Raw genomic sequence first — 283,569 nt, forward strand, 5'->3', positions numbered from 1 at the left:
AGCTATGAACATGTTTCTGCTTCATCTTAAAAGCTCTCTCTAGCTCTTCCTTGAGGATTTATGGCTCAGGGCTAGAAAAGATGTGTTCTTCTGTCCTACTGTGAGCTCAGCCTGCTGCAGGGTTTAGTTTCCCCTCAGTAGCTGTGATAGCAGCTGGTGCTCTGAGATGTGCGTTACATCCTGGGAGACGCACATGTAGGATTCAGGAGTTGTGGGGGATCAGCTGCAGCACGTGGTTGTGCTTGATGTGGATGCAAAGTGGCCTCTGGAGACCTTGAGCTCAGCTGCCTGTTCAGAGTTACGTGAAGAAGGAAGAAAAGGTGCTAAAGCACAAGCTGAGCCCTGGAGAGTTGAACAACCTGAAAAGATGGGATGCACTTGTGGTTTCCCACGAGTTTGGTTCTGCATGGAGCCGGAAATCCACAGCCAGCCCAGGTGTCTCCTAAGGAATGCTCTTCAGTTGGAGGAGGTGCTCCAGTGTTCCATGGCACTTGTCACAGGTCCCTGCTTCTCTGTAGGGGTTCCTGCCTGCTTTTGTGACCCCAGGCATCATTGTCCACGCCTTTCTGTAGAAAAAGACTTGGCTGTGCTCAACCTCACTTTCTGCCCCTCCCTTCCCTGTGGTGAGAAGCTGGATGTCTTTGCACCTGAAGGATGGGACTGTTTTGTGGTATGGGAGCCATAACCACCTCCCACAATTTGTCTTTTGTCCTGAAGGCATAGGTAGGACCTGGAGCCCTGAAACAGGGACTGCCCAGAGGACAGGGCTCAGTTGTTGGCTGCTCCCAAGGGTGCTGTGCCCCTGGTTTGGCTGCCCACCACCCAGCTGGCTGTGAAAAGACCTGGCCAGTGCTGAGGATGTGCAGAGAAGGATGGCTCCTCATGCCCTGCTCCTGGCTAGCAGACACCTGTGCATGGAGCTTAATCCCCCAGCTAATCCCTTTCAGCTAGACCTGACTCCTCTGTGCAATGAAAACAGGTCCTGCCCTGAGCCAGGAGCCCTGTGGTGCAGGGTGGTGAGAAATTCCAGCTGGGATAGGGGAAGAGCTGGCAGCAGCAGCCATGAATCACTGCTGATACAGGAGCTTGCTCTTTGTGATCCTTGGATATGGAGCTTTCCAGAGAACCTCCAGGGCAGGTCTTGAGTGGTTGCCCTATGAAAGCCTGCACAATCAGCTGCGTGATCTGATATCTCATGACCATGCCTCATCCTGAGCCACTGGTTTTTCACCTTTGTGGGCAGACACGTTGCCTTGCTCCAAACACAGCCTGAGTTCTCCACTGCTTTTCAGCTCAGCTGGCTTTCAGCTATGTAGGGCATGGATAACAGGAGGGTGGGTGGCAACTGAGCCCTGGGAAGGGAGGATAAATCTTGAGATCAGTGTGTCAGCTGAAATCCCATGGTTGAGTGACCCTTGCCCCTCCAGGAAGGGAAGGGAATGAAAAATAACAACAAGGACTGGCATGTCCCTGTAAACAGGTGGATGTAATACAGCCAGCTTGTTTGGAGAGATCCAGGCTTAGTGGATGGCAACTTTCATGTTGAAAGTCTTGGAGGGGAGCTGCCCAGAGTAGGGAGAGATGTAGCTCTGAAGAACTGGGTGAGAAATGGGGAGCAGAAACCCCTCTGAGAGTGTTGCAGCAGCATGGCATGGCTAGCTGTCAGGGAAGAGCCAAGAGGGACCTGGATCTGGGTGGGTTTTGCTGAGAATGGGCAAACAGTAGAGCCCTGAGAAGGTTTTGGCTATGAGGAAGAGCTTGCACCTCCAGCCAGCCCTACTCCAGGGGCTGGTGGCCTGAAGGCTGACCCAGGCAGCTCAGGGCTATGTCCAGGTGAGGTCTGAAGTCTCCAGGGATGAATACCCCGCAGTCCCTCCCAGGCCCTGTCCCAGGGCTGCTCTCACACACTGCCCCACTCTGCAGCTTCCCAGGGAGAGTGAGGCTGAAGGGTGCAGTGTTGGAGGCTGGGGTCAGAGGTGTGCCACATGGCCAAGGAAATGGGAAAGCCCAAAGAGAGCCAAGACTACCCTCAGGGTCAGCGAGGATTGTCAGTGTTGCTTTGAAAAACAAGGAGTTGTGCCCAGAGGAGAACTCTCAAAGGGAACTGCAGATGGATTCAGGGAGAAGAATCAATGTGAGTGGTAAATTCTTTGTTAAGCTCATCAGCTGATGCTCCTGTGTAAGAGCAGAGCTTGGAGAGGCTATGATGCTGTAATTAACAAAATGCTCAGTGAGAGGGGCCTGGAAAGGCCCTGCCAGACACCCTCTGCAGATGCAAGGATTTGTATCAAACCAGAGTGCTAGCAGGGGCAAAACAGGGCAGGCAGATGACATTCACCTTGAGGCAGAGCAGCTGAGCTGCTCGCTGGGCATTCATATCTCCCTTAAAGCTGCCTCAAGCACAGCAAACAGGAGTGTGGCTGGGTAGCCAGCCTGGGCTCAGGCTGTGCAAGGCAGCACAGATGCTGAACGTGTATGTAGGACCCTCTTTGGTGAAGGAGAAACTACTAAGGACAAAGATGACCTCAGGGTGCACCACGGAGGCACAGCTCCAGACTTGCCGTGTTTCTGTCTGTCTCAGCAGAAGCTTAGGTCAGCTCAGCTGGGCTCAGTGGAGCTATGTCCCTTGGAAGCTCCATGAGTCACCGTGGCTGGCACCCCTCTGGGCAGCACATGGCAGGTGAGGGAATATTTCATGTCTTTGTCATCTGAGCAGAAGGTGGCTCATTTTTGGTGAGCCAGGAAAAGCCAAACTGGCTGAGATGGTTTGGATAAGTGACTTCTAAGCAGCAGTGTGTGAAGGCTGTAGGGATGCAGCTCTGTCCTGGCTAGCCTGTGGAGTCCTGGGACGTGTGTGCACGGCCTCCAGGTACCAGGGGTTTATTAATGGCCTTGAAATGCAGTAGCACTACTCAGAGCCAAGCAGATCCTCACACTGCCTACCCACACTCTGCCTGTCAGCAGCTGCCACAGCTCGGGGTTCTGGAGGGCTGGATCGCATCCCTGCCTTGCATTCCTTGGATACCTTTCAGCAGGTCATGGCTTCCTTGGCTTTGGGCAGCTCTTGGGCTCACTCAGGCTCTTCCTGCTGTGCCCAGCTCATGATAGGCATTCTTGTCTGGAGAGGGATGTGTTGTCACTTGGGTCTGGGCTGCATGGATGGGAGCAGGCAGAATGTTGTGGTCCATGTGGTCCATGTGATGGCAGAGGTGCTGGAGGACAGAAGGGTTGGATGGCTCCTCCTCTGGGCTCGCTGCTAGGCAGCGGCAGAGGTCAGGGTCAGTGAAGTTAGGGAGAGAAGCCCACAGCAGTCACATTGCCTTGTGTTTAGGCTGGGAACACCAGATCAAGGTCAGAGGAGTTGGAACGGCAGGAGCAATTGGCAGCTTGGGCATGGCTCTGTACACGGGCAGTGGGGCACGTCTGCAGCTGCTTTGTTACAGACTCACTGCAGTGTTGGTGGCATGGGCTCTGGTGGCCCCTGCTCAAGGATGTCCCTCCTGGAGCAGGACTAGCCAAAGCATTAATAATCCACCTCTTGGTTCCCTGCAGGGCCACATGATGCTGGCCATGTCCTTGCGTTCTCCTGCTCTCCTTCCCTGCCCGAGCCATGAGGCTTTTGGATCCAGGGGTGTTATGAGCTGGTGTTGTGCACCTGAGGTAAGAGGTCCATCCTCTTAGCCAAGCATGGGCTGTAGGGTGAGCTGTCTCCAAGAGGGACAGTGTGTGGGGTTAGTGTAGCACCGGGGCGCTCAGCCATGGGGACATCCATGATGGAGCTCCCGCTCTGCATGGGGTGGGTGCACTGGCACATGCCCTGCCCTGCAGAGGGGCTTTGGGGGACCCCTCTGCCATGTGCAGGGGGACAAGAAGTCCTGCTGGGACTGAACCTTTGCCTTTCTGAAATCCAGGCATGGGGCCAATGAATCACGCAGCAGCAGGGCAGCCCAGCAGGAAGCTCTGCCGGGTGCAGCTACCTCAGCCTTGTGGGCACCAGTGGTTTCCTCCCACCCACGTGGTGGTGGCCCTTGGCATTTCCATCATCAGCAAAGCCCTTCCGGTGCTCCTGGTGTCCCAGGCACAGTGTTTAATGAGGAGGGACAACGAGGGTAGGACATTCCTGCAGGAAATGTTGGTCCTCCATGAGCACGGTCATTCTCTGACCATGGAGTTTGAGAGCTCTGTCCAGCCTCTGCTCTCCTGTCTTTTCCCAAACTCAAGGACAACAATGGTGGGGTGTCGAGCAGTGGAGTTGGCAAGGATATAGGGGAGAAGGGTGACCATGAAGTCAAGGTGGTTGGGGAAGAGGCTGGTGGTGTGGAGGTGTCCTCCCAAACACCTCTTGGGCCCCCAGAAGCCCCCAGGATCTTCAGTGAGGTGTGGCACTGACCATGGTAGAGTGATCTGCCCACGGTATCCCTGAGCAAACAGAGAGCATGTTGGAACAGGTTTCATAGAGTCATGGAATATCCTGAGTTGGAAGGGACACACAAGGATCATCAAAGTACAACTCCTGGCCCTGCACAGGACACCCCAAGAATCACATCAGGTGCCTGAGAGCATTGTCCAAATGCTTCTGAAACTCTGGCAGGCATGACCACTTCCCTGGGGAGCCTGTTCCAATGCTTGACAGCTCCCTGGATGAAGAACCTTCTCCTAACATCTAGCCTAAGCCTCGCTGGACACAGCTACTTGCTGTTCCCTCGGGTTCTATTGCTGGTCACCAGAGACAAGAGATTGGTGCCTGCCCTTCTGCTTCCCCTTGTGAGGAAGCTGTAGACTGCTATGAGGTCTCCCCTCAGTCTCCTCTTTTCTAGGCTAATCAAGCCAAGTGACCTGCCTGCTCCTCGTATGGCTTCACTTCCAGGCCCTTCACCATGCTGGGAGCTCTCCTCTGGGCATTAACAGGACCCCCAGGTGACGCTGGGCAGGTTTGGTGGCGCTGGCACCGGTGCCATCTCCAGATGTGCTGCCCAGGGCACCTCACTAGCAGGTGCTGCTGGTATATGGTGCCTGCTGGAGAAACCTGTCCCAGCATATCACACTTGTTCAATCAGCTTCCCTGAATGCTGCTGCTCAGGCTGACACTCGCAGCTCGATGCCTGAGGAGCATCAAGTTCACTCATTCCCAAGGGACCTGTCAATACTGTCAATTGTGACACAGGCCTCTGTCAGGGAGAGGTCATGTTTTTATCAGGTCTTGCTAATCTCTATTTTCTCCCCACCTTTTTTCCCTGCCCATGCAACCCTCAGTGAGGTGTTCAGCAGTGATTTGATTGCTGTGGGGCAAAGGTTGGCTTTCCCGATGTTTATCAGAGCACAGGTATGTGAGCTGTGGGTCCAACCACGGTGGCCTGGACACCTCAAAACTTCTGCTTGGAGCAGGACAGGCTGTCCTGGACCTGGCCCATGCTCACTTTGCCAGCAGTGCTGAATGTTGACCCCCAGCAGCCTCTGCAGGGGCTGGCTGGGGTGCGCAGGCTCTGCCCGGGTCTCCCTGCAGAGTCCCCTGACCTCTCAGGTCCACGGTTCAGCTCAGGAGAGTGCAGAGAAGGGTAATAACAAGAGGGACATCCCAAGGTGGGTGCCAACACAGTTGGGAGTCATGTGGGTCAGCCAGGCTGGTTTCTCTGGAGCCAAAAGAACTGGAGCCAACCAGTCCTCAGAGCCTCACTTTTGTCCAAGTTGGAGGTTTCCCCAGAAAATTCTAATGGGGTTTTTGTCTGGGAGATTGAAACAGAAGGTTTTGCTTCCTTGCTTTGTCCTTGAGCAGTTCCATGGCTACCCCAAGCCCCTGCTTCCCCTTGAGGACCCTTCTTGTCCCCTGCCCTGTCTTGGCAGGGTTGCTCTGAGCACAGCTGGGCCAGCATGAAGACAGGGGAGCATGGAGGGGGTCCAGGAGAGGGGGGAAGGTATGTGGGCAAGGTGCTCCAGTCAGGGCTCCATGGAGCATTGCTGTCCTTCTGCACCAGCATGGTAAATCGTGGCTTTTGTCTAAAAAACACTCATTTTGTGCTGAAAATTCATCATGAGAGGTGCTGCTTTTTGTGATGAGGTGCCAGTGCCAGCTTGTCCAATGTGCAGATGGGTGCTGGTGCAGCCGCCATGCCAAGGGCAGCGTGGGCACACACGTGCAGTGCCTGGGCATGACACTTCCCACTGGTGAATCCTTCCTGTCACAGCCTCTCACTGAAGGGTGGGATGTGCAGATGTGAGAGGGGCAGGGGGCACAGGCTGATCCTTCCCAAACGGGCCAGAAGCGGAGGGGCAGCTCCTATCCCTGCGTGTCTGAGTGCTGTTGCAGCAGCCTGGCAATGTGTGGGTGTGCTGGAAGTGTGCTGCTGAGGCAGGGCACTGATGTTGGCCAAGTGGCCTCAAAACACAGGGACTGTCTTGCAGAGCCCCACACAGCAGAGAGGGCACGTGCCTGATGGGACGGGATGTTGTGCTCAAGATTTGTGTTTTGAAACACAGCAAGGCAGAACCTTGCCTTGATCACAGGGGCCAGGATTAATTACAGTGTGAAGTGGGGATGGGTACACTCAGCTGGCATCTCAGGGAGGCTGGATGGAATGGCTGCATCCCTGAAGGTGCTGGGAATGAGTTAGGGCTCAGAGGGATGGACACACCCTTACATTACCCACTGGATTTCTTTGTTGTTTTCTATGCTGTTCAAACCAGGACTAATAGCCAGACCTGTTTTCCTGACTGTGCCATGAGTGGGGTAGCCATGGGGCAGCGGTTTCCATGGATGAAGAACAGCCTACTCTGTAGGTACCAGTGCTGGCACAGGCACAGGACAGACTCTCTTGATGTGTAGGAAAGCCTAGGTGAGTCCCAAAAGTCTCTGACACTGGTGGGAAAATGTCAGGCCTCAGCACCTGCCAGTGTTTGGCGAATGGGAACAGGAAGCCAGGAATTTCAGCATAATGTCATTATAAGGCAGAACCTGTATGAAGCCCTGCTTTCCTCACACTGCAGTGATCTTTGTCACTGAGCTTTGTCATCAGTGCCTGTGCAGCTCAGCTAAGTGCAAGTTCTCCTAAACCCAGCTTTAAGCTGCTCTCATAAGCTCTTACAGGTGGAACAGACCTGCCCAGGGAGCCTGGGGCTCATCCCAGCCAGCTAATGCATCTGACACAGTGCAACTCGCCTGGCCTGCTCCTGATTACAAAAACCATTCTTGGAAAGTTCCATTACTACTGGTTTTTGAACACATTTTTAAATACATTTTTTATTCTGGCTTGGACAGGCCTGCTCTACCTGCCCAGGTATTCTGACGGAGGAATGCTGAAGGGTCAGGCTTGAGGCAGTCATGCCTCCCGCTCCTGTGGACAGCCCTGGAATGGTTTCCGGAGCATGTGCTGCTCTCCCAGGTATCATTTGACACACAGACGTAAACACAAGTCTCACTGCTGAGGTCAGGAGGGAAACCTCTCAAATTGCTGCGCACCTCAGGGTCACATCACGAGTTTTCCTGCCTGGTTAATTCACTCCATGGGATGGATTTCCTCCTTCAGCGGATGGGCGTAGGAAGGAGCTTCCCTCACCCTGGGCACCTGCAGCAAACCTGTGTGGTGGAGCTGTTGCACGAGGCTCTGTCACTTGCTGTGGCTGCTGCCAGGCTGTGTGGCCTTCTGCCATCCCAGCCACACGTTGTGCCAGGTGTGTGCCAGCTGCTGAGTCCGCCTCTCACTTCACACGCTCGCCTACCTCCGCCAGCCCTTGGCAGCTGCAGGAGTGTTGCCTTCAGGAGCTCTGGCTGCTGCTGGCAGCAGGCATGGAGCTGTAGAGCCCAGGAACACGGTGACATATTCCAGCAGCCTCTCTCTATATGTGACCTCAGGAAGGCACGGAGACCAGCTCACAGTGCCTTGCAGAATCCAGCGTGGGAATACAGGCCACACCTGCTTTGGTCTCTCTCAGCAGGATGTGGTGCTGACACCCAAGGCCACAGGACCAAAACCCATATGAGCTGAGGCCACAGGGAGATTCTGGGAAGAACTCCAGCAAGTACCAGGAGCGTGCAAGGATCAACCACAGCCTCTAGCTCATCTTGCTCACCTCTGGGCCAGATAACAAGGAAAATTATTTGTCCCATCCATGTCATGCTAGGGATCTCTCAGCTTTTGACCCTAAGTTAGCTGATGTGTATCCTTTTGGCCTGGCAGGAGTGCCTGACAAACTGGAGACTTGGTCTGCCATGTGGAGACAGGCTGGGGAAAATGGGGTGACAGGGACCTCATGCAGTTCAACACAGGGAAGAGCAGAGTCCTGCACCAGGGCAGGAACAGCCCCCCACACCAGTATGTGCTGGGCCACCCAGCTGGAAAGCAACCTGTCAGAGAAGGCCCTGAGGGTGCTGGTAGGGAGCAAACTGAACGGGAGCCAGGAACACACCTTGGCAGGGAAGAAGGCAAATGGTGTCCTGGGCGCAATAAGGTGAGGGCTGATAGCAGTCACAGGGGGGATCCTTCCCCTCTGCTCAACGCTGCTCGGCCCACACCTGGAGCGCTGCATCCAGCATGGGGCTGCCCAGCAACAGGAGAGACACTGGAGAGCTTCCAGTGGGGGGCCACTGCGATGGAGAAGACCCTGGAGCATCTCTCCTGCGAGAAAAGGCCGGGCGCGCTGGGGCTCGTCCCTCCTAGAGGAGGCTCGGGGGGTCGCGGGCAGGCCAGCACGGCTCTCTGGCCCGGGTAGGAAGCGTTTTAACTGCGAGGAGCTGTGAGGAGCCGCAGCCCCGAGCGCCCGGGTGTCCGCGCCGGGCGGTGCCGCGCGGGGGAGCTGCGCCCCCGCCAGCGGGACGGGGCCGCACCGGCCGGGAGAGCTGCCGGGCATCCCGGCGGGAGAGCTGCCGGGCATCCCGGCGGGAGAGCTGCCGGGCATCCCGGCGGGTCCGCCCGGGCACCCGCCCCCAGCCCCTGCGTCCCTCGGGAGCGGTCTCCGGGCGAGGGCGGTCACCAGAGACCCCAGCTGTCCCCAAAGGGCAGGATGTGCCGCCGCCTGTGCTGTGTCCCTGTCCCGCCGATCTCAGCACGCCCTGACATGGCAGTGAATGGCTCCCCGCATCCAGTGCCGGGGGTATCCCGGGCCTTAAGCCTCCCACCGCCACACCCGTGGCCTGGTTTGACCCGCAGTGTCTCCCTGCTGCAGGGCCCCCGCACAAGGCTCTGCCCTCGCAGGGGCCCAGACAAGCACAGGGAGGTGAGGCACTAAGGACATGCTTTCAGGGGGCAGGTTTTTGCACTCACGGCTCCAGGCACAGACATGCTCGTTTCCTATCTAGAGACTGTTAAACTCCCTTTTCCCCATGGTGATGGTGATGGTTTTTCTTGTAGCACTTTGAAGAGCATTGTCTACCTGCATCCTCGGGCAGCCCTGGCTTTGCTCAAGCCCAGTAACACAGAATGGGGTCAGGCATGGGGATACTGGGGCCTCCTGCTTGGAACAAAGTTTGGGCCAGCCTCCATCAGCAAGACAGAAAAGCCAGAACCACACCTTCTTGCTCTGCTGTCCTCCTCAATCTGTGGATTCGTCTTGTTTTTTTCTTGAAGGAGGAATGTTCAGACTCTAGAGATTACTGCTCTGAACGCAGAGTGTCTGTCACTTTCTCTCCGTGCCCCCAAAGGACAACATTAACCACATCTTTAACCCAAACTAAATATCACCAGAAATGCTTTCTTCCCCTTAGAAAGAAAAGAAATCAACAGGGGATGTCAGTAACATATGAAATATTTCCTTTTAATTTTGAAATACTGTGGTTGATTTGTTTTCCATTTTTCCAGACTTTGAAAGTGATCATTAGGAAAAGGCCTCCACAGACACTGTTTGCTGTGGCAGCTCTCAGGGCTGGTCTCACTGCCAGCCCTGGCAGTACCATGACTGCACGGGGGTCTGGTCCTCTGGGCCAGGCTGGGGGCTCCAGAAGCCCTGGTCTGGCAGCCTCAGGACAGCCTGTGCTGACAGATGGAGTAGCTGCCCTCAGGGAAGTTGAGCCATGGAAACAGAAGTGAAGGAGCTGATGCTCAAGGGACCTATTGTCCTTGAGAGAGGCTGCTGGGGGAGGCTTTTAGAAATGCCTTTTTCCTCCCACTGCTCTCCAGTTGACCAAAGGTTGGCTGTCCTTCTCCTCCCAGCCTCCCTGGTTGCTTCCCCTCCTGCTCTGCTCTGCTCAGCCTTGCTGCAGAGCCCACACGGCCCTGCCCCCTTCTCCACAGGCTTCCCTTCCCAGGGAGGCCAGAGGAGAGGGAGGCACAGCGCCATCCCGCACGAATCCTGAGGTCAGCATCTTCTGCCATCTGCTGTGCCACAGCCGCTTCCTCTCTCACACAAGATGTTTTCTTCGTGTCTGGCAGCTCCATCCCCACAGAGTGACCGTGGGAGACAGTGGTGGGATGGAGGAGCTGGAGTCCCCCTAAGGAGGGTGCCTGGTCCCAGGGCTGCAGGCACCAGGTTTGGGGTGGTTTTGGGATGCGGGTGCATTAGGGACTGGGGGTGCTTGGCTTGTGCACAGCCTTGCTTCAGCAAGAGCTTACGTGGTCTCTCGTGCCGCTTGCTGTGTGTGTGACCTCTGCCTGTGACCCATGGGCATGTTCTGAGGAAAACGTGAGCCCATGCCATAGCTGGGACGTGGTGCTGGCCTGCGTTGGTGTGTTTATAGGAGCATCTCAGTCTTCCTTCCGCGTCAGAGAGGCCCAGCCATAGGCACGGCAGTGCAGACACCTCCGCAGCGGAAGATGCTGTGCCTGTGCTTTCCCTGGGAACAGCGTGTCCAGAACATTTCCGTTTGGCAGGAGGTGCAGAAGGATACAGGACTGCCAGAGCGTGGCTGCTTCCCGACGGCGTCAGCCTGAATTTCGGTGAGCACACAGAGGTCTGCACTCATGGCTGGGAGCCTGCCTCGGAATACGCTGCTTGCGTGACCCCAGTGTGTGCAGTGTGACTGGAGAGCCACGGTGTGCCGTGCCATGCTATCGGGAACATTTCCCTGTCACCCAGAGGATGGAGGGTGATAGACAGGCTTTTCTGGAGATGGAAAAGGAGCCAGGCAGCCCCTAAGGATGGCTTTCCGTCCGCCCCCAGCTCGCTGGCACACAGCAGGAGGTGGGATGCACAGGTTGGCCGGCTGCTGACCGGCAGCGCAGGCCCTTTGGGGAAGTGGCTGGCGGCTCCCCAGAGCAGCCCCACGTGCGGGGGCTCCCCGCAGCCTGCTCCGGCGGGCGATGCCCGAGTGCCCCGCAGGGCCAGCAGCGGGCTGGGGCCGCGAGGAGCCCCCGCCGCAGGTGGGAAGCGCCGCCCGGGACGGCCCCGGTCCCGCCCCGCCGCCCGCTCGGCCCCGCCCGGGGCTCGTCCCGCCGCCGAAGGGGAAAGGACCGGGAGAGGAGCGGAGGGAGGATCGGAGGGTGGGAGGGAGGACCGGGAGGGACGGCAGGAGGAGGAGCGGGGCGGGAGCCCGGGCCGGCCCCGCCCGCCCCGCCGCTCCGCACCTGAGCGAGCAGCGGCGGCTCCGCGCCGGCCCCGGCCCCGGCCCCTCCGCCGCCCGCCCATGGCTCGGCCGCTGCCGCTGCTGCTCTGCTTGGCCGCGCTGGGCGCCGGCTGCCGGGCAGGGACCCCCCCCGCCGGCACGGCCGGGCCCTCCGCCGAGCCGCTGCAGGACGAGGCGGACAACCAGGAGAACATCCTCTCCCAGGTACCGAGGGGGCTGCGGGGCTGCGGGCACCTCGCGGGTGCTGCACCCGCGGCGTGGGGCTGGGCACTGCCGGGAGGTGCTGTGCGCACCCTGAGGGGTGCTGGGTGATGCTGGGTGTTGTACGTGCTCGACAGAGCTGGGCGATGCTGAGTGTACAGTGTTGGCGGTGCTGGGCGATGCTGTGCTCGTCCTGGGTGGTGCTGGGTGTACACTCTCGGTGGGGCTGGGTGATGCTGTGCACTCACCCAGCACTACTGCCGAGCACTGGAGGAAGTTTATCAGCCGGCGCGCAGTGAAATCACTGAAGCCCATCTGGGAGCACTTCACAGACTCCATCCTATCATTTTTCCGGGGGAACTCAGAAAAAGGGGAACTCCTTGGGAGGAGAACTGGTGGAGCCTCTTTGTGTGCCGAGGGGAGGGATCCAGGCTCTTTCCCTGCCAGTGGGATGCGGTGGAGGTTTCTGTTAGATTTGGCTGATCAGGCTGTGTGTTATTATCTGCCCTCGGAAATGGCTAACGCAGAGACTATTGGAAACGTACCGCCAAAGTTATTTTTGTGCTTGGGCTTTCAGAAGCGCTGTCTGCAAATCTCCGTAAAGGAAATTCCTGGCATTGTATAGGGCTAATCAGAAGTACTGCTTCACCACCAGGTTACACTGCTTATATAGGGTGGCTTTCAGTCCCTCTTCCAATGTACCCTTACTCTGCTGGTAAAACAGTCTTGCTCTGGGTAGCAGGTGACTTATTTGGTCTTTTGGACACTGAGCATTAAAAGAAAGCAGGATGGGGTTTGTATTTAAAATTATTGTATTTAAAATTTAAATTTTTCATTCTGCACACAGTGGAATAAAAAATACCCTGTTGGAAGAAGCCAGTTTTTATTCCCCTGGTAGGCAGTGATTAGTTCTACGCTCTCTAGAAAGCTCCTTGGCTGGCAGATTCTGGAGAAGCTGGCCAGTTTCCTCGAGGCTCAGGGTATCCAGAGTGTCCTTGTTTCGACCTTGAGCTCTAGGCCGTGCTTGTCCCTGGCTGTGCAGGCAGAGGACGGCAGGTTTGCTAACTGCTGGTGACCTGTGCTCAGCTGTTAGGTGACTACGACAAGGTGAAGGCGGTGTCCGAAGGCTCCGACTGCCGGTGCAAATGCTTGGTCAGACCCCTGGGCCGTGGCGCCTGCCAAAGGATTAACGAAGGCGCTTTCAGAGCCGAGGATTTTTACACGGTGGAAACCATCACGTCAGGACCCAGCTGCAAGTGTGCGTGCGTGGCCCCCCCCTCGGCCCTCAACCCTTGTGAGGGCGACTTCAGGCTGAAGAAGCTGCGAGAGGCAGACAGCCGCGACCTGAAGGTAGGAGAGCAGCTTGAGCTCCTGACACTTTGGGGACAAGGAGATCTTCTGAAGCCTTTTCTTTCTGAGCTTTTTCTAAAAAAACCTTTATTTCCTAACATTTTTTTCCCTAAACCATCTCCTAGTTATATTTATATCTGCATGTTTGATATAAAAATCAAGCTCATCTTAAGGGATTGAGTTGAGCAGCTGCAGTGGATGATTCACTCAATTCATCCCGTGCTGCCTGGGGTTCACCATGGCTTTCTGTGCTGAGAGCCCAGTAGGGACTGGGCTGCTCCCTGCCCTTTGTCCAGCTCCAAATGTCCCTAGAGGACAGCTCTGATCCGCTCAGCAGCTGCCAGGTCTTTTTTCTGTTGCAGAGAGGGACTCCCAAGGACCCACGCAAAAAAGCTGTTTTGGCTTCCATGGGCCAAAAGCTGCTGATGCGTCAGCATGAGGGTGTGATGCACAGCTGGCTGATGGCAGGATGGATTTGTTGTTTTAAATGCTGACACTTCTCTACTATTTAGTATTTTGTCTCTCTAGTAATGTATACCTCTTTTCCAAACGTGACAGTGTTTGTTTTAAGTACTCCTGACTTTTACTGGATGCTGGTGTGGCAGCTGGCAGCAGACCCTGCTGAGTTTTCCAGTTTGCTACCAATGTAAGGCAGCAGAAAGTGCCACTGGCTTGGTCCAATCCTGGGGAGCCCCTGGAGCGGAAGGTTGAGTGCTGGTGGCACTGGTGGCCCCGGATCCCTCTCAGGTGGGAAGGCGGGCGGCACGCGAGGCGCTGTGGGGCAGCTGCCACCGAGGCCACCACGATGGGCTTGTTCTAATTAATTTGGAGCTTGACGATGTGTTTCATCTTGTCGGACTGCAGACAGTTAGCAGCTTCTTGTCCAAGCGCCCCTGCAGCTAGGGAAGATAAACAGACACAGGCAGACAATCCATCATTCCAGGGGAAGAGGAGTCCCAGTCTGGAGTTGTTTGGTGGTCCCTCGTCTGGGGGAAAGCCAGGAGGTCCCACGTGGCCTTAGATGAGAGTCGTGAGCTCTCTGCGGTTAGGGGAGGGACACCCCCCGAGGTGACAGAGGCACCGCTGTGGTCCCTTCCCGGAGGCAGGCAGAGCTCCTGCTCCAGCAGCTCCCTGAGCTCTGCAGAGCCGGTCAGCCTGCAGAAGGAGCAGAGCGGCGTGCCTGGCTTCGCCCTTGGCTCCGGCTGCTCTTCCCACTGGGGAGCTGCTCACAGCCAGCTGTGGTGTGAAAGCCTGTCCTCTAGGAACTGGCCCCGGCTCCCCCGCTCATTTCGCAAGGACTCGCGGCCAGGCGATTTCACAAGGTTTATCCAAACACACACACACGGGGGTTTTGTTTTCTGTGCCACCAAGGTCCATCCCAGGAGCTGGGCAGCAGGATTGCTTTCCCTCCAAGCACAGAGCCCCTCCTGGGGTTGGAATCACTGGGAACAGCTGCTTCTTGTAGGAGAAGCTGGGAAGTAGTAGAGGACACAGCTCCAGTTCTTACGCCACTCATGAGGAGCAGCTCCCACAACTCCTCAGTGAGGGGCTGGGTGAGGCTATTCCATAGCTCTGAGCAGTCCCAAAGGGTTTTACTTTCTTTGCTGGTCCAACCAGCACTGCTCTTGCCCAGTCCAGCAGCAGGAATGGCACAGGGTCATTTGTATGTTGTGTTTTACCAGACTTTCTTATGATCTGACACAAAAGCCCTGGGTACTCCACGTGTGGGAGAGCTGTGGGAAGTTCCCTCCCTTGGGTGGGCTGGAGGATGAGTCCCTGAGGGAATGGTGAGAAAGAGAGAAAAATCCAGGCAGCAGGAACATAGCCCTGGGCAACCAAACTCAGTTGAATGGCTGCACTGGTCTTCCCAGCTGAAGGTTTCAGTCCCTTTCAGACCTTTCGCAAGGTCCAGTGGGAATTCATGGACCATCAGACCACTGGGAGCCAAAGTCCACAGTGGGTGAAGGGAAGGCAGCAGTGAGTTGATAGGAACATCAGTGTGGTCTTTAGAGGAAGGTCAGCATGGTGCTAGCCGGGAGGAGCATAATCTCAGACCTATTTTTGTGAAATTGCAGCATGCTGCCTGTAGGCACAGTGGGTCTTGGTGCAGAGTCAGTGCGAGGAGGCTGTGCTCAGGATCGTTTGGAAGGAGGTTAATGCAGTCTGCAACCTTTGTGCACTGATGGAAATTCTCCAGCCTGGAGGGAAAGCGCTGGTCTCCAGTGGCTGTCTGGCAGGCTCTGTGCATTGTATCGGTCGTCTCCATCCAGCTCTCAGTGGAAAGTGGATGCATAGCCATAAAACAGCTCTTGTCTCTTAATGCTGCCATTTTATCTGGCCCCAAAAAATCTTTCCTTTGCTGTCAGCTCCACAGGGAGACTGCAGAGGCCGGGGTGGAAACTCCAAGTGCTGCCAGCAGTGCTGCCTGTGATTCTCCCATATTTATGAAGCTCTGTTGACCAGTTTGTAGCTGCTGGGAGAAAATGTCACCGCCCTGTAGTAATTCCTATGCATTGAAAATCCTGCTCAGCCTTCGGGGCTGTGAAGTCTGCAGCACCACGCTGGACATGTGGGACACATGGGACTAGGGGGAGGTGGCCCAGGAGCACTTCCCACCAGTCCTGCTACGCTCAGTGTTGTCCTCTGTGGAGCAGCACCAGAAACTGGACAAAATGCAGAACAAGGGCATTGCTGTCCAGATCCCCAGGAATGGTGACCAAGGGCTGGTGCTGGCAGGACACGGGCACAGGGCTGACTTAAATACAGAGTGTCTGTGAAATGGGTGGCTGCAGAAGAGGGCAGCATCCCTTTGATAAAATTGTTCTCCAGGAAGGGAACTGCTGCCAGGCTGGCACCGAATTTCTATTTCTTCACTCTTGCAATTTGGGAGTATTTTAAAATATTTTAACAAGTTTCTTCTTGTTCCAGGAAAAAGAGCACAGGATGGCACAAACTCAGAGTCTGATCTCAAACTGAGCTGCCTTTTTCTTGTTGCCTCTTTTGCTGGCAGTCACATCACTGGTGGAGTAGTTAAGCCTTTGGGCTTGTGGGAGAGCCTGCCTAGAGCTGGCAAAGAGAGCAGCATTTTACCTTGCTCTGCTACTAATCCCCAGCACCCAAAGCGTGCTCCTGAAGCCCTGAGGCTCTGTGGAGGTGCCGTGTGTTGCTCTGCATGCCGTGCTCTGACCAGGGCAGCAATGCAACAGGGAAAACTTGCTTTCTAATCAAAAACCACTCAGATGGGTGCATCGCCCTTGACCTTCCAGCTGAGGAAACTCTGTGGGGTGTGTTACAGCAAGTGCTGCCACCTGACTGTGTTCTCTCCTTGCCTTGCAGCTCTCCTCCATTGTCGAGATGCTGGAAAGTGCCTTTTATGGCTTGGACCTTCTGAAGCTGCACTCAGTCACAACCAAGCTGGTGGGGCGGGTGGAGAAGCTCGAGGAGGTGAGTCCTGCTCTCAGTGTCCTTGCCCTTGGTGGGATGGGCCTCCTATCAAGTTCCTGCTGCCTTTGGTGCATTTAGAGTCGCGTTGCTTGGGAAGAAATGTTAATTAAACATTTGGCTGAAACTAAACCAGACCAGACTTGGATGTCTGAACTAGACCGGACCACCGGCAGTGCCCAGTGCATCCCCCACACCATCAGCCTTGCCTGACCCTCTCCAGCTCTCCCAGTCCCTCAGGGCCCGGACTGGGAGCAGGATCCCAGCTGTGGCCTCACCAGGAGCAGCATCTCCTTTGGGTCAGAAGGCCCTGCTGTTAAGTCTTTCCTCCTCTCGGTTTTACTTGTGTGCTGGTGCGATGGTTGCTCTCAACCAGGAGCTTTTGTGCTGTTTGATGTGGGGGCGACAGGTTCAGGACTGGTGCAGGGGTACACTCAGCAGGACTGTGGGGAGCCAAGGAGCTCAGATTCCTGAAGGACCAAGTTACATCTTGGCCTGTGTTAAAAAAGAGCAGAGCCCTCAACCTTCCATTTTATTTTAGAGCAGACTTCCAGTGAAATAATTTTCACTTCCATACAGTTTAATATTTCTTTGGCTAGCACAGCGTAGGGTTTGCAGTTTAAGCTGTGCTCAGCTATGTAGACACAGGGTTGCCAGATTAAATACTGGAGTTTTCTCCCGTGGTCCGTATCTGGGATGGTAATTCCACATTCTTGTCGGAGTGGAGCAGTCCTGTTCATCTCCAGCCAGGAGGCGAGAGGCAATGATTTATAAAGCCAAAATTCCGCTTGCAAAGTGTTTTGGGAAGGCACGGTGTGCTCCATCCTGGGGTCAGGAAGGAGACAGCTGAGGGGAGCACGCTTGCCTGGGGGGCTCTGGATTTCCAAGCATGGAAATTGACCCAAAAGGGGTTTTGAGGTCTGAAAATAACAAAGCACCAATGTTCCCCTTTGCAGTCCCACCCTCTTCCTGTGGTTCAGTGTGTTCTCCAGTCGTTACTTGGGTTTGCCAAGGGATTATTTCAGGTGGGGTTATCACTGCGCTCTGCTGCAGTACCACAGTGGCCCTGCCTACCAGCCAATTTCTTCAGGGGGGTTCAGAGCCAGCAGCGCTGGTGGCACACTGGGCACGTGGGGTGACCTTTGTGGCCTGGTCACTCTGCTCACAGCCTGTCGCAGGGAGGCAGATGGGCAGAAAGCTCTGTGGGGCTGAAGTACTTTGGCCAGAGATGGAGCTGTAGAGGTGTAGGAGCTGGGAATTCACAGGCTGGGATCTTTAATTTCCCAGAAGTGCGGCTGCAGGATCATATAAAAGCAGCTGAAGGTGCCTGCAGGCACTTGGACAAGATGGAGGAAGACAGGAAAGGCCTGGGTTAGAAGGAGATTGCCCAGTGCTCCGGGGCAGAGCCGAGGTGATGCAGGCAGCAGGTGTGAAATGCCTCCTGCTGCTGGCTTAGCATGGAAATTCCTGTTGGGAGGATGTGGAGGAGGATCACACCCTGCATCAGCCTTGGGGTCTGACACAGTGGACAGCTGAGATGCTGAACTGGAGCCTGGCATGGCTTCAAAGCGTCGCCCTCCCAGGCGGGTGTGCTTTTGGCAGCTGCTCCCCGGCGCAGCAGCTGAGCAGCCTCCAGCAGCATCACAGGCCAGGCTTTGGTGCTGGTTCTCCACTCAAGGGGAGGCAAATTCTATCCCTAAGCAGGTCATTAGCCAAACATTACACAGGAGAAGCGATAAGGGCACAAGGCTGTTGGAATCAGTCATCCTCTCCAAAGGAGGATGGTGTTGAAAGCTGCTCCTGCAGTGCTCCTGGGGGGGCATTGTGAGATCCCCTGTCGCTCTGCTTACTGCGGCAAAACGCTTGCTGAAGCATCCCTGCGTCATTGGACTCGGCCTCCAAATGTCCTGGTAAATCTGTGTGTCTCATGACTCCTGGGTAAAGACTGGGAATTCAGATGCCTGTGGAGGGAGCTGGGGGTTAACCCCTCTGTTTTTGCAGAGATTAGAGGGTTTCATGAGTTCTATCCAGTATAACAAGGTGTTTTAGACAGATGGTGTCAGTAGAGGGAAGGAACCCTCAATCCTTGGTCCATGGAGTGCCTTGTCTAGCAAGGCAGCTCCTCTGCTTTGTCTTTAGCTCACAGCTGTCGCATCAGCTGGCAATTCTGAGGTCACAGATGGAGGTCACGGTGGGTTTTAGGAGAAATTAATGGCAGGACAGATTGTAAATGAAGGGTCAGGGTAACCACCCCCAGTGCCTGTGCTAAAGTGCTTTGACTGATATGCCACCTATCCAAAGCAGTTGCTGTTTGATGTGTAGAAGCCCAAGGAGTGATGAGCAGAGACTGCAACAATCCTTTGGGTCCAGGGTGTGCCTGTACACCCTGCCTTGGGTCCAGGCTGGGGGACTGAGAAGGGCAAGGGGTTTTGCCTGCTGGATGAGCTGCAGCCAGCCCCAGCTCCCTCCTGGTCACTTGACAGCTCTCTTAGGGTCACTGGCTCTTGTCCTGTCCCCAGATTCTCAGATTCTGTGGGAGCAGAGGGTGTTGGGGAAGAGCAGTCCCTGAGTGCAGGCACTGTGTGGCCAGGCCAGGAAATTGAGATTAATAAATGCAAGATGAACTTGCTGCCACAGGCCAAGGACACCAGGATGACTGAAGGTGTTTCAGCTTATCTTTTCCTTCTGTGAGCCGGCGAGTGTGGCTGAAGATGGGGGTTGAAGAACCTCAAGGCCACTCTCCTGCTCCATGGGAACCTGTGGCAAAGTGAGGATCTGGGATGTGCACACCAGGGATGGAGTTCCTGGATCCCACTGGGGTCAGGGGCATCTTCTTAGCAGCTGAAGTGCCCAGCCCCGTGGAGAATCCCCAGCAGTGAGCCCAGGATGGCAGCACAGAGCTCCAGGGCTGTGGTTTGGGGGCCGCAGAACATCCCTTGTGGTTAAGTGGGGTAAAGTCTCCTCTCTCTCTTTTCTAGGGCATGTCCAGGAACTTCACGCAGGAAGGCCAGCAGGCAGGAGCCAGCGGGGAGGAGGATCTGCAGGATCCCCCTGGCAGGGAAAACTGTTCCAGCCTCCTCACCAACAGCCTGGCCGACATCGAGAGCTCTCTGCAGCGGGATGCTGAGGCTGCCTACACTCACTCAGAGGTACAGCCACGCAGGCACAGCTCGGTGTCACTTCTGCTGCTCAAGCCAGCCCTGGGCTGTCTCCTGGATGTGGTCACTAGCCTGGGGTGGTTTTCTCCGCGGCTAGAGCGACCCTGTTTGTGTGCCCCCGACTCCAGTCTGCGCGTCTCGGCACAGCCCAGCTGCTGCTGGGACGGGATGTAGGTGGAAACAGAGGGAGGCTGCTCCCTCGGCCTCCCCCCTTCCCACGGGGCTGTTGGTTTTCGAGGTCAGCGGTGGCTGAGCTGCTTGGAAAGCGTGATGTCATTGCGGGGCCGGCTGGGAAGCGGTGGGAAACTCAGAGCCTTTGATTAGAAGGGCTTGGGGCTCGGTGGAGGGACAGCCTGTCGCCTGCCTTCCCTCCCTCCCTCCCTGCCAGGCAATTACCCCTCCACCGCCAGCCCCTGCGCCTGGCCGGCTCCGGGCAGAGGCTCGGGCATCCTCCTGGCCCTGGCATCCTCCTGGCTCGGGCACCCAGCACCACACCGTGGGGTCTGCCCAGCAAGGGGACATCCTCTGCCTGTGGCAGCACTTTCTGTGCAGCCTCAGACAGGGGTGAGCAGGGTGTTTTGGGAAAAGTTCTGTCCAGGGTGTCCTGAAGTTCTTGCTGCTTCAGTGGTGCTATCTAGGATGGCCCGTGCTCCTCTGATCCCTGCTGGGCGACTCCTGGAGCATCCTGCCCTCACCCCAGTGTCCTGCTACAGGGCAGTGGGAGGTGTCTGGCGGGGGGGGACAGTTAGTGTGTCATTTCCAGCTCAAACAGGGGTGCTCAGCTCCAGAGGATGGCAACAGCCTGCACTTGACCCCACCCCTGCGCTGCGGATGCTGTGGGGATGGGCTTCCCGAGCCCTGGTGGGGTCAGGGCTGGGCTCCCACACGCACACTGTGTGTCAGCAGGCAGGGAAGTGGCACCAGCCGTGCTGTGCCGTGCCATGCCGTGCCAGCGCTCTCTGACCCAGGGAGAGCTGTGCCCAGGCGGGGTGTCCGGCCGTGCTCCCAGCCCCACTCCCCTGCTCCCCACGCCGTGAGCTGAGCAGCTGCTGCCTGCTGGAGAGGAGCCAGCCCCGGCCAGGCAGGGGAGCGGAGCGTGGGGCTTTTATTACCCCGAGTGACCTCATTTCCCAATATTCCACTTTTCTCGCTGCTAATTGCAGCAGGGCCCATCTTCTCAGCCAAATGGGCACGGCTTCAACCCTCGGGCTGGCTTTCCGATTTCCTTTAATGAGATGAAATCCTTCAGACCTGAGCTGCAGCAGCTGGTCCCTGCCCTGGGGGCTTCCTGGTCCTTGCCTCGGGAGGTTCCCGCTCCTGCTGGGAAGGTGCCTTCAGCCTCTCTGCCCTGTGAGAGCTCAGTGCACATTGCACACTCTGCAGATCAGCTGCTGGAACCGGCCCCTGGCATGCTAGGGAGTGAGCCCTGCTCTGCCTGCCTGCCCTGCATCCCTGAATCCCACAGCCTGGGCCTTATGGACCCCTGAGTCCTGGAACGGCAGGGGGGCACCAAGAATATGGAGGAGCAGCTCTGCTGTCTCCTGGAGGGTTTCTCATGGCAGAATGGACTGAGGGAGACCCTGAGGAAGGAGGGAGCTCAGATCCTCCTACCCAGCATGGGGCTGTGCAGCCTGACCTGCCCTGTCGCCAAAACATGGTGTTTCTGGTAACAACCTCCTGTGTCTCTTCCAGGGAAAATATGAAGAAAGATTCCTGAAGGATGAAACTATCTCCCAGCAGATCAACTCTGTGGAATCCCTCCCGGAGCTGCACCTCTCTCTGGAGGACAAGAAGCCTGAGCAGCTCTTGCAGAGGAAGCTGCGGGTGAGGAGCCGGCCTCCTTCCAAGCCCACCATTGTCCGAGGGGTCACCTACTACAAAGCCCAGTCCACCGAGTCAGAGAATGACATCGAGGAGCAACGTGAGTTGGGTATGCAGCCATGGTTGGTGGGATGGCTGGCTGCATCCTGCTGCAAACCAGTGCCTCATCCCCTGGGAATGTGTGGGCAAAGCGAGTGGGAGCAGCAGGGGAAGGTGGGACAGCTGGTACCTCACTGCTGTGCAGCCTTTGAGCTGTGTCTGTGGAGCAGTGCAGCATTGTTATTCCATGGAAAATCACTGCTAGCTAAGGAAATAGGTCACTGCTTTGGTTCAAAACACCCAGCATCAACACCTTTCCAGAAGTAAATGGAGGTTTATTAAATGTGTTCGTGTTTCAAATCCGCCTGCCCAATGGCATCCCGTGAGGTTTGTGCTGTGGAAGGCAGCTCGGAGCTCACAGCCCTGGCTGTGGTGGGAGCAGGAGCTGAGCCCTCAGGGACCAGCAGAGTGGGCAGCATGGGAAGAAGGACAAACACCCTCGCTGTGCAAATTGACTTAGCAGAAAGGTTGTCCAGCCCTGTCCTGCAGGGGGGGCTTTGTGAGCCCCTGGACATGAGAGGAGCAAAGGGTGCCCATCCTGGCTGGGGAGCCCCAGTGGTCCCCGTGGCCTGGCTGAGGTACCTGCTTTGGCATCCCGGGTTAGGTAGGTGGGATCTGGTTGGGAATGAAGCTGGGTCTCCATCCTGCCCAATCAGTCTCTGGGATGTGTCAGGGCAGAATTGCTCTCCATCACCTCCTGCTCTCCCAGCCTGAGGTGGTGGATGTGGCTGTGATGGTCTCGCTCACCTCCTGACACAGGCGCTATCAGGCTGTGCAGTTCAGCCCTTCTCTGAGGGGACATGGAGAGGGATTTAGTACCAGACAGCCTGCAGGGGTGGGCAAGGAGCCAGCTGGAGGGGCTGTGGGGGACTGGCTCCCCTTGCTGCGGGGCTGACCCCTGTGCCTGTGTTTGGCAGCGGACGAGCTGTTCAGCGGGGACAACACGGTGGACCTGCTGATCGAGGACCAGCTCCTGAGGCCCAGCAGCAGGGCGGGCGAGGCCGTGAGGAAGCCCTCCCCGGTGGGGTGGCCGCCCACCCCTGGCAGCACTCCCACCACCCTGCCAGCCGCTGGCACTGCTGTGACGGCCACAGTGCCCCCGTCCCCTGCCACACCGGACCCCACCGCTGTGAGCTGGCTGACCCCCACCCCAGAGACCGTGACTGCCCCGGCAGGGCTGGCGGAGGAGGGGACCCCACAGCTAGCGGCAGCCTTGGCCAGCACAGTGGTGGCCACAGCCACGGAGAACCTGCCCGTGGCCACCCCCACTGGAGGCTGGAGTGACATGGAGAGCAGCCCAGGAGCTTGGGTACAGGCGAACACCCCCGCGACACCGGTCAGCCCGGCCATCCCTGCCACCCCAAAGGAGGGCCTGGAGGAGGAGGACATCAGGAACATCATTGGTGAGTGCCTGCAGGTCCTGCACCCATCCAGCTGTGTGTGTGGGGGCTGGCTGGTGCCCACAATGTGTCCTGCTAAGCAAAGCATACCTGGATTTGGTTGCAGGTGGGAGGTGTCACGGAGATGGTGGCTGGGCAGCACTTCACTGGGGTGCCAAGTTTACTTATGAACTCTGGAACCTACTGGAGTTTCCTCCCACCTTTAGGGGCTGGGCTGGGCAGGGCAAAGAGACAGGACCTGAGGCAGGCAGCAGCCTCAGCTGGAGCAGGAACATGGCTGAGGCTGTGGGGAGATGTTTGCGGTTGAAGCTACACCAGGACGGCAGGGGGTACCTGCTGGGTGAGGAAGGGGCTGGAGGGGGTTGATGCCTCCAAGGTCAATGTGGCCACCCTGCCTCTGGCCTCACAAGCTGCCCACGCAGGGCGCTGCAAGGACACGCTGTCCACCATCTCGGGGCCCACCACCCAGAACACCTATGGGCGCAATGAGGGAGCCTGGATGAAGGACCCCCTGGCCCGGGAGGAGCGGATCTATGTCACCAACTACTACTACGGGAACACGCTGGTGGAGTTCAGGAACCTCGACAATTTCAAGCAAGGTGGGTCTGCACTGTCTCTGATAGCATGCTAGCCACCACTCAGCTGATCCAAGTAGCATGCTCATTCCTGGGGATACTACATCGTGGGGGGATGATCTGCCTGGGGACCGTCCCCTCTAGGGTGCTGGCACCTGACATGAGGGGTTCAGAGCATGGGACAGGTCAGACTGTGGCTGGTGGCCAGGGAGGGAGTGCAGGCAGAGCTGGAGGCAGAGGGTGCTGAGGCATGGCCCCCCGCCCCACAGCAAAGGGAGGGTCTCACCAGCCAGTGTCTGCCCTGCAGGTCGCTGGAGCAACTCCTACAAGCTCCCGTACAGCTGGATTGGGACAGGGCACGTTGTCTACAACGGCTCCTTCTACTACAACCGGGCCTTCACGCGCAACATCATCAAGTACGACCTGAAGCAGCGCTACGTGGCTGCCTGGGCCATGCTGCACGATGTGGCCTACGAGGAGTCCACCCCGTGGCGGTGGCGAGGCCACTCGGATGTGGACTTTGCTGTGGACGAGAATGGCCTGTGGGTTATCTACCCGGCCATCAGCTATGAGGGCTTCAACCAGGAGGTGATCGTGCTGAGCAAGCTGAACGCGGCTGACCTCAGCACCCAGAAGGAGACCACGTGGCGGACGGGGCTGCGGAAGAACTTCTACGGGAACTGCTTTGTCATCTGTGGGGTCCTTTATGCAGTCGACAGCTACAACAAGAGGAACGCCAACATCTCCTACGCCTTTGACACGCACACCAACACGCAGATCATCCCCAGGCTGCTCTTTGAGAACGAATACGCCTACACCACGCAAATAGACTATAACCCCAAGGACCGCCTGCTCTACGCCTGGGACAATGGCCACCAAGTCACCTACCATGTCATCTTTGCCTACTGAGACCCCCCACCACAGTGGGGCACTGCGAGCCAGGGGCCACCAGCACCTTTTATTATTATTTTTATTGTTATTATTGTTATTTTGTACAAATTGAAGAGTAAATGATGGGTTTTGTTTCAAGCTGGTTTTTCATGGCGGATTGTAGATCAATCCCCAGGCCAGAACCACCTCCTTCGTCTTTGCTGTATCCTTGCTTCTGCTTTTCCTTCCCAGGGGAAGGAGGTTCTCCTTTGGAAGGGCAGCCCCGGCTCTCCTGCCCAGGGAAGAGGAGGTGGCCCAGCCACAGTCCTCCTGATGATGTTTTTAGCTAAAGATGATCAGCAAGACACCCTGAACCAGTGCAAAGCTGCACGCACCAGGTCCCAGCGGGATGCTGATGCCTGCCTGTCCTGGTGGAGGACCTGCATGTCCCATGGGAATGTCCCGTCTCTCAGGACCATCTTTCCAGCTGGCGGCCAGCAGGCCCTTTGGAGATCCTGCTGTACAACGGGGCTGTGAGCACAGCTCCAGCAGCCCCTGGTGCTGGTACTTACGCCGAGGACTGTCCCCTCCAGCCGGGGCTCTGCTCTTTGCAGGCCGCTCTGGGGGCTGGGCGCACCCTGAACCCTGACTCATGCCTGGAGGGAGCTGGCGGCGGGAGGGGGATGCTGTAAATAAGTGTAGATGGCTTTTGTTTGTTCATTTTGTAACCCAAAGTAGTCCCCCTTGGCAGTTGCTGGGTGAAGGCTCTACTCAGCTGGGTGCTGGGCTGCCTGGGCACGGGCTGCGGAGCCCTGGGGGCTGGTGGAGCCCTCGCTGTGCCACTCCATCTCCTACATTCCCTCTCAGGTCCCTGCCCACCCTGGTCCTGGACCATCAGGATCCCCTCACAGGGGCACAGCCCTTGCCCTCCTGCCCAGCAGCATCTTGTATTTACCTGCTGTCAGTAATAAAGGATCCAGTACCTTCGCAGCTGTTCGGGGCATTCTTTGGCTCTGGTTCACCCTCTGCGTGCATGAAAATGCACAGGGCTTTTTGGGTGGGTTTTGTTTGGTTTGGGGAGAGCCAGTTTACACACCAGATGGGGACAAATCCCAGAGGGCTTTAGGCTGCTTGGGACCGGCACTGGGGCAGGGTGACATGGCCATGTCCTGCCCTGAGCAGAGCTTGTCTCTGACACCTCAAGTTGTCCTCAGGTCACTCAGGCTGCAGTAAGACCCTCATGGGCTCCTCTGCCAGGCTCTGGGTGAGCAGCTTGTGTAGCATGCCCCCTCTGCAGCAGCAGGAGGGGGACTGGGTACGTGTGCCATGTGCAGTGCCAACACTGTGCCAAGCAGAGCCACACTGCAGCCTAAGAGATAGATGGCAGGCACAGGACAGGTGTCCCCGTAATTTGCCTAAGGAAAACAGCATTAACAAGCACAATAATAAATATTAATAATAAATAAAAGAAGGATTTTATTGCCTTCAGTACTAGGGACACAGAGAACAGAATTACACAGGATGAGAGATGCTCTCCACCACCAGAGCCCAAGGGTGCTGGCTGAGGATGTGGTGCCGCAGCAGTCCTGAGCCCCCACCCCCCCACCAGCAGCCCTTCCCCAAATGCCAGGCTGTGCCGCTCCCAGCCACCACCTCCAGCCCCTCCCCAGCTCCCTGGCAGCAAATGCCCTCCAGAACAGCCAGCCGCCCCCACCCACGGCCGTGGGGGAGCCGCGTGCCTCTGGCTGGGGCACTGCTGGGGTTTTGGACTATTGTGTGAGCTGGCCCACAGTCAGGTGGGCTGGGGCCAGGAAAATGAACTGGTGCAAGGAGAGCAGCCAAACCCCTGGCTGAGCCCGGCTGCTTCCCAGCAGCGCAAGCGCCGAGAGGACGGGAGGCAAAGGGCCTGCGCCGAGGACGTGGCAAAGGGCACAGCTTTTCCATGGTGTTGCAAGGCACATACTTCACAGGGGTGTATTGCTCCTCATCCTCCTCCTCACTGCCCCTGGAGCTGTTTGTCTTGCTGCAGGATCAACCTTTATTTCCTAACAGCCACACACACACATACACTAATAATAATAATAATAATTAAAAACCCCACATGAGCCAGTTAGTGCTCACACCATGAAGGAAAGGCAGCTGGCTGGCAAACTGAAGCCCATCATATTCTGTGCGAACTGCAGAGGGGAAAAAAAATAACGTAACAACATGCTGAAGTCATTATGCAAGGCTGATGCTCTGCTGGCGGCTCATCCCAGCTGAGCACCAGTGTGCTGGAGCTCCTGGGCCCAGCTCTGGCCTGGGGCTCGGCCAACTAACGTGGGATCAATGAACAGAGCTCCACAGACACTCTGGAATGGCAGCAGTTGGCTGCCACAACACTCAGTGTTTGGGGCAAATGGAATGTTCCCCCAGTGCCCAGCGGGTGGCTGTCAGTGCTGGCGAGGCAGAGAGGGGTGGGTGTGTGGGGCTTGAGTGTGTGACCTGTGTGGGGCTTCAGGAGAAGGTGCTGTGGCTGTGTCCCATGGAACTGAAGCAGCCCCTCTGCCCCAGCAGGGCCAGTGCTGCTCCACAGGCTGTTGTTAGCAGTGAAAAGTATTAAATAGCACAGACAAAAAACTCACTCAAACAAAAACCAGGAAGAAAAGAAAAAAACCCTAAACTCAAAAAACCTAAACTTCACAAATGCATCTGCTGCGTGAAATCACTTCCCTTGGGCCAAGCCTTCAGCCATGCAGCCATGAGGGCTGGGGCAGGCAGCAGCAGGATCCTGGAGAGCCAGGTGAGAGGTGGGCAGTGTCTCAGAGGCAGCCCAGGCCCCGGGGCAGTGCAGGTTGTTCTGTCTGTAGTGCTTTAGTGGTAAGTGCGGGCTCCCACTGCCCTCCTGGGTGGCTGGGGCTGGGCTGCCCCTCCACACCGCTGCATCCCAGGGCTTTCAGCTGAGGGAAGCTGCACAGGCAGGGATTTGGGCAGGGACTGATGAGGAGTGGGGCTGTCTGGTCAGGCCCAGCACCTGCAGGGGGGAGCTGGACACTGCTTCCTCCTGCTGCCCGGGCACACCGCAGTGAGAGAGGCCTGGGTGTCTGCTGTGATGTCTCTGGCTCACCTCCGGCAGCCTAACAGGGACAAAAATTAAAAACAACCCACAATTTTGGACAGTGCATAAGTAGCAAGGATGGCCTGTGTCCCCCCATGCTGCATGGGGCCCCCAGGACTGTCCCTGGCAAGGAGCCAGATGAGCTGCATAATCCCAAGGCAGGATGTGGCCACTGGGTAGGGTCAGGCACAGGAATGGGCTAAAGGGGACTGTCCCTGCCGTGCCCACGTGCCAGGAGCCCCAGGACCTGCCAGGGAAGGGGCTCAGGCTGGCGGCAGGACCTGCTGCATGCCGGGTGCTCCCCTGTGCACTGTCACAGGAGCTACTGCAGGGATTTGACAATGGCCCTCAGGGCATGGGGCGTCTCTGGGACGGAGGGGGACGAGCTGTAGAAGGTGCCGGTGTGATTTCTGCGCTGCTCTCGGAGGTACGGAGGGACAGAGGAACTTTTGATGTGGAGGATCCTGGTGTCCATCACCTCGCAGTCAATCTGCATCATCACCTCATAGTCCTGCCCATTGATCACATTCTCTGCAAAAGTAAGGATTAAGAAAAAAGGTCAGAGGTAGCCCTGCAAGCCAGGGATCCAACAACACTAAAAGCAGAGCTTTCTGGGCCTTTTTTCGTCTGGAGCAGGAGCTGCAGTGGGGGAACTCCCTTTCTGCAGCTGCACACATGGAGCTCCATCTCACACAGCAGAGCCCCAGACTGCTCGTGACACCTCAAAGAGCCCAGACCACATTTAGCATGTGCAGTCACACCTAGAAATTAATGTCTTTTATTTCCCCTTCTTCATCTGCACATAATTACTGACGGAGTTTGCACTGTGTAACATTTATTACAGAACTGTTGTTCTTGAGCCACTAAAGTATGTGAGTGATTGAAGATACAGTTTATTTAAGAAAGCTGAATGTTTCACTTTCTGTAACCCTCTTGACACTGAGGATCTTGAGGAATTTCTTCACCAGTTTATTAATAAAAAAAAGCTAAAATGTGATCTCTCAAAAGAATTAACTATGCCTCACTCCTGTCCTGACCTGGCTGTTGTACTTGAGTGATGTGGTGACATTGGGCAAGGCCCTGACAGACCCCTGGACACAGGAAGACCCAGACCAGCACGTGGGACCCCAGTGCGGCCCCAGGCCCGGCACATCTGCTGCCACAGGAGCTCCTGGGCTTACAGGCTGTGCACATGGCTAGCATCTGCTGCCTGGATTTAAAGGTGGGAGACTATTCCCTGCAAAGACAGTGTGCCCAGGAATGCAAGAGCTGAGATCGGATTTCCAGGCACGACCAATCCTTTCAGAGTCAGAAGACTGCCATTGGCAGGGTTTCCTTTCTGTGCAGAGGAGGATGGAAGATCACCTAATGGAAAGCGTATGGACTGGAGGAATGCAATATACATTACTAATTTTTACTGTTTTCCTGGATTAACTCTGACTCTGGATGACAGCTGACAACTGTGGCCGGACCCTCTTGTACCCCACGCCACCTGCAGAAGCCATTAGATCAACTATGTCTGGTATAGTAATGAAAAGCAGGAGCAAACCCTTGCTAAGGGGACTGAGAGCCTGCAAGGGAAATCAAAGCTCCCACCTGCAAGAAATGAAATGGAAAAAGCTCTGTATGTGCCACAGAGAGATCGAAGCCAGGAGCAGCTGTGCAAGTCTCTGTGCCACTGACCCAAAACCCTTGACAAGCACCTCGTCCCTCCTGGATGCTGTGCCCTGCTGATAAAGCCCTGCTGTGACTTCAGGTGCCGTGTGCCCAGCCGGGACCCTTTTAGAGGCCATCCCTCCAGGTCACCCTTCCACTCTGCCTTTGGATGTGCTCTTGGCTCCCACCCAACAGGCTCAGGACCAGTCAGCAGAGGGGGCTGGGCTGCTGGTGCCCCTCAGGAGAGGGGGCTGGAAAGGGGAGCACAGGGGCACGAGGGGAAGCTGAGGCGCACAGAGCCTGGAGCCAGCAAATGGGCACACATGGGCTCCCTGTGACACAGCAAGCTGGAAACACAGTTCCTCAGCCCTCATGCTGCAGTGATAGGACTCCAGCTATGTGAGAAACAGTGCTCCAAAGCCACAAGTGGGTGAGGTGGGATGGGATGGTGGCCAGGGCCAGGAAAACCTCTTGGTAATGCAGTGAGTTTCCCTGACTGCCCGCAGCAGCCAGCACAGAGGGCTATCATCAGGTTCCCGATCATTGCACAAGACAGAGGGAACAGCAATCCCAAGGGCTGCCCAGGCAAGGGAGGGAGCTGTGCTGTGTGGGTGGCACTGGGGAGCATGGGAACCAGCCCAGCCCATTCCGGCCAGCTGGGATCCCACTTCCCCCAGTGCTGACACAGCTCCCTTGCAACAAAGCGTGCCAGGATTAAGCAAGCCACAGCTCTGCTACCCCATGGCAAGAGGGGCTGTGTCTTCTGAGTCCACCACAGCAGAGGGAGCTGGGAGGAATCATGCTCACGATGAGCTTCTCTGGCCAGCAGGCACACAAGGGACGCACACCTCCCAAGCAGACACTCACAAAAAGTACCCAAATCCTGCCCTGGGCCTCTGAGTTAGCCCAGGAATTAGAGGCAGGTTTAAAGCTGGCATCTGATTCTTTCCCTTTTTGGGGTGAAGGTATTGAACTGCTGCAGAAAGCCTCTGCAAAGGGATTGATCTCACAGGGGTGAGGGCAGTAGTGGGAATGGCTCAATGCCCACTACAGGCATTTCCAGCAGCCTTTCTCATTACCATTAGCTCCCAATGGACACAGGACAGGAGGTGGGATGTTCCCCAAAGACAGCAGTTACTGCTTGGTGCTCCTGCCAGGCACCTGGACCAGCTTCGTTGTAAGGAGGGGTCTGAAAGTGGTGACAGCCCCAGGACACCCGGTCCACCCCAGCCCAGGGAGGGGCTGATGCTCTGTGAACACCCAAAACAGCAGGCAAACGTGACCTGAGTGCAGCTGGCACAATCCCCTGTTAGGGAAGACCAGCTCACTGTCATTGCAAAAAACAATTCCACACGGCTCCATCCTGAGCTCCATGCCATTACACTGCTTCATGATCTGGATGAGGAATAGACAGCATACTTAGAGATTTCTGGAAGATGCTAAACTGGAGAGATTTCAACCACCTTGGAGTGGCTAGATTGGATGAGACTACAGTTTTGATAAAAGAGAGAAGCTGTCCAAAATCTTCAGAATGCATTTCAACCATGGCCAGAGCTGGAAAACATGAGTAAAAATGGGGCTGGGCAGAAGTACTACAGAAAAACCTTGAGGACTGCAGAGGATCGCTGTGGATAAGCCAGCAGAATGACAGGACTAGAAACAACAGCTCGACTTCAAGAGAAACATATTTAACTTTGACCGAGTTTCTAATGATAATGAAATACAAGCCCTGCATGAAAGTGCCTTGGGGAGATGAGAGGATCTCCATGACGGAGAGTTTTTAAGGAAAGGCTGGATGACCAGCTGCCCATCAGCCCCTCGGGTACCTTGCTCCACACAGGCATACTTGCATTCGCTCCTGGTCTCTCTGATCCTGCCCTTCTGTGAGTTGCAAGTGCCGACTCATGACTACAGCTGCTGTCAGCACCTTCCCAAAACTCAGCACCTGCAGTTGTGGGTTCTCCACTGGACTCCACGGTCTGATCTGATCCCCAGTACAAGCAAATGATTTTGCTTGGTGATTCCTGTGTCAGATCATTTAAAAACAGCCTTGTCAGGCTTTCTCTCCTCCCCCTCCCATGCAGTACCAATATCGGGGAGGCACCAGCAGGGCAGAGGGTGGGATTCCAGAGGGGCCGTTCCCAGTTCCCAGCAGTGAGCTCACCAGCCGCGTGTGGCTGATCCCTGGAGGGGTCAGTGTGTGTAACTGGTGCTCAGGCCAGCCTGCACTGCCCTGCCTGAGCACACACCCACCACCCTCCCAGGGAGGCACAGGTAGCAGCGTGTCTGTGAAGCAGGCCTGACAGCCCCAGGCTGCTGCCTGCTGCTCCTGTGCCAGCATGCATTACACAGGGCTGCCTAACGGCCCAGAGCAACGCTGACACTGAGTGATTTCTAAAGTTTATTGTCTTGAATTACCTACGACTGATGTTTCGTGGGATTACGTAAGTGAAAACACAGGAACGGATCTCCTGTAGAGGTGTCTGGATTTATAAATAGATTTATTGCTCCTCTTTGAAGTTCAGAACATACAGTTTCTCACACAGTGCAGACTCAGGCTTAAGGAGCCATCCTTGCTGGACCAAGAGCCTGCGCTGCAGTTAATTATTTGTTAACAGGTTTAAAAGCCATGCTTCAGGTGATTGACTATTTCAAATTAATAGCAAAGGTAATTGTGCCAAGCGTTGCTGCTCTGACTGCACTTTCCCAAAGAGCCTTGCTAGCTCCTGTGGGCTGTACCAAACTCCCAACACAAGCCTGGTCTAGGAAACAGAAACCTAATTCCCAGTGCTGCTCTCCCCCTAAAAACAATCATGTTGCAATATCCAACAGATGAAAGCTGAAGTCTGCCGTCCAAACCAAAACCAAATAAGGCTGAGGGTATTAACTACTGCTACAAATTACTGAGGATGATGGAAGATTGTCTTCATTTGAAGCACTGGATTTTCAAAACTGTCTTACTGAAAGGGCCATAAAACCAAAATCCTCCTTCTTCCCTCAGCAGCACAGACATCCATCAATCAGCTGACTGTTCAAATGTCTGTCTGTGAGACTGAGCACCTACTTCTATGGGAGATGCTCTCTCAGAGAAAGGCAGAAGACAGGCAGAGGACAGGCAATGAAACTTTTGTTCTGCAGTTAGTCAAAACAAATGGTGATGTCAACTGTCTCTCTAGACTTCAACTTTACACATATTGTTGGGCTGTTCGGCCCTATGGACACATCTGTCTTACAGATGTAATTCTGATCATTTATCCTTTCCTGCTTACATACATCTTCCCCAAAAAGCTCTGCTGCAGCAAATGTTCATTGTGAAACGGGTGTCTGCAGAGAAACTGAAACAGAGCTCCCCTGAAAGGCCACCTGAGCTTGCTGGAGTGTTTCAAGGCTGTAACCAAACACCATGGAAAAGCTCTACAGCTTTCTGAAGGTGTACTCACGCCATAGGTACATTTATGGAGCCTTATTCTACCAGAACTATGAATTTTACCTTACTCTGGGCAATATCACAGTGGATTACCAAAAAAATATTCTGTAGGAGCAATACTTCATCATTCAGTGAGATGCTCAGTCCTCAGACCCTCTCCTAAGGCCCCAGCTGCCTTTGAAGCAGACAACCCGTGTACCTACTGGCTGGTTTCTGAGTAGGTGACTTTAAAATGGTCAGAACCTGCCTGGCTCTGTATCTGCTGTGCTCACTGAACACACATTTAAGGTACTATCAGCCACACAGATCTGGACTACATGTCCTTGCTCCTCGTAAGGTACAGGAAGGGAAATGACTTGCCCCATCCTTACTTTAACTACCTGTCTTTATCAGTAAGGCTGCAGAATCATCCCCTCCTTGTGGACAACAGCAGAGGGTGAATTTGCCCTTGGAACCAGCTTAATTGATGTCAAAACAGCACACAAAACATCTGTGTGTAGGGTGATCCAAAACCCACCAACTCTCTCAAAGCCATCTTTGCTGAGCAGCTACTCACACTCTGTGCTTTCCACAATTCCTTCTAAAGAGAAAGTTTTCAGTCTGTATCAGTGTTAATTTACCCTCGGAGCCCCTTCTGCAGGCCCATCTCTCACAGCAGCTGGAACCAGGGCAGCTTTCAAAGAGCCACTGATGTGTTCCAGCACCTGGGTGCTTTGTGCAAGCTGCACCAAGCTGACAATGATAAAGTTTAACTTTAAGAATGATTTAGCACCTAATTACCCAAATAGTTTTTACTGTAACCTGCCCTGGCCCAAACCAGAGCTTATGTTTAGGGTAGCAGGGTTCAGAAAGCGCGAGCTTCAGGAGTTGAAGGCACCAGCTGCACTCTGGCACTGGCCTGTTGGAAGGGCTGCAGCTGTCCCCACACATAACTCAGGGGGCTTTCTCCGCATTGTCACTTCTACAATCTTCCATCTCATCTCCGTTGAGAAGCCCTGACTGTCCTATCCAGCACATCTGGACAATGTTTCCATCTGAAGGGCTGGTATACACTACCAAATAAGTATATAAATGAAGCAGTGTTACAGACTAAAAATACACTCACTGCAACAACGCAGCAGGATTCCTAAAACATTTACAGATTGGCTTATTAGACAGGATTGTTTGAGGCAAGGGAGAAAGTTATAGTGTGACCCAAATAACTCCCCTTTTTAAATGCAAATTCCCACTCGAAACTGCTTCCAAACAGAGCGGTTGCAATGATGTCACCTCTGTGAACTCAGCTGTCCTCAGTTCCTGGCACAGGCTAAGTGAGATCCTGGCATTTCAGTCTCCAGGTCTCCTACCACCTCTCAGACTGTGAGACAGGCATCTCCAGGAGTACAGAAACAGGGCCATGGTCTGAAACACTGGATCCACACCATCAAAGTCACTTTGACAAGCCACGAGCTGACAGCAAAGAGACAGGGTCTCTCTCCATCTATTAGATGAGTCTCTCTCATCTATTGGAGCAGTGGTGTCAGGGGTTATCCAAAGGAGATATACACAGGCATGAGAGGTAAGCAAGCAAACTGGAGAAAACAAGCTCTCTGTGGCCTCTGAAGTAAATAATGGAGCCACTGGAGAGACTGGCACTGGCTGTGGGCGAGGAGCATCACGGGGCCTTAGCTTACACCACCGTGTGATTTTGGTCAGCAGCACCTGTGAGCAATGAGGTCTATGCCAGTTGGTGCATTGCAGTACCTGGTCTAGACTGGGAGGTCTCAGGGAGAGGTAAGGAAAGTTGGCTCTTCCCAGGCACCATTTCCCACCTGACTGCCCACCTCTTCTTTCAATCTTCTTTCCTGCTGCAGTCACTTCTCTCTAAGGAAAGAACATGAGCTACAGAGGATATGGCCCAGTGTGGACTTGGTGTGACTGCTCTCATTTTGGAGAGGGAGCCAACGGTCATCTCAGGAAGAGAAGATCAGACTCACCAGTGTTGACCCTTGCAGGCACTTCATTTAAAACTCCCTCGGATGGAGCATTTCTCGGAAAAACTGAGACATTTCTGACAGCTCTGGCTGTGCATATGTGCGTTGTTGGCAGGGTAGCATTGCTGCAGGATGACCATATTTAAAATCTAACCAGCTGTGACAATGCTAATGACAAGAGGAAAAAACCCAAAGAGAAAATAAAGACAAGGGTCAAAGGAGTTCTGCTGCACAAAAAACTCTTGGGAGTGAAGGAAAGAGGCTAGAGGAAGAGCAATGCACTTAGAACCATCCCATGCCCACTTGGGAGGCACTAAAAGGATAAACAAACTTCCCCCACTGCCTGCAAATCCAGACATACCCACTTTTACAAGACATAAAACTGCACACAGGAGAGTAGCCTGGAAAGGCATTCCAGTAAAGGCTTCTTTCAAGAACTAGGGCTGGAGGGCTTGGCCCAGGACGAGGGCACTGCTCCCTGTGAGTGCATCGGGGAAGGACTGGGAGCCATGGCATCTCCCCAGCACAGACCTGCATGTGAACAGACTGGTAACGACCCCTTCATTGCAAAATGAGGCCATCTGCTTCCACCTTCTAGAGAGACGCTAATCTGTGAGTGAGCCTTCCCTCTTGCCTCACAAAAGCTTGCTTCCTTTTAGCAGTCTCAAAGAACTATCTTTTTCCAAGTTTTCTGAACACTCAGGTGTGCTACTGTGCTGAAGAGATCACCCTTATCCTCACTCACTCTCCCTCTGGGGCCTCCAATGGAGCACTAAGGTAGGACTTTCCTCTGCAGGAGCTGTGCTCTCTTCCCAATCTGTTGCATGTGCCAGGACACACTCGACTCTCACAGATTCTGCCAACTTGTGCAAAACTGAGACTTCAGTTGAAGCAATTTTTTAAAAGTTTGCCTTGTCACCTGCTATTTTAATGATATTTATACAGCCTCAGTGGTTAACACCAGCACAAGAACACTTTACTCCTTCCTTTAGCAGTGCTGACTTCTACTTTAAGTGCTCCTTTACACCTTGGTCCTTCCCAGGCACTAGAGATTCCCTGGCAGGCTTACTCTGAAAAATATTTTTATTATTTTTTTTATGCCTCAGGCATGCTGTTCCTCAGTATCTTTTCCTGGCTTAACTTCTCATGGTTTGAAATTTAGTCTGCCAGAAATTATCCTCTTTTTTTCCCCTATTCCCTCATTTGGCTACAATGTCTATTGTTTAAAAGATATCTTCTTACTTCTATGAATTGACGTGAACGTGTTTCTTAAGCCCACTGGATTTTTTAGTGTTCTTTTAAAGATTTTTGCAGCGAGCTTTTAATCTTTAAACAATCTTCATTTGTCAGCATTTTAACCCCACTCGTTTTTCCTTTAATGTTTTCCTATTTTATTTAGCCCTTAGCTTCGAACTGTGGCACTTCAAGTTGTAGGCACTTATTGATAGAATTAATTTAACTACTGGACCTAATTTTTATTTTCAAGAGGCAGCATCACATTCTGATTGACATGGGCCTTGCCTATCACTCAGTATCACTTGGATCCTGGTGTTAAAGTGCGTCACTGATTTAAGACACAGGGCTGGTGGGAGACTCTATTCCCTTACAGTTGAAATGTCTTTATAGTTTGGACAGTATCCAAAGAGTGAGCTGAATTTTCCACCTGTCTCACTTGGATACATAAAGTTACCTCATTTATTTAGATACTGCAATCAGCTCTTGCTTGTAGAAGAGATTTTTAACACCATCTTCTGTCTGTGTGGGGCAAGCACTCTCCTCCCCATGAGCTTCTGTGATTCAGTGCACTTGTCAGTTAATTATGAAACTACTGCAGAGCCTGTCTGAATGCAGCACACTAATGAAGAGAGACAGCCCTTGCAAACATTTGTGTCTCCCAGCTACAGCAACAGGAGATTTACAGCTTTAATGTATGAGTCCTGCTCTGAAACAGGGGTGCCTCCTTTCCCATGGAGGGGCAGCTGGGGCTGGCAGTCATTTCTTCATCCACATTCACCCAAAGGCATTTGTGCTGTATGGGGATAAGGCACAGCCTCTTCCTCTGGGGCTGCTACAGAGTCAGGCAGGATGGAGGGAGATGATTTATTTAATGAAGTGGTGAATGACCCAAAATGTTCTTCAGGAGCCCAGGATGTGTTTTTCAAATACTTTCCAAGCCCAGAAGATGCCCAGGAAGCACACCAACCAGGAAGCACTGGGGTAAGGTGGGCTGTATGAAGAGGTGAGAGAAGTGCAGCATGGAGGACAGACCCAAGATCTGAGGAGCAGGGAAAAGCCTCCCAGCCCTGCTGGCAGGAGTCTCCTTAGAGACTGTGACCCAAACACCGAAACAGGCCCTCTCAGACTGCTGTGTTTTCACCAGTCTCTAGGTTTACTCCAGTGATGTCCTCAAGACACAACTCATAAATGTGAACCTCCTCTACCAGCTCTGTTGCAGCTTTTCATGTTTTTACAGGGTGAGCTCATTATGGATAATTATGCTTCAGATCACTGCAGAAATAAAGAGCTACCAGAGTTGGCCCACATATCACAAACATTAAACAGTGTTTGCCACCTATAATTTCACACCAAGAGGAATTATATAATCTTGAATTTATGACATTTGAAGATATATTAAGGCAGATTGCCTAGGCTGGAGGCTAGAATTACAACATGCTGCACACAGCACAAGGCAGCCAGGACGGCAACAGTAACCTCAGAGATTGGGGTGAAAGTTCCCTCTTTGCTTTGCAGCACAGTGCTCTCTGTGAAGCTTGGGAGAGCACATGTCCATGGCAGCACCAGCATGCAGGGCTAAGGAACATCCAGGAGACACATACACGCTCAGTTCAAACCAATTCTGCGGCTCCGCACTGGCGTCCGTGCGGCCAGCCTATGTCACGGGCTTCTTTTTAATTATACTTCGTGAATTTTATAGAAGTGTGTCATTTGTATGGAAAAACCAATCTGCTGTAATAACTCCACACTGGCATTGGAAACACTAAGTATGAAGCCCAATTAATTGATGACTAATTCTCTACCCCCTTGGTGAACGGCGCGTTCCCAACAAAATGCCATCTGCAGCAGTTATCCTGTCTGCACAGGGAACACCAGGCCCACTGCCGCTTGGCCTGCTCCAGCAAAACCCATGAGATACTCTTTTCTGTATTAATTAACAGGCAAAAAGGCACTGAAGATCCTCTGAAATAACCTTCCTGTTATTTTGAATGCATAAAAATAGATTACTCATTTAGCAATTTAGGTAAACAGCTCGTTATGAAAACTCATTAGGGAATAAGCCTTCATGATTTCATTTCTTGATTGTTTCCTGTCCAAATAAATAAACATGAACTCAAGTGACACAGATTCCCTTACTTTTGTGCACGGATTCTTGAATGATTTCTTTCATACTTTTTTGAATAATTTAATCTCCTCCTTTCTGTCAAAGGCAACATATTAACAAACATGGCTGGGGCGAGCAAAGTCTTTCAAAGATAACAAAATCTGTTGAAAACTTCTATTTAAGATTTAATCTAGGCAATGATCAATTCTGATTCAAAGAAATGTAGTGAAGTTTGAGGGAATATTTTGTTTTGACAAACTGCACTTCTACATGACTTTGAGAACAGAAATGCAAATATCAGCATCTTACAAGATTATTAAAATCTGTTGTTAAAATTCCTTGTTAAACTATGTTCTGCCATCATTTCAATCCTGACCTCTGAAGCACAGCTTTACATGAGCAGGGGAGCAGAAGTACATCTCTGACATTAGCAAATCCTCCTAATTACAGGAGAACCACAGTACCCTGACATGCTGCTTGTCCATGGCTGCACACAGGAGACTGCAGGCTCTCCCTCTTTCTCAGCCCAGGCTCAGTGATCAGCTGTTGCCGTGAGGTCTGACCAAGAGCTAACCATGGCTCTGATTCTTGCCTAGTCACACTTCACTGAACTACTCTTACTCCTCAACTGGCAGCTCAAGAAGCAAAAGAATGGCAGTTTCAAAATGACTGAAACAAGAGCATTGGACACATTCTCAGATGTACTTCCCTACATCCTGGTGTAGAGAACTTGATGGACTCTCAGTGACTTTCCTGAAAAACCTTAGCAGTCACCCTTCTTTCATCTCACATCTAGGTTGTAATCCCACATACATAACTTCCAGAGCTTTCTACTCACACTACAGCTTGTAAGGTTGTGCTGAGTTCTCAGCACTTTCTGCTAAATGCAGACAGCAAGCAGAAACACTGAGGGAAGTATCTCTATAGATCATGCTTGTGCAGCCAAGCGATGTGTTCTCTATACCTGGCAGAGTGGCATGAGCTTCCCAGCCTGGTGCCAAGGACAGCAACTGTGAGAGGGAGCCATGGGCACTGAGACTTGGCTCTTAGGCACAAGGAGAACAACAAAGGACAACAGCTATGGATAACGGGGGCCATCACCCTCCTGGAAACTGTTCTGAAGCTATCCAAAGTGAGAGAGAGGCTTCCCAAGATGTCAAGCAGTAACCTCAAGGGAAGGCAGTTGCTGTTCAGTCAGACATGTATTGTTTTAGACCTTCCTCAGTGACTGACTGGGAATTCTACTTCTTGCTCTGAAAAAGGGAAACAGCATCTTTTGTTTGCTTGACCCTGGAAGGCAGAGGAAGTTGAAGACTTTATTTATTCAACCCTAAGACATGGGAACTTACAGACCATTGTCACTTCCCAAAGAGCTTTTGTTTTTATTTTGCTCCTCAGTCTGTGTGGGTTCTGTTTGCCTTACAGATTCTTCACAGACAGTTTGCTACCAGCCTTGGACATCTGTGACTTGCTTGCACATGGCTGTCAGTTGAAAGGAGGTTCTTTGTAGCTGCATGCAAATAATCATGCTGCTTGATGGCAGAAATCGCTCCAGTTTTGATCAAAAAGCCTTACCACTAGATTTGTTTTCCACCTTTATAATTAGAATGTGTATTTCTGAGCACTTTTGAAGTCTGTTACGTCAGTATGATGATGGATGGCAAGAAGGGAAGCTGAGGGAACTGGTCACGATCAGAAGCTGGCCAACACAACAGAGCACGTGGACTTTGCTGAAGTCGTCATTCCATTCCATTTCTGCCTTTGGGAGATTATTTTGCTGCTGGATTTCATGGCAAAAAGCAACCCTTAAGAGAACAGGGCTCCTTAAGAACCCAGAAACATAGAGGTTATCAAGAGTCAGGCACACAAACAGCTACCTCAAAGGCAGACTGAAGACAATCCCCACTGGGCTACATCAGACTAAGGATCCATGCAAAATATTTGTAAAAAATTCAAAACTCTCTCTCTCATGGTTGCCAATTCCAAGAAAATGAGCCTTAGATTTCACCAGGGGCTTTCTCATCAGGTCTCTCACTTTTGTTTTGGCTTAGAGCGCAGACACCAACTCTCGGTTTAAAGAGAGTGAATGATGGAAGGAATTTCACATATAGGGGAACTGTTTTGCACAGGAATCCTAAGAAGAAAAAAAAGGCCTTTTTGGTCTTTGTGCTGCTGCTAGGCCAGCAGTATTCCTGGTGTACACACTGCACAGACACTTAGAGCTGCTCCTACCAAGAGCAAGTGCAAGCTGCAAGAGTACCTCACCTAATCCTAGGGAGAGCTGCATTCCTGAAAGTGGCTTCTTGGGCCAAACATTGACCTGGATCTCTGACACTGCCTCACTGCTGTGTGCTGCAGAGAGCAGTCCTGCTGGGCTGTGCTGGGCTGCAGAGCTGCAGGCATTCTGCAAACAAAAGGCTTGTGGGAAGAGTGGCTCAGCTATGCTGTTCTCTATAGGTTACTTGGATCCAAAGATCGATGTTGTAACCCACTGCATTTTTTACAGCAGTTAAATAAATAGAGGGCTAACGGCAGATGGTTTCACTTAAACTTCAAGAAAGGCACCGCCTATATGTCAATTTGGAATTAGTGTAATGAGCCAACAACATTCTGAATTACAATGAAAGCAAATTTAGGAATGAAACCTACTGGAGACTTAACTGGTCTCAAGTGCATAGTTAGATTTCTAAAATAATAGCTGCAATCCAGCATAACAAACATGACTTGCTTGAAAACAAAAGTCTGAGTTTAACTGTAGACTGCAGTTCGTTTTCATTCCCATGAGAAACTGCAAGACATTTCTTCTTGGAGTAACTTCTCAGGAAGGGATACCAATGGTGCCTTCAAAACCATGCAGAGTAGGACTAGCACTCCCCAGTTCTGCTTTTTTCCTTCCAGGCTTACCAATGCTGAGGTCCTTAGGTACCACCAGGCAGATTTTCTGTGAGTACTGCACGTGTCCACAAATGTTGGGGCTTTGACACTGGGCAGGGGCAGGTCAAAATTGGGCATGGCTGGCTGCAGGGGCCAAAGGGAGAGCTGTACCACAGGACAGCAGCCAGCAGGGGCATGGGACAAGGGCAAAGGGCTCTGAGCATCAGGGGAGGCAAAAAAGGAAAAGCTGCCAGCAAGCATTGACTGTGAACTGGGGGATGGCCCAGCGAGCTTGGAAAGGGGCTATGACCAGGGGTGAAGAAGGAAAAGGGACTAAGAGGTGGAGGATTAACATGTACCAATATGTAACAAGTTCCTACACTTAAAAAAATTTACACTTAAACATATTTAACATATGTTAACATATTAAACATATTTAAATAGGCAAATACGCTCCTGTGCACCTGCACAGTGAGGATCTGGTTCTATCCTAAATGCTCACTGAGGGGCATTGGATGATTGAGGCTGACCCTGAGAAGGAGCACATGGCACCATGTTACAAGGTAATGGCTGATTTTACTCTTTTCCAACACAGAGCAACTGAACACTTGAAAGCAAGTCTTTATCTTGAAAATTAATAACATACTGCTATTGCCTTGAACAAGATCTTCTTTTAAACTTCCATCTTATTGACTACACACACGTGCATGTACACATCAATCACAGGATTGTCTGCTTACATTTGCCACTACCTCACAGCACGAGGACTGCCTCTTTCCTCCCAGAAAAACTCTTCAGGCTGTAACCTTGACTCTGTTTTGTACCCTGGTGAAAACTGCCAGATCAGTCTTGCAGAACCACATCAGGAACCATCATGCAGAGCCATGTAGGACAGCAGCGGACAATGCATTCTACTTCATACTCATCATCCATACCCCTGTTCTCTGTCCCTGCAGCCAGCAGCAGGAATGGCTCAAGCCAGCTAAACGCAGTCTCTAGTGGACCTCAGAAGGCACGAGAGCAATCAAAGTGTGATCGGAAAAGGGTGACTGTCCTGCTGGGAAAAGACTGTCCAAATAGTTCAAATGGCTGGTTCTCAACTGCACTGTCAAGTATTTAATCTTTGGAAACAGCGTCATGGGTAAACTTTAGTACACAGAAAAGACCCTGCAGAAGCAAGTGATGAAGTTCTGAAAATATTTCAAAACAAAGACCCCTTCACTTGCATTCCTGTCATCTCCTCTGCCAGGGCTGTGGCAGTAAAAAGGAAGGGCAAGGAAGCAGCAGTAGAAAAGGTTTCCCTTCTTGCACAGAGATCTGGCTGAGGCACAAGGAAAGAGGGGACAAGTTCCTTCACTGAAAGCTTTGCCAATTTCTCCAAAGGAGACTCGTTCTTTTCCAGCAGCCAACTCTCTGCAGGTGCACAAAGAATTAAGGTGGGCTTAAAAAAAACAGCAGACAGCTGGGAGGAAAGCTTTGTTTTCAGCTAACTTCCAGATGCTTGTGCAGGACGTCTCCAGTCCCCACAGAGGCAGAACAGGGTGGAGAAGCAATGCTCTCAAAGGAGAGAAACGGGTTCCTCTCCAGGCAGAACATTTTAGGGAGTCATTTCCTCCAGGTTATCAATGGTCAAATTAAAAACCAAGCCAAGTTACCTACTGGCTCTTGTGTGTCTTGTAACTTTTTTCCTAACACCTGGCTGGGTGTCACAGAGGAATCCGTGTTTCATGCCATTGTTTACTTAATGCTATTCTTGTGTCTCATCTGTTTCGACATCTCTGCCCAATTCCCTGGACATTTTTTTTATTTCTTGGATTATGCTGATGTTCCAAAAAAAAATCCCGAAGAACTGGAGAAAATATTTCACGATGTTTCATTATTAATGAAGGATAAGATTTGTCACTGGATTCTGATGCATATTTTCCAAATTATATTTACTCCAACAAATGAAAAGTTATTTCAAGTTAAACAGGACTCAGTAAAACACTAAGAAAAAATACTTTGTAATTTAGAAACAGTGTTTGTACTTCAAGTGATAAAGTGCCCACTTGCATGTGATAATTCAGGTCAGCCAGAAAAGGATTTTTGTAATAGACATAAAAAGGGAGTTTCAGGCAGATAAATGCCAAAAATAATTCTGATACATCTAATAAAAATTCCCCTAGGACAGCTGTACAGATTATCACACTCGGCTGTACTGCATGGGAAAGTGCAATTATCAAAATGCCGAAAGCCTCAACTGATTCTTTTTTCTTAGTTTATGGAAATTCGCAACATCAGATAATGTTTTCGGCATGCTGGGATTTAACAATAACATTTGAGTTTATGATTCACATGTACTGTAAAACACAGATGTTTTAAAAAAGCATTATGTGCACAGTTATTCAGAAAGTAAAGTTTACACTGTTCTGGGGTTCTCAAAGCATTTGAGAGTGTGGCAGTGTGGCCACTCATGTGGCAGTGACCCTGTGCCCCAAACATGTCCTAATTTGGCAGTTCCTCACCATCTGAATTAATGATATATTTGTGCAAGTCATGTCCTGTCTCTCATGTGGGACTGAAATGCTGATCCAGAACATTGCTGTGCACTAATAAGCCTGTGCCCCAGTGCAAAGCTGTTTTTCTCTGCTTTTTTTTCTCTGCAGCACGGTAACACGATGATTATTAATCCTGACCATGCAGTGCTGAGAGGTCCCACTCACACTGAGTGTTGTATAACAGTGTGGTAAACAGCTGAGGAAGGCCACGGAAGGCAGTCAGCATCCTAACAAACCATCAAGGCCAAGGAATTTGCCCTGCTAAGCAGGCGTAGGAGGAACCCAAATGAGGAGATGAGGACAGTCTCCACGGGCTCTGTAAGCCACCAAGTTAGAGAAGTTAAATCCCATTCATGTAACTCTTAATTGGCTGGGTACAAATCACCAGGACTGGACGACACCCTCCATGTCCTTGAAGGAGCCAGAATGCACAACTGCTGGCCAAGTGCCCCACCTCTCCTCACAGTCCGGGTGACTAAGCATAGGGGATTTGCCAGTACCCCATCTCCAGTGGGGACCCTGGCAACTAAACCCCAGTAATGACTAGTTTTACTTCTTTTGCAAAGCTGTAATGACAGACATTTGGCCTAAGTCTGCTTTTCATGTACGAGTCAGGCACATCTCTTTGAAATTGTTCTCTTATCGTTCTCTTTGTTCTTTTGCACTTACCATTGATGTTTACAGCTGGCAGCACTATAGACATCTTTGGTCTCCTGGTCTTGTTATGTGTGGTGGCTGGCAGTAACAGGTGGTCCTGGAAAACAGAAAAAAAGATGTGTTAAATCTACTCTCAAAGTGGAGAGCTGGGAAAATGCCTTTAGTAAGTAAGAAGTTAATAAGAAAATTCTCTCTTACTGGCAGTCCACACGGAACTGTTTACAACAGCTCAGAAAATTCATATTGTTGAGGGAGTCTTCCAAAAGTCACAGCAATTGCTCATGCTGTGTAACCAAGAAGAAATCCCTACTGCATGCAGCAGAATATGAAAAAGCCTTGATCATGTGGAAAGAGATAGAAACTACTATTAAGCCCTCGTTCAGCAGAGTGCTTATGTGTATGATTAAAGTAATTTAACTTGACTTCAATGATATTTAAACGTGGTTAAGGACCTTGCTGAATCGAAGTTTAACTTGCAGAGCTGTTTACTTTATATGTAAGCCATCTTGCTGTCTCTGTCAAGCCCTACACCACACGCCTCATGCAGCAGGACTGCACTGCTCAGAGTTGGGATGGGGTGTGAAACACAAGCTCTGCTGACAAAACCTTCCAGGGAAGCTGGATGGTAAAGCTGTGCTTTAGTATCTTATCTTTAGTGGGTGCTGCTGTAAGGCAGCAGTGCTCAAACTGACTACCCTGGCTCTGACAGTGGAAGCTGCATCTGGAGGAAATGCTCTGGATACGGACCTGGCCTGCAAGGAAAAATGCAGCCTTTCTTCAGGGTTCTTTTGCTGTGCTGAACTCAAGTTGCTCAACTTGCAGCCTGGAAAAATATGGTTCTTCCCTTATCAATGGAACTTAAAAGCTCTGGTCCAGGCATCTCCCATATTATTAAGCCAGTTTGATGTTCTCCTTTCATGCTTTCCCATGCTTTTTCCACACAAACATCTCATACTTTTGGGCAAGGTTATCTTTTTGGCAGACTGAATGAGACTTCCTTCAGGACACACTAATTTATTAATGTCAGGGTAACTGTAATTTTGCCATTTTAAAATATAAACACTACACTGTTATATTTAAGATTCGGGGAACTGAGTTACACATAAAGTTAGGTGTTAAACATATCAAGATATTCTGTAAATACATTGCAGAAATATCACTCTCTTTTTTTCACATCAAAAATTTCCCCCCTCAAAACACCGAATGACTGATCATGAGAAGAAAACATTACTTAAATAAATGTCTGCAAAAAACATCTTGGTACCAAAATTATAAAACCACTCTGGTATAATTCTCAGATCACATATGTAATTCCCATTTCACTTCTGAACCACTTAAGATTAAGACAACATTCACTAAGACAATGAACCTTACATAAAAATTGTTCTTGAAATCCAACGTTCCCAAAGGAACAGGCCAAAGATAAGATGTTCATTAAATTACATTTTGTAACAATGCCCTTGTCATGATTTGATGACTATTTTTAGCAGAGCTTAAAAAATGTTTATACTGTTTGGTTTTTTTTCTTTTTTAATGCTTCTGATAGTCCACATCATCATTACCTCCCAAACCACAAGTACTGCACAGATGATCACCTGAGAGTCATTACAAGCAGCAACTGCTTTTTGCTAACCTATCTGAAGATTGGTGCATTAATTTACGCTGCCTTATAATGGCACCTTTATTTACTCTATGTATGAACTGTATTAAGAACTACCACAAGGACTTTACAGCTGTATCCAAATGTGCTTTGGAGCTGCTGCACAACCTCTCAGTGATTCAACAACAACTGTGGAGAAGACAGACAAACAAAAAGCTCTAAACCCAGACTACTCCCAGGAGCTAATGTGCAGGATGCACAGACTGTCTGGAAGCTGCCCAGCTACAGTGAGACGTTTTATAAATCTGGAATTGGTGAAATTTATCTATCCCTCCAATCATCTTTATCTTTAATACACACTGTGACAATCAGTGCAAACTTGCAAAGTTACCTAACTACCCTCACTCTACTTTGAAGTCAAAAGGGTATGCTGCAGAATATCAGGTATTTTGACCACAGTTAGCCACTCACAACATTCTCAAGCCTGAAAGTCTTCAAATAGTCCAAACCTTTATTTGAAAGCAATACATAATTAATTCTATGCCACAGGAAGGAGTGTACAGATGAGTGATTTGAAAGAAATTAAGACATTTAGAAACATCGTTTAGAATGTATTTCTAAAATGTCTTGTACTGTTCTGAAGGATGCTGAATTGCATCCCAGAGGGGGGTGTGACACTATTACTCATCACTAATTTTAAACAGTAGGCAAACCCCCCCCCCTAAATTAAAATGCTGTTTTTGATATTAACACATAGTATAAAACTGAAAATGAATAAAAGCAAATTTTACAAGTCAGCATCTGGCTCAGGAGCATGAGTGTCAACCAGAGGCAGAATAAGTCAGAACTATTAGCCAACAACAGATGGCTTTGGCTGGGACCAGGAGTTACACTCAGACGACAGTTTAAACAGACAAAGCAGACCTGAGACTGCTGGCAGAATGACTGGAAAAATATCAGCCTGGAAAAATATTCCAAATGAGCCCTTGCTTCAGCATTGTCATTTTGCTTTTGATCATCTCTACAGCTCTGTGATACTGAAGCCAGATGAGATGGTCTGACAGATAAATATAGACACAGATACTAAAAATCCAGCCATGAACACATTACCTTCATTTAGTAAGTCTCAACAACACATGGAACTGCAATAAGGATTCTGAGGTTTCTTGCATATCACATCAGTGTTATCAGGACTCTAGCAGGGATTAAGCTTTAGAGCCTCATGTATCTCTAACCCCTACAGCCAAATGGCAGTAGAAATCCTACTCCACTGTGCTAGAATATTCCAAAAGTCCTGCTGCTCTTGCAGTTTCAGCCTCAGTCTCATGACATGTGGTTTGGTACTCAAAGTCCCTCCTACCTAGATGCATGAAAAGATGCAGACATTTTAGCTTTTATTAAAAAAACCTGGTTTTAACTCCCATAGTTTAAGGACGTAAACAAAACATCATCACTGCATACCATGAGGTTTCATTAGAGGAAAAAAATGCTAGTCATGGGTCTTTTTGATTTCATTTTGTTTCTTAAACTATCATCACTCCTAAGCTGGGCTCTTGGCTTTTAAATTAGTAGAACTAACAATATTGCTTGCTTTGGCTTTTGCAATGCATATCCCATCAGCCACAGCACCTCCCAGGGAACAGTCCTGCACCTCCTCCATTCCTGTTTCATTGTGTGACAGAAACACATAGGAATTAATCCTCGCAGTTATGCCCACAATGGAGGAAAATATTGCAGGGACTGTTTGGAGGAGAGGTGCACGCATCTGAGGGAATCCCGCGTGACACGGGACACAAAGGAGCGGATTTCCAGCCCCGCAAGGCTCTGCACTCTCAGCATGAGCTGTCTTTCCTCCTATCCCAGAGGTTACTATCTGTCAAATCAATTCCCCCAGATTTCTCTTACCTTCTTAGCTGTTGGGCTTAGGTATGGGTAAGTATTTTTCAAAAGGCTTTTCTGAGGTCTTAATTAACGACACGATGTAGATGTGCTTTGTTAGAGCATATTTAGCACATCTGCCTGTGTGAACACTGCTGGTCGTGCTGCTGCAGGGCAGGCCAAGCCTCTGACCCTTCCCAGTGGCTTGGAGAATGTACCCTACAAAGTACAGATGTGATCCATGCAGGAGCCAAGGCTCCAGGAACACAGCCCCCAGCCCACTTCCCACGAAGGCTTTGTCAAGATGTCCCAACGAGCCCCGCTCTTCGTTAAGAGATCCATCTCTGACAAACCAAGGATAATCTTTTGCAAAAACCAGTGACATTTGTTGCTTTACAGCAATAAAAGCTCTGAGGAGACTGGATTAAAATACCAAAGGAAAACTTTAATGTGCTGTTCTGGCAATTTGCCTTGATGAGGAGATTTGATCTTTACCATTGCCTTGGAGACCACCTCCGTGCTAGAATATTGCAACCAACAAAGGCAGCTGCCAGAGCAGAGGGGGCAAATGGAGCCAGGCGCCTCGGCATGCCAAAGGGCACTCTGTCCAGCAGCTTCCCAAGGCTTCTTACAGCAAACAAACACTGGAGCTGGGCATTTTTTCATCTCTGTTTATGACTAAGAAGTCTCCCAGGGAATTGTGTGCCTCAACCTCTTCCAGCCTGACTTTTCCCGCTGTGATTCTAGGACCACATTACAGCCACCGCCGACCCAGGCTGAGGAGCTCCCCACATCCCACTGAGGGGCCATTTTTCTTTAATGGCACTGCTTCTGCAGTGTTCAACATCTCCTGACAGCTTAAAAGATTATCTGTTAATCTGACCACACCTAGTGATCTCAAGATAAAGCAGATAGAAAAAAAGTGCTTTTTCAATCATACAAAAATTGTGCATCAAATCCATGCATTGTCTTTCGAACCTGTTTTTTCTGAACATCTCCAGGGATTTCGAGTCAATGACATGGCACTGGACCTTCTTTACAGGTATGCTTTTGGCAATACAAAGAATGTGCAACAAAAATGTGCTCTCCCAGGCCCAAAAAACTGCATGCTGCTTCAGAGACTCATCCAGAGTACATATACTCCAAGGAGCTAGAGTTCTTAAACCCCTGAGCTGACAGAGCCCACGAGCCAGCTTTTTTTCCCACAAACAGCAGATATAACACTTCTAAAAAAATTTCAGGATCATTGTTTCAGGCTTTCTGCTGTTGCCAGAGATGTGATGTGTCTGTCCTGTTCTCCTACACAGACCACTGACCTGGCCCTGAACAGCATCACAGCCTTTGGCACACAACTCCTGGCCAAGAAAGGGTACCTGAGAACTTCATTCACAAGGAATCCAGGGCTGGATCTCAGCAGCTCTCTGAATACAAAAGGAGGTTGTTCCCCAGGGAAGAGAATTCACCAAGGTGCACTCAGAGCCAAGGGGCTGATTCTCATCTACCCCAGCAGTTCCCAATACCACAAAGCACAGAGCACAGATCAGATGTAAATGGGAGTCAGGTCTTGGCATTTCTGGTTTCCACTGCCAGTTCAAAAAGGATATGTATGAAAGTTTACAAATTTGTAGAGGAAATGGCTGTATAATTTCATTATGGATTCATTTGGGTGACGGCAACCATATGGTCCCCTGAGGTTACACCACACTGGAGGCAGCACTGGTCCATCTGAAAATGCTAGAAGTTCCTGAAACACTGCCTTCACTATCAGTGGATGTTAAACAGGATGTTAAATGCAGAGGGGAGAGTGCCTCTGGAAGCACTTCTGACCCTTGTATCTGAAAAGCATGGGGATAGTTTTGAGAACAGAAAAAAAAAAGGAGAGGAAACCAATTAAAACCTCTACACAAACTGTCACTCATAGCCACCACTCTTTGCTCATCATACCATGAACTTAGTAAAGCTGACTTGTTTTTAAAGTTGATGCACTGAGTTTGTTTGCTTGGTTTCTGCGGTTCTTTTTTAAAGATAGACCTTAGAAATCCAAGGAGGTCTACTCACCTCATCATGGATCCTTACAGGGAATCCATGACATGAAAAGTATGGGAGCAGGTGAAAGATGGGATAATGACTGCAAGGAACCCACAGAAAACCCACAATAGAATTTCACACGGCATCAGCCTCTCTGCACCACTCTTGACAGCCCACCCTGAGAGGTCCCAGTAGCTTTACCCCTTTGAGTTTAACAATAATCATTTAACTTGGTTTGAAATTGTACCAGTTCTACCTGTATAAACCTTGACATTAGCCAGCACACATCAACAGTTTGATTTTGCAGCACAATTAAAGAAGACCGTTTGCAATTGAGAATTCAACCCCTAATCATAGCATCTAATTACTTTTCTAGGTTTTAAGCCCATTTTGAGGGATGGGGAGAAGACTGTCCCAGAACAAGAAAGCTCCAAAAAGTGGTGGGAATAGAGATTCTTTTTCCGCTTTTATTTTTGTCAGAATTGCTCCTTTTCACGCCAGTGCTGTTCCAGTCCCTGTGTTTCTGTGCACAGGTGGTTTTTACAGCCTATACTTTGCGCACAGAGATGGAATGAAGTGAAGAGATATGATTTTTATTTAAGTGTTCTACCAGAAATAGCTCGATCCCACAGTCAATAAAATGTCCTGTAGTGTAAGATTACACCTTTCTGCCATTCCGAGACAAATTTTCATAAATAAAACCTAACTGCACTCTGGAAGAGTTTCTAGTCACTGTCCCTGCAGAAGGAGGAGTTGCTATCCAGTTTAGTTTCCACATGAGGGACCTTTTAATGAAGAAGTCTTTAGCCTTTTATTGTAAATTGTGCTACTGCCAGATGTGATATGGCCTGGGCTCCAAAAGCAAACTAACTGGAAAGCACCTCGCTGTGAGTCAGAGAGCCTTGTGAAAATCCCAGAGACCTCAGAGGAATGGAAAATTCACTCTGTCACAAGCTTCCTCTGGAAGAGTTTCCCCCACTCCCTTCAAAGGCAGCACTGCTGCTTGTCCACGAGCAGGGCTCAGCTTTGGAGCGTTTTCTCAGTGTAAAGGAGAACCAGCAGCAAAGGATCTCCTGGATTAAGAACTAGAAAGGTTATGGAGACTACTAAGAATAACAGAGACCTGCTGGGAACTGTGTCCTTTGCAGTTCACAACCATGCAGAGCATTGTGGAGGTGCACAAAAGGCAGCTGTAAAGCACGTGTCACACAAAGGTGGAAAATATTGATACACTATTCAGTTTTTCTATTTTCATGGCTTATAATCCTTTTATTCAACATACAAGGCTGAAGAGGAGGAACCAATTAAAACCTGTACACAAACTGTGACTCATAGCCACCACTCTTTGCTCATCATACCATGAACTTAGTAAAGCTGACTTGTTTTTAAAGTTGATGCATTGAGTTTTTTCGTTTGCTTGGTGTCTGAGTTTTTTTTTAAAGGTAGACATTAGAAATCCAAGGAGATCTACTCACCTCATCATGGATCCTTACAGGGAATCCATGACATGAAGAGTATGGGAGCAGGTGAAAGATGGGATAATGACTGCAAGGAACCCACAGAAAACCCATAATAGAATTTCACACGGTATCAGCTTCTCTGCTATCAGTCTTGAGACAACACTGAAATATGCTGGTTATCAGGTATCTATAGACTCTATCCAGTGGGCCTCTGAGAAGGCACCGTGTCTCCCTCCAGGAAGTGGAACATGAGCACACCTCCAAAGACACGCTCATTAACCTTCTGTCCTACTGAAACATCTATCTTCATCCTGTTAACCAAGTGACACCAGACCTGCAAAATTACCAGCTTCTCTCAAGATCCCCATTCCTTTGCAAATCCCTCACTCTGGAATTACCCAAGATGAACCTGCCTCATTTCTACCCAAGCTATTTGAATATCTTTTTTGACTTTGACATCCTAAATAAGAGGCACTAAATACCATCATCCTTGCCCTGTGGATAGGGAATGCCCCAGGAAATCACAGTTTGCAGAAGCTTGAATGAGGCACAGCAACACCAGTCCAATTGCAAGGGAGAATGAGGTGAAGGCACCCCATTTGGACTTTATTTCTATCATAAATGTACTTTTCCTTGTAGTTTTGTCTTTTTTTTATCTGAATAGGAAGGAAAAAGGCCATGTGAACAAGGAGGGCACAGGACAGAGACTGGACAGAAATCCTGCCAATTAAACTTGTCTGCAGAACTGCTCTGCAGGCCCAAAAGTAAAGAACAATGCATGCATTTGCTATGATGTAATTTTGGTTTGGCAGCAGATTAAAAAAAAATTCCTAAATGCGAAGTAAGAGGATGTGAGGGACAGAATTCTATGCTTAAGTAAACAGTTTTGGTTAAAATCGTATAGGAAAGTTCTAAAGGACTTGAAAATGCTTTGATAATTTGTGTGTGTGTTATTTGTGGAAATTAGCTGAGTTTCAAAACAAATTGGAAAAGGTATGTCTAGCTGACTTAGTTCTGTGCCTCTGTGAAAGGTAAAAAAATCCCAGCTTGTACTGGTGGAAAAGTTCCTCAGTTATGTTTGATAAGGATCAAATTTTCTTCTAAAGGCTCTCTCAATCAAACCAGCATCATAAAATTAAAAATGTTTGCTTCAAATTACTTGAAAATAATGTTTCTCTGCCATCTTCTGTCCTTCCCAGGGGCTATAGGAGCACAGAAATGCAGTTCATCTGTAACTCCCAGCTGAGTCTGTCAACTATCTTTGCAGATTTTACAAAGTTGTAAGACCCAAAAGGAATTAATTGTTTTATTACTACTACCCATAAAAAGAAATTCCCCTCCTTCTATAATTCACTGCAGCAAAGCTCTGCCTGTGCATAGCATCTGTAGGCTATTAGTTTTGCAACTGCAAGCTGTAATTGCAAAAACATGTCATTTAGGTAGGGCATGTGAATCCAGCCCAGTAAAACCAAAAAGGATATAATCCAGATTCTTTGCTTCTCTCACAAAACATTAACCCAAAGTTGCTGTATTTGTCAGCAAGACCTCAGGTCTTCTACAGAAGACAAATCCTGGATTCCCAGAATTACTGCTCAGCTGGAGACTGCCCCAAAAAGCACAGCGAACCCGAACTGTAGTGGAGAATGTTACTATCAGCAAACACCATTTTTCTGCTGGTCTGCCTCTTGCAGCCCAGCCCCACAAGCACAGAGCCAGCCAGGGCATAAAAACGATGCAGTTTCATGGGCACACTCCTTAGAGTGGAGTGTGATCTCTTCAGATCACATTCCCAAGAAACAGAAGTTGGATGGCTAAAAAGAAATTTATGCCAGGCTTTCCCCAAATGCTGGATCAATGTAACACTGGGGTTCCAAACCCATTTGCTAATACAGCTGTCCTCTGCTTTCTCTTCCAGCTGACTTCAAAGCACAGTGAAGTACTAGAACACTTTGATCTCGCTTTGTGGTGACATCTCCATCCTGAGAGCTCTTCAGAGCCCACTTGACAATGCCACAGCCAACCTCACTCACTGTCAGCAGTAGCCTTCCTCCACACAGGAGGGTGGACCAGAAGGCTCTTCAAGCAGCATTTCTAAGATCCTTAAGGACCTGGGCTCAAATTTGGAAGTCTGTCAAGATCATACTTCTACCTCACCTTTTCCTTGTCTTGCGAACCGGCAGACCTCTCATGAAAAGACTGTATGAGAAAGATGCTGACAGCAATCAGGGTTAAAAAGATACCAAAGATAGCAATCAGGGTTAAATACACATGAGAAGCATTCAGGAATAGCTACACAAGTCCAGGAAAGGTCACACAGGCTGTGACTGAACGCTCTTCTGGCAGAACAACTTAATTTCAAAGCAGCAGAAAGGATGCCTTCTTACAGAGCAAAAATGCCCACACATGCAGACAGCTGGGAATGCAAGAGAACTTTAAAATCCTAACCAGAAACAACTGTGAAGTAGAGCCAAGACTTCAATCTTTTTTAAATCAAGGCAATTAATCTGATCACAGTGTGTTCATTCCTACAACACATATGGCACAAGATCCAGCCCTGATGTGAAGTTACTGTCTTCTTGCCTTCTGCAGCAACAGAAAGAATTTGAATCTCCCATTCAAGCTCCACACTATGTAAGACAGCTGCAAGCCAAGAAGTAGAGTACCTGCAGTTGTCAATGCAACAGACTCAGCATCTTGGACAGCTCAGCTAAAGAAGCTGAGACACTCAGAATTTGGACACAATGCAGGATTCAGTCTGAAGGGCAACTTTTATTAAGTGGATCCAAACATGTTCCCATGCAAAGAAAAATTATATATATTACTAGTGTACAGGTGAAGATACATTTAAAGCTGTGAATAAAAATACTACTAGACTGCAAAACTCCATTTCACAGAAGCTGCTAATGATTCTAAAAAGTGTGCACCTGGTCCATCATATGGCACAATAGGACCCAACTGCTCATCAGCCCAAAAACTGAGCGTGCACAGATGCATTTCTGAGTTGAACACCTGCTATTTACCTTAAAACATGTTTTAGTGTCTGCAAAGAGAGCATACATGCCCTTTGCAGGCAGGAGATCAGGTGCTGGATTCAGATCTGGTTTGAGGGAATAAAAAGACAACTGCAGCGTACATCTCGTGGTGTGACATCCTCCCTTTCCGGATCCATCCGCTGATCTGTGACTGCTGCCAACTTGCTGGAAATATATTCACTGGGGAGGCTAAGCAAACAAACTGAAAGCAAGGCTAATGACAGGAGGGAATAAAGTAAGTCTGAACTAAATTCAGACCAAACCCAGTGGGAGCCAAACTCAGGGTGCTCCTCTCTCTTCTCCCTGCTGGGACAGCCACAGCTTGCTGCTGCTTGTCCTTCAGTGCCTGTCCTGGTTTCAACTGGGAGAGAGTTAATTTTCTTCTTAGCAGCTGGCATGGTGCCTGTTTTGAATTTATGTAAGAATAAAGTTGATAACACTGATGCTTTGGCTGGTGCTGAGAAGAGCTTACCGTAAATCAAGGACTTTTGGCTCTCCCATGATCTGCCAGTGAGCAGGTGCACTGCTGGGAGCCTGGATAGCTGACCCAAACTGGACAAAGGGATATCCCATACCACAGAATGTTGTGTCCAGTACACAAACTGGGGAGAACTGGCTGGGATTGCTGCTTGGGACAGGCTGGGCGTCAGTCAGCAACTGTGCTGTGCACCACTTGCTCCTCTCCTCTCTCTCTTTTTCATTATAATTGTTACTACTTTAATTATTATCATATTGCTTTTATTTTAATTATTAAACTGGTTTTATCTTACAAGGTGTACTTTTTTTCCCCCAGTTGTCCTCCCCCACTGGTGGGGAGACAGGGAGTGAGCAAGTGGCTGCATGGTACTGATTTACTAGATGAGGTTAAACCATGGTACTGCCCAAGAGCAGACAGTGGCAGCTTGATTCTCATCTGCAGCCAGAGAGATGCTGCTTCTGAGACCACAGCAGATGTACAGGAAATCAGCAACAAATTTTTCCTAATTGTGGAAGTTGCATCAGTTACACAGAAATACATCAGAGGACTGGAAAGTCTGGGTTAGAAGAGTTTGTTATCCCTCAAATTCTTGGAAAAAGCAACTGGCCATGAGTTACGTTTCTGGGGATCTCCTCCTGCCCTCCATCCTTTAGCCTCATGTGCTCAGGGTACCTGAATCTCTCTCTAAACCTCTATGAAGCTAACTCCTCTTCATGGAGATGGAGGTAATCACCTCCCAAGCTGCGGGAAGAAATGATGTTTTAGGTCACAGGCAAAAAGCTGTTTTATAAACACAGGTATGTGTTTATTACTTTTACTAAACTGCCTTTGACCTGGTTTTAAAAAGATAGGTCTCATTTGCATTGTCAGTACCTGCTGGGTAAAGTGGCTTTGAAAGCACCTTTCTATGGAACCTAAAGAATTGGGTGCTCTTTCTTCTCTACCAATTTCTCTCCTCTGATTATAGTACTGAAAGTGGTTTCCCCCTCCTTCCACATTATGTCAAAGTTGAATAAAATAATACCTTTACATAATCACCCACAATGCAAGTGCCACTGCCAAACCCCCAAGAATAAAGCAACACGGGACATAAGGAAAGAAACACACCCAGGTATCACAGAAATAAACGCTCTTCTCAGCGAGCAGTCGGTTGCATTTTTGCCTGAACCCCCCAGATATACCCAGAGCTCTGCAATGACTTCAGCTCAGACCCGGGTGGGTCTCTGCACATCTTGGCAGCAGGGACAGGCAAAGTCCCTGGGCTGCTGATGGCTGGATGGTGGTCTGGCACACTCAGGCCATGGCTGGGGCTCCAAATCCAAGCTGCCTTCTGTTTCCCCCAAAATGTTGGTGCACAGACAACAAAGTTTTCCTATTAGGATGCAGTGGGCTGAATCCAAATTTGATGGCAGCGTTTTAAGCCGTGCAATGTGTATTGCATTCCAGCTGCTTGTTGGAAAGATGTTTCTCATTCTGCAGATTCTGGGACATCTGTATGGCTAGGGATTCACCAACTATTCATATCTTCTTCTAATTAAAGAGATATTCAGTATAATGATGTTAAAGAAGTTATTGCCTCTGTTACTAATAATCTCAGTTAAGAGAGTATGAAGATGAACTTTCCTTTCTTTTTTTTTGCCCATGGGTTTGTATTTAGCCTAGCCTGATGAGCTTTCTCCTTTTCACATTTGTATCTAAGTTTCACTTCTAAATCTCAATTCTGAGTCCAGATTTTTTGCCAAACGTCTGCTCTGTTTGAATTTCTAGTCTTGCTGAGGAAGACTTAAATCAGTTTTAGAACCAGAGATCATTTTATAAGGGAAAAAGGACTATAAACACTTAACATTTCCCCCTTAAAAGAACCCCCTCAAACCAAACCAAGAAAACAATCTGATGGAAAATGGTCTTAAAAGCATATAGAAGGTATGTGATTAACTCATACTTGGAAGCAAAAAGGATCTTGGATGCCTGACATTGAGGATTCTTCCTTAATCACCCCCAAGCTACCTTAAGTGCACTTCAGAATGGCATAGCCTAAGCAATCTGATCCCCATGACCACTGAAAACAGGAGGGTTCCTTCTCCTTCCCTGCCATCCTCTGGCAATTGTCAGACTCTCCTGACAGTCCCCCAAATTCCTCAAGCTGTTTTCCCACCAAGACAATAAAACGGCCCAAGGAGGGATCTGACCAGAGTATGAACAGCCAAGGAACTGGCATGGACAACAGGAACCCTCCTTTCTGGTGGTGGTAAACCATGTAAATGACTCACTGGTCTTTACCCTCAAAAAGTCCTGGGATCTGCTCATGTAGCTAGGGAAGAAATCATCCAGTTTTGAACAGTGTGAGAGTACTACAGTGCTGTACAAGCCATCATACAAGCCACCTGTACTTGTCCATTGTACAGCTTGTAGAAAACAGCAATTTCCACAGAAAAAGGTTTCTTGTGTGACAACAGTTCGCTTGGATCCTGGTCTGAAACCTGATAATGGACAAACAGAGCTGTAAACTGGTGCACGAGCATTACACTCCTAGTCCATCTCGTGACTGTGCATGTGAGTAACTGCCTGTCTGCCACAGCAATTGAATTAGCAAGATCACAGGCACCAGATTAGATAAAAGAGAGGGAAAGGTCAGCTTTGGGAAGATAAAAACGTGGAGATTCTTGCTTGCATGCTACTCAGAAGACATCAGGCTATGGCTTTCAGGCTGGGCCTGGCTCTCTTCCTGCAGAGGAATATGTTTTCTTCTATCAGTACTTGCCAGCTCTCCACCACATTTAGAACATAACGACTCAAGCAAATAGAAGGCTTTCATCTCCCCACTCAGCGTGAGATCAATTTTTTCCAGCTTTAGCTGTCTCACAGAGCTGTCTGGGCTCCCTTTAAAACCTACAGAAGGAAAGGCACCTCCGGAAGGAAATCCAGTCCATGCAAGGGTAGGTGTTTGGGATAGGTGGGGAAAACTGAGAAGAGCTTTTCTGCCTCCATTAAGCAGAGAAGGAGCCTTGAGTGGTGCTTGAGAATTTGTGGTGCCTGTAGTCCATAAAGTAGCAACAACAATCTGTGAAATGATTTAAGAAAGAAGCCAGATGAAATGAAATCAAGGAAGAAAAACAGAAGTATGAGAGGAACACTGCAAATTAAGCAAACCTAAGCCTTTATCACTGCACTTCTCACTTGACATGTGCCAATAACTTAAGACATCTAGAAGTACAGAAAAATGCTTTTGCCTTCAAGTGTTCTAATTATGTACATTTTTCTCGTGGAACAAGAAGTCTCAAGCTAATTTCAACATTTTCTACAAATATTCTGCAAAGTATGATGCAATTGTATCAGCTTCTGTGTAACCACAGAAGCTCTGTTTTCATAAATGTGGGTTTTAAAAATGAAATGCCCCATTGACAACATTTCACCAAACCACTGGAGTTTCCAGCTTTTTTATTTCAAAATACAGGGGACTTTCAGGTCAAAGAAAGCTCTACCAGAATTCTTATCATAGAATAAAGATGTGAGAAATGATGCATGAAAGGTTTTAGGTGAGGACATGCATCAGTGTTTTCTTAGACACTGAGGGTACAAATAATAAGGCAAAATAATTGATTTCACTACATGGATAGCATCAATTGCACGGGCACTTTTTAAATCACCCGAATTACATATGAACCCTCCCCTCTTTTCTTGTTCCTGTACTGGTTTTAATTCTACACAAAAAGACTGAACATCTTAGACACACCACAATTTCTGCAAAATATCAGAGGTACTGAGCAGCCTGAAGGCACCAATCCAAATCCTCTCTTCTAGCTGGAGAGTCACTCAGCTTGCCATTAACCAGTTTAATATGTGTAGTCACAACTCTCTTTATTACCCCAACTCATCAACAAAAATACCTTATCAGGCTCTTAACGTGCAGGTCTACAGAAGAGCAAGAGCCTGAGGCTACATCCTCCTGGTGGATGTGTTCCCTTTCATTTCCATTCCCTCTCGCCCTCTGAACCTCTTCTGGCTCTGCAGAGCTACCCCTGACCCACACAAAGGCAAGTGAACTCCAGACAGTCCCCAGGCTGCAGATCATTTCCCCCTCTCCCTCTGATCCCACACAGATCTGTTTGTAAGCACACCAAGAGCACACACAGCCCTATTAACAACTGCACGTGCCATTACTGGGAGGGAAACCCAGACCAGGAGCACAGCAACACATCATCTGATGGGCCAGATTGAACACTGTAACTTCCTGCAAGCCAAGGCAGCTGCATCAGGGCTTTGTCAGGACATTTTCAAACAGAAAAAGTGCTACAAGCAGGTAGAGGTGATTTGTAACAGAATCGGACAGAAGGTGCCACAGCTGAGGTACAGGGTTCTGGTTTCCTTCTTTTAATCCACACCAGTCTTGTTCTTAGATGCCTATTTCCTATGAGAATTAAGGTACTGGAAGTGACTTTTACAAGCAAACAGGTAACTTCTCAAATCAACCATCAAGATTTGGAAAGACTAAGTCATAAGGGTGTCAGTTTTGATCCACGTGAAGAGGTTCTACTCTGCTGGACAGTGATGGTTAGAACTGCCAGGAGAGCAGAAGAGGGATGGAGTGCTGCAGGGAATTAAAAGGTAATTATCTGAGAACTTACAGGATGTCAGGTTCTTCTTTCTGGCCTATCCTGCACTCCTTATATGCCTGTGTGCATGACAATGAGACTGAGGGACATACACTCTTTTAAAATGCATTTCTTACCTCCTTTTGACAAGTGCCATGGTGTGGGCAGTATCCTCCTCCTGGACTGCCATACCAAGCCAACACTAACCAACTCTACCCTGAAATGGAAATACCCTGTCACGACATTGCTGTTTACCCAGCTGGCTTCACAACCTTTTTTCAGCATTTGTAGAACCACACCAGTGTTTAGCCTGAACCCCAAGTTCCTTTCTGCTTGTATAAATGATGTTCTTTACACTTATTCACCTAGAGCTGCAATTACCTGCTTTTGCCAAAATTTTACACCAAGCAAACTGCTGCATCTGTTGCTTTTCTCCAAATGACGGCACGTTTACATCCAGTTTCATGTGGATGAAACATCCAGCGTACATGTTTTTCTATGTTGGCACTTCGGAAACTGAGCTTGAGAAGTCAGGAAACTTCATGCCTGGATTGTATGCAGCACCTCTGCTGCCTGCTGGAGAGTTAAAGCTTACAGCTGGTTAGCAAATGCCAAACAGATGGTCCAGCAAGAGCAAAGAGAAACCCACAGTGTTACTTCCCTGATGTCAAGGAGATGCCCTTCTGGAGATGCTGGTCCCAGAGACAGCAAAATGGTTTCTTTTCAGTCACCTTTTCCAGGAGTCACCTGCCCACTGATTACTCACTGAGTCCTTGATGAAAAGCTCCAGGTCCGAGGGCTCAGCACTGTTCTTAAAAAGAAGAGCTCCATGCTGATTTCCTGGAAAGGAGATTAAACAAGAGCCTCCCAGATGCTAACAAGTGACTCAACCTAAGAATCTCCACACTGAGGAACAGCTTGGGAATGTGCACTTCTAGAGTCTCTAGAGCATTGTTTAACACACAGGAGCCTGGTGGGATTCAGATCCAAAGGCCTGTGCTCCTTCCTCACACGGCGCGACTCTCTGAGCACAGCTCAGAATGCCTTCCTCATATTGGATATAACCCTCTTGGAGACAGCTGACACTTGAAACCTTATTTTGGATAGTCATGAAACCAAGGAGTAACAACAATCACTTATGCAATGCTTAGTGGCACTTTGCCAACCAGTTCCAAGGGCAGTGGCCCATGGCATTTAACAGGAAGTCCACTTCTCCGTGGCATCCTCATTGTGTAACGTGCTGTTCAAGCTGTGCATGTGCCCCTCCTGCACAGCTTTGCCTTCTCTCATGAAAAGCACTTTCCAGCACCAGAATTATTCACAGGCACATTTTAACATTTGCAATCAAAACACAAAGAGGATTTCCTGAACAGTGGTTTCCAGCGTGAAGGATCTCTCAGCTTAGCCCACGGCATTCCAAATTCTTAATCACTAACACAAAGCCTGACAGCCTCTACCAAATGTGCTGGCAAAACTGGAGTTTATCCAACTGCATGGTGAGGAGCAAGCCATGCCAGGCACGAGGCAAAATGAGCTCTTCTCACATCCATTACCAACCCAGTAGATAGACCACAAGCAACTAGGAGACACAGAAGTTGAAAACAAGTTTTATGTTCCACTTTGAAGCAGTTTCAAAGCCAGTTTAAAGATAAAAATGTACAGTTAATTCTATCACACTTCTTGTCCTAGGAGTGTCAGCTATTTAAAAATAAAACCTGGAAGCTGCAAGAGTTCTGTTCGGTCCAGTGGGAGGTGATGATAATCTGCACACACTCGTAACAGCACCTGGGCTCTTACTTCATAAAATAAGCTTTGTGTGCTGTCCAGCTAAAAATCTGGCAGAAGGATTAATTCAAACTGGAAGCAAATAACTTCATCTGACCAGAATTAACTCTAAAAGTGTGCCTAAGATTTCAAATAATGGTCTCAAATGTAATACTGTAATGATTAACATCCACTAAAATGTAGGACACTATCTAATGAAACCAAAACCACCTCAATTCTGCATGCTTTACTTTTATACAGACCCTGTCTAGAGTGTCAGATAAATAAACTGAAAATGAACAGGAAAAATCACTAGTCTTAAGCTGTGGAAGTGTGAAGTACAACTAAAAAAGCAAGCACAAGTATTTTAAAGCGCTCTCTTCATGTACTATCATTCAAGGCAAACAAAAGTATCACGAAGGTAATTTTTTCAAGCAGTTCATTCCCACCAAATTCAAGTCAATGTCTTACTGGCTACTGCAGTTCCAGGGCTGAAGGTATCATTTATGACTCTGTACAGTTAGGGCTTGGCCAACATCGATCCCACAATTAAATACTGCTACAGATCGTAAGCAAGAGCCCATCGTTCCCTTCTGGGAACTGTTCAGAATAATCTGAGCAAAATTTTCTTCAATGAATACCATGGTATCACTAAAGAAAGATGCATTATCATCTGGCATAATTAAAGTATTACTAATGCATTATTGAACTTGGGTTACTTCCTGAAGGAAGAGAACTGCTTCAGAGCTTCATATTTTCACCACCTGCTCTAACTGAACACACATTAATTGTTTGTGGATAAACTTGTGCTCCTGCTCACTTTGTTGACAGCAGTGTCTGTTCCATACTCTTATTAAATGCTGTTCTGTACTCATTAAGTGAGATACTGCTGACACTTCCTTCACTGAGACCATTCCCACTTTATAAGCACATCTTCCTCCCATGCTTCTCAATTATACTTCTCTAGCCTATGCCCACACCAATTTCATAAGCAGTGGGTCTTTTACAGAGGTTTTCCAAAACCAACAATCTTTCTTTCCTTCTTGCCCACAACTCTTTGTCTCTCAAGCGTGCAGCACATTTTAAATACATGTATGCTATTACTGGTCACATCTGCCTGCAACCACTTTGGGTTCTGGAGACATTTTTTGCAGCATGTTTTTTTTTCACTGTAATTATCTGCAGTATATGTTGTCCTTCCAAATACTAGTTTAAAAATAACGAAGTATTAGTTAGATCTGGAACGTGTAAAGCTGAAAGAAGTTCAGTGACGGCATTAATATGATTCATGAAGTTCCAGCAACCATAGAGAGGACCAACTAATCAAGACTATACACACAAAATCCAAGAGGAGCTTTGCTTCATGCCAGACATATTCGAGTTGACTTTTCTGCCTCTGCTTACACATCTGTCCTCAACACCACATCCATTCTCGATTTTATTGGGAGGACACTGGAGTTCAAAGGGACCCAAGGAGATAAAAATCAGAGCAACTAAGACTTTGCTTCCAAAATGCCTTGGAATAGATTCCCAAGTAGGAGCAAAGAACAGAGCAAAGGAAACAAAACCCCACTTGATACGACAGGCATTACCTCCCTTCTCAGAAACACCATTCCGCATTGCTGTTCTGGCCCCTCCTACCCACTGTTTGCATCTGGCTTAGCCAGGAGGCTGCAGGAGATGCTGCACTGCAGCTGGCACTTGTGGCTGCTCCTCTCTGCCTTCCACCCCTACACACCTGGGGTGTCTCACTGCCTGGCTGCTTCTCTTCCCCCTCCTCTCAGCCCTCCTGCTCTCCACAGCACACACACAGCTCTTTGCTGCTTCACTCCCCAAAGGATGTCCTTACGGTGACAAATGGTGACACAGGTTTGCTGGAAAATACTAGAAGGTGTTGATAGAAACACTTTTTAAGGAACTGCTGGCCTTAAGCTGCAAATCTAAATTAACTTCTTTTGAGCTTCCTTTTACCCAACTTGCAGTTGTATTGTTCTCATACACAAGTATTTTGAGAATCCCAGGACTGAGTGAGGCCATTTGTGTTAGTAGACCAACATACATTTTTAGACTTAATTTTAGATTATTAGATTTCTCTCTGGAGGTTTTTAGACTAAGCTCTAAGATGCTACCAAAGACACCATCTTCCCCAGCTGAGTAACAGGAAGAGCACAGAGAAACCTTCTCCCCACCACCCCTCAGGCCCTTTGAAAGTCACCTCTCCCTGATCCCCACCTACCTGAAATATTCCATATCAGAAAGGAAGACAGTTCAAGAAAGACCAGAAAGCAAGCTGGCTTCATTGTTTTCATATGGACCAGGGATTTGGAAGGAAAAAATTCCCTGACACTGAAAGAATCCAAAGTTTAGCCAGAAAAAAGGGAATGTGTAACAAAGAATGCAGCAGGCCAGACTTAATTTTCACTATCAACACTTAGACGGAAACAGGAGGTTTTCATAATGGATTCTCAAATTTGAAAGTCAAATACAGCTGTAGTTTGACAGAAGCTGACTCACTGAGCTTCAGGGCATGGTGAAGCACAATCACACACACTGTTTGCCTCCTCAAATTCTCCCAGAGAGGCAAGAACTGGCCTCACAGAGAAGACAGGCTAAAGGGTGACCTCTGCTCTGAAAAGGAAAGGCAATTTTATAATGGATACTTTGCCCTGAGCCTCAGTTCTTTTACCATATTATGGTAAATACCACATTATTCTCAGCTTGTGTATAAAATATAGGACAAGATCTTAAAATCCTACAATCCTGGGATAAAGTAGCTTTTTTCCTCTGAATAGCTGAGCTCAGGCTCCCCTGGAAAAAGGGCAGTTTGTAAAATCTTTTGAAAATCTGCATGTTAACTTGCAACAGTTGCAAATATAGGACTCAAACATAGAGAATAGCTGCTCTATCTCTAGGGGCAGCAGGACTATGTGGGTCTAATCAATTCATCTGAATGAAACACCAAATTACACGTCCCAGCCTGCAGAAATCCACAAAAAAGTCAACAGCAGAAAACTCCATGCTCAGTAAAAACCACCCATTGTCAAGTACAACAAAATAGGAGGAAAGTATATGTTAGGACTGAATTTCTGGCTGTGAAACACCATCTGAAGCCAGCTTCTTATAAAGTTTTGCCTGCAGGATGTAGACAGCATCAGGAGTGCAGTGAGTTGGAACCTGCCTCGTGCTCTCTGAATACACTCAGATTGTTGTTGCTAGAAGTGTGTGCAGCACAGCAAACTGCTGCTGCACAAGCATGTCAAAGCCAGACTTTATAATCTTGCTTCCTGAAAGTAATATAACATCCCAAATACAATTATATTATCCCAAATACAATTAGCACAGCACAGGCTTATTACCAACAGAAGCACATAATAACCTAGACATTTTTATTCTATAAACAAAGAAAGAACAGAAGTTCTGATTAAAATTTGACTTAATAATTTCAGCAAAAAATTGTTTGCAGAACTTGAGAAACCCTTAAATGCTTACTGCAGATCTTGTCTTGTAGGACCAGAAATTCATAATAAGAGGTTTCCCTGAAGCTCTATGGTTTATGGCACTGAAACAGAAATTTATAAAGCAAAATCCTGGTCTTACAGAAGTTGGTAAAGGCTTTGCCATTGATTCCTATAGGGTCAGCATCACTCTTGCCCTAACAAACAATCACCTTTTATTATCTACTTTTTACTGCATTCTACTGAAGATACTGTATATGCACTGCAATAAATGCAAGTGGCAAACTTTGATATTAGGAGACATTTGTGCTTTGAAATAGAGAAAGTAGTGAGAGGAAATGCCCAAAGTCCTCTGAATTTCCCAAGTGAATCAAACTTTAAACTATGTTTTCCTTAAGAACAGTAATTACATTCTTAACCTAAAAAATGTCACTGTCCTTAAATAAACCTGCAGAGATGTCATCAAAGGGTCACTGAGTGAACCTTCCAGGATGGGGAAATCTACTGCTTAATCATTCCAAGTTGTGGGGACTCTGATCCTAACCACACAAGAGTGGAATGATCTGAAGCAGCACTGACAGGCCAAAGTAAATTGGAAGGGATTTGTTTTCTCCAGTGATTTACTTAATTACTTTTCAAATTAAGCTAGCTATTCAGGTAATTCTAGAAACAATCTCAAGGCCTGTACTCTGTGGCAAAACAGATGTGAGCTCTGAGAGACAGCTGTGTGGGTGCCAGGCTTACAGAGAGGCAGCCAGGTGTCTGTTCCCTGCAAACAGCACCTCAGATCCACCAACCCGAGTTTTGTATCCATGCTCTTCTGGGGTTTTAGAAGACATTAAGCAGACTTGGTATCACAGATGTTACAGAGCAGAAATCAAAGGTGTTGGCAGAGCAGCAGACTCTTCCTGTTTAAAAATGACATTACAGACTCCCCTGATAATAGCAGTAAATTAATTTCTTTAGACACTCAGAGCAAAAGCCCTGCTTCTTGTATGGACTCAGCTGATCCAAATGCTACTTTCCTCCTTCCTCCTTAAAAAGGAAAAAAATCCCATGTAATCTTCAACTGTAAATATGTAGATCTGCAAGTCTTCCAAGGCAAGGAAAGAAAATAACATCGATGAGATCATGGGAATCTCAGTTTTACAGGTATCAAGCATCATCAGAACAACATGCAGTGTGCAAGAGCTTTACTTCCCAACCCTGCACTTCCAGAAGCCTTGGCTGAGTCCTACCGTGTAAGAGTTTGGGTAGCCCTAGCAAATCCAAGGAACTCAGGGCAGAGCTCCTGTACTGCAAGTGAGAACACACAAAAAATGTTACATTTTATCACATGCATCCAGGAGAAATGCTAGGGTTTGTGAGGCTGCACATGGAGCAGAAAACGGCAACAGATGATCCAGGAACATCAGCTGGAAGGGATCTCCTGAGATCCACAGTCCCACCTTCCACTCAGAGCACGATACCACCAGAACCACCCACTCCCTGGAACCTTCCACTGGATGATTCTTGTTCTATTATGTTATAGGGCTGTTAGCAGCTTATTAAGTATGTGGGAGTGTCTGCATGGCAAACTGTGAATGAGGAGAACAAAACCTTTCATCTCCAGGCCTTGGCTCCTCACTTGGACAAGCGCAAGCAACACCAGTGAACTGTGGAACAAACTGAGGAGGAACCAGTCCCCCCTCAGCTCCTAATCATCAGTGAAAAGGGAGCTGTGGTCCAGAGAAAATGAAGTCAGCAATCCCCAGGAGGAGGTGAAAGGGCACCTCCCAGGCTGGGGCCCTGCTGATGGCACCCCTCGGGCTGTGCAGGAGTCCTTTCTTCTGCACTCACAAAAGAATCCAAGCAAGTCATTTAAAAGTGCCTCAGGGCAGAGCTTGCTGCTAGATCAGGTTTGCCCTGTTAAAACAATAAATGAGGTAATGTACAAAACTGCCTTCTATTTGAGGACATTTCATTCATAAAACAGAAATACCAAAAGCTTTGCTACCAAATAAACTTCGCAGATGGGTTTAAAAGGCCTCCGCACCTCTTCCTGCAGGAGAGCAGGGCCAAGCTGTAGGGATTCTGTGGCACAAGGCACACAGCTTCCAAGGACAGCTCTGCAACTTGAAATGGGAGCTGACAACCTCCAGGTCATTAACCCGACAGTGTAAACAGGACCTATGGACACGTACATGCACTCAGGTGGGCTGGAGCAATGGTCCCAAATGCAGACCTCTACAAACACTGTTCTGCTTTGTGTTCTGAGTTTCCAGGAAAACTTTTATTCTCTGCTCCCTTCTCCTCATCCTCAGGATATGTGGAGCCTGGTGCTGGCTGTATTTGTGTTGCTAGCTGAAAGAACAGCAGAACATGCCAAGCATTTAATAACAAAATTCCAGCCTTGTGACACAACCCAGTAATCCCAAGACTGGAAACTAACCTCATATTTCTACTCAGCACAAAACCTTAATCCTAAGAAGAGCACCGCTATTTTCATTTTGCCTGAACCTTTCCTACAGATATGCATCTCACAAATTAAGAAACTTGCTGTGTACCAGGTGGAACAGAGTCGTATTACCTGTGTACCTATGGCATGTAGAGATTGGTAGAGTTATGACAACACAGAAACTGCTAAAACTAGTTATGATGATCTGTGTGCTCTTACACAGAACTGGCTATAGCTGGATGAGCTGTTGTTGTGGCCACTACTGGTCCCTCACTACACTGGGACCCCTCTCAGGACACTCCTACAAAGAGGAAACAAATGGAGCTTTGTGGGCTCCTGGGAGGATCATGGCTGGGTGTGAACATGCACAGAACAATTCTCATCTAACACCCCAAATGCAAAATGGCAGGGCAGGAGGCTCAGCAAGCCAAGAGCCCAGATTCAGCCCAGGGACAGATGTGCATTATAGACGTATCTAATGACTCACCAAGACCTCTGCAAAAGGGAGGGAATAAGCTCCTCCAACCCCAGGTTGGTGTTTCAAGCACTGTTTGCCTTGATCATTTCCACCACCAGACCCTAATCAGCTTCTCACTACTGCAGCTGTCCTGGCTTCAACACCAGTCAGGGTTTCAGTGCAGAAAGTGCCATCAGACACCTGAAATTTCATTTTATAACAGCTTTTACTGTCACTAACTGCGCTGCAGATGTGAGGTTGTGCCTGACAAAGCTGCAGCACAAGCCTCTGCTGTATCTCAGCACAGAAAGCAGACCTGCTCATCTGTCTCAACTTACAAGTCACAAAACAGCAGAAAAACGGTGGCCCTACACACAGTCCTGTACAGCTGCGATAAGTGACACATAAAACTGCAAATGCAGGAGTTTTAGGGGAAGATAGAAACTGTATTATGTTAACAGTAATGATTTGTGCAGAGGGTACATTTATTTCTATACCCAGAAGCACAAAAGGTTTGTACTGCTATTTCATAGCTGTAATGTGTAAGTTTAACCACAGGGTTCATGAAATTTTGGGCTGTCTTGCTCTGGAACTACAATGTTTTCTGCAAAGCTCTTTCCATTCCCAATGTGATGGGCGTATTTTGCAAAGACCATGATTTGGCCATGTTACCGTAAAGGATATACAGAAGCATCATTTCAAAAGAAACAAATTTACCTGCAACTTTGATTAAGTCATCTTTTGGATCTCTGTCAGAAGCAGTCTTAAGTACACACATAAAAGGCCAGTAGCACCCACTGCTACACTTACTCTGCGGAATGACACCACATAGAATGTATCCTCCCTTCGGTGAATTGCTTCAAAAAAGTCTTGATAGCTCCTCGGAGAGGCATAATACACTTGCAGCTCATTCCCTGAGTTCCTGCTGAAATAAAGAACGGCAAAGGTAATTATTTCAGACAAGACAGTTAATTTCAGTGAGACAGTGACTTTGAAGACCAGCTTTTTAAAGTAACCACAGCAGCTCTTCATCCACTAAGAGGAGCATGAGGAACACAGGTGAAGACAATGAAACTACTCAGTACTTTTTGAAAGTTCAAGGTGCTTCAAAGGTCTAACTACGGCAAAGATTTCCAGATTTTTGTTCGTGCTTCTGAGGCCAGCAAAAACCTGTTTGCTAGCTCAACAGGAAAAAAAAGCTTCAACCTAAAGTGTCTGAAAAATTGTGATGACTTCTGAAAATAAATTTTAGGATGAAATGTCATTCTGAAATAAAATATAAAACCATTTAATAATTTAATAGATTTATTTTTCTGCTAAGAATCCAAACCACTGAAATTGAAAGAAGTGCAAAGGTAAGCATAAACAGAGCTTTTAATTTACTGTCAGATGACAAATCCACCTTCTTTCTCACCCACCCTTTTTTTTCCACGCTATGTCCTCTGGTCAACTCAAAGACTTGCTCTTGATTTTCAATTTAGACAGAGGAGCAAAAATAAGATACTCACATAATTCTGGCTTATCTTTTCCACAGTTCTCATCTTACACATATCAGACACAAGGAAAAGATGCTCTAAACCATTCTAAGCCAAAACACTGGCAAGTCCTACAATCATGGTACTTATCCACTGTTTATCTTGGAAAGGTGAGAAGTTCCTAGCATATACTGCTATCATTTATACTTTCCCAATCCCACTCCAAAATAACTTATTTATTTAACACTGGAAAGCTGTACTCAGGGAAACCATTAGCTGGACTTTCAACCTGTCATTTTAATTTCCCCCACTTTAATAGCACACTGTGTTTGTGGCAAGGACATGATCAGGCTATCCCTCCCCTCCCAAGCTGTCTTCTGCTGACCCGGGTTTTGAACTAGGGGAGTTAATTTAGACTATTTTAGTACATTTCTAAAATATAACAAGACACAAATGTATCATCAAGTGACTTTCTCAAGCAGCAATAATAGTAGGCTGTCATTATCTTCTCCTCCACTGCTAACAGAGCCCTGTTGCAAGCAAAGGACTGCAGCTGCCAGGCCAGCTGCCCTTTCACAGGATTGGGGGTGTAAGTCCTGGGGGATCAGGAGCAGGCAGCTCTACACTACACATCCCCTTCTGCACAACTGTGCAAGAGAGGAATCAGCTCCCATCCTTCACACACAGGACACAAAGGCTGGAGCTAATGTGAGCTTGAGTACTCATTCATGAAAACATGTAGGCCCACCAAGCCACCCCTGAGATGGAGCACTGAAGCTGGGCTGTGATGAAAGGCACGGCGCCCACGCATTGCTCGGTACAACACATCCTGAAAGCTGACCCGGGGCCCACAGATCTGTGTGCTCGCCCACACTCCACAAGATACAGAGAGACCTAAAAACCAGCTATGGGAGAAAACTGTCCCAAAGCTCTTGGAAACCACTGGGCCTTTATAAAGCTGTCCTGGTCACGTAACAAATCAAACACAAAGTGATACCGGGGATTACAGGCAGTACATTGCATCTACCTTTGAACATCATCTGATAACCACCTCTCCATCAAAGGAAGTGAGGAACTTCCGAGCCAAAGCCAGGTGTGAAACTACCCGTTGTTTTAGTAACATCTTTGCATATTACAAAAAAGCATCATATTAAACTGTGTATGCCAAACAACGGTGCTGAACCTGGCCATTTATTGGGAGATCAATAAGTCTTTTGTTTTAAAACTTTGAAGGACACTCTGTTATGCACCACAGAGCACTGGGATGTTACACATAGGCTTGTTTTGGGAAGAAATGAGGCAGGACACAGTGATTTATGCATCAAAAACCGCAATATTAATAGTGCAAAACCTAGGAAAACAACTGCAGAGTCTTTTTGATACCTGAAGCCTTAAGAAACACACTTACAGAAGCCCTCAACAAAATCACCCCTGAAGAAAGCTACATAGACTATAAAGACATTAGGCGGGAAAATTTTCTTTGAAAACATCTTAAAATTTATCTTCTCCACTGCTCTGACTTCCCTGAAATTCTTTTCAATCCTCAGCTTCCTGATGGAGATTACAATGGAGATGGAGACCACCTCTTCTACCAGAGACATTCAGTAAACCTGAAGTTAAGCCTACTTTGAGCAGGAAGTTGCACTAGGGATCTCCTGAGGTCCTTTACAATCTAAACTACTCTGTGGTTCTATGATTTCATGGAGCACCTAATAGTTGATGGCTCTGGGAGGAACTGGAAGTCTGTTCTATGTTCTTAGCAGTTCCAGCACAGTCATAGCATGCAGCTGCCATGACTCACCAGTTCTGTTCATATAAACATCATTAATCTGAAAAAAAACCCAAAAAATCTCACTTTCTTCAGAGCACAACAGATTGTTCCATGCAGAGCTACATGATGTTGCACACTGTTTCCAATAATCCAGATACTTTTTTTCCAGAGTAATGCAAGCATGTATATTAAACTGCTTTACGCCATGAGCCTTGTTCATCAGTGTTCAGTCAAAACAGCTATCCTTCATCTGCCTGTAGAATTCAAAAAGCTTTTTCTTATTTTTTTTTCTTTTAAGTCAAGACATATCAAGATTTGACAGCCTGGTTTTTGTAACATTTGCCTGCAGCTTGCTCTTTTCCTCCAGGCTGATCCTGCTTTCAAAGCAGCAATGCAAATAGAAAGGCCACAGCTGTCTTTCTTTCCACAGCAACATTTCAGGTGGTGTTCTCACCAAAAAGTTTCATTTATACTCCATTCTGCTCTTACACTCCTCTTTGGCACCTTAGAGGAGACAGCCTCCTCAACAGTCTCACACAGAATTCAGGAGAGAGAAATTTTGTTTCCCTAATCTTTTCTCTCCAGTACTTCCTGCCACCAGGAAGAGGGACAAGATGGTTATGGGGAGGGGTGGGCAGGGGACATCAGGAAACGCTGCATTAATGTGCTCCAATAATCAGCAGATGGAGACAAAGAATGTAAATGAGACATAATGGTACTTTAAGTTCATCATCATAACTTGGTGATAGCTATAATGGCTCTACTCCTGAAGACAAAGAGAGAAACCTTTCCCTTACCAGATTCATGGCCCTTTGAAACTTTCTTAAAACTAACGATGTTCTCACAGATAGCCCCAAGTTAGTTCCTCCCGAAATATTCAGATCTGTTTAGAAAGGGATTCTGGAGAGCAAAGTAAGGATTTTCTTAAAACTCATGGCTAGAAAGACCCTGGAAGAGCGGAGCTGTGATACAGGGGTCCATTTAAGCGTAATATAAATTGTTAGAAGCAGTTATTTGCTAAAGGACAGAAATTAGTCCAAGAAAAGTAGCTGCATTTGGCTTAAGAATCCTGAAAAGATGAAAATGGGCATTCTTTACCAACTGTTGGTGAAAAACTGGGTTAAGTAGAAAGCAGTAACAAAGGAACTGTTCCGCTTTACCTGAGACTGGTGTCTGTGTAAGGCATGGCCATTAGCTGGGAATCTGCTTTGTCACTGAGGGAGCTCTGAAAAAGGGGAAGAAGGAAAAAATGACACAAGGTGAAACCAATAAATATTTCCTTGGTTTGCCACTACATAGAATATAACACACAGAATGGGGTGCAGAGGTTAATCAGTGCTCTGCACCAGAAATGTGGATTTTCCCACTGGTGAAACATGAGAAACTGAAATGGTCAGCAATCAAGCTGGAACAACAAAACCAGCAGGATTTTAATACAGCCAAATTTGAAGTCAACATTCAGAGACAAGAAAGGGAGTTTGGCACCATATACAACAGTTCTAAATGTTCGACCATTCTGCTTTGGACACCAGTGAGAAGCATCTGAAGTTTAACACGCAACACTTCTTCCCTAGAAAACTGCAGTATTTCCCACATTGTAACGCTCAATTCCTTTTAAAGCTGGTACTACCCCTAATCAAATTAAATACTTTGAAAATTCATTGTCTTAATTTCAGCTTTGGTATCAGTATACCATGTAGGTAAAAGATTTTTAAAAATGGGAAATATGAGCACAAGTCTCATATAGATATATAAAAATATAAGCACAGGTCTCATATATATATATATATAGCCATATAGATATATACATATATCTATATGGCTACAATTCTGTAGCCTTACCAAAAAACCATGAATCCCTCTAGCTAAAATTTAAACAATAGAAATATTTCAACAAAACCAATCAGCTCTGGCCCTTAACAGTGAGTCAAATAAATGTGCTGTAGGTTGTATTTCTCTCCGTTGAGCAATTGCTTATCCTTACAGAAAAGCCACAAAAAGGGTAACTATTGATTTCATTTTAGAAAATGTAGAAGCTACTTTGATGGCTGCTAAAAAAATTCAAAACCCTGAATCCAAGAGCAGGAATGGAAGAACAACTTTGACAACGTAACAATCAACCAAACCCAGCAATTTCAAATGGGAAGTGTTGGCTGCCCTAATTACAGGCACGATGGCTACTTTTGTCTATAATGACAAGTGCAAACAAGTCAGGGAACACGGTTCATGAAATTATCTTGTCAGGCCACTGAGGCAGGAGCAGGAAGGGGCGCACCTGCGTGACTCGCGCTTTCTGCTGCTGGTTGTTGGACAGCCTTCGGGATCTGGTTCGCTCCACCTCGTGCCTGTGCACCCATCCTCGGAGTTCATGGGTCAGCCTAGGAAAACACACAGCATCAACACAGATTTCAAACAAGGCTGCCAGAATATTTCAGTTGCATACAACAGTTTAGCCACTATACAGACACTGAAGATTACTATTATTTTACCTTATGATAACTTATTTTTAATACCACAGTAAGAAAATACAATTTTAAGATTAAATGTGTAAGGGATTATCTATAAAGTATTAGATTCGTGGATGTTTCCACACAAAGTAGATACAGTCCATTCTTTTGTCCAACGAACAGTAATTTTGAAATTACTGGAAGGACTACTGAAATTTAAAATCAAAAGTTGATCAATTCAAGACAAATTATTGGTTAAGGCTAAATTATGGCACATAAATCTGAGAGGAAGAATGGACAGACAATGGAGATAAGGTTAGTGACTCATATCTATGGAAAAAGTGGAGCTAGGTGTTTTCAAACAGTGAGCAAAGAACATCTGCAATGTCAGGTTCAGTCTGCTTCTATCAGAAGGTGAAGAATAGAAGACCATCTCTTATATAATTCAGATGGAAATGGCTTTTAGCTGGACTTGATTTCCAAATAATTAACATTTCTACATATGAAGCGATTTCTCTTTTAAGCCACGAAAGCCCCCCAGACAATCAGAAAACTGTTATTTGGTTACTGCAAATGACCAGTGAATAGAGTGGTGAAAATCATTACTAAAACCATGGAAAGATAACAAAGATCCAAGTGGATCTGTCCTTACAGCAGCAGACACTGGACAGTGCAGACCCTTATGAGACACTGGTCACGTACTGGATGAACACCATGAATGGACAACAACATCATTCACAGCAGCCCAGTAGCACTCAGCCAACACAGAATATATATCTCAACTCCTAATAAACTTTAAATGCTCACAAAAGGCAGTTTGCTCACCTCAGCGACTCTGTCCTGTTGATCAGAGGCCGGCAGGGGGGCGGCGGTGGTGAAATATATAACAGAGGTTCTTCTGAGACTATCATTAGTGCTTTGTTATCAGACACAGAACGGTCATACCTGGGAAAAATCAAGAAAAGCACATCAAGAAGTCCCTTAAAAAACTTCTTCATGACCCTTTGACCAAATCCAGAGAACGAGCACTAACACCAGCAGACCCACGAATATTACAGCTGCTCCTGTGAGACCTCTGATGCAGGTGAGTAACAATCCCCATCAAACATCCAATGCTCTCAGTCAATCCCTCAAAGGGGGCTGACAGCTCTCAACACAGGGAAGACAGATGAGCATTAGCAGATGTTGGATCTCTTCCCAAGAAGGCCAGATATTGATAGAATATGTAGTCTGTAAAATATTCCTCACAGAATGCAAACTATGTGATCTCTGTAGACACAACTTTCTTTTTCATTCCAGAGCTGTGCAAGATTTGCTACAGAAATATTACATTTATTATCCACTAAAACCATGCGGATAGACAGACCATAAGCTATATGACAGCCGAGCAGCCACAAACTATATTACAACTGAGTGGACAGGATTTACATCTCTGTCTCCAGAATCTAGCTTGGTTTTGATAAAAAGGGAAAAGGAGCATGTATTTCTCAGTACAAAAATCTGTAATACTCTCACGGCCTCCTGAGGGGTTAACTACTTATCACCAAATACCTAATGTAGTTCTCTCTCTTGATAGGTTATCAATGTAACAGCCTCAGTCCTCTTGGTTTTGACAGACTTGTAGCTCCTGAACCTCAACTTCTTTCTGAAAAATCAGGTATAAGAGCTTATGAAAGCCTTATTCATATCCCCTCTCTTTCCCAGCTTTCTCTCCAACTTCATGTCTGCTTCTTGTGTCTGCTGCATCTAGGACTGATAAAGGAGAATATGCAGCAAAGAGCAAACAGTTTGCCAAACCCAGGGTGAAACAGTGAAAGAGAAGGAGGTACAGGCACAAGCACACCCTCCTAAGAGAACCACTCTACTCTTCTGTCCCATAGGTCATGGTCTAAAATGTACCACACAGGATACAAAGCCCTCACCATGGCTACAGCCTTAAAATGCTCCTGATTTATTGCCTTCTTTCTGCACGGCAAAATACATTAGGGCTTTCTGCACATCTGTGCCTAGCTTTGTTCAACCAGCCATAACACTCTACTGGAAAGGGACAGCCTAATAGGATAAATCTTGTAAGGGGAAAACATGAGCTGTATTAGCCAGACTTCAATCTGGAGACAATTATATGTTCACTTATGCACTGCATGCTAGAGACCTAGGAAGTCTGAAAGCCAGTATTTAATTAAAAAGTGGATAAGCACAAGGATGGACTTGGACTTTTTAAAATGAAAAAGTACAGTGCTAAGTTCAGAGTGTATTCTTAGTCGTGAACTTCCCCAGTCTTCTCTTGAGCAGCTAAGAAAATAAATATTCCAGCTTAAAAAGTAAGAAGAGATAGATAATACGACATATCACAACTATGCAAGCTAAAATATAGATCAGAGGGAAAAAGCAAACAGATGAACTGAAGAAGGTCCTGAAAATCTCGGTGACCAGCACTTGTGGATATGCTCTCTTCCCTAACACTGTGCAGCACAGCCACGTGTACACTTCTGAAGCTCTATGTGTTGGGTACTCTGGCAGATAAAACACCATATTCATTTGAAAAGCAAACTGTGCAGCTTTCAAAACACTGTGTTTAAAACTCAGGTACTCTGTAAAAGAAGCAAGAGCACTGGCCAAAAGGGTGAGCAAGGCAGTGAGGGCTAAAAGCACCACTGCCCTCTGCCACCTAAAATGTTAAAGGTTTCCATCTCACCTATTAGTCTTCTCGGGAATGATGCCCTCAGGTATTTTCTGATCTGTGCTGGACTCCTGGACAGCTGAGAACTCCAGAAGATTTCTGGTCCGGTGGTTAGAACTCACAGTGGAATCAACTCCATTGGGATCCTTTTCAAATACACTGGAAAACATAATAAACACAGCAAAATGTACCACAAACATAAGGGGTCTGCAAGGCACTTTACTGTAAGGCATTAAATACTCAGGTGCGGAAGTTTCTGGCTGCTGTTACAGTACACGGATAAGGTGCATGTCATATCTAATGTAAAAGCTGATGTGTCATTACAATATCATCGTTCAAAGCACTAGCAGTCAGAAAAGCAATTCTGTTCTCTTTTTCAGTTTTAGTTGTTTGAAAGACTGCGATGCTCCGGTTCTCACATTCCCCCACATAAGCTTCACCTGATGAAACTAAGAATACTCTGCTTGTAACCCAGGTCCACAGGCATAAGAAAATTACCTACATTCAAATCAAAGCACTACCAAACTTTAACTTTCATCAGCCTCAAAGTACAATTTACATAGTTTATATGAATACAACATGTAAGAAAAACTTAGCTATCAAATTCCATGCAGCTGCAAGCCTGGAATGTTATGCCAGACATCTACCAGAACTGTACACAAATATGTTCAATTCTACTTGGATTTAGAACAAGTGGCAGGGCCAACAGGCCCATCGGCAGCAGGCCATGGTGCCAGACACCCTGTGGTTCTGGTGTGTACTCACATGGATGGAAGGAGCCTGGCCTGGGGGATGCTCAGCCAGCCAGCCATGCAGCACAGGAGTGTCTGTGCTGCTCTCCATGCAAAGAGAGGGAGCAACACTGCACATGTGAGCTGGGAACACAACCACACCATTGCTGTACCAGATCTGCATCCTCGGTCACAAGGGTGAGTTACAAGGGAGAACTCTCAAAAGCACAGAAGCAATACTTCAATTTCTCCTCTCCAGAGGCTGGCTTTCCTCTTTCATAACACGGTTGCTTCCTGAAATATGCATGTTTACAAACCCAAGTCCTAACTTCTTGGCTGACAACAGCAGAGCATCACCAGCAGCAACACAGCGAAAACACAGAAGTGCAACAAGCCCCCAGCATGCTGATGAGATCTCTGCCATTCATGCTGATCACAGCCCACAGAGTATATTTTAATTCATGCCCCACCCCTCCTGTGCAGCAGAGCGTAAACCCTGCAGGGGAGTATTTCCTGGTTTTACATGGCATCACTTTGCAACAGGCAACAAATACAAATAGAGACAGGCAAAACCTAGCAAGGAGGGCAGATTAAATACTCCACAAATAAGCAGAAGGCAGACAGAATTGCCCAGAAATTCCCTCTTTTGCCAACACTTTTGCACTCCTGTTAGTAGCAACCCAGGTGTCCATGTGCGCAACTGTGCCATGTTCTGAACCACAGGAGTCAGGACAATCCTAGACCCAGGCTGACATTGCCTTGATTACCTGCTCTCCTCCGGGTTTCTAGGCAGCAGCATGGAATGCGGGCAGCAGAAATGCTCCAGGCTCTGCTTTCACTTGTGCCAATGGGCAGAAAAATACTTAGAGTTTCCTTACTGCCTGTGTACACCGGTATCCAAATGTCTTGCTGCTTCTACTGCATGGAAAGCTGGATGGTTTATTCATAACCTCCTATCAGGCAACACCATATCTATCCAATTTTACAGAAACAATCTCCACTACCCACTAGGTTTTATGAGATCACGTTTCTTCTCTGCCAATGAAAGCATCAGCACAACTGGCAGTGTCTCAAGCCCAAGAACCAGAGCTCAAAACTAAGGCTGATGCTTAAACAGACGCCTCATGTTCCTGCTGGAAGCCACCCACCTGTGAAATGCCCTTACTGCACTTAATCTGGAGTCATGACAGCCAGAAGTACATGGTAGTTTATTCACTAGACCAAGAATATCCCTCAGAAGATATGAAAGCTGTTAACTCTCCTGCAAATCCTTTCTCCCCAGCCTGAAGTGTATTAGCCATCCAGTTGCTGGACCTCCTGGATCTGGTCTTTCAGCCTATCCTACTTCTCTCCCTTCCCATTCAAAATGACACATGGAACCAGAGAAACTTCCCATGTAATTAGTTAAAGCCGAGAAAAATCTAAGCAGAAGAACTGTAACAAATTGCATTTTTCCATGATGCTTCTTCCTTCCTATTTGTCTCATTCTGCAAAAACGATTCTTGTTATTTCAGGTTCCAGCCTGGAGAGGTGAAATGTCACATGCAACACATTCCTACTGCAGTTCACCCTGAACTCTGCACAACAGAGACAAATCCAAACCAAGGATAAAGACACACACTGCTCTACAATCACAGCTAATCTTCCCTTTTTGTGATTGAGTTGTTTTAGCTACACACCCATTCTAAACCACACACACCTCACTTTACTGCATCAGCTCTAGAAGAGAGGAAATGTTTATTTTCCCTCTTCTCAAGTGTAAAACATCTTTTTCTTTTCATCAAAAATCAGCTGAGCACGGGATGTTTCCACCTGAAAGCAGATACCTTCGGCAGCAAAAGACAAAGGAGGAGGTAAACAGAGTATGTTTTGCCACCCTTACAGGCATAAACCATGGCTCCCACTTCTGACAATGTGAACACAAACTTGAGAACAAAATATGGTATTAGGGTAATCTTTTCAATGCCCCTTCCTTTATCAGGATTGTTATTTTTCTTTTGAAGCAGGGCTAGCAGCAACTTCTGCTATATGGGCCACTTCTGCCCCTGCCCTTTCCCATTCTTTTTCTAGGACCTTGAAGATGACTGAAAGTTTCCTTCTCAATGTCTCCAATATGTCTGGGGAAAAAAAAAAAAAGGAAAAATCCCTTTTGGTGCTGCTTTGGTTTGTGGCAATGACCCAAAACCAAAATAACTATAGTTTTGGATAAGGAAAAGCCCCACAAATTGAAATCCTGCCCCACTTCCACCTTCTAATTACTTGGGGAGTTTTGTTAGTTTTTTCCCATCTGAATAGAAGATGATGTTGTTCTGTTGTATCATTTCCTTCTCTTCCCTTCTCCCATGAGGGAACACCAGTGAAGTTTGTCTATAAATAGGGCTCCATCTTCAGGAAACAAATAGGGGAGGACATGCAGGTAATGGTCCATATCCTCCAGATTCTCCAGGGCCTTTCCTTGCCAAGTGGGTACCTGAGGGTCTGAGACAGGGTATCAGAAATATTTCTCCTTCGACATTTCAAACTAATATGAGGGAAAAAGCATAACTTAGGAGCAAGGAATCCCTTCAAGCAGCTGGCACAAGGATGGACCTCTCCTGCAGAGCTGCATCGGGAAACATCTGCTGACCTCAGGCATGCTGAGCTTTACAAGTGCCAAGCAAAACAGCAACAATACAAGCTGCAACAGGAAGGGTCTACAGAACACATCCCAACACCATGACACTGAAGAGGAAGCAAATATTGGGCATTTAAAAACACCAGGCAGAAGAGGCTAGAAAACACGAAAAAGAAAGGTAGAAGATCCCACTCTGAGGGAAAAAAGTTTCAGGAAAGCAGTATTTTCAACTAAGATATCAACAGTTAGGTTAAGAACTGGTTTAATATGACAGATGGCAAAAGCATGGACAGTTTTTTCATTCTGTTGAACTATAAGATGAGAAGTCAGAAAAGGAAGAGCACTTTGGCATACCTGCCCTAAGCAAGCCCCACTATTTGCAGGAACTGACTTACTGCCCCACATCAAAAGTCACAAAAGACTGAAGCTGAGAATTGGCTCTACTGGACAAGACAGCCTTTTAGAAATTGGAATCTTTCCTGTTTGGCTCACTCACACACCTGGGGTGCCTAGCAAGGCTTTAGAGCCTGCATTTGGACATCCCAGATACCGTAAGCATGAAAGGGTTTTCACAAGCCACAAAGACCCTGTCCAAGCTGGCTGAGCTCTCGGCTTGTTTCAGATGCAAAACCAGATCCAAGGGAAGAAAGAAAGAACCACTAAATATTTCATGCAGATGTTTGTTCAGAAGTGTAGATAAATTTGATTATAAGAGGGAAAGAAAAGCAGCACTCCTGCCATGGCTTCTCCAGGCATTCAACGGCACCTGATATTTTAGCTGTATTTTTACTTCTTTGGTTTGAATGTCAGTTTGATGAATGTGAAAGCGAGTCTTGCCAGGAACCCAAACTAAATTTCATTTGTGCTTCTGGCTGAACAAATCCTGTGCACTTCAAGTCTTGAATACTGACATTTAAGTTGTACAGTAATTTGTAGACGAAAGCCAATAGTGATATCATAACAAAGAGTTTTCTGGGGACAGAACCATCTCTGAGTATGAGCTGGGAGGTTTCCAACCAGCTAAAGTTGACATTGCAAGGAGACACCAACCAAAGCCCTTGTCCTCTTCCTAACTGATTCCAGACAAGGCTGCCATAGTGCCAGACACTCTGGAAAGTATTTCTTGTTTCTATTCCCGATGAGTGCACCATCTGCTGACAGCAAGGCTCTGCCTTCTCCTGAGGGCTGCTCCAGAGCTACCCTCTCTGAGTGCTGGGCTGGAGACAGCAGCTCAGCTTCTTCCCTGCAGGGGAAGAGAAGAAAAGCAACCCAGAGTGGAGTTTTTTGTGTGGTTTTGTTGTGCTTTGCATGTTTAAAAAACAATTTGTTTTTAATAAAGCCCCTGGAAAAGAAAGGAAGAAAGCAAATATTGACACCCAGAGCACTTTATTTTTTGCATGTATTCTGTACCATTATCTGGCCTTTAATGCCAAAGCTTGTGGCTGTGATCAGCAGAGGAAAGAGTTGTAGTTTGTAAGAAAACTCCCAGAGTTGTAGTTTGTAAGAAAATCAAAGGAATCCTGTTTTCCTTAAGCAACAACCCATCAAGAGAGGTATTGAAAGGTCCGGAACCTAGACCCGAGTCCAATTTACTCAGCCTGTCCTTTTCCTCTCGATTTCTCCCTCTCTGTTCAAGAAGAAACTACAACACAAGACCAAAGGTGTGCTGCAGAAGCAGTTTTTTGTCTCTGGGCCATCTCCAACACAAATGTACACTCAACTCAGCACTGAAACATGTTCTTTCAGTGCCACAAATGTTACATTAAGTTTCCTGTATTACCAGTGTTAAGAGCCACAAATGTCCTCCGATGCTTCTGCTGTTGTTGCTAAAATACCCAGAGGGCTTCATCTTTCCTTGGCAGACAGAAGACATGGAGCTGGCTAACATGGCACTGTTTCATGCCTCTTGCACTCATCTCAGAGTTTTTTCTTCACATTTCACCAGTTCCTCTCCGCTAGTGTGTAAGACATTTGACTGTCATCATTTGTATATAGGTTTATTATACTTAAGGCTTGCAAAAAGCAGAAAACCAATCCTTTTCTATCCTTCACTATGGGCAAAAAAAGCCCAGGAGTGGATGAACTGAGAAAAAGAAACTGACAGCCCATGATCTGTGGTTCTCTGTCCTCAGAATATCTCTTAGAAATGCTTCAAGCAGTCATTGCAAGTTTGGGAGTTCCATTCCTTCTGCAAGCCATCGGTGGTTCCAACTAACCTGCCCTACTTTGCTCTGGAAAGGAGGGAGGAAGGGAAGAATTGCTAAGGAAACAAAGTAATGTAAGGCAAAAGTAACCCTGTGTTTGAGTTGTTAATCACTGCCCTCCACTTTGGGCAGGTGCCAGACACATGGCTTCAGTCTACTTAGCACATGTTACTCAGTGGGACATTTGGGATGTTTCTGAACATACCAGGACACTGCTTGGGGTCACCTGCCAGGGCAGCACAGAGGTGACTCCAGGCCACGTCAAGACCCTGGCCTGGCTGTTGTGGGTGGGATCTGCACTGACAAACCCCAGCACACAACAGACAGCTCCAACACCTCTGCAGCAACACAACACTTGCTGCATGTGATGATACATGAACAAGATCAGCTCCTTTGCCCACACAGAAAATGCTTCCTATAAGGGAACAACAGCTCTGTTTCTCTAACTTTCCAACACCCCATCACTGAGGTATCCCTACACTCCTGCTTGCCATAAGATGGGTCTGTTTCCTTAATCAGAGAGTCTAGCACAAAGTCTCAAACAGAAAACTTTCACAAATGCACTGCTGAACGCACCAGGCCTCAGAATAATCCTGCTTTCCCACACACCAACTCAAGATTCCTCAGCTTGAGTAAGGGCACTAGACCATGGTGACACCAATACAGGTGTGCTCAATGGATGGTGCTGTCAGCAGCCCAAATCCTTCATGCTCCAAAAGCTTAGCACACCCCAGTAGTGCTGACTAGCATCCTGCAGGCTAAGTGGAATGCTAATCTGGTGAAAGACTTGTGTGTTTACTACTTTATCCTTACAAGTGGCACATTGTGATTGCAAGCTGAACAATCCTTGGGCAATTTCCTCATTTTTAGTTAAAGATGATTAATCTTAGCACTTCTGGGATTTTTTTTCCTGTTTGTGCTACCAATTTAAGAAATGAGACACACCCCTAAATCTTTCAGCAATCAAGAGCCACTGCTTCTTCATTTACTGTAGTCTATGACAACAGCAGACAAATCACACTTCTCAGCCAGCCAGGCCAGTGTCTTTATTTGCAGACTGCTCAGTGGATCTAAACTTTTACTAGATTATTCAGTTTCCAGGACAGTCCTGGAAAGTAGAGGAAAACCCATGAGGACACCCTAGAGAGGAGCTGCAATGAAGTCTCCACAAGAGGCCAGCCATTCTAGTGCAGCTGCTTGAGGTCAACAGGACACAAGAGGTTTTGAAGCAGCAGCAGATTTACTGAGCTACATCAATCACCACCTCAGTCATCCTCCACAAATACAGCTTTCTTTATATCACCAAGTCTGTTTTCCAGTTTGAAAGGGGTTCCAGCCATACAGAGGTAGCCAAATTGTAAGAAAACACAAAATTAATAATAATACTAAAAAAATAGTATCACATCACCCTCTCAAATCTCCTGTTCCAATCTCTTTGCAAGTCTGCTTTTCCTCTCTCCAACTTCATATTTTTCTTTGTTTTCTGTCCACTACATATCTAAAGTGGTAGTTAGGACACATTCTGGCTGGCTGACATCCTAATAAATGCTCTAAGACTGCTGCTAGGTGACATACACCATGTAAGCTTAAGCAGACTGATTATGGGGAAAAAAATAACTAGTTGAACACTTCTTATAGTCAAAAATATAATGCTACAGCCACCAGCAAATACTTGCCTTACATGCTTTGCTGCTACTGGCATAAGAAGAGATGCGGAAAATTTATCTTTTGCATCTTCTGTGAACATTCTCCTTTCCCTGCTTTTTACACATTAGTTGGGTTATTTTCCTGCAAATATTTTACAATCACATGTAGGATTTGCATTAAAAAAAACCAAACCAAACACACAAGACAATTTATATTCAAATGAGAACAGGGAAAAGAATCAGAATAAAAATATTCCCAAAATAAATACACTGATTGTTTAGACTAGAACATGTGTGCTTGGTTTCCATTTGTTTCAGCCTTGTTTGTGCTTGTTTAACACATTTTCAGATCTGGTTACTCTACAGGCACAGTCCGACACAAACGTGGAAATCAAAGAAGGAGAAAAAGGCATGTAGGAACTGCAATAATTTGCAAATGACCAGATTTCATGTTGTAAGTGCTAAAAACCCAGCACAGCTAATTAGATGTTTGTCAATGCCAGAAGTCAGCCATGTCTCAGGGATGCCATGCCAGCTGGGAATGCAACCAAGGCAGGCTCCACAGAAGGCACATGTGGAGGCAGGAGAGCCTGGCTCCCCGGGATACCTGGCTCCCTGGGATACCTGCCTCCAGATGCCCTGGTTCCAGCTCCCAGCCCTGCTGAGTGCCAAGGCCTGTGTGCTCACTGCCTTTTGTGCAAACACTGCTGGTTGCCAATTCGTGTCTTGCACCTCACGGAATGCAAGGCTGGGGCAAGGGGGTGACCTCTGCAACAAACTGAACCCAAATGTACCCTTTTCCCTTCACACACCTCACCAATCACTCTTTAATAATAATAATAAAAGGAAGTTTTTATACATGTTGAATTCAAATCCAAACAACTCACGGAGATTACAGAATAGTTCACTGACACACAGATGGGAAATTCCTGGGCGCCTTTCTTCCAGCATAAAACAAATGGATAAAACAGAAACACTAATAGAATTCCTACTAAATTACTTCTGCTTTTAATAACTGAAAGTTTCAGTTTTCAATACAAAGCAGCAACAAACCCAGAAGAGTTTAGTAACACAGTACTACCTAATGCAGAGTGACCACTAACTCCACACAAGCCACTTTCACATCCTCAATTCACACTGGCATTCAATTTATATTTAATTAGACTTGCATTCTTTTCTTAGAGATACCATGGTGCTGTGTCAAAGACTGAAGGATGTTCTGAAAGGCTTGTTGGTAATTAAGCAGATCGGACTGCACTCTCCCTCCAGTATTTTCAAGCAGATTTCATGTGTCACCAGGCCAGCTTCCCTCCCAGACTTTCACTCCCACCCCTAAATTCCCAAGTTCAACATTACAGATCACCCCCACACATATCTGTCAGCAAGAAAAAAAGTGTCAGCAGAATAACTTTATCTGCTAAACTTGTTTGCCAAGGGCTGCCACATCCTGGACTGCTTCCCTTAAAACCTTAAAACAGCTGAACAGCAGTCCTCGGAGTCCTCCATGAAACATCACAAACATCTCACCACTCACACAGTCAACAAGACTTAAGACCAATTTAAAAAATTGTGTGTTGGTCTTTATTAGAGCAACACACATCCATTAATGCAGAGGAAAACACAGAACTAACTACACAGCCACCCATCCAGATGGGATTCTTCTGTGGGACGGCCCAAACACTGCACCTTCACTGATCCACTGCAAGCCATGGAGGGTTTGCAGGACTCCCTGTTCTTCAGCTTCGCATCCCCATCCCTAAACCATCCAACTGCTTCCCTGCTTTCTCTGATTTGACAGAAATAGGTAACCTGTACATCTGCCCTTTCGTTTTACATCTAGTCTTCCAAGAATCCTATCACTTCCAACAAGAACCTAAGAAGCATCTTACAATAAGGCCAGCTAAGGGAATTTCAAAGTCTGCTACAGAATTTAGGGGGTGAATTTCCCATGATTTTGCTTTTTTTTTGGATGTCACTCTCTCTTTGCAATGGTTCATTTGTTTTAAGTAACGAAATATTCACTGCTAATGTGCTTGGATGAAAACGTCCTGAGCCTGAATGCTGGCACACCTCCATTCAGGTGTGCAAACGAAATGATTTCTTACACAGAAAAAATGGCAACGCAAGGTTTCAGAACATATTTACCTCCAGCTGACCACTGCACGGAAATCAGGGATTCCACAGTTAGCTAATTTCGGAGAAAAGAGTGTTTTTGCTGAAGTGTAAGCTAGCACGGGTATTATCTCAAAAAAGTCCTTATTTCTGTAAGAAGTTGCAGGGACTGAAAGAAAGCACATATATCAGAAGCTTCTGTTCTTAAGGACATAGCAGAACAGCAATCCTGTATTTGTGGAGCTACCATTCAGTGACACCTTAATAAAACAGAAGAAAATGTGTATGGGAGGAGTGAAATCTAAAGAAATGGTTTGTATATCCCACATTCTGGGTATTCTGAAGAGTATTGCACAACCAAACATTCACATTACCTTGATACAGCCTAGAATTTTAATTGCAGTGCAAGCATTTATTCTGCTAGGGGGGAAAAAAAAAACCAAACCAGAAAGAGTAATTCCTTGCAAACTTGCAGTTACATTTCTCTTCATTGCCTAAATCCAGTACTGATGCAAACCACCTGGTTCAGGCACAGCAGTTATACTGGCATGCTCAGCTACTATACTGGCCAGGAACAGTCAGACATCCAAGGATTTCTTTTTGCTTTATCTACTTTATTAAACATCAAACATGTCAAGAAGTTAACCCTGTCACATTCCTGTAGTTACTGACTGCTGCAAAGATATGAACACAATCGACCTTTCAGCCTACTTTGACAGCAGTGCCTTGCCATCAAGCTCAACACCTTACTCATTCTTGGGGGTTGGGAAGATGCCACAGGAACTTCAGGGCACTGTGGTAAAAGTCTTCCCACCCATCTCGCTGTGATTCCAAGCCTTTCATCACTAACAAGAGTTCCATGCATTCCATCATCTCACTGCAATGCAGACACAAGTAAATTTTCCCCCAGCTTTGGAAAGATGACCTAGCAATTCTCACCAAGTGTCTCTCCCAAGTGAGTGGTAATGTTTGAAATGCAGATAGGATTTGCAAATCAATCCCTTAGTATCTGGAAGCTGATTTCTCTGCCTAATAGTCAAAAATCACAGTATAAACCCTAAATACACTAAGAAATGGTCTACCTTAACCTTGTCCACATCGAAGCAAAATTATCAGCTGTACTTCATGTCCTGAGATAAACAATATTTGCAATAAGTGCAAATACTTCAGAAGTCATTTCAGCTTTAGCAAATTTTCTAATAATAAAAATATAAACCTCACTTCCCAAAAATTTATCACAGTCAGAAACAAAGTCTTCCTCCATATTTATGCCATTCCTTTAATTTGACTGGGATTTTGAGGAGAAATGGAGACACTACTGATTGGCATCCTACTGAAATATTATCCCCTTTTAAAAGAGCAAACAGCTCCATCTGAAAGGTCTTTATGTTCCAAAGCCAAGTTAAATGGACAGGTATGTGCAAGAAGTATTAGAGTAAAAAGATTCTCCTTTCTTCCATAGATTTCTTTATAAAGTGTCTGGGAAGTGATGTAGCTTTTCCCTGCTGCTCTCTGGCTCCTCTGGCCTACTGATAACGGTTCAAATAAGAGAGGTTTCTGATTGCCACTCCAACTAAACAAGGAGGGGGAACAACCTCTTCTCCAGACCCACAAGACAAGTAATACAGGGCTTACACTGTAATGAGGGAGATTGCAGCTGGACACATCTAAGGGTCAGGACTGCAAGGCATGGAATGTACAGCTGGATTTCCTGAGTATTTTGAGTACTAAAGCAGCTTCAAGTCATAGCTACTGAAATTAGCACAGGTATGAACAAGCAGATAAGCTCTCCAAGTCTGACTTTTTTTCCTAAAAGGACTCTAAACACAGTTCTTAATCTCTGCAGGTATAAATGGAGCAGACAAACTGCTGTATGCTGCACTGAATAAAAAAATGCCAAACCAGGAGAAATTACAAGTACAAAATCTGGCTCTTATTGCCAGAAGGATTCCAAAAGAGGAACCATTATACAGATGCATCTTCCCCTAAGCAGAAGAATAAAGGACAGATTTCAGATTTCAAGCTCAAGGCTTTAAAACACAACACTGGCTGTTGTTAATGATTCAAACAAAAACCTCAGGACAGCAAACTTGCTAGGTGAAGAGGAATTTCTAAGCAGCTTACCTCAATGGACCATAATTCAACATTATAAAGGCCAGTATCACCATCACACACAGTGTCCTTCTCTTTGGAGATGATACTTTGAGCTTCTGGTTCTAGACAGAAAAAACAGAAGACATTGAGCAAAAGAGGGGCACAGATATGCAGAGGTATGTCAGAAGCTAAGTACACCAAATTATACTAGCTTTTTAGATTTATATTTGCCTAATTATGTGTGAATATATTCCTGAACTACTTAAAAATAAAACTTTGGTTTATACACTATATTCAGCTTCTATCCAGTGAAATATTCAGAAGCACCATGAAGAACTAAAAGTCTACCAGATAATGTGTCAGCTGTCCTGACCTACAGTTGGTGAAAGCCATGCTTGGAATGGGATGCTGGGCTAGAAACCCTCAAAGGTCTTCCGGTCACCACTCCCCCAATTCTGTTCTAGTGTCTTCCACCTGAACCACTGCTTTCATATAAAAACAGACTTTCATCACAATCTCTTACCTCTAATACCACTTCATCCAGCTGCCTCTTCAGCGTGCTGTTTTCTTTCTTGAGTTTCTCATTCTCCAGCAAGGCTGCCTCCAGCCTGGCCTCGAGTCCCAACATGTATTCCTTCTTTTTCTTGCGTGACTGAAAGGCTGACTCACGGTTTTTGATCATGCGTTGCTGCCGCCTCAAGACATTGACCTGAACACACAATAGACAGGGCTGTTAACAATCCACAAGTTAAAAGTGCCTCCACTTCATGCAGAATTTCTACTTCTTTACTTTGTCAAAGGTCTGCACAGATAGTTTCCCACACTCTACTTCAAATGAGCTGGAATGGTCAGGACACAAGCACTTCGGGATCATGGTACACCCAAGGAAAAAACAGGTCCTGCACAGTCTCAGTTTTCTTCTGCATTCTCAACATTCTACGTGCAGGGATCACCAAACGTATACTTGAGTTTGATTTGGTCAATCAAATCACAAAGACAGAAAATACCTATCTTCAGGTCTGCAAGGCAGCAAGAATGTCTTTCACCTTCACTTTTCCCTGCACCATTTTACAGGCTACAATCAGTCATCTGCTTTCCTAACAGGAAATTTCTAGGGTTTCCAGTCTGTTCTGTACGGAAGTCATTTCCACACTGATTACATCTGCTTCTGTACCTTTTCCACCTATGCTACACAGTTTTTGAGATTTTGAACAGTGTTCCTGATCTCAGACTGCACATTCTATGTGTCTCAAGGACTTACACGGCAGTTTAAATGCAGTCTCTGCATTCAGATCAGGAGTGTGGCTTGGATTCACATTTCCAGATTGTCCCACTAAATGTGTTTCGCTTCACATCACAGAACAGTCGCTGAGAGCACACACACTGGATTCCCTCAGGATGAAGCTCAACCAGCAAATATACTCCAGGAGAGCACATAATTCACTCTAACCACTAGCAGGCATTTAGCCTGCAAGACCAGACTGGGACTGCTCAAAGTAACCTCTCCCCATCCTCCAACAGTCCCGATGACTGATTTTTTTCCCAAGCAGGAACACTCCATCATCTTTTACCACTTACTCATTTTGTGGTTTGCACCGAGTGGGACGACCCAGACCGAAAGCATCTTGCTGCTGACAAGGATAACAATGATGGATACTGCAGAACTACACAAAACTACTTAAAATCCTAAGTTTAAACACTAGTCTGTTGATTTCCTTTCCCTCACAGATTAACAAGTGTTTTCATTAAGAACAGAAGACTTCCATCACATTATTAAGCTACAACTGGATGTGCCTTAATGACAATTACACTGACAGATAACTGAATGATCCATCTTACACAGACCTGAACATCCTTCAGTACCTACCACCACGTGCGCTGGTGTAACCTGTATCTCTCAGAGCAGGAACATTAAAGAAAAAAGATGAGAACTATTCCAGAAGTATTATTCTAGGGTAATAGTATAATCACACAACAGTAACATTAACTAACTCAGAGTCTGAATCCGGCTATGTAAAAAACCTTAACCACAGCTTTTCAACTCTCTCCTTGTATCTACCTGCACACAGACAATATGTTGTTCTAGGGCACTGGTGTCTGCAAAAAAAAGTGGCCACAAGCTGTCTGAAGACAACATTCTTCTTCATAATGCTGCAGTCTGGTGACAAAGACGAAGAAAACATATTACAGTGCATTAGCATTCTGGGCTTTTTATAAATTCTAATTGCTTTTTATGAAGATCATTTATTGTATGTCTAGTCTGCTGCCACCAACAAAAGTCTGTGAAAACAAAGCTGTTTGTACTTACTCCAGCTTCTCTCTTTAGCAGAGTGGAGAAGGAAAAGATTTAACACATTTTCATTAACACTAAGCTCTGTCTTGAATTTTTTAAGTACTACAACATTTAACATAAAAAAGCTTCTGCAGACATATAAAAACTGGACCAAAAAAAAGATTCAGGCTAGCCAAGAACTGCAGTGTACAGAACACACCAATTCAGGGCCAGGATCACTTAAACTGTTCAGAGGTGAAAAAACAAGGAATGAGTTCATGCAGCAGCTTTGGCTCAAGTTGTGTGCTATTCCAAACAAGGAGTTCCATTCCCCTTTTTAAAAAGAGGTTTTGCATCATGGAGCTGAACAGAGAAGACCAAATTGTTTACATCCATTCTTGTTTGCAGACCTGTTGAGGATTATTCATTATAGGATAGCTTTTAATTACGTGTCTGGAACTCCTGGCAAATCTACATGCTTCCCTGAAGAAAATAAGGTGTTAGAGGACCAGTGCAGTGCCTCTACACTAAGAGCGTACATCCTAAGGTACATCTGCCACTGTTTCAGATGCTGCCATTTAGATTTTATGTGTTATTTATCCAGACTACCCTCTTTTACTCACAGTTCTCCAAATGCTGTGAGGAACAGCAGCTCTTCCAGCCTGATTCCAGGTACTTTGTGCAGTATCTGCATTTCAGTCTGTGCCACACCATTTTGACTCATTTTCTAAGCTTGCTTAAATGAAATCCAGTATTTGTGTCCCTAGGTTATTTTGTTTTAATTTACAATCTGTAAACAGCTTAAGGTCTTTGGTCAACCCTCCAGGTCTTGCCTGGCTCTTCTTGGGGAATGCCACAACTGCACACCTGATCCCACCTAAATCTGATGCAGGAAATGGAAAGAGTTGTGTGAGTGAAGTGATGCAAGACTGCTGAACCTGGAAGCAGTATGGCCATCAGCATTACACAACTGGCCTGGCATCAAGATAAACATGCCCCCTGCTCAAGCAGTTTGATAATCAGGAGAGAGAGGAACTAATTTATAATGTCAGTCTGCTTGAGCAACATTGCTTTGTGCAAGTGCTGAACCAAGATTACAGGCAGCAAACACCTCTGCCAACTTCTTTTGCAGCCTCCAGCTTTTTAAGTTATATTGTATTGATGTTCTGCTCCAGATAGCAACTACTGGTTCTAAGGAAACACAGACCATAGAGGGAGAACATCGGCCTTAAAAACAATCAGTCATCAGTGATGCAACTTCTGCTTTCTAGCTTTGAAAATGACACCACCACTAGCACGGATACACACAAAAATGCGGTAAATATGGAGAACTGGAAGGGTCATTGCAAACCCTTGCTTCAAACAGCACTAACCAGATTCAGATTGTCCTCTATCTCAGAGGTTTTACAAAGAGTCATGCACTTTACAAATAAACACTGCTACCTCAATTTACTTCCAAAGAAAACTCAATTCTGAGCAAAATTTAACCTCCCTTCCAACACAAGCTGTACTTCTAGAAGTAAGAATGTGTCTCATACTCCAGAGAGATTTTTGTACACGTGCTGGGAAAGTTAACAAAGAGCTAAAAGTACAAACCATTCAACTTAGCATTTGCTGGCTTCTTATCTCAGCTTATGAAAGCTGCCATCTTTGAAGATGCATCTTTAATTGCAGGAATACAAAGCATATGCAAGGTTTTTCTGTTCTTATGGAAGTTCTGGGTTTTGTTGTCTCTAACTCAACAGAACACAACTTGCCTAATGAGTTTATGTTATACAAATATTAGACAATGTACAGCACAGAAAAGAGGATTCTTCAACAGAAATCCACACTTATGCTGAAGGTATTTTGCATAATTAATCTTTTCTAGATTTTCAGTATTCTGGCAGTTCCCCACGGCTGGCAGGCTGCACATGTGTGCCACCAGGATCTCACACCTACAGCTTGCCATCAGCCTATCTCAGTGTAATCCCCTGGATGTCTGAGTGTTAAGCTAACAGTTTATCCCTCCTAAGCCCAAAAGAAAGTCCTGCAGTGTTTCTTTTTATCCTGCAACATCTGCTTAGATTAGCAAACAAAAACACGTGTTCCAGAGCTCAAATGTCAGCTCCATCTGTGCAGCTCTGAGCACCACATAGTGTCCAAGGCAGTCGGGAGATGTTTTAACCCTGCTGGCACCAGCTGAATCCCAAAGCATTTGTTCTTTCTCAAAGCACTTTTTCACAGTATGTGTCAAAGAGCAGTTGCAACTGTTTTTTCATGTTGTAACTAACACAGGTAAGATGTGCAGCATTCCATAAGTCTTAAAATTGCCTCCCTAAAACAGCTTTGGGTGGAAATACCCACACCACCATTCTTGAAATCAAACACCTCTTTGTTATACCAGCTACACATGTGAGTACTGATGTCACGGACACGGAGTACGATGACAATAAGGGGGTTTTGTCAAATAAACCTTATATTCAGACAATGCCATGCTAGCCCTGCTTATAGGGAGTCCCAAATCCAATGACTGCTGGCAGGTCTCTTGAGTTAACTTTGCATGACAGGGAATTATAATTTTAAAATGCAGCACACTTAACTGCTCTACCCACTGACAGACCTTTGTTTGCTTCTGGTACACTGAATATCAAGTTTCCACTGTACTCTGGCTGCTGAGCTATTTGTAGCACAATATTTTCATTATAAAATGCAGCCCACACACAAACATGATTAGTGAGGAAAAGTTAACCATCAAGCTTGAGTGGCAATCCCAGACACTAGGAAACCATACAGCAACATCCCTCCAAAGAAGCTGAACAGGCTTCTCACTGCTTTTGGGAAACAGTGACCTGCACTGCTAATAAGCAGGTGCCTATACAGCAAAATTCCATGTGTTTTCACCACTGTTTTCTCCCTTACACTGAGATATGATAGGACCCTCAGCTCACAACTGTGCTTGGAATACCACACTAGAGAATGACACTCAGAATTTTAAAGTTACCAACAAGAAGCTTTGGTCCTTTCCACAAGCATGTCTTCTTTGGACAACACAATGCAATCAAAGCAGCTCCAGATTACTAGGAGCTAGATCAAGTTAACACCCAGCTTGCTAGATGGTTAAGATGTCAAAGCTGAAGAGGGGAACAAAAACCTCCACGCATCTCAAAAGCTACTGTTTACATCTACTGCTTACTGTGAGCTACTATGGAAAAACTTATTTATTTGCACTGTAATTGTTGAGAGCTTAACCCCCTTCTACTCATTCAATACATGATCAAAAGGGAGCCTGAAGAGATTAGGATCACAACTGGAACTCAGTAACTGAAGTTTCTAAAAATCATGAGTAAAATCTGGGGAGATAAAGATGTATGGAAAAAGAATTCGGCATTGAAATTTCCAGTTCATCTACTTCCAAAGAAATGTTTTTATTATATAGATTAGAAAAATTATTTAGCGCTGATCAAAAATCAGATATATCAAATCTTCCTGTATGTAAGAGAGCTCCACCACTGAGAGCTTGCACTTGAAAAGACAAGTGATGGAAATTATCTATTAGCACTGTCTTCTGCCACTATGCTTGCACACCTGGTCTGCAACTCCAGGCAGGCCAGCAGATATTTAGCTGTTCCTCCCTGTTCTGTTCCAAGCTGCTAAATTCCCTGTTTACAGTTGGAAATCCTATTAGCAGTTTTCCTGAGACTCAGAAGGGACCTGGCTATCCCATTAAGGCCAATATGCAGGTAACTGTGTCCAAGCCTTGGTTAGCAGCTATCACACAGAGTCAGAACTTACATCCAGCCCCATGGATGGGGTGCTGCTCTGAAGCAAGGGCTTTGTCACCGGGATTTTACTGCTGGCTGAGCCGTTCCCAGCAGCTGCAGGCAGCGCATTCACCGTGTGGTTCTGAAGTGGTGTGGCCCCTCCAGTAACAGCAATGACTGGCTGGGAGGCAGGAAGCACCCCAGAAGCCTGGAGCTGTACCACAGCAGGCTGGGGCAGCACCATGGATTGACCTGGAACACAAGAACAGCAGTGCTCAGCACGGATGAAACGGATTTGTACACCACTTTTCTGCAGGGGCATACTGATATCCTCTCCTGCCCCTCACAGTTTATCTCAAATCCATTACATTCCACAGAACAGGAATGGAAAAAAGAAGTTCTAAAGTTTACAGGACTCTTAATCCATCTTGCAAACCAAAACTACAGATATTAAAGGAATCCACTAAACCAAGCTCTGTCCCAAAAGCTATTCAAAGTTAATAAAATTCAACACTTTGTTATATACATTACTCAGTATTGCTAATACTTGAAACACTGAACAACTTTTTCAAGGAATTTAGCCAACTTACCTCAATCCTCCTTCTGCCTTTTGTCTATACCTACTTTATTGCTGTATTCAATGGAAAACTTACTACACAGAAATGACTCATACCACACAGATCAATTCAAACTAGCAGAGAGATGGAAGATGAACAAAAAAGAACAAGGCAAGTTACACTTTCAAAACTTACGTTGAAGCTTCAATTCACACTAAGACCAGTTTTTTAGAAAAATGTCTTATGCAAGAAAGTTTATACACAAGCTGAATAGCACTTAAAGAAAAGCAGGCAGAAAAAATGAGGTAATTTTGACAGAGATTGAAATGGAATTAAAAACAGTCACTTCCAAGAAACTTCAGTCCAACAACTACATTTAACTAAAGCAGGTGCTTGAGTAATATTTTGTTAATGTCTCTCTAATCCTCTGTAACAGGATGACCTCGGCAGCTTTCAGAAAGAGCACATTCCAGCTGAGCATTCCAAACAAAATGCACGACAATGGATTACAGCATTTACCCAGCCTTCTGGAAGGTGAAAAGTGAAGTAATTTACCCAGCGCCAAGATCTTTTATGTATGGAATAAAACTACACCCTTTCTTGCTGCAGACACAATCTTGAAGACATCGTAAGTTAGTATGACCCTATTTGAGAATCTTAAATGATGAATTTGAGACCATTTCAACATTTTTTTAATGTATAAAGGATATGATGCTCCAAGACCATGCTTTCTCCTTTAAGCTTTTATAAAAGGGACCGTGAAAATATAATTTCTCATGCTTCTTTGAAGATAATGGCATATTTCAAACTGGTAGTTCCAAGTTCAACTTGTCATATACAGGGGATTTTGACTGATGAAAAAAGATCCTTATGGTTTTTGTTATGGAAGCTGCACAAGAGAATTTCTAAACATGCCATCAGTTAAAGTAAATGGAAAGCATGGAAATACTGTCTCAAAAGTATTTCCTCTATACTGTCTCACAGAAACTACTGTCCTGACTTTTCTTCAAGGAAAAGGAGAGGCTGATCTTCAGAGAATTAGACTTATATCCAAAGAAATCCATATCCCCAGCATTCCTTATTCCAGATGGTATTTTATCAGCTGGAACATCAGAAGGAATAAGAATTAGGTCATGCTGACTGTGCTGACCTGTGTTTTAAGCAGTCCAACAATCTTAGGCACGTTATAACAAATGTCAGCATCTCCAGATTTGGCTGAACCCCTGATGGAAGAAAAATCAGTAATGGAGACAAATTTTTCATCATTGCAATAATTTCTAGATACGTGCCCTTAAGAATTTGTCTCCTTTTCCTTCCATGCCTCAGTGCTTGTGCAATCAACCGCAAGGGACTGTGGCCATCAGCTGGTGAAACGAGCAACTGCAGCTGACAATTCCTGCAAGGCAAGCAGTGTCCCTGCTGCCAATTCCTGCAAGGCAAGCAGTGTCCCTGCTGCCTCGGCTGGAGAGTGAAACAATGCTTTGGATTTTGAACTCCAAAAATCGGTTACAGGGTACCTGTAGCACTGAAGAATTATCACGGGGCAGGAAGTCACTTTCCTCTTGGTAACATCAGCAGCTTTTCTAACCTCTGACATGGCTCTCAATTTTTAGCAGATTTCACAACATTCTCTTTAATGCTGTTTAGTGAGCTAACAAGCCATGAACTCATGCTCCCACCATCCTGTGGAAGAGTTTCATGTGGGCAAAAAAAAGCTTGTATCACTTCTCCCAAGCTTTCCAGCTTCCTTCAAGCCATCCTAACTGATTCTGCTGGATCTTGCTTCAGTTATGACAGAACAGCACTGTAATCACCTTATGCACCACCTGACATTGCAAGCAGAGCAGGGCAAAGCATCCCTATAGATCCTTCCAAATCAGCAGTTTTATCTCCACAGCTGCCAGTGCTCAGCACAGCCTCCATCTTCCATTCCAAATAATGGAATTACATAATCCAGTCTTCCATTTTACACAATGCCCGTGTGAGTGCTGTTTCTCACAGGACTGGATGAGAGGAGTAAAGCAATCTTCTCAACCTAAAGCTTTTCCAGCAAAGCACGTAGGACCCTTTTTTCTCCTATTCCTCCTCTTCCATGCACCAAACCTAACTTCATCCTATCAGCCATCCCAAACAGACAATGCCGCCACCAAGACCTGGCCCAGTCAAGACAATTCACCTACCTTTGGGAGGTGCTGGCTGGATGTTAACAACTGGCTGATTCTTTGGCAGTGGCACAAGCGTGGGAAGAGTCTGAATAATGATGGTTTTAGCTGGGATGCCAATGTTAGCCTGAGCTTCAGGCACAGCAGGCAAAAGGGGTTTGGGTTGTATCAAAGGCCTGGACACTGTCTGACCACACCTCTTCAGGCCCCTTGCAGAATTATTTGCTAGAAAAGGAAAAAGAGAGTTGGGCCAAAAGGTATAAAATACATAATTCAAGCAATAATGAACTGGCTTTTAATGTGGGGGTTTTTACCCATTTATAATATTTGTTAAAAATAAACATATCTGATCAAATATCCAAGTCATAAATGATAGGACATCTAGTGTTAGTTAATAATTTGGATGCAAGACAACACACATATTACCTATAGGATGAAAGTAACTCAAGCTGCCAAACCACAACAGTGTCTCATACCAGATCGAGAAGAGATGCTCACAGCAGGCTTCTTCCCTCCACCTCCTTCAGGGGATGCAGGGCTTCTGCAGCTCTTGCTGTAGAGAGAGATGGGAGACATCTGGGAGCTACAGCTGAAGTCCACCTCATCCTGCAGACAGAAAGCACGTGAGATTAATGCTTCAGAAACTCAGAGAAGTGTCTACTAGCAGTTCAGAGTACATCTGCTTTTCATCATGTCTATGTTGCTGCTGCAGCCAACAGGAAAATGGTTTTGTTCTGCAGTTTAATTCTGGTCAACACCAGGTGACACTAAAAAAACCCAACAAGTACTTCTCCCCATCAGCAGAGCAACAGGAGGCAGAGGCCAGCAGCTGCCAGACTCAGAAGCCTTTAGCAGGCATTTTGTTTGCCAACACGGCTAATGAACATAGCTGAGGAAGAGAGCTGAACATGCTCTTATTCAAATGGGTCACAGAGAAAAGGTAAGAAAACACCACTGATGGGTTTTTGCAAGGGTTGGGAAAATAAACTATTTCCTCTTGTGCCATGAATTGTGTCAGAGAAGTAAATCACAGGGCTTTTTGTTTGTCAGAGCTGTTGCTGTCTGTGTTACAGGGAGGTTTTTGCATACAGGCACATTTTGCACTGGAGAGTCCACAGATGATGGCGAAGGGACCGAGCAGCTGGAAGTGGCTGGTGATAAGGGTTCTGTCTTCACATTTGCATCTGCAAGAGGCAGGTAAAGACATTTTACTGCACAAGTTTTTGGCAATGGGATATCAGTAAAGGACACACTGTCCTACACCAGCTATTTAATTCCTGAAGCAAGGCACAGCAGAAAACACAGCAAGATTAAAGGTACTGAGCAGCTTGGGTTGTAGGGCAGCCCTTGCCAGCTGTACCCATCCGACAGAAGCACGGCATGATTCTCATCACAGAGCAAAAGGCTGTAGGGCATCAAATAGTTCCACACGAGTTTTAAGAGCTCACCCTTGTGGGACGGGGGGGGGGGAAGAGCAACACCTGCAAAATATAGGTTAATTACCTGCATAAGCATGGCCCGTAATATTCCAAAGGTCCGAATCCCAAGACATCAAATCCAAGTCAAAATGAAAGTTATAGAGATCATTTTCCTGAAATGACAGTTCAGAAACAGAGACAAGACAAAAAGAAAGATACACTGACACCATCAGCCATTACGTTCACATTCTCACAGCTCCAGAAAACCAACCAAACAACATAACTATCAATCACTTCAGGTGCCTTAAAGTATGCAGAGACGAAAGTCCTTAAAGGAGAGTTCTCAACTGGAACACACAAAACAAGACTCCTTTTAAACTTAGGCCTGTAGGAAGGGACAGGTCAGTTTAAGACCATCACTAATTATTGTACCCTTACTGATAATTCATAAAGCAAAATTTTAAGTTCAGTCATTGAACCATCTCACATAAAACACAAGTTTCAGCAACTTGGTGCCATCCTGTCCTTCACCTGCCTTGAAAAATCTATTTAATGCTCTTGCACCATTACCTCTCGAAGCGCTTTACAAACAAAAACAGCACAGGGACAGTTTACCAGCAGGAAAAGAGACACAAGATTGATTTGTTCAAGACCTGATGAACAGTATGTATTAGGTCTCCCTATACTTGAATACACTGATGCCAACATCTAAAGCCAAGGACACCAGTTTCCTTTTCCAACAAAAATTAAAACAAACAAACAGGCTAAAATCACTTCATACATATTATTTATCATATGACCTCTAAAACAACAATTGGGGTTTCTTCTCCATTTTTTGTTTGTGCATCTGTAAGTCTCAGTTCCCGATGCAAATGTGGTGCTTTATGAGCACTTGCACAAAAAGTATAAACATCACGTACCCAGCTTATACAACTATACAACAAAGATTTTCCAAAAAACCATCCTGCAATTGGATGGACTCTTATATTCTCAACTTACCTTGTGAAGGGAGGTTCAAAAAGCCTGCAGACTGCATAGATATTGGTACTTACAAGTTAGAATGAAGAGAAAGATCATCAGAGCACATTTAAAGGACAAATGACTAAAAAAACCACAATGTGAGCTGTGCATTAAGGGCCTTCACCCAGACAACTAATGCTGACCAGCTGATGGGAAATATCTCTCCCTTGTACAATCGGTCTGTTCCCACATTTTCTCCAGTGACTGGTCCTACACGTGTAGGAATGCTCTTAGAACCTGAGGTTTACACTGGATGATAACCCAGGGGTTGGACTGGAGGCGTTAGGACACAGTGGGCAGAGAGAAGGCAGGGGGAAGATCAGGGAGAGGAGAATCCACGAGGCAAATGCCCTGGGAGAGGAAAAGCAGTTTGAACAAATGGACAGTGAAAAATATGGGGATTAAGGCATAAAGTTGCGAGCAAAGGTTTTTTGAGAAAATCTTAAAGAAGTAAACAAGAAGCCATCTAATAAGCAAGGAGCTATAGCACAGCCCCAGCCTTCTCCTCTCAGGTGGCCCTGAGCAAGCGCTCCCTCAGCGCTGCCCTGCGGGGCTCACCTTCACCGGGGCACTGACAACACCGCTCCTCCTCCACGGCGCCTCACACGCTCACCCTGAACCCTCCCCTTCGCACTCTCCGCTTCGCTCTCCGGCCGTGACGCCCGCAGTGTGTTTAAGCGGTCGATATCTCTGACGCAGGGTGAAGGCCGGGCAGCCACGCTCTCCTGCCAGGCTGCCCCGGGGGTTCCCCGAGCCGGGCCGGGGCTCACCCCGCGGGCAGAGCGCGGAGCCCGGCGCCCGCCATCCCCACCATCCCCGGTACTCACGTCGGGCTCGTCCCTCGGGGCCGCGGCGCCCAGCAGCTCGCTCAGCTCCTCGCCCAGCACAGCCTCTGCGAGAGAGAGAGCGGGCTCAGCGCCGGCCCGGCCCCGCCGGAGAGCTCCGCGCCGGCCCGGCCCAGCCCCAGCCCCACTCCCGGCCCCCCGAAGCCGCGCTCACCCCAGTCCAGGCCGCCCCCCGGGGCGGGCAGCAGCCCCGCCGGCTCCCACTCGGCCTCGGCCGCCGCCATCGCTTCCCCTTCCTCCCGAAACACACGTCTGCTTCCGGCCAGGGCCCGCCCCCGACGGCGGCTGCCGGCGGACACTCGGCGGGGCGGGGCGGGGCGGCGGAGGCCGCGCGGGGTGCCGGTGGCGCTGCCTGCGCTCCGAGTTCCCGGAGAGAGTCACAGAGTCAATTCGGTTGTAAAAGACCTCTGAGGTGAGCGAGTCCAAGCTCTGACCCAACATGATCCTGTCAACCAGACCGTGACACTGACTTCCACGTCTCGTCTTTCCTTAAACACTTCCAGGGGCGTGACTCCACCACCTCCCAGGGCAGCCCATTCCAATGCCCAGTCGCCCTTTCTCTGAAGAAATTTCTCCGGATGTCCAACCTGAACCTCTCCTGGCACAGCTTAAGACTGTGTCCCCTTGTCCTATCACAAGGACAAGCCTGGGAGAAGAGGCCGATCCCCACCTGCTTACAACCTCTGATCCGGGAGTTGTAGAGAGTGGTAAGGTCACCCCTGAGCCTCCTTCAGGATAAACACCACCAGCTCCCTCACCTGCTCCTCAGGGGACTTGTGCTCCAGCTCCTTCACCACCCTTTGTGCCTTCTCTGGACACGCTCCAGCACCTCAATGTCCTTCCTGAACTGAGGGTCCCCAAACTGGACACAGCACTTGAGGTGTGGCCTCACCAGTGCCAAGTACAGGGGAAGAATCACTTCCCTAGTCCTGTTGGCCACATTATTTAATGAAGACTTCTTCCCCCCACCCCAGGCACACAAGAGGCATTGGTTAGACAAAAGCGTTTATTCAGATCCCGCTGACACAAGCTTGTTGGTGGAAGCATGAGTGGAGCAGATACCGAGGAATGTCCAAATTCCCAGTGGGAGAATGTCCAAGGGTTGTGTGGCAGGCTGCCCCCAGCACATGGCCCTCAGCCCCTGGTGGGTCTCCAGCTGTCTTCCCTGGAGACACCTCCCCTTCTCAGGAGAATGCTGTACATGCAGCATGGCGGCAGTGTCTATGGGCAGCGCTGGTCTGGGCTACAGCCACAGGCATGGAGCCCCTCTGCTCCAGCAGCAGCTCCTGCTGGGCCTGCAGCCCTGGGGGACATGGTGGGTTTCAGTCTCGGGCAGGCTGGAAGCAGAGGAGAGATGGAGCTGGTGTTACGCACTTCAGTCCCAAGAGGTGTCCCCACCCAGGAGTACCCCAGCTGGGAGGATGGCCACCCAGGTGAATTTTGAACAGGGTGCTGGGAGGGTCTTGCCAGCACTCACCTCATAGGTTAGCATCATATGCTGCATTGGTGAAGGTGCCCGGGGCTCCTAGGTCACTGGAAGGCAAACACAAGGGTGTCACCTTGGAGAGTGCAGGAGTGTGTGAAGGGCAGGGGTTAGCACGGCCCTGTCAGCCCCAGAGATGCCTCCACATAAAAACAGCCTCACACAGGCAGATCTGGGTGTCAGCAGGGAGAACACAGGGCTGTGACAGTGACAGCCACCCTCCTGCAGAGCACAACTCTCACCTGGTGGGTTTCAGGAGCTTCCTCTTCTCCTCTGATAACGGTGTTGAAATGTCCATGGGGATAAAACACATAGAACAGAAAAAAACAGATCTGTTTAGTGAAAGTCATGAGAAGCTGCATCAGCAGCATCTGAAATTGAGCAGAGTTTGACAAGCATGGGATGGGGCCAGGAGAGGGCTGAAGTATTTGCTGCTTTCTTCAGAGTGATGGTGTTTATCTGGCTCTGCCCTCCAAACCTGGCTGCTGACGCTTTCAGCTGGACAAACTGCCAAGGACCCAAGCAATTCAGCCAATAAAACATGTGATTGGAGGCAGTCACACTGTTAAACTCTTCTGATCACCCCAGCCTCCCCTGGGACTCTGTCACCACCTTGCCTGAGAGCCCCTGGCCAAAGCTAGGGTGGGCTGCAGGAAGCATTTCTGTACCTCTGTCACTGAGCCTCTTGGCAAGGAGGGCAATGAGCCCCCCAGAGAGCATAACACCAGCTACTGCCAGGGCTGAGCCACTGCTGTAAGCCAGGACTTGCTTTAAGAAGGCACCATCCTCTGAAACAAAGCCACAGAGCCACACATCAGAAAGTTGTCAGCCCCCCACCACATTCAAGATGTGCTTGGAGGAAAGTTGGAACCTTCACAGTGCTAGAGGAGCTGGGGGGTCCCACCGTACCTGCACACACAGGGGGCTCCCTGGTCCAGTTTCCCGTGGCCTCACACTGGAGCATCTCTGCTCCCATCTGAACAAACCCCTCCTCGCAGGAAAAGGTGCATGTGGAGTTGTAGGTGAAGTTCCCGTGCACGTGAGAGCAGCTCAGCTGGCCTCTCCTTGGGGGGGCCAGCACTGGGCAGCTGATGGCTGGAGATAAAGCACAGCAGGAGCATCAAGAGGACAGGACTGATGGCAGTGGGATGGAGACGTGTGTTGGCAAGCCAGGGGATGAACTGACATAGCCTGGGGTGCTGAGGAGAGCACTCTGCTATGACAGGGCCCTCCCAGACACATGTGAGATCACAAGATGCACCTTTACAATGTGTGGGGCCGCCAGTCCAGGTCCCCGTGGCTGTGCACTCACGGCTCTCTGGCCCCATCAGCACAAACCCCTTGTGGCAGGAGAAGGCACATGTGGAGCCAAAGGCAAAGTCCCCGTGGAGATGGGAGCAGGCAGCCTGGCCCATCTTGGGGATGGTCAGTGCTGAGCATTTGATGGCTGCAAGGGTGAAGAGGCACATGTCAAAAAGGAGCCTGGGAGATCACACTGTTGGGACCAAGGGGCTGGGGAACATTGTAGTGTCACCCCAAGGCAAATGGCACCCTGAGCTGTGGCAGCAGCTCTACCTTCACAGCGTGGGACATCCCCTGTCCATTTCCCTGTGGCTGTGCACTCGCGACTGTCTGACCCCATCAGTGCAAACCCCATCCGGCAGGAGAAGGCACACATGGAGCCAAAGGTGAAGTCTCCATGGAGGTGGGAGCAGTTTCTCTCTCCTTGTTCTGGAGCACTGAGCACTGGACAGGTGATGGCTGCAGAGACAGAGATACATTTTGAAGCTGGAATCTGTGGACTATGAGGCTAAACTGCTGGAACAAGAGGACCAAGAAAGTCCTCTGGGAAACATCCTATGGTCAACACAAGACCTGTGACACCTTGAGCAGCAGCAATACCTTTGCACTGTGGTGTGTCCCCAGTCCACGTCCCTGCGGCTGTGCACTCGCGGCTCTGTGGCCCCATCAGAGCAAACCCCTTCTGACAGGAGAAGGTACATGTGGAGCCAAAGGTGAAATTCCCATGGAGGTGGGAACAGTTCAGCTCTCCTTGATCTGGAGCACGGAGCTCTGGGCAGCTGATGGCTGCAAGGCAAAGAAGCACACTTCAGGCAGGAGTCTAGGGACTACAAGGCTAAGCTCTTGTAATGAGAAGACCAAAAAGAGAACATCCTGGTGTCTGGCCAAGGCCTGTGACACCTTGAGCAGGCAGCTCTACCTTCACATCTTGTTGCATCCCCTGTCCATGTCCCTGTGGCTGTGCACTCACGGCTCTTTGGCCCCATCAGCACAAACCCCATCTGGCAGGAGAAGGCACACGTGGAGCCAAAGGTGAAGTTCCCATGGAGGTGGGAGCAGTTCAGCTCTCCTTGGTCTGGAGCATGGAGCACTGGACAGGCAACAGCTGCAGGGATGGAAAAACAGTTTGAGCAGGAGTCTGAGGACTATAAGGCTAAACTGTTCAGTCTGAGAGGCTTCAGGGGAACCCTAGTGTTACCCCATGGCCAGTGACACCCTGAGTTGTAGCAGCAGCTCTACCTTCACAGCGTGAGGTATCTTCAGTCCAGGTCCCCGTGGCTGTGCACTCACGGCTCTCTGGCCCCATCAGCACAAACCCCTTGTGGCAGGAGAAGGCACACGTGGAGCCAAAGGTGAAGTCCCCATGGAGATGGGAGCAGTTCAGCTCTCCTTGTTCTGGAGCACTGAGCACTGGACAAGTGATGGCTGCAGGGACAGAGAAACACTTCAAGGAGGAGCCTGGATACTACAAGGCTGAACTGTTTGGTCTGAGACACTGGGAAAACCTTAGCATCATCCCATGGCCAGTGACACCCTGAGTTGTAGCAGCAGCTCTACCTTCACAGTGTGGGGTATCTTCAGTCCAGGTCCCCATGACTGTGCACTCACGGCTCTCTGGCCCCATCAGCACAAACCCCTTGTGGCAGGAGAAGGCACATGTGGAGCCAAAGGTGAAGTCCCCGTGGAGATGGGAGCAGTTCAGGTCTCCCTGGTCTGGTGCTCTGAGCACTGGGCAGGCGATGGCTGTGAGGACAGAGAAGCACTTTGAGCAGGAGTCTGGGGACTACAAGGCTAAACTGTTGGAATGAAAGAACCAAGACGATGGAGAACATTTCAGGGTCAACCAGAGGCCTGTGACACCTCGAGCAGCAGCTCTACCTTCACAGTGTGGTGTGTCCCCAGTCCAGGTCCCTGTGGCTGTGCACTCACGGCTCTCTGGCCCCATCAGTGCAAACCCCTTCTGGCAGGAGAAGGCACACGTGGAGCCAAAGGTGAAGTTGCCATGGAGGTGGGAGCAGTGCATCTCTCCCTGGTCTGGTGCTCTGAGCACTGGGCAGAAAACGGCTGCAAAGTGAAGGGGTACACATCAAGAAGCAGGTTGGGAACTGGGAGACTAAAATTCTGGGAGCAAGGGGCTGGGGAACACCACAGTGTCACCCCAAGGCTCAGTGACAGCCTGCACTCCAGCAGCAGCTCTACCTTCACAGCGTGGGGCATCCCCTGTCCATTTCCCTGTGGCTGTGCACTCACGGCTCTCCGGCCCCACCAGTGCAAACCCCGTCTGGCAGGAGAAGGCACATGTGGAGCCAAAGGCAAAGTCTCCATGGAGGTGGGAGCAGTTAAGTTCTCCTTGTTCTGGAGCACTGAGCACCGGACAGATGATGGCTGCAATGGGAGAGCAGATCTCAGATATGGTATAGATAGATAGGTTAAATCTAACGATTCAGGCTGAATCCAAATCAAATCTTACCCAGACTCACCTCTTCAAAACTGTAGTTAGTACAATGATTTTTCTGCCATACAAGTGATTTTCTGGCAGGGACACAGCTGCTGCTCTGCCAGAGCCCTGTTTATCCCTTGTACTACTCCGGGCCAAAGCCCCTGGGAGGAAGGACCACAGCTGCTGCAGTCCTACTCACCTCCCTCCCCTTACTGGAGCAGAGACCAGCCTCCATCCTTGTCACAGGGGCAGGAGGATGGCTTTGGGACTGTAAATAACTGCAGTGGCCACAGGGTTTTGTGCCAGCCTCCCCAGCCTGTGCCCAGGGTATGCTTTGCTGCATGCCAGGGCAGCACCCAAGGTTTGTTGGGGTGAGTGGCTCTGCTGCCTGCAGGACCACCACAGGTCAGTGCCAGCAGGGCATTAACACCATCCAGCCCAGCTGAGACAGACTCCATTCGCTGCACCTTCTGCTTTCAGACTGACACCAAGCACTTTCCTAGGTAGGCTTTTCCTTTCACAGCTATTTTACAGGCATTCTGGTTTCCCAGAGAATCCCCAGAGGTGTCTATTGGTGAACATGCTGTGTGGGTGGGAGCAGTTGACCCAGCCCCTTTTGGGACCAGCCAGCAATGGGCACTTAATGGCTGCAGGCATTTGAGGCAGGGCAGGCAGAGTTTGAGGCAGGGCAGGCAGAGTTTGAGGCAGGGCAGGCAGCCTTGTCCCACACAGTCCTTGCAGCACCATCAGCCTTGCTTGCAGCCTTGCTCTGCTCGTTTTTGGAGTAAGCCCAGGTGGCAGCACTTGCTAACACCACTTCGTTATCAGCACAGGTGACCAACTGACTCATCTGATTGTTTGCAATAAAACAAAGATCAGTCATATTGCAGCCAGCAGGAAGAAAACAAGCTGGGAAAGCAAGGCCTTGGGAACCTGAAAAGCCTGGAGCACACAGGCTCAGCCCAGCTTGCCTGTGGGGATTTTCACAAAACTGGGAGCCTGCCCCTGCTGGGGATGCTGGTTACGAAACAGTCACATCACATCTCCATGCCTGTTCCCCTTAACTGCAGAAAGTTTTGCTAGTCTCAGCTGCCTAAGGCAAGTCCTGGGTTGGACCACAGGCCCACCCCACACAGGCAGCAGCAGCAGTAACTTCAAGGCAGGCTTTTTAAAAAAAGAATATAGATACAAAGATGCTGCCCACTCCCCACCCTTCCCAATACAGAGGGTCCCCAGTTGTGTCCCATGTCTGCTCCAGTCCTTGACTCATCCCATTCTTGTGCAAGGCTGCAGGTGTACCACACAGCAGCACAGGAAAGGTGGAGCAAGGCTCTTGCACCCCCGGCACTTCTCTGGGATGCCTGGTGCCTGGCTGCAAACCCTCAAGCCACTGACAGGAAGACTTTCTCTGCCCCTGCAGCATAACATACCACAGCTTTCTCTCCTTTGTTGTTTCCTGCCACACTCTGTCCTTCCCACTTTGTATGTAACCTCATTTCATGAGTCCTTGTCCCCTTTCAAGGTGGCCCATCCCTGCCAGGATAGAACCTTCCCCTGGCTGTGGGACAGCAGCCCCTCTTTCCTCTTTCCCAAGATACCAAACACCTTCCCAAGGCTGATCAGGGTGGGCTTTGGGAGGTAAGAGACAGTGCCAGGGGGTTGACAGAGGAGCCAAGACACCGTCCTGACCCTGCACTTGGTGCACACAGGGCGCTGACATCTGAGTGGGATTCAAGACAGGGCACTGGGACAGCCAGGCAGAACGGGGGGCTTATCCAGAGCTCACAGCTGCTCTGCCCATTGTAGTCTCCTCAGGGAATCCCACCCCACGTGCAGCACCAGGAGATGCTTCCACAATAGGTAAGGGCACAGCAAGACTTGCCTGAGCAGCATTGGGCACACAGGGCTGGTCCCTGCAAAGCATCAATGCCAGCCCAGCCCCTGCCAGGCCCTACCTGTGCAGGTGGGGATGTTTGCTGACCACTCCTGGGAAGGCAGGCACCGCAGCATGCCCGCCCCTCGCCGCTCAAACCCCTCCTGGCACCCAAACTCGCAGGTGGAGTTGTAGCTGAAGTCTCCATAGGGGTGGCTGCAGTTCATGCGCACTCCCTTGGGCTCCAGCTTGGCACACTGCACAACTGGGAGAGACATGGTACCACAGCCCATTAGGAGCACAGGAACCCTGCTTTGTCACCAGGGTTTGGACTCTCCAGCAGGGAGGGAGGGAGGGATGGGGATGGATGTCTCACCCTCCGCGCACTCAGGGCCGTGGAAGCCGGGGTAGCACTCGCAGCGGTAGCTCCCTATGGTCTCCACGCACTCGCCGCGCTGGCTGCACGGGAAGGGCTGGCAGGAGGCTGCACACACAGGGGACGGTCATCAGGAGCTGCTGGCCACCCTGCTGAGGTCCCCAGCCTACCCAATCCAGCTCTGGTCTGCAGTCCCCCTGCTCACCGCGGTAGCACAGCGCCTTTTTCTTCCGGTTGCAGGGCTCGTCGTTCCACTTGCCAGACTGCTGCGGCCGCTGGATGTAGATCTCCACGCAGTCCTGGTTGGAGCGGCGGTTGTTGGGCTCCCCGAGTGCCCAGTTCTCCGCCTCCTTGGTCAGCGCCTTCCTGGTGCCCACCCAGGTCCAGATGCCGCCCAGCTTGCGGATGCCGATCCAGTAGTAGCGCGCATGGTAGGGCAGGCTCTTGTTGAGGTACTCGATCTCCTGCTTGTTCTGGATCGCCACCAGGTCAGTAAAGAAGGTCTGGCAGTAATTCCTGGCCTGCTCCCACGTATAGTCCCCTTGGTTGCTGTAGTGGTACGTCCAGGCACCCACCTCCACCCACAGCACCATGCCTGTGGGAGAGGATGAGGTCTGGGATTGATGCAAAAAGGTTGGGAGCCGGGTCAGGGATGGGATCCCTTGAGATGTGAGGGTGGGCTAAGCCTGCATCATGGCCAAGAGATGCCAGTGACCAGCTGGGTGAAGGGATCAGATGAAGGGACAAGTGTGGATGAGAATGAGGCTCTAGGTACACAAAGACCTGAGTGGATCAGGCATGGCAGAAGGAGCTGAGGACAGAGGGGGATGGCACAGGGATGAGGAAGGTGGAGGTGATAGGGTGAAGGCTGAGATGGGGCAGCATGGGATGGGGCAGGCAGAGCACAGGAAGCAGAAGAGCTCCAAGCAGTGATGCCAACCCTGTCTCCAGTGTAAGGATTGAAAGCTCAGCCCCATGGCCCTGTTCCCCTGCTCACAAAGGCTTCCCTAAGGGGAAAGCCCCACTTCAAGATGTTTCCATAAACACAGTTCCTTCCTTGAGTGCCAATGTGTACCACTTCGGTTTTCTTGCTTTACCCTGCTACAGGAGAGTCAGATTGCAGCAAGGCAGAGCAGCCAGTATACCCTCATCCCCAAAAGCCCTTGGACCCCAACCTGCTCATCTGAGCCAGAGATGGTCTAAAGAGTCTTGTAAAACTCAGTGTTGCAAAACAAGGTCTTACAAAAGTCAAGCTCACATCATGGTCATGCCCACCAGGCAGGGCAAAGCCAGAAAGTAACTGGAACCCACACCCAGAAGTGAAGGGCACTTTGCTGAAACCCTGCTCTTATTTACAGCATTTCACACCACAACTTTATGCAATCAAAGGGTTTTAGCCACAGAAAGAAGCTTCCTCCATTCTCCCCAGAAGCAGCTATCTCCACAACTGCAGAAAGCGATGTGTGGATATCGTGTCTCCATCTGTGCAGAAAGTGAAATGGGGATCAAAGTCTGCTCCAAACAACCAGCCTGGCTTACCCTGTATCTCAGGAGAGCACTATCACACTGCGGTTATGCAGACAAAGATCTGGGCATTGCAGATTAGATGCAAATACAGGTCTTCTAAAGTCTAATTAGGACCGTTGTTTGGTCCATTATTATACATTTTCCTAAGTAATTTCCCATAATTTGTCTGGTTTTCCCTGTGAAAGAGCAAACTCTTCTCTTTGTTCAACAGAACTGAAGCTGAGGAAAATGTGGTTCCCTCCTTACCTTTCAGGAATTGGGGGCTGCAGGACAGGAACTCAGGGCACCTTTGGGAGCCTGCCCCACTCTCAGCTCCCACCACCCTCCTCCTGGCCCTTGCTGCTCCCCAGCACAGCTCAGGGCAGCCACCTGCTACCCTCACACAAAGAAGCCCATCTTCTCCATGTCCATCCTCCACGTGTTCTCCTGCCTCTTTCCTCCAGCTCCACCAGTAACACCCTCTCCATGGCACAGCTCATCTGCCCTGTCTTATGCTACCTCTTGCTGCCCCACCTGGTGCTGAGCCCCAAGTGGGCACTGTTTTCCTGTGTTTTGACCCCTTGGCTCCCTTGGCAGCCTTGATACCTCTTCCCAGGGTAGTGCTCAGCACCCACTGCAGTTGAGGTGCCTTTGTCTTTTTGTTTTCCTCTCAGAGCCAAATCTCAGCCTCCTCCTGACACTTCTGCACTTGCCTCATTTCTATTCCTTAGCTTGTTCACTAAGGTTCTTAGGAAAATAATTCAGCTCACAGAGGATTGCCAGAGACAGAGCAGGCACCAGTAGGTTTTGCTCTGTGCGATGCCAGTACGTGAAGGAAATATCCTACAGGCAGTAGAGCCAAATTAGCTTCTATACTCCTGATGTTAGTTAGCAGCTTTAACTTTCCCTGATGCTGCCCCAGCTGTGCTCTGAACTCTTACACCTGTGGGTCCTGTGCCTATGTCCATGCCCCAGTCCCCAGCACGGGCGTGGGTGTAGGCAGGGGGTAGAGCTGCCTTTCCCTGGTTCACAGTACAGTGCCCCAGCTGCCACGCTGCATTTGGGGAACCAAACACCCTGCAGGGACCCCAGGCATGGCCTGGCCCTCCCTGGGGGAGCACGGTCTGCCTGGAGGGAGCTGGCACAAGCAGGGGCAACCCCCTCTCAGGCCAGGAGGATCCAGCCCTGGGGGGTGTGACTGATGAGCCCCCAAAATAACAATGCTGCCTTTCTCCAGTTCCCCAGACCTGCAGACTGCTTGGCAGCAGGGTCACACTGGGCTTACTGAGCGGGTGGTGGGTGGCTTACCCCATGCGATGGCAGCGATGCCCAGGTAGATGCCAGGAGAGCCCAGAGTCCGTGTCCTTTGAGCAGACCGCAGTCCCACAGCAGAGCCCTGACAGGGAGGGAGACGTGAGCATGCACATCCCAAGGGGCTCACACATGCACCCGCTGCTGCCAGGCAGTCCTGGCACACACAAGGGCACATTACTTGTGGCAGCTCACACGCAGGCACACATGGTGCTCCCAGCCAGGTATGGCTCTGCCGCAGGAAGGGCCCCTTCCAGTGAGGCACTCGGGGGAGCTGTGCCTACAGCCCAGCTGGACAGTGGGGGAGACACTGCCAGCAATGCACTTCACTCCTGGGGAGCCCCTAAGTCCAGGCCGTGTCCTGTGCCCCCCGAGCCCCTTCCTGCCCAGCCAGGGCTGGCATCTGCCTCTGCAGTAGCAGTGCCCTGTGTCCCTGGCAGTCTCCTGTGAGCCTGGAGTCGCTCGGGCAGAGTGTCTCTGGGACAGGCTATGTGTCCCACAGCCCCCAGCAGCGGCACCGGTTCCTGTCAGTGCCTGCCCACAGCCCTGCGCTCCCCTAATCCCCTTTTCTAGGCAGACCCTGAGTCATCCCCAAGGGAAAGAGCGGGACGTACCATGCCGGCGCCGCAGACGCACCGTGCCCAGCCAGCGGCAGCTGTCCCGCGGTGGGCAGTGCTGCTCACGCTTCCTCCGAGCGTGCAGCGCATCGCTCCCTGCCCCTGGCCTCTTCCCCTCCCATCCCAGCCCCGCTGCCAGCCCACATCCTGCCGCACACCCCTGCCTCCCCCACCACAGAGCTCTCCAGCCCCGAAAAACCCTCCTCTCAGCCCGGGGCCGGAGGGGAACAGTGGGGTCAGCACTGGCCACGGTCCTGATGGGACCTAGCTCGGCAGCAGCCCCATGGCATGGGAGCTGGTGCATCCCCACGCTGCCCTGGGGACATGACAGCCACAGGAGATGACCCACAATGAGCCAGGCTTGCCCGAGCACCCCAGGAGGTGGCAAAAGGCCCTCCAGGAAGTGTCCAGCCCTAGTCTGCAGTGCCCAGAGCACCGAGAACTCTCTGACTCACCATGTCCATGTGGCAGTGCCTACACTGGTGGTCGGTGGACAGGGGAGGGCTGAGGGGTGATGAGGTCCCTCGTGGGTGAGTGGGAGTGTGGCTCACAGCCTCGCAGCTCCTGTGCCAGATGCTCTCCTCGCATGCAGGCCTTTTGCTCTGGCTGTGAATCTTCATACACCGTTTATAAGCAGTTACTTACACAATGTATTTTTCTGTGTTTACCTTTAAGTCTTTATGAGAAAGGTCCAAGAACATGCCAGAGGAACTTCCCCCTTACTTATTAACATCCGTTAGGAATTTCCACCAGTGTTTCAAGAACATGTCTAATTGTGTCCACCGCCCCTTGAATCATTATAATCATAATAAATCTTTTCTTACCCTGTCCTGCTCGTAAGTAGAATTGCCTTGGCCAGGTTTTCTGCAGAAATTACTCTGCCCACTTCCAGCTAAAGCCAAACAAGAGCCATGCAGGTTACTTGTATTTTCCAGTTCCAGAGAAATTGATACTGCTCCACCAGGACTCATTCTAGACAAAAGGAGGAACCCATCCCACAAAGAGCCATAACCCACTACAATTACTTTATCATTGGCCAGTATAAATGAACCTTGTTTCCTGTCTCTGGATATCTTCCTTGAAAAATGTTTTACTGCAGTTGTCTATTTTTATGGAATTGCTGAGTCTGTACATCCAGTAATTCAGGAGCCCTTGCTTTTTAGCAGCTCATGTGCAGACAGCAGTCAGTTACGGGAAGGGAAGAAGCAGCCAGGCAGGCAGAGAGGCTGAGGGGCAGCTGCTGGGGCAGGAGAGCAGCTCCAGATGTTGAGGGTAACCTGGTCAGGGTGAGAGCTGCCTCTCTACTGGTGAGACTGATGGGACTCAGAGGGATGTTCATGGGTACACCGCCCCAGGGCAGAGCACGCTGTGCCCCTGCCAGTTTCACTTCTGCTGAAACCCAACATGGTAGGGCAGAAACCCAACACGGTAGGGCAGAGCAGTAAAAAGAAAAATACCCCCACCTTTATTTTTGTAACTACAGATAGTTTTTGTTATTGCTTTAAATGAATCAAGGTGGCTGAGATGCAGAGGCTGTTGCTGCTGCAAAGCCAGTACATGACCAAGTTCAAGCTCTTTGTGGGGGCAGGTGCCCCATGCCTGGGCTCAGAGAGGGGATCCTACATGGCAGGACGGATACTGAGGCTTGCTTTGCATGTAGTGGGAAAAGGTACACGTGCTAGGAGGGAGAGACGACCCGATTCAGCTCTGCTAGGAGCTGGTTAATCTCCAGGAACCCTTTCACATCTCAGGTGGGTTCCAAGGCTGGCTTCTCTGGGATTCAGGATGCTGCAGGGCACATGCTTCTGCTGGATTCCTGCTGCCCTGCTCACCAAGGAAGTGCCTGTCCCTGCCTGAGTAGTGCAGGGATTTCCCAGGTGCCAGGATGGTGCATCCTATCCCCCAGCCACCCCTCCGAGGGCACAGCACAAGCTGCCAGCCAGGGCTTTGCTCAGCATGGGCTCAAGGGAGCAGGCACAAAGACACTTTCCTGTGTCACCTCCTCGCTGTCCCTCTGGACCCAGGCATCTGGAATGGAGAAGTGCCTCCTTTGCTGTGCCCCGCTGCTGAGCAACAGTCGGGGCGATGCTCTCTGTGCCGTAGAGCCCTGCCCAGGCTCTGCCTCTGGGGAAGGGGCACGGCTGTGCGTTGTTTATGGCAGAGCTCCCGCCCCACGGTGGCACAGCCTGTTCCCCTCCTTGTGCAATGTCCCCGCAAACCGCAGAGGAACCGAGTCACCCCGACACGGGCTGCTGCCGGCGATACAGCGGGCACCTTCCTGGGAGCCCCGCTCGCCCCGGGGAGGGCTCAGCAGCCCACAGGAGTAAGGAGGCACCCGACCCTACCCTCTCAGGACTGTGCGGTGGTACCGGCGAGGACACACACGCCTGGGTACAGCCCCGATGCTGCCATTCCTCCATTCCTCCCTGGGGACACGGGCGGCTCTCCCTGAGGCTTTAGAGGCATCTCCTGAGCGCGGGCAGGAGATCCCCTCCCACCACAGGTCCCCAGGAAGTGCTTGACCCAAAGGGTGTCCCTGAGTTGCGGGTGCCCTTGGGCAAGTCTCCCAGCGCATAGCTCCAGCAGCCGGAGCCTCCTCCTCCACCCTGTTATCAGCTGCTACCCCGCCCCAGGCAGCACCTGATAAAATCTTTCTCACAATTTCAAAGTGTTTGGACACTGGGAGATGCGTTTGAGTGCCACCCTGGTTTGGACAGACTGAGACAGTTGCAAGAATTAGCCAGGACCAGAAGTCCAGGGACAGGTACCCTGCACCCCCCACCCACAGGGACCTTGTGGCACTGGGACAGACCTGGCTATGAATTATCGGGGTAGCTTTGGGAAATCACTCCTGCCCACCCCATCCAGACCCTCTCAGAGATGTTTCTATGACCTCAGCTATAGGACAGCTCTCTGCCTCCTGCCTTTCACTGCCAAGCTGGTGATGGAGAGCCATTTCACTGAGTACCCCTGCCTGTGCTGCCTGCCGGCTCCCTGGCACCCAGCAGCAGCCACATGGGCATGGCACAGATAAGGGTTTGCCAAACAGGATGCTTGGGGCGTAGATAACACTGACATTATCTCACTGCTTGAGTGGTAGGGCATAAACAAGTGACTCTGCCCACCCGGGGAATCCCAGGCAGCACCTCTGCCCTGCCAGTGAGCTGAGGCACAGGGTGGGTACGGGGTGCTGGGCTGCAGCTGCAGGGATGTGCCACGTCCAGGGGCTGCTCTTCAGCCAGGCAGGCAGTCCTTGCCCTAAGTGACAGCAAAACCACCCAGCCTACAGCTCCTGGGAACTGCAATTGCTCTGCTTGTGTCCTGCGGGTCTCTCCATGGCACTGTGCATCCCTGGAATGCTGGGACAGGCCACGGACCCACCTGGCCCTGCCCCAGTGGAACTCATCTTCTCAGCAGGAGAGTGGTACCAGTCACACTGGCTTGGTGTGGGGGCAACCCAGGCACAGGAGGCACTGGCAGCTGATGGAGCAGGCCACCCTCATCCTGGACATCAACCAGTGTTTTTGTCACGTCTGGTTTAATGCAGAAATTTCAGCCTTCTCCCGTCTCACATAGCAAGCCCAGAGACAGATTCCTCTGTCTGTCACCCGCTGTGTACTTGCTCCACTCCCTGGGCAGCAGATGAACATGCTCAGCACTAGGACCTGTGTCTCCAGCCAAGGCCAGCCCCTGCACAGCAAAAGACATCCTCTCCTCTGGCCAGGAAATCCTGGGGCATCCCCTCCAGGAGGCACTGTGTTTCACCCGACACAAAGGCAACCTAGAGGACATTCTTCACCTCCTGGCAGGCCAGGGCTGAGGTTTCCTCTTCTAAAAGTTCCTCTCTCTTTCTCACCTCCCTGTTTCAGCACACAGCTGGTCCAGCTTGGCTGCTGCCAGTGATACAGCAGGCACCTTCCTGGGTGATGATTTCTCCCCTGGCATCTTGGCTATCCTTCTGCTCCAATGAGCTATTGTGTTGTCTATTTAGATTACTGATTTATTATCTGCAGGTAGGGCAGGCACTGGCACAACGTGTTTTAAAGTCTTTTTTATGCCTCAACCACTTTGCTTTTGTGGATCTACAAACTGCCCTGTCCACGCTACCTCTGCTGTTACAAACTACTGAGCTCTGCCCAGTGCAGCATCCCCTGGGTGTGTGACTCCAGGGCCATACAGCTCTCCATGCACAGGGTGGGTGGCACTTGCTGAACTCGGCTCTCCCTAAGAGTCTTGACTTCTGGGGCAAGCCCCTGCAAGAAACAAACAAAAGCTAAAATAAAGAGGGGAAGGACGTTCCTAACCCCTTGTTGTCACCTTTGAAAAGAATTCTTACTCCTCTGACATTTTGCAGCTCTGCTTTAAGAGCAAGATGGTCACAGACACCAATCTAACTGGGCTTTATCCATGGGCAGAGAGGTACAGGCTCCTTCACATCTAAGCAGCAAAACCAAAAGGTCTTTTCTGACAGGAAATGGCAAGGCAACATAGGCAGTGCTTTCCTAGCTTCTTTTTATTTTCATTTACCCTTGAAAGGAAAAGGACTGTTTTGCAGAGAGGCATTTCGGGAGGACTCACTGGCTTGACAGGAGGTGAGGTAGGACGTTCTATCCCCACCCACCCCTGCTGCGCTGTGGGGTCTCGGTGGCCCAGCCCTGCACCGGCACCGTACCTGGCTCCTCAGGGCAGGGCGCAGCTCCCCGGGCTGCCCGGCTCCGACCACAGCCGGCCCTCCTCTGCTGCCTCCGCGGCTGTCACACCGTTATCCCACGAAGGCTTTCCGGTGCTCTGCAAGACCTAGAAACCCGCTTTTGCCCTCCAGGCACTGACGTCCTTCGGCTGAGGCGCGGGGCCGGGAGCAGCGTCCTTCCCGAGGGACAGCGGCGCGGGCAGCGAGCAGAGCTGTGCCGGCTGCGGCGTCCGTCCCCTTTGCCGCGGGGGTGCCGGCACGGTACCGCGGGGGTGCCGGGGGCCGCTGTGCCGCGTCCTTTGGCCCGCGGGCCGTTGCTGTCCACGATGAGCCGGAGAAGGCCTGCGCCAGGGAAGTCCATGATGACCACCCCCCAGCGCACGGGCTGGCCGCCCCGGCGCCGCAGGTGCTGGCAGCAGCGGGGGTTCACAAAGCGGGCCACCTCCTCGGGGCAGGTGAAGAGCCCATTGCCGGAGCAGAAGGTGAGGTACATGGTAGCGGGGTCTCCGCCGGCCGCCTTCTCCAGGTGCCGCCGCACCCGGGCCCACTTGCGCTCCAGTGAGAGCACGTTCCAGGCGTCGCTGATGCTCAGCTGCTCGTAGGGGATGCCCAGCACCTCCCGCGCCAGCGCCTCCAGCACCACGATCTTCCCGCGCACCTGGCCCAGGGTTGGCACCTCCTCCCGGCACCACACACAGCCCTGTCCCTCCTCCAGCAGGCAGCGGTGCAGCTGGGCAGCGAAGCCGGGCCGGGAGAAGATGGGCAGCTCCTCCTTGATGCGCATAAGCACGGCCTCGCCGGGGTGGGCGCGGAGGAAGCGCAGGGTGCGGCGCAGGACGCCGCGCAGGCTGGCCCGCTGGAAGGTGCAGAGGTGGTAGATGCGGAGCTCACCCCGCGATAGCTTGCAGCGCACATCCAGGAAGCGGATGCCGGCCGCCAGCTGGGCCTCCAGGCCCCAGCTCTGGCACCGCAGGCGCCGGCCGCCGAACAGGCTGAGGGAGTCGTGGGTGCCAGGGATGGAAAGGCGGGAGAGGGGTAGGGCGTCGGGGAGCTCCGCCATCCAGTCGGGGCAGCAGGCTGCTGGCTGGGGTACGCAGTCGAAGGCAGCGCTGCGCCGGGACCATGTCTCCATGCCACCGGGAGAGCGGGCACTCCGGCACCTGCCTGGCCCCCCGGAGCCCTGCCGTGGAGGAGAAGCAGACCATGAGCGGTGGGAACATGGCTCCCATGCATCCCGATCCTACCCTCCCCAGTGGTTTCTCCCCCATGCCATGAAACCCTAGAGCATACCATACCCTATTAACATACCACATGGGCCATATACGTTGCTGCTGGTACTTCTGTCGAACTGTACTCTTCCCCTCCCACTCTCAAGCATTCGTCCCAGTACCCCCGAGCCCTGGTACGTCCCATCCTCCCCCTCGTTCACCCACCTGGGTTTGCCTGTGGCTGCGGAGCAGAGCCCGATGGACAGGCCGCGCGGCCGTGGGTGCCGGCGGCACACTGGCAGGTAGAGCGGGATGCCAGCCATTAACCCGGGGACAGTCATGACGCGCGTCCTGCCTCGCAAACGGCACGTGCACCTGGGATTCATCCTCAGCCCTCGGCCAAAGGAGAGCACTTGACAGACACACCAGGCTGGAAAACCTCCTGGCTGATCCCGACAGCAGCCATTCAGGCCTCTGCACCTCCCTCCCCAGGAATCAGGACAAACGGGATCGAGGTGCCGCAGGGCCCCTGGATGCTAACCACGGGAGTGGCTGTGCAGAGCCGCGGGGTGCCCACATGTCTACTCCAGAGCCATGTCCTGGTGGGACCTGGACCAGCCCGGTGATGATGGGCATCGTCCCTGTCAAGAGGGACAACGCACAGGCAGGCACCCGGAGCAGGGGTCTGTACTTGCCAGCACACCCCAGGACCTGCTCAGCGAGAGTTGCCTAGGAAGTGGGCTTCATGCCCTTGCTGCTCATGCACCAGTGACTGCTTCACGCTGGAGTCACTGCAAGGCTGCCCGGCGCAGGGGTGACCCACCTCCTGCCCACGGGACACAGCTGCCGGGCACCCCCGTCGGCAGCACACACTGAACCCAGTAGGGTTTGGAGAGGAGCCGCCGGACAGGTCACAGACTCCTCCGAGCATCCCTCCGGGGCACATCCCCTCCGCCCGAGCGAGGCGGGCACAGGGATCCCCGGAGGGCGTTCGGCTCTACCACTGCAGGGACACGGGCGGGGACAGGCCGAGAGACACGTTCCCTGCGCGCTGGGCGCAGCGGCCGGGCTGAGGGGGACTCCCTGCGGCTGCCCCCGGCTCGGGGGGCACAGACCCGCCCCGGGCCGCCCCGTCCTGCCCCGTCCTGCCCCGGGAACAGCCCCGTCTTGCGTTCGGCTGCGGCTCCCCCGGCACGGAACGCCACAGCGGCGGAGGCCCGCCCCGGCCCGGCCGGGCCCCGCCCGCTGCTCTCGGCATGGCGGCGCCGGGCAGCGGCAGCGGCGGGAGCTGCTTCGTGCTGGGCGCCTCGGGGGAGACGGGCCGGGTGCTGCTGCGGGAGCTGCTGGCCCGGCGGGTCTTCGCCCGGGTGACGCTGATCGGGCGGCGCCGGCTGAGCCTGGGCGAGGAGGCGGAGGCGGCCGTGGTGCGCGGGCTGGGACAGGGCTGGCCGTGGTGGCGGGGACCGGGGCGGCGGCGCTGACCCTCGGCCTCCCCGCAGGAGCAGGCGGTGGTGGACTTCGAGCGGCTGGGCGAGCACGCCGCCGCCTTCCAGGGACACGACGTGGGCTTCTGCTGCCTGGGCACCACCAGGGCCAAGGCTGGCGCAGTGAGTGGGGACTCCCCTGTCCCCGGGAGTGTAGGGGTCCCGCTTGTCCCCTCCCCTGCCCGCCCGCTCCCTGCCTCACTGACCCTCCTCTCCCCTCGCAGGACGGCTTTGTCCGTGTGGACCGGGATTACGTGGCGCAGGCAGCAGAGCTGGCGCGGGCAGGGGGCTGCAAACACTTTGTCCTGCAGTCCTCCCGGGGGGCAAACGCGCAGAGCCGCTTCCTCTACCTCCGCGTGAAGGTGAGGGGGCAGCTGGGGTGGGATCCTGGTGTTCTGCAGGAATCACAGGATGCTGGGATGCTCGGGAAGGAAGCAGGAGCTGAGGTCTTGAGATGCAAATGGCTCTGGGGGTCCTCCTGGTGCTGCGGGACAAGGGAAGGAGCTGGCTGGACAGCTATGCAACTGGCTTCTTCTGAAGCAGCACGATACCTGCATGCAGCAGCTGTCTCCCTCCTCAAACCCCAGAAAGACCTGCTGAGGTCTCTACCCCAACCCCAGCTCCCCAGCCTCAAGCTGCGATGGCTTCATAGCTATGTGGGGACGCTCAGGGCTGTGTTCAGGTGAGACACGAACTATCCTGTGATGGAAAGCCCACAGGCTCCCCAAGTAGGACCATATCTGTCGCAAAAGCTTTTTTCCCCGTACGTTGTGTGCTGCAGCTCCCACCACCTGCTGGACTCACAGCTGCCTTGCCAGCATCTTGTGCCGGGTGGATCCATCCCCAGGCTGGATGCTGACTCCAGATGCTCTCCGGAGCAGCCTGTTGCAGTTTAGCGTGATGGTTGCAAGAGTGCGCTGCTGACCTACGGTCTGTGTCCACCGTGGGCACTCACCCCAGCTGCCTGGCCTGGAGAGCTGATCCCTCCCTGGCCTGTTCCAGCTTCGCATTGGCGTTAGTGCCATCCTGCCCACGGCTCAGAAGCTCTCTCCTGCCCTTTCATGGGGTGGCAAGGATGGTGCTTGCAGTCATCCTTGTCTCCTTTCATCCTGCCTGGCTGCTCTGACAGGGAGAAGTGGAGAACCTGGTCCAGGCTGTTGGTTTTGATCGCTGTACCATTCTCCGGCCAGCGTGAGTAGTGGTGGAGGAGGGAGGGCACAGGGCTTGGGTGGAGGGTTGGCAGGGCAGCAGGCTGGGAGATGGAGGAAGAGAAAGGATCCATGAGAGCAGGGCTGGGGAGGGGAGTGGAGAATGCCACCAGCTGCAAATGCAGCTCATGGATGAGCAGACTGCTTCCCAGTGCTGCAGGGAACAAGCTCTGAGGTGTCCCATGGCCCATCCCAATGCTGGTGCCGTGTGCCATGCACGGACAGGAGGCTTGGGCTGAAAGCACAGGTTGGGGCACATAGGTCAGAGCTTAACTCCAGATGGACCTTGACCTTCTGCAGAGGGAACACTCACCTGTGACCTTTCAGCTGTACTGTGCTCTCGCTGCCTAGGAGAACTGGCATTCTGCTTTTGGCAGCACAGTGGGGAAAGGAGTTTAGTGTCTAAGGGCTCAGCTCTGTCACGTTTCATGACCCTGCCAAAGCCCCCAAGCCCATGTGGATTTTGGGAGCTGGTCTGGGCCTTGGTGCTGCTGGAGAATTCTGTGCGAGTCTCTAGCTTTTCCCCCAGGGATTGTTTCAAGCTGACCCACCTTACCTCCTTGCCCTGCAGGGTGCTGCTGTGCAAGCGCCAGGAGTCCCGGCCCACGGAGTGGATAGCCCAGCAGTTCTTGGGTGTTGTGGCTCGGGTCTTCCCGACCGCTTACTCGGTGCCTGTGGAAACGGTGGCCAGGGCTATGGTGGCCTGTGTGCTGCAGCCAGGCGAGGGGAAGGTGAAGGTACTGGAGAACGGGGCCATCCACGAGCTGGGAAAGGCAGTGCCACAGCAGGGCACATAGAGCAAAAGGGATGGCAGGCAGGAGCTTGAGTCACCATTCAGGTGCTCTTTGGGCTGAGGATGGATGCGTGCTTGGAGAGGCGTGGGGTGCTTGCATGGCTAGCGTGGAGCCAGAGGTATATGCACTTTTTTGCACTGTGGCTGATTCTGTCAAGGGATCAAAAATGCAGATGCTGGCTGCTGACATACAATGTGCACTGCTGCGTGGGTCTGTAACACTAATATGGATAAAGATGGTGTAATCCAGGCCTTGAATAAAACCCTATGACTGATCTGGTTGTGCCGGCTTTGTGTTGAAATAATGTCTGTCACCTGCGCATCAACAACCCAGCCTCGTCTGCTCAGATTGTGTCACTTCAGGGAATGCTTGCAGGCAGGTGACAGACACAGGAAAGCAGAGACAAGGCACAGCTGCCTGTGTGGAGGCTGTACCTCACAGAGCACACGGTGGCACCAGTGCTGCTTGGATAGCAGAGCTGCTGGATGCCTAGCCGCAGCTGCTGAGGCGCTGGGAGTGGTGCCTCTGCCTGCAGCAGGTCTCTGCAAACACTCCTGTCCTCATCTGCCCAGGGTGCTGAGGGACTGCTCTGGGGACGCTGCTGTTCACACGTGGGCTGCCACTTGGTACCTGTAGTCACATAAACACCATGAAAATACTTGCATTGACTTGCAAACGCCTGTCCCTCTGGGCTTTCCTTCCGGGCACAAATGAGCCTGAGCCCAGCCCCGTGTTCCCGGGAGTGCTCTGCATGTGAAAAAGATGAGGCCAGCCCTGTGCACACCTTGGAGGGGGCTTGCTCCTGCCCAGGTGCCAGAAGGGGAGCAGGTTCCTTCTGTGGGCATGGAGCAGGCATGAGGAGCAGTGCAGTGTCCCAGGCGCGGCCCCGGCTGTTCTCAGGCCTTGTGCTTGGGGTCGAGGAACTTGGTGGCTTCACAGATGGGATACAGAACATACGTGACTCCCAAATTCCCTACTGGCCAGAGTCCCAGTGCTCCGGGTAACACTGCTTTCCAGGATTTTCTCTGACCTCACCCATGGCTCCTGTGTCAGTGACTTGGATGTGGCAAATGGAGGGAGCCTGGATCTCATCTCCTTCTATACAAGCATTTCAGTCATCTGGTTGGACCTCAGAAGGTTGGTGGAGGCAGCAAGATGGTGTGAAGCCTGCACCTAGACAACTCCTCAGCCACGTGTGGGACTCAGTTCAGAGGGGCCACAGAGCCACAGCTGCTGGTAAGACTGTCCCAGCGAGAGCAAAACAATACCTTTAGAGTAGTATTTAATGCCCAAAGGGAACTGAGAGGTAGGCTAGTCAGCATCACATAAGTGTGAGGAGCACAAAGGCTGGTCACACCTGCAGCACTGGGTTACACAGGCATGGTGTGCTCAACGCTCAGAGATTTTTTTAAAAAGGGCGTGTGGTTATACAAGGGAGTGGAAATGAGTGCTGAAATGGTAAGACCTTAAAAGAAGTGAAAATTGAGATGAGAATAAAAAAAAGAATTCAAGCTCTGGAAAGTTACAGGTGAGAGACAAGCCACAGAAAACATGAGGAAAGCATCCTAAAGGCATAAACATGAATTATGGCTTTGTGAGAAGCAGAAAGTTGTCCAGGGAGGCTCAAGGACAGGATGTGACCAGGCTCTATAGGAAGGAAAGAGCCATTGCAGAAAGTCTCGGTGAGTTACTTGCATTGCCCTTTGCTGCTAGGGAGCTCACACTACCATCATTCCTTCAGGGACACATATTTGAATGACTGTCCCAAAGCATGCAGGGCAAAAAAAGATATTTTTAACCCCATTTTTAGAACACGTGGTTAAAAGTCTGCCAGAAGGAGCACTCAGATGAACTGCCAAATACTCTCCTGGGTGAGAATTGCAGCGATCCCTTTACCAAAAGGTCAGCGCTGTTAAATACGATGCTAGTTCTTAAAAAGTTCCAGTGGGAACCAGGAAACTGCAAAGCGGTTAGGCTGCCTTCTGTAAGAGGCACGTTGCTAGAAAGGGTAATAAAGTCTGGAAATAACAGGGCCCAGGATAAATCGGGTGTAATGGGAGATTCCACGCGGCTTTTGAGGGGGCAGTTGCAAAGCACAAGCCTGGAGCACTCTTGGAGGAAACCAGCCATTGTGTACACAAGACAATCTGCTCCTCAGAGTGCACTCAGATCTCCAAAAAGCTCTCCCAGAAGGGCTCTTAAAGAAATTAAGCTGTCGTGGGAAGAAAAGGAAGGTCTGTGTAGTTTCTTATTGGAAATATTTTCTTAGCACTCCAAAGCCTAAAGCCTTGAAACACACAAAACAAACATTTCTTGCTGGACAAAGGTCTGTGGAAAATGAAAACTACTTCTGTGTAACCCTTGTTTCTGCTCAGTGGTGACAGTTTCTTTTTCAGTGTTTCAGATGAATCTGTGTTAAAATGCACAGTTTCAATCCCAGCACACAGTACAACTTCCTTATCACCCTCCCGCACGGAGTTTCCTCACACATTTTGGAGCTCAGTTCCCCAATTTGCTCTTTGCACTCCTAAAACCCCCACCCCAGAGCTTTAGAAGAGATTTTAGAGCATCAGTCCCTGAACTACAGCAGAGGGGATTTGCCCACCTAGGGCTGAAGGAGGTAAAGGAGATAAAAGCCTGTAGGGAACAGACCCTGTCCCTCCAGAGGGTCTCACTGGGCAAAGCTCCAGGTCCCTCTGAGCAGCAGGAGGTCTGCAGAGATGGAGCCGTGTCCTTGGCATGCCTGGCGGGGCTCTCTGCCTTCCAAGGGCACGCAGCCCTGGCTGCAGCTGGGAGGAGAGCATGGAAGGGTGCTCAGAGTCTGCTGGACAGCATTCACACAAACCACCTGGTCCCACAGACCCAAGTCCCCCTGGGATTCCGACGCTGACTTTATTACCGAAGATTAATGATAAAAGGATAGCTGCATTCCCAATGGCTCAGCAGTGGGGGTTTCCCAGGAGGTCCCATAGCTCTGCTGTCCTTCCCAGCCCCGAGCCGTGAGAACGGCCAGGCCCTCTCACCCAGCCCATGCTGCCACTGGCTTCCCTCTGAGAAGGGGGTGCCTGAAAAGCTGGCAAAGCCTCCTGCAAACAGCACCACGCTTCAAAGGAGCTTTTCAAAGCATCCTCTGAGCTGGCTGGCACTGACCTGGCACTCAGTGACATCTTGGTGACATCCTGGTGACATCCCTGCTATCAAATTCATGGCCCTGATGAACGCTCTGGCCCCAAGGGCACTGGCACAGCCCAGCAAAGGTGCAGAGTTTGCAAGGCTGTGTTCCTTCAGAGGCCAGGGGCTGCACCCCAGCTGCTGGCAGATGGGGCCACTGAGCTCAGTGGTGGGATTGGGATTGAGGCACCTCCAAGCTTGTAAGAGAAGCTCGTTCTGAATCCTCTGGGAACAAGGCAGAGTGAGAGCAGCCTGGAAGAGCAAAGGACCTCCATCCTCCATGGCTGCTGCTGTTCCCTTCTCTACTCTGTGAGACACAAGGGAGGCTGGTGGGTACCTCAATGCCAGCAGTGGGAAGGGCAGCCCACCAGACCCCAGGCCTAGTACCTGTGCCTGGGTGCATCTTGGGGCCTCTAATCAGTCCAAGTCATTATCATCTGAATGTCTCATCCTCTGAAATTGCAGGCTGTACTTTTTTTCATTCAGTTTCCACTACAAAGCAGTACAAAGCCAGCCCAAGCTCTCCAGAGAGGCACAGTTTCCAGCAGACTTCCAGCTTTCACTGACTGCCCTGAGGTGCCTGAATGCAGACACTCTCTTGCTGCATAATTCCACAACAGGTCCAAAATCCAGCCAGGAGCCAGAGCCAGAGCCAGGCAGGCACAGCTCTGACACAGCCCAAGAAGGGAAAAGGGGCCAAGGGCTGAGTTTAAATGTAACCCTGTGTTGGGGGCAGGGGGAGTTGGTCAGGGAAATGATGGTTGTTAGTGCACCTGGGTGTGGACAGCCAGGTTGGGAGCAAAGTCCCTATTCCCAGCTCCCAGTGTTAAAAAAGGCACACACTTTTTCATAGTCACCCAGGAGCCAAGGTCTGAAACAGAAGTCACAGTTACCCACCAGCCGATAACCACTGTTGAGGCAGTGGATGTTTTGACATCAGCCACAGCCTTGGAATCAGTAGCAAGACTTCTCATAAGCACTTTTATTTTTCTAAAAGTACTATTTTTCACTGGAAAAATCTCGCTCGAATGAAGCATTTCTACCTGGCTCTTCTAAATACTGAGCTGGAGCCTGGTACACCATTAAAAGAAATGCTGTAGGCTTCTTGAAGCCCCCCCCAAACATCAGCTTTGCCCTTTCAATTTGATTACCTGACCTCACCCCAGAAAATCCACTTTTTTTTCCCCCTGTGTAAGCTTAGAGAGAAGAAAACAAAATCCAGAAGCCGCCGGGGCCGGGGCCAGCTGCAGCAGGCCGGCCGGCATTGGATACGGGGCTGGCGGGGGTCCAGCTCCCGGCGCTATATAGGAACGAGGGAGGGAGCTGGGCTGCAGACGGAGCCTCTGCTGCCTGCTTTAGCCATCACTCACACTCTTCTCACGGCCGAGGAAACTACAGCCTGCCAAGATGTGCAAAGGATTAGCAGCGCTGCCCCACACGTGCCTGGAGAGGTGAGAGTGGCCGGGATGTGCGGGCTGCCAGCGGCTGCCTCCCCGCAGGGCTCTGCCGGGGTGCCTGGGGGCACAGGGGCTCTTCCTGCAGCACATCCCGTGATGGGCATCTCTTATGGGGACTGGGATTATCCAGCTCTGAATGGGGAGGGAAGGGAGGCTTGCTAGAGGTGGCTTGGTGGGTGCTTCGAGTGGCTGGGGTGCTTGGTGGGATGAGTGCTGATTCAGCCCCAAACTCCCCACTCTGCCCTGGCAATCTGTCTGCTGGGTGAGTTTGGGCTGCTCCAAACCCACCCCTCCACTGTTCTGAGCAGGAGTGCTTTTTCCTCAGTTTTTAATTTCTGCAAAGCATGGGGGAGGAGAGGAAGAAAAAAGCAGGACAGAGGTTTCACCTTTCTGAGGTGAAAACAGCCCTGTCTCCAAAGTGCCTCAAAATCCTCTTTTAATTGCCTGCATGTTGCTCACATATGGAATAGCCAGACCTGGCCCCTCTCATGAGGCTCACCTCTGTGCAGAGCACCAGCTCTGCCCCCCTTGTGGGACCCATCCTCATCTTCAGCCCTATCCACCCTGGTGCTCATCCCAAAACCTGCACCTGATGGTGGCAGAGGCTCTTCTCAACCCCTGGGAGCCCAGGCAGGTTCCAGCCCCTGGCCATTTCCATGCTGATTGGAACTTGCCCTCTCCTCTGCTCCCACAGGCTTTGGAGGGGGTCCAGTGAGAAGCAGAGGTGCAGGGCATCTGGGGTCTCACTGCAGCAGTAGGGCACTGGATGCTTCACCTAAGGAGGAAACTTAGAAGACTCAAGGGAATCCCTCAATGAGGATTCCCTCATGCCTGCAAATGCCTTAGCACTGGTTTTTGGATGGGAGTGACAGTGGGAAATTCACTGCCCTGAGGGGAGTTCCAGAGAAGTTCCAGCCGAAATTGTGCCATTGGGGGCTGATGCTGCTTGCCCAAAAGGCAAATTCTCATCACAGGCACGAACAGGAGCACAGGCCCGTGACAGTTTCTTTGCTGGAAACTTGTCTTTCAGCCATCCTCATGAATCCATGCTCACCTTGCCACGGGCAGCCAAGAGTGCTCTTCCAGTTGTGGTTGGTCCACATATTTCTGTTCTGTCACCCTTGTTGTCACTCTTCTGACACTTTCTAATACTAAAAAACTTTCTTAAAAGAGATTTTCTCCCACTGCTGCTGTGCTGATGTTTTCATATGCTATGCCCTCAAATCCTCACTCTGGAAGGCTTCACTTACACTTTGAGACACAGAATTAGGACTGCATTTGTCCCATGTGGCTCACCTTGTATTGCTCTACGAGGCTTTCCAGCTGCTTCCCTGCCAGTGTCATGAGACCCTCCTGCAGCTCCTCACAACTTGTCCCCGAGTGCCATACCCAGGGGCTGCAACATCTGCTGCTCAGCTGCTGGCCCCCTTCTCCCACTGCTCGTGACGTTGAACAGTACGGTCCCAGCCTGCGTTCCCCCAGCACCATCCCCACGCTGTCACCCATGAACTGACCTTCCTCCTGCAGCTGCCTGGGGTCTGGAGAGCCCATCCAGGGTCCCCTGCACACCCAAGGGGCTAGTACCCCCTGACTCTCCCCACAGCACGTGTTTGCCAGCCTCTTCAGAGAGGGATGATAGGTTGAAAGGAATCTCTTCCTACGGCCAGAGCTGCCTTGACTCCTCTCCAATAGACCATATTTGTCCATGTGTCCACCACGGGTCTGACACAGCTGCCACTGACATGCCCACACAGCATCACACTTGCAGCTTTATGGCTCCTCAAATCCCCTCTGGAGCCTTTTTCCCTGTCAAGGGGCACTTCCTCTGGTACCTCCCTGCCCTTGGGCACAGCATCACCTTTAGCTTTCAGCTATGGCTTTAAACTCCTTTGAGCTTCTATTTTTGTTTTGGTTTTAAAGCTGGAGTCTCTCCTGGCCTTCCCCAGCAGCCCTTCTTGCTCTTGGTATGTTTGACAGAGCCCATATTTTCTATTAATGCTTCTTGGAAGCTATTTCTCAGACTTTTTCTTGGCTTGCTCCCACATGTTCTCACAGTTAACCTTCCACCGTTTACAGTCCTCTTGCTTTTTCTCACTCAACCATAGCTAGGATTTTTTTAAAAGATGCCTTTTTTGTCTACAGCTGCCTTTTTTTCCCCTGTTGTTTAGCCTTCCCTGAAGCCTTGCTTGAAAGCTTGTAATCCATCTCCTGGAGGACGCCAGGATGGTGTCTTTAAATAGCCCTTCCCTCCCTCAGCCTGCAGGCTTTCAGCCTGCTCCTGTCCTTCCTTGCTTCCTTTTAACAACCGTCCTTATCTCTGCTGTCTCCACAGATTTCATGAAGGTCCCACTGCCAGGGAATTGCTCTGGTGCAGGGGGAGAAGCTCTTGCTGCTTTCCCCACACCTGCAGGGCTCCAGCAGGGTGGGCACCCACTGATGGTCCATTGATAGCACCACAGGATGGGGCCACCCGAAGTGTCCCGTTGGGAGCAGCAGGCAGTGGAGCTGCAAGACAGGTCCAGCACAGCTTGAGGGAGGGGCTGGGGTTAAATGAAGCCCCGCTCAGCTGTGTGCAGGCTGTGGGGCTCAGCTGGGGCTGCTCAGGGCCTCAGTGCCCTTGGAGGCTGACAGCTGTTGGCCATAAGTCACTGTCTGAGGATGGGAGTCAGAGAGCAAGATTTTGAACCGGGTCTGAGCACTTGTTGTGTGAAGTCACCGTCAATTGCATCCAGACCTTGTGCATGTCTTGGCCTCATCCACACCAGGGCAAGGGCTCCTCAGGTGCTGCTCAGACAGCAGCAGAGCCCTGGTCCTGTATTCCCACCTCCTTGGGTCATCATGGGCTATGTTTGACTCTCGGTGCCCCTGCTCCCAGCACAGCTTGTGTTATCCCTCTGCCTGCTCGGGAACTCCTGGTATCCACTGTCCTTGCTTCAGAGGTGGACAGCCCCCTTGCTCTTCCCCCCTGCTCCTGCCAGATGAATCCCTATGATCTGACACATGGCCCAGTTGCTTGGAAGAGACTGTCCCTGCTGCACAGCACCTGGCACTGGCTGGGGCTTGACCATGGCAACATCCCCACTCGTCCCTCCTGAGCTCTGAGCCATGGCAGGGAGTGGGACAAGGTGGCACCCAGCATTTCTGCTCAGCCCCTCCTGAGAAATGCTCCCTGGGCCCATGTGTCCCCTTCCCCACAGGAACCTCTGGCCACAAGCCCAGATGAATGGGAAAGCAGAGCCAAGGGAGAGGCCGTCCTGTCCCCTCAGCTTTCCTGTGGCACCCACTGCATCCACCCACTGCTTTGGTGCTAACAGGGCTGCAGTTCCTGCCCACTTCACCTGCTCCCCATCTCTGCAGCTGTGCCATCCCCACGGGTCAGGGCCATGCCAGGGGGTCCCAGTATAGCAGTGCTGGCCAGCGGGGTGCCAAGGGGCAGCTGAGGCATGCCGGAGAGCCAGCCCCAGGACATCAGGAGCCAGCTCTGGCTCTGAGCGCTTATCTGCATTTCACGTATTTACTTACAGCGAGACGAAGGGCAGGATCCCTGTCCCAGACACCTCAGTGTGGGAGCATGGCAACCTTGTCACCCTTTTCCTGAGGTCCTGGGCTTTCCAAGGTTCAAGTTTTCTCAGAAGTACCAGCAATCGAAACTGTCCCAGTGGCTGCTGATGTTGTCTGTGAACAGTTGGGTTTCTGGGTGTGCGCTGCCCCATGCCCTACACCCATGGTGGGCGGTCTGTGCAGCCCCAGGCTGGGCTGCTCTCTCTGGCTGGTCCTGCTGCCCACGTCCATGCAAGGGTAGCTGGTCAGAGGTAGGTTTCTGCAGCAGAAGTGGGAGACAGCTGGCAGGGAGCAGAGCAGACACCCTGCACCAGGTCTCCAAATGTCAGCCATGGGGACTGGCGGGTGGAAACCAAAACACAGAGAGAGAGTTTTACAAGGAGGGAAAAAAATCAAAGGAATTGAAATGAAATAGCAGACATAGCAAGGGAGTGATATCCCCAGAGAGCTTGTGAAAATAAACAGCAGAGAGGAAAATTGCAGGGAGCCCTGAAGACAGGGAGCTGCAGCCCAGCTTTGCCAGCCATGCCGAAAGCTCAGCCCAGTCGGCCTGTGAGGAGCAGTCTGTCCCCTCTCCCTCATCTCCTGTGCCAGCAAGATGACCTGGAAGCCACCAAGTGTTGCTGTTCCAGGGAAAAGTCCTGTCCTGCAAAGATGGGGTTAGGGGGGTCTGTTTTCAGCCCTTTATTTCTTCAGCCTCATGCAGCACACCTGAATGTTCCCTGCAAAAGCTCAGCTTGCTCTTGCTACCACCCTTGAGCTGCAGCAGAGGGGAGCCTCCTCAGCAGTTTTGGATGCTCAGGACCTAATTAATAAATTGTATTGCATGAAAGGGAATGTTTTGGGAGACATCTGGGCCTGATGTCAAGCCTCAGGACCTGCCTTTTCTCTGCATCCTCCAAATGCAGGTCTGGAGTGTGGCCTCGGTGCAATGGGAACTGGCACTCAGCCTTTGACAGTCTTCAGCTCCTGAAACCTTTCTTCCCCCTCTGCCCAGAGAAGGCAGCACCCAGGAGGTGCCTGTTTATGGGACCCTGACCATTGCAGATATAAGGCTTATCTATTACTGATAAGCATGCTATGTATCTATACCTATAAGCCTCTGAGTGCTGTCAGCAGTGTGGGGCTGGTGGGCACAGTGTGGGTTGGGACTGTGAGGCAGGCAACACCCAGCACAGCACCCACACAGCCTCTTCTCCAAAGGCGGCTCCTTCTCCTCCTCACCAGCACTGCTTCAAGCTCATCTCTATAGAGACTGAGTGCTGCACACATGTCCCTAATTCAGCCCCAGAGCAGCCTGACAGCTCTGCTGATACAATTATACTGGCCACAGATGGGGACAGAGCGAGGAGATCAAGATCAAGAGCTGCCGCTAATGCGCAGCGCCTGTTTTGAAACGCTGCAGACAGGCACAGCCTTTACAGCATCAGGGTCCATTTGTTCATCTGGAGTTAATTACAGTGAGTGCAGGGCAGGGACTGTGAGTGTCCCACTGCCCCGTTCCTCTGCCTGACCTGTCTCTGCTCCTCCCCTGCTGCAGGGCCAAGGAGATCAAGACGAAGCTGGGCACACTGCTCCAGAAGCCTGACTCGACCATTGACTTCATCATCCCTTACCCTGAGAAGCCGGAGAAGCCACCCAAGGCCCAGAAGTGAGTACTGCACTGGGCTGGGCTGCAATAGTACCTGTGCCCAGCCAGTGGGGTGGATACAAGCCCTTTTGGGATGCAGAGGAGCTGAAGCCCTGCTGTGGCCTAGCACAGCAGGCTCTACATGGCAGGCAGCTCGTGGCATGCTCCTCATGACCTGCCTGCTAGGTGCAGGCTCAGGAAGTTATGTCAGGGCAGCATGGGACATGTCAGGCAATACAGCTCTATGGAAACTAGATTTCCCATGGAAACTCAATTTTCTTTTGATGAGATTTCGTGTTATTCGATAAAGGTTTTCCCAGAGGCATATGGCACTTGGACTTCTCTGAGTCACCTGCCTTAGCCCAGAGGTGCCAGCCTTTGCAGCCATCTGGCTTTGGGGTGGCAGCGTGTCCCTGAGCTGGGTGCACAACCTCATGGCACAATGCCTGGCTCTGGGCAGCTCTGTGATGATGGCATCTCCTCACCTTATGGCCTTTGGCTTGACCACTGCTCTCCAGCACTGGGCTGGTGTATAATATTGGCTTATCAACATTATTTAAAGCATATGAAACATTAATTATTTTGCCTGCTAATCCAGGGTGCGGGGGTGATATGCAGGGGGACATTTGCCAGCACAGTGCCTGCCAGCCACAGCGCTGCCGGGCGAGAGCTGCCCGTGCCAAGCAGGGCTGGCAGAGCCCGATGGATTGTGTGGTCCTCACTCCATTGCTGCCATGCCCCAGATGCCTCTGTGACAGAGACACATTTGTCTCCATCAGCCATCCCCGCAGAAAGCCGGAGAACATCTGCACTCCCTGCTGTCTGGAGGAGTTGTTTTCTCCTACGCTGCATTGCTGCGCAGCCCTGGCATCACTCACCTGTCAGCATCTCACTCGCAGTTAATATCATCCCTGGGACATTCAGATAATGGGAAAGTGAATTTGGTGGTTTCCAGGAAATCTGGATTGTGTTAGGTTGCTGCAGTGATGCTCCTCCTCACTGGGGTGAGAAGTCACCTGACAGGAACATGGAGGCAGGGAGAGCTTTGATCCTTGAAGTGCAAATGCAATTCGAGGTCCAGAAAGTGAAAGATAAGAACCCCCTATCGTGGTCCCTACTGTTGGGTGCTGGTGGTTTGGTAACAAGTGAGGGCTGGCCTCCACCCTGAGCAGGCCTGGCATCCCTGCCGCTCTCCGTGCTGGAGCCATCTGGGCAGTGCCTGCACTTCCCCCAGACCCACTGCTGAAGCTCCTGGGCCGCCAGGACCTGGACAGGCTGTCCTGCCTATGCTCCTTCCCCAGCCCCAGGGATGCTCTGCTCACCCAGGGGGTTACAGCCCCCGTGTGTGGCCCCTGCAGCAGCAGAACAAGAGAGGGCAGCACGGCCTGCCGGGAGTGGAGATGGTCCACAGCCAGCCCAGCGCTCAGTGCCGAGCAGGGGGCCTTCCCTTGCCCTCCAGCCAACACTGGCAGGGATGCAGGGAAGGACCTGTGAGCCCAGGGCAGCATGGTCAAACTCCTCGGGGCTTAAATAAAACAAAAAAAAAAACCACAAACAAACCCCCCCCCCCCCCCCCCCCAGACTCTTTAGTCTTACTGCAAACATTACACTGAAAAAATATATTAAAAAAAAAAAAAGTGGAAAACCGTGCAGATGGAAAACACTGGAGGATTCCAGTGGGAAGGGTGCCGAGGCCGGTGACCCCGCCCGCCGCAGGGCGTGGGAACGGGGCGGGCGGGCTGTGGGAGTGAGTGGAGGGCGCTGACCCCGGCCCCAGCAGCACGGGGCCGGAATGACCAAGCCCCTGTGGCCCCCGCCAGCGGGGAGCATCTTTCCCCACCCCAGCAGGAAAACACAGGGATACTTCCCAGCCGCCTGCAGAGCCCCTGTGCTGCCCTCCCGTGTATGGGCGCTGGGGTGAGGAGGGGACCTGTGGCTGCAGAGGGGACTCGCTGTGCAGGCCAGCCGCATCTCTGCTCTAGCACGGGAGATTCGCCCTCCCCACCCCATCCTCACCCTCCCTGGAGCTTGGCTGTCCCCAGGAGAAGGGCATCTGTGCTGTGATGCAGCAGCATCCCCATTCCATCCCCAGACCATTGCCTCCGCTCTGAAAGTCTCTGCAACTTGTTACTCCATTTCTCCCCGGTTTTAAAGGGATTATTTAGAAACCTGGAGCCCAGACTAGGGCTATGGGGTAATCATGGACTACCTGAGCTTTCTTTACTCTCCTCAGGCCATCTCCGGAGGAGGCTCTGCAGTGGCGCGATTCCTTGGAGAAACTCCTGCAGAACCCCTGTAAGTTCACGTTGCCCTGTGGTTGGTCACCTCCCCTCTTTCCATGTCCCCTGGGGTGCTCAGTGAGGGCTTGGCCCCCCTTGCACCACCAGCGCTCAGTGAGGGCTCACCCCTCCTTGCCCCCCAGATGGGCTTGCCAGCTTCCGCAGCTTCCTGCGCTCCGAGTTCAGTGAGGAGAACGCTGAGTTCTGGGCAGCCTGCGAGGACTACAAGAAAACCAAGTCCCCTGTGAAGATGGCAGAGAAGGCCAAAAAGATCTATGAGGAGTTCATCCAGACTGAGGCACCCAAGGAGGTCAGTGGCCATGGGGCAGGAGATGGTACTGGGAGGTATGAGGCTGCTGCCCTGCCAGCCTCCATCCCAAAGGAGAGTGGTGGCTGCAGGGCACTTCGTGCCATGGTTGAGGGACTCGGAGCCTTGTCAAGGGGCAGCCCCATCCCCACGTGCTGCACTCTCATCCTTCACAGCTGTGGAGCCCCTGTTTGCACGCTCAGCCTCTGCTGGGCTGTCTCTAGCCACTGAGACCCCCAACACCTCCCTGTCCCCCCCACCCCCACAGAGGCGTGACATTAATCATAAGGGATGACAGGTACAGTAATCCTCCTACCCAAGTTAGCTTTGCAGCAGGACAGAGCTCATCCTGACAGCTTTGCCACCAATAATTCTTCCAGAGAAATGAACCTGCTTCAGTCCCTCCCCTCACCCTTTGTGTGACTGTTGGTGGGACACAGCAGGCAAGGGCAGATGCCATCACTCAGCCCTCCAAAGGCAGGCTCCCACCCCTCTTACACTCCCATCACAGGTGAACATCGACCACTTCACCAAGGCTGTGACCATGAAGAACCTGGTGGAGCCGTCACCAACCAGCTTTGACATGGCCCAGAAGAGGATCTTTGCCCTGATGGAAAAAGACTCCCTGCCCAGATTTGTGCGATCGGAGTTTTATCATGAGTTAATCAAGTAGCAATGCAGCAGGGCTGTGCGAGGTGTCCCCACTGCCCCTTCTCCTGCAGCCGCTTTGCTTTCTCAGTACCACCCTAGAAGAGCACCCAGGGGTGTTGCTAAACACCTCCCCCCATGCTTTGGACTGTCAAACATCCTGGTGTTTCCTCTCTCACCATCACTTTCCTCTCCCACAAAAGACCAATTTGCAGAAACTCCCTGGAGCTGGGACCCAGAAGGGTGAGGGAGCAGCCCCAGCTCTGCAGTGACCAGGAGCTACTTGGCCAGCTGGTGCATCCCTGGTGCTGCAGAGCTTGGCACTAGCTGGAGGCTCTGAGGTGCCAGCTCTGCCTTCTTAGGACTCCTTAGAACATGACAATTTTTCCCCCAGTGTTGCCCATACTGCTTGTTTGGCCCAGGCTCGCTCCCTCCTCCCAACTTCCCAGGCGCTGCTGACACTGCCCAGGTACCCTGCAGGTGCTCCCCTCCCTGGCCAAGGGGCAGGTGAGGCACGTCCACTGCCTGATTGGCATCACCTTGTCTTCAGAAAGCAGCCAGTCAGCAGGCACAGGGACAGCTGTCCAGGGACGGGGGCACGGCAGGGACAGCAGTGACACCGTACAGCAAGGATGGCACTGTGACAAGGATGGCAGGGACTGCTGTACGGCAGAACCAGGTGCCGCAGGGTGCGCCTGGCTGGCACCAGGGGTGAGCAGAGCGAGCCTGTGGCACTGCTTCCCCAGCGGCTCCACCTGGAGCCAGCCTGTTTGCTTCACTCTAAACACAAAAAAAGAGGATAAAACGAGACCTGCTGGTCCAAAACACTGGGACTGTTTAGCAACCCAGAACTCCTGCTCGCTCCAACCTTTGTGTGATGCCCTGAGCTCCCGGTGCACATCCCACGCCCCATCCCAGTGCTGGTCGCAGCCCTCGCAGTGTGCTGGGATGGCAGCTCCAGGGGCTGCCGCAGGGCTCTCCTGTTCCTGTCGCTTCTCTCTTCAATAGGCACGCCAAAGCAATACTTCTACACAAACCCAACAGAGGGGCGTCGAGCACAGGAGGGATCAAAGTCATGCTGGGGGGAAAGAAAGCTGAAATTCCAGCTGTTCACATCCAATTTGAAAAAAACAAACCCAAAAAACCAAACGCAAACTCAAACCCATTATTGGAAACATGAAAAATAACTCCCTGGCTTCTAGAACAGAGTGCAGACTCTGCTGAGTTTGTGTAGCCTGCATCTCTCTCTCCTGTCTCCTACTATCTGCCCAGGACATGTGTTTCCACAGGCTGTCTCTAAAAGGACCAGCTGTTTTCTAATAGTTCAAAGACAGCCCTCTGCTAGCAGAATAAATCACACCTGAGGATGGGGCAAGGGCATACATGAAAAGCAGCCAGGGTCTCATTCCAGCCTTGAGGGAAATGTGACAAACCCCTGCTCCACGGGGCCTGGATGGTTCATCCCCCTGTTGGTTTCCTGGTGCATCATCCACAGGGTCATGGCTTGCAACCTGACAGGTGCCAGCAAAATATCCATGGCCATGCTGCCCACAGGCATCCCAGACCAGCCCCCTTCCCCAGGCTGCTCAGCCTCTCTGCAAGTCATGGGGCTCCATGCAAAATGCAGTAACATAAACAACGGATTTGCCAGCCTCTTCAAGACTTTCAAAATCTGATCAAAACCCCACCAGCCCCAAATATTTACATGTTGTCACTATGGCAATGAAGAAAAATACATCCCGAGCTTCAGGAAATGGGCTGTGTTTTCCATGCAGGAGCAGGGAGGCAGGGGAAGGATGGAGGCAGTCACAAACGTGACTCTTTTTTTAAGCTCTGGAGCAAAAGGCCTGGGAAAGTCGGTGCTGGAGCAGCAGGGGTGATGCTCACAGGCATTCCCCTGGGGTGTATGCAGAGGGTGGCTTGGGTGGCCCTAAAGAGCCCAAGGGAGCCCATGAGCAGCAGGAGGGTCCCATCAAAAGGGCACAGGACCCCCCAGCAGTGCCCACCATTCAGGTAGGCAACAAGGGGGAGGTAGAAGCAGGGCTGGGTGTGGGATGGGGGGCTTGGCCAGCCCCTCTGCTGCAGGGTGCTCTCCCCACCTCTGCCTGTACATGCTCCCTGCACCCTCCCAACATCTCCATAAACTGGTGTCAATACAAGTAGGTTCAGCATGTTCAAGCTCCCCATTTACAGCGTGACTCAGAAATGCAAAACTGAACAGGCTTCCCTGCAGAAAGACCTGGATCTTTCATTTCTGCTTAATCCTTTGGCAGCTATTTCCAGATTCCCTCACATGTTTCACAGTTAAATGCTGCCACCACCACCGCCATAAGGTCGGGATGTTGCTGGAGGCTGTCTTGCTACGCACCATCAAACCCTGAGACGTCACTGCTGCAGCAGCGACACGTGGGGCAGGGAGAAGGTGTCTAGGTATGTATGTGTGGAAAAGAAAGGTGCAGGCTGGGCTCAGGAGAGATGAAACAGCTCTGTTGGAAATCCCTCCCTGGCTCAATTTCTGGTAAAATGCTGGAAGTCTACTTTGGGGGCTGCCAGTGATCTACTGGGTGGCCATAAAATGTGGCCACTGAAGCATTTTGGAGCTCTTGGGAAGTTGTGTTTGTGTAGAAGGGTCATTTGGCAGGCTTGCCTGGAAAGGTGGTAACACCTGTACCAACCCCATGGCCCAGCTTTCCACAGGCCCAGAGGTATTTACTCCTGGGCTGATGCCAACCATCATATTCTGGTAGGAAATATTTCATGTATTTTATCACTCTAGCTCTCGTGAAATTTGGCATATATAGCACTATATATACACAACATGTACATCTGTATTCCTGGAGTCATATATACACATACACATGTATACATACTGGTAACGTGGGCATCTGGATCCTCTGAGAGGCAGAGAGCCAAAACCCAGAGTTTCTGGATGTGGTGCTTGGGGTCCATCAGAGAGAATAGGGTGCATGGGTTTAGCGTGGTCCCAGACCCTGTTGGGGGAAACCTTGGCCATCCACCTTAGCAAACACAGAAGCGCATCTTTCCAAAACATCCTCTGGAATCACCCTGTGCCTGTGGCTGCTGTGTGCCATCCTGGCACCTGGGCTGCTGCAGGAGGCAGTTCTCGTGCTCCCCGAGGGACCCCAATCTCTGCCGTGGGGCAAGGCAACCCCACGCTGCAGCCAGGGGCACGGGGCACTAGGCACTGCCTCCACGCCACCCTGGCGCCCACTCCCTGCCACAGGCACATGTGGAAAAGGGCTCCCTGCAGCTGAACACCTCAGATGAACACCGGGGGATGGTTTGCTGTGTGTTTTATGGTGCCTTCAGGGACCCGCAGCCTCGCACCTCATCAGTCACAGGGTGAACCACCCAGCTCTTGCCCTGGGGGCTTGAGGCTGGACTCTGCCAATGCTGCCCAGTTCCAGCCTTGGGGACTGCCAAAGCCCAGTGGCTGAGGGTGTCCCAGAGCTCGTCCAGGCTCCCCTCAGGCCTTGGTCACTCCATGGAGGGTGCTGCACGCTGTGGCCAAGGGCTGGAGCAAGGTCAGGAGGGCGCATCAGCCCCTCACACCCGTGAGCTGCAGGTTTTCAGTCTGAAGTTCTCCATGGGATTTCCACCAGAGATCTTCATGTGGGGAAGATGTGAGGTGCTGGTGTGCACCGAGGAGTTGTGTTAACCCATATTCATGTACCACTCAGTAATCTACACATAAACATGTATTTCTGCTACTGTTTCAATGGACTGGTCATTTTGTCTCTTCGCACTGAAGGTGCAGCGTTTTCATACCCACTACAGGACACTCCCAAAACTTGTGCCCAAAAGCCCTGGCAAGACCAAAAGCCTCTGAGAACTTCTGCTGCAATGATGCAGTGGTTTCTCAGCAAATTGGAAAGGGAATCACCCCAGGGAGCTGATCCAGAGGACACACCCCAAAAGTGTAGCACAGGCACCCCCAGTCCCACTGCTGCCTCAGGCTGTGGCTCCCAGGGCCAGCTCATGCTCCAGCAGCAGTAGCTGTGGTACCACAGGGGCTGAGCAAGGGCCGTCCCTGCTCTCTACACTCACAGGGCTCAGCCCAGGGACAGGCTCAGCTTTGAGATAAAATATGTTCTGCTCTGGAGCTCGGTGTTGGAAAGAATCTGCAGCAAGGAGGGGCTCCTTGATGTCCCCCACTCCAAAGCTGTCAAGGGGGTACTCACACTCACCCCAGATCCTTGGCAAGGATGGGTGATGCCCATGCTGAGCTGATGGTCTGGCAAGGCATAGACCCACAAAAGCCCCACAGCCCCCAGGCTCACAGTGTTGAAGGTGTCTGAAGGATGTAATTGGTGTTGTTTCAGCAGCTGTTTCACCTTTCTGTGACTTAAAAAACAATCTCTGAGTGAAGCCACTTGTAACATAACTTTTTAGAGCAACCTTGTCCAATGAGTTGGATCTCCATGCATTTCCTTTGGTTCGCATAATGGCATTTTAGAAGGGACTAACACAAACATTTTTATTTAGAATGCATTCATCATTATTTAAATATTGATACAGTTTTTCAATAGTAATCAAGAGTTCCCAGTACCAGGGGAAAATAAAACATAGCCACATGCTTGGCTATGTTCAGCACTTTAGCAAGCCTCTCCATCTCTTAGCTGAACATGCATGGTGATAGGTATTAGTACATTGAATAAATACAAAATAAAGCACATGTTAAAAAAGAAGTTTCTCTATGGGCCTGGAGAGCCACAGCCTCCTCCTGCCATGCCAAAACCCCGGTGTGAGAGCTGTTGTCTGGACTGGGATGCAGAGCGCAGAATACACAGTTGCCAGAGCAGCAATATCTAATGAGGGAGAGACCAAGGGCTGGGAGACAGTGAGATACCTGGTGCTGCAGCCCAGGGCAGCAAGTCCTGCAGCCACCTCCTGTGCTTCCAGCTGCAGGTCAGTGCTGAAGCCCATAGCAAGGGCCGTGTCTAACCACAGCAATTAAAAAGTAAGCTGCCTTCTGGCAAAGCCCTGGAGCAGTAATGAGACAGACACATTCCTCCTACCATCTTCAGGAAAAGTGAGCCATGCTACTGAAATACATAAATAACACCACAAAGACTCCAACATTTTCAAGTATTCCCAAGCAGGGCCTTTCCTCCCCAGATGTTGTGGTCCTATTCCCTCATAAACTGCGCCTTACAAGCCAGGACAGGCAAACCTGAATCCAAATGGCACTCCCAGAGTTAGGAATATACACCTGTCAGTCTGGGAGAGAAGGAACAGGTTTCTGTTCTGCTCCGCTGGCGTACTTAACCTGGGAGCATGAAGGTCACAATTAATAATATAGGAAATAATGAGCCTCCCCCAAGGTGACAGCTCTGCACAGCCCTAGGAAAGATCTTTGGCCAGCATAAACGTGGTGCTACAGAGGGAGCAGTGGCCAGAGGGAACAGCTTCCCTGTGATGACTGAGGGAGGCTGAGCTTCCCTGCAATTGTGGCTGTGATGATTGAGGGAGGCTGTTCGAAAAGTTTTGGTCTCCCTTCAAGAAAGAGTAGGAGCTCTTCCTGTGCCTGATACGGCAATGCAGCACAGCCTGAGCTCTGAGCAAACATTCCTGACAGCCTAGACATTTAGGAGCTGTGAACAGCTAAGGACCAGAGCCAGTCCTTCTCACCTAAGCTTTTGCAGATTAGAAAGGGGAGATCACAGTCCCCAGCGCTTCCCTCAGCTTCCTCTTTGCCCTGCACCTCGCTGGGTATCTCACGGTGACCTCGCCAGTCTGGTCCCTCTGTGGGCAGAGCCAGGGCTGAGCTCGAGCTCCCCAGCACCATCCTGGGCTCGCAGGGCTCGGCAGAGCCCCAGCACGCCTGCAGTGACTGCCCCCAGCTCTCCTGTCAGACACAGACCCCAGCGCTCCTACACCGACCGAGTCAGAGGAGGGTTTGCTACACAAACTGAGCCTGGATTGGGTTACGAATGCTGGCTGTTGCATGACATGGGATACAACTGGGACATTAGACAGCTATTGGAGACAGCTCTGTTGCTTTATGCCAATGAATGCTTTTGCTGCCGTATATTCTTGTGAGAGCCCACCCCGCCCCTGCCTTGCTGCAGGTTCAGGCACACTGAGAGATGATGTTGGAGTTGCAGTCTAAGGTGTGAATGTGGTTTCTTTTGCAGTTTTCGGGCCCACAGCCAGCACCAGGTGGGCTGACCAAGTCCAGGTAGTAAGGGGACTTGAGGAACCGGCGGTAAGAATCCTTTTCCATGAGGGTGAATATTTTTCTCTGAGCCTCATCAAAGCAGGACAGTGTAGGCTCCAGCATATTGTGGCTTGTCTTCTCTCGTGTGCACGAATCCAAGTTCACCTGTAGGCCAAAGGGACAGTGTAAGTAGAACCTGTCCCAGAAGTGGCGTAGGAAAGGGAAAATCCAAGTGTGCCTCTACCATATGTGCTTGGTGAGCAGTTGTCTGAAATGGCTGTTGGACACCCTGTAGCCTCATCAGAACCTGTGCAGCTGGATACCAGTGATCCCTGCTACCAGAACTGCCAGGGGAGACTGACACACATCCCTCTGGGATGCAGCCAGCCAGGAAACTCAAACTGCATGGGAGCAGCTGGAACATTGGGAATCATAGGCCTCTTGGGCTTCTCCCATTTGAGTGTGTACATGGCATAGCCATGTGCTTGTAGCTAAACACACTTTCTTTCTATCCAAGTTTAATACAAAATCAATTAAAAAACCACCCTGTCCTTTCTAACTAGCAGAGAAGCAGAAGCCTTCATCTCTTGGGAAACTACTGATCTCTGCTTGCCTGTGCTGCTGGTGCAGAATTCAGGGTGGTGCCTTTGCCCAAGGAATGTGCTGTGCACGTACCTCTTTTGTGGCCTGCACTGAGATGAACTCATCATAGATCTTCCTGGCCTTGGGGCTGAGCTTGGCTGGTGACTTGGTCTTCTTGTACTCCTCACAACTAACCCAGAACTCGATGTTTTCCTCACTGTACTCAGATTTGAGAAAAGCACGGAAAGCAGCCAGTCCTCCTATGGATTGTTTAGGGGAAAACCAGGTCAGGTATGAATGTTGGTCCCTGGACAGTCATCCCCAAATCCCGGCAAGCAGTGATTGTGGGTTCTCCTTCCCAGAGCTGAATAAAGAGCTTCCCTGGGGCTGGCAGTGGGGACAGCTCATGCATGCTGAGGGAGGCTGGAATTCAGACAGGCCTCACGGGGGTGTCACACGTGGGACCCCAGCTGCCTGTTCCCCCACTGTGACCTTCAGTGTCCCTGCCAGGGGAACACAAGCAACTCGTGTGTTCCCAGGAGGCCTCGAGGAGACAGCCAGCACGCTCCACAGAGTCTCAGACCATGGGAACAATGTGAAGGAAACCTCAAGGACATCAGTGTAGCCCACAACTGATGGGAAGACAAAGTCTCCCATGGGCTCAGCTGCAAACAATATCTCCACTTTTTGGTTCTTGTTTAACCCACACTAACTGTGTGTCCCGGTCTTGCACTCCCTTTGCACAAGGGCTAAACCAGTTGCCTTCACAAAAGAGACAGCTCAGCACTAGGGCAAAACCACACTCATGATGCATTGGGATTGATCCTTGCCTTGGATCTGAGCAAGAGGCCCCTTCCCCACCCCTCCCAGAGGGTGAAAAAGCTCCTGTGTGTCCCTGAGAGACACAAGATAATGTCCCATGTCCCCTCTCAGCACTTCTTGCAGCACACATGCTCTACAGGCAGCGTAAGAGCCCTCTTCACTTACTGTCATGATGGATCAAATTTTCCAAAGAGTCTGCCCATTTTCTGACTTCCTCCTGGCTAAGCCTAAAAGGAGACAATGGAAACATGGGGATCAGTTAAAGAGAAAACAGAAGGGACAAATTTGGTTTGTTTCCCAGCACCACTAGAAAAATCTTTTTCCCTGATTGTTGTAAGAGCATACACAAGAGGCTGAGAATGAAATATCAGCTTGTTTTACAGATACCCACAGGGATCCCAGATCTAATATACAGAAATTTTGGTTTGCAATCCTCATCACCAGCCACGGGTGAGAAAGGAATTTTCCTGGAAAAATTGCTGTGGAATTTATATTTATTTGTGCTTGGCTGCATCTCTTGCTGGAGCACAGACCTGGAATCACTCTTAGAGGTCATATCAGTGAACTCCAAAGGGCTGATTCCTTTAACCTGTCAGGGGAACAGTAGCTATGTGGAAGAGAAAAGAATGTGGGAACTAAAAACACATGGGGAGCACATCCTGCATTCATTTCCCCACCATACTAGAACGTCCTAGGATTCATCTTTTCCAGGAGCAAACCTTGGCTTTTGGGGTCCTCTTTGGAGAGAACACCATCTCCTTGCACCTCGGGGAGAGCAGTGACGCCCTGACAGGCTGCTGGCTGTTTTCTGTGCCAACACCTCTGTGCAGCTGTGTGGACCATTGCAAAAATCCAGCTCCAAGAGGCAGTGATGCTGATTCTGCAATGTGTCCAGTTGCACTGGGTCTGGGATGGAGTCATTCCCCTGCGCAGGAGACTTCCCTCCCCTGTGCACATTCCTATTTAATCACAGAAGTGGTGGCAGGAAGGGACTTCTAGTTCAGCATTCTTTGTGGAAATTGAAGCCCACAGGTGTTGACAGTCAGCTGACAGGACTATCAACACCTGAGGGCTATTGCCACACTAGATTTAAGCACAGGTGTCCAGGAGGAGCTGGGAAGCAGTAGTGGTGGTGTTAGTAGAGTCCGGTTTGGTGAAGGAGTAAACATGCTGCAGCCAGTCTGGTATTAACTACATGACTGCATCTGCTCTTACCTCTGGCTTGAAGATATCTTCTCCTTCTTGCCCTGGGAAGAGCTGTAGTCACAGGAATCTGACTTCTGCAGCAAGAAGCCCAGGCGGTGCTTCATGTCTTTGGCACTGGAAGAAAAACATCAAGAAGGAGATGAAGACAATGCATTGCACTGCCTCTGCAGCCTCCTCAGTGCACAGGCTCCTCCAGCATTACTCAGTGACACAAATGCAGGTCACTGAGAGTGACTCCAGTGCTGATTTTTCACTCATTGCATAATGCACATTTTTGTTTCTAAACAAATACAACAATGTCAAAGAAGTAATTTTTCATGTTCAACAGCTTCTTGTGAAGAAGGTCATCAGCCTGGAAGCAGGTAGCAAAGGGGGAGAAGCTGCTGCTTTCCTACTGTTTACGGTTAAAACATTGTGATAGAAAATCATCACTGTGCTGTGTGTCACCTCTCCTTGAGCTGAGTTGCCCAGCTGCCAATGTGTGGTTCTTATACCCTTACTAATCCTTTCCCGCAGCCCTTGCCATTTCCCCACCTTGTCACCCAGCTCCAGGAACAGCAGGGCCGTGCCAGGCCACCCCACCAAGCCCATGGCACAGAGGAAAGGGCAGAAGTCAATGGCTTGGAGCAAGACTGTGGGGTGAGATCAGTGGGTGAGCCAAGATCTTCACTGCAACCAGCCCACTCTGACTGCAAGCTACTCCCTTGCTTCACAGCAAGTTCCTCTGAAGATTCATCTTTAATTTTGTTCCACCTTCTAGTGTGCTCAGGACAATCACTTCCTCACAGCAGCTTCTAGATATGCAGCTGATATTGGCCTTGGTGCCTCTCTGGGATCCCTTCCAGTTTAAGAATGAGGGGTGGGTAAATCATTCCTGTTTGCTCAGGGGCGCCAGCCCTGGCCTGCCCCAAGGTGCAATGACAGAGTAAAGCAGGAAATTCTCCTCCTTCTCCTCAGATCTGAGCCTGGAAAAGAGCAAGAGGCTATGCCACGGGCTGAGCTCTGGTAGCTGCTCAGCCTTCCAGCACTGCTCTCTGCTCCAGCCATAGCACCCTGTCAGGAGTTCTGGCCATACCTTATCTCACTGCTTGCCTCAGAAATGCTTCCTTAACAGCTCCAGCACTCGGGGAGAGCAAAGGGAACTCACAGCTGCCTTAGAGCAGGGTGCCTGTGGCCAACACCAACATCCAGGCTCTGCCCAGGCACACATGGGGACTCTGGGCTGCCTGGCACTCTCATGCTCCTTGCCAGGAGAAGAGACTGCTCAATTCTGCAGGAGGGTGGCAGCAGGAGGAAACAAGACACTGCTGCTTGCAGTGAGTCCCACAGATTTCTGGGAGAGAGGGATTTTGTTAGGAATCCTGGACAGAGGCAGTTAAAAAACGTGAATTATTTTTCCTTGCATTTTTTCAGATGTTCTTTTTTCTTTTTAATCCCCATCAAATGTTCCTGCAAATGGGAAGTGTCAACACTTTTCTGTTGCATTTTCAGCACTTGTTTTCAAATCTAACCATGAGCAGGAAATTTTATCCTCCAGATGGGAGCCAGCTGAGTCTCTGTTCGTATTTTCCCAACCCCTTGCACAGCTGCTGGGAAGCAGCCTCAGGAGTGCTGCTGGAGGCATGAGTGGCCAGAAAGGCAGCGCTGCACCATCAGAGACCTGCACAAGTTTGGATGGGCTGGATGAGAAGGGAGCATTACGCCTCCCTCCTGGGGGTCTCCAGGACCCAGAGCACCTGAAAGGAGCAACACCCCTCAAGGAGGGCTTGTGCAGGCATAGAGACCCCTCATGCTGGGCTATGGGGCAGGCCATGCTGCTGAGGGCACATTTGGGGCTGTGCAGGTGCTGCTCTGCTGATCCCATACACCGGGGTGCAGTCAGATCCTGCACTCATGGCAGGGCTACAGCTCAGCCCATCCTGACTGGCACCACACAATAGGGGTGTGATGAGCCCCACACCAGCCTCACAGTGCTGTGCACTGGGGTACAGCCTGACCTGGCCCCTCACCATCACCCAGGAAACTCAGGCTGACCCCTGGTGCCGCATCCCTGCCTGCTGGCAGACGGGTCTCCGGTCCTTCCAGGCTGGGTTTCTGCACTTGAAATGCATTTCGGGGGATAATCCTTAATTTTTATGCTCTCTGCCTTGCTTCCCCCTCAAAATAATAAAAAAAAATTCAGCAGAGAGAGGAGTCAAAGGAGAAAAGGGGTGCAAAGTTTGCAGCAGAAGCAGCTGACAGGAATATCAAAATAACGCTATGCTAAAAGCTGCTGGTTTTGACAATGGGAAGGAAGACAGCTTAGAGTTCCCACACCTCAGGACGAAATCTTTCTGCAATTCTGCTTCTAGCTAAAAAAAACCCCAAAGCCTCTAAGCAATCATTTGTATCTAATCTTACAAAATAATCAGAGCCAAATCTGTCCTCCTGCCTCGGACACAAAGCGCAATGCATCAGCGTGTCTCCGGGCTAATAAGACCATTACCAGATGCTCAGAAATAAACAGTACCTTTTTAAGCAAGTGGCTGGCAGCGCAGCGAGTCCCTTGCACATCTTGCTCCCGAGGTCGGATCAGTATTCCAGGAAAAACAACAACGCAGGAGGCGGCAGAGGCTGCGTACGGGTCTGCGCCGACTGCAGAATTCAGTCTGGTCTGTGAGCCAGCTGCGCTGCCTTGGCTCTGTTTTATAGCCTAGCCCAGACAGCCCAGCAGCACTGGGTGACCCAGTCAGGAGTCAGCACAGCAGCAGCACCCGTCCCCTTTTTGCCCACCCAAGAGGAAGAGGGTGACGTATAAACCCAGACAAAAGGGTGAGAGAGATTGAAAACCTTACCCGAAATGAAGCTCTGTGTCTGGCTGCAGAGGTGGATTCTTTTAAAAGGGCTGAAAAAGCTTCGGGGACTTCCTCTGTTGCAGGAGGTTGGAATGGTGCAGATGAAAAGCAGGTTTTCGGGGGGGGGACACAGATAGTAAAAAAGGTCAGAGAATCAATTCTGAGAAGTGAGCTGAGCTTTGTTGGTTCCTCTGTTAATTTCCTTTCCTCTTCTATTTAAAGTAACCTGGATCAAGAAAGGGACAAGAATTTTAAACAGAAAAGGTTACCGTAATCCCAACAAATGCAGAAAATAGAGCTCTTAAGGAAAGAAGAACGTAAATTCAGCAGGGAACTACCCAGGCAGATGAGACTTTCCTGTTTTATTCTAGAGTCATGTGAATATATATCTTTGGTGAGGCTGTAACAAAAGCTCAGCGGGGTGAAATCACTTTTGGAATATAAAATATGCATGTCTTGGAACAGACATGATTTGAGGATAGCTCACGTACATGCGTGGAAAAAAGGAATTTAGGGGGTTGGCAACTCATCTGCCTTAGATATAGGTATCACTGCAACACCTTCTCCATTTGCATTTGCAAAATCAAAAGCCAGACCTTGGGACTCTGGTATCCCCAAGGAAAGATTCTTAATTAAAATAAAAGGCTTAACTGTGCCTTCCCAGAAAAGTCTTTGAAGCAGTTCTGAGGGTACTTTGTGCTAAAGAATGAACCCATGAGACACCTGTGGGGGTGCCTGCGCTGCCCTGGCTCTGCTGTAGTCCCAAGGAGAACAGAATGACTTCAGCTACGCCCCTTGTCCTCAGCCCTTGGATGGTGCAAAAGGCAATTGCCCCTCTGGAGAGAGAGAATTGGCTGATATTTATCAAGTTGCAGCTCAGCACAGCCTGTACAATCATTATCAAAGGGGGAAGGCTTTGGGCAGACGGACGTGCATATGGGCTGCCGCGTTTCAAGTCCTGCTCCCGCTGTGAAATAAAGGAGCTACTGATTAGCAGCAGGCTGCCCGCCCACACTACCCACTGCTGCAGCCCGTCTCCCAGAAACCTTTCAGTACTTTGTCCACAATCTGCACAAGTTGCAGGATGAGCTTTTCCCTCCTGTGTCTCTAGAGCCTACAGCCAGCAGCACAGAGAGTCCAAATCCCAGATGAGCTTACCTGCCTTGGCATACTACATCCTCCCAGATCATTAATTGTGCTGAAGAGCAATGCTCTAATTAACTGTAAAATACTTTTGTAGGAGTGTGACTGTCCTGCTGCCAAATCTGAGGCAATGTGCCTGCAAGTCCTGCCCTATTTGACTAAAAATCAGCTCCAGCTCAGGGCAGTGTAAAACTAACTGAGTGAATGCCCTCATCCTTTTAGTGTCAGTGAGTTGACAGCTTTTGGGTGAATCCGTAGGAAGCAACTGAGCACTGGCAGAGTTGGTACCAAAGATCTCTGGTGTCTTCTGTTTGGGGAGAAGTCAAAGGGCAGAACATAGCCAACAGGAAAAAACGTAACTAATTATTTACTAAATATCTAATTAATTTAATTTGAATATCAAATGTGTGCAATTTTACTGCTGGTTATGTGTCAAATGCAGCATTTTCATTCAAGCAATTCAAGAGCTCAGCTGGCTGACACAATCAAGCAGTCAAGCCCCTCTCTCTGGCAAGGTCAGAGCTCTGGCTCAGGCAGGTCCCAAAGGCTGCTTGCTAGGGCAAGGAACTTCTGTGCAGAACACAAAAATTCTGCAGTTTGTCTGGAAATTGTTGTATAGCCAGATTTAGGAATGTCACACTTCTCTGTGGATTGCAAGCACGTTTGCTGCGTGTCTCTAATGACACTCAGACTCTTGTGCTGTCAACATCAGGTCACCTTCTGCATTCCCCAATTTCCATGTGAGCAGGCTGTAATCAGGAATTTCTGACACTGCCATCACAACAGCCAGCCTAAAGAGCTTTTGCAATTAAGACCATCCTCCCTGGACTGGGCATGCAGACTCCTAGAAGTGCTGCAGTTGAAATTTCCCTTTTTGCAGTTCATTAGCACTGACTGGTTCAGCCTGGCCCTCATGAGAGGAGTTTGGGCTTGTGCACTGCTTCTCCTCTAAGCTGTGTTTCCCAGCTGTTGCAGTTTAATATCCTTTCAGCTACTCCAGCTGGTCTCCAGTTTAAAGTACCCCCTTCCATCTCTCACCATCTTAGGCAGGCCTCTTCTCCCAGGGTACAGACTGTGCTGTGCTCAGGACCAAAATCTCTTCCTCCTCCCTGCCAGTCAGTGAAGCAGCAGCTCATGCCACGTTTTACGCCTGGCACGTCATCCCTGGCTTGCTTCACCTGCTCATAGAGAAATCAGCGGTGAGGATGGGCTGGGATGCAGGGCTGGGGGTGGGGCTGGGCCATCCCTCAGCTATGCAGTGCTTTGGAGGTACCCAGGGGCTCACAGGAGCCAGCAGGATCATAAACGTCTGTGGTACCCACCGTGGCATCCCTCGCCCCCCCCCGCCTCATCCCTGCTGCCTCCCGAGCAGCTGGAGACAAGGCTCTGAATGGGAGCTTTCCCTCCCACCACTGCCACGGAACAACGTCACACACGTGTGCTCACCCCGTACACGAGTGCGTGTGGGATGTGTTCCCTGGCTCCGACGCAGCTGAGAGGCAGCCCGTGGGAGGAGGTAGGGCACACGAGGACCGCTGCTGCTTCCATGGTCATTGCCCAGAACTGAGCTACCACAGGCTGTTGCCCTCCCACCCCAGCCCCTTCCCTTCCCACCCCAGAGCAGCGTGCTGTGGGATGGGAGCGCGTGAGGAACATGTTGCTGCTTTGCGTCACTGGAAACCGGGAGGGCATGACACGGGAGCTGTAAGGATGGGCTGCTGGGCCAGGGCCTCTCCTGTCACGGCTGCCTTCCCCAGCCTGCCTTGCAGGGGCTGTGACCCACTCTTGTTCCTCTTCACTTGCATCTCACAGAGCCAGCCAGGCACCTTGGGACCGGGCAAGCAAGTGCCTGGGTGCATGGGGGGACACTGGGCAGGGCACTACACATCTTTCCCATGGGCATCAACATCCAATACGTGTCTGGCAGCATTTGTGAGGAACTGGAGCAGCTCCCACACAACCGAGAAGCACCAACTGGGGTGGCATTTGTCCCCAAGGCTCCAGGCTGCAGAAGCCCTGCACAAGCAGCTCTCTCTGGTGACATTTCTGCCCCGGTGAGTGGCCCCAGTGCTGAGCCCTGCTGTGGGGAGAGGACTGGGACTGCTGAACTCCTTGATTTGCTTCCCCCACAGCCCCAAGCATTCTTTGCACAAAACCCCTTAGTGCAACCACCCACCACTGATTTTTTCTCCAGTACACCTGATAGCAGGTAGGTTTCCTTCCAGCACTCAGGGCTGGATCTTACCCACACAGGTATGTGGTTTCAGTGAATTACAGCTAATGAGCTGGGAGCAGAGAACCCTGGAAGGACCATTTGGGCCTGAGCTTGGACGAATGGACTTGGCACCTGTCTGTGCCTGACACTTCATGCAGCCACATTTCCTGTCCCAGGGCACTGACTGTGGCCTGACCTCCCTAAGAGACACACGGTGAGGCCATGCTTGTCCCCATAGGGTCCCCCAGCCAGCGCTGGGCTTCCCAGAAACACTGTCCCACAGCAGAATCTGAGAGAATTGTCCTTTCCCATGGCTCTGCAATGCACTGTCTGCCTTCATGCATGACCACAGCCATGGCTCTCGAAAGCAGCCCCCAGAGGCGGCCTGAGGAGCGGCCGTCTCCTCCCAGATTAGCCCTGACGGGAGCGATGAGTCACCATTCTGCAATATGGGTAATTTGCTGCTCACACGGAAACTTTCTCAAGTGCATGGATGTACCTCCAGGCTGACCCAGTCCACTTTCTGCTTTGCATGCACAAGGCAGAATTGAACTCTTAAAGGCAAAGCAGCTTTAGTTTGCTGTCGTGGTTTCTTGATGAGCCTGCTCTTCTCTGAAATGATGCTCTGCTCACGTTAGCACGTTCATTTGGAACCTTCCTTAGCTCCAGCTTCAAGCAGTTCATACAACCAAACATGCAATCCATCCAATTTTCCCATGCTCTCAGTTGTTTCCTACTTACATGTGCACCTACAACATCAATGGCCTTTTGTCATTTCTAAGGGCTTGGAATTTCCTCATCATTCTGAGGGGCTGGTGGGAGTTGTATTTTTCAAGGTTTTGGGCTGCCTACTTGTCCTGTTACTACCCAGAAGAAAATATTTCAGCTTGTATCAAAGGAAGAATTTTGTTCAGCCCAAATGGATGGGTTTTTTCCTCTCCTGGTTTGGATTTGCTAATGAAATAAGTGTTGCTTTTTGGTGTGGTGGTTTGGGTTTTGTTTGTTTGTTTTGTGCATGGCTATTGTTCTTTCTTCATGGCCATCAGACCACAGGAAAATCTATTATTTGAGTAACTTTCCTTCCAATTTCCCGAATCTCTGTCTCCTCATCCATTTTGATTAACAGCCTCTTAAACATTTCCTGCTAATCACTAAGACAGTTTGAATAACACTGACCACAAACCAAGTCAACATATGGCTGTTCACTGATGCTTTCTTGATACAAAAACCACTTTGAAATGTCTAATTTAGCCACTTTTAGTCCATTTAATATGGATTTTATGACACTTTAAGCCAAATATTGGTAGCACGTCATATTCACTTATAAATCTATTTCACCACCATAACTCCCTCATGAAAAAACTATTAAGCTCATTAGAAAAGGTCTATTTTCCATTAAAACATGTCAGCAGGGAACAATGACATCACCACCTTTTCCGATTGGCCTGCTAGTGTCCTGCACTGATCAACAGGTTAACAGCTCTGTGACTGGACAGCTCACCCCCTCTTAGGGAACCACTGTAATCATGAAGACTAATCATGAGGAATCATTGAGGCTGGAAAAGACCTCCAAGATCACCAAGTCCAACCTTTCACCAAGCACCTCCATGCCAACTAAACCACAGCACTTAGTGCCATATCCAGTCATTTCTTGAACACCTCCAGTGATAGTGACTTCACCAGTTCCCTGAGAAGCCTGTTCTGATCCCTAACCACCCTTTCAGTGAGGAAATTCTCCCTGATGTTCAAACTGAACCTCCCCTGGTGGAACTTGAGGCCATTTCCTCTCATCCTGACACTGGTTGCCTGGGGAAAGAGACTAACCCCCACCTGGCTACAACCTCCTTTCAGGGAGTTGTAGAGAGTGATAAGGTCTCCCCTGAGCCTCCTTTTCTCCAGGCTAAACACCCACAGCTCCCTCAGCTGCTCCTTGTAGGTCTTGTGCTCTCCAGAGCCTTCACCACCTTCATTGTCCTTGTCTGGGCATGCTCCAGCACCTCAATGTCTGTCTTGTAGTGAAGGGCCCAGAACTGGACACAGCACTCAATGTTCAGCCTCACCAATGCCCAGTACAGGGGGAACAATCCCTGCCCTGGGCCTGCTGCCACACTATTCCTGATCCAGGCCAGGATGCCCTTGGCCTTCTTGCCCACCTGGGCACAGCTGGCTCTTGCTCGCCCACTCTTGACCAGCACCTCCAGGTCCTTTTCCACTGGGCAGCTTCCCAGCCTCTCTGCCCCAGCCTGGAGCACTGCATGGGGTGGTTGTGACCCAAAGGAAGGACCCAGCACTTGGCCTTGTTGAGCCTCATACACTTGGCCTTGGCTCATGGATCCAGCCTGTCCAGATCCCTCTGCAGAGCCGTCCTGCCCTCCAGCAGATCAACTCTCCCACCCAGCTTGGTGTCTGTGAACTTGCTGAGGGTGCCCTCGATCACCTCTTCCACATCATTGATAAAGATGTTAAACAGGACTGGCCCCAACAGTGAGCCCTGGAGAACTCCACCGGTGACCAGCCACCAGCTGGATGTAACTCCGTTCGCCACCACTCTCTGGGCCCAGCCATCCAGCCAGTTTTTAACCCAGCAAAAAGTGCACCAGTACAAGCCATGGGCTTCCAGCTTCTCCAGGAAAATGCTGTGGGGAAAATCAGAAATCATGGCTTATTTCCAGTCCTGTTTTATTTTAAAATGAATGAAAAAGAACCACTCTTCATCCTGAGAGCTCTTTGGCCCATTCCTCCAAGAATCTTAGTGCAAGCCAGTTGCACTTAGCTGGTATAAGACCGTGTGGATCATCCCCAGGGCTGCGCAGCCCCGGACAGGGAGACACTCGCTGTCTTTGCAATGAACACCGAGCTGCTGTTTATTTAAATACATAGTTCTGTGTTCCTGCCTGCTCTTCCTGAGCTGTTTGCACTTACTGCTCGAGGCTGACTGGGAAATCCCCTGTTGAGCCAGGAGCTGGGATGGGCTGTGGTGGGACTGCTCAGAGTGACCCTGTAGGCCCATCAATCACTGCATTTGCTTACAGCCAGTGGTTGGCACACGCCTCTCACTTGTGGGCCGATTGCTTCACCCTAAGGCATAGAGGAGGAGGAGGCATAAAGGGAGGCAGGAAGAGGGTTGATACGTCAGAAATTAAGATGTCTTTATGTACAGTGTGCAACAAAACCACTTCTCATGCCTTCTGCACCCTAGCAACCCAGCTGTGCAGTGGCTTCTGTTCTCCACCTTTAAAAAGCCCAACCTTTCAATGTGAGTGAGTTATCTTCTGCCCAGACAAGCGCCAGAGGATGAGAAGTTACAAGCTACAAGGCTAAATCTTTCATCACTGCAGATCTAGTGGGATCTACTGTCTTAACCTCAGATGGACCTTTCTTCTTCCCTTCCTTCTTATCTTCGCAGTGGCAGCTTAGCAGGATTAGAGGTGCCATACCACAAGGCCCATGCCAGGGAACAAAAGCTAGAGGTTTATTGACTACTGCAAAGCCCAGGGGACGTTTTGTCAGTGAGGTCATGGCTCTGTGTCCTAAGCACGTTGCTGGCTGCTCCAGTCACAGTGTAGTTGTTGAGTTCTCTAAGCCCAGTCACAAAAGGCAGCTTGGAAGCAGCGAGCATCTGTCAATGCCTGTCTCAAGGGTATGCCTGTTATTTTAAAGGTGACGTCTGACAAGCCTGTGAGTGGGGTGGCAAGAGTCACGATTGCAGGCTAAAGAAACACAAAAGCAAGGACAAGCGGCTGCAGCAGAGAGACAGCATCTTTTCAAAGGCACCGCGGGATGCCAGCGTGCTGCATACAACGGCTGGGCTGACTTGACAAGAAGTAAAGGTCTTCATGTGGCCCCAGCCTGAGGGGCAATTCTAAAAAGTGCCAGGTATCACACGGATCAGTCAGCCCTGATGTGCAGCTAGTTTAAAACTCACAAACAGGGAGCAGAGGAAACACTGACAACAGTTGATCCTTGCCTGAAGTTTCTTGACCTCTCTCTTGGAGGTGACTCGGACAAATGAAATTGCAAGTGGCAACCATCCAATGTAGCAAAACCATGGAATTACTACACTGGGAAAATGCGAATTGCCACAGAGGCCGATTACACGGGACTGCATACCATGTGTAACAGACATGCAGAGGCTACTGGAAAACAGACCTGCTTGCTGAGCCCTGTTTTGTCAGGACGTCTCGCTATTGAAAATTTATGTTGCAGGAGTGTTGAAAATCCAAGCAGACCTGAGTTTCATTGTGACACAGAGGAAGAATAAAAAAAAGATATAGAAAGAGTTGTGAGCAAAATCTATGGCACATGGTACATGGCTGTGCCCTGCAGCTGATGCTCAGTGACAACATTTAATGCTTTATCATTTAGAAATTTCTACTTTAAAAAAAAAAAAAAAAAGAAATACTTGCTTCACGTTGTTACATTTTATCCTTCTGAACGTCTCAGCAGGATGCGAGTGGCTGAGATTTTAGTGTCTCTTCTGAAACCAGTCTTTCTGGTACTCCAGATGCAGGCTGGATGCTAAAGACTGCAATTACTGGCACAGCAGGTGAGCCTCCGGTATGTGTGCACATGAACGTGCTTTGGGGTTTCAGCTAGAAATAAGTTTTAACACAAAAGGAAAAAATATGGGCTTCTACACGTGTTTAGAATCAAGCCTCCAGTATAACCATAACTGGCTCATCTAACACAGGATCACTTGGATCACACAAGAATCTGACCAACACCGCCTGCAACAATCCTAAACTGTCATCCACAGAGGACTTGTGGTCCCAAAGACGTAATGCAAAAAATCAAAGGAGATGCTCCATTGGATAACCTTATAAATGGAGCCACAAAGGCACATTACGGACCTGGACTTCCTCAGAGTATGTTCAGCTCCAGGACTCTGATCACTGGAGAGACAAGGCGGCTCTAAAGATGTGCATCACACTGAAAGGAGTAGCAATGATCACTATTATCATGGTATAAATTGACTGCCACCATGCACAAAGAGTTTTATATTCCCTAAGTATGGGATGTTTATCTTATTTGTTCATCATAAGAAATTGCAGTTTGTGACAAATTGTGTTTCCTCATTTTGTGAAATAATGCTGCAGTCCCAGTCAGTCCGGCTAAACCTCACCCACCAAAATCTAACATGAGATCGCCGCTCAGCTTTATTTCCCTAATGGCCTTGTCCCACCTGGAAAGGATTGCCAGACACAGACCCTGGTTTGTTACACAGAGCACTAGATGACCCTAAAAACATGCCCAATATCCCATCAGCCAGCAAATCCTGCCTGGGCATTGCCTGTCCTCTCCCTGTGTCACTGAGACAGCCTCACACCATGGCCACGCTGCCCTGTGCATTCACCTCTGCTCTGTGGGACATGTCCTGCCCTTGTGCTGCCACCACACACCAGCTCTATTTCTCCCTGTCCTGTGAGCACCAGTATCTTGGGGTGCCTGCGAAGGGAAGGCCAGGCTGCGAAATAGAATGGAGACATGCCGGTTAGGAATGGGGAAGACTGGGGTCGTGAGAGCTGGAAAGGGAAACAATAGCCAGTGATGTACAGAAGGGGCAGGAAGCTCTGTGAGGAGAGGCCCCAGAGATTAGTCATGGGGAGGAGGAGGACACGTCCCACAGCATCTGGACAAGACAATCTTTGGGAACACTGTCTAGCAGCCAAAGATCTCCAGGGACATTCAGCTGTCTCTGGAGGGAGCATGTGCACGAGCTGAGTGGCCCTGCTGACCTGCAAGGGAGGTCACAGTGAGCTGAAAGCAGCGCCCCAGAGCTTCAGGACAGTGTAGTAGGATCTCTAAGAGAACTGTGCCAGACATGGGCTCCAGAATGATTCTTCAGCTCAGCAACACCCAACAATCTTTACTGTCATCTTGTGCTTGAGATGCACCAGGAGAATCACTTATATTCTGAGTAGGAGCAGCTAAAAATAGTGCTTATATAACAAGGATGAGAGACGAATTTCAAAATGGAACAAGAAAACCCAGAAGCCCCTCACTATATGCTCCCACAGCTTTCAGACATGCTTTGTACAGCAAATGCTCTTGCTGTTTGTTAGGCAAAGAAGCAAATTGCCTGTGACAATGGCAGATGCCTGGAAGGCTTCCTATTGGAATGATTTCTTTTTGCCCTCTCTTCCTTCAACATACCTTGTTGCTGTTCATCTTTTAACCCTGCTTCCTTCAACCAAAATATTTGGGGCTGAGCTGCCAGCAGGTGTGCAGAGCATCTGGTAAACCATCACATCAAACCTTTCACCGGGACAGAGCAGAATGGGCATCTGCCATTTCCTAAGTCAGCATCAAAAAGGCAATTCTCCCTGTCTTTTTCAGGCTCGCCCTCAGGGTGCTGCAATTTCTGCCACGTGCAGAGGGTCTGTCCCTTCTGATGTGGGCTTGTGCATCTGCAGCTCGATCCCTGAATAAGCACCACAGAGCTGTAAAATCTTTAAGCACTTTTTGATGAGAGACAAGCAGAAGGCTCAAGAGTGGAAACAGCCAAGAGCTCAGGCTGCCGTGATACCCCGATCCCTGGTGCTCACACTCCTTCAGATGGTGCCTAAAGGTACTCCTGGCTGCAGGAGGACACACACACACATAGGGAAAAATCTACTTGCACTCACCAGATTAGCTGCCTAGACACCTCTCAAAAGCTGCAGGAGCTCTGAATTTAAGCCTTATCTTAAGAAAAAAGGTCATTTCCCTCCCTTCGTGGAGCCCTTTGAACAGGGTGGCCCCCTGCCCTGGTGCTGTCTCTCACCTGTCTCACACACATGCTGCCTCTCCCCAGAGCCCTGCACAGCCCCTGAGCAATTCCTGCCCCGCCGTGAATATAATGCAGAGGAAGTGGCTCATTTAAACTCTCTGAATTGCTCCGGGGGCTTCAGGGGGTGCTTATCCCTCCTGTTCTGGTAGGCAAGGGCCCAAGGGAAGCTACCTTGAAATCCAAGCTGTATTTAGAGTGACAGGCAGCTGATGCAAAACAGGCTCAAAAGGCAGCTTGGAAAAGGTAAGTTGAGTAGAGAGAGGCCTGGCCCACCCCTCCCAGAGCCACAATAAAGTGCTTGATGTGTCCCTTCTCTGCACTTGATCACGTTCCTGCTGCTTCTGTGTTTCATATTATGCAACTGATTGACTTTGCAAGATATGAGAACAGAGTGTCTCCCTGCCCTGCTCCCTGATGTGTGCTAAGTGTGTTAGACTGGAAGGATGGAGCAGAAATCAAAACAAGCCCTGGAGCCTCCTGGTTTCCCTGCTAATCGCTGGTGCTCAGATCCTTGTGGTACAGTGATCTGAAGGCACCATCCTGAGCATGTTTTCATTGGTCTGCAGAGCTGTTCTGCTGCAGCTTCCCAGTGAGGACTGGGATACTTTCTGTACCAAGCAAAAACTGTGCCCAAACAGAACTTTTCTCTTTGAGGATTAATGAGCACCTCTTGAAGCAGACTCTGACCCTTGAGATGTGAAGGAAGCCAGCCAGGAGGCACAGAGGCCAGCTGTCTTGCCAGCTGTATCCCCATCACAAAAGGTTAAAGTCACAGGAGTGTGGCCAAGGGCATGACCTGCTCAAGCAGTGCCCTAACCCCTGAATGCATGGCTCAAGGCATTTCTCATGAAGGCTCAGATTGCTCCCACTCAGGAACCCACTGCCCGAGAGCCAGCATATTCCACTGTAGCATCTTCAGCCTGGTGCCACATCCCCAGGGCTGGTGCTCAAAAAGGACTCCTCACCACGATGCTCATACTAGGAGGGAGAAGGCTCTGTCGACAGATGACACCCACTTTGTGTACTTTCATGACCAAAGTACATCACTGTGATCTTGCTGAGCTTCACAGAGCTGCTTCATGAAATCTGGTGCTGACAAGAGTGGGTTTGCTTGTTTTTCTCCATTTTCCTGCATCCAGCTGTGGGTTGCCTTTACTTACAGCTCCTGGATAATAGAGGCTGAACTCCACTGCGCTTTTTGAATTCTCCAGTATATGCATGCTTGGTCCAAACCCCATCAGTACAGTACAGGAGGCAAGCTGGACTCTGACAACAAGAGAGACCAAAGTAGGCTCAAATTTTGAAGAAATTATCTCTAAAATCCTGGTTGTCTTTGTTCTGTATGAGTCACACAAGGTAATGTGCAGTACATACTGGAAGGGGAATGGGGACAGCTCTAAAAGCAGGATGTTTTTTTTCCCCACTTCAATTTCCCTCTCATGTATTGCCTAGAGATACTCTTAAGAGGGCAGGGGCAGGATATGCTGCCCTCAGCCCTAGACCAACAAAGTCTTGCAGCAAATAATTCTCTCTAACAATGTCTGCTTGGTATCACAACAAAACAGTAACAGACCCTGAACCCCCAAATCAGGTATTATTATATAAGGACATGGAAATTACTCCCAGCCAAAACTCCTGATCAGATTTTTATCTAGCTGTTTTCTGTTCTGCAGCTGCTAATGCATTTTCAGTGAACCTGTTTTCAGTACTGGTACAGAAACATGACTATTGCAACCGGCCTCCACTGATGAACTAACTGGCCCAACTATTCAGGGTTTGCAATTCAGTGAAGCAAATATTTTGTTTAGCAGCAAGTACATCAGATCAAACCTCCAGAAGCTTATCTGGAGACACCCTTACCCTTCCTAATCAGTCCAGAATCCCCAGATATTCAGCCATGGAAAGGCAGTGCTGCACCTAGCATGTACAGGGCTTAGAAGCAGTGTAACTACAGACTGGTAATGAGGAAAAGCACAGAGAACTAGAACATGAGCAATCCTGCCCAGGGAATGACGGGAGGGAGAGCAGAGCGTGCCATGCACAAAGACAGGCTGCTGAAGGTCAGTGCAGGATGAATGGATGACACACAGACACTTTCAATCAGCTACATGGCTAAGCAGACAAATTTTTTTCCCAGGAGGTAAAAGGCCACCAGGCTGGGACCATGCTGCCAAGAGCACAGGACAGTGTGCAGAAAGGGAGCCTTAAGCCGTACGCAGTGCCCTTCCTGCCACCAAGAGCACAGGCTAAACTCTTCAGATTTAAACTGAAATTTAAACTAAACTCTGCTTCTCCTAGTCTGGACAGGTTTGCTTTCCTGGTGGCCCATCAGGAAAAGCAGTGGTATGTGAATTGCTGCAACCTCCATGCCGTTCTCTGGGCAGGATGTGGGATCTTGTGATGCCTTGTTGGTGCTGTGACCTGACCAGAGTGCAGGTCTTTTGGTCATGCCATAAACACATTCTTCAGTTTTACAACCAGGAATGGCATCCTAGAAACCTGGTTCTGGGAGCAGTGCTCTACCTTATCAGCACCTTTTAATCCTCACCCTGTTGTTTTTTCCCTACTGTTTACATGCACTTCAATTCAGGCTTCACTTCAACCTTAATATTTCTGCTACAAATCTCTTACACACCTACATCTGGGATAATCATTGCGCTCTGCCTCCTTCAGACATTCAGTAAGAGGTTGGAACATGGGTATTGCTCCTCAAGGGGGCTGCAGAGCAACTGGAAAGAGTCCAGATTGCAGACCTATAAGGTAAGATGGAAGAAGGAGAGTTTGTTCAATCTAGAAGTCCTGCAGAACAAAGGGACACAGGGTAAGGATATATGGAGTACCTAAACATCACAGCCATAAAAGGCTGCAGTTACAGAGAGGAAGATGATAAGCTGTTAGTGTGTCCATGCTGGGTAAGGACAAGAAATGTTTGTCCTTGATTGCAGCAAGTAAGGATTAGATTAGGCAGCAGACAAGATTTTTCCAGTTGTAAAATCATGAAATACTAGATTGGATCACCTGGAGAAAGGCTTGTAACACCAATTTGAAGAGCTCCCACTAAAAATATAGTTTATCTGCCTCTGCCTTGGAGCTTGGTGAGGCTCTAGATCACCTTTCTGCACTCCGTCAGAGAGGGTTTATTGGGGAGATGGTAAAACAGGAGTTTAAAGTACAGTTTTAACATTTATGGAGATTTGTGGCTGAATATTGGGTGCATGGTGTGTCCTGCTCCTAACAGTCCCACCTGGCTGCCTCAGGGACAAACACCCCACTCTTTTTGAATAGCAGGGACCCACTAGTTCTGTACAATCCTGGCCTTCCCACTCTTCCAAAACTTTGTTACCCTTTGACCACTGCCATAAGCCAGGCTAGGCTGCATCATCAAAATGGTTCACTTTTACTTTATTTTTTTTTTACTAAATGGATTTCCAGCGACTCTGCAGCCCTGGGGGAAAAGGAAGTTGATTTTCTGGCTAGAGACTGCAGTTCGCAGTGACCAGTCCAAAGAGAAAAGATGATATCAGTGTTTCTGAGTTTCCAGTTAATTGTGTTTACTGAAGAATACATAGCATTAGAGTGCCTTGAGCTTTGGCCAAGTTTGTAAAAGTAAATAAAGACAATTCCAGCCTAATGTTAGAAAACTGACCCTTGGATTATTTCTGAGATCACTTCTTCCAAGAGCTAGAGCTGATGTGTATGATGTGAAATAAGGAGCACTGGACTCATATCTTATTATTTCAGCAAAGAAATGTCTTTGACTGCTGTAGGGGGAAGGCACCTCTCCTCCAAGTGACAGGCCAAAGACAGAGCAGCTCCTTCATCCCAGGGCTTGTCTGGTGACCCCTCTGCAGCTCAGTAGACTTCCAGTGACCTTCTCAGGAGGATGTGCTGCAAAATGTGCTGTGTAAGGAGGCAGCAGAAGGGGAGATGCTCCATAAAGGGGGACAGGCCAGGAGCTGAGGATGGCCTCAGCACAGGCTGTGTCCTCACTGAGGGCACCATCCCACAGCACCTGAGCATGGCAGGCTGCACAGGGACCAACCAGTGATTCACCCACAGCCCTGCGATGGATCAGGGCAGGGGACATTTAGGGAGGCCTAGCGGGAGGTGGGGTTGGAGGCAGACTAACCCGCAACGCGGCTCAAGGCCTGAGTTTAAACAGAGGCCCTGGTCCATGAGCGGAGGCTGTGGGTGGGGGCCCAGGCGGGGCTGGTCGGGGCAGGTAAGGCCTGTTAGTGCCCTGAGGGGCTCTGATACACTGATCTGCTCTCTGAGCCACCTCTGCTGTCCCGTGAGGAGCTGTGCTCTTCCCAGGGGCCATGGCAACCCTCAGGTGCTGGCCGGTTCCTCTCTGATCCTTTCCAGCCTCTCTTCCCGCCTGGCCAGCGCTGCCAGACAGGGTCCTGCTGACTCCTCCTGTGCTTTATGAGCACATCTTGCAGATTGCTCACAGCAATCCAAACACGGCCATTTCTGCCCAGTACAGCCCCATTAGCCAGCAACTCTCTCTTCGGTCTTTAATGATTTAAACCACAAAGCCATTTGTCATGCTACATCTTCTTTCCCAGTGAGTAAAAGTCAATTAGAGTTTTCAACTTTGCTCTGAAACAGGCCCAGCTCCCTCCTGCTTTTTTATGCTACCAGGAAACCATCTACACTAATGACTTCCTTGGATGTCTAGTGCTGTGTTGCAGTGAATTACAAGCTCTCTAAACTTCCCTCCATGTGTACCAAACACCTTACACAGGAGCCGTGTTTTGCTGCCAGAAATTCCACGATGAATTAGGTTTTGAACCTGTCACATGGCTGCCTTTTAAATTTTAATCTTTATGCTCAAGAAAAGAAATATGATTTTGGCTTCTAGACCTTATTTCCTATTTCGAACATGTAAATCTTAATTCTGCCTTAGTAAAGGAATAAACTCTTGAGAAACAAGTGCTCCAAGAGATCTGCACAGTCCAAGCACGTGGGAGTCCTGTGGCTGTCAGTGAGCTCTGGTGGCCTGCTGTCACCCCAGGGCCCTGGCCAGCACCAGGTGCTGTCACACAGCCCAGACTCCCTGTGAATGACTGGCTGCAGCCAGGCCCACAGGGGCTTCAAACACGGGGCTTTGCAGAAGCAAATCAGCTCCAAACACAAGCTCGGAGTCTCTTGCATTTGTCGGTGTTAGGATGTAGTAAGGCATTAAAATGTGACTGGCACATATTAATTGTATTAGAGCTGCAAGGGCTTTAAAGTTAAAAGACAGTAATGTTCCTAAAATGAAAAATTCAAAACTAGTGCTTTCTATCATACTGATATTTTGATTCAAAGGAATAGCCATTAATCAGAGCTAATTGAAATTAAATAAGATTTTAGAAATTAAATTATTTAATTGCCTGGCCATTTTTAATTAAAGAAAACAATTCAATTATTAAATAAAATCAGATGTGCTTAGGTTCATTGCTAGTCAGCAATGAGTTTATACATTTGCTTAAATTTCATAGAATCATGGAACGGTTTGGGTTGGAAGGTTTGTCATGCCACCCTCTTGTGAGCAGCAGATTCTCAGCAGGTGAATGGCATCCCTGAGCTCCTTGACTGAAATCTCCTACCCCACCAACACGTCAGCATCCTCCCTTCCAATGTTGTGGAAGAGCTGTGAATATCCTTCTATTTGTAGATATCCCCTCCTGGGCAGTTTGTACTGTATCACCTGCCTCAGAGAACCCACACAGTAATTCCTGCTCTGTGGCTCACCGGCAAGCAGAGATGTGGGCTGGCCTTTGAATCCACGACATCCTTTCTGGCACCTCGTGGGGTGAGCTCCACGCAGTGCCAGGCTCCTGGTGCTCTGCTGAGTGTGCTCCCTGGCATCCACATCTCCTGACTGAATGGGGCTTGCCCTGGGAAACAGCTCCTCAGCACGAATCAGAGCCTGAGTCACTTTTGAGGAGAGCAGCCGCTGTTTGGATGGGGCCGAACATGTGCGCAGGGAAGTCTTCCGGAGCGTTTTGCTCATCTCTGATTCAGCCTTGAAAGCAGCTGGCAAAAGCCACCGGGCCTGGCTTCAGGCCCAGCTCACACAATTAGAAAAGTATTAGCTGAACTTAATAGGAAAATCAACATTAAGCAGATAGGAGCTGGTATAGTTGTTAAAGACTATGTAGTGTTTTTCCCTGGCAGAAGCCCAGGCTAATGGAGGGCTTCCAGCACCCAGAGCAGCCTCCAAATGAAGGCTTAATTGGCCTCTGAAGCCACTCATATAATTACAAGCACTTTTAATGAAGCATGAAAAATACAAGAGCTGGGACTGTGACATGGAGGGAAGAAATTACCTCATTCATCTCAGAAAACACAGCTTTACCTTCTTCCTTACATTAAACCTTCTTCCCAGCTCCTGCCTGGCCAGCAGACTCCTGTCAGGTGCTAATTTCCAGGGCAGTGGTAAGACCAAGGGGGAATTTAATGCAAGACAGAACTTCTGCCTTCTCCTGGCTGTGGGGACACCTCTCCAGCCCCTCCCCCCCACCCCCGGGTGTGGGGTGGACACTGCGTGGACACTGAGATGGACTTTGACTGCCCACTGCTGGTGTGCACAGCACAGCCCTGCCTGCAGCAACACAGCTGCTCTGGCTGTTTGAGTCTGCTTTAACTTCAGCTAAATGACCCCCCCCTGATTTCTGTTCAACAGCTGCTCTCTGGAACACAAGCCTCTGCCCATTACTCAGACACAGCAGCAGCATCTGTGGCACCTGCTTCAGTCAGAGCCGTGCGCATTCCCTGCCAAACCAGGCACCTGCAGCCCCTGGAACGTGTGTCCCAGAGTAAACTGGTGGAGAGTCCAAGGTACTGCTCCTCAGTTGCTTTGCTGAGTTGAGGCAAAGATCAGTGGGGTTTGAGCTGATTGCTGGTCTATGATTTTCTGGTTCACTGGGGGCAATTTGTTGGCTTGTTTGTTTGTTTTGGGGAAGACTCTCAAGTCTTATTCATGGAGTAACTGAGGTTTGGAAGGGGGTCAGAACCCACCTGGTTCAACACCCACAAAGAGCAAGGGCAGATAGGACATCCTGTATCTTTTCTATGGATCAGATGGCATCTGGCCCCACCAAAAGGAAACCTCAATTAGGAATGTTAGGAAGGATCTAGAGGCAGTTTATCTTCAATCAAGAAGGCTTCCTCCCTGTATGTTTGAGCAGAACAGCTGTACCAGCACCACACCCAGCCTTGTCCAATTAGCCATGCCATCACCCTGGCTAATTAGCCTACTCAGAGCTTTCCAAGGCCACAGAATTATTGCTCATTCTTTCAGCATTGGTTCAGATCACACTGCACCATTTCACCTTACGTTTTTCCCAGTGTTTATCACTAAGGCCAGGGTCAGGGTCAGGAGCTGTGTGCATCCATCACCCACACCCCTTCTCCCGAAGCTAACACAGGGAGAGGAAAAATTCAGGACAAAAGTTCCAATGTCTCATAAGGAAGGGGAAGGCATGGCACAGGGACTATCACAGCGGCCAGAAGGACAGCAAGGAGGCAGCAGTCGACTGTGTGCCTGCTGTAGGGTAGATGGACACCACTGAGCATCACTTTGGCGCAGGCTGGCTTTCACCACACTGGGATTTGAAGGCTCATGGCCCTACACACACCTTGGCCTTCCCTCTTGGAGCCTGCATCCCTCCCTCTGGAGAGCTCTGGTGCTCATTTCTTACGTGCCAACATACATCCCACACAGTGTCCGTTCAAAGCCACTGAGTCACTCAGAATGGGCATGAGAGATGAAATTTCCATCCTCTCCAAGAAACTGATTTTGGCTGAACTTACTCAGCCTCCTGTTATTGCTGTGGCATTCATCTGCAGTTACACACTGAGAGATGGACACTGGTTTCTGGGCCACAACTCTTTTCATGTGACTAACACTGTTTGCCAGCAACTTCTGTCCAAGAATTTTAGCCCTGCACAAGCCAGACTGTGTCAAGAAATACTGCAGGATAACCTCACACATAGCATTTGTGATCTTAGGGGGCACCAGCCGACCTGCTGAAGCAGGCAGTGCTCAAGTAAAGGGAGAGCATCATCTCCCACCCAGGAAGGTGGTGATTAACAGCTGCTGTTTCCCTGGCACAACCTGGACAGAGTCAGCCCCACAGAAATGACTTTTTCCTTGGTTTTGCTGGGTTTTGTATAATTTAACAGCTAAAATGCTAAAATTTGATCAAATCACGCTTGGCTAGAGCAAGACCTGTCATGAGCTCAACTGCCCTCAAGTGATGATAAGCAGAAAGTGCAGATAAATAAGGCACCTGGAGAGGAGCACGTTTTGCAGCAGCCTGAGTGAGACTTCAGAGAGGCTCACTTGTGCACAGGAGGCTCTTCCTCACGTGTCCTAGGCACAAACCTGGGATTTTGCTTTGAAGTGTCTGCTCTGGCTCTGCCCCAAGGGCTTGCGGGGGTTCCCTGTTTTCAGCTCTGCTCAGATAACCATCACACCACCTAAATGAGTGCAGCACGGCAAGCACTGAGGCAAAGCAGTGCCAAATGATCCTTCAGAAGCCAGGAAAGGACCCCAGCACCCAGCCCACCTGTTTTTTTACAGCTGAGATTACGCGGGTTCCTGCACGCTCCCAGTTGCCAGATAATGACTCCAGGTGCAAACATCAAGAGAACAGTTGTGTCTTTGGCCACGTCTGCACAGCCCTGCCACAAAGGTAACAGAGAGAGACACAAACAGGGCCTGTGCCATCAACACAAACAGAGACTTGTTATTGATGGGTCTGTCATTGGAAGAGGGCAACCAGGAAACCAGTGCGTGATCACTCAGCTCTAGATACTGGAGATCCATCAGAAGCGAGCAGGGGATAAGAGCATCCAGGTCATTCTCAGCAGGGACAGAAGAGTTCTGTGATACAGATGATCTTTAAACTGAGGTTTGGTGGTCTGAGTTTGCAGAGTCAAGAGGGCCAACCCTTCTGTCCCCTCCAGGCAGCTGACAAGGAACTTCACATCGTGCGAACCAGACAGCAAAACTGCAGGTACCAGAGAAGTCTGGAAGGAGGTTGGAGCCAGGTGGGGTTCAGCCTCTTCTCCCAGGCTATTTGTGATAGGACCAGGGAACAAAGTTTTAAGCTGTGCCAGGGGAGGTTCAGCTTGGACATTCAGAGGAATTTCTTCACAGAAAGGGTGATTAGATGCTGGAATTCGATGCCCTGGGAGGTGGTGGAGTCACTGCCCCGGAGGTGTTTAAGGAAAGACTGGATGTGGCACTCAGTGCCATGGTCTGGTTGACAAGGTGGTGTTGGGTCAGAGCTTGGACTCACTGGTCTCAGAAGTCTTCTCCAACCAAATTGATTCTCTGTGACTCAGCAGGGATCTGCTGGGGCTGTGGGATGGACACATGGGGGTACCAAAGCTGCTCTTCCTGCTGGCTGCAGGTCTGACCCTGCTGACAGAGACTTCTAAACCTCGGGGGAAACCCTGACAGGGCATGCTGTGGCTAAACCACCTTCAGAGAAGAAATACAGTGTGCTAACGAAAGGGAGGAGGGTGGGAGGGCAGGGAGGAGCTGTGCCCAGGGCCACACCGGGAGCTGCAGTCCTGCGCCCTACATGGCTGTGCCTCAGCTTGTGTCCTGTGCTGGAAGTCAGGCTCTGTGCTTCCTGGAAAACCCCAAACAACTGACTCCTTTCACCAGGGAAGCATCTGGGAAGAATATTTTCAAAAGATCCGACTATTGCACTGACTATTTTTCAGTCCTTAAGAAAGGTTGCTCTGTGCAGTGCTACTGATCCAAGCCCCCCTCACCAGCGTGAGGTGGAGAGGGTGGAAGGTACCAGCAGCAGAGGGATGCACGCAGCTCTTTTGGATTTGACTGGAGAGCATGTGGGATGTTGATTCCCAGGCAGAGGTGTTCATGTCCCGTTTTTCTGAAGGAGAAAGGACATGTCAGAACTTTTCCAACAGAGGGAGTACCGGGACAGCCGTGGCCACGATCAGCCATCACCTGAGGTGCGTAACTTTGGCGCTAGAAGAGCTGGGTGCCCTTATATCCATCCTCTGGGTGCCGTGTTTCTACACCGTCAGGATGAGGCTGGAATTTGATAATCAGAAGGCAAGCATTTTAAACTTGAAGACCATTCTGAGGTGAAAAAAATACTTAGCCTCAGTGACAATCTCTAAATTACTGTTTTAAAGGCCCTTGTGGGTCAAGCAAAGCAAAAGGTCTCCCGGTCTGCAGACCTTCCCAGAAATTATGAAAACTGGCTTGTGGTCACTACAAACTGGAATGGAAATTATTTCCTACGTGCCACAAGGACACATTTCAGACCAGCAGTCTGTCCTCAGGCAGTCTAGGCTGATAGGCAACAGATGAAGTGCAACATTTGTATTAGATTTGGTGACCACAGCAATATCAAACTTATTAAAGTTTCATGTTTATCAAATTGCCAGCATACGCTGATAAATGATCCCCTGTTTTCACTGAACAGGGAGACTAGAACAGCTCCCTTTCTAGTGTGCATACTGAAAGTGCAAATATCATGTTTCCTCTGTTTTGAGGAAGAATTTTTGGCAAGCTTTGCAAAACTTATTTTAGTGAGTCCAATTATTCTAGCTGTGGCAGAAAAACTCAGAGGAGAAAGACAGGAGCAGCAGCTTGGGCCTGATGAGAATCTGGTGTGAAAACCAGAGGTGACCAAGGACAACTTAGCAAAAGCTAAGAAATGTATCAGCAAACCCACAATAATCATGAAGCATGCCATGACTCAGGCTAAAAGCCTGAAAAATTCGAGGAATGGATAATGCCCAAATGGCAAGGTCTTTTGTCATGGTCATAACAGCACGAGTGACAGCAAGGAATTAATAAAATCCATCCTGCTGCCTAGAGTGCAGAATGAAGGATGGGTTCAATTGTCCCTGGTGTTGCTGCTCACATCTTCTGTGTCCCAAAATGTCTCAGATCTTTGCCAGATCACACAGACTCCAACACAACACAGTGAATGAATCAGATAAGATTTCTTGCACGACTGGAATTAAACACTCACACAAGGACTTTACTGGAGCAAAGCTTTATCTCTGCTGTGGCTAAAGCTTCCCTGAAGGCTCGCTAAGATTCACAGCCCTCAGCCTATCACTGTGTTAGATAATCAGAAAGTTTTCTTCAGGGTTCCTGCAAATCCAAAGAAGAAATTGGATGGCAGTTTTGGATAAGCTGCTGGTACCCTGATGCCTGGTAACCAAAGGCTTTTGTTGGAAATTCTGGTATTAGCAAAGAGGAAGAGAGACTATGACTGGCTGGTAAAGACTGACAAGGAGCTTCCCTGCTTTGAAGCCAACCTCCCCATTAAATTTCTAAGTCTGGGAGTAGGAAAAGAAAACTACTACTGCAAAACTTTCATAATCTTGGAAATAAAACTGTCCCAGCTTACATTTTAGAATACAGCCTTTTTCAGTCCTCAAAAACCAGTTGAACCTTCCTGGAAAATTTCTCAGTCATTCTGAAGATTTCACTGAAATGTGATATAACATTAGTATTTTTACCTAATTTTTGTGGCGAACAACTTTGGGTAATTACTGAAGAGAAAAATCAGAGTGACATGTAGCTTCTATATCTTCAGATGCTGTCTTCTTTTGACAGACTTTGAAGAGACTACATTTACATATTCATGTGGATATTTAGCTATATATTTTCAAGTTTTTTGGGTAAGAATTTTTTACTGCTCTGATGAGAAATCCACCGCACCACTTTGTAAGCCCTAGGACTATTTGTCTCAGCTAAATCAGGACGTGAGAACAATGTGTTATCAGGAAGAAGTAACAATAAAATATAATAACATACAAGCTGAAAAAATATTACAGCAGAAACCCTCGCTGTGCTTTAAATGGGCAGAATGAGGTGTCTCTGTATCAGTGCCATATTAATTACACTGTGAGAGCACATGATGCAACACTGCAGTCATCATAGGCAGCTTCACAGCAGAACCTGAGCTCCCAGGCCCCGCCTAACTTCAGCCTAAACACCGAGGTGTGGCCTTCTAAACGTGTTTGAGTGCTCTCCTAGCCCTGGGGTAGCCCTCTCCTCTGCAGAGCTGCCCTTTCAATATCAAACTCTCCTTACAGTGTTCCTAGTTCTGCACTGTGGATGTCTGACAATGCCTGCCCTGGCAGCTCAGCCTGGGCTGCAGCATCCCTAGACATTCATGATAATTTGACTGGAAAAGCAGAGTGACGACATGCCTGACATGAAGCATGTTGGCTCTGCTTAAACCACGCAGTGGTTCAGAGATAGCAGACTCAGTCCTGATGCAACACAGATTTTATTCCCTTGTCTGCTGTAAGGAGTTTGATTTTACAGTTAATAGTGGATTAGGAGTCACAGCCCTCTTGTGCATGACTAAGCAACAGTCCCACTGCTGCTTTTCCCAGAAGGACCAGAAAACTCTCAGCCCAACACTTGCTGCTGTTTGCACCGTTTCCATGGGTTGAGAAAATATCTCTCTTTAAAAAAAAAAACCAAACCAAAACCAGGTTGTCATGTGAGGAGTCCCTCCGGGTTTCTGTAAGACAGAAATAAATCGAGTAATGCAGAACTCCAGTAGGAAGGATATTTTGGGCAGGATTTAGAGAACATTCCTGCCTTCAGCATTTCCTGTGAATACCACACTGAAAAAAGCACATTTTAAGAAAGGCCTGTGAGTGTCCTAGGTAAGCCCTTCCGGAAGGTGGTCATTAACACGCCGTTGTCTAATGAGCACTGATGTCAGAGCTGGCTGTAAACACCGTGTGGTTCAACCGAGGAAGTGGCTTCCTGAAGATTAATGGTGACAGTGATATATGTCATATGTAAATAGCACTAATCAGAGATGCCGGCCATGGAACCACGGGCCAGGCAGGAAATGAACACAGCTGAGAACTTTGCAGACTCACTTTCTTATTCTGACCTTTCAAAAGACAAAATAAATTAATTCAGTTTAGCGCAGATGTAAACACTTTCCCCGGCAGAAGTTCTGATGAAACTACAAAGGTTCCCAAGCCTCCGCCACTCTTGGGTTTTCATCAGGGCTGGCTTTAAAAATCCTTTTGAGAAGCCTGGCTGGCAGATCCCAAACGCAAAGTGTTATGTTCCTGTTGTCAGTGCTCCTTTTCTGTAGCAACGCAATTTTGTTTCCTTCCTTTTAAACAGCGGCAACAAAGGAGGTTTTTTCAAGTGAGCTGTGTGCAGGTGTCGCAATGCTTCTCCTTATCTAACTGAAGTATCTCAAATGCCAAACCCCTCCCCTGGGATGAATCTTTTAAGTGCACCACTAAACAAATTCGCTGAATTAGCAGACATCGAGGTCCTCTACTCGACATTTCCAATAAAACTAATTTCCTTGTGGATTTGTTTTGTGGGCAAGAGATAAAAAAAATCCAACCATAACTTGGATCATATAATTATTAAATTTTAGGTCCAATTATGGCTTCCAGTAAGAAATAAACAACTATAAATTTTGAGGAGTGATAAATTGTTCAGAAGTCACTGAAGAGCAGAATTATTTATTAAAACCAAATTAATTCAAAACATATAATTTTAATTTTCATCTCCTCAAATGTCTTTACATGAAAAGGAAACATGGAAATTCAGTGAAGTTTCTTTCCATGCTTATTTCCTCACAGGACAGTAGAAACACTCTATTGGTTTTGGGTTTTTTTTCTTCCCATAAAGACGAGTATTGCTTCCCTTCAGCAGAAACCTATCCCAACAAAAGCCCTACTGGTAAGACTGGATTTGAATAAGAACACTGCTGGAGCTTGGCTGTGGAGGAGCCTGGGCAGTGCCAGAACTTGAGCATGGAAACGGAGGAGGCAAAGTTTACACTTACCTGGGAAGTGAGGAAAACACCTTGGAGAGAGATGCAGTGGGATTACTAACAAAGGAGGATTTCCCATTGTTCGCCAGTTCTTTGTGCTGAGCTGAACTGCTCAGTCGGGGTTGCACTTCTATTCAGCTGAACTGAAAGCCTGAATCTCTCAGTGACTCCCTGTAAAAAAGAAACATGACATTCTCAGTGTACAGCACAATGCCCTTGTTGCTAACGCTGTCAGTCAATGTTCCTTTCACAGAGGGCAGCTATTGTGTCTATACAAATCAAGCATGACTTGATCATCAGCTGTGACAGGACCTTATCAAGCACTAAGAGAAGCCAGTGCAGACACTTTTCAGCCAAAGAACAGGAAGGCTCAAAGGATCAGGACATCACCTCATCATCCTGCACTTTATGGTCTATTCAATTTTACTTTTGTGTCACATGAAGATTATTAGGAAAATACATTTTGCATTCATCTAACTCTTGAAAATTGTATTTCTAGAAGTAATGGAACTTTGTAAGCCCTCAATGTTGTTCTCACATTGCAGAGAGAATCTTGATTTGAGGGCTTAAAAATCAGTAGATTTCTTCTCAAAAGATTTGTTAATATATTTCAGTGGTTAGAGAAACAGTTGGGAATCAGAACATTTGGTTCTCATCACAAATTTCTTTAGAGCTTTCTAGATCTCTAGTCATGTCATCAGCATAGTATTCTGGGTCTGCTTTTTCTGGTTTAAAATAACTCATTCGTTTTTCTATATCGTCATCTTGCAGCACCCAAAACGGCCCAGAAGCATTTCCAGGGTCATTAATACTGTTGCTATAACTACTGTAGCCTACAGTGCAAAACAGGGATGCTCATTAGCACCAGCAGCAGCACTGACAAAACACAGACTGGCTTGGAGGCAATTTGGCTACCTCGTGGCCTAGATTTAATATTAGCTTTCTATTAATGGGGGGAAAAAAAAAGTGTGTGTGTGTGGGAAAGACTTTTCCCCCATTTGTGATTATTCCCTCCCTCTCCCCACTCCTCCAGCTTTCCAAGTGAATTCTCAGGAGGTGCACAGCACATGGCTGCAGTCAGGACTGATACGATTGCTGCAGTGTAGTACAGGAATAATTCAAGCATCTAAGGCATAAAACCCATTTAAGGTCATTTAAGAGTGGGTTGGACAGGCCCTTCAGACTGTGCCTGGTGGGTGCTGAAAGAGGTGGCTGACACAGCTGCTCATCCCCATCTAGAAGCTGCCTGGCACAGTGGCCGCTCATAATTCACTTCTGAGTGATGTTTCATGCTCCAAATCTTTCCTGAATCAGCTTAGATGAACTATGGAGGCTACAATCAACAATGTTTTATTATGGCAGACGAGCACAGACAGTATTTTATACGCATAACAGGTCAAAAAAGCTCATGTGACCACCACGTTGCAGAAAAGTGAAATAAAATCATGCAGTCTATATTTATTTACTTATCTGTAAAAGACAGAATAAATTATTAAACACTGCTGTGGTTAAAGCCAGTTTAAAATATGCATGGTATGATGCATAAGCCAACTCTGAAATTGAAAATGAAGTTTAAACCGTAACCCTGCTTCTTAATATCCCTTGGGTTACAAAAGGCAGTTGTGCACTATTTCCCATTTAGTCTGATTTTAAAATTTGTATCACATCTGTAGTACACGAGACTTTTCTTTCAGTTTTTCACTCTTAAAAAAAAAATCACAATAGATAATATCTTTTGCTTCTTTTTAATATATTACAAATTTGGATTCCTAGCAGAATCCCAATTTTTTTTTTTAATTTCTTTTGAATATTAGTATCTCCCATTTCCATCCTCCTCAGCTCCACAAGTCACGAGAAAAAGACCACAGTGGGACTCTCACCAGAACTACCTATATAAGTAGAACTCAACAAAATTATGGGAGGTAACGAGGTCATGTCTTCCCCTCAAAGCTCAATGTCTTGCCTGAGTAATCAAAATGAGACACTGCCATTTAAAACATGAGAACTATTTAATTCTTAATCAATTCACTACTGCACAATTTTAACCTTTTCCAGTGCCTCATTCAGCTAACACTGAAGATGTTTCTTTAGTAGATGTATTGTTCCTATGACATCTCCAACAGAAATTAACTTAAACCCAAGAAACTTAAGTGACATCAGACTTGTATGTGAAGAGGTAATTTGTGCTGATCAGCCTCAAAGATTAATACATTTTTACCTTATGCAAACTGAAATAAGAAGTTTTAGGTTATTTAGTATCAAAATAAAATTTTTTAAAAAGCCATGGATTTTTTTTTTCTGAACTAAAGACTTTCTATCCTAGATGGGAGATTGCAAGTAAAAATAAATCCACAGATAGAGAAGTTAAAGTGGAGGTGTTTAGTGGACAAACTGGATATTAGCAGTAGGTGGTTGTCATTTCTGAAGAATGGTGCAAAAATTAAAATCTCTGCTTGCAAAATGACTGATCAACCAAAGCTTGGAGGAGACCCTGAGAAACCCTGAATTTGAGGTCAGCATGCTGTAGATGGAACTGTGTCCAGCATATGTCACTGAGGCTGCAGAGGGCAGCTTAAGGGCAGACGGGACCTCTAAGAGCTGAAGATAAGGGTGTACGTTACCTTATGTGACATTATTGTCATTAAGTTAATTTTAGGAGACTAGAGCATGTGCAGGTGTTTGGGAGCATGTGCTGGTGTCACCCGAAGCCTAGCAGGAGGTTAACTCCGCAGAGCGGCCGCCGCTCTCGGCTGTGGTTTGCCTGTGTGAGCCCTGCAAAGCTGCAGTCTCACTTCCCCAAATGACGAGGGTAAAACAAGAGCCGCACTTGGTTTAGAGTTAAAGCCTCGGGTAGGCGCAGCTGCAGTGCCTGGGCTGGTGCAGAGCCACCTTCTGCCACCACCTCCTCTGGACACGGCCCCGGGCCCCGCCGGGGCAGCCCGGGCTGGGGCAGCATGTGAGAGCCTGAGCAGCACGGACCCAGCGGCGAGGAAGCAAAAGGAACCTTTCCAGAAGCTTCTCTAGAGGAAGATGGAAAACCCTCTTCTTTTATTCCCCCAACTAAACATTTCTGCTTCGAAGGATAAACCCTATTACAAAGTCATGAAATCAGCGATTAAGGAAGAGCCACACAAGGCGAGCAAGCCTGGGTAAGTGTTCAGGTCATGCCGACCCTCTGTTCTGTTTACATGGAGGATTCTTCTAGCATAGCTTGTGGGGGTGAATTTGGGGCACAGATAATTTTATTTTTGACATATGTATGAGAACTCACAAACTGCAATCCTAGAAAATATATGTGTAAAATATTACTCTTTAAGAAGAGTTGTCTCAAAGAACTCTTGTTTTTTTGAGGACAAGAAACACATCAAATTAATGATCTAAAAATACCAAGAAAGAGAGATTGCAAGAAGTTCTGAGAAATGCTTCTCTAAAGCCTGAATATGGTCTGGGAAAGCTTTTTTCTAAAATTTCAAATGACAGGAAGCAATACTTCCTTTTTTCTTTGCGAAACATTAAAAGTAGGAGACGCTGAGACAACTGTTTATGTTCTTTAATGGGAAGTTTGGCCCCTATGTCTTTAAAATAAATTAAAAGGATGCTGAAAATGAAAGGATTTCCATTTCTCTTTGCCAGTGCTTCATATGTAAATTTGTGCTAAGCTATGAAGAAAAATCCATTAATGTGAATAATATATATAGGAGAAGGAACACCAACATTCCTGTAAGTGAAAATAGGGACATCTGTAATGCAGAAGCAGAAAATGCTTGAGAGGGAAAAACCAATTTTCAACAAGGTTTCTTAAAAAGCTACTCCAATTCTGTTGTAGAGCTAAGCAGAAGAGAAATAGGCTGAGCCTGCTCCTGCAGAAGCCTGAATTCCATGAAGGTGATCATCTTGGCAAACCTGGAAACTTGACAAAAGCAGCAAGGTAAGCATGGTAAAAGACTGAGTTGATGGGGATTCCTTCCAAGAAGCGCCTGTGTGACTCAGGATGTTTCCTTTACCTGTGTGTGGGCATTCAGACTGGGCAGAGAGGAAGGTTTGTAAAAGTTATCCATCTAGCCCAAGGATGCAAATGGTGCAGAATTATCTGGTATTCATCAGGGCAACTCACCAGGAGTGTTTTCACACCACTGGTCCCCATACACTTGGAGAGAGGTTTAGACCTTGTGCCAGCAGCATTTGTATGAGTCCACTGATGATACAGAGCAATAATCAACTCAGAAATGCAGCTTGCAGGAAAATCATACAGCTCCTTGCAAAGCAAGTTTTCCAAAGATTTCTGGGATGTGCAAATGCTGTATGTGTGTTAAAAACTGAATGCCTTTAGTTCCTCGGTAACTGCAGTAATTGGTTGAACACTCTTGTCTCCAAAATTCAGCATACTTCAATAAGAGTTTAATTCCTCACTTCAATGGAGTACCAAGATCTCACTGATACATTAAGAATTGCATTTGTAGGTCCTGACTGAGAAGAAGGAACATGTAAAATTCTGCAACACCATGGCCTAAAAAATGTACCGGCCCTTTCTTTCCACCACAGACCACTCCAGAACACTTCAGTGCTTACCGTACTCTTGTCTTGTTTCAGCAGTTCCCACTTCGGGACCAAGCTGCCTGCAGTGCTTCTACAAGCCCTTCTAGTTGTGAGCACATGGTAGAAATCACCTAAGGGCCCAAACTCAGCTTCTACAAGCCATGGAAAAGTGGCTGGGGAGGGGGTATCTAAACACTTCCACGGTGCCGCTGGACAACTAGGCCATGTTTATTGCTCACATTTTGAGATATCTTGGTTCCAGACATGTAAAACCATTCTAAGATTGCATCTATAAAGAGAAAGCAGAGCTGCCTGCATGCAGACAGAGTTGGGTGGCTCACACACCCCAGGTATTTAACACAAAGTACAGCCACTCGCTCCATTCTTACAATCTGTGAAGAGGCACTTTCAGAGCAGTAATAATTCTCTGAGGAATTTCCCCCTTATAACACACCATCACTTCCTCACTCAGCCAGCTCTCTTTTATTGTGTTACTCTCAGCTGGTGCCTGACTAACAGACAATTGACTGTTCTTGTATGGAAGAGAAACTTGTAGATTTTTGCTGGTCTTTATATATAGATTAGAGAGATGCGACAATTATATTTGTCAAAAATGAGAAAAAAAGCCAAACAAAAAAAAGAAAATTACTATTTTTCAAATAATAAAGTGAAATAATAGTTTGAAATTTGTTAAGTGATTGACTTAGCTTTTAATATTTCCATTTTTCACACAGTTACTAAAATAAGTAGAAAGAATTTAATGAAACTGCAGATGGAAACTGGGGTGATATTAGAAAAGCTAATTAATCCGTTAGTTTAAAAGTTAATCTTTTTTTTAAATGTTAATCTGTTTAAATTAGTTTCTTCTCATATTTAGAAAGTGGCAAAGCTGAACAAGTCTTGGTTTCTGCCTGTTATTGCACAAACTCACTGCTGCACTCAGGCGTTGGGGGTCTGTGAGGCTCCTGGATTGTTGCAGATTCTGAAGGAAAAACAGAAACTCACACTGGGAGTTTCCAAGCCCAGCAAAGAACTTCTCCATCATTCCATGCCTTTGTGGGTTGAGTATATGGTCTGAAGTCATAAGGCTTTATCTTTCACTGTGACCAAAATAATTTCTGTAGTTACAGGAACCCACAGTCGACACAGTTCAGAGTACTTTTTGTAATTCTCATAACTAATGAACTCTGTAAGGGAGTGAGGTCTCGTTTTCCCTGACTCCAGAGTCCCCCTGCTTTACCAGCCTGTGCTCATTTCCTGAATTTCATTTCTCCAGCATTTGTACCTCTCCTCATGAACTGTTTTCCCCTCCCTAGTTAAAATTTTCATTCCTTCAAGCAATGACTTCAGCTATGAAACCTGTGACACCTATTAAAATAATAATAAAAAAATTCCTCCTTTTGAGTTCTGTGCAAACCCAGGGTGATTACTGGCTTAAATTCCTTCCCAAAGAGATTGGAATTTCCTTTCATCTAAACTTCACGTGCCTGTGGATTTTGCCAAGGGAGCCCAAACTGTGTAAATCAGGCAACAGAACAGCAAGCCTTGGTTAGGAAGTGGGATCAAATTCCAGAAACATTCAGTCCATAAGAAGCTGATCTGACCAACTAATCCGGGACCAGTCACTTACTGATACTTTCAGAGTACTGTGATTTGCCCTGGAATGAAAATGGTTCTAAACATCCATATCCACAAAGCACCTGATAAAAATTGACTTCACCTTCAGGCTGAAAATTTAAGTCCTAGTCCTAGCATGATACAGCTCACCTCCTGCTTACTCCAGTTCTGGTCTACTAAAAATCCAAGGAGTGTTCAGGTGTGCATTCAGGCTCAATGTATACAACACCAAAAAGTAGGTACCCCAAAATTGTATTTACATGAATGAAGTGAGGTGGTTTTTTTTCCTTTCTTTGCTGTTTCCTAGGGCAGAATTTTTGAAATCAAAGTGAAACACATGCAACCTGACATATTTGATGAAGAATATGAAGAGTTTTGTAAATGAGGCACAATGTCTCAGAAGAACGGGACATTTGAAATGTTTGTGGTAAAGAAACCAGACTACATGTGCAATTGCCCTATAAGACTGACACCTAAACCATATTGCTACAATTTTGTCTTCAGGCTATAGAATTCTGCATGTTTCATTAAAAGCAGACAGTGGTAACAACCTCAGAGTGAGCATGTTCAAAACCACATCTCCGCACGAGTATCTCAAGTTTAAATAGCTGACAAGACCTGGTTCCCTTACGAGTTTTACCACGCTACATGATCTCAATTCCCTTAAAGATTAGTAGGACAACACACATACCACAGTGAAAAATCTCTGCTCTGATGTTTTTATGAAAAAATAAGTATGACTCTGCAGGAAAAAAATGTCAGAAAAGAATGAAAGCAAATGTTCCTGAAGTCCCTAAGAGAATGGTCTCTCCTTTAGTGATGGGATCTAATCAAAGGCTTTGTGAAACAGCCCTGAGCCACAATGGTAACAGATGACATATGTTACACAGCTTCCTAAATGCACAATATGAACAATTCTTCAAAACTCATTTCTGTTTCTTAAGCAGTGTGTCTCCTGAAGAAGCAGTGAAGTGGGGAGAGTCTTTTGACAAACTGCTTTCTGAGAAAGGTTAGTAGTTTTTTCCTTCTCCATGCAGACTGTTAGGATAGAAAATGGATGGTAAAGGATGGAAAATTATAAAATCCAGTTATGCCCTTAAACAGATGTGGCAGTTGCCTAAACTAGGTATGATGGGTCATTTATAGCAGTGTGTTTCTTGCTCTCCTCATCTTCTTAGGCTATAGCTTGCTGTCAACTTGTGAAAATAGTTGAAAATAATTTTTAAGTTGGGTGTTTTATTGAACAAAATAATATAGCAGACAGCAGAGTCCCTTCAGTAAACAGGAACATTTAATCTGAATATTGCTCAGATATTCCTGACTGAATATGTTCTCTGTACTTAAGAAAAGACTTTGTCACTCCTGATACAGTTTGTTTCTAAGCCAGTGACTGGATCCAAGCTCCAAGCTGGCCAGCATTTGAGAGGCCCTGCTGCTCCCATAATTATCAAATGCACATATGTTCCTGCCTTCATTTTGGAGGGGCACATGTATGTTTCAGCTGCAGTGCTGGACACTGTGTGCTTTTCAAATCTGTTCCCTGAGCAGTTCACATCCACGCCATTGCATTACTTCCACAGATGAAGTATCTTGGGAAAGGAAATATCCTCAGCATAGCAACAGCAGGATAAAGCAAGTGATAAGGATGCTGAAAGCCATCCACTTTAAATTGCTCCTAGAGAAGAGTTTACTTATGAGCAAAGGTTCAAATAGTCTTTTGATCAACCTAAATTGAAATTCAGATGGAATAAAGTCAGTCACTTCTGCATACATCCACGTGTTTTGCTTACTTCTCTTTCTAAATTTATGAGATCTTGGTAGTGTTTTTTTACTGATGCTGAGAATTCTGTAATGAGACTTGCAGGATCATAATGGAAAAGTTGCACTTATTTACAAACCTTTATGTATTTTAAGAAAATTATCTGTAATGTGGTATTATTTCAAGGGAGCAAAACGTATTTTACTACTTTGCACAGACTGTTTGAAAAGAGTAACTGTCTGATGAGGATATAATTTTTAATGGAATTCAACTTTCCCTTCTGTAGCTGGGCTGGATGCCTTCACAAAGTTTCTGAAAAGTGAGTTCAGTGAGGAGAACATTGAGTTCTGGATAGCCTGCGAGGATTACAAGAAAAGCAAAAGTATGCGTGAACTTCTGCCAAAAGCCAAGACCATTTTTGAAACATTCATACAAAAAGATGCTCCAAAAGAGGTAAAGACATCCTTCATTATACACAGTGTTTGACACAATGGGGAAATTGTGTGCATCTGATGAAATCTGCTTTTAAGGAGTGCCTGCCCAGAAGCAGGTTCAAGAGTTAATCATGCAGTCCCCTGACATAAGAAGACTGTATCATAAAAGTCAAAACTCTGGAAGGAGCATGGGCTTGTTTTGATTGACTCCTTCTCCCTTTTCCACCCCTCCACCTCGAATTGTGTATCCTTGGTATGCCACTGTCAGCACAAAAACATGTTGGTATGACAATCCTCACCAGTGTTAAGGCCTTTTTGTAGTATCATAAGAGTGAAAAAAGTTCTCATATTTACAACTTCTTCAATTTACTGAAGTGTGTTAGAAAGGACTCATGAATGAACAAAAGGAATACTTTTTGCCTGCCCTAAGAAGGAGATGAACAGGTTGGGAGATTATGAACTTTTCAGTGAAATCAGAAGCAACCTCTTGAATAGGTCTTTTGGACTTACAGTTTCCTGTACTTCTATCACATTTGAGCAGATCAAATATGTCACTTGCCAATACCTGTATTATTATTTTTTATTTGCCAGAATTGCAGAAGTAACTTCTGCTTCCTTGTAACAAGGATGACAAAGGTATAATTCTCATTTCAGTGAAAGGATTGCAAAGTGGTGCAGTTTCCACCTGCAATTCCCATAAATTACATTACAGATCTGCTTTTCCTAGGAAATGCCCACTTTCAAGGACTTATGTCCCTTTTCATTTCTCTCCCTGCTGTGTGCCTTTCGGGGGAAGCAGCTCTGAACAGGTAACAAGTGCTGACACTGCCAATGCTTCAGACTGATGGAAGAAAAGGGATGAGCAGGAAGAAAGCTGAGGAGGGGACAGGGCAGGGAAGTCACAGCAACATAACAATTTCTTTCTCTGCCCTACTTGAATTCGGTGCAGGCTGTGTGGGTGCTGTAGCTCGCCTTGGGCACTTGGCTTTGGTGTGACTTCCTCCCTTGGGTTCAGCTGACAGCTGAGACCACACAGCTCTGGGGCTTGCAGCTCTTCTCCGGTTCCTTGTCCAGCAGAACTCTTTTACCCCCACATTTCTGAGCCTACAGTTCAACGGGATCATAAAATTTTGGATGAGTGGACCCTTCTCTCATCACTAATTGCCCTTCAGCTCTTAGTTCTAAACTATTTGTTCTAACTAGTTGTATGGAAATGACAGGTGCCTCTCAGGGAGGAAAAGAAATGCACATTATAGAAGTCACTTTTTTGACTGAATCAACAATTTTTAAAATACATTTTATCTTATTTTTCAAAATAATGTGCTGAATTAGTGTCTGTTACTTAATTAAAATTCTCATACAATTAAATATTTCCCAGGATAAATGCAGCAGCACATGGAATAAATAGTCACTTTGATATGCTTATCCAATCTAAAGCCTCCAGAGACCCATTTAAATATTTTGTTTTAAAATTTTATTAGAATTTCCTCACCTTCCTACTACTCAAACTACACAGAAATCAGAAATTTCTAATATTCACTAGTATCATCTTATTAGAACAAGTTCTACTTTAACCCCAAATGAGAACAGGGGAGTTCTGTAACAGTCTGGTGTTGCAAAGCTGGGAAGCTGCAACTATACGGTGATCACTGTTAGAAAGTTACTTTTAGTCAAATATCAGAGCTTTTCTTCTGTTTTACCAGGTACGATGATACATTTGGGGAGACTTTCTGACAGCCGTCATTGAACGTGAATTCTGTGGTGTTGACATTCTGTTGTGTGGGGGATTCGAGTTCCCCTTCTCAGAAAACTCTCACCAATGTACAGTGTCAGTGCTATGGATAATAACAGAGGATACGCATGAATGTACAGTAAACAAATACACTTTTCCTCCTCCTCCAGGTGAATTTGGACTTTCACACCAAAGAAGTCACAAGCCAGAACATTGGCCAGCCCCTCCCCACCACCTTTGATGCAGCGCAGACCACGGTGTACAGGCTGATGGAGCAGGACAGCTACCCGCGCTTCCTGCGATCCGAGCCCTACTTGAGCCTGGTGAAGGGGAGGAGTCCCGCCCGTCCCACCCTTCGGAGACGCTCCCGCTCCTTCACCGTCAATGATTTCCAGGGAGTACGGCCAGACTTTACTGTGTGGTAACACGAAAGCTCAGCCCTCACAAGTCCCAGCTACTGCAGCAACTTGTGTGTGTTTTAAAATCGAAATCCTCAGCAGGTATAAATGAGGGGTAAAGCAAAATAAAATGCATTTACAGCAGGTCGGAGTTCTGTAGCAGAATGTCACTTTCATAGAAAAGGAGGTAACATATTGGCAAGTCATAGAATGCAAAGTTTTCATACAGTAATTCTTTTTAAACTCAGGCAAAAGCTGCGATCACATCTTGGGGGAAAAATTTGAATTTCCTGCTTAAAAGTGTCTCATAAAATGCCTTTTGATATTATCCAACACGTATCCTGGGCCTGTACCGGAGTTTCATCACAGTTAGAATCTCCATACCCAGCCTTTGCACATATTTCTGTTTCTGCAATATTGCTACACTAAGCACAGAGAATTTCTGGTATTTTCTCATACTGTAAAACACACAGAAACATTATTAGGTATAATGCAAAGTTACATGAATTTCAACTAAAGACACTGCATAATTAAATGTATAATTAAAATGTAGCCATTGCCTATTTTAAGAGGAACATAAAAATACCTATTTAATTTTTTGGGGGTACATTTTTCTTATTCTGTGAATAGAGAACATGTCTGTTCTCTAAGTTATGCTGTATATATTAGCTTTGGCATCAAATACATATATTCTAATTTTTTGCAACTAAATGAGCAGCAACAAAGGGCCAAGAAAGCTATTTTAATACAATGTGTATCCTTAAATACCAGGTCACGTCTATATATATGTATATAAAATATTCCTACTTTTATTTATAAATAGTCATGGTATAACAACTTTGTTACTAAACTTTGTACTAATTTTTTTTCTGCCTTTTATTTTGAAAATGTATCTGAAAATTAGCAGCTCTTGGACTCAGGCAGAGTAACTTTCAGTTCTACTGGTCATTAATATAATCTCTGTAGGTTATAGAAGGGGAAGGAGAAATCTCCCTTTTTATTTCTTTACTGTCAAAGACAGACTTTTCTTTTCTAGTCACACACACAGTCGTTCTGTCCTTTTCTTTCACAGCTGATGCAAATATCCCTTGAAGCTTGGGGCAGTTCCTAAAATATTACATTGCTTCAGTTTAGCAAGGGGCTGCAGAATTTAGTTGTAACAGTAACTTGTATGTTAAGTTGCTTCTCGTGGAATTTAAGCTTTCTCCCTTCCCCTCCCCCTTCTGTAAGTGGTGAAGAAGAGCTGCAGTTCCTGAGGATGGGATTTTGTGTTTATTGTTAATTTGGGGTGTATATGAAGTGCTGGATCTGCAGGTTTCCCTGTCTGCTTCACTTGATTTCAATAAATCTGATCTGCTTAAAGAGTTGTCAGGATCTGATTTATCATTGGTACATTGATGAGGAAGATGTGAAGACTTCACCTAAGGTTCAGTTCCAGCTGCAATCACTGCCATGTAAATCAAATTGTTACTGTGCACAGAGGTCCAAACTCACCAGGAAACGCTGCTGAGCCACAATCCCAAGCTTTTTACCTTTACCTGGGGAACAGAGAGGAAACATGTTTGTAACTATGATCCTTGCTGGTTTATTCTGTCGTCCTCCCCTGATCTCAAAACACTGGGCACATGCTCTTTCTGACAGTCAGAACCTGGGCACATGGGTTTTTTCACTGAAAGAATGGTCAGGCACCAGAATGCGTTGCCCAGGGAGGTGGCGGAGTCACCATCTCTGGAAGAGTTCAAGAGGCCTCTGGCTGTGGTACTTGGGGGTACAGTTTAGGGGTAGTTGTGGTGGGGGAAGGTTCATGGTTGGACTACATCTTGAAGGTCTCTTCCAACTCTGAGGATTCTGTGATGAGAGAATCTCTAATATCACCAACTATGTCTGAATGCCAGTTCTCAGGTATTTAAAATATGCAGGTTCCCATGTCATGTATTGGGATCTCTGTTGGAGGAAGGGAACAGATTTGAGAGCAGCCCCACCTGAGTGTTAACTGTGGGTTTGTTTCCACACAGACATAAGACGTACACACTTGCAGCTAAATTCTGCCCTAGTGAGATTTTGTCCCTTCATATCAGTGGAGAATCCGTATCTTGGATGGATTGCCATGAAGGAAAGAAATGAAAAGGTACAAGTATTTCATGCTGTTCCAAAATCCAACCACATGACAAATATAGTACCCTGAGTAAGACGTTTTCTTGCTAGCAAAAGCCCAGCTGTTAGTCAGAAGGGTCTGCAATGATAAATAGAAGTCAGCAGGCGCCCTTTATTTCATTTCATAGACACATGGAAAATTTTGCTTATCTCCAGGGAGGCCTTCCTCAAACCCATCAGTCTGCGGTACTGACAGTGCTAGTCCCTCTTATGAGTTTTATAGTGAAAACAAACAAATAAGATGTTCCTGGTAGCTATTTATGCATGTGTGTTTGCCAAAGATAATTATGAACCCTAGCTGAATTTACAGCAGACTAACGCCATGGGAACTACTGCAAAAAGAAAGTCAAGATAAACTCAGAGAAAGGAAGGCAAAGGACACAAAGATAAACCAAAATGACATAATTATCTGGCAAAGGGTTTTTTCTAGAAGAGGCTCCTTTTAGTGAGAGAAAATGAGCACTCTAGTATTTAGTGCTCTACTGCAGCCCTGGAAGATGAACTAGGCATGGATTTAGTACAAGTCTGTGATGCTGCTCCAGCATTGATCAGAGCCAGGGCTGGCTGTGCGCAGATGTATTTACTGCACAAACCTTTGGGTAGTACCAGAGAACACAGTCATGCTTCTCTAGTTTTGGCAGAATCAGTGCCATAGTTATGTAAATCTTGTTGTTGAGCTGCCCTAATGCAAATAATACATATGCAAAGCCTGTTGGGCAAGTATTTTTATTGGGGATTGTTTTGTGTGGCAACTTCTTATATTTATATGTGCCATTCAGTGTTCAGGAAGAGCTCCCAAAATATTCCTCCTACCAAGAAAATAATTTATCCTGCTCAAACACTGCACTTCTTACACTGGTGAAGTCTCAAGACACAAAGTATGAAGGAAACAATTTACTGACTTGTGTGGCACAAAGGTTTGCCTCCTGTTTCAGCACTTCAGTCTAACTAGATACTTTAAACTGGCTGAATTATGATCTGCTGTTCTTGTTTAACTTGAGGGCGATGGAAATACACGACCACATATTTTCTTCAGGTTGTGGATTTGTTACTGAACAAAAGACAACTGGATTGATTTTTCAACTGACAAGAAGCAAGAATGAAATCTAAGACAAGGAATCTCAAAGAAGAAGACAGATTTCCACCTTCGGGTGAAGAAGGCAATCAATAGCATGCCTTTACATGCTACAACTTTTGAGTGACTGAAAGACAGCAGATCATTTTCCTCTCCTTTTGTCCCCAGCTGCTCAGCCTGCCTTAATTAGCTACTGCTTTGAATGCAGTTCCCTCTCCTTTCCACACATGCTGCCAAAGACCTCAGCTGAGAAAAAAAATTGCAGAAAATCATCTTCCTCTCATCAGTGATTCATATGCTCGTGAATTTATGCCCTGCTCAGCTGCCTATCCCAGACCCCGCTCAGTTCTTTGCATTTTAGTCAAATGCCTCAATCAAATGCCCTTTAAGCTCCTGTGTGGCTCTGTGCCAAAGATAAAAATGTATTTCCTCTATCTACCACCCAAGCTTGCTTCCATTTTTACTTTTTTCCTTGCTACTGTGTTGCTATCTTCCATTTGTTGTACTCTGATCACTTAGGGCTGGTCTCATAAAAGCTCCCTCTGGTTTTATACCAAAGCTTTTCTCTCTCCTTTCCTAAATGGAATCTGTCTGCATAACCTCCTCCTAATTCTCCCTTATGTGTTACAGGAAATTATCTGGACTCTGAGATTTACAATCCAGCCTCTACCATTGCCTTCTCCATGAAAGGTAACTAAAATTAACTAGCAAGAAACACAATCCTACAGCAGCCAGTTGAGATTTTTCAAACAGGACAGAAGATAAGGCTGAAGCCTAAAAAAGAACAACTCTGAACTCTCATTTCTTCACCATAAAATTAGCTCATAATTAAGAGACTCTTGTTTCTTCACAACTTCCTGGACTCATTTTAAATTTCTGCAGCTAATGCTATTCCAGTTTTTCCTGGTTGGACATTTTCTTGAGAATTGTGTCTTTTCCAATGTGGGTTTGTGATTGTACCGTACTTGGAAATCCTGTATATGAGGAGCCCAGAGCGCTGTAAAACATTTTGACAGATTGTTCTTGAAATCAAAACGTTTCACCTGAAGGGCATAGTTTGCTTGGGTGGAAAATAACAGCTCATTTTCTTATGCAAAACAACTCTGTGGTATACTGGAGACACACAGAGTTATTCACATGGAAAAATATCAATTATTTTGTGAGTTGCCCATGCTGTGCAGTGCTGTGGAAAGGCGGGCATTTACATAGTGCTGTGATTAAGGTGTATTTGCATCCCCCTGTGACAGGCGTTTCCATGTCCTTAGGATGCCAGCAGTGCTTGGATCGTGTTGGCTTCTCCCAGCATAAGGGATGCACTCAAGTCCCTGTGGGCTTCGATTGCTCAGGGCAGCAGAACGGTGACTTTTTGTTCTGCTGAGGGGACAGCACCACCCAAGCAAATCTTGGCATGGAATGGAATTAACAGAGGCCAGGTGCTGAAGAGCCTTAACACACTGAACCTGATCCAGGAAACACCAACACATCCACTGGAGAATGTGAGCTCTTCTCACTTTGTGCTCAGGTGAGTACAAGGCAGCCCTTTTAGGAACGTACATAAAAGGAAATTATTTCTTCCATTAATAAACCAATGATTTGAACATGTACTATTGCTTTAGACTGTCTGTTGTGATTAGTATCTAGGTCAGAGGAACAAACAATGACAGGCCTCACGCCCCTCAACAGCCAATAGCTTTTCATAAAGGAAGATAACTCAGCAAAACTAATGCCTAAAGATAGTTAAAGAATAAAAGCTGAGCATCAGTAAAAGTCAAGCTGCGAGCCTAAAAGTTCTGAAGATTTAAATATTTAATAAATCAGTGGTCATTGGCAAAGTTGGGAATGTTTAGTCAGATCCACATTCCCTTTCCTACAGTTCCAGCTCTCCTGTGTCATCAAAGGCAGAGGACTCAAAAATCCATAGCCCAGTCCTGAGAGTTACTGAAATGTTAAGCCAGAAGCCTGACAGATAAAGTGAAAAATACCCTGCAATTAGCTGAGCAGGTAAGGGCCTGAGTGACTCTGCAAGTCCAGTCCCAGCTGTGAGTGAACTGAAGCTGCAGGGGTGTGTGTCAGCTGGGTCCAGCAGTGTCAGCTGGGCCCAGATTCACAAAAGTTTAGCGCTAATTCTACATGCAATTTCCAGCCCATCCCTACTACATATTCATATTTCCTTTTGTTTGATACTGTTTATTATGAATAGCCAATACACTTGCACAAGCAGCTGATGCATTTGTTTTAATACTGAGATCACTTTTCTCCTTATGACATTTCAGCGAAATATCAGAGTTTCTCTCCAGACACTATTAAGTTTCAAGCAGAGGAAGCACAGAGAAATACAACCAGCTGGTTTCTATGGGAGGAAGTGGCTGTGCCTACCTTTGGTTAGCAAATTTATTGTTATTGCCCCAGAACAAATATCACAACAACTCTGTTACCTGCTGTGTACCTGAAATATTTTCAGCTTGCATAGACTGAGCAGTCACTGACAGAATGTTGTGCAGTGGTGAGAATCCCTCATAGCTTCTTTGTGGTTTTGTGAATTGTGAGCAATACCCCATAAAATGCAAAAGCATCCATCCAGTCACTGTGTGTGCTAGATAGCATAGTTCTGTGGCTGCTAAGACTGACTTGAAAAATATCCACCAGCCCTGAAAATCTTTAAGAGACGTTCGTGTCTGCATCACTCAGACATCAGGCTATTAGAACAGAAATTTTAAAAATGCATGTGTGGCCCCTATTTGGGATTTTGTTTTGAAATAAATGTGTATCACCTGATGATATTGAGGAAAAAATAGGCCCAGATCCTGCAACCCCCCCTCTCATAGCCAAATTAAGTTAATTTACCATCACAGTTCTAAGGTGGGTAAATAGTAGAACCTCTGGGATTAGACATGGGGAAATTAATAGAACCAGCCAAGAATTACGAGTTGCCTTATTTGGTGTCACTTCTGTCCTCACAACTGCACTGACTTTTCTGGCATGACACTTAGAAAATTCAGGTTGTAGCTATTTACACTCTTCCAGGCCAGGAGCTCTCAGAGAAATACTGGTTGGATTTTGTATTATGTTTATTCCCCTTTACCAAAGCTCAAGCCTGGGTCTGAATCAGGCCCAAAGGATCTGATGTAAATGCAGATGCTGAGGTTAGTCTCACTAGCAGAATGCACGAAAGGCTTTTGGTCCTGTCTGGCACAGAGTATGTACTCTGGAAATAAGAGAAAGGAACCAATTAAGCAAAGTAAGAATCACAGCAGAAAATCAGGATGTTAATTAACATTTCTGTTCTTCTGCTATAATGTTTAGAAGCAAGAAGATGCAAAGATAAGGAATTACAGAAAGGATTTGTATTTTGCTGCCAGGAATCTTTTTTAGTAATACGTGGGACTGAAAGGGTTATCTTGGGTCATCATTTCTAGTTTTCTGCTAATAAAGACAACAATTTAAAATAATCTCATAAATATGTGAAGCTCTATCTCCAAAGTACAGAGGAATAGAGAAAGCAAAAAATTCTACTGGGAGACTGCAAAAAACAACATTTTGTGAAGCCTTGTTCTGGTTTTCAGCCTGAATTTGTTTGCTGGCTGTTTATATACATTTTTTCTATAACCATTATGCTAAAATAATTATTTTTTCTCACCGGGTTACCTCTGTGTATACAGAGGACAATCATAGCTCCTCTGTGCTTTCATCTTAGAGACAAACTGGTCTTTTATTCTTCTCCTGCAAGACAGTTCAGTTCTCCTGCTCGTCCCAGTAATGCACCTCTCCAGATCTATTTCCATCTGATTTCATCTTTCTGGAGCACAATTGACCAGATTCACTGGTTTTTTGTCCCATGCGAAGTTCATCAGATAGATTGGCCTGAAACTTCTTTTACAGATCTACAAAAGGTAAGGATAAGGAATAACCTCTTACCATTGCTAAGGGTGAAACATGGCATGTGGTGCTTGGGTTTTTATTTCTGACCTCAGAAGATAGACATGGCTAAAATAAGAAAGATGTTCTCAGGCAGGCAGGAGGCAGCTTTGTCTGTGACTGTACTATAGAGAAAAATCAAACAGGACCTATACTCCTAAGACTGCTCTACTAGGTGTAAAATATTTTAACCGAGAAGACAAAAATCCCTTGGTCTGCAAGATGGGATCCCTGTTCCTGAACCACTGGAATTTTATGTCAAGTGGAGACACTGAGAACCAGGAATCTGGGTAATGTGAGTAAAGGATTTGGCCTCAGGACGAGATTTGGAAGGAGTCAAGAAATCAATCAGTAAAGCCTGCTTGCTCAGGAGAGTGAGGGACAGCAAGGGTTACACAGAGGAAGCAAAGAGCTGGGGATGTAAGAACAATTATCAAGAGACGAGACAAATAAAATAGACTTGCACCTGACTACAATCCCTTTTCTGGCAGTTCTAGAGAGCAACAAGGTCCCCTGTGGGGCTTTTCTGCAGGCTAAACACTCCCAGCTCCCTCAGGTGCTTCTCACCAGACCTGTGCTCCAGCCCCTTCACTACCTGTTGCCCTTCTCTGGACTTGCTCCACCACCCGTGACCTGAACATTCCTGGGCAGGAATGTGCTGCCATTGGCCCCAGTCCCTTTGTGTTATGACCACTGTTAGGTGTGAATGGCACTGTTAAAAAATATGCCATGTTTTTGAAAGAAATCATTTTAAAGAAGATGTTGAAAACATTTTGCCAGTGTGCGTTGTCCTGTTTGGTTATTCACGTGCTAACCGTATTGTTCCTGCTGTCATGTTACCTTCAGCTTGAAGATCAGTCAGAAGAAGAAACTCTGCCTTCCCTGTGACAGTCAGACAAACCCACAGTGGAACAAAAAATGCCTGTGAAGTAAGTTGCTGTTTATGGCTATTTTAATCGTAGGAGATTTATGTGACAGGATGACCACGTTTGAATAATCCGCACAGCTTTATTTTCCTTCCCCCTTTGAAAGGGACATGACCATTTTGATCCCTTGTTGTCAATTCTGCTTGCCATTCCCATTAAAGTAAGTCCCACATGGTCAGTGAGATCATGGCTCTGAGTGGTGAGTAAATATTAAAACAACTAATATTGTCCATAAGAACAAGAAGCAGAACTGTCTGGTTTATCCTGGTCCTTCGTTTTGATTTTTTGCTTGACAAGAAAGCAAGTAAACATCTAATAAAAATCTTGAAAATTTGTTATATATTTGATAAAAGTTTCTTACTGTTGCTAAAAAAACCTGTCTGCTGATTAATTCCATCATCACATGATGTTTTACAAAGTACAACATAATGCTATGTTTAGTTTTCATTTGTGTTTTCACAGACTTACTATATTTGCACTCCAGTTTCCCTCATGTATGTGTTTATATATAAATATGCACAGTTTTTTCCTGCTTAAATATTATTTTTGCACTCTGGATACAAGTAAATTGAGAGCTACAAAAAAGCTTGCTTAAGGTGTTGCTGCCACTATCCCTCGTAATAATTATAACTACAGCCACGTAATATCCTGACACTGTCATATAATCTCTTCATAAATTTGCAATAAGAAAATACCATTTCTGGTGATGCTGAGAAGTGGTGGTGGAACACAGCTCTCAAACTAACCTGCATAATTCAGAGAGCAGGGTTTTGACAGCTGAGCTCTCACAGCCCCCTTAGGAACATCAAATATTTTTTACAGAATTCGAGCACGCTTGGGATTTTTTTGTGCTGAGTTTTTTTTTTTAAGAAAACTGTCAGTATTATAGAGAACAAAGTGTTTGCCCTCATGTCTAGCAGAAGCCTACAGCAAGCTGCAGAGGAAGAGCCAAAACTATGAAATTACTCAATTATTTATACCACTGAGAAGCTGGTATGAGGCCCATGTTTCCTACTAGTGTTAGCTTGATAACATTTTAGACAATTCCAGTCATTCCAAGCAAAAAGTGTCATACAAATTAATGCTTAATCCTTTGGAACTCGAGAAGAAATTCAGCATAAGCTCTAGAACTTTCCTATCTCTCCTATGCTTTATTAGAGCTCCAGCAGCTTCAAGCATTATGAGTATTTCCAGGATGAATAATCAAGTCAGCAGTGTCAAATATTTCTGGTTTTCAGTGTGTAGGGTAGGATGACTGGCTCCCCCTGCTCTCCCTAGCAGCCAGCCACACCATAGGCTCTCAGCCACCACAGGCTGCACAGGGCAAAGATCACAATGCTATTTTCAAGAGTAGATGTTGTTTCCACAGGTCAGATGCTGGGGAAACCATGGCCTGGTCCGAGTCTGTGGATACAGTACTAGCCAATAAAGGTAGGAATTGATGGGAAAATAGATGTGTTTTTAAAACGTGTGTCATCCGTTTGCAAACATTTCTGCCAGGTTTTCGGGCTGCTCTCCAGTTCAGCTCCCCACGTGCACTGAACCAACCAGAGCTGCTGTCCTGAAAGGTTTGTCCAAGCTGCAAACACAATATACCTCTAGCCAGAGCTCACAGGCAGGCAGAAATGCTCTGAAATAGATTTTATTAAGGTAACTGCTAAATTCCCTTCAATAGTTTCATTTTTCATATACTTTTACATAAAAAACCGACAAATGTTTTCTTAGGTATTCCTGTTCCAAAGAAATATGCATGCTGTGCAGTGACTTCCAGTCAAACAAAAAATGACATATCTGAAGTCACTTCTCCCAGAAATGTCATTTCTACAGACCTGACACCACAAACCACAGGCAATTTGGAGATTTCCTTGCCCCTGCCCCATTTCCTTGCAGTAACACTGTGGCCTGGATGCTGGGGTGCCTCCACACTGTTCCTGGATAGAATTAACTTGATTAACACAATTAAATTTGGGTACTGTCATCTTTCTTTTCTCAGAACTTGTGATTTGGGTTAATTTTAAAACAGGTTTTTTTCCAAACAAACCTTTGTCTCATTTTTTCCCCTTCAAAGTGAAAAAAAATTAAAAAGAGGAACAAAGAAGTAACAACGAGTCCATCTTTTATCCAAGTCTTAATATTTCCTTGCAGGGAGATGGAAGCACCATTTAGGCAGGGAAACTCAGCTGTGTGGGGAGCACACCAGCACAGTGTGACCTACATTTCTGCTTGCTTCTTAACCCAGAGGTCAGCCTCAAATCTCTGATTTCCTGGCCACTACAAATCCTCTTGAAGACCAAAACCTCCAGGATCCCCTTTTAACAAAGTGCTAAAGAGACCAAACCACAGCAGGCAGCTGTTGGGAGCAATCCTTGGTCAGCAACTCATCGAAAAACTCTCTTAGTCCCCTTATCAGTGCTATAATTTTAGCTCCTTTTTATTTCCCCTGCAGCAGCTTCTCAAACCTGGCTGCTGGCTGACATGCAAAACAGTGGCAGATACATGGGTTACACTGTATATACCCAGCAGAAATATAAATGTACACATACACACGTGTATAAATTGCACTGGTCTTGAATTCTCCTCCACCCACTATCTCACACATTTCCCCCAGAGGGCCTGGCAGCTTTTCGGACATTTTTGAAGTCAGAGTTCAGTGAAGAGAATGTGGAGTTCTGGCTGGCCTGTGAGGACTTCAAGAAAACCAAGTCCACCAGCAAGATTGCCTCAAAAGCCCGAAAGATTTATTCTGACTTCATACAAGCTGATGCTCCAAAGGAGGTAAAGAGTTTTTTCTCTATGTGCTTTGGGTACTGAGGATAGGGATGAAGTGGAAAGTTCAGATCCAGACCTCAAGGAATGACAGAAAATACAATTCCACCTGGCTGTACCTCCCATTCTCATGTTCATTATTTACCAGGTAGGAAACATTTTGTGGAACTGTGAAGCAAAGACGTTATGGTTTGCACTCTCCATTCTTCACACTGGGAATAAGTTTACCTCACCTTCTGAAATTTCTACCTGAAGTTTTAAGGAAATTTATATTCAATATAATTTGTTTTCTCTAACCATTTTTCATAATGCAGTAAGCACCATTTCCACTGTATTTCAGGTACCAGAGTATTGGTAGGTTTATGATTGCATTTGTTCTTTTGTATAGGTATTTTTGACATGATAAGAATGCAAAAATTTCCATCACAGAATTCAATTTTATCATTATTTCAAAAAGGCTTCCTGTGAAAGAACAAATTGTTTATTAATCTTGATTCATTTTCTGCACCTCAAACTTTTACACTGATGTTTTTGCCTTTGCTAGCAAGAGTGCTTTAGATGTCCCCATGTCTTACACATGATTGAAATCTATTTTATTATTGTTAAGAATCAAAAAATCCTTACAAAATACATAAGGCCAAAATCTAAAATGATGCTGAGTACCTTCACTTTTAATTTACTCTTTGATAATCAGTACTTCCTAAGATTTGGTTTGGCAGAAAGATGAGATATCAAAAGCAAGTTTTTACCTTCTCTTTTTCAGTGATGCCATCTTTTTAAGAGCCAAATAAAATGAAGAATTCAGTCTGCTAGAAAAGGAAGGGATGAGCTTCCTGTTTATTTGCATCAGTCAGGTTATTTGGGAGGAAATTCAAATGCAGACTGTGTCCTGTGCACAAACAGACCTCAGCTTTCCAAGCAAACTGACGCTGGTTTCATGCTCCTTTCTGCCTACAGATCAATATTGATTTCCATACCAAAAACGACATCTCTGAGAACATCTCTGAGCCCACCCTCAGCTGCTTTGATGCTGCTCAGAGGTCAATCTACAGCCTCATGGCAAAGGACTCTTTCCCCAGGTTTCTGAGGTCAGAAGTGTACAAGGAACTGGTAAAGAAGCACCAGGACAGAAATCAGAAGAGATGGCTTCCATTTCTGTGAGGAAAAAACCTGAGGCTTTATGAGTTGATAATGCCTCCCATTGCAATTCAGTACAGATAATTATTAATTATTAAAGTGATTGCAGAAGCCACATTCAAGAATCACCTGAGCGAGCTTGTTTTTAAGCACAAAATGCACATGATACTTTCTAATAGCAGCAGAGCGATAGTCAGGTAGCAGGATGGAATATGCTAGGCACTTGAGCTACCTTCCTAATAAAAAAGTTTGCCATTGTCATTTTTTTGCAGTGTTTGCTTCCTTTTTCAAAGAGATTTGACATTTTTAAGCAGAATGTTTTGGTTTTCTTGTTTGCTGTTGATTCCTCTTTAGACGTATGGCCTCAAAAATAAATCCCTTTCAGGCGCCTTGAATACATTTACTCTTGCATTTATCATTTTATTTGTAGCTTGCAGAAAATTTTAAATCCTCTTTTAAACATGTTATATACTAATTCAAAACAGCAGAAGTAGAAATATGGTCGGTAACACGCTATGATAATATTTAATAAATAGGAAGCTGCTTCCTAACAAATGTTCTTGGCATTCAGAGCAAATTAATGTTTCATAATACAGCTGTCTTCAATTTTCCTTGTGTTAATTTAATTTTTTTATTGAAAAGTCTCAATTATTAATTGCCTAGGCATTTTGTCAAAAACCCACAACTGGGTATATCTTTCTTTGTAAATTTTCAATTAATCCATTTTCTTTGCTTTTCCAATATATCAGTGGTACTGTCCCCATGCACTCATGAAGAAATAATTTCATTAATTGTTACCAGTGAAATTCATTTACCAATTTCATTTCAATAAAGCACAGCTAAAGCAGAAAAGTAGGCATAAGAAACAGTTTAGGCTGTAAAGCGATCATGTAAATCAGGATTTAGTCATGGTGTTATCTTTAACCAGCAAGTTATGATTGGAACCTGCAATCTTCAGGTGTCTACAGATGCACACACTGATTAAATTCACTGCTCTTAGAGGATTTATTGCATATATTTAGATAAAGGGAGGAGCTGTGTCATGGTATTGAAGCAAAAATACTTTAAAACATACAGGGAAGAAATAACATTTGCTGTGGGAAAAAATTCTAAATACAAGAGACAGAAATAAGATTTTTCAAGAAAAAAGAAATTCAATTTGAATTTGATGCTTTTGAGCTGCTATAAATCTCCCAGAATCTTTCCCTGTTTGAAGCTCTGCTCATACCTTCTACACATCACTACATCCTCTGTGCAAAATATCCTTTCTATTTTATCAAACTACATCAAGGAACCAATTCATTTAGACCATAAGGGATATTAAGTAGCCTGAAAGCCTGCATACACAGCCTCCATTTGTGAACTGAGGTTAAAATCCTGCCACATCTTAAGCAGGTAGGGCAAAAAATATCTATTCTTTGATACCCAACTTCTAGTCTATCACCTAGTTTTAATTTTTGCTGTCTGCATTTCTTTTTCTTTTCTTTCTGCCCCAGCACTGGTGGTTAGCAGAGAAGTGAACACGATGGCTGAGGTTAAGCTACAAGGAGGATGTGGGTTCCTCTTGCCATGCCACAGCTGCCACTCATCTCGCAGTGACATTTCGGGGGAAAATCGCCACTTCTGCCTGCGGTGCGGCCTTGGGGCCTCGCTGCAGCCGGGGATTTCTGCTGCCTGAACTCCCAGGGCGGGCAGCAGCCAGCAGGGCCGGAATTACGGCATTTACTCAGAAGTGTAGCAAGCCATCTGCCCTTCCTGCAAACCTGATTCTCATTGTCAGAATGGCAAATTCCCACATAAAGGAAGATGTGGGATCACACCACTTTTCGTAGTAGGGCAAAGTAGAAACCCAAAGTTTCTGTGTTACCAATTGTTTGGGACCTAAGGATAAAAAAGTACCTTGAAAACAGATGCGTGGTTGTGAAATCTCACAATCCTCTCTGTGCCCTCATAAGTTTTCACACTTCTGGCTTTACCCCATTGCAGACAGAAAGTGCCAGAACGATGGCTGCCAGGGAGCTCCAGTTCCTGGCCATTTGCAAACACAGCTGAGGAGAAGTTAAAAGCATATTTAAATTGTCAAACATGATAATCTGTGCCATTATTCTGATAACTATATAAAAATGGTATCAGGTAGCAATGTCCACATGATCAACGGAACAATTGTTGTCAAAATAGGTGATAATTCTTAATATTTTCACATATTAGATATGTGAATTTCAGATATTAGTTTTAATAATTACACAGTAAAGAACCATGAATGATTTTAATGTATTTTCAATTAATCTAGAATGTTTCTAAGAGAAATGTACAGGAATGGCACTTTTAGGGGGCGTCCCTGACTCAAGGGTGAATTAACAGTACTAATTATTTCATAACCTCTTAATGAAAACTTTGGTACTCCTAATTGACAAAGTTAATTAAACTTTTGCTGTTGATCAAGCCTCTCAAGGTTTTTATTAATCTGTTCCAGATGATAAATATGAGATGAAACTTGGCAGAATTAAAATAAATGATCACCATAAATTCATATATATCCCAAGGTAATTTGATTGCCATTCGCAAGTAATTTTTCAAACCCTCAGGACACTATCTGCCTGTATCATACTCAATTAAACAAAAGCATATTGAAATGGTTTGGAGTTTATCAATCAAGTTTCTGAAAACTTCGGTAATGTAACTTATCATTTAAGCATTATAAAAGATCTGCTTCAGGAAATGCTTGCAAACACCCAGACGTCAAAGATGGGAGGCAGTGGTCTTTATTTCTCTTTATTTCCTAGGTCTAAAACTGCTGCTTCATTCTCTACATCACCAAAAAAAAGGTCACAGCTTAGCATCCAAGCTCTGATAATTTGACTTAGGAAAAGGCCAAGCACTGAAGTGTTATTTAGAGGATTTAGATTGAACTTTGCCAAAAAGACTCAATCTTGTTCAGCTCAAAAAGTTAGATTTACCAAAAAGTCTTACCAAACAGAAATGGGAAAAAAAAATGCAAAGTGAATACCACATTAAAAAAAAAAAAAAAAAAAAAAAAAAAATCCCAATTTCTTCGTGCAGTGCCAATCCTAAAGCTCCAACAGCATCTAGACTCAAAGATCCCACCATATCCATCATGATTACATCAGGCCAGGACTGTCCCAGGTTTAAAATTAAAGGTATATACTCTGTTTTCATTCTCTTTATACATTTTATATTTATAAAATATGCATAGAAAAATAAGAGGCATGAACATAAAGACAATAAATGCAAATTAGTCCTCAACACAGGACTGTTCTGCAGCCCAGGACCCCAAATTAAAGGCAGCCAGGTCCATTTTCTGTTGCAGACAGGATTATGTGAGACTCCTCTGTATGTCTTGTCAAAGGTTTGTTAAATTCTGCGCATTTCTGTAACTGTTGGAGATGAAAACTCAGTATTTCCTCTTTTGTCAGAAAATTCTCTGCTAAAACTGTAATGCAAAAACATACTTGAACAGACACACATAATTACAGGCTTTGCACAAGAATCTCTCAGGCTTTTGTTTGGATCTTGATCCAAACAAAAAAGATTAGAAGGTGGAATTCCTGGAGCAGTGTCTGCTGCTAAACAAGACAACCATCACTCTAAGAACCGACATAACCTGTGAAGAGGATTTTCAGTGAGCCATTGTCAGTGCAAGGCTCTCCTGAGGCATTTGGACTCATGTCAGAGTCCAGGGACCTGTCCCCATGGCTCACTAACACCTGCTCATCCTCTTCCTCCCTGAGCTCTCCACTGGGAAAACAGGGCCCTCCTCACACCACCCTTATTTTCTATATAAAAAGCACTCTCTTGGTGAGATGTCTGTGGGTGATTCTTGACGCAGTTCAGCTCTCTTAGAGGATACAGGTTTTGAAATGAACTTCAGTCATGGAAAGAGGCAGAAACAGCTCCAACAACTGCTGCAATTTATCCAAACGCCAACGACAGAGGTGTGGTCAAACCAATCCAGTGAGCAGCAGCTACAAAACATTCAATTTGACAACTTCCCTACACGTGCACATCAGAGCTGGCTCTTGACTTCTTGTTTTTTATTTTCCCTCTACACCACACAACTTTAGTGAGAAGTGGCGTGAATGAGGGCCCATGAGCCAGTGGAAGGGCCACTGCTCACCTCTGTGGGCATTAGATCAGACACAAGATAATACAATCCAGCCTGAACCAGACATACCAAAGTTCCGGGAATTCTGAAGGCTACACACAAAAATTAGCCATTTTTTACTAAAAAAATCCCTGTATTTTGGGGGAGAACAACTGCTACATCTAGACTTTTCTGCTATGTCTGAGAAAGGGAAACCTAACCATATATATATATATATATATATATATATATATATATATATAATTTGGCTCCTGCAAAATAGAGGCAGGGGAATTAAATTAATGAAATCACTGTAATATCTTTATTTCTGGATGATAATTACAGTGTGCAGTGCTGGTGGAAATTTTAAAGCACATTATGGATCTGAAATTGAACCACGTTTTCTGCCTTTTGGTTTGCTGAAAAACAAGGTGAGGAAAAAACCATGAAGAGAGGCGCTGTCACAGTTGTTGACACCAATTAAAGGTCTCATGTAACTCACGAAGAAGCCTGTGCTCATTAAGAAAAAATGAAATTGAGTAATGAAACAGAGATCCTCATGCATACTCACCTTCATTCAGTAAATAGTGTGCTGCCTAGGAGCAGTAGTTGTTTGATATGGTAATTCGGAATTAATTTGAAATACTTATTTAGTAACAGAAAGTGTTTTGGTGAACTGACAAGCAGTGCTAAAATTATCACCAAAAGCTCTACTTTAAGTGTTCTGAAGCTGTTCATTTTGAGAAAAATCACCTCCCAGAAAAGTTTATTTTCCATTTTTTTCCCCAACTTTTCAACTTCTATAATATTAGGTGCTGGAAATTAGATTCAGTGTAATATTACATATTTTAAAGGAGGCCCTAGATGCTTTGATCTTTAGTAAGAAAAATGAGTCAATACTAGATCAAATGCTTCCCTGCTTCATTTTTTTTATATATTGTTGCTATGGTTTCTAGCTTCAATGTCATAATTTCTCTGTACTAAAAGAGACATTGCCTTTTAATTTTTTTTTCCTGTATTGCATGGGTTAGGTTATTTGCATATAAAATGAGTAGAGCTGGATTTGTCTCTCAATCCATATCTGTTTCCATTTAGGTTTGCAAGGAGGTTATTTTTACTTCTATGAATAGTTTCCCTACTATGCATAACAGTCCTGGAAAGACAAACAAAAGCAAGTACTCAGTAAAAACTGTAGGGAAAACATTTTTTTCCTAATACAGTGGTTATTACTTACAGGCTCATAAACCAGGGAAGAAGAGAAGGAGGAGAATCCATAAATAAATTGTTTCTTGAATGACTTCAAATATGCTGTGCTCCTAAATAAGATGTTTTTGTAGAGAGAATAGAAGAAATAATGAATAATAAAGTTAAATGATTTGGCATTTTGGACAAAAAAACCTGTTGCAGAAACCCTCCATGATTCCAACTGCATGGGGAATACAGCAAGGCAGGATACAGGGAGATTTCCCAGCCCAGCCTCCCACACTGGTCAATCACCTCAAGGCCAAGCTGCAGTGGATTCACCTTTCAATTCTCAACCAAATTCCAGCGGCAAGAAGAATTTTACTAAAATGCATTATTTTTTATCCCTCCAAGATATAGAATAACTGTACTGCATTAACTACAGGCTAGAGAGTCCTTGGCTTTTAAACAACAATGTTATTCATAGTTATTCTGAGCTGGTTTTAGACATTCCTGCCACTAATCTTGGGAAATACCCTGGGCTCAAGGGGCATTTACTTCCAAATAGATTAGATAAAATATAAAGAGAGTGAAGAAGTATAAATATCACAAACTCAAGAAAGCTCACTCTTCACATCCCAGAACAGGGGAAGCTCCTTTGAAAGGCTGGGCTACTTTGTTATTTAAAGCATTTTATCCAATAGAGGAGAGGCATAGGCAAATGCAGACTGAATGGGCTGACAACAGTGAGACTCTGAAATGCTCTTGACACTGTAAAGTGACATCACACAAACTAGGAGATGGCAGCCCCTGGCATTTTACCTGGTAGTAGGACACTACAGCTTGTAATCCCAGCATTTTCCTGGGCTCTGCACTCTGTCTTCCTGGTCTTTTGCCCAGGCTCCTCTCCATGAAGGGACTGATCTTGCTTCGAGCTCATTTTGAACTTGCACAGTGCTATCACTTTGTCTTGAAGTGCCATCAGCAACTATACAATGTGAATAGTTTCAAATTGATTTGAATTTAATTTCCAGAACAAATGGACTGGATTTTGATCTCCATGCAATCATTTTGCCTGTTGTAATGAGATAAAACGGCACTCTTGTATTTATTGGATTTCTTGCCAGAGCTGATCTTTTTAGGGGAATAAAATGAAAAGTGTGGCTTGTTAAATGGCATAAAAGGGGTTTTCGTGACATGATATCTTTTCATGTCAAATGGCAAGTACAGCATATTCCAAACTAGACAGACTTATTAAAGCTGACACCTTTTACAGCCCCAAATGTTTTTCATTGTTGATAGTGACTCAGTATTGGAAATTATATCTTCTGAGACAGGAATTACCAGAACAAACTGTACTTGGATCATACTTTATACTTCCTGATGTTTATCCCTTTTTCCAGTTATTCTCACCCCTTATGTGGATCTCTCTGCAGTGACAATGCCATTTGCCAGAAAGACATTGGTTTTCATAGAAACATTGCATTTTGGCATACATTTTAAATACAGAACAATTTGATGTTTTAAAAATATGTTTGCTGGTTGCAGTCACATTTTAATGTTAACCCTCCAAGCTTGTTCTCCCATTTTTATTAGGACTAACACTTTTTATTTTTTGCCATGCATGATGAGGTAATAAGACTGTATACTGACCTGAAATTAGAATTAGACAAATGGTAAAGGAGGGCACAAGTAGAGGATTGTGGTTTAAAAAATATGCTCATCTGGTCCCCTAAAAATCTCCTGAGGTTTCTGTGAAGTGTATTAATGAAAATAAATGCCTACCACCATTGTTACTGTATAACCTAAAAATGCATTTTTCAGGGCAACGGTACCTATGGATGTAACAATTACAAAAATAAACCCTTTTGCTTCTTTCTTAAGCAAAGGGAGTGGTTTGTGTTGTTTCCTTTTAGAATGGGTGGAAATATGAATTAATTTATACTTTAGTGTCCTCTGTATAAGCAGGGGTTTTTGCATAGGATTTATCTGATGGACTCCAATTTCCACAGGGCTGTTGCTCACCAAAGTGTTTACACAGAGCACGAAGTGCTCACAAAGCGTTCCAAAGCATTGCGGTCTGCGCTACAAAATTGCCTGTGTTGATCGTACAAGAGAAGTGTATCCCACATCTTATTTCTGTAATACATTTCAATATTATTTTGTACTACTATCCATTTTTTCAAAATTGGGTATTCAAAACAAACTGAGGGATTGATCTTTTGTTGACAGTCCATATGAAAAAGGAGAAATGACAAAAGGAATTATAGCCCACTAGCGATCTCTTAAATTCTTCAATTATATAAAAGCGAGGGGAATTCATATGCAAATTGAATCCACTGGCATTAAAAATGTAGGTGGGTACAACATAATTGCAGAGAAGCTGCACAGAGGCAGCAGGATAATGACAGAGAAATAGAAATGCTTTATAATGCTTTATAAGTGTTAAGCCGATATAATTGAGGGAAGACAGCTTGGAATGCAGCCCCTTGGGCAGGTGATAGCTCATAGCAATGTTCTGGAAAGACATTGTGTGCCTTGGTGAAAGAACTTGTTTATTCACATGTTTGTATTAACTCTCGCCAACCCCATCCATCTGAACCCATAGATAACGTTTGTACAATGCCCTTTAGGTCTCAATGAGAGTACAGAGTACAGAAATCAAATTAGAGGGGCATGGCCTTGCACTAAGAACAACCCACTGAGCTTTGCTTCAAGGATCGAAAGCAGTCCAGATGGATCTGAACACACAGACCCACGCACAGTCCTAGAATTCAATACATGTCTAGAATGCTGCAGTCTGGAACTATTTAGGGCTCATTTCTTTCTCAAAACACGATTAGCATGCAACAGGCAGAGAACTGTTGCTATCTAAAATTTCCGTACATTGGCATTTTGAAATCGGAGGCACCTCGGTTATCTGAGAGATGTAGGAGTTCAATGACTGGGTAATTAGGGCTACAGAGGTTTGATTTATGATGAAATATTAAAGAGAAGAGGATAAATACGGTGTCTCATTGAAGGAGACATGAAGCATGAATGTTAAAGTAGCATAAAACCAAAGGACAGGATGCATCTTGTCACATGGAGCATGACTGAAAGGACTGGAGTGACGGGCTCACAGCTACATGATGCAGACTGAGGCTTTTTAAAGATTTTCTGTGCTGATTCCAAGGGAAAGGACAGAATTCCCATGAGACTGGATACTCAGATATGGACCAGAGGAGCAATCCTCACTGGCACAGCTGCTGGACTTCCACCACTAAAGAATTCCCTTCTGCCCGTACTCCAGCTGGACACTGACTCCACCTGACACGAACACCAAGCTGGTGCTCAATTCCCAGTCAGCAAAACTGCCCAGGCTTCTTGTTCCCTTGGCACTTAAATATCCTGGCATTTTCAGGGGATTGTCTTTGCACGGTCCAGGCGCTGCTGCCCTTAACTGAAGAACTGGAGAACGTTAGAGTGGCTAACAGAAGAGAAAGAAGGTGGAAAAATCAAGACAGACATCAAAACTAATTTACTTATTTAGGCAGATATCATTATTAGGAAAACATTAACCTGCTTAACTTTCAGCACCTAAACAATCCATCTTGCATAATTACAGCACGAGAGTACATTGCAAATGTTGGTGCCCTGTTAAATTGGTGCTGTCAGACAGACCCAAATGCTGGTGCCTTCACTGGAGGAGTTCCAAGTTCGTCAGAGAGCCCCTCTGCAGCACTAAAGGGCATTATCTTCAAATAAAGGCACCCTTTTCCATCCATGTCCCTTTTACGTTGCACCTCTACCAAGAAAAGAGTTGTTTTAATACAGACATGTCAAAATCTTCTAAAATACTGTGGTACCACCTTGTGGCAACTTTATAGATAGCTCTGTCAGCATTAAGACTGAATGTCTTTTTAAAATAAAATTAGAACAGCTAGCATTTGTTCTCATTAGAGTTTTGAGCTCTGTTCTGAACCATCTGCATCCTCCTACAAATTAGAATACCTGACATTTGAAGTAAATTTTAAATGTATTTCAGTGAATGCTGGATATCAATGTTCCAACACTATTTAAAATCATATATATATGATTTTATATATACAAGCTTCTTTTTGAGGCACCACGATGGGAGAAGCCACCAGGCTGGTCTGTCAGGTAGGACTGACAGCTTGGGAAGCTGTTGAGAGCCTGCAGGGATCAGCAACACAAGAGGGCCCAGGTTGCCCCTGCTGTCTCACAGATCTGCAAGGAGAAGGAAGCTAGTATGAGGTACAGAGGGGGTGACACAAGGAAGACAGCAGGTTCTGCTCTCATGATTGAGATGAGAGGATGGCATGGAGAGCTCTGGAAGGTGAACAGATGTGTAACCGAGCTGCCATGGTAAATATGAGCTTTTGAAAAGAAAAACACAGAAATCCAGATGCTGCTAAGTGAACTGGAGGCATCAGACTGGAAAAGCATTTATTTTAGCTGACCTGGCTGGGCCAGTAGCAAATTAGCTCCTCTGTACCCTTCTGCTTTTGAATCTTTTTAGAGACTCTAAAGTATAACAAACAATACTGTTTCCAGGACCTTTTGGGTTGCCCCTCCCGCAGCCATCCGCAGCCTTCTTTTACACATTCCTGCAGGAAATGAGGTTTCTTCCCTTAAACAAGATGAACCATCTGCTTACACGTTGTGCTTTGCTTGAGGGCTGTCTCAGGGTATTGAAGTTTAGGGACAAATTCATCTCTTACAGCTTTGACTGATTTGAAAACACAGAGCAGGAAGGAGAACTTCTCGTGTTTGAAAACAGGAGTTCTCAGGTTGTTTATTATGTGTACAAGGAAGCTCTGTGTTTTTTCAAATTACTGCTTCAAATATGAAGCAGCTTGCCACATCCCAGCTTAAACTCAGATGTGCTTCTGTTTCATTCACAACTGTAAGCACAAGTTTAGTGCAAACAAGATTGAAAACTGGCACAGAAATTAGGCATAAATGACCCAATTTGAAGCCAGGGCTTTGGTGTCTGTGAGGGTTCTCCAGCATCCTGCTTCTCAGTTCCCAGCTGAACCCCCAAGGGAGAAGCATTGGTGTTATGCATTGCAGCTTTTGATTCAGGTTTGCAATGAAATGTGAAAATGCAAAATAATTATAAGTTTGGGCACAACATGAGGCTAAAATACAAAGCAAGAGAAGATGTGAACAAAGGTCTTTCACCCTCTCAAGAACATCCTGTGTCTAGGCACCTTCCTGCCACGCTTTCTAATCTCTCCAACCCCATGCCTGTGTCACCTCTCTACCCCAGATTTACTGAGATCACAAGAGAGTGCCAACGTGGCCATTAGAGGAGTAAACCCCCTTTCTCCTGAAGCACTCAGATGGACACTGGTTCCTGCCAGAATAATCAGATGTGTACATTTGACTATTTCCCTCACTTCTAGAAGCTGCCCTTTAAAGGCTCACACTAGTGTGTTACCAGAGTGTCCCAGCCTGTCAGAGAGAAAAACACTTTTCCACTAAGTAGGCACTTATGTACCTGGGATGTGTGTTTTCCAAACTCTCCTGCATACTCTATAAGGCAATGTTGATTGTGACCTGTCAAATAATCTTCCCAAATATCCATCATTTATGGGAGCTATAAGCCCATGCCTTGATGCTACATTAAATAACTCGTAACTCATGGCAAGAGGAGCAGCAGGAAGGGAAGATATATCGAGCTAATTAAAGGAAGGTTTCTTAAACAGTTTCTTTAACCTCTACACACTAAGCACCCATTTATCATTCTGTGCTGTGACAGACCACGTCAGTATCCTCTCCTCAGGAAAGAAGGCCAATTCGGAACGTGTTTTAACATGTGCTCACCTCCCAGCTGGTGAGCAGAAAGTCAAGTCCTCACTGAGAAAGCCTGAGGAAGAGAGGGAACATTTTGAGAAAACACAGCATTTTTGGGTTGGTTTTTTTTCCACGCTACAGAATGGGTGGAATACTGTCTCAGTAGGTTGGAAAAGGAAATTGTGAAACACCATGCACAAACCATCTGCAAAGTGGGGCACAGAAATGTGGCAGGGACACAGAGCTGGAGGAGGCTTTCATCAGATATTCCTGTAAGAGTGAACATTTTTTACTCTCAACTTATTTGTACCTCATTCATCAGCAAGACCCTTGTAAGTTCAGACCCTGCAATATGAATGAACAATCTGAAAAAATTTCTGTTTCTATATGTCAAGGCCAGGACTTTTTAATAAAAGCTTTTGATGGGAAAATGATGAGTGAACCTCCAAATTTCCCCCCCAAAAAAAAAAAAAAAAATTTCTAAAGGTTTATCATGAAATTTTCTCAGGATAACATTGGAGGGGAAAGAACCAGAATAAAAATTATTTTCTTCATGACTGCAACATTTCCTCCCTCATTTGGAAATAACCAGTGATTTACAAGCTAAGCTGGGAGGTGTGGAGGTGCAACAGAGCCCAGGACAACTATCTCAAGTCCCCCTCGCTCCAGCTATTGCTTATCTTGTGACTAAGGGGTGTCTGTCCGCCTGGTGTGGGTTCCTCTGTGAACACTGCTTCAGTTCTGGTTTTGGGTATTTTTTAAGCCAAACCTTTGACCCCCAGCTTCCCATTGCCCCCTCTTGCCTTTTTTCTTGATTTGGAGTACTTTGGCTTTTGAGGTCCTGATCTCATGCCTGTCCCTGCCCACAGAGGCTGAATGTTACTCAGCCTGGGGGTGGACTTACGGCCTCATGTGTTTTTTTGGTTTGTCTGACTTGGGGGAGGGTGATGGAGATAGCACTCTGGCCCACACTTGAGCTTCTCCATCTATATATAGATGTATACTCGTGATATTTCCACAACTGTATGGTTTAAGGGCCATCTCAAAAAAGCAGAAAGAAGGTGGTGACTTGCATGGAAAGTTTCTGCCAGTGTGCCCAGCCATTATGCACGCCTGAGTCATCCTGCTGTGTTCCCCTCCTCACCACTCCTGGGCTGCCCATCCTGACCCAGGCTGGGGCACAATCCCCTTTGTTGATTAAAGATATCTCCTTCTTAGCCTGGAAGTAAATCTCTAACTACATCACCTGCAACACCATTTTTAACAAGCTGTTGTGAGAACCCCAGAGACAGTGCAGCCTGTTTTCTCTATGGAAACTCGTGTCTTCTATTCTTAGCACCACAAAGTCTCACCCTGCTGCCACCTACCACCTCACCCTTACATAAGGTTCCATTCCTTGCACCCACAACCCTTCTGTTTCACACCTTCTCTCCTCCTCTGCCTGCAGACCTCTGGCAAGGCAAGAGCAGCAGGAGGTTCAGAGACACTCAGGCCTAAGTGACCCAAGTCACTCAAGCACAGGCACGAAAATAAAACAAACACAAAATGTACCAAGGTTTAAAGGGACACAAAGAACAGTGGTTTACAGAAAAGTGGGCTCAGACAAGCCTAAAGATTTTTTCAAAAAATTAAAAGTTTATATTAGTTACCAGCAGAGGACAGCAAGGCTTTAAACATGCAGAGACTGATTTGCTTCTCTGCTCTGGGAGAAGAGACTGGTCGGTGTTTAGATACCCTTGGGCAAAGGCTTCCAAAGAGAACGAGTCAAGAGTGCACATAAATGTGCTCCAGGAGCAGAAACCTCTTGAGATGTGACTGAGCTGAACATTTGGCACAACTATTGCATCATCTGGATACTGAAAGCCTCAATGCTTAAACCTGTTTGCCTTCAGGTCCAGACTCAGATTCAGCCAGAACTGTAGGATAACAATATTAAACACCTGGAGTACAGATCACAAGGCTCAGTCTTAGGTTAGAAATACAACACCCTATTTTACTTCACCAAAACACTCAGAAGGAGATTAATTTTTTAAAAAGATAAAGCTATTTAGTGCTATTTTACATTCTGAATGGCTTCCTACTTGCCCTTAATTGCTATTTCAGAAGGGCAGAAACTGCAAGTTCGATCTCACAGCTGACAACCCTCTACCTTCAAAATTTTAGGGCACATGCAGTGACAGTATACACCTGTATTTAGGCAGCTGCCTCACACCCTCTGGTTCTTGGGATGAGGAAGAAATTTTGAAATACATGCAGTCATTTCTGATCATAGCTGTCCTTTTCCATGATTTCATATTCCACAAGAATTAATGACACTTTATCACCAAGGAATGACAACCTTTATGTACTTCCCCCATCACAAACTAACAGAAACCTCCACTATTGTGTCTTTAAAAATCAGGACAAGAGATTTATTCTTTAAAGGACTAGTGAAAATAAAGGAATCTTCTTTTCAACCTTAGTGAATAAGGAACGGCCTTTTTGAAACACTCTCAATACGACATTTTTATTTTGTTAAAAATGTTTTCCAAAAACATGAACTAGTCTATAAAAATCTCAAAATATAGAAAAATGAACGAGCCCATCTCCAAATGCAATAGAGCATATGCATGTACATGCCAAACGCGATTAGGGAGCTCATTTTTGCACTTTGATTATTCACACAGAGAGGTATTAACATGCTTGCATATCAAGTGGGACATAAACACCATCCCATACCTAGTTTTGATTCCCATGTGTTAAAACCATCACTTCCAAATTTTAAAGGCTTACAAAAAGAACCAGAATTGGGGCCCAATAATCTCCTTATCAGCAAAGAAACAAAGAAATTAAATATATTTAATTTGTCATGGAACAGATCAACAAATAACGTCATCACAGCCTATAACAGAAGTTGAAATACAAAAGCAAGACCAGTTCAAACTAGAACGAGACACTTTTTAATGACAAGGCCGTATTAAGACATGATAGATGGGTACTGAGCTCTAAATCCAAACTGGACAGCATTCTGAAGAAAGTTTTACTTGCACACAATTGTAAAGCTTTTATTGTGCAGCACATCAAACTAGGTCATCAAGGTCTTTTAGGGCTTTAAAAACCTTTGAAGGTACTCTATGAATTTATTTTCCAGGTATTTTTTAGCCCTTGAATCTTCTCAATACTTCTGTGATCTGACATCTAGACTCACTGTAGAGTCTACTGTAAACCCCATGAACCTCAGAACTCCTCACATGGGCTTCAGAATCAGCAGAACCAGCTGCTGGCTTATTGCTATTCACAAGGTACATTAAATTGCAGCATTGTGCCTGTCATCTGTTTTCCCCTCAGTAAATCTTTCTTCATGCAAGCCGAGTGTACCAACATTAATCAAATAATGCTCAAAAAGAGAGAACACAGAACACCCTGGCTGTTGGACATTTATTCTATGATACACACTGGTTGCTATTAACAGCTAGAAACAGTCTTAAACTCCTGGCAGTTGTATCATTTCACTGTCAACAGGATTTGTAAGAACATGAAAGTCATGCCAGTGATTAATGACCTTGGTTAGGGAGCATTCCTAGCGTTACATTTTTGCACATCCCAGTGAAGTCAATTGAAGGTCTGAGGGCTGAACAGCTACAGGAAAAGGACATGGGGATTTTATTTCTTAGAGGCTTTATCTTATCTTTGCCTTATTATCAGAAGTGTGAAATTAAACTATGGGATTAATACAAGAGTACAGAAAGATGACTAGTTTATGGTGCATTTAAAGTGGAAGGGAACACATATGAATGCATTTAAACTTTAAAAGTTCACCTACAAATGGAGTCACAGTTCTCTGAACCAGGACAGTCTTGTCCCCATTGTGTCTAATTTAAAAACAATAAAAAAACCCCAAACCACAAATATCAACAATGACTGGCATTTCCTTTAAACTTTAATGTAGTCTTGTCCAACGCAAAATTTCATGAACTTGATTGTGTCTACACATACTCATAAGACTAAAACCTGTATTGGTTCAGTGCGCTGAGCATCTTTTCTCGGCCATTGGTATTATTTGGGGGAGATGTTTCACAGATGCTTCTGCAAGTCTGTGCATAGGAAGTGCTTTATACCCTTCCCTGGGGTTTGGTGCATGGCAAACACTATAGAGAGGGGAAGGAGAGACATTCCAAGGCCTCTGTGACTTGATGAATGTGTATTCTTTAAACGTTTCCATACTTCTGTGGGGAGGGACACATGAGACGCTTAGGTGGGAGGCATTAGCTTTCAAGTCCAAGAGCTGATACCGCAGTGTTTTAGTCTAACTATCTTTTTCTTGAAATTATTGATTTGTGTGGACATTCAAAATGTATTAATCAGTCTAAATTATTTCCTTTTACACTCTTGTATAAATATTCTCCAGAAGATCTCACCTTTTTAAAAAAAAAAATGTGGGTGGAAGTAGATGGAGCTCTGTAGATGGAGCTTGGTGGGGCAGTGGCAAATATTTTCTTCATTTTGTGACAGGAGCAAAATCCCCTTTATCCTTCGTCTACAGATTTTCTTTGGTTTTTCATTAACTATTTTGATTAAAATGTTTCACCTTCAAAAACATTTCTCCCCACACTGAAGTGGCATTAGGGGGACTTCATGATTTTTTTTTGGGCAAATATTATTCAGGTAAAAAACCCAATTCAAACAAACCCAAACCTCCTCATCCTCTCCATGGTCCAAACAGACACAAGTTACATCTCACTGCACATTAAATGTCACACACATTGGAATCATGGAAGTTTAAACCAAAAATTGATCAGTCATACTTTCTTTGATAAACTCTCTTTTGTGTTCATGAATGACAAGCACATGATAGAGTTTGGGCTCATAGTCATAAATACCATAATTGATGCATCTTAAGGAAATGTTATTTAAATATATTTAAAATCTTTCTTTCAGAGTCAGGCTTAAAATCAACTTCATCCTCAGATCCAAACACTAGAATAATTGAACTAGAAATTCATTTGACCTCGTCTTTAAAAGATGTTAGAACCTTTCTTTCTCAGAATTAGCTGTTGTAATATTTGTTAAGTCAGTCATTAACACTTGAATTATGCACACTGAAAATACACACTCTTTAGTATCTAGCATGAACTACAGTCCACCACACTATTAATAAACCTAAGAATATTTTTTTTCTCTTTGGAAAATGACTTATAGCATAATTGAAAAAAAAATTACATCTTTGGCCTTATGAAAGTCTATTAAATGTGCTGTCACTTTATTCATGTGGGAAGGGGTTTATAAATGTTGGTTTGACAAATAAATTGATTGACTGGATGCATTCAGTTAGATAAATAAGCAGTTTCAGTTGGTAAACACTGGTTTGCTCATAGGAGGAGAAGGTGCGTAAGAGCGGGTTGGGGTCTGTCTGGCAGGAGCGTGTGGTTATGTGGGACGGGCGCCTCGAACGCACTTCTTCAGACTTCTTGTCCCCAGTTTCCTTTTTCCTGTTTGGTCTCCCCTGAAATGGGGCTGGGTGGAAGTTGTCTGCTTTCATTTTTAAAGGCTGACTAATGAGCCAGAGACTGGTCTTACTCATCACACTCCACGTTCGTAACCTAGTGGTGAGGTTTATAAAAAAGCTGTGTAGGCAGAAGAGCTCCAGGATCTCTCTGATATTCTGTTTTACTGATGGGACATGGCAACAGCATGGAGGAAGCACAGGCTCCCCACATTCACCTCTTAAATAAGGCAGTAGAGGGTGTAAATTAAGGAGAGCAATACCTATGGTCATGTTGTATGTATCTAAAGTTGTAGAAAAGGAAACAAGGGAGAAAAAATAAAAGTACTTTTGTGGTTTTAACTATCTAAGGAGCAATAAAGCAAAAAGAGAAAACACGCTTTAAAAGGTATTCCCCAAAATGAAGGCAAAGGAGTGTACTGTGAGTCGTGATGCAGGGTCTGTCTGTCTGTCTGAGGCTGCCAAAATTCTGTGTATACTCTGAGCAAACCACTTCCAAAAATCCAGACAAACCCAGGCCAAGTACCTTTGACAACCTCATAAAACCTATCAATTCACTTCAGATCCACATTAAGTTGAATTAATAGCCTTTTGAACTCACCATTCCTGTCCCAGGCTGGACATCTACACCCTGAACAAAACCAGCTCATAGCTTAGGGGTTGTGTGAAACTCAGGGATCGAAGTATTCTGATAGTAAAACCCCAAATCAGTCTTTGCTTACATGGAACTATGCCAAGGTTCATTTTACATTTTCTCCTTAACAAGCTTTTTGTTGGATCTGTATTGTTCTACTACCTGCAGCACATCTGCTGAATCCCACACAAATCCTTTTCTTCCTGTTCTTGCCCCTTCACTTATGGATAGCCAGTAGAGGTGTAAGTACTTTCCACCTTTTCTTTTGTGTATACAAATGATGCCAGGTTCTGCCCTCCTTGCAGTGATGTACAGGATCTAGGGCTGTGCCTCCATTCCCTTACAGTGCCTCAGGCACACGGTGGAAGACAAGTTCCTCCATGGTTCACAGGAGAAACATTCCATGCTTGCAAAAGGAGCCCTCCAGTGTCTAAAATGCATGGAAACAAGGCCAAACCTCTCTCTGTATTAACAAGGAATGGCAAATAGTAACCTGCAAGGTTCAAAAAAAAATTGATTCTTTTTTATGTTACCCATAAAAATTGATAATTATTGAAGAGCTTAAAATCCCCTCCCCTGTAAGTGAATAATGTGGCAGTTGATGCTTACACCCTGATACTCTAAATTTAATTTTCCCTCAATATGACATCACTATTTTGTTTTTCAAACTTCTAGTAACAATGACAATGTTGGCTGGTTGTTATTTTTTCCCTCTCTGCTCTTACTTAAGAGACTGAATTATTTTTGTGAATTGAAAAAGACTGCTGGAACATTGAGGTCACACAGTGTCTTTATATCTTGTATAGCCCCTGGAAAGCTGATTTTATAAACTCAGTAAGAAGGACAGAAATTAAATGGAACAAGAAGCAACTACTCCTTCCTCTCATTTTGCAAGTGCCAAAGAAAAGATAAAAAGCTCCCCTCAGTGATGTATTGACACCTGACACCCCCTCACGTTGCACAGGATCTTCATTCATCACTTCAGGAGACCCAGGGCTGCCACAGGTGCTGAGTCACACTTGCCAGCACTGCCCAAACTTTCCAGATACCCTGCTCTGTCTCATATGGGAGCAGACACCCTGCCCCGGTGGCTGATGTGAACCCAACAAGAGCAAGTTTTGCTCTAACTCACACAGGAAATCCATGGCAGACTTAGGAATTAGACCCGGTTTACTTAAGTCTGAGCCCAGAACTACGTGACCTCTAGTACTGCTGCAATGAAACTTGTTTAAGCAGATCACCCCTTTTTGGTGGTGAGAAACTGCCTCTGTTTTACACATGCTTTAACACCAAAACCCACACTCTATCTTCCAATCACTTCAGCGTGAGTTGTCAGCTATTTTTGTACCCAACAGTTGATCTACTTCCTTCTCCTGCTCTGTCATGTCCTGTTGTCACTGCTGTATCAGTAAATAATGCTGATGTGTGACCAACACGCAGATTAAGCCCCACTGAACTCTAAATTGCATATCTGCCAATCTAACACTGCAGCACCACACATGCAGCGTGCTCTCTGGCAGGGAAACTGCAGCCAGCAGATAGCAGGGAACTTTAGCTACAAATGAAACCAGGCAAAATGTATTTGAATTCAAAATATACAAGCTTAAAATCATTTAATTATTTTGAGGTGGCGAGCTGGTTTGCTTTCTTGCCTCATGTCTGCACAGGGCCACGTCACCAATTCCAAATGTCTTTACCAAGCGCTGATATTTAGGCAGGTTCACAAGGCAGTTTGTGTAAGAATCTCCACTTTTTGGATACTGCTTTCTTCACAAAACTTCAAAGAGATTACAAATTAAAGAGAAACTCTATCAAAGAGCACATGGGTTCAACTTTTGCAGGCCCAAGGCCCAAAGAATACATATCTACCATTTCAGTTTGTTTGCTTTGTTCTTTTTTTAAACCTGTATCAGTGGCACCAGGAGTGTCCTGTGTTACACAAAGAAATAAGAAGCAGTAGTCCCACTAATACACAATGTACCTTTTTGCATTGCAAATGTAGACTGATATGCATGTTGGGACTTAAGATCTCCAGAACAGCGTGTCCAAACATTGCTGTAATTTTGTTAGTGTTTGGGTTTTTCGTTTGTTTGGGGTTTTTGGGGTGGTTTTTTTTTGTTGGTTTGTTTTTTGGGGTTTTTTTTGAGTGAAACTTCAGCAAAATACAAAACAGATAGATGTTCTCTATTATGTAGGATATACATCTATATAAATAGCCAACAACTAACCAGAACTCTGTGTTAGATAAATTACACCCTTGGCAAATGGGCTGGATAACATAGTAAAATAAGAATGCTTGCATGGTATTTACTCAAAATTGCTCATGTTTAAGAGAAAAACAACCACCATCAGCCAGGTTCAACAGTGATTAGGGAACTACTGAGCTGGATTTTTGATAATGAACCAGAAAATTTATCTCAAATTTTGTTGGGAGAATTTTCTCATTAATATAGGTGCAACTCAATGGAGTATCACTTTAAATTAGATTTTAAAAAATTAAATACACTGAAAGACTCCAAGTCTGTCAACTAAGAATGATGAATAAACTTCCTAACGCTATTCCAGCAGTATCACAGATTTCTTAGATACCCTTTTATCATTCTTAAATCCTTTTATCTGCCTTTGAAATAAGATCAGTTCTTTTCAATGTCAGGATAAGCTCACAACAGTCACTTATTTGTACTTACAGAGCACCTTACATCTCTGTGAATGCTGCATAAAACTTCCTCATCTGCCTGTGCAATATATTCTGCAATGTTAATACTCAGCAGAGATCCCACCACAGGCAGGCAGACTCATTTATGTAGAAGGAAGTAAAGAAGGGGAATGTGACACTGCTAGACAGGTGCTCTGTGTATGTGACAGATTTTCAAGTTTATTCCAAAGAATCCTGGCATTGGGTTTGTCCTAAATCTCAGGTATGCCCTCCCTAGCACACCTTGTCAGCCTTTGTAGCGATGAAATCAGCTACCTTTGTAAAAAGCTGGTAAACATTGCCCAGACAGAGGAAAACCACTCATTCTGAAGTGGTTTCCTTTTGCCAGCCCCTGGGGAGAGAAACTGCTGATGCCCTGGTGGCCACAGCTGCTCCAGGTGTTTTTGAGAGTCAAGCACCATGCATGAGAGGAATGCCTTAAAGCTCTGGCATGAATTCTGGAACAAACAGTGCATGCTGGGGTTTCTGTATCACCCCTGAAGCCAGTGTACAGTAATGAGCTCTCACTGCCATCCTCAGAAGGTCAAGGAGTTTAAAACAGTCTTTTTTTTTAATATTCTAAAACCTCACTTTACACATCCTTGGCAAGTTTGGCATTTGGGACAGTACTGAGCTTTCATTGCTATTTTCATGGAATATGAAGTTTCAAGCTGAAATCTACTATCAAATTTAGAGAGAAAATCAATGTGAGAACTTTTTTTTTTCCTCTATTGCCTCAAGAAAGCAGAGGATTGGGACTCATTCCACAGCACAGTAGCAGATTGTATGGGAAAAGTGCCCTCTTACTCTTTCAGTGCTTTGCTTTTTTCTTTCTTACCAGCTCCATTGTTTCAGTCCCTCTCACCCTTACCTCCCCCACAGCCCCTCTGCACACTGCTGTCATCTTGATATTCACATGCAGCACTGCCAGAGAGAGGCTGAGCTGAATGGTCTCAAGCACTGAAGAGATGCTCCATAGAAAGAAGAGAATGAAAAGCAAAAGTCGATGATCTAGGGGGAAAAGAATCCAGATATATTACAGGTCCAAGGTGATATATAAAAATATACTAATTTTAGGCAATCATGCTTCTTTGTCTTGACATCAGGCATCACTTTGTTTCTTGAAAATGCAAGCTGCATATAGAGTACTGAGAAATCAGGCAAGAAATCCCTACTTCTTTATGTGTCCAAGGCATAACACAAGTTAGGCAAAAAGGAAACAGGTGTGAGTACAAGCCACTGAAAGCAAGAAAGCAAAATTCACAGAAATTGCACTTGCAGAAATAGCAGAATAGTCTGAAAACATGTTTGGCCTTGACCTGAGCCAGTCAACTGGCAGATCAGGTAAACAGAATCCTCATTGCATTGTGAACCATAAACTTCATAAAATATGTATTCCATGTGTTGTAGTGTCCTGGGGCCTGCTTTAGTCTCTTGGGTGCAGGGATCATATTTTTCCAGTTGTTTTGCTCTGTGACTGGAAACCACATGAAGCCTCAGGCTCTGCAATTCTGCAGTTCCCTAATATTTGGAATGTTCCATAGCAACCCGCAGGGAGACTAAACTAGCTGACAAGTGAAAGTGGTGCTGGTTATTCAATAAACGTAAGAGCAGTCAAAAAGAGGTTGCCATGTAAAATACAAATCTTGCTACAGCAGCAGACAAAGCAAGTTATAAAAAAGAGAACAACATGCAAAGACTATTCTGATCGTCAAATGACGCAAGCTGGTGTTACCAGGTTTCTCTTTTATTATGACCTGACTTTACAGGGTTATTTGCATGAAGCATGAGAACACAGAAATGATGTTTCAAAAGCTCGTCAAGGTTCATTGTAGCTTTCTGTTCAGTGTATTCTGATTATACCATCCTGGAGGGCCAAAGTTAGAGTGGCCCTGTCATGCAGAATGTCATTTTATACATTTCACCCCTACCCAATAGTCATAAAACATCCTTATTTTGTCATTTTCCAAGCAGCAATATTTCTGTATGTGAGGGGGAAGCTGCCACATACTAGAATCTAAGCAAAATGTAACCAAAGCATTACTACGGGAAAATTTTTCCCATTAGAAATAATCTAATAATTCATAACTGATTCTTACATGAAAAATAAGCAGCAGGGCATGCCAATTCACTAGAACACAACAAATATAGAGCAGGTAAAGCCCATTTTGTATTGATAGGAGAAACTTTTTGATTAATCTTCCAGTATTTATCTGTGTCCTGGGGCAAGTGAAGTCTTATTTATTATTCAGTTCAGAAGTGAGCTTTCTTATTTGCTGAACCATTGTCTTTACTTATTTTGGTTATAGATCCCAACCTGTGTATTAAAAAAAGTCTAGGACGCGTCTTTCCCACACAAATTTTAACAGAGCAAAAAATGCACTGTAAATTTGAGGTTCCTCTGTTTGAATAACAGCAGTGAGAGGAAGGAAACGACAACTAAAAGAGCTTCCAAGCTGAGGGAAGTGTCTCTTACCATCACAATTAAGGGGGAAATTTTGCAGCAATCAGTCCAGCTCCACTGATTTTAACTCAAACTTCATCATTACTCAACCTGAATTTTCATTAAGAATAAATAGCTGGGGTTGTTATTCTTCAGTTTAAAAAAACCCCAACCAAATACAGTGAGCATTAGCACTTCAGAAGCATTAACACATGTGTGAAAATGAGAATATAATACCAGAAAACTTAAGTCACCTTCCCTTTCCTTCACTTGCTGTGGCTATTCCTATATTATGTGAGTTCATGGTAAAACTGAAGGGTGCAATCAAATTCTAAACAAATTAAGAAAATTACACCCATGCTTCTATACAGAACAACAATAATTATATTTTATCTTCTAGCACCAACAGGTTTTGTCCTTCTGTCACTGAACACAGTGTGTTCTGATACATTGCTTGAGTGTTAAATTTGACATTGTTTAAACAAAAACCAAGAATAAACCATGTTTGAGAGGAACCTTTGTGACTTGGATGTTACAAAGTGGCTTTCAAGGAACACCATTAATAAAACATATGTAAATATCTACACACATTTCCTAACAGGTATTCATCAGATCTGCAGCAAACATTCTGGTGTTACGTATCATGTGTGGAAAGAGAAGAGCCATTCTAATGCTACATTTAAAGGAATGTTGGAGATAATGTCAAGTTCTATACACACATATCAATACCCTCACAATGGTTTTGCAAATATATACACTCTTAAAAAAGAAAGATTATTTTTAAGTCTTTATTTGCTTCCTTTCAGCACTTGCCTGGCAGTGCCAGCCAGCAGAACAGCTCTCACAAAGGATTGTTAGCCTGTGGTTTCCAGGCCCCACGGTTGAGGCTGAGGTTAGAAGTACATCAGTGTTTGATGACTCTTTCAGAGTAACTCAGGGCAGCACAAGAAAGCTCAGCAGCTCAGAGCAGAACTACTCTTGTCATGAAACTCAGTGGGTTCCGTTTCCTGCTGCTCATACGAAACTCTCCCTCCAGATTTGGTTATCTTGCTTTGCACACTGAATTTTTTTGTGTGTTCATCTTCAAATTCATTTCAAAATTACAGGGAAGTGGTCGCATGTATCAAAGCTCACCTGGTTTCCTGACATGTACACACACAGCCAATGGGGAATTCCAAACCTGGCAGCCCATGCTGCAGGAATGGCAGTTTTAATTGCCTGTGGAGGTTACGGAAACAAGGCTGAAATCATGAGTTTTCACCACAGGTGGGGAACCAGTGGGACATGGGAGTTTGGTTTTTCATAACGACACGTATTAGGAAAATCCATTCTGAGGATATGACAACTCCTCTTTTGCACAAAGGTTATATTCAGTACTCTTGTCAGCCAAGGTCTGTGGGCTTCCAGATAGATAATTAATGAGGAACTGAGCAGTGGTTCTGAATTACAAGGGCCCATGTCCTGCAATTTAGATGTAAATTAGAGCAGAGTCATTTTCCACACACTTTAGAGAGGACGCAGACATGCAGGGACCCAAAGAGGCCCTGTCTATTCATTTATTTTTATGGACATGTACATAAACTCTGTTCCTGACCCTGCCAGGAGAAGGTGTGTGAAGGATCATGCTGTTCTTAATCAAATCCATACACCAAAGGCTTTGTTAAGCACTCATGCATGCTCGAACACAGGTGCCAAGCACAGGCATCAGTGACGTGGGTGAATACATTCAGGAAACATTTGTCTTGTCAAACATGAACCCACTAGTTTCTTACAAATAACTGTCTTTAACTAAATGGTATGTGCTCCAGGAGGAGTCCAGTTTTCAAAGAACTACAGGAGATTGCATTTTAATAAAGCCTTTGCCCCCATTCTTCCCAGGAACGATAAAACAACTGCTGGAATTTTCCCAAAAGCACAGAGGTGCCAGCAGTTCACCAGTAGCAGCCAGCCTAGTGCAGGCATTGCATGGAATCCTAAAATGGGTCGGGCTGGAAGGGGCCCATAAAGGCCACCTAGTCCAGCTCCCTGCCATAAGCAGGGACAACCTCAACCAGATCAGGTGTCTCAGAGCCCTGTCCAGCCTGGGCTTGAACATTTCCAGATGTCCCAGTGTTTCAGGGTGTGTCAGGTACGGGTCATAAGGGAGGGAGGGAGGTGACCAATAGGATGGATGGGGTCTGTCTCTGTGGCATAACAGAAAACTGCAAGTATGATAAATGTAAGGAAATGCAAGTCTTTCTGTTGCAAACATTCTAATTCCTGAGAACTGAAATTAGACAGCAGGTGAGATTCAAAGTAAATGACAGGAAACAAAACTAAACTATCTTCCTTTCCTGGTTCATCACAAGAAGAGCTGGTTCTTAGAGATCATCACAGAAAACATGTAGCTTTAAAATTTTATAGATTTAGATTGAGACCTCATAGCTATCTTCAACTTTCCCATTTCTTGAAGTAACTTTCTGCTACTTCATGTATATACCAGGCAAGTATTTTCAGAGGGAGGTGGAAGAAATGGTGATTTGAATGATGCACTTCCAGTGTGTAGTTCTCATTCAAAAGAGCCAAGCTGGAAACCTGTATTAATTTCTACAATTACCATTCTTTCCTAAAGTAGTTATCTTCTAACTGAATTAGACTTCTGTGTTCCAGACATTATTCATCAGTTATACATAGAATCTCACGATAAACCAATTTTGGAAGAAACTGAGGAGGTTTCTAGTCCAAACCCCTGCTCTAAAAAGCAGGATCAGCTATGAGCTTAGACCATATTGCTCACAGCTTTTTCCAGTCTGTGAGGGTTTTTTTGGTCAAAGAGAGCCATATCTGGGCTGGCACTGAAGTGAAAATTCAGCCAGGAAATTCATAACACCAAGTGTAAAACAGACACTTAAAAGTGCAGTTCTTCAGAGAAGTCTTTAGCGGCATAACTCCACTAAAAGCTTCAGTAATACTTCTCCTGTTTAAAAGCGCTTAAAAACATTTTTAAAACGGATACCGCAAGTTTTAGCTTGCTGTGTTCAATCAAACCATTTGTTAATACAGTTCTGAAGGATGCAGAATTTTACCATCTCCAAGAGAGAAAAAGCATCTGATTTTTGTCCATTAAGATTCAGATGAAACTGAAGCCTTCAGGCTTTGAAAGCCAAGCTTGTATTGAGCTCACATATCTCATTTCCGTGTTGACAGTGGAAACTCAGCAAACTCTGCTTCACACCCCAGCACCTCAGGCCCTGCTCTCACTCCATTTTGCTTAATAGCACATGAGAAACAAGGGGCTGCTTCAGTGCAGTGTGGGGCTCACGAAAATGTGAGGAGGTAATGAGAAATGCGTGCATTTCCCGAGGGTGAGCGATGAACACTTCCTGCTCTGTGAACAGCAGATACAGGAAGCATCACCATCGCCACCCAGAAGTCACTGTACTGCAGTTTTTTCTCCTCTTTTTTTTTTCTTCTTCATCTAGGTGTCAGCCAATCTGACTGAGAACCAACAGTCCCCTGATTTCACAGAAATTCAACTGTTAATTTATTGCAGATGGAAAGCCCCAGAAAGAAAAGGATCATGTTTCTGATAAACTGTATAAGCTTATTACACTCTAATTAAGAAATGGTCACAAGAAAGAGGGAATTACTGGATATGCATGTCAGTGAAATGTGCTCAGTATGGTGAGGAAATACACATCTAATTCCTTGCACTGACTCTCATATAAACACAACCCTTAATGCCAACATTTATCGTAAAATATTGATCTTTTTCTGTAAAGTCAAGTCATGAAAGTTTGAAAAGATGCCATAAAGAAAATAATAACCATAAGAACAATTTTTATTCAGGAAAGTTTCAAATCGACAGCTTCCAGTAGCTAATGGTCACTTGCAACAGACACATGAAGCAGTTAGACAGGTTAGGGACACAACTAAAGTCACAAAAGCTGAGAGCACAGCACCCATGAAGGCATTTAGAGATTGACAGACAAAGGAAAGACCAGAGCCAGACCTGCCAGAATGGATGAAGGGACTGAACTGTATTTTAATCCCCATATGATTCAAAAAACCAGGGAAAACATCACTTGAGTGCTCTCCACAGTGACTTCAAGGGTTCCTACCAGGTTTCTCCTTCACTGCCACAGTACAGGAAAACCCCCCAAAACTCCACAAGGTTCCTGCAGAAGCTAGGGGAAACCCTAAATAAAATCCCCTAAAAGCATTCTGCAGATACTTCAGAGACAGACAGTGAAATTTTGGCTTGAACTGGAATTTTGCAGGAATGTTTCTGTGACGTCATTTTATAGTGAGGAAATGAAACAGCTAGAAGAGATTTCAGGAAAGCTCTGGTCACTTGTCCTCCAGAGTCAGGTGTCTCATAGAGCAAATGTCATAAGACTTTCTCAAGTGGTGGATCACTGCTCAAAGTTCAGCTTGTGACATTCCTTGAGGGAGGTTGGCATTAGGCTCCAACTATTTTTCAAATATAGAAATCCTCTTGTATTCTGAGAAGTCTGATGCCATTCAGCCCTAGCTGCGTCTTACTGGTTGCAAAGTTAGAATTCGTCGAATTAATCAGGAACAATAGCTAACATGGGGAACATCTTAACTTTGAAACAAAACGAAAAGACCCAATTCTCAATCAAATCAGTCCAACACCAAAAATGAGACCACTAAAACCAGTAGCAAGATTTTCCTCATGGTGGCTTCACAATTTCTTCCCAGAAAACCTTTGCTTGTAGCAGAAATTAGTTCTAAAAATAATTTGTAAGGGCTACCATTACTCTGTTATGGACTGACTACATAATATGAGAGAAAATTTTAACATTTCGAAATAATATCACTGCAGCTCAGAAGCACCCACCACCCTTTTTTTTTTAATGCACACTATTTCCTCTCCCACAGAAACTAGTTTCTATTTCCTTTAAGTGCTAGAGAGATGGATTATCAGTAGTTGATTTCTTTAGGTCACCTAAAAGACAACAGCATTTCAAAGAAATCACTTGTTTTCATAGCTAAGCTAATGCTCAGCTGCATGATGGGCAAGGGGATGTTCTGTGTTCAGTGGGGCAGCACTGCCTGTCTGGGCCCTCGAGCTGAGCACAGATGTGGCCAGATTAACTCCAGAGGCATTTATGCTCAACAGCAAGAGTGCAGCAAAGCTGAAATTCGGCCATGTGTGGAAGACAACAACTTGCCAAAGCCAAAATGAAACACTGAGAAATGAAACAGGGCTGAAGTGGAGGATGAACGAGGGTAAGGCCAGACAAGAGTGACCAAAAACAAACAAAAAAGCAGAAGTCAGAAGGAGAAGCTTGAATTAATTTTGACCAGCAAACGGGACTTGTAGTTCATGGAACTTTTTGTCCCCTCTGCTTTAACCAAGCTTGTCCAGTGTTGTAATGGAAATTTTCTCACATTTTTTTCTCTTACACTCTACCAAGTGGTCACCAGAAAGAGTAGAAAACAGTGCATGGAAACAGGTTGAATATTAGCATATGCTTGCAAGCTTCTCCTGTGCACATAAAATTGGATGAATTATTCATCACAAACCTATAAGAGATCTGGAAAAGAGTAGAAACCAGCTGGTGACAGCCAGCTGTGCTGCTGTTCCTGCAAAAAGTTCTCCTCTGTTCTTTTACTGGACAGAATCAACTAAGACAATGCCAACCTTAAGACAAAGAGGGTTTTGTATCAAATAATGGGATTACTCTAATAAGCTCTAAAACTGTAAGGCTTAAAATACATATTTTTGTAATTTCCTGTAATAATACGAAAAGAATGGTTATTAAGCAAGAAAGTATTTCAAGCAGCAATTGGCCATCATGCATGAAACAGAGAAAAATATATAAGTAGATTAAGGTTGTGGGAGATGAAAAAGACAGGTCTGTTACCAACCATCCCATGATGAAACTGAAAGAAATCCAGAAAATTAGGAGGCAGAAAGTTATGTGAAAAGCTTTCTGCTGGGTCAGGACATAGCTATTCTTCATGGTATCATGTAAAATCCCACCAGACATTTCTGTCAACAGGAAACAGGATAGTGACCCTGAATATGGATAGATGCATATGAGTTTGAAGCATCATATTTTTTAAAGTTGAAAATAAGTATCACTTTTGACACTAGAAATACCAAGTCAGAATATTCAGGACAACAGAATAATGAAAACTGTAGGGAACCAACATCTAGTCCATCTGTGGGACCTAGTCCAACTCTTTCACAAAGCAGAATCCCTTACAATAACCAAAGTCATAGTTAATGAATTTTTAACTTAGGAAATTCCATGCAGGTGTCTCCCTGGTTTTGTGTGGTCTGCAGAAGCAGAATGTTGCTCAAGCAATAAAAAAATTCTTGTCAGCTCTATGAATCTTACAGTTCCTCTTTTCCCTCTCACTTCAGTTGTGCTCATACCTAAGTCTCGTACACAGTTTTTCCCATTCTTGAGATTGGGAAACTTGCACTGGGCTCAACAAATAAAACCTTAAAGATGAGTAGGCTTGCATAGAAAGAGTGAATCAGAGTCAGTGAAATACTCCATTGAGAAAAAAAAGGATGCCCTGAAGATCAGAGTTACTCAGAGGAAGAAAGTATTTTTCCATAGCAGAGGAAAAAAGTGGTTGATAATGGTAGTCCCACGTTGATGTGTCTGCTACTGAATGCAGTAGGCTTTGGTTTTGCAGAGTTTGAATAGTGCTTACAGGAAGATAGGAAGTGTAAAGACAACGTAAAGCACCAATATCCTCTTATGACCCTAAGCTAGAGGTTTACGTGCCAAACTTCTTCCTAGGTATCCACTGTTCATCTCTTCTCCAAATCAGACACTCAGAACTCTGTCTTCTATGTTTTCCAGTCTTACATGGATCTTTACACCAGTTGACAAATAAACCTGGCTTAGGGTGAACCAGAGAGGCAGCATTGATTTCTTTTTAGCCTAGGGATAAAGAGCACCAGTTGTAATGCAGAGATTGGGGTTTGGTGATGTGGAATACTGGAGAGGACTCCCCAGTGTGTTAAGAGCACTATTAATTCAGGATATGAGAACAGCAGAACGTAAGAACATCAGCTGATTCCAGGTGGTCTGCTTGGTAACCACAACTTTTTCCTCATTCACAGTATAGTATTCCACCTGTTCCTGCTTCACTTTTTATTCAAGTTCAGTAGCACCAGGATCCCAAAAGCAAAGGTTACCACCTCCCCTAGAGTGCAGTGATATGGTATTTCTACAAGCAACACAAGTTACCTACAAGTTATCCCATACTAACACCACTGATCTCCTCCACCAAATAAAGCACCTGGAAAGCAATTCAAGCGTTGTGTGACCTAGAAAGCAATTCAAATGCTGTAGGACAGCAGCATTACCCTGATGTAAATGACAAGAATGCTATTTTTTCTTTACTCAAGGGAATATTTATTGCAAGAAGGTGAAGCACAAAGTCCACTCAGCATGAGAATTCCTTTCTAGAGGAAGGAATGACTCAACACCTATTATATGCATTGGTATGTTTAACAAATCAAAAAGGTAAAGAGAGTAATTTCATTTTAAATGGGGAACAGACATTCCTCATCTTGTAAATGAACTGTCAACAGCCCTGCATTGATAATAGGTACAATAAAGCAAACTCCTATTCTTCAAGGGGTCAACACTGTCCTTCACACTCACAGAACTCCACTGGTATATTATAATTACCAGCTGATACAAGTTCAAGACGTTGCCCCACTTTTAGCCTAGGGCTACAGAGTTCTGGGAGATGAGATAGGAAATTATTTTCCCCTGTTGTTTATTACGCTTTTGGTGCCCTCCTCTGAGAAGGGGTTTGGGTGCACCATCTCTCTGACCTTCCCAGCAAAGGAACCTCCCACTGAGGACAGCTCCTAACTGAGGGAACACCGTGAGACGCTGAGGGGGGCAGAATGTCAAAATCTAGCACGTTAGACACGAAAACAAATCCAGCACTGATAACATCTCTTCCTTCCTTTCTCGTCTCGTTCAGGGGAGAGCAGTTAGTAAATACCTCTGCCCCCCCGCAAAGGTCAGTGTTCACCTGGTAGTGTGGAGATAAGTATTTCTGGCAGCACAGCCCATGCAGACACATTTGTGTCGCTGCTGGCACCCAGGGCGCCGGCAGCCTGCTGTGGTCACCACCACCCCGACCCTGACGGTCTGTCCTTGCTCATCTGTCTGCCGGCGGCTCTCGGGCTCCCAGTCCTTTGCATCACATTTGCCTAGGAAGCTGGGGATGTGTCAGCAGTTATCACCATCATATGCCATCACCACCCCATACCACCATCACCCTGTACACATCATTCACGAGCTATTTATAAGTAATCAAAGTTGCACACGTTATTTAGGAAAAAAAAAAAAGAAAATCTGTGAAACATCACAGAAAAAAACCCAAAACTAACCCGAGCAAACAAGCAGAAATTGGGCTGCTCAGGGGCCAGATTAAGTATTTCAACATCTAGATCACCATCCTGGACAGATAAACAGTTACACTTAATACTTCATCTTGTTTTATATCCATGGTTTCCTCTTTGAAGTGGAACTCAAGTCTGTACAAACAACTCCATCTCCCTCAAACGGGTTGCAATATTCACATTGTGTTTACAACAACAGCTCTAACCTAATCAACATTTATACATGCCAAGCCAGTTAAAATTAGGGAGGTATTCCTGAAATATGTCCCTGTGCTTCCAAATAACCTGACTTGGAAAAATCAAACCAAATTAAATAAGTTCTTGATGCTTCAAAACCCCTTCCTGAGAAAACCACTTCTAAATATTTTCACAGCACGTGTCTAAATAAACCTGTCTAATGTAATGATCTAGTTTGAAGAGCAACAGGGAACTTGCAAATAGCTTGTTGCATATGGAACTTTAGTACTGGGGTATTGTAAAGTACCTTTTCCTTGTATTCTGCTGAGCCCACCTGACCAATTGAAAAGCATAAAAATGCAGGACACAGGCATGCAACAAGTGAATTTTGTCAAGAAAAAATTGCAGTATTTGCAGCTCTGTTCATCAAACCAAAAAATACTTCTGACTTGCAAGTACCAATTAGAAAGGGGACAAGAATTTGAAGTTCTAGAGGGGATTTTTGTTTTTTGGTACCAGACATACACAGTCACACATAACAACCCCAAACTAATTCAGCCTCATCTGGTTTAACTTCAACCACGAGACGCTGCTGTCTGTTTTCTTTCTCAAAGAAGACTCACGTCACTGTGCACTGAAAGGGGAACTTCCAGAGGCTGTGATGAAGACAGATGATAAACAGCTCTGTTCACACCAGCTAGCAGGGCTGCCTGCGTCAATAAAAGGGGGCAGCAGAGGCGGGGAGCTGTCAGTTGGGGCTCGGAGGATTATCGTGGCGAAGCGCGCCTCACGTTAAACTCTAGTAAAATGCCAGGATTCTTTTTCTCCCACAACAACATGACTGAATTAAATGGAAAAGAAGATTGCAAGCTTGCAGAAGGCAAAGTCCATAAAAAGAAGCAAAAGGCTTTGTAAGTATATACAACTTCGTATAAAATTTAATGTATTAGAAGTGAAAATGACACTCCACTAATCTTGGAGATTAAGAATTAGCACTGTGTTTCAGGCTAAATGAACAAAACCTGCTCAAAGCCCAGGACTGCAACATCATTCAAAAAGGCTTGAGCTGAGGCATTCCAATTAATTAATTGATTGTTTTAAGTAATCATAAGTAGAATTTGGATACAGTGGGGACCTCAGTCTTTAAAAAAAAATTACTTGGATGTGTAACTTGCCAGACTTCAGTGCTAGGATGGAGCTGTCTGTCTCTGTTTGAAAGTTTGAGGAAAATTTAAATAGAATTTAAATGCAGCTGCAATGTAATGGATTAAAAAAAATGTTTGTTCATTGTTTCAGTGGTGCAGATCTCAAAAGTTATTTGAAGTGCATGGTGCCACATATTGAATCTGGGATCAAGGCTTCCAACTCTAGAAATGTTATGTAAGTACTGAAATATACCCAGTTCTAAAATATAATTATAGCTAGATTATTATATAGTAAACTACTTCATTTCTAAACTACTTCTAGAACAAAAAATACTGTAAAAAGATCTAGAATTTCCAAAATGCAAGAAAGGCGAACATTGGTAGTTAGAAACTATTCATGGAGTTAAGGATTTTTAATTAGTGATTTGATATGTTTGCATCAAACAGTGAGGGAGAAGACACTCTGGTTAAATCCATTTTTATCAGAGGGACATTGTACCTGTTCTCTAACATTCTACAAGAAAAAGATGCTTCTCACTTAAGTGAAGAGTAGGGGTATTACCATTCTTATTGCAAAAATATGGAAGCAGAGGTAGAGGTACAAAATAGTTTTATCATAGTTAAAGATTATTTTCCTGGGAACAGAATTCAACATAACATCATAATTCATCTCTGACTATTTTTCTCAAAGTGGGCTGTCTCCAGGATCTCAGATTATGACAAAGCCATAAATTTAGTAAAATACCTGGCACATACTCCTGGAATAGAATAATAAATTACAAAATTTGTCTCCTTCAGTCATACCAAACAAACCCCATGGTTTCTTGCCTAAAGTCTTTTCTTTTTCTTGTCACCTTAGGCTTTCTGCAGAGGAAGTTATTCAGTGGTCACAGTCTTTGGAAAAGCTCTTGGCCAGCCAAAGTAAGTCCGTTACTCCAGTATGACTTTGTTCTTACTCCGAGGACAAAATTTTGTCTAATCTCACCAAATAGGCAAAGCTGTAGCATTGTATAAACACTGTCAGACAATGGGCTGCTGCACCTCAGGTTTTTACAGCTCTACTGTAACATGGACACTGCTACAGCTTGGCTTCCAAGTTGGGTTTTGGGGTTTTTTTCCCATTTTCAGCATAACAACCCCCAAATAGCTCATTTTGATCAGTCTTCGGTCCTTGGATAACACATCAGTTTAATCTTGAATTTTCTCTCCACTTATACCCTAAGACAATCCATTTAGGAAGGGCTAGAATGCATTGTTATAATTTGGTACCCAGGGTCTAGATCTAAAACCACTGAACATAATTAGCAATACTCCCATGAGCCTTAATATTAGAATATCTGTAGTATGTCGAAGAAGGGAAGAACAGTGTATTTTGCTAAGGTTTTATATCAGATTTCAATACAACTGCTGCTACTTTTCTTTCTCCTCCCTGGTCACAAATATCATACAGTAAAGACGATGTATTTGTGTTGGCTTTAGGTGGTCAAGGTGTGTTTCGGGAGTTCCTGAAGTCAGAGTTCAGTGAGGAAAACATCGAGTTCTGGTTGGCTTGTGAGGATTACAAGAAAACCAAGTCCGATCACTTACATGGCAAAGCAGAGAGGATTTATGAGGAGTTTGTTCAGTCAGATGCCATTAAGCAGGTATGTACGAAGTCAATCTGTGCCATGGCAGAAGGGGGAAGTGTGGCTTCACTGAGATGCTCACACACTCACTCAGTTACATAAAAGGAAGGCACAGGCACGCTTTCAGGACCCTTCTTGCATCACTGCTGTGTGCAGTGAGACATTATCAGATCTCACAGTCACAGGATGCAGGCCAATACTGGGAGAGGCACCAGCAGAGCTCAGCAAAGGCCTCAGCAGCTTAGCACATGATGCTCCTTGCTGAGTCAGCCCAGTTTGAATTACTGATGCTGTTTGGAGATTCTTTGTGTTTGCGAGTGGAAGTGCCACAGAACATTTCTTGTCTTTTAAAAGCAGTGGACCTTCTGGAAAATGTAAAGTTCTGTATATGGATCATGTTTAAACTGGAGACATTCAACACAAGATTTCTCTTAGTAACTGGAGGTTGCTCCTCTCAGTAGTCCATTGTTGAGCTGTATTAATTCTAACTCCAGAACAAATTACATTTCTATAGTGAACAGCAATTTTTGTGCCCAGCTGGGATACAAGTATTTAATTTCCCCCATTTTGCAGTTCTGACATTGATTTATCACAGAGTTCTAAGGCTGCAAGTTCATGTGTTGACAAAGTGACAGATATAGAAAGAGACTGCATTTTTAAGTTAAGTTTTCAATGGCATTTATTTTTTTCTTTTCCAGATCAATATTGACTATCAGATGAGGGAAGCAACAGCCAAAAAGGCTCAAGACCCAACTCACTCAAGTTTTGATGAAGCCCAGAAAACAGTGTACATCCTTATGGAAAGGGATTCATATCCCAGATTTTTAAAATCCAAATCCTACCTGAACCTTTTGAACCAGCTGCAAACCAACACTTCGAAATAAAGTGTTTGAGGCAGTGAAGAGCCAAGTAGACTCTGTGTCAAATACCCTGTGAAGAGATCCTCCAGAGTGGTTGGATCTTGCCAAGGAATATCCCTGTCTTGGGAGGAGGAATATGAGGGAAATGCAAGCAGCTCCACAGCCAAGAGAACGCAGGATAAAAGCTGGTGAGGCTGTCACAGGGGTGAGAGCAGCACAGGGAGAAAATCCCCTCCTCCCACACACCATGGAGTCAAAGCAGGATATGAAAACTGATGTTTTAACTGCACCATGAACACTGAACTGTGTCTTAGATCCCAAAGAACTGCTGATTGTTAGGAAGTGCAAGACTTGCTGAGCATTGGGAAAAGATTCTCAAGTTCAGAAGAAAAGCTAGGATGACTGACGATTTTGGGCATAACAAGAAAATGCCAAAACTCACGCCTCTTTCAAAAATCTATGAAGTGTTAATAAGCATGAGTGTGAGCTCCACAATGCTATTGTACTATGTAAATATATCCTAAATTGACATGTCTTAAAATTTATATGATTTAAATTATGTAAGAATTATATAAGCTGTATTTTATTACATTTGTATTCATCAGGCAGGTATGTAGCACATTTCCTGTTTAATTTATTGAGAAATAATAAGTAAATCTCCATTAAAATACAGTTAATAATAAAGTTTTATATCTTATTTACATCAAATTTGAAGTGATTTTTCCATTGTAATTACTGAAATATTGAAACACAAAATTCCCTTCAGTCTCACTATGCTACTACCTCTCATCTCCATATTCAAATGTTAATTTTATCTCCACCACTTCTCTCTCTTTTTGCCCATTTTACACAACCATAATCTGAGTTACCTGGAATAGGTGATACTGACTTACCTAGACCCATACTCACAACCCCCAAAAAAGAAAATAAGTAGATAAATAAAGAGGAACCAGTCTAAATTTCCTTTGTATTTTCATGATGCTCCAGCTACCAGCTGTCAAATCCAAGTCAAATCTCAAATATAGAAAATATTGAGCCAATGGCCCCACAGTCAATCCCCTTGGACACTGAAGATGAGTTGAGCACATGGATCACCCATGTTTGCTTATGTAGAGAGGCAGAAACCAGAGAGACTCCTCAGCAGTCACATTGTTTGAGACATTGGCATTACTCCACTAATCCTGGCAGGATCCAGAATGTGACAAGCAATACCAACACTAGCATCAAGGGTCATTTCATTTCACTGCATTCAATTTACTCTAAAATGTAATGAGTAGCCTATACCACAGTAGAGATGAGAACTAAAGTAAAAGGGGAAAAAAGTGATTATGCTTGAAATATGTAACCATGAACAAGAGTACTCCCAAAACTCAAGTGTTTGAGACCTTGTGACATTAGAGCTTACAGGGAAAATAAATCAGAGGATGCCTTGGTTTTAATGAGTTCCCATCATGAGACGCTGACATCACACGGGTGGCAATACAAGATTTTATCTCAGCCTTGCAAATTTTCCATTTTTTCAGAATAACATGAGCTTTGTGAGCCCCACTCTGCTCTGTACCAAAAGGAGAAGCTATAAATTCAGAGATGTCACCTCTCACCGAGAGCAGACCAGGTTCTTACTGCCACCTTTTGGGGACTTTGGGACCTCCAGGGGAGAATAAAAGTCTGTGTTAGAAGCAAAACAGCTGGAAGGAACATAGAAAAGTGCCAGTTTCCACCATCACCTACTGTAGTAGCTGGGAGCCACTGCAAATTACATCTTCCTTTCAAGGCTAAAAAATGCTGAAGAAAAGACCCCAGTCTTGTAGTATTATTGTTAAGTTATGCATTCCTGAGAGAGTCTGACTGTAAAGCCTGACTGCTCCTGGAACAATGTAAACCAGTCTCCAGTTGGCATTCTTACAGGAATTAATTTTCCAGGATCATTAGGAATAGATCTAATTGCTGTGAAGTAGGAATAACAACTGTGCCTCCCACACAAGGTGCATCATTATGTTTGCTCTGACACAGTTAATGTGGCCCAAATGTCTCTGCAGAACTTCAAGCTCACAGAGGTGAAAGAGCTATGAAATATCAGCTACCCTCTAAACAGACACTGTATTCAAGTAACATTATTCTTTTGACTGTAAATCCCTTTAATTATTATGGCCTCAGTCTTCATTTGCTCTCCCTGCAGTTTCCCAGTTTTGCTATGGTTAAGCCAAACACCCATATGAAATTTCTGACTAAAATCATATTTCATAGCATGGATGGTTAGGATTTTTATTTACTTTTGGATGGCTTGTTGCTAGCAGAGAAGACTGTCAGAGCAATTTCACCAACTTGTATTACACAGTTAGTAGAGACCAGAGTATCTGAGGAGGGAAGAAGGGAGTTTTGACTTTCTTCCATAAGCATCTATCCCTACTTCATAATTTGGCAGAGTGAGAGAGCAAGAAAGGTGTTTTTCTTCTTCAAAAAGAAACTGTTCCACTCTGTACAACCCAACAACGTTGGCTATTTTTAAGTCTCTCACCTTATTTGCAGTACAAACTTGATATCAACTGCAAAGGTCAGTTGCCCAGGTTATTAATTCCAGAGATATTCCAGCCCACTCCAGCACCCTTGACAACATGACCACATTTCAGCAAGCAAATGACAGCACAGCAGAAATTCAGGCCTGGCTCTGGGATGCTGAAAGCCCAGTATTACACGTGTGTTGCTACAGCAGGGCTGCCCAAAAGAGGTTGTTTAAACAAGGTCTGAGGGATCTGAATGACCCAGAACACACAGATCAAAGGACTCAGAGCTTTCTGCCGCCCTTTGTTCGTGTACGAGGTGGGTGCACTCATTTCCCTCCACTCGTGCACTGGAACAGCCCCAATATCACACATTGGTTTCACAGGTGTGGGTTGGGTTGGGCCTTTTTTTTTTTTTAAACTAGATTCCGCTTTCCTTCTTTGGAGAAGGTATGCCATGAGAGAATGGAAATTTGCTGTTCCATTCACTGTCTCTAAAAGAAACAATTGAATCAGGTTGGCTGTCAGCTACAGAACAGTGCAGGAAAACAGGATGCAGTACATGGGAAAGCTTTAAGATTTGACAGTATCGACTCAGAATTTTCTTTATGTGTTCTACCTTACCCCTGAAACAACATTTTCATTGTTTGTTAATGTTCCAGTGGAAAAATCAATCATTGTACCATCTTTAGGGACACTTTTGAAGTGAATTCACTTCTCTCTGTTGCAGTTTTCTTTATGGAAGGACTCAAGAGTCCAGCAGACCCTGCATGTGTATTTAGAAGACTAGCTTTGACCTCTCCAATTTGGAAAAATTAATTACCCAAACCAGATATTTTTAATATTATCCTAAATAAAAACATGGTATAACATAGTATCGATCTCTCCCATATATTGAACAGGCCACCTGTGGAAACATGCTGTTGTTATGAACACTGAAACAGGAAGGAAATTAAAACTGAGATAGTGATGAATAATACAAATTCATCACTTTAGACTCCTCAGTGCCACCCATCACTGCCCACGCTCTGAAGTAACAGGCTTTTCAGATGTCACCATCTTTATGGTTGTGAAATGAGTTTGAAAAGAAAAAAAATAGTAGGATGTGGAAAAATTAGATGTTCTCATCTTCCATTCAGAGATATGAGTTGGTTGTATCAAAGTGTGTAATGTCTACAGATGAATTTCTTGAAATGGAATCTTTAGTCATTAAACAGAGGCAGAAATTGAAAAACAAGTTATTGCTTAATATTCATTGGATGATTTAAATCTGTATTGGGTGCTCAGAAACAAAGTCAGAGGGGACTTAAGGTTATCCCCTGGTTTTGTTTGGGTATATAAAGCCTCAAAGGCTTTAGTCACTAAAAGGGGATTCACATAAATCAAGAACCAGTGTGCCTATTTTGGAAACAAACTCATTCCCCCTCATTTCTCAAAATATCTCCAGAAAGTACCCTCTTGAAAGACCCCAAAGATGATCAACATTTACATTCTGCTGAGCACTTCCCTTCAATTTCTTCAAGCACCACACAGCCTTAAAGCACTTATCTAAAGTAGTTGGGTGACCTGCTGTCACATGGTCCCTTTCACTAATAAAATTAAAAATAGCTTGAGTAGAGCATGAAATGCAGAAATGTAAACCTTTCAGGACCACTCTAGTCTTGTGTTCAGAAAGAAACAGAGCAGATAAGCAATGCTTCTCTTCAAAGTCTGTGATGCAGCCAAAGTACTGAAGTGGCAACACAGCTGCCTACAGACTCGACATCACTGGAATCACAAGGGGTTTGGGGTTTTTTTTTCAAGTCACTGTGGTCAGAAGGTTTCTGCTATTAGTGGGCTAACTTTAAAAATAAAACAAGATAAACACTCTCTGCATAACACTAATAACTCAGTAACCCATGATTTCCATACTACCTATGGAAAAAGTCTGTAATGTATTTACTGTGGCAAACAGTTTGTCAACCACGAAGGCAGCTTTAGACACAGAGAAGAGACTCAATATTGAACAGAATTTGTCCAGCCATGAGTATGGCAACATGCTTGTTGTTCATGCCAGTCTGAGGAAACTCTGGACACACTGTGGATGTTCAAACAAAGCCCAGAGTCCAGCGAGGAACTCTCCAGGTGCTGGAACAAACATCTGGAGGAAAGGGGCGCCCTTTCAAACAGTCAAACATTCTGACTTGGACCACACTATAATCAATAATTTGACACTGAACTATGACAAGATGAAGAACTGGCATCTTCCAGAGGAGTACACACCTGCAGGGGGTGTGAGAAGCCCTGTTCACTGCTGAGCTTTGGTGGAAGTGTGAATGCAGAATCTCACAGAGTTCAGGGCACAGAGTGCTTTGTATCCAAACCACAGCACACCTCTGGGAAGCCTGACTGAATGGGCGGGGTGAAAATTCCTGTAAAAACTAGTCCAGACTTCTCATGGCGTTATTTCCTCTCCTACTGAGATAGCTGCAGAGCACCAGGCTCACACAATGACATCATAGTTTTAGGAATAAAAAGGGAACAGAAAGGTCACAGAGTACAACTGAGGTCAGGTTTCCAGAAGTGCTATCTAGACTTCAGTCTGCTCTCGCTCAGCAGGACACTGGTTAATAGAGTTTGCAGAAATGGGTCACAATGTAAGACTTGTCCAGCCTTGTTGATAAAATCTAAAGCCACGAATATAGAAATGCTTTAAATTTTTCAGGCAGTGACTATTAGCAGGCCATGCCTACTTCTACTCAGAAACAAAAACCACTTCATCATCTCTGTATCTGCAGACAATTTACTGGTTGTTTTGGCCTACTGTAAGGACTGAAGCTGTGAACACTGTTCCCTCCATCCCTGTGAGCAGAACCTCATTCCACACAGAACCTAACTTTTTTTGAGGTTATTGCCAAATATATAGCAAGAAAGTTCCCAACAGAATTTGTCAAAACCACCAAGGAATATGTAATTACAGAAACAGGACTCTTCTCTGGAAACATCTATGACTGAATTACGCAAGAAGCAAGAACACCGATTCGTTATTTTGTCCTAAAGTTACTCAAGCAGCAATGAGGATGAGTAGCAGCCAAATCAGAGTAACCACTCTGTGCTCTCCTCAAGGTTAATGAAGACCTCCTAATATTTTACTGCTTTCCTTGTGTTTGGACCTGGATTTCCAGGCACAGCCTCAGTTCTCCTATTTAACATACCCTTGTAGGATGCTGTGTCAGGAACATGAGCCCCAGGCAAGCCCCAGGAAGCAGGGGTCCTACATTCCCAAATGCCAGGGCATGGGAGCACTGCAGAGAGAAGGGTGGCAATGTGCAGGCAGGGGAACATGTGGGTAGATGGAAAGAATGGGTACAAGACAGAATGAGACAAACAGTACTTCCACATTCACTAGTGTGGAACAGATGTAGGTGGGCGAGATGTTTATTAAGCACAACAGCATTGAAACAGAAACATAATTAGGAAATAATTAATGTAAGGGTGGGAGGGAAAAAACCTGAAGAGAACACATAAAAATTAAAAAAGGTGATGCTAGGTGAGTGAGTGCAGGAAAACAGCAAAGGAAATGGAAGAATGAGCAAGAATTCATCTGGGAGAATTATCCTCAGTGGTAAGAAAAAATGGTTGCAATCAAGATGGTCAACATACATTGTCTAAACTAGCTGCCAGTTGAGGGTTAATGCCTAGAAAATGAACAGGCCTGACAATTGATAAATTCAGCAGCAACAATGTAGCCATTGTCTCAGTTTTGGCATTTCCCTTATTGTCTTTCTGGAAAGCACATCCAGTTCAACCACTGAATAAATCAAGCAAAAATGGATTCCTGTGTAGTACATCTCTTCATGATCCTAGAGCTGTTCTGGGCCCTACACCTGGCAACAGCAGGGAACATCCCAGCCCAACACCTGGCAACATCCAAAGGGAAAAGGCCCTATCAGAGTCACCTGCAGGCCTCAGTATCTCACCAGGACTCGTTCAGGCTACAAGGAACCATTTATTAAAGGGGCACTGCAGTGTTCCCACCCAGAGCCTGCACCCACAGCCGCCCTCACGAGGCCAGTCTGAGCTGATGGACATGGTGGTTCAAACCTTCCCCTTCAGCGTGACACCGGATGACATCTAGTGGAATTTGTATGCAATGAGAGGAAGGGTGGGATTTACGTTAAATCACGTAATTCCACAGTGAGGCAGCATACCTGGTTAACAGCAAAACTACCCACTCTTATGGACTTTAAATATTCTGGAAAGGGAAGTAGATGGGTGACTTTCTGGGTATCAAGCTATAAGTGATGGTAGTGGAAAGAGCTGACACAGAGAAACAAATTGTAAAGTCATATTTGAAACCCACTAAATTTCAAACTTTTCATCAGAGCATGGTCAAGAATATAACAAAACATGAAATAAGCAACAAATCCTGCACCTAAATATCCCCCTACTGTACAAGGCAAGAGAGGTTTGCAGATGTATTTTCTTCAGTTTAATAGAAAAAATGAACCTAGGGAGAAAACCCCAGGACAATTTATTTCAATTTTAAGCAACATCACAGCATTTTTTTAATGCCTGTAATAAGGCAAAGAAAATATTTGAACACAAAGTCATTGGTTAAGGATCCTCAGTCACTGCACAATTTAAATTTACAAAGATATGATGCTATATATGGCACCCTGGACATCAGTTGATAGGAAAAAAACCCTAAATAGTTCATTATCATTCATTTTAATAATGAGATTTTAGATGGATGTTCCTTTAATGCCAATAAAATTTAGTGTAAAAAATAAGACATATTTATGCTTTTGCAAAAGAACATGCATAAGCACATATAAGGTTTCTCCAAATATACGTAGATCAAATAGTTATATACTGGTACAAATCACTAGAGACTATCAACATAACTGCGATTTTCATTCTGTAACTTTTCCAGTTATTAATATGGTGCTTTTTTCTTATTTAAATATAAGTAGTTGTACAAATGAGATTCCTTATAGTCTTTTTTAGCTTGTCAAGTTCTGGCCCTCAGATGCTTTGGTATATAAGTGCCTATATATGAAGCATTAGAAGCAGGAGGAGGCATGTGATAAACTTGAAACATCTCACTATTATAATTATTTGAATAATCAGCTCAAGTTACACTGCACAGATATTTGCTTCTGCCTATTCCCATTACAGAAATGGAACAAAATACTCCAAAATCCTGTGTGAAGTTACAACAAATACAGAATGAGATTTAATGACATAGCAATCAATAGAAAATAGATCACAGTGATATTTGTCCTTCCCTTCCCTAAGCACAGGCCAGGTCTCACACGTGATGCTGCCCTGCTCTGACACCAGGTTCTGCTGCGGGTGAGCACACCACACACATTTCCTCCTCAGCAGGACAAGTGCTGTGGGAAAAGGGATGTACATCTCATACACAAAGCCTGTGTACCAGTAGGGTGAGCTGCAATAAAATAAATGAGTGCACTGTATTGTCATAAGCTCAAACCTCAATTTAACTTCCAATCCTCCACAGTTCATGCTCTGTCTGGGAGGCTCCGTAAGAGGAAAAGAAGATGAGTCAGAGCAGAGAGATAAGATTGAAAGAAATATCACAGCACACAGCTGGGCTGTCAGAGGGAGCAGGGGCATGACCAACCTTCCCCTCCCAACAGGGTCAGTCTGTGCCTTGTAGGCAATGGCAAATTCTCAGAGATCCCAAGTCACAACCACTGCAGGAAGGACAGAAAGCCCTCCAGAAGGATCCCCTCCTGTGACTACTTTGCAGAAAGCAGCTGAGCTAGTGCTTGTTCTCAAAGCCCCAGTATCACTACAAATGAGTCTCCCACTGATACAGCAACTTCAGTGCTATTGCACTGCATGGCTCCTTTCAAACACCTGGCCAGAGATGAACAAGCAAAACATAGATAAGTTGAATCTCAGCTGAAAATGAAGCCATAACCTGGGCAGCAGCTGTGAGAAAAATGACAGAGGACGTCATACAAGTTTAAAGAGAGTTCAGGTCTAACATCCCTCAGGTGCTGTGCAATAGCAGGTTGGCCAAGTAGGAGCACATAAAAGCCTGACACTGATGGGCCAGAGCAGAAAAAGGTTCCCCCAGAGCAGTCCAAAGTGCTTCATAATGCTGCCTATAAGACGAAAACTGGTTTCAGTGAAAGGGTACTTGTGCCTTTTGTCTCATTTCAACATGGACTTCAGCTTACATATAAAGAACTTTGATAAAGGGATGGAAAACATTAGTCACAGGACTTGGACAATACATGCAAGATTTCAATGAAGTCAAGTACAGCTTCATGTCATTACAGCTGATCAGTAGAGATGTCAAGATAATTTCAGTGCAAACAGGCTCTATCAGTGGTGCATCAGAGCCCAAAGGAGCTTTTTCTGATGGAAACCACAGCCACTGTTTGCCTGTGATATGTATAAAAGAGGAGTCAGGCACTAGTATGAGCAGCACAGGCACGGAGAATGGGTAGTAAGACCACCTACACTAAGAGAATATAACAAAGGAAAACAACAGCTCAAGAAATTTCGAAAGTTACCCTTGCAAATGCAACTATTAAATGAAGCTTTTTAACCAAGGGAAATAAGCCAAGAGGAGTTTCTGTAAGTATGAGATTTTGCACTTTGAAATACTATCAGAAAAGTATAGCATAGGCAGGGGAACACTTGGTTTTTCTCTTGACATGTAAGGTTCTCAGCATTGTAAAGGCATTTGTGTTGGAAATGTTTCTGATGTATACCTAGCTTTATCCCTATATATACATGAATATTTTATGCAATAGTCAGTGCAAAATAAACTGAATAACATTACATGGGCAATCAGTTAGAACTTTTATATAGCAGTTTCTCTCTGCTGAAAGTTATGCTGGGCACTAAAAGCTGTGGCATTTGGTAGTTTACAGATTCATTGGCACAGAAAAAGGGTGCTGAAAAATCAAAATGTATGTTGTCATTTGAAAGGTAAATATTTCACGTTCTTTGATGTACCAAATCAGTTTTCCTGATATTTCTCCAATATAAAATATAACAAGAGTTAAACAGTCATTTCCAGATCGGTGCTGCTTATTTATTTTACAGACATGAATAACTCCAGCACTTAGATTCATTTATTATCAGTCAGGCAATTCCTTCTGCAGAAGAGTTGCAGCCATGTGACTTTTTCTTTGGTTACCAGTCCTGCAGGAAGCACACAGGTCCTACACATTAAAGAACTTGTGGCCTCGTTGCAATACAGCCTTACAACAAGCAAAGAGAAAGGATACTACACTTTATAAATATTGGGTGAGAAGAGTTCCATGATCCAAGTCGAGTTTTCTGAACACTGCAAAGCTGAATGGAGTAGTTAAGATGTAATTTACTATCTACAATAGATAGGACACTGTGACAGGTAACAGGCTGCTCTCCTGGGAGTTAGACAGCCCAAAACTAACCCACTGCTCCAGGGTGTGGTGTGGCTTTTGTACTACCAGTCTTATTTTAGGGTTAAGACCACTGTCAGCAGAAACACACAACGTCAGACTAATGAAACATAGATTATGCTTCAGTGGAAAGAAGATGTTCCAAATCAGCGCTGGAAAAGATAAAATCAGCATGCTCTGTTCCCTGGTCTATTAGGAAATGAGTCTGACATAAAAAGAAGAGAGAACCACAAAGCCCTGGATGTGTATGCTTGGAAAATGTGTGTTCTCAACAAGCTGAAAGCCTCTAACTCAGATTAAAAAGGCTCCTCAGAACAATAACATTTCCTTACAGAAAAGTCACTTCATGCAGCCATCACCTGAAGAAAAAAATAATAATTGACACTTTAAATTCAGATGGAAGTAGCTGAATTAGATTACTTAATATTGCTTCATCTGGTATTTCTTGAGCATCTCTGTGAGTAAAAAAACTACATGAATTTCTTCAGGTTTCAAAAAAGCCACAAAGACTGCATTTCACTTACATTTCAGTGGATACAAGATGAATGATTGCAACATGAAAACACCCAAAATAGAGGGCATTGGTCAAAGTAGCCTAAAATAAGGTGATAAATAATAACCATATGCCAGAATTTAAATGCATAACTTCATCTTAAATATGGAATATGGTGTAGTTTTAAAAGATTGCTTTTAGGCAGAGGGTGAGATGAGTACATACTGGTGGAATGATTCAAAAGTCAGAGATCTAGCAGAGAACATAGTTCAGAGAATTCTGAAGCAGGCAGCAGGCAATGGCCACTGGTAGTCCCATAGGGCTGCAGGGAATGTGAGCAGCAGTCGCAGTGTAGCACTTGGGCAAAGGTATGCAGTTTCAATACCCTGCAGGAAATTTACTGGGTAAAACTCTTATATAATGTAAAGTTGATTATTTATGTCAGGGTAACAAAGAAAACAACACTAAAGGCAAATGAAAACATTTCAGAAAGCTGGGAGACAGAACCTTGTCCTCTGTTTTACTGTGTGTTTCAGTTTGAAGGAAAAAATTGGCTGTAGGCATAATATGTGCCAGTCAACCTCAAAATAAATAAGACTGTTTTGATTTCAGGAAGGTCCATACAAACTTACAGTCTTGTGTAAACTCAGCAGCTGGCATTGCCTGAAAGCCAAAGGAGAAGCACTAAACATACTCCATGTCACAAGAGATTTTTAAAATTTTGTCTTTTTTAGACAAACATTTTTCACTGCTTCATTCCTAATAAACGACACCCTCTTTTATGGATATCATATCTATATAAAAGCAAGTTTTATATGACTTTTATTGACTTTGAGATACATGCTGGACAAATATCAATGTTAATCTCAGACCCCTAACAACTTACTCAGCATCATTCAGTTCACATTGAGCTCTGATCTCTGATCCTGGTCACCCTGAGCTTTCGGTGAAAAAAAAAGAAAAAAAAGACTTTTAGTTTCATTCTGCTTTGGCTCAGGCTCAACCTTCAATCTCCTTTCATAACTGGAGAAACAAAGAGGGAAAATTATCAACATTTCTATTCTTCCCTGAGAGATATCCACTGGACTATCTGGTAATTTAAAAAAAAATTTTTAAGTTCTCATGTGTTACAAAAATATATTTTGGTCAAATGCTTCAGAAATGACTTATAGATACAGATCAGGTGCACAAAATAAGAATACTGTTAGAACTGATTGCACTGCTACATGTAGAGTGAATTATAAGATTTTATTTAAGAAAGCCAGAACTCAGCACAGCAGATTTAAAACTCACATATTTTCCATGTTTAGGAGAATGAGTTCAAATACTTGTTGGATTTGCAAGATATTCAGAGCAGAAGAAAATGGGATCAGTTCTAAGTAAGTACAGATAAGAATCTTATATTCTGCAGTACTTACAGCTGAGCAGGAGGAACAAACCCCTCAAAATTCACAGTGGAGGTTTCTTTGTAAGCTTAAGATCGTGCAAGAGAGGGCAACACCTTCACAAGTGCCCCAGCCAAGCTCCTTCCTGCAGCCAGTTCCTTAACAGCCCATGGGGTGTCCGCCGGCATATCCCACTGGGAGCTCCTTTCATGGGACACAGGCATGGGCCCAAACTCATCCCTGGATTCAGCCCAGATTTGGGCCTGCGAGGAATCTGTAAGCCGGATATTTGGGGTCCATCTTTTAAAAGAATTCAGGCTGCTGGCAAAGGTTGAATATTCATGTAGTGCATGTGAGACATGGCCGAGTGGCTCCTGCAAGTCCTCAGCTGCCACCAGGCTCCATGGGGACCAAGCACTGCCAGGAATTTGGGGGACACATCCCATGGGGGTGGGGGAATGCTTCCATGCAAAATGCCTTCAGCTGGTATCAGACCAGACACAGAACTGATTTATTGAGACATACCCTCCACAGCAATACTGAGGAGAACCTGATGACCCCTGAAACTGCCGTTGGGGTGAAGTTGGGTGGCAGAAATCCAGACAGAGTTTCCAACTACTGCACCAGGGTGGTGAGGGGAGCCACTCACAGTGGAGGGTGCACAATAAGTGAACAACAGCTCCCACAGGACACTACAATTTAATTTTTTCAGTCCCAGGTATATAGCCTCAGTTATTTTTGGAGAGTATTTTTTTTTTGAGTGTAATATAAGTTCTTCAGCAAATCCAATCATGTTGCTAATCAGTGCAGCAAGATGTTTGCCATCAGCATAACAGCTCTTAAAGGGGCATTAATAGAGTTCATCATAACCTATTCCCTTACTGCCCTTCATATTCTCCTGATTTTTAAAGGACAATAAAAAGGTAAAAAGGTTTTCCTCTGTGTCAGCTGCCCCATCAGGCAGGGTTCTTTCTGCTTCACAGGTTAATGCTAAAGACAAATAATCAGAAATGGCTCTCCTGCTGATGTTCAGTGAGACAGACGAGATTGTCACTTGTTCTATACAAGTGCTATTGCTGAGAGAGGTGAAAAATTATCTGTCAGGAACAGCAAATATGACTCAGAAGTAGCTTGTAAGAAGAGAAAAAAAAAATCATTCAAAGAACTAGAGATTCTCACTCCCCATAACCACATGCTTTATGAGTTTTTACAGAGAGAAGGCTAATAGCTCACAAGAAGGGAAAAAAAGTCTTTTACTGGCAAGAGTTACTAGAGAGTTATTGATCCCACAGTTCAACAGTGGTAACATTTCTCTTACTCTGTATTTCTTTGACCAGGTCAGTCTAATCAGGAAATCCTGAGAAAATAATCAGCTAGTCATGCCATGTACTTTATCAGAGAAAGAAGGAATTATATCAAGTTATAAATAAATTATAAATCACTATCAATTAAAAAAGCTACAGAGATGCTAATGGCTGTTCTGCAGCAGAAATCTATAAAGCATCATGCAGCACTCATACCAAAGCCAATTTTGATTTTAATTTAAATTTTGAAAAAGCACTGTGGTACTAAGTAGTTGTTGACAAACTTATAGCTCCCATGAAAAGCAAACATTCAATGAGAAGGGATCTTACTCCAAATTTGGCTGATGCATAATGGAAAGCACCTACTGGAATACATCCCCTGTCCTTTCTTTTCCTAACATAAGCGTTTTTTTCAAGTTACCAGCATTGGTGTCCTAAAACTGCAATCCCTGAAAATCAGTTGGTGTAAATGGAGTTACATGCACTTAAATGGAGCTACTGCCCTCAAACATTTGTTTTTCCTTAAATTGTTTAGTCTCTCACCTCACTACTTCCATGCTCTTTCCCAGAATCAGGCAGGAGACTCCTACAAGCTTATGAACTTATTGCTTAAGAATAGCAAACATGAAAGTAAAATCTGACTTTAGCCGCCTCCGAGGGCTGTGTAGGTTAGTAATAATGTGTCACACTGCATTGTAAACAACTGGTGAGAGATGGAAGTCCCTTGCAGCTAAGACTGCATTAAACTTTCTTTATTTACCTTATGCCTGGAGCTTCCATTCAGCTCCCAGATAAGTCAGCTTAGATGTTAAAGGCCTTTAAGTATTACAATAAGATCTTGTGCCCTGAAGACTTTACTACTAAATACAAGCATCAATATTTCCTAAATTCTATGATGATTCCTGCCCCCAAAGAAGGTGCTGTCTAGAAAGGCAGTACTTTTCTTATGTTTCTCCTAAGCAGAATTTAAATAAATAAATGAATGCCATTTCTAGAGGAATTACATGGAGCACCTCAAAATGGAACTGCATTTGTTACAGCAAGAAAAATATTTGTCTCAGCATAGTAAGTACGAGATTTGGGAGTCACAGAAGAGCCTTTTAAAATATAAGTTTCATATGGCTCATATTTAAATTAGGGGCCAAATTTTCAACAATGTAATTAATTTTTCTTATACTTTGAGCCACAGCTAATCCTGCAATAATGCCCTCCTGTTTTTCTAAAGGGTGTCTTTGGAGGAAGTGCTACAATGGTCCCGGTCTTTTGAAAATCTAGTAACAAGCAAATGTAAGTAATTGTGTGTTTGTGTCCCAGATGGATCGCTGGAAAAAGTTCCCACAAAGCAAAATCAATAACTCACACAGCATAATATATCCTGCCTTATACAGAACTAATGAGAAACAACTTTGTGTGACATGCCCAGCACGCCTCACAGTGAAAATAAACCGAGCATGCTGCAAATGCTTCCCCAAACTTGCCATTTCTGCAATCACATTTAATTCCCTTAAAGGCATGTGATGAGGGCGTGGTTTATCTGCCACATCCCTGCTTAAAGCACTGAATAGCAATTTATATTGGCAGAAAAGTGACAAAGTTCTCTTGGGAAGTCCTGTGTACAGCAAAGACACCATAAAATGGCACAGCTATACAGGGTAACAACCATGGAATACAACTCCAATATTCAGGGATGGGAAGAACTGTAGCTGCAGTAGCAATTCTGAGCTTTCCCACTCCAGCCTCCCTCTGCTTCATACAGGGCTCAGAGCTCTCCCACATTTCTCATATGGGCAGCAGCCCGGAACATCACTGCTGAATTACATTTTTTAAAATAGCAATGAAAAAGTTAACCACAGCACAAACCTCTAAAAATTATTCCTAGGACTGGCATCATTTTCAAACTGCAGAAAAATTACAGAGAGCAAGAAGACTAACAGACAGCATTTGTAACTCTAAAGATTTTGCCATTAAAATCTTAACCAGGAAACAACCAAGTATGTTACAGCACAGGGAGAAACTCCCCAACAGAAAACTGTTCAAAGAGACCAAATTACAGCAGAAGCAGCAGGCACACAAGTGATCATCACCCCTGCCAGATAACAGGCAGTGCTCAACATCTTCCAAAAAATGAAAGGCCAGAATGCTACACCAGCAAGAAAGTTTGCTTTAAATAAAACACTTGTAGCTTGCAGCAGTACTCAGAATGCTGCCCTTCTTAAAATGCCTCCTTCACTGCACTTAAAAACACTACTAGTTGAATTTTAATTCATTTAAAAGCCTCATGACATCCAAAAATAGAAAGGTGTACTCACATATAAAGCTAGAGACTCTAAACCCAGGGATTTGCAGCTCTTTAGGAAAGGTGAGCAAAGTATTTGCCTACCTTAGATTTACTCTAGGATTAGATTTACTAGGGAGCCCTGCATGTGCAGGAAAATGCGGTTGAAGTGTAGGGGCAATATAGCGCAAATATTTCCCCATTTTGAAATAATCCAATAATATCTATGGGGAACAATCAAGAATTACACTGCTTTATAAATGTCCCTACTGCCTGCAAGGGACTCTAAAGGCAATGCATGTAGACAGGTAATGTAAATTTGGCTTCTGAAATATTTACAGATGGGCCTATGATCTACAAAACCTACTTGAAGACAGAACACAGTGATGAAAACATAGAATTCTGGCTTGCCTGTGAAGCGTATAAGAAGATAACATCCCAGAAGAAAAGGATTTCCGTGGCCAGGAAGCTTTTTACAAGTTACATCCAACCCCAGGCTCCCAATGAGGTGACTACAATATCACAAGCTCTTTTTTTTATAGAAATGCCTGAAGTGTCATGCAGGAGACCAACAACAAATGCCTAGCACCTCTTGTATCAAAAGGAGTGAAAACTTGCTATTCATCCTCCCCCCAAACTCTTCTGCCCACAGAATCTTAATACTTGAATTCACATCTCATCTACAGGCAAATCTTCCAACTGTATCCACTAAGAACACAAGCAGCATGCACAACTCAATTAAGAACCAAGTTCTTGGATCTGTTCTAGTCTTTTTTTCTTTTCAACATCAGATCCAGGGACCATTGATATCACTTCACTATATTTTGGATTACGTTGCTTCACTAGATTCTGGATTATGTCATTGCTACATATCTATCTATCTATCTATCTATCTATGCCTGGGCTTTGCAAGAGTAAATATAAATGAACAAAGTAAAAACTCTACCCAGTGCTGTCCCCTTTGCAAAATGAGCAAAAAGAAAGATTCCAAGACAGATTAGCTGGTTTTTTTGTTAAGGAAAACAGCAGATTTGTATGTAAAATATCTGATTTTTTTCCCCTGACAAGTGGCTGTACAAAAAAGTCATTCCTGCTCAGCCAGACATGCTCTATAACCTTTAAATATTCCTGCTTATTACTCTCCTTGCAAAACTAAGCCAACTCTGGCTTTTACTACCACTGCCTCTGGCAGGCTGACATAACTGAAGGATCATGCTTCATTATTTTCTGGTTTATGTGTAACAATAAAATTATTACAGAGTCTCAAAATGCAGCCTCCCTGCTGGCACTGGAGAAGCCAAACCCAGATCAGCTGGATTCCCAAATGTTGGCTGAGAACAGTTGCTGCTTTAAATGACTAAACCACTCCCTCTAATCCAAAACTTGAGCAATTTTTAAAGTACCCTCTGTTGGTTTTAAATGCCAATTGGCACAACAATGCATTCTTGTCTCTTTTTCTCAGTTTTTATTTTTAGTATGTGCAGCTATAGGAAACTCAGCAAGACATTTGCACTTTCAAAAGAGAAATATCAGTATTGCCAACCACAAATTCATTAATCAAATGTAAGGGCTTAAATCAGGATGGTTATAAATAAGCTGTGCCATTTTTTTTTCTAAAATAATGTGTATTTGAATCTTGCTTTTGTTTGTCTGGTTTCTAGAGCTTCAGGACACACCAATTTCACATTTTCTTGATGTTCACTATTAATACAAGAACTAGGCACCAGTCTAAAAAACTAGATGCTCATGAGGATGTGAAACATAGTTACATTGATATTTCAGCAGCATTTAAAATGGGGCACTCAAATGATTCCTCTGGAAGAGGAAGATTTCAACCCATGAACGACATCAGCACTAACCAAATCTTTAGAGGTCTTCTCTCAACACTAACAAAGTCAAGCTGAAAACAACCAATGGAACTCATCATGAGCTGATGGATTATCAAAGGGTTCCTTTTATCTGGTGTTTTTGCTGACCACAAGACCTTTCTGCTGTAACACACCTGCACAGCTTCAATTTACCTGCTACAAACCATGAATTGAAGCAGGAAAACTCTAGGAACTAAAACTTCCTGAACAAGGTTGATATATAACATTGATTTTATCTCAGGTCATAACACTTCTAGTCATTTTTTTCCACTGGTAATGTGCACCTCTAGGCACTTGGACTTATCAGAATTCAGACTTCCTCTTCTGGAATCTAACCCTAGCTCTGGGAACAATTCTTAGCAAGGAAAGCAGGGCTGGATATCAGCAACTTCCAGCTGCTCTTTCCACTGGAGCCACTCCCCATCCAAGCCATGTCCACAGGACAACTTCTGCCTTAATTGTCCCTGTTCTCTTATTCTTCCTAGAAGTAGTGAGCAAACCAAACTCATCCTGCTAAACTCCCCTTTTGCAGCCTTGGGCCCATATTCTGCATGCAGGCCCAGCAACAGAGACTTTACCACTGCTCTTGACCTCCACTAATCACAATAATCAGGATTAAACCGCCTTTTCCATTTGTGTTTCAGATAAACATTGACAGCCCTGCAAGAAAAGCAATTATGAGGAATATTCAAGAGCCAACTCAGTCCTGCTTTGATGAAGCACAGAGAATAATCTACAGGCACATAGAAAGAGATTCCTACCCACGATTTCTTGAATCGCAGTTCTACCAAAAGCTCAAACAGAGTCTTCAAACTAATGGCAACAAGTCAATGGTAACCTAAAGACAATGGTTGAAAATGTAAAAAGGTTTCTTCTGGCACACGTGTTTAAGATTTAAAGTAGACAGGAGAAATCAGGCAGTAGAGGAGTACTATTATTGAACTGTTCAACTGTTCTGTTGATGTTAGAATTCACAAGGCACTATCTTCCCCCCTTCCCAAGGAAGAGTTCTTGTTTTGTTTTCCTCTCCCCTCAAAAAAACCCTAAAAACTATGGAAAACTAAGCATTAAAAAGAAAAAAAAAGCATTTCGCTGCTGGGAAATAAATGTTTATTTGACTATACATTACAGGAGGAAAAAAATATCTGCATTGCTACATTTGTTGTTCTTTTTAGTCTTGTAGTGTCTCAAAGTACAAAGATAAATTTGAAATACAGCAGTTTGCTAAATCTTAAACTATGGGGTATATTATTCATGTGGTGTAGAGTTGAGTTTATGCTGAATTATGACATAAAACATATGCTATGAAGGCACTTGATCTACAGTATACTAAAATATTACCAGTGTCTTCAGGTTTTTCTTCAGTGATAAAATTCATGGGTATTTTGCCTTGTTTTTCTGGGTATGGACACACAAACACATTACTTTCCCTTCAGACTCCCTAAGAACGGGATACAAGCAAGCCTGACTCCTGAACATCCTCCTGGAGAACAGACAGGGCTCTCTCATGCATAAACTGTCAAAGACAACTCCTTGATTTGCTAATCAATTATTACAGTACCCTGGTTTACAACAATGACTAATCTGAGCTTCTCAAATCTCATTAAAACTGGAATCTCTTGATTCTTTTAACAGACTTTAGTGTAGACAACAAAAGCCATAGGTAGTCAGAGACTTCTCTAGCACCGTCTCAAGCAGCTTTATTGCAAGGAATAAAAGAACAAATCATTCTCTGACAGCAGCCCCACAAACCCCAATAAGCATCCCACTGATCCTCTGGGATGATCTCACAGGAGAAATGGAGTGTTCACTCAGCTGGATCCATTTATGTGACTGAGGTTTCTTCAGCCATGTTGCCAGATCACGCTTATTAACATTTACTTTAAGCTGTGCCTTGGTTGCCTAGTTTAAAGAGGCATTTTTTGTGACAATGTGGTAACCCATTGTCTCACCTCCATCAGGAAAGCCCAGTCTTTCTGTGGGAGGACAGAGCTTCATTGTGCCCCTTGTTTAACCACAACATTGTTCTCCCTGAGAACCTCCCTCACTTTCCGATGTGAATATCTCCACTTTCTCCTTACAAGGCAAACATGGAAACACAGCTCAGTGCAGGCAGCAAACAACCAGGTTGCACTATCTTGTAGTGAGGAGAAACTATAGTTGTTCTTTTTAGATGTCCTCTTGTTGTTATAAATACTACATGTGGCTATATTTCAAGGTAAAGTTTCAATCCTTAAAAAAAAAATTCATTGTCTAGGGCCTCTAAGCAGCACTATTATTGTGGTGCACAGCACAGGCTACTCTTGCAGAAAGAGACAGTGTTTTATTGATGACAGATGAGTATGTTGATCAACAAGCATCCAGTGCATAATATTGATGTCTGGCTTTGTATGACGTTAATTTGGTAAATTGCAACTCTATGAGGACCCTAATGACAACATGGGAATGACAACCTGTGACATAAGCGAACACGTTTAACTTATCAGTTATCTAAGGCCCCAAAAATTCTTTTCATCCATCTTTTTTTTTATTAAATTCACAAGATAGGATTCATGTGTATATCCACGGCAGAATGCAAAGCAAGCCTGGGCATAGCCCCCACCAGAATAGAAAGCTTTAACAGCACTTCAGGGCAGTAAGAAAAGGGAGTGTTACTCTAGGAGATAATCCTTTCCTTTTGCAGTAACCTCATATAAAGGGATTATCATTCAGATATATGATTATCCAGCTCATAAAACCACTCAGCAAGAAAGGACTCCACAGGAAATCCAGCTAGGGATAGTATAGCTTTTGCTGCTGTTAACTTCTGATGGGCATACAGAGCATTGGACATTAGTTTGATTAGGCCTGCAAGATGCCACAGCAAAGAAAAAAAAAAAAATCATAGGATCTCTTAAAAAAAGCAATTCCTGCAGGGAAGCAAATCTGTGACAAAAGCCAGCCTGAGCAAAAGTAAAAAAAACCCCAAAACACACAGTGAACAAACCAGGGATCACACTGAGGAAAGTCTTCCCATTTCTGTTGGAATAGAAATTCAAAAGACTTTCATGTCTGTGTCCAAGGAGAAGAGGCTCATGGTGACAAAGAGTAATAACTCCATATCCAAACAGGCTCATGCACAGCCTTTCAAAGGGGTCTTACAAAGGGCTGCTCAGGCACTGAGCTGATAGAGAAACCCTTCCTCCCTGCAGAAAGGAGATTATCTAGAAGGATAAAAAACCTCATCCACAGAGAATACTTAGGGAAATCACAGAGGGACTCACAAACACCTTTTTATGGCATGAAATGTTTAGTGGGTATTTTACTAACAGGTCCTGAGTCTACCTGCCCTTATTGTTGGTGGGACTATTAATTTTATATTTCCTTCTAGAAATAAATAAAATGTTGGGTTTTGGAGCTGGGTTTCCTGTTCCCCACGTCTATCCCACACTCCCCAGTCAGGAAAAAAAGAGGGGCCTTTTCCCAAAACAGATTTGTTGTTAACTGTTAGAGATCTTTCTCTTGCTTGACTTTTCTTTCGTGTTACCAGATGCAGGGCAATAACACAGTATTTCACCTGATCATATGATTCATAAAACAGTAACTAATGGCAGCAGCAATAACAAATCACTGCTTTTATCATTTTCATTAACAGCAGTTGAACGAGCTCAGGTATACTTTTCCACTGGCAGACAAACCTAAAAGGCATTTGCTCACATTAATCATTCAAAGGTACTGTTAAAAAAGATAAAAAAACTTGAAAATAGCTAAATTGGCAGAATTCTCCTTCTTCCCTCATTTATTTAAATAAGAATATATATAAAAAAAAATCAAAGTGGTGATTCTTCAAACGCTAAGTTTGGCAAGACTAAAATGCAGATTAATAAAACCACTGTAGCAATTAACTGTAGTCAACCCTGGAAACCATTGACCTATGGAGGCTCCATAAAAAAAAACAACCCGTACTGGACAGATGGTCTAGGGTTTTTTGGGGTTTTGGTTTGTTTTTAAAAGAGCTGACAATTAGATCTCTTTTCCTTTGCAAATATGAGCTGTGTTGGCCTACTTTCCTCGTAACAGCTGTGAAATTTTTACTCTATCATTATACTGCTATTTCCATGAGTTTTACATCAACTCTTTGTGTAGAGATGATAAGTATAGAATAAAAAAATGCAGATTGTAGATCAGGTCTATAAAACAAAGTAAAAATCTGCTTATCATTAGAGTTACCCAAAAATAAAACTTCAAGCATAGCACAGCCTAATTTTTTTGGTACAGATGGGTAGTAAACGAGAACACAAAATGTCTCTCCATTCCAGTTTCCAGAGAATAAGTTGTTTGGAGGCTTTTCTGTCAAGTTCTCCTCATTATTTTTGTACTTCCATGCTAACTCTAGATATTTCTCCTTTCAAGTCCCAAGAAATAAATGTTATGCGGTCTCACTCTAAATGTAGCAAAGAGCCATTATACAGAACTTGGTACAGTAGACAACTGATCTAAACAAATGGTGAGCAGAGATGTTTATCACTGATTACAGGCCAGATGAGGATGTTTGGGAACTTAAAACCTCACAGGAAAGGGAAATGACTGCAGCATTTCCAAGTATTCCCAAATGTACAGTACTGTTGCAGTCACAGGGCCCTTCAGAAACTGATGTTTGGTCTAATGTTCATTAACAGAGTGCAATGGAAGAAGTCCAACAAAAAGAACATTTTGCTGCACGTGCTGATTAGCTGGAACCCATGGCTACAGACCATAGCTGGTTTTGGGCAAAGACTGCATCCTAACAGAGGTTTACATACAATCTCCTACAATGCAGCCTCACAGAGGTGATCATCTCAGTAGAATTACCCATTTAATTATTTGTCAGTAATTTTAAGAAGCTTTGCTATTAAAATCTTAAATCTCAAAATTTAAAAAGGCTTTATAAAACAAACTTTAAAAAATTCAAATTTAAACCAGCAGTCCCAGTTCAGGGTCTGATTAGAATATACAAAGGATTCTAACTTTTTTTAATCAAAAAGAAAAAAAAAGAAATGGGTGAAGCAATATAGAAAGAAAGCTAAAAACAAGGAAGAGAAGCAAATTGTGTATTGAGGAAGAAAACCATGGTTCTCAAAGCACTCTTTGAGATATTACACATCATAGCTACACAGATTCTGAGAACTGTGAATTCTCATCACACCAGAAACAAGATCTCAGCCAGTGCAGCCAAATTGAGCAATGGGTTCTTGAGAAAGGAATGCAAATTATTAAGAGCATGATAGTGTCATATTCTGAATTCCAGGCAGTGTCTTTCATGTGTCCTCATGTTCTTACAAAAGCTGTGACGTGGAATGGGACACCCTGAAGTGTTCTGCAGCTGGGCAGCATTATGAGCGTACACATTCTGCCTTGACTGAGCTGCACAAACACTTTACAGTGTGCAGCGCCCCTTGGGATGTGCAGGGCTTCTCCTGGGACCAGAACATCTGACACACTGTCCGTTCCCTGTTGATAAGTAGATGCCACAGGGGATCCTATAGCATCTCCATAGGACCATGGGCCTGTGCTTACACAACTGGATCAATCCTGCTTTCTTAACTCTATCAGCTGAAGGTTTCCCATCTGCCAGCCTTTACCCACCACTGGCACCTTAAAGCAGCTTTTCAATAAGTGGTTCATCTACAACTTTATTTTTCTATCCAAAACTGCTATGACAGTTACCTCAAGAGTCCTGTACTGCAGATTTTGCTTTACTCAAAATACGATGCAACTATCCAGGAACTAAGAGCCACTCCTCACTGCAAGGACATGCACTCACAAAATTGGGAAATGGGGTAGGCCCGCCCTGAGAAGTTTAAATAAGTAATGGGTTTCAACCATGGCAAACCTCCACTGAGGAGCTACAGCCCTCCTTCCCAACCACAGCTCTCTAATACTATGTCCTCTCTCTGGATTTATGCATTAGGTGCATAGATCTGAGCATAAGTGGAAAACCCTGAGGCTTTACAGCCTGAGGCCAGGAACAAGGCTGCAGTTCCTCTTCCACAAACCCACACCACTGCAAGTCACTGATACAGGAGCCCACAGATCTTCTCAAGGGGAAACAACTCAGAAACCAAACCCTAAAACTTGTATCAAAGGCTTGATGTGAACGCTGCCTTCCTGCCCAGTGGCAGAGAGCAGCTGCTCTGTCGTGGCGCTGAGACTGCTCTGGCAGGCTGGTGCCAGGCCTGAGGTACAACACCAAACCACAGCTGGGAGATTGATTGCATTTCACAAGTACTGGGAATGCCAGCAACCAGAAATGACAAATTGCCGCTGCATCTGCCAGGTCCTGAAGGAACGTGGCATCCATCTCATGACAGCACGAATTTGCTACCCCTGTGCGTGTCCTGGCTTGCCTATCTCATGAGTCTCAGGCTGCTAAGTCAAAACTTGCCCACAGCATCCATCATGAGGGCTGTCACCACACACAGCACCAGCCAAGGCAAATAGTTTTTTCTCCCACACTCCTCACGTGCAAGTGTTGATTCCAGTAATCACCTCAGAATCAAACAGGTGGGTAAATAAGAACAAGATTCCCCCCCACCCCCCCCAAGAAATTGTTCCATACTCAATTACTTCATGGAGTTATTTCCTTCTGGCCAAGCCGTGATTTGCTTTGCCTTTGGCTAGAGAAAAAGAAGACAGGACTGTAACTTACCTGCATAAATTCACAAGGAAAGAACTCCCAAAAATCTGTAAAAGCAGTTTTCAGGTATTTGCAATTCTAAAGATTTCTCATTCACAAGACATGACCCAGTCAGTTATTAATGAGTCTTTCAGGACCATGGCAGATTACATTAGTTCTCAACAGCAGTAACCATCAATATTTTCTATTAATTACTCTCTACCAATGAAAACATACTTAGTTTTAAATATAATAATTCAAAAAGAGCCATGTTCAATGAAAAAACTTCAAAAGAAAGAAACACCTGGCTGCTGAATGATTACCCACGTTTCTTCACTCATAATTGTATCTGTTGCTAAAATAATCTTTTAATAATGAAGGAGGATTTTATAACTAATACATGTAATCTCATTTCAGTTCAGATACCAGTGCAGAAATTATTTGTTTATTCCTTGTTACCTTCTTCACTCTCTCACTACTTTTCATTTTAGTTGCATCTTTGCAACAGTTTCTGCTGGTGGGCACCCTGCTCTTGTTTCCTAGAACATATTTTCCTTATATGTTTATCTCAGTAGCTCTACAAATTCCTTCCTTTTCTGTCTGCCTTCCATATTTTTTACATCCAATACAGATTTTTTTGTTAAAGCATATTTAGCACTCTCATATTTCAGGATTTTAAAGGGTTTGATGTTTGTTTTAAATAACTCAAGATTTATATTGTGTACACGGCCTTGGTTCCAGATTAGCATCTACCACAGCTCTTTCGGATGAGTTCATACTCTCACAGGAGTAACCTGATGCTACTTTAAAGATCTCTCTCCACTCTATCCCTACAGATCCTTCCAACATCACCACATTCTCCGCATAATCAGGCTGGGTTACATGTACCAAAGCACCTCGAAAACTTCAGTGCACAGCAAAGCCCTCAGCTCCACAGTTCCTCCAACCAAATTACAGTGGGGCAACTCTGGAGAAACTTTTGTTGCTGCTACTTCAGCACAGCAATTACTTCCCTGCAGCACAATTTGTGCTAAAGCAGGATAAAATTGCTCATGGGATGATAAACCTGTATTGTCTTTGCAATTGTAGCACACTGGATGAAGAGCTCAGTGACATTTAAACGAGGTAGTTCTACATTGCTAAGTATGGAAGAGTAGGAAAAATCTACTTCTAGTGTCAATTATAGAAGAGAAATTATAAAAAACAGTTACCAAGATAATTACATTCTGTCTAGCTCTGCTCTCTAATAAACTTGCAAAACGTTGCAAAATATTCAGGGAGGCTTTTCAGAAGATCAAACAGTGAAGATGAAATCTAGCAAAGATTTTATCTGTTTCAGTAGGTAAATGTTTAACAGATTATGCTAATAATTTTGCCTTTAGCATTTTAGCCTGGATTTACTGATTATTGTGCAGTGGAGCATGAAGCTCATTGTCTAAATGATCCAGATAGTAGTTCTTCCACAGCTTTTGAAATAATTCTTCCAATTTTTGTACCTGCATGGGGTCTGCCAGCCATTTTGGCTATAAAAAGAGCTTTTCTACCCAGAATCTAGTGATTTACAAGTGAAGCCAGCCAGCTGTAGTACACCCACACTTGCACAAAGGTGTTAATCTACTCCACCTGCACTTCACATAAGCAGAAGAAAGATCATTTCCAGCGCCAAGAGCTACCTGACCCCACTAGCACAAGTTTCTAACCACTGCTGAGAAGCTGCTTTGATTAAAGCACTCATGACTCTGAGGCTGTTAGGCTTTAGCAGTGATGTAACTTGGAAGGATTTCTGGCCAGAGAGGCCTAGACTGTCAGCTATTTACATTATGGCAATGCTGGTAGGCCTCATGGAAAGCCCCAGGGCATTAGCACATGCTGCTTTAAAAAAAAAAAAAAAGTGGAGGAGTCACAAGAGGTAAGAAATAATTTTAAATTGGGGCATTTCAGGTTTCCTGGGGGAATACTGCCCCAAATAAACAGCAGGAAGGAGCTGGGGAGAGGGCCAGCTCACCCTAACCTGACCTCCTCCCCTCCACCTTCCTTTTTGGCCAGGGCCACACCTTTAGACAGCCCACTCCCAGCCACAACAAACACTTGAGTCCCCCCAGGTATCCCAGGAGCTGCAGGACAACTGGATGAGTTGCCACCAGCACAGGCTCTGCCTCCCAAGGCAATGGAAATAGAAAAACCACCACAGCAGCCTGGGGCTCCTTTACCTGCTACAACCAACCAGATAAACACTGCACCCATGAGAAAGGGCAACCTAAGTGTTGTGCTTAGTGAATCCATCAGCTACAGGGACATTGAAGGGGTTACTACCATGACATTAATGGTAACTTTTAATGTTCAAAGAAACAGGGTTAAAAATTAGGACATATAAATAAACCTCAGCTCTTTATTAAGACAGATTCTTCTGAGATTTCCATCTAAAGACACAATATCCACATTACCACATCAAGCAGTCTTAAATTACAGTTTCTATTTCAGAAAGAGTGCATAATTCTGTATTTTTGTACTAGAAAATTATTCTTAATGCATACAGCTTAAAAAGCCACAAAACAATTACTCATAATCATTTAATTATACAGAGGCATTTAGAGAAGCAAACTGCACCAAACATCTAAACATAAATCAGAAAATTAAAGTTTCCAACAGACTTTTCTCATTCTATTTTATTTGACCTTTTTTCATTTAAAAACAATTGACACATGTTCAACAGGCTTCAGAAGGCAGAATGTTTTAATTAGGACACCACTCCTGCAAGACCAGAAATAACAAGAGCTAAGAAAGCAAAGAAACAAAACTATAAAAAGAGTCTGGCTTCCCATTTAGCCTAACACAAAACTTTCTCAAACCCTCACAAACAGTTTAAAGACTACCGCATGTGGAGATGAGAAATTTGCTTATCCCTCCCAGCTTGTGCACAGTCCATTCCTGCAAATGCACCAGCACATATTGCACCAGTAACATCCAAGACCGATCACATTTAGTCCAGATGTGCAATAATATTACTGAAGCAATGAAAAAAGTATTTATGACCAATGCTGTAAAGGGGGCAGTTTGAATCCAATGGGAAATACCATTATAGAAACTCAGCATTCCTTTGGTTTTCAATGAATTAAAATGGCTTTTGGTCAGTTTTCCACTATTGCTATTTTTATTCTGTTTGGAGCACCGTCCTCCTTTCTTTTCCTTGGCCAGACAGCTCTGTTGATAGATGTACAAAGCAGACCTGCCTGGGCAGGCAGAGCCTTGTCTTAGGGCGATACCAAAAATATGGTCCCCAAAGACATTCAGGAAATTGAAATTGTTACTGCCCCTTGTCTAAAGAATGCTATCAGGAAATAATTGCACCATTAGGTTTGTTATTTAAATTCAGCTGCTTGCCATTAACCTTTCTAGTGTGAAGTGCAAGATTTGAAAAGAATTCACATCAGCAAATTACTAAGGTCTGTGACAATTAATAAGCGATAAAGCTCACTGAAGCTAAAAGCACAAGGCGTACTCTGCTTCACTGCAGCGTGACAAATGAGATGGCAGATGCAACCACACTATCCAGTGCAGAATTAATCCCAGACAGATTCTCAGATAAGTGAGAAACAAGAAGTGCAGCCTCACAAGAGGGATGTGGCTATACCTATAACATAAATCAAAAAAGAACAAAACCACCAAACAAAGTGGTGCTTTAAAAGCAAAAGACAAGGGGAGTAACTTTCATATAAAGCAGAGTAATTTGGTTTTTAATATAATTTGTATTTTATACATTGTAGCAATTTTATGATTCATACATCTGTAATTTATTTTTGTACCGGTCCTGCACTGGTACCAACCCATACTGATCAGGAAAGGTGATGAACAAGAAGCTGCACCTGGACATGGATTGGGGAGAAAAAGAAGAATTTCCCTGTGATACAGAAGTGAGATTTCAAAGGTAACTTCACAAAGAGAGCAGCATTTTGGGAAAAGATCAGGAAACAGGCAAGTTATGTCCTTTCACACTTCACCTTTCCAGCCTCTCCAAAGATGGATTGATTTCAGCATGCAAAAAGGACCAGTTGTGTCACTCATTTCCTTTAATATTAAGTCCAGTTGGAAGCAGCTGCAGTCATTGCTGTTCAGCCCAAAGTGCCCAGAGAGAAGAAAAAGCCAATAGCTGGATACAGCTCATGATTTCTGTCATGGAGCTGTGGGTCTTGTGCTTCCCTCCCTTTTTAATTCATGCTTTTGCAAGCAACACTGCTGTCAGAGATCTGTTTGAACACTCCCAAAGACACTTGGAAGGCCTCATCAGCTCCCAGCAAGAAAATAATTACCCAGCACTGCTTAAAGCAGCACTACAGTTGTCACAGCAGTTCCCAGGGAACATGTGGATAATCTCACATGCAAAAAAACCCCCACTGGACTCCCAAAATGAGTAGTTCACCAAGAGCATTAAGAAAAATCACAGGTTTCTTGGTGTATAAAAAGATGTAGTTAGCTTAGATAAACAGTTACTTGTTTCTTAAACTGTTATTTGCTTCTGTGCTTGCTTTGACTCAATTTTCTTGTTTCCCCTCCCATTCCTTGTTAAAGATCACATATAAAAATACGTAATATTCCTTGTTTAATTACAACTCCCCAGTTTAGTTCTTAAATCCAGCATCTTCCGTGGGAAAAGTTTAACTTCAAGTATGATTGTATCTTTACAACCACACCACATCTGCACAACCTGCTCCTGTAAACTTTTTGCCTATTCCTGTGAGTAATACAACATGATAAAGCAACAAAACAATTCCCTAATGAAGATGATGTCAAAGCATTCCCAGAACTGTGTCCAGAATGGGAAGGTATAATAGGTACTGTCTGTGGAGAAGAAGAAAAAAAAAATCAAAACAAAACCAAAGAGAAAAGCAGCAAGCCCACACACTTCCTTTACCTTTTAAATTCTTACTGCATCAACTTCTCCATCCAGCAGTACATTCTCAAGGGCCACAGGGAAGGTTTTTGTTTTCTGTTTCTACTCCTCACAATTAGAAGCATCTGGCTTTAGAGAAGGTCCTGAATAGTCCAGCTAACTCAAGGTAATTTACACTGGTTTGTTGTTGTGCTCACCCCTCTAGATCCTCAACACAAGTAGTCACATGTTTTGCTTTAATTTTCTGAAGTTACTTTTACCTGCTTTGAGAAAAATCTGATATTTTATACAGTGCTTAAATTTCAAGAGACCATTTATCCCTGCCATCCAGTTTTGAAGACCAGTGCAGCTTTATTTATTACAAGTATGTAGCACATAAGGAGGCCTCAGCCTGCTAAGACAGGGCAGCTGCTGATTAAATAATAGACAATTAACTGTCAGTCTTCAAAGAGTGAATAAGAGCTGTTAGGCACTGTTAGAAAGATTGATTTTTAATGTGCTCAACATTTATATGTATTTATTATAATGACCACACAAATATTTATGTTAAGCAAGAAAACCACAGGGAGTGGTCTGCATTTTGTTATAACTATGTAATATTCTGCATGGCAGAAATGTCCAAATAAGATAGGCATGTTTGATGTGTCTGCTTTTAATTGAACCTGGAGGATGGTGCAGGGCTCAGTTAATGAATTAAGCCAAATAAGTTTGCAGATATTCTCCAAGCAATCATCTAAGCCTGATTCTTAGACTTGCCCATAGACTCTCATTGAAGACCTAAAATTTGTTAAACCTCCACAACTTCCTTATAGGAATTCTTTCCAATGATTGATAACAGACTCTTAAAATTCTCTTATAAGCCAATTTCTGTTTTGTCTCATTTCCACTTAGACTGTAACACTGCCAAAAGCTCTGCTTGTCCTTGGTTTTGTCACAGTTTAGTCCATATAAGGCAGCCAGACCAACCTGTTTGGAGTGAAACTTGTGTTTACCTTCACTTTGAGAAGATTGCAGTGAGTTTGTTTAGCAAGAGGAGGGTGACGTAGCTCGTAGCTGACATTACCAAAGCCCTGATGGGTACACATTACAGAATGCTCAGCAGCCAATCAAGCACCTCCATCAATTCTAACACATCAATAAATACTGAGATGTGTCACTTGTGCTCTCTCTTAGTAATTCCTTGAAAAGATGCTGTTATCAGAAGTGAAGCTTATCTCTGCCTTCCCACTGCTGTAGGAAATGTGGCTCTGCATAAGGTTTCTTCAGTGACTTCTACATTCTGGAAACTTGCCAGCTATTACTCATAAATAAATGTATTAGTCCTGATATATATGTGCAAAAGGGAAAAGCTTTTCAGTTCTAACATGAAGTAAGCTCAGTAAGAGTCATAGTGTTATGTCTAAATGGCATATAGTGAAATTTTCTGTAAACACAGATTGAAATTCAGCCCCTCCATGAAGTACTGATACATCTCCTTGACTCTCTGAAGAAATTGAAAAAAATCATACAGAAAATGGCAGCATCAAAAAGAAGTAACACCCCAAACTGATGAGCATATTAAGACAATTTAGGGCCTGTATCTGAAGGAAGGAACCTTCAAGTGAACTTTTCAAAATTCCCATGCAACTTCCCTAGAGATGTTTAGGGCCTTCTTTACACAACTATTATTATTGCTATTTGGATCATTTGTCAGCTGAATATTCTGTGGATTTTTCTTCCAATTATTACTTTCATGGCAGTTGTGCCCATTTCCTCCCCCATGAAGATGCATGGTATTTCTGACCCAGCTATTCCAGCCCTTCCCACCTGCTCTCTGCTACTGCAAATAGTGGCACCAAAGGTGAATTCCCAGCTCCTCTGAGCACTCACAGCACCGACTGCTTGCTTTCCTAAGTGCTCCAATTATCCACTACAAAAACCAACTTGTTCCATCATCATATGGGAAAGTGTGTTTTAGTGCCTGGAATGAAACCTGAATCCCTGGCCTCTCCTCAAGCCGATCCATTGCTGCCAGAATAAACAAGGAAGAAAAAAACCACCAAAAAACCACATTGAAATGACCTGAAAATGAGCCCTCAGATTTTGCTATTGCCTGATTATATACTGGGTACAGAAATTCTGCAATTTTAAGTTTGTTTACTCCTGAGAACCTCTCCACAAGTGTATGATACCGAGGTATTTTGGGAAATTAACTTCCCGCTGAGCCCTTCATTTATTATCAATAGATAATAGAGCTTTGTAGTTTGCTGCCTTGAGCAGACGGAGTGAAGGTACAGTTGGACAGAGCCAGCAGATCTCTGCACTTACAGCTTAGGTTCAGTAGGAAAACAACAAACAAAGCAGGAAGGAAAATGCAATTAATTATCCTTCGGAAGGTCACTTCTCTTACTCCAGTTAGAGGAGACAACACATACAAGAGCACACCATCTTCCTAGCATTAACAAAGCATACTCTAAAAGGAAAGATGCAACCCTGAGGCCTGGCAAGGAACCTGGAAGCACATTTCTTTCCTGATAGCAGCCTAGGAGGTATTTTCAGGAGTAATCCTTTCATTCCCAGAGGTTACATGTCTTCCAAAAAGCACACAAGCTTAGAGCTAGCCAATCCTAAAATGCCTTCCACTACTACAATATGCTGGTTATGATTTAAAGAGAGGCATTTAAACATCCCTTTAGAGGGTATATAAAACTCAGGGGTCTAATTTGGCAAAAGTTGTTGCCACCAAACCATTTTCATCCAAGGAATTCCCACTCCATAACTTTTTGCATAGTCAATCACCCTTGCATTGCTCACAGGAAGCAGGGACAGGATAAAAACCCAGCCAATATCCACTCTGTAAAACTAAAAGCACTCCTTATTGGTGTCTTGACACATTACTGGGATCTGTGTCAGTAAATATGGTGGAAATTTTTATATTTGAAATGTTCCACTTTTCTTCAAATGCATCCAGAGTTCAGTAAATCTCATTTTTCATCCCTGCCTCTATACATGTGCCATTTTGGGGAAGAAGGTTAAACTTCACTGTCATCAAAACTCCCTTTCCTCATGCAGATGGCTGAACAGAGCAATTTTTCCACATATAACTGTGCAGGGGTTTTTGACAGCATCCCCTGAGAGATGTGCTGGTACCACAGGTTGGAGAATTGACACATTTGAACAAAATTTTCCCAGCAACCAAAAGGAGCAAAAAGCATGTGGCCTCTGGTGTCAGCTGGAAGAAGTTGTAATGAGTAAGAGGAATAGGTCTGCATAGTAAGAATATGTCACCATTAGTTTGTAACTTCTGAGAATAAACTCTTTTATACTGTGTTCCAGGAATATTACCAAATAGCTTCAGTGTATCGAGTGACTCAGCGTGCTGGTGAGATGGAATAACAGTTCAAAGGAACAAAACCAAGGAATTCAGAGTCTCATGTGCTAGTGCTGCTGGAAAACTCAGTCACCTAACCCTTGGCAAGTTATCAAAGCACTAAATGGTAATATAACCTCAAATAAATTGAAATTGCATAGTGCCGGCTCATCAGTCCAAGAAAGAAAGTGTGACCATTATAAAGCAGATGCCTCAATTAATTTGTTATGATACACTGGCTCCAAAGCTGTGGTCCATTAGGCATAATCCAAGACACAGATCCAGGATTATTAGCGTCAGACAAACAAGCTGGCATTTGAAAACAGAGTTTTCCTGTAGTCTCAAAAAAAAAAAAAAATCAGCTCTTTCAAAATCATGTAAAATACACATTACTCAGGACACTGGCAGTGGCTGAGGCTGTGTTTTGTTTCAGCTGCATGATTTCCAGGGCTCACCCCCTGATGGAAGCACCCCCCATTTCATCCGTGCTTTCTGACGGAGCTGAGCTCTGCAATCACCACATCAGCGTCAGAAAGATTTCTCCTGCAGGCACGAGTGCTCCAGGTCATCTCACAAGGGGCAATCATTAATAGCCAAGTTTCATTTTAAAAAATGTTAGAAAATACATAAACCATGGTAACTGAGGCTGAGTACAGGCTAGGAATGACATCCATCAGTTTTGGATGCCCACTTGTGTTTCCAGGAGCCATATGAAATAACAAGCTAGCAGTCCATCCTGTGCCCATCCAAAGCCAGAAGTTGATTTCTTAAATCCCCACAATACACAGCTTTGGGTTATGCCACAGTGAGCTTCCACATCCCAACAAAACCTTGGTGAAATGATGGTTAGATCAGCACCCTCAGCTGCTGTGTGGAAGAAAAATCTCCTGTTAAATTTGGTTACACAAAGTTGAACAGAAGTGAGTTGAGCCAGCCATGGCCAGCCAGGAATCTGTTACTTTAGACAGAGCTCTGAAAAACAACTGGAGGACTTTGGGGTTTCAAGCACCTCAGTGCCCAGGCAACAGGTTTTAAAACTGTTTTCCTTTCAACTCTGGAAAACAAATTTCACCACAAGAGCTAAGAAAATCTTCACCAGAAGTAGCTCAGATACCACTGATTTTTATCAAAACCAAAAGGCTAGTGAAATTGCCCTTTTCTTCTTTCAAAAGAAAGCTACTGACAGGTTCTGATAAGGAGAAAACATTAATATACAAAGTGCCTGTAGCCAGGGCAACTGAAGGGCTCAGCTGAGCTAAGGCTTGCACTTCTGATAAGAATGCAAGCAGGTAACTTAGACATCCAAATGAATTTTCCCTTTGGTTTGTGGATATGTTTACGCCACAGAATTGGAATAACACAGGAAACCAAACTTACTGTACTTACTTATTAGCAGGGTTAGAGACCAGGGAGGGAAGGAAAGTCAAGAAAGCTGAGATTCATCAGGTACATCTCTAAATGTCACATATCTCCAAGTGATATTTGCCCTTAGTAAATTGTTCCATTACTTATCACGTGGATCTGCTGAATGGTTTCATGCTAAGATTCAACTCCTCTATGTCACTGAGTCTCCCCAAAGTGGGGAAAAAAAAAGCACCATTGCTACATGGAATCATCACACTCATTTAGAAGCACAGATCAGATTACAGGTGTAATTGAAATAAATCCATCCTCACAAGTTTCAAGTCAGGGATGCTGAAGTACAAGAATCCTCAGCCAGAGGCTTAGATGAGATGTAAAAATTGCCCCAGTTATCTCCTCATCATGCACAGCACACCACAGGGCTATTCTGTCCCTTCCATCAAATATGGGCTAAAACCCTACCCAAAAGCAACTGAGAGCAAAGTTATTTAAATCAAGAACAAACTTCGCATTTCCAGGCAATCCTATGTGAATTACAATGCTTGGAACAGAAAACCCAACAGCAAAAGTGAAATGGGCAACGTGTACTTGCCACTGTAATTGGAATAAGAGATTAAAAAGTCTACCTACTGTGCAAATAAAGGATCAAAGCAAACTGCATTGCTTCTGGTTCCCAGGAGGTGGGTTTTACTTTTTTCTTGTTTAGTTTGTTTAAATAAGGCATTGTTTATTCATTCTTCCATCTTTCAATAGAGCCATGAATGTCCCCAGTCAATGAGGCATGCTTCCTCCCAGGGTACTTGGAAAAGCATTGCACATTTACAGAACTCTCTCTGTCACAAACATTTATTCAGTGATGTCTTCAGAAGACCATTCATGTGATCCCTTCTCAGGTTTTCTGCTGGGCTTTTTTGCCTCTCCTGAAGCCTGGACTGCAGGAGAAAGAGCACCTGGTGAGATCCAACAGGCTTGGCCATACAGGAAACCTCTTACCAGTGAAAGGAATCAGAGGCTGACAGCTTCTGCAAGAAGATGCAAAGTAATACAGGAGTAATGATGTAAAAATCACACCCAACTCTGCACCAACATTGCAGCCTCAGGAAAAACTCTGCTGTGGAAGTTTTTGCCAATTTTCCCCTGTGAAACAGACCCCACAGCACAGCTGCAGCTCATGGCCCTGAGGCAGACAAAGCCCACCTGAAAGAGACATCCACCTCACCTTCCCTGCCCAGAAATACCCCAGGAGCAGGAGTTGGGAAAGACAGGGCCATGGCTTCTCTGCCCAAGCTACAATGTCTGTCAAATTAAGACATCAAACCCATAGTAAAATTGAAATAAGAAAAGGGAGATTTGTTTAAAAAGGTGAGTGATGCCATTCACTCATGAAAGACATAATTCTCCAAGAGATAAATAGGTTTTAGCCACCTTGACCCAGTACTGACAGCCACTACTGATGTAAATCCTTCCAGACTCCTTGCAGATTAAGGGTACTTTAGTTTTATGTTTAAACAAATTAAAGACAGTTTATGAGAGAACTCTCACACAAATCCACACATACAAGACAGGATTGGAATATCAAGCCTGGTCTCCAACAGGAGATTGAATCCAACAATCAGCTTCCCAGTAACCTGGTCCTGACAAGGAAAGCTGTACTGGCTTCAGGCCACAGAGATCCTGCCAGACTTAACACACAAAAAAACCCCACAAACACTGTTGGGGTTTTAGTTTAGTCTTAGGTTTTCCTGTTAAAGGAATTTTCTCCCATATGCATGTTGCTAGGGGACAAATAGCTGTACTTAAGAAAGACATAAAGGGGAGTGGGGCGGGCCTGGCTACTCTTTTGTCTACACCTGGGTGTGGGGACAGTTCACTCTGAGCGTCCGGAGAGAGAAGCTGCAGAGAAAGGAGCTGCTGCTGCTTTCTTTTTGGCCGTTCTTTCTTCCTGCTGGAAGCAACGCCGGGACCCCAAAAGCCGCTTTTCCCTGCCCTGCTGGAGACCGAGCTGTGGCTGTCCTGCTCCGCTGCTGCTTCAAGCTTTCGCTACGCTGTAGCCCTGCTCGCCCTGCCTGCCTGGGCCTCCGTGGGGTTCTCCCATCTGGATACATCTCGTCTGCCACCCGGGATTTGCGTTCGTCCCTGCCGTTCCAGCCTGCTGTTCCTGAGAGCCCGGGATCGGCTGCCCAGGGGTTTGTGAAGCCTTTGTTCCATCCTTCCCGGGATCCCAGGGCACCAGAGCCGCGGGTTTCCCGAGCTCGCTCCGGAGCGCCCCCTGCAGCCGCGGGGGAACCATCGCACCTGCCCTGCTCACCGGGAGCCGCCAGCGCCCCTGCCGGCTGCGAGCGGAACTGCACCCGAGGGGAAAGGGCCTGACAGCCGAGAAGGCTGGCACTGGGTTTGTGATTGCTGTTACTGCCAGAGTTGTTGTTGTTTTGTTTGACTGGTTATATACATATATATATAGAGTAAAGAACTGTTATTCCTATTTCCCACATCTTTGCCTAAAGGCCCTTGATTTCAAAATATAATAACTTGGAGGGAAAAGGGGTTATATCTGCCACTTCAAGGGGGGCCTCTGCCTTCCTTAGCAGACACCTGTCTTTCAAAACCGAGACAGATCTTGGCGCCCAATGTGGGGCCTGAGGGCATTAAGAGATAGAGGTGAAAAAGGAATAACAGTTCCTGGATAACTTTATTTTGTGTGCTGGATATTGGAACCTTGTTAGGCAGCACTATGTGGTCTAGTTTACCCTGGTTCGGGTGGCATGTAGCCGTGGCTATATTCTTCCCCTTTGCAGCTCCTTACTTGAATATGGGTCCTCTGACTAAGGCTACCATTGCTGTTATCCAGCTTGCGTTATGGGTCGAGAAGGTGAGGAATTCATGGGTTTTTAACTTCCTCCGGAATGTGGGCACATGGATAAACAGCTATCACACACTGAGCACATGTTTTTGGGGTTATGTTAACAATGGTACCTTCTGTGAGGAAATGACACCAGGGGAAGTTTTCTCCCAACCCCTCAACCAGTTCTTTGGGCCCACCCCATCAATTTTCGAAGGGTTTAAATTCCCTCTGAATACTAACCATCTGCTGCTGATAGGCCTACTCTATTTAGCATTCAAGGATAAGTTGAGATTGGCTTGGATATCTACCCGGACACCAGCCCCAGAGAATAGAGATCCTGCCCCAGAACCTGACATGGCCCCAGAGAGTAGAGTTCCTACCCCAGAGCCTGATCCTGCTCCAGAGCCTGACACGGCCCCAGACACTAGAGATCCTACCCCAGAGCCAGAGCCTGCCACAGCCCCAGACACTAGAGATCCCGCCCCACAGACTGATACCGCCCAACAGTCCACCTCAGAAATGGACTACCCAAACTGGGTGGGGGTACTGGAAAAAGGGATGCAGGAGATGTGCCAGGAGATGGGCCAGGTGCGCAAGGAGATGTGCCAGGAGATGGGCCAGGTGCGCCAGGAGATGTGCCAATTGCTAAGGGAATACACCTCCTCAGCTAGTGAAAAACCCTCTCCCTGCCCCAAAGAGGGTGAGTCCGATGGTGCAACAGTGGAACCCACGGATGTTACAACCGTCCAGGCTTCAGCTGAACCACAAGGGCAACCACAGCCAGCAGCGGTCGCCCCTGTGCAAAGGAGGAAGTATAAGACCAAATCAGTACGACCAGTTAACGATGATGGGCAACCAGGGCCCTCACAACCAGCAGGAGAGCCAGAGCCAGAAATCATTACTGAGTCCCTGTCGCACGACAGTCTCCGTGCTATGCGAAACGACATTGTGCGAAGGGGGCGTGAGCCTTATACCACCTGGCTGCTTCGGGTTTGGGACCTTATGGGCACAAGTGTGCAACTCGATAGTGGTGAGGCAAGGTATCTGGGATCGTTGACCCAGGACCCAGGTGTGGACCAGATATTTGTGAGGGAGCCAGGGCCTCTCTCTCTTTGGGAGCGGCTCTTAATGAGTGTGAGAGAAAGGTTCATTCACAAAGAAAGAATGCAGGAGTATCATCATAGAATGCAGTGGAAGACACTCGAGCAAGGGATCCAACAGCTAAGAGAGGTGGCAATATTAGAGGTACTCTTTGGGAAGGATGGACAGCATGATAATGACCCCGATAAGGTCAAGTGCACAGGACAGATGATGTGGAACCTGGCAAGGCTAGGGCCATCGCAATACACCACCTTCATTGCAACGATTGATGCTGACAATACCTGAGAAACAGTGGGCTCTGTTGCCAACAGGCTCAGGCATTATGACAGCATGATCAATGGCCCGCTGAAAGCTCATGTCTCTGCTGTGGTCCAGGACCTCAAAGAGGAGATGAAGGAGATGAGGAAGGAAATGAGGGAGGAGGTGAGGGAGGAGATGAGGAGGGTCAGTGTGGCACCAGTGCGAGTCACAGGCCCCCAAGTCAGAGCCCGTCGTCCCCCTGCTAGAGAGAGAGGGTACACCCCACGAGCTGAGCTGTGGTTTTTCCTGTGTGAGCATGGGGAAGACATGAGAAGGTGGGATGGGAAACCCACCTCTGCCCTGGCAGCGCGGGTGCGTGAACTCAAGGAGGGAGGCACTAACCGAGGGGGTTCCGCTAAGGTGAAGGTAGCCTCAGCCTCCCGTGACCGAGCTGCCAGGTATTACAGAAGGGAGGATGATATGTCGGATCCCCTTGAAGGTACCTCGAGCATGTACGCCCAGGGAAAGAATGATAACCAGGGCTAGAGGGGCCCTGCCTCTAGCCAGGAAGAGGCACCGGAGAACCGAGTTTTCTGGACGGTGTGGATCCGATGGCCTGGCACATCAGAGCCACAAAAATATGATGCACTGGTTGATACTGGGGCACAATGTACTTTAATGCCATCGGGACATGTGGGGGCAGAACCTGTATCCATCGCTGGGGTGACCGGGGAATCACAGCAGTTGACCCTTTTGGAAGCTGAGGTGAGCCTGACTGGGAAGGAGTGGCAAAAGCATCCGATTGTGACCGGCCCAGAGGCCCCGTGTATTTTGGGCATAGACTTCCTCCGGAATGGCTACTACAAAGACCCAAAAGGACTCAGGTGAGCATTTGGGATTGCTGCTGTGGAGGCAGAGGGCATTAGGCAATTGAACACCCTGCCTGGACTATCTGAGAATCCTTCTGCAGTTGGGCTCCTGAAAGTGGAAGAGCAACGAGTGCCAATTGCCACCTCGACAGTGCACCGCCGGCAGTATCGGACAAATCGAGATGCTGTGATCCCCATCCACAAGATGATCCGCGAGCTGGAGAGTCAAGGGGTGGTCAGCAAGACCCACTCACCCTTCAACAGCCCCATCTGGCCTGTGCGCAAGTCTGACGGGGAATGGAGATTGACTGTGGACTATCGTGCCCTGAATGAAGTGACTCCACCGCTGAGCGCTGCCGTGCCAGACATGTTGGAGCTCCAGTACGAGCTGGAGTCCAAAGCAGCAAAGTGGTACGCCACTATTGACATTGCCAATGCATTCTTCTCCATTCCTCTGGCAGCAGAGTGCAGGCCTCAGTTTGCCTTCACCTGGAGGGGCGTGCAGTACACCTGGAACCGACTGCCCCGGGGTGGAAGCACAGTCCCACCATCTGTCATGGACTGATCCAGACTGCACTAGAAAAGAGTGAGGCTCCAGAACATCTGCAGTACATTGATGACATCATTGTGTGGGGGAACACTGCAACCGAAGTGTTTGAGAAAGGAGAGAGAATAATTCAAATTCTCCTGCAAGCTGGTTTTGCCATCAAGAAGAGCAAGGTCAAGGGACCTGCCCGAGAGATCCAGTTCCTGGGAGTAAAGTGGCAAGATGGACGACGTCAGATTCCCACTGAGGTCATCAATAAGATCACAGCAATGTCTCCGCCGACCAACAAGAAGGAAACACAAGCTTTCCTAGGTGCTATAGGTTTCTGGAGGATGCACATTCCCGAGTACAGCCAGATCGTGAGTCCTCTCTACCTGGTTACCCGCAAGAAGAATGATTTCCACTGGGGCCCTGAACAGCAGCAAGCCTTCGCCCAGATCAAACAGGAAATTGCTCACGCCGTAGCCCTTGGCCCAGTCAGGACAGGACCAGAGGTGAAGAACGTGCTCTACTCTGCAGCCGGGAACAATGGTCTGTCCTGGAGCCTCTGGCAGAAGGTGCCTGGTGAGACTCGGGGCCGACCACTGGGATTCTGGAGCCGAAGCTACAGAGGATCTGAAGCCAACTACACTCCCACCGAGAAGGAAATCCTGGCAGCTTATGAAGGAGTCCAGGCTGCCTCAGAAGTAATCGGCACAGAGGCACAACTCCTCCTGGCACCCCGACTACCGGTGCTGGGGTGGATGTTCAAAGGAAAGGTTCCCTCCACGCATCACGCCACCGACGCTACTTGGAGCAAATGGATTGCCCTCATCACGCAGCGCGCCCGAATTGGAAACCCAAGTCGCCCTGGGATCTTGGAAATAATTACAAACTGGCCAGAAGGTGAGACTTTTGGGTTATCTTCTGAAGAAGAAGAGGAGCAGGTGACACGTGCCGAAGAAGCCCCACCATATAACGAGCTACCAGAGAGTGAAAGACAATACGCCCTCTTCACTGATGGTTCCTGCCGAATTGTAGGCGCTAGCTGGAAATGGAAAGCCGCTGTATGGAGCCCCACACGACAAGTTGCACAGGCCACTGAAGGAGAAGGTGGATCGAGCCAATTTGCTGAGCTCAAAGCTGTCCAATTAGCTCTGGACATAGCTGAAAGAGAGAAGTGGCCAAAGCTCTACCTCTACACTGATTCATGGATGGTAGCCAATGCTCTGTGGGGTTGGCTGGAAAGGTGGAAGTAGGCAAACTGGCAGTGCAGAGGAAAACCAATCTGGGCTGCTGAAGAGTGGAAAGACATTGCCACTCGGGTAGAGAAGCTATCCGTGAAGGTCCGTCATGTAGATGCTCACATCCCCAAGAGCCGGGCTAATGAAGAACATCGTAACAACAAACAGGTAGATCAAGCTGCGAAAATAGAGGTGTCCCAGATAGACTTGGATTGGCAACATAAAGGAGAGCTGTTCCTAGCTCGATGGGCCCATGATGCCTCAGGCCATCAGGGCAGAGATGCCACCTATAAGTGGGCACGAGACCGAGGGGTGGATCTAACCATGGACAGTATCTCCCAGGTTATCCATGACTGTGAGACATGCGCTGCGATCAAGCAGGCCAAGCGGGTGAAGCCTCTGTGGTATGGCGGGCGATGGTCCAAATACAAGTATGGGGAGGCCTGGCAGATTGATTACATCACACTGCCTCAAACCCGCCAAGGCAAGCGCTATGTGCTCACAATGGTAGAAGCCACCACTGGATGGCTGGAGACCTACCCTGTGCCTCATGCTACTGCCCGGAACACCATCCTGGGCCTGGAAAAGCAAGTGCTTTGGAGGCATGGCACCCCTGAGAGAATCGAGTCTGACAATGGGACTCATTTCAAGAACAGCCTTATAAACACCTGGGCTAGAGAACATGGCATTGAGTGGGTGTACCACATCCCTTACCATGCACCAGCAGCTGGGAAGGTTGAGCGGTGTAATGGACTGCTTAAAACCACCTTGAAGGCACTGGGTGGGGGGACTTTCAAAAACTGGGAGATGCATTTAGCAAGAGCCACCTGGTTAGTTAACACTCGAGGTTCCACCAGCCGAGCAGGCCCTGCCCAATCCGAACCCCTACAAACAACAGATGGAGATAAGGTTCCAGTGGTGCACATGAGAGGTATGCTTGGAAAAACTGTTTGGGTAAAGTCCGCCTTGAGCAAAGACAAACCCATCCGTGGGGTTGTTTTTGCTCAGGGACCAGGTTACACCTGGTGGGTGATGCAAAAGGATGGAGAGACCCGATGCTTACCTCAAGAGGACCTTGTTTTAGGGTGAACTACCCATGGCTCTGTACTTGTATCAATATCAGCATGTATATTTGTATATAATTTGGGTAATGCATAGATTTATATGGTTAAAAAAGTTAAGTTTCATGTAACATGTTAGTATGGGAAAAAATTCGGGGTGGATAATGTTGGGGTTTTAGTTTAGTCTTAGGTTTTCCTGTTAAAGGAATTTTCTCCCATATGCATGTTGCTAGGGGACAAATAGCTGTACTTAAGAAAGACATAAAGGGGAGTGGGGCGGGCCTGGCTACTCCTTTGTCTACACCTGGGTGTGGGGACAGTTCGCTCTGAGCGTCCGGAGAGAGAGGCTGCAGAGAAAGGAGCTGCTGCTGCTTTCTTTTTGGCCGTTCTTTCTTCCTGCTGGAAGCAACGCCGGGACCCCAAAAGCCGCTTTTCCCTGCCCTGCTGGAGACCGAGCTGTGGCTGTCCTGCTCCGCTGCTGCTTCGAGCTTTCGCTACGCTGTAGCCCTGCTCGCCCTGCCTGCCTGGGCCTCCGTGGGTTTTTCCCATCTGGATACATCTCGTCTGCCACCCGGGATTTGCGTTCGTCCCTGCCATTCCAGCCTGCTGTTCCTGAGAGTCCGGGATCGGCTGCCCAGGGGTTTGTGAAGCCTTTGTTCCATCTCTTCCCGGGATCCCAGGGCACCAGAGCCGCGGGTTTCCCGAGCTCGCTCCGGAGCGCCCCCTGCAGCCGCGGGGGAACCATCGCACCTGCCCTGCTCACCGGGAGCTGCCAGCGCCCCTGCCGGCTGCGAGCGGAACTGCACCCGAGGGGAAAGGGCCTGACAGCCGAGAAGGCTGGGACTGGGTTTGTGATTGCTGTTACTGCCAGAGTTGTTGTTGTTTTGTTTGACTGGTTATATACATATATATATAGAGTAAAGAACTGTTATTCCTATTTCCCACATCTTTGCCTAAAGGCCCTTGATTTCAAAATATAATAACTTGGAGGGAAAAGGGGTTATATCTGCCACTTCAAGGGGGGCCTCTGCCTTCCTTAGCAGACACCTGTCTTTCAAAACCGAGACAAACACAAAACTTGCTCCAGCTTACCAACATTGCTTTTCTGTCTATGCCAGAAGTACAAAATAGTTTAGAACAGACTGTTCAAATTTACTTGCAGATTTTAACCAGAACATTAATCCTCTGTGACACTTTTTTGCCCTGTTTTTCTTTACAGATATGATCTTCTGCAACGTAGTAGCAATATATCAAAAAATGTAATTATGCAAAAGCTTAACTAATGAAACAAGTGCCAAATTACCTCAAGGAAGGTTAACAAGAAGGGGCAATTGATTAAGCCCAGCTAGGTTTCTGTGACATGAAAAAAAAACATGACCTCCTCTTGTATACATTTGCAGTATCAAAAACATTTATTCTACATCCCATTTCTATAATTGTTGCTAAGATAATATTTCAGATTAAAGTACAGAAACACGCTCCAACATTAATTTTTGTCAAGAAAAAACTTAGCAAAATAAAATTCAGAGTTTTCATTGGTAATTTTTCATGACTAAAAGCCTTCATACTTCTAAATAGCATATCCCAATGACTTTTTTTTAACCCTGTAGTCTGTGAAAGGATTCTTAAAGTCATTCAAAACCTAATTTTTATGCAAGAAAACATGGTGTAACCTGCTCTGTTTTGCTTCTCCCCTTTCCTTCTTTAAGGCTACAAAATGCAAACATTAAACACAAAGGGAAATGGACAAGAAATAAAAATCACATAACATGGCTTGCACATATCTTCACATAGTGCACTTTTTGTATAAGTGATTTATTTCAGTGGAAAAACTGACTTACCTGTTGTGATGCACGAATTTGAAGAGAATCAATCCTGGAAAACTGAGCTACAAATATAGGGAACAGGAATAGAAGGGTGTTCTTCCCAAAGGCAGATGCTCCTACAGTCACAGTAGTTGCAGAAATAACAGGTCACACAACAAAATAACATTGCCATTGCCTTGTGATGAATTTAGTGTTATCAGTAGCAAAGCCATCCCTAATTCAGTCTAAAGTAGGTGTTGCATTTTATGGTAGGCATCATTGCATATAAATGATGATGCAATCAAAATGCTGAAGCTCTTAAGCAAGACCCTTCCAGGTTCTGCATCAGATTTTGAAAGCATATTAGATGACAAAAGGGAACAACCAACATTTACCCTGGCTTTATTTTCTGTTATTTCTGTTTTTGACAGGCTCCAGGCAAACAACTCAGGAATGTAAGGCCTTCCATAGGTAAGCAGCCAGTGCAGCTCACTAAGTGCCAAAGAGTAAAGGGAACATTTATGGGAGCTTCCAGAGCAGGTCTGGGCTCAGATCTGGCAGAGTTGTCTTCTGCTGAACATCCCTGGGTGCAGGGCACACAGCAGAAGGCAGCACATAGAGAACTTGGCTAAAAGCTTTCCCCAAAAATAGCACAAAGAAGAGTTTAAAGCAGGTCTGTGGAATGCTGGAAAATGCTGCTAGTCAGACTCAAAGCACCAGCTTTATAAACCCTGCTGAGCTCAATTAACCAATTAATTAACTTATTAACTATCTTTTATAAGTTACTGAGCAGTGAGACCCTTCTGTCCCCCCAGTAGCAGCTCAAATCCATACCCCTGCCCACCAAGTTCCTTTCTCAGTGGTTATGGGAAGTATTACAATAAAAACTTTATTAAAAGAGAATAAAAATACAGAAAGGAAACAGAATTGATAAGAGATATCTTTTGCATACGCTGGCTGGACATACCTTAGCCTTCTTTTGAACCTACAGATTGTCCTTGGAGTACCTTGCAAGAAGAAACAAGCTTGACTGGCTCATTACTAAAGCAGACACAAGTTCTTGCCTATGCTACAAGATGTACAAGTCGTAAAGCAGAAACTAAAGAGAGACTCGTGGCCTTGCAGCAGGTCCAGCACCCACTGAACTCAAGCATGCTGGCAGAGCCAGGTGGTTTCTGCCTGCCACCAGTGCCACCTTTCCAGGCACTGAAATACCCACACCAATGTCACCTCAGGGCTCCCTTGGACTTTGCTGCTCTGAACCTCCAATGGGCTGAACTGAGTCCACAAGCTTTGTTTTAAAATACAGCTTCCCTCAAGGCTAAGGGACACAACACCCACCCAGAGCACAGAAAACAAAACCCAGGCTCTGTTTTTAACTCTCCCTGAAGGGAACTTCCGAGTAATTATTCAATTGATCACCTACTTAACCTATTTACTTAAACTGTATTTTACTGCTCAACATATTTACTTAAAGCTGTGGTACTAGAATTCCATGGAACCCACATGCAGGTTGTGCATCCAGCCTTCTGTGCTGGAGGAGCTTCCTGTAGGAGTGCTCTAGCCTCTGCCACTCAGATGATTTGATGCAAATATCCTCTTAGTAAATCAGAAAGGTAACTCAGCATAGCTTTCAAATTTTAAAACACTCCACTATATATTTTAGATCAATGTCTTAAATAAACCCTTTCTATTAAAACTTACAACACTTTTTCTTTCCCAAATACAGCCCGTACTACCACACAAAACCCCTTGTAACTTCAGTATCCTTATATAACAGCAGTTAATTGCTCAATTAGCAGTTGTCAAATCACCCGTTTGCCATTTAGGACAGCCCCAAACCTATGGGGAATGAAGATTGTGGGCAGCAGCAGCTGCTAAATGAGCTGTTAAACCCCACCTGCTGTGGGGTAGGATCTGCTACTTGTTCCAAATGAGAATACCCTCAATACTACTCCAACTATCCATACAGCTAATTTTGGATGTCAGTGTATCCACACAAAATTACGGCCTAGTTTTCCTGGTGTTTCTATGGTGCTCTCTAAAATATACTTCTGTCGAGTTTGAAGAACTGCATTTTGTTTACAAGTACATATCCTTGGCATGCAAAGAAAACACTGCGTTAAACTTGGGTTTGCAAGACCCCTTGACATAACAACCTACTTGGAATACTAGAGAAACCTGAACCAGCCCTTCCGGTAGGGACCATGAACTAAAGGAGAACTTTCTACTTCCAGTCTCTGTCCTCAGGAGAAGAGCTCTCTGCTCCTCTTGTAAAGCAGTGGAGAAGTTGCCCTCTCTAGGTCACTATTGCACTGATTCGTAGTCATTTCTCTCCTGATTTGTAATCACTATCAGCAAAATAGAAAAGCTTTACAGAGCCTGCCAATTAATTCAGCACAAATTTCTGGTAAAGATGGACTGGTGGAAAGCCCTGGCCAAATTCCTTCTCAGCGGAAATACAGAGCAGGAGATTAAAATGTGATGTTCTGAGCCTCTCCTTGTTTTCTTTACACAAGTTTCACCACAGGGCAGCCATCGCAATTCCTGTTTAGAGAATCCATCAAGCAGCAATGGCTTCTACATTTCACTTCAAGAAAACTGTGCCAAACTTCTCCAAAAGCCAGCTGCCAAAAGTTGGATTCTTGTCTGTGTTTATAGTTGGGTGACCCACATTTGATTAGCTCCAAGGGGTTTTGGTTTAGAGGCCGGAATCACAACTGCACAAGGTTTTAATTAGATATTTGGTCACTCTGCCCTCTCCTAAATTCCAGCCATTTCCTTCCATGCTTATACACAAAGTTGGAAGCTTTTAGGGAGGCAGGGTGAAACATATAAACGTCCCCAAGCTGGCAACAGATAACTAACTCCTCAAAGTAGCACAAGAAATCATTTCACCAGGAGAAGTCCTTTGCCAAAGGACTGGAGTTCAGCAGGTAACTGTAATTGTGCACATGGCCAAGTCAATATTGTCTGGTAATAAAGTGATTTTAAAGAGCTGCTGTGATTTTCATATCACACGTGACTGCTACAGAATGTCTTGTCAAATAGTAATAAAGTTTTGTCTAAAAATGGTGTATTAATTTCCTGTAATAGTAGCACATCCTCAATACCAGTTTAAAAAGAGGACGGAACAAAAAGTGCATCTGATGCCCATGAAAATATTTTCTTTCCAAATCCAATTAGTCTAAAAACTGCCTCTTTGACTAAATTCTGGCATCAGGCTAAGAAACAGTCTGAACTTACAAGAGAACATGAGATAAGACTAATTTTCATAAATTTCGTGGTTCAGTACATTCAGTTTGTACTGCAGCTTTTTCAGATTTATTGCCATTTCGCTCAGCTTAGTGTGTCCTACACAAAGGAACTGTCTCACCTACAGTGTGAGCTCTCCAAGCCCATGGAGATGGACAAGCAGAATTTTGTATACTTTCTCCTGCTTATCTTTCACTTAGTCCAATCTTCAGTATTTGTAGCATTTATAGTATTTGGTGCAATCCACAAATAGTGACCCTATTCCTTAAGTTTTCTTTTCACTAACAAAAGGAAGGGAAAATGCTTCTGTTGAGAAAAAAGAAATTTCTTAGCAGGAGTACACTAACCCCTATGGCCCTCTTTTTATAGGTACAGTTCAAAACTGTGCAGCAAACCCTGGCTGTAAGCATGGACATTGTAAAACTAATCAATTCATCCTTCAAGGAACTGCTTGCCAAATTTGCTGGTCCAAAACTGGCCTCCCATTTCCTATTCCCCTCTAAACATGCACACACTTGAAAACAAGAAGTTATGGCACTCTGCAACCCACGCCTTAACCAGTATCCTTCCTGATCCTCTCAATGTCTCTTTTCCTTTTTCTACCTCTTACATTTCTCTGCTGCCATTGTGCTCTTTTGCAGTTATGTTCTCAAAATAAATTACCTCCAAATTTTACCTTTCCCCATTAGAAGAAAGAACAGTTCATGTCCTGTTACCTAACTTACTCTTTCAGATTTCCTTTCCTATTGCAGGGATGACTCAGCTGATAATGAAACAACTGCTAAAACCTCACAGCCTAAACCAGCAATTTTAGTCTATCTTCACCTGATATGCTGCACATTTTGATAGGGTCTCAGGTGCTGGCAGCTGAGTTCTCATCCCTGCAGACAGCTACAGGCAGGAACTGCTGTATTCATCCAGAGAATGAAGACTCTGCTCTTCAGCTGGATTTGAAGGACTTTTTTCACAGACTTTGATAGGACTGCAGCAGTTCCATGCTCTTGTCATGCTAGTAAAGCTAGTTGAAAGTTAACACATGCTAGAGGAAGTCACTCAGACCTTGAATGCATCCTTCTGTCTAAGACTTCCAGCCTCATCCCTATGAATTGAGGATTAATTAAACATTTTGGTTAATAATGTAAAATATTATTTTATGCAATGTAACACTTATCAGATAAGTTTACCTGGAAATAATGTCTGATGTTTACACCGTGATTAGCAAGATAAAGCCAGGAAGTCACAAACAGGAAAAAGTTGTTATATTTTATGGGTTAAACAAGCCCTCTGACTCATTCTCTGACAGTTAAAAGGGTAAGCACATTGCTTTTCTGGCTACAGGAATAATGGGACTGCAATTAGACAACAAGGCGAGGGCTGTAATAAGATGGTCTTTCTGGAATTAGTTCCTTACAGTCATCAACAATAGAGGTTGCATTTTGTGGCTCAATATCTCTATGGCAATGATTATTTGTGAGGGCTCTATATTCAATCCACAGGAATCAAGGAAATGTTAATAAATCTTGGCAGATAAGACAACCTCCCTGGAGACACTCCAGCAGGGGAGCTGCCCCTTCAGCATGGGAGCTGCTGCCTCTGGGCCTCTGGACTGTAGAAGTTTTTAAATGGCTTTAGGGGATCCCCAGCCAGACCCAGCATGGTGGGGTCAAGCCTGAGAGGCTGTTCTTGCTGAAATAACAAAGCCCACCTTGCTTATTATTTAAATATGCTTTTATTTGTCACTAGGTGTACAAGCAATTCTCCCCCTAGACAATGATAAATTGTGAATATTTACTCTCAAGAAGACAGAAGAATTTCCACCACATCCACTCTTTCCAGCCTCCTCCAGTACAGAAGAGCAACTCCTGCCTGCAAACCATCCTGTCCTTTTCTTGGTTGCTTTTGGGGTTTTTGGGTTTAGTGTTTTTTCTAATGTGTGTGGGAGGCTTTGTAGGTTTTGGTAGGGTTTTTTGTTTGTTTGTTTTTTTTTTTAAATCTCTTTCCTTGATGGTCAGTTCCTCGAATCTGGCTTATTGCTGATGTGGGGGTTTTGGCTTTTTGGGTTTTTTTCATGCAGTCCAAGTGTATCATCCCCTCTTGCCCACTTGGCGCTTCCAAATTTCCTGAGCTTATATGAAAGAATTTTCTTCTCTCCAAACAGTCACCATGATGCTCTTCATGTCCAAAAAGCCTTCTGTGGTTTCAGAAAGGAAGACCTCTCTGGCACTGAGCCTGGAGCTGCATGAAGAAAACAAGCCAATGACTCCTCATAATTCTCCCTTTGGTTCCCCTGTTTACAGATAAACCACACAGATGTCAAGTGGGACCATCTTAAATCTTCTGGTCAACACGGTGATCTTGCACAAAAGTGTATTAACTTCCCATCTTAAACAACTATCCAAAAATAAACTAAACTAAACAATGCATTTAGTCTTCAACTTTGCTCCAGTATCAGAGAGCTGTTATTCAAAAAACATCCCACTGGAAGAGGCTTTTATAAAACCTCTTCTGCCTGATTATGAGAAGAGCTGAGATACAGGACACAGAATGTCTCCTAGAAGTACCACGCAATTATAAGGGAAATGGAAGATGAATGTTTTGGAAATGAGACAACAGATATCTTTTCCTGAGAACTGGAAATCCGGTCCTTGAGGTTGGCTCCTGTTAGGAGAAGGCCCTCCTGGACTCCTTAAGCAACTTTGCCACTAATATGTAACAAGTCTAAACAGCAAAGCTGCGCAGTAAAATAGATTTGACTGCTAGTGATCCTACACAGAAGGATGAGAAGAAAATGACACGTGACAGAAACAGTACATTTTTGAATTTTCAGCATCCCCATGACCTCCATTTACAGCAAACCAACCACAACTCCAATGTTTATACCACCAAAGCCAAGCCAAAATACATAGTCAGTAGAAACCAGATTATATAGCGCTGTTTACACTCGTGTAGGCACTGAAAACTTCCCTTGTAGGAATGTCTGCAGGCAGTTGTTGAGACCTTCTGAGGCACCTGCTTCCTTATTAAAATTAGGAGGAAGCACTAATTCTAGAGGACCGATCATATTCCTACAACTTTCACACACATCCCACAAAGCTGCCACTTCCACAAAATATTGGGTAGGAAATTTGGTGTCAAGCTGTTCTTTTAACAGTTAATTTCTGGTTTAAAAAAACTCAGACAAGGAGCTGACCTTATTCCTCTTGTAGGAAATCGCACATCGTTACTGAGCCTAGAGAGGCAAGAGCACACTCACTGCCTCCTTAGAGAAGGAATATTTTTCAGGTCATTCTTAGAATATATTTGGAGAAAAGGAGCTAAAACAACACTCTTGTCATTATTTCTTGCTTCTTTCCCAGCAAACTTGTGAGAAGAAACTTTGCTGGAAAAGCAGCTCTGGCAACCTTCCTTCCTCTGCTATTTTAAATCTACCTGTGATCCTAAGAAGGTCGATTCTTTTGACACTGCACTGCAAGAGACAGGAACATTTAATTCAAACAGCCTTAAGAGCCTTTAAATACCATACTGGGAAGTTTGTTTTCCACTTTTTAAATATGAGATTGGATTATTTTAGCATCTTCCTGCAGTGAGACTCCTTATCTCTTTTTGATTTTGGAATGCATATGATCAAAATAATACTAATGTTCTTCAAAGTACCTTCTAAAAATGTAAGATGTTCATGCCTCTTGGAGCTTGGGCCAGTCTCCTGTTCCTTCCCAGGGACTGGAGGAACGTGAGAACTTCAGAACTGAAATCTTCACTGCACAAGTGGATTGCTTTTATTTTTAACAAGCACCCCCCAACAAAACTTGCTGTGCCCTGTGTATAACAAACATTATCATAAACCAGCACTAAAACTAGGCCACTGCAGCCTGACCACAGCAGGACCCATCCCAAGATCAAACCCAGCACCAGGGATGTGATGTGCTGTTGAAGCACCTGCTTTCTGAAAGGTGCCTGCAATCCTGTCTGTAGTGCTCAGCCCATATAACACAGAAACATTCCTATTTTATTGGACCCTGTCAGCCAAGCCTTTGGGCCATGTCAAGCCCTTCAGTAATATTTACAGCCCCTGTCCCCAGCTCCATCTATCAATAAAATGCAGCTGAAGTCACCAGCACCACCTGCTCTTGCAGCTTTGCTGGCCAGCCAGGATCCATGTAAGCAGTGCCGTCAACCTGCCTGTGCTGAGCCCTCTGCTCAGCCCCAGCTGAGGCTGACAGCTGCTCCTGGAACATCTGTATAGGCTGCACTGCACTGGGATTCCTGCCACAGTGTTTCTCACGTGTTGCTTTATTCCCAAGAGCTAGTTTGTTATCTTGGAAGCAAAAAAGTCAATAAATAGGAGAAATAAATCAGAAACCATGGGCGTATTTTTATTTGAAGGTTAAAACCTGGCCATCTCACAAGTACTCTGAGCTGTGCCAAGTATATTTTAATGGAGCACATAACGAAAAGCAAAAAAGAGTATTTTATGTCATCTGTATCCATGGTGAAATCTGCTGATCAGAAATATGGAAAGCCTGGTGTTTTCTGCTTGTAAAGGAATGGAATAACAACTGGCTTCTCCAGTCTCCATCAGTTCAGGGTTAAAAGGAAATGTTTCACAGGGCAGGGAAGTTTTTTGAAATCTTTTGCTTGATCCAGCTGCTGTGTTGGACATTTTTTTTTTTCTTTTAATAATTAGAGTCCCCAGGAAAACAAGGGGAAAAGTCATGATTCCAGATGCAGACTAAACATTGTGCCATGAGACCACCTCCAATCTTTCAACCCAACCCTGTTTTTCATTGTTACAACACACAGTTTTAAAAACTGGCGTCATTCTTCTTGCATCGATTATCACCAAAAAGGAGAAGTCATTTGATCCACAAAACACCTATTTTTCCTTCTAAATGTCTGTCCCTCAGAATATCCTTTTGTAGGTGTCCCAAACTCCAGGCAAGGAATTTGCACAGCAGTAATCTCCACATTCCTTAGGGTATCATGTCATCCAGCCAAGGCAGTGTAGGACATAAAGAAGCACCTACAGGAGCTTTGCCTCTTCCCATTATTTCTCTCAGCTCGGATATAGTGACTGGGAAAGGCACAAAAGCACCAGTTTGGCATTGGAGTAGCCAGCTGAATCACACCCAGAGGCTCCATGAGGGCTAGACCCAGAGCAGCAAGACCACCCCCTGCAGAAGCAAATCACCATTTGGTGTGTTCAGCTGTCAGGTGAAACCCCATCCCTCCACATCCCTTTCTTGGATGCACAAGGAATAAGGCTGAGGGACAGCTGGCCTCTTCCAGCAGAAACATCTGGGAGTTACAGAGGCTGAAATGGCTCATGTTTAAAGTCACTAATGGTTGTTCCATCCCATAATATAAACATCATTCTGTAAACATATTTTTTCTCTTTTGCAAGAATTAATTGTCAAGCAATTGCCCCATTTTTCTTCTTCCTTCCTTCCTTATTAGTACAGTAGTTTTCATATGGAAAAGACAGAGACAAATCCAAACTTCCCACCCTCAGGATAAACTAGTCCTTACACTGGGATAAACAAACAGAAGTGACTTCTTTGTTTCTCCTTGAGGTAAAATCTTGTCTTGCCTTCCAGGAAGGGCAAGTCCATGGCTGACATTTCTTCCAATCTTTTACATGGAATACAACTTGCTGAGCTCAACATTTTCATTGCCTTGTCATTGCAAAGTTTTGACATCCATGACACAAAGACATAAATTCCCAAGCACAAAAAAAATCTCTCTGATGGAGAACCTGTGCACCTTGGAGCCAAAAAATTTACAACCATTATAACTGAAATAAGGAACTATTTCCCAGTGAAGAGGAACACATAGTTGTTTGTTCCTGCCCTGTCATTCCAGTGATACTCATGGTTGCAAAAGCAGTAAAACACACATCCCGTGATCTTTTAAAAGGAGTGTTTGATAAAAAATGAGATATCGAAAGAGATGAACAGACTTGGCAAAGGGGAAATGCAGCAGCCTGGTGTTGCAAGGTGCCTTCCTGGCAGGTCTCTGCATTGTCACTGAGGTGCTGTGGCAGTGCTTTTTCTTCTTCTCAGATGGCTGCTGAGGCTTTCTCTTTTCTCTTTTCTGCCCCTGTCTCCCCACAAGCAGCATGAATCAGTAGATTTGATGTATGCCATAAGCTATGAAACCCACTAATACATTTTTGCATAGGAACCTTTCTCAGCATCCTTTGTGCCACAAGTCCTGTTTCATAAACAAATTAGGGGTGAAGCTTGGCATATGCCATTAGATATTATTGCAGTGCTAAGGGCAGGAATAACCCAGTGTCAGTTGGAAATATTTCAGGAAAACACTGAAAATCCCTCCTGATTTCCAAATCAATAAACAAGAACCTACTGACATTTTTCTTGCAGGAGAAAAAAAGTATCTGCTGTATTTTCTCTAAGGGCTTCTCTTGCCTCCAGGGTCTTTGTATATTACTGCAGCTGCCTGGAAGATTTTCTATGCAGCCTGCAAAATATTCCAAACATATGAAAAAATATAATCTGCAGTGGTAGACTTGGACAGCCAACAGAGTCAGCTGATGTGGCTGGAAGGACAGATACGGTCACTGGCTGCAAGAGCAGACAGGAGCCACTGCAAACCCAGCAGAGGAAGAGGGGAAGAGCTCACCTCTGTACCACCTGCCTGGTGACTGCCAGAGAGCCTGGCAAAGTGGGGGAATAGTCTGGGCAGAGCACCAAAGACATTCTTATTGAGACTGTATATCCTAGGAAGATGTTTTCCTTTGAAAGAATCAGCCTTTTCTACCAGAAAACCAATCAGCTGGAACACCTCCAAACCTCTCCAGTGTCTAGCTGAGTCATTCATGTTTTTCTACCCATCTTCCAGCTAATTAGCTCCAGCTAAGACAGCACATGGAGATTTGCTACCTCTGCAGGTAGCATGTCTTGGTGAGCAGTGCACAAACTGCCAAAAACAGGATGTCTGTCAGCAGCCGCTGTGGACTGTTTGTAATCATCCCCTGCCACTTATTAAACACAGGCTCCGAACCCAGCCATTAGCTGTGGTTTTGTTTCTTGTAAAAGATTAACTTATTTTTCTCACCTCTTTTATTTTTAACTGATAAACATTTTACAAGTGACAGGATACTAAATAATTTTGCTTATCTGATTTTATCTATACCTCATCTTCTAAACATACTTTGAGCCAGGGTAAAATTAGAAAGAGATGTTCTAAGTCCTTGGCACTTAAAACCTCTCTTTTGGCTCAGCTGACAGGACTAACTGGATGTGATTATTTATATAGCTGTGTAAATGTTCATGGTCCTATTTAACCAAATAAAGTATAGGGCCTGAGTCTAGCAAAATCATGCACACATACAGGGTCCTTACTTGTAGAGTTTTCAGGAGTAAATGCTTTAAGCCCTAATCATGTGGTGGTCTGAGCAATAAATAAAACTTTTAAGGGCACAGAAAATGCCACAGTGGGACAGAGCACTGCCTTCTCTAGCCCTGCAGTCGGTGTCCAGTGGTGGTGAAGTAAGTAAATAGGGAAAGCACAAAAATCCAGCTGTTTTCTTGCTCTGTTCCCCTCACAGCTGCTCAGCATTCACAGCTATTACAACAGGGATTTTAGAGCATCCCCATCCTTCTAGGGATTTATTTGTGGATCTGTTGTCCATGAATTCACTTGAACCCAGTGACTGCCCCATCTCCACAGCCTGTTGAAGACAGGTTTGATTTTATTCTAACTGCTTTCCTACTGCTTGTATCAAGTGATGCCCTAAGTGTAGTTTCACCCCTTTGGTCATTGTCATTTCCCTTCTTTGCACTATCTCCTTGCTCCTGTTAGAGAAGTCCAAAACAGCTGTGCTTTAGTATCCATGTACAGACCTACTGCCCATGAACATCGCAGCCTGCTCCCAGCAGGAACTAAAGCATGAAATAACACAAAAACGTGGAAGATTTACCACCACCACGTTTTTCTAGTGGCTCTGACCATGACATTCTAAAAAGGGCAGCAATTAAGCATCAAACATTAATTACTTGGTGATATTTTTGTCTTGCATCTTGAGCACTCGCAATATTTCTTGAGTGCATCCACATTTAACTACTGGCTAAAATCTGGTTAGGAAAAATAAAAAAAGGCAACAGGAGCAAAAGTAGTGTTTCAGCAGTTCACAAAATGCATGTCTAGAAAATGGAGAGTGCCTTGTGCAGCCCTGAAAATGGCATTGGAGTAACTAAGGAGCTAGCAGAAAATAAGCTCCGTTTATCCAGGAGCTGATGAAAACCCAGCCTGGTAATGACTGGACAAAGGCTGACTGTGGCAAAGTAAACAGCACAAATGGATATCTCTGCCTAGAGAGGATTTCACCTCAAAACGGTTTCAGAAAAAGAATCATTGGAGCTCTCAATCTCTCTCCCTAAAACTACCCTAGATTCCAAAACGCACAAAATGCTGTTATCACACTCTGAGAACATTCCAGTTCAAATCAAATTTGTCTGTAGATGAGGATAATTTCACATGCATTTGAGTCTGCTTTGTGAAAAGGTTCTTTAAAAAAATATACCTATTTAAAACCCTCAAGTGGATTAAGCAGGAAGCTCAAGGTGATTACATTGCTGGCTGAAAACATTCAAAGGTTCTATGTACCTTAAGGAAAAGAAGTCCCTGAGCATGGAAACCCTTGCTAATTAATGACAAAGACATGAGACAAAAGACAGAAAACAACCACTACTTCTCCAAAAGGTGAGGCAGGTCAAGGCAGCTGCCTGAGTTAGTACAATGCAGTTTCTTCTGCATTGTTCACAGTGAGTTTAAAACTTCATTGTGTTTCTCAAATGCATCCCAGCATTCTGTGGTTCAAGTCAAAATTCATCACTACCCTCTAGGAAGGGGGTGACTAACAGCAGGGCAAAATACAGGCCAAGATAGAAACTTCTGAGATTGCAAAATCTAACTGTCCTCTGTTGCTGTAAAAATAACAGGATGCTTTCCAGATAACAATTTCTTTTAGATTTCTGAAAAAAAAAGTAGAAATCTGACTCAACTCTCCTTTATGTACTCCAGAGGAGGTTACATTCCAGACAGGGCTATTTTAACTCAGAGTCTGCAAAGCACAGTACTTTTAAAGTTAATTTTTTTTTGCAAAAAGAATATCTGCTGGCATTTACATTATCTACTTTTTATACTCTTGCTAAACAGTATATATTTTTTAATGCAATTAAACCTCAATTACTATTTAATCTTATTGATCCAGTCCTCAGATCAGACTTTCAGCTACATGCAGCTTATGCAGAGCAAAGCGGGTGAGGATAAACCTACGGCACAGGTTAGAATAACCAATGTAGGCACCCTGAAATTTTCAGGATGCTTTGTACCTTTCAATTTTCCCAGGGTATTTACTGGCTAAAGGGAAACCTTGGAGCTGCTCACTGGCAACTTTCTTACCTAGGAGAGCTCACAGAGCTGGAAAATTGCTGTAAATCTGCTAAATGGTACCACATGACCAGGTCAATATAGAGGATTGGGGAAAACATTCTCAGTTTCTTGTGTCATTATCCTTTGGGTAAATATTTATAAATAAATGCGCCCTTAAATTTGAGCAATTGCAAATGGTAATAACCTGCTGCTTTTAAAAGCTTAAAACATTGGGCCAGTACTGCTATTTCACTGAGGGTTTGAAAAAAAGAAAAAAGAATCACAGTCACAGCAGCACAGAATGCACAGTTCTCAGAGTTGAGAGAAAACATGAAAAGTAAAATAATAAAAATAAAAATACAGAAAGGGAAACATTCAGCCTCATTGTTCAGAGGGCACTTTCCAGCTGCCAGCACCACTTCAAAGCTCTTGCTGAGCCTGAGGGGTTCACACACATGAAGAAAGAAGCCACAGATGGATTTCTCTGTAGAAGAGAAGCCGTGAGTGCACACCTGTCTGGGAATGGGACAGGGTCCAAAGGGAGCTCCCAGCCTGGCAGGGCTGGCTCTGCCCAGCTCTGCGCTTGGATGGTGACGCAGCCCTTGCCGGGTGACAGCCAGCTGTGACCAAGAGATGGCTGCAGCCAGGCCTGCCAAGCCAAGCCCAGCCCAGCCAGGGCTGCTGGGACTCAGCACAGCTGTGTGGGTCACTGGCACTGGGCTGTTGCACACAGAACGTGATCCTGGGCCGGCTGCAGGGGCAGATAAACAGTGAGCAGCACACCCAGAGTGGCAAATGCTCCTTTCCCAGGCCTCGATACAATCGCTTCCCTTTCCGCCCATGAACGTGTTTGAATATGCGTTCGCAGCGTAGATTTTGGGTCACGCCAGAGAAGAGGGAGGTTCATGGACAACAAGGAACAACCTGTCCACATCTAAGGGCTGCTTTGCTCAGAGGAGGTGCAGCCATCTACCAGGTGCTTTGCCAGAGGTGCCAGCTGGCTGGGCGTCAGGCAGATCCAGCAGGGAAGCCGCACCACCACGTGTGCCGCAGCTGAGAAAGGCTGCTTCTCACCACTACAGCCATCATAGTAACCCAGCTCCATCAGCAAGACAGTCAGCCCAAACCACAGCAGGCACACTGTAGGCCTGACTGTACCTCTTCTTTCCTGATCCACTTTCCTCAGTTCTAAGAGGACTCATTGTGATAACATCATAAATATATGTTGATTCTTCACTCAGAAGCTTAAAAAGCAAGCAGACAGACAAGCAAAACCCAGTCTTACTAGATTTCCTCCCATGTGGGAGAAAAAAAATGGGGATGTAGTTTAATAAAAACCTGTTGATTTCTCAGCTGTATTTATAACCAAAAAAAAGTCCATCAGAAAAAAAAATGAGCTGGCTAGGAATGCATTATAAATGCAAATGCAAACTGGCAAAGAAAACAAAAGCAGCTCATTTTGAGAGCATTTTGAGCTGTAACAAAATAACCTCTTGTTTCAATTTGTTTTAATAAACACAAATTAAATAATACTGGTGGACAGATGATCTAGTAAACAATATTCAAAGTACCATGCCTGTATGATACACACAGGGCAATTGTGTAATACCTGCTGTGAACCCAAAAGCACAGCAGAGAACCTCACCACATCCTTCTTTACTCTCCATTTACTTGCAGAGAAACTGTCAGTGCAAAAATACCCTCCAGCTTCAAGAAGCTTCCCATGTGTTTAATCTGTACCCACTTCCAAATCTCTCCTTGCTGCTTACTGCACATGGATTGGAGTATTTGTCTGAAACAAAGAAAGTACATATGCAAAGAAGGAATAATTCCATAATACATGGAAAAAACTGTCCTCACTTCTCCTGTAGCCAAAGCAAGCAGAAGATAATCAATGCTGTGACCACTGGTATAGACCACAGCAGAAGGTAATTTCCTCTAGATGATTTTTGTTCTTCTTTCCATTACCCCTTGAAATTTACCTATGCATCTTATAATTCCTAACATGTTCACATATATCCCAGAGAGCTTATGTGAGCCCTCTTGTCCTTGGTTTCTTTCTCAGTTTTACACTAGCCAGGAATGCTGTCCCAGTCTTCAAGTAACAGTTTTTGTTGGAAAACTACCAGAAAAACAAGCTTACTTAAAACAAAGACATTAGGTAAACAACTTGATTTGAAAAATGAAAAACCCATAGCAACTAAATACCAGTTTAATGTTAAATGTGAAATAAGTTCATCGTTCCAGAGCTTGAACTGCAGCTCACGTGTCACCCCTCAGAGCAGCACACATCAGAAAAAGTACGGAAGAATCCTGGTTTGAAGTGTGTGTTTACAAACTGCCACACAGTGGGTTTCGTTTTTAAAAGAGTTAAGAGAAGCTTCCTGGAAGGAGCAGGTGAAATCACAGCCAACATCACCGAGCACCCTCTCCTCTGCAGTAGCTGTGCATCTTGGAAAAGATGAACCTGCCAGGAGAGAAGTGCTGAACAGATGAGTTCGACTCTCCTCCCTGTCACCTTAAATTAACCTGCCCCATCCTTTAAGAACTGGCAAGACCTCCTTTTTTCCCTTTAAATTGTCTATTTGGTACATGTTAGTGCTTAAGTGAAGAAATGGTAGATTTTGTTGATTCTTTTGTTAGTTCAGGTTTCTTGCTCTCCTTTCTCAATGATGCATCAACCAATCCTTGAAGAGCATCCTTGAGAAATCCCAAGCAGTTAATGTAGAGAACACTGGAGGTTGTGTCGCACGGTGGCACTAACTACAGCCTCTTTAAAAAGGACTTTGCCAGAACAGTCAATGAGTTATTTGCAGCCTCTCAAAATTCTGAGTGCTACCTGTAGTAATGTGCACTCCTGCACTGACATTTCCTAGCACTGCAAGAAGCCAAAAAAAAGTTTCTTTAAAGCAAAA

General features: G+C 46.1%; 11 protein-coding genes and 1 long non-coding RNA gene across 27 annotated transcripts in view; 7 read left to right on the plus strand and 5 right to left on the minus strand.

Annotated features, from left to right (window-relative positions):
• Positions 1 to 11,540: 11,540 nt before the first annotated feature.
• On the plus strand, positions 11,541 to 25,393 carry OLFML2B (olfactomedin like 2B). 3 transcript variants are annotated; one of them, XM_048312341.1, is made up of 8 exons: positions 11,541 to 11,692; positions 12,776 to 13,039; positions 16,376 to 16,483; positions 19,459 to 19,629; positions 21,331 to 21,568; positions 22,476 to 22,961; positions 23,381 to 23,557; positions 23,841 to 25,393. In XM_048312341.1, exons 1-8 carry the CDS (start codon positions 11,549 to 11,551, stop codon positions 24,440 to 24,442), a joined length of 2,190 nt encoding a protein of 729 aa, XP_048168298.1. In that variant the 5' UTR covers positions 11,541 to 11,548; the 3' UTR covers positions 24,443 to 25,393. The 3 variants fall into 3 exon arrangements, with proteins under 3 accessions (XP_048168298.1, XP_048168300.1, XP_048168301.1); XM_048312343.1 differs by having other exon boundaries at positions 21,331 to 21,559; XM_048312344.1 differs by having other exon boundaries at positions 21,379 to 21,568.
• A 462-nt stretch (positions 25,394 to 25,855) lies between these two features.
• On the minus strand, positions 25,856 to 99,200 carry ATF6 (activating transcription factor 6). 2 transcript variants are annotated; one of them, XM_048312346.1, is made up of 16 exons: positions 99,091 to 99,200; positions 98,919 to 98,983; positions 97,157 to 97,244; positions 96,743 to 96,837; positions 96,130 to 96,259; positions 95,672 to 95,878; positions 92,966 to 93,186; positions 87,443 to 87,628; positions 86,950 to 87,041; positions 75,534 to 75,677; positions 73,664 to 73,783; positions 72,667 to 72,769; positions 71,552 to 71,616; positions 67,956 to 68,067; positions 43,977 to 44,061; positions 25,856 to 28,031 (listed from the first exon to the last, which is right to left on the minus strand). In XM_048312346.1, the coding sequence occupies exons 1-16, from the start codon at positions 99,158 to 99,160 to the stop codon at positions 27,823 to 27,825; spliced, it is 1,992 nt and encodes a 663-aa protein (XP_048168303.1). In that variant the 5' UTR covers positions 99,161 to 99,200; the 3' UTR covers positions 25,856 to 27,822. The 2 variants fall into 2 exon arrangements, with proteins under 2 accessions (XP_048168303.1, XP_048168302.1); XM_048312345.1 differs by having other exon boundaries at positions 67,956 to 68,070.
• Positions 99,201 to 99,928: 728 nt separating this feature from the next.
• LOC125330252 (selectin P) lies at positions 99,929 to 114,588 on the minus strand. 4 transcript variants are annotated; one of them, XM_048313201.1, is made up of 20 exons: positions 114,517 to 114,588; positions 110,669 to 110,736; positions 110,300 to 110,458; positions 109,225 to 109,312; positions 106,616 to 107,005; positions 106,411 to 106,518; positions 106,117 to 106,299; positions 103,921 to 104,106; positions 103,600 to 103,785; positions 103,279 to 103,464; positions 102,961 to 103,146; positions 102,641 to 102,826; positions 102,322 to 102,507; positions 101,995 to 102,180; positions 101,681 to 101,866; positions 101,329 to 101,514; positions 101,088 to 101,207; positions 100,662 to 100,692; positions 100,414 to 100,469; positions 99,929 to 100,273 (listed from the first exon to the last, which is right to left on the minus strand). In XM_048313201.1, exons 3-19 carry the CDS (start codon positions 110,306 to 110,308, stop codon positions 100,415 to 100,417), a joined length of 2,658 nt encoding a protein of 885 aa, XP_048169158.1. In that variant the 5' UTR covers positions 110,309 to 110,458; positions 110,669 to 110,736; positions 114,517 to 114,588; the 3' UTR covers positions 99,929 to 100,273; position 100,414. The 4 variants fall into 4 exon arrangements, with proteins under 4 accessions (XP_048169158.1, XP_048169159.1, XP_048169157.1 ...); XM_048313202.1 differs by lacking the exon at positions 110,669 to 110,736; XM_048313200.1 differs by lacking the exons at positions 110,300 to 110,458; positions 110,669 to 110,736; positions 114,517 to 114,588 and adding an exon at positions 109,842 to 109,949.
• LOC125330253 (1-phosphatidylinositol phosphodiesterase-like) lies at positions 114,340 to 116,899 on the minus strand. The gene is given in 3 exon segments (XM_048313205.1): positions 114,340 to 114,775; positions 114,778 to 115,714; positions 115,968 to 116,899. Coding segments are annotated over 2 exon segments (1,023 nt in total). The 5' UTR covers positions 115,667 to 115,714; positions 115,968 to 116,899; the 3' UTR covers positions 114,340 to 114,641.
• Positions 116,900 to 116,975: 76 nt separating this feature from the next.
• HTATIP2 (HIV-1 Tat interactive protein 2) lies at positions 116,976 to 119,502 on the plus strand. Of its 2 annotated transcripts, none has more exons than XM_048313206.1 (5): positions 116,976 to 117,166; positions 117,242 to 117,349; positions 117,451 to 117,588; positions 118,356 to 118,417; positions 119,006 to 119,502. In XM_048313206.1, the coding sequence occupies exons 1-5, from the start codon at positions 116,999 to 117,001 to the stop codon at positions 119,229 to 119,231; spliced, it is 702 nt and encodes a 233-aa protein (XP_048169163.1). In that variant the 5' UTR covers positions 116,976 to 116,998; the 3' UTR covers positions 119,232 to 119,502. The 2 variants fall into 2 exon arrangements, with proteins under 2 accessions (XP_048169163.1, XP_048169164.1); XM_048313207.1 differs by having other exon boundaries at positions 118,229 to 118,417; positions 119,006 to 119,230.
• Positions 119,503 to 123,711: 4,209 nt separating this feature from the next.
• Positions 123,712 to 136,021, plus strand: RGS5 (regulator of G protein signaling 5). The gene is made up of 5 exons (XM_048313432.1): positions 123,712 to 123,850; positions 128,958 to 129,068; positions 131,281 to 131,342; positions 131,470 to 131,636; positions 132,145 to 136,021. Exons 1-5 carry the CDS (start codon positions 123,807 to 123,809, stop codon positions 132,304 to 132,306), a joined length of 546 nt encoding a protein of 181 aa, XP_048169389.1. The 5' UTR covers positions 123,712 to 123,806; the 3' UTR covers positions 132,307 to 136,021.
• A 744-nt stretch (positions 136,022 to 136,765) lies between these two features.
• Positions 136,766 to 144,261, minus strand: RGS4 (regulator of G protein signaling 4). Of its 4 annotated transcripts, XM_048313429.1 has the most exons (6): positions 144,245 to 144,261; positions 143,907 to 144,132; positions 141,082 to 141,186; positions 140,032 to 140,093; positions 139,138 to 139,304; positions 136,766 to 138,627 (listed from the first exon to the last, which is right to left on the minus strand). In XM_048313429.1, exons 3-6 carry the CDS (start codon positions 141,174 to 141,176, stop codon positions 138,376 to 138,378), a joined length of 576 nt encoding a protein of 191 aa, XP_048169386.1. In that variant the 5' UTR covers positions 141,177 to 141,186; positions 143,907 to 144,132; positions 144,245 to 144,261; the 3' UTR covers positions 136,766 to 138,375. The 4 variants fall into 4 exon arrangements, with proteins under 4 accessions (XP_048169386.1, XP_048169385.1, XP_048169384.1 ...); XM_048313428.1 differs by lacking the exon at positions 144,245 to 144,261 and having other exon boundaries at positions 143,907 to 144,225; XM_048313427.1 differs by lacking the exons at positions 143,907 to 144,132; positions 144,245 to 144,261 and adding an exon at positions 143,582 to 143,810.
• A 10,849-nt stretch (positions 144,262 to 155,110) lies between these two features.
• Positions 155,111 to 283,569, minus strand: part of LOC125330385 — a 134,361-nt gene continuing 5,902 nt past the window's right edge. Inside the window, exons 4-5 of the long non-coding RNA XR_007205484.1 lie at positions 167,869 to 168,027; positions 155,111 to 155,299 (exon numbers count right to left, since the gene is read on the minus strand). This is a non-coding gene — a long non-coding RNA (uncharacterized LOC125330385). The remainder of the gene's footprint in view (positions 155,300 to 167,868; positions 168,028 to 283,569) is intronic.
• On the plus strand, positions 170,665 to 179,694 carry RGS18 (regulator of G protein signaling 18). 2 transcript variants are annotated; one of them, XM_048313424.1, is made up of 5 exons: positions 170,665 to 171,005; positions 171,683 to 171,784; positions 174,954 to 175,018; positions 176,055 to 176,221; positions 178,105 to 179,694. In XM_048313424.1, the coding sequence occupies exons 1-5, from the start codon at positions 170,887 to 170,889 to the stop codon at positions 178,357 to 178,359; spliced, it is 708 nt and encodes a 235-aa protein (XP_048169381.1). In that variant the 5' UTR covers positions 170,665 to 170,886; the 3' UTR covers positions 178,360 to 179,694. The 2 variants fall into 2 exon arrangements, with proteins under 2 accessions (XP_048169381.1, XP_048169383.1); XM_048313426.1 differs by having other exon boundaries at positions 170,669 to 171,005; positions 174,957 to 175,018.
• Positions 181,803 to 190,729, plus strand: RGS21 (regulator of G protein signaling 21). Of its 4 annotated transcripts, none has more exons than XM_048313433.1 (8): positions 181,803 to 182,251; positions 182,809 to 183,083; positions 185,256 to 185,451; positions 186,323 to 186,405; positions 186,509 to 186,562; positions 187,772 to 187,833; positions 189,011 to 189,177; positions 190,126 to 190,729. In XM_048313433.1, exons 4-8 carry the CDS (start codon positions 186,395 to 186,397, stop codon positions 190,327 to 190,329), a joined length of 498 nt encoding a protein of 165 aa, XP_048169390.1. In that variant the 5' UTR covers positions 181,803 to 182,251; positions 182,809 to 183,083; positions 185,256 to 185,451; positions 186,323 to 186,394; the 3' UTR covers positions 190,330 to 190,729. The 4 variants fall into 4 exon arrangements, with proteins under 4 accessions (XP_048169390.1, XP_048169391.1, XP_048169393.1 ...); XM_048313434.1 differs by having other exon boundaries at positions 185,289 to 185,451; XM_048313436.1 differs by lacking the exon at positions 186,509 to 186,562 and having other exon boundaries at positions 190,126 to 190,728.
• Positions 221,952 to 225,555, plus strand: RGS1 (regulator of G protein signaling 1). The gene is made up of 5 exons (XM_048313431.1): positions 221,952 to 222,128; positions 222,514 to 222,597; positions 223,222 to 223,283; positions 223,842 to 224,005; positions 224,686 to 225,555. The coding sequence occupies exons 1-5, from the start codon at positions 222,025 to 222,027 to the stop codon at positions 224,869 to 224,871; spliced, it is 600 nt and encodes a 199-aa protein (XP_048169388.1). The 5' UTR covers positions 221,952 to 222,024; the 3' UTR covers positions 224,872 to 225,555.
• On the plus strand, positions 233,808 to 243,154 carry RGS13 (regulator of G protein signaling 13). 2 transcript variants are annotated; one of them, XM_048313437.1, is made up of 5 exons: positions 233,808 to 233,945; positions 236,564 to 236,632; positions 239,168 to 239,229; positions 240,559 to 240,725; positions 242,730 to 243,154. In XM_048313437.1, the coding sequence occupies exons 2-5, from the start codon at positions 236,568 to 236,570 to the stop codon at positions 242,925 to 242,927; spliced, it is 492 nt and encodes a 163-aa protein (XP_048169394.1). In that variant the 5' UTR covers positions 233,808 to 233,945; positions 236,564 to 236,567; the 3' UTR covers positions 242,928 to 243,154. The 2 variants fall into 2 exon arrangements, with proteins under 2 accessions (XP_048169394.1, XP_048169396.1); XM_048313439.1 differs by lacking the exons at positions 233,808 to 233,945; positions 239,168 to 239,229.

Source organism: Corvus hawaiiensis, chromosome 9 (assembly GCF_020740725.1).
Source record: "Corvus hawaiiensis isolate bCorHaw1 chromosome 9, bCorHaw1.pri.cur, whole genome shotgun sequence".
Lineage (NCBI taxonomy): Eukaryota > Metazoa > Chordata > Aves > Passeriformes > Corvidae > Corvus > Corvus hawaiiensis.

What these genes read in the sequence shown, in the direction of transcription:
- RGS4 (XM_048313427.1), bottom strand. Translation starts at nt 143,625, where the DNA reads ATGTGCAAGGGACTCGCTGCGCTGCCAGCCACTTGCTTAAAAAG. An exon ending in CCAGCCACTTGCTTAAAAAG is followed by an intron (nt 141,187 to 143,581) that starts GTACTGTTTATT and finishes TTTTTCTTCCAG; the next exon opens with TGCCAAAGACATGAAGCACC. An exon ending in AAATTTGATCCATCATGACA is followed by an intron (nt 139,305 to 140,031) that starts GTAAGTGAAGAG and finishes AACAATCCATAG; the next exon opens with GAGGACTGGCTGCTTTCCGT.
- RGS13 (XM_048313437.1), top strand. Translation starts at nt 236,568, where the DNA reads ATGAGTTCAAATACTTGTTGGATTTGCAAGATATTCAGAGCAGAAGAA. An exon ending in GAAAATGGGATCAGTTCTAA is followed by an intron (nt 236,633 to 239,167) that starts GTAAGTACAGAT and finishes GTTTTTCTAAAG; the next exon opens with GGTGTCTTTGGAGGAAGTGC. An exon ending in AAATCTAGTAACAAGCAAAT is followed by an intron (nt 239,230 to 240,558) that starts GTAAGTAATTGT and finishes AAATATTTACAG; the next exon opens with ATGGGCCTATGATCTACAAA.
- RGS21 (XM_048313433.1), top strand. An exon ending in TGCTTGCCATTCCCATTAAA is followed by an intron (nt 186,563 to 187,771) that starts GTAAGTCCCACA and finishes TTGTTTCCACAG; the next exon opens with GTCAGATGCTGGGGAAACCA. An exon ending in TACAGTACTAGCCAATAAAG is followed by an intron (nt 187,834 to 189,010) that starts GTAGGAATTGAT and finishes CATTTCCCCCAG; the next exon opens with AGGGCCTGGCAGCTTTTCGG.
- RGS18 (XM_048313424.1), top strand. Translation starts at nt 170,887, where the DNA reads ATGGAAAACCCTCTTCTTTTATTCCCCCAACTAAACATTTCTGCTTCG. An exon ending in AACTTGACAAAAGCAGCAAG is followed by an intron (nt 171,785 to 174,953) that starts GTAAGCATGGTA and finishes CTGTTTCTTAAG; the next exon opens with CAGTGTGTCTCCTGAAGAAG. An exon ending in CAAACTGCTTTCTGAGAAAG is followed by an intron (nt 175,019 to 176,054) that starts GTTAGTAGTTTT and finishes TCCCTTCTGTAG; the next exon opens with CTGGGCTGGATGCCTTCACA.
- HTATIP2 (XM_048313206.1), top strand. Translation starts at nt 116,999, where the DNA reads ATGGCGGCGCCGGGCAGCGGCAGCGGCGGGAGCTGCTTCGTGCTGGGC. An exon ending in CCAGGGCCAAGGCTGGCGCA is followed by an intron (nt 117,350 to 117,450) that starts GTGAGTGGGGAC and finishes CTCCCCTCGCAG; the next exon opens with GACGGCTTTGTCCGTGTGGA. An exon ending in TCCTCTACCTCCGCGTGAAG is followed by an intron (nt 117,589 to 118,355) that starts GTGAGGGGGCAG and finishes CTGCTCTGACAG; the next exon opens with GGAGAAGTGGAGAACCTGGT.
- RGS1 (XM_048313431.1), top strand. Translation starts at nt 222,025, where the DNA reads ATGCCAGGATTCTTTTTCTCCCACAACAACATGACTGAATTAAATGGA. An exon ending in TCCAACTCTAGAAATGTTAT is followed by an intron (nt 222,598 to 223,221) that starts GTAAGTACTGAA and finishes TTGTCACCTTAG; the next exon opens with GCTTTCTGCAGAGGAAGTTA. An exon ending in AGTCAGATGCCATTAAGCAG is followed by an intron (nt 224,006 to 224,685) that starts GTATGTACGAAG and finishes TTTCTTTTCCAG; the next exon opens with ATCAATATTGACTATCAGAT.
- OLFML2B (XM_048312341.1), top strand. Translation starts at nt 11,549, where the DNA reads ATGGCTCGGCCGCTGCCGCTGCTGCTCTGCTTGGCCGCGCTGGGCGCC. An exon ending in CAGACAGCCGCGACCTGAAG is followed by an intron (nt 13,040 to 16,375) that starts GTAGGAGAGCAG and finishes CTTGCCTTGCAG; the next exon opens with CTCTCCTCCATTGTCGAGAT. An exon ending in CGAGGAGCAACGTGAGTTGG is followed by an intron (nt 21,569 to 22,475) that starts GTATGCAGCCAT and finishes TGTGTTTGGCAG; the next exon opens with CGGACGAGCTGTTCAGCGGG.
- RGS5 (XM_048313432.1), top strand. Translation starts at nt 123,807, where the DNA reads ATGTGCAAAGGATTAGCAGCGCTGCCCCACACGTGCCTGGAGAG. An exon ending in CCCCACACGTGCCTGGAGAG is followed by an intron (nt 123,851 to 128,957) that starts GTGAGAGTGGCC and finishes CCCCTGCTGCAG; the next exon opens with GGCCAAGGAGATCAAGACGA. An exon ending in AGACTGAGGCACCCAAGGAG is followed by an intron (nt 131,637 to 132,144) that starts GTCAGTGGCCAT and finishes CTCCCATCACAG; the next exon opens with GTGAACATCGACCACTTCAC.
- LOC125330252 (XM_048313200.1), bottom strand. Translation starts at nt 109,934, where the DNA reads ATGCGCTGCACGCTCGGAGGAAGCGTGAGCAGCACTGCCCACCGCGGG. An exon ending in GCGTCTGCGGCGCCGGCATG is followed by an intron (nt 109,313 to 109,841) that starts GTACGTCCCGCT and finishes CCTCCCTGTCAG; the next exon opens with GGCTCTGCTGTGGGACTGCG. An exon ending in AAAGGCGCTGTGCTACCGCG is followed by an intron (nt 106,519 to 106,615) that starts GTGAGCAGGGGG and finishes CTGTGTGTGCAG; the next exon opens with CCTCCTGCCAGCCCTTCCCG.
- ATF6 (XM_048312345.1), bottom strand. Translation starts at nt 99,160, where the DNA reads ATGGCGGCGGCCGAGGCCGAGTGGGAGCCGGCGGGGCTGCTGCCCGCC. An exon ending in TTGAATTATGGTCCATTGAG is followed by an intron (nt 75,678 to 86,949) that starts GTAAGCTGCTTA and finishes TATGTTTTCCAG; the next exon opens with TGTATTTGAAAAGGATCCCA. An exon ending in ATGTGGTGTCATTCCGCAGA is followed by an intron (nt 44,062 to 67,955) that starts GTAAGTGTAGCA and finishes TCTGTTTTCCAG; the next exon opens with GACCACCTGTTACTGCCAGC.